Source organism: Pempheris klunzingeri, chromosome 17 (assembly GCF_042242105.1).
Source record: "Pempheris klunzingeri isolate RE-2024b chromosome 17, fPemKlu1.hap1, whole genome shotgun sequence".
NCBI classification, from domain to species: Eukaryota; Metazoa; Chordata; class Actinopteri; order Acropomatiformes; family Pempheridae; genus Pempheris; species Pempheris klunzingeri.
Genome location: NC_092028.1, coordinates 13,487,208 through 13,731,025, shown reverse-complemented (window position 1 = coordinate 13,731,025; position 243,818 = coordinate 13,487,208). Strand labels below are relative to the sequence as shown.

The 243,818-nt window shown below is 42.5% G+C and overlaps 12 protein-coding genes and 1 long non-coding RNA gene across 13 annotated transcripts; 4 read left to right on the top strand and 9 right to left on the bottom strand.

Moving 5' to 3' along the window:
- Window positions 1-238: 238 nt before the first annotated feature.
- On the bottom strand, window positions 239-24,586 carry LOC139217284 (Na(+)/H(+) exchange regulatory cofactor NHE-RF1-like). The gene is made up of 6 exons (XM_070848606.1): window positions 23,592-24,586; window positions 8,808-8,978; window positions 6,044-6,197; window positions 3,728-3,771; window positions 1,657-1,776; window positions 239-1,568 (listed from the first exon to the last, which is right to left on the bottom strand). Exons 1-6 carry the CDS (start codon window positions 24,198-24,200, stop codon window positions 1,431-1,433), a joined length of 1,236 nt encoding a protein of 411 aa, XP_070704707.1. The 5' UTR covers window positions 24,201-24,586; the 3' UTR covers window positions 239-1,430.
- A 1,638-nt stretch (window positions 24,587-26,224) lies between these two features.
- On the bottom strand, window positions 26,225-36,945 carry LOC139216194 (ras-related protein Rab-37). The gene is made up of 9 exons (XM_070847262.1): window positions 36,727-36,945; window positions 35,342-35,452; window positions 33,251-33,292; window positions 32,090-32,156; window positions 31,837-31,889; window positions 31,355-31,420; window positions 30,492-30,548; window positions 30,309-30,385; window positions 26,225-28,475 (listed from the first exon to the last, which is right to left on the bottom strand). Exons 1-9 carry the CDS (start codon window positions 36,835-36,837, stop codon window positions 28,370-28,372), a joined length of 690 nt encoding a protein of 229 aa, XP_070703363.1. The 5' UTR covers window positions 36,838-36,945; the 3' UTR covers window positions 26,225-28,369.
- A 7,417-nt stretch (window positions 36,946-44,362) lies between these two features.
- On the bottom strand, window positions 44,363-59,701 carry xylt2 (xylosyltransferase II). The gene is made up of 11 exons (XM_070848154.1): window positions 59,570-59,701; window positions 54,242-54,767; window positions 53,107-53,282; window positions 51,272-51,474; window positions 49,830-49,910; window positions 49,335-49,551; window positions 48,754-48,930; window positions 48,375-48,631; window positions 48,084-48,279; window positions 47,372-47,705; window positions 44,363-46,999 (listed from the first exon to the last, which is right to left on the bottom strand). The coding sequence occupies exons 1-11, from the start codon at window positions 59,699-59,701 to the stop codon at window positions 46,677-46,679; spliced, it is 2,622 nt and encodes an 873-aa protein (XP_070704255.1). The 3' UTR covers window positions 44,363-46,676.
- A 9,986-nt stretch (window positions 59,702-69,687) lies between these two features.
- Window positions 69,688-74,066, top strand: LOC139216689 (butyrophilin subfamily 3 member A3). The gene is made up of 10 exons (XM_070847897.1): window positions 69,688-69,818; window positions 71,178-71,260; window positions 71,652-71,750; window positions 71,832-71,933; window positions 72,014-72,148; window positions 72,222-72,359; window positions 72,456-72,507; window positions 72,603-72,629; window positions 73,057-73,083; window positions 73,168-74,066. Exons 2-10 carry the CDS (start codon window positions 71,201-71,203, stop codon window positions 73,725-73,727), a joined length of 1,200 nt encoding a protein of 399 aa, XP_070703998.1. The 5' UTR covers window positions 69,688-69,818; window positions 71,178-71,200; the 3' UTR covers window positions 73,728-74,066.
- A 1,106-nt stretch (window positions 74,067-75,172) lies between these two features.
- On the top strand, window positions 75,173-87,194 carry recql5 (RecQ helicase-like 5). The gene is made up of 19 exons (XM_070847650.1): window positions 75,173-75,275; window positions 75,457-75,578; window positions 75,672-76,193; window positions 77,220-77,316; window positions 77,408-77,519; window positions 77,606-77,768; window positions 77,861-77,943; window positions 81,639-81,857; window positions 81,946-82,042; window positions 82,923-82,959; window positions 83,050-83,108; window positions 83,570-83,640; window positions 83,742-83,835; window positions 83,928-84,104; window positions 84,222-84,880; window positions 84,958-85,003; window positions 85,082-85,294; window positions 85,379-85,451; window positions 85,536-87,194. Exons 1-19 carry the CDS (start codon window positions 75,179-75,181, stop codon window positions 85,658-85,660), a joined length of 3,066 nt encoding a protein of 1,021 aa, XP_070703751.1. The 5' UTR covers window positions 75,173-75,178; the 3' UTR covers window positions 85,661-87,194.
- On the bottom strand, window positions 77,991-80,783 carry LOC139216995 (uncharacterized). The gene is made up of 3 exons (XR_011585590.1): window positions 80,315-80,783; window positions 78,856-78,974; window positions 77,991-78,770 (listed from the first exon to the last, which is right to left on the bottom strand). It is a non-coding gene; the product is annotated as an uncharacterized lncRNA (long non-coding RNA).
- A 611-nt stretch (window positions 87,195-87,805) lies between the features above and the next one.
- Window positions 87,806-94,482, top strand: cdr2l (cerebellar degeneration-related protein 2-like). Its single transcript, XM_070848202.1, has 5 exons — window positions 87,806-87,938; window positions 90,328-90,440; window positions 91,645-91,793; window positions 92,296-92,460; window positions 92,737-94,482. Exons 1-5 carry the CDS (start codon window positions 87,860-87,862, stop codon window positions 93,668-93,670), a joined length of 1,440 nt encoding a protein of 479 aa, XP_070704303.1. The 5' UTR covers window positions 87,806-87,859; the 3' UTR covers window positions 93,671-94,482.
- A 133-nt stretch (window positions 94,483-94,615) lies between these two features.
- Window positions 94,616-107,612, bottom strand: arhgdia (Rho GDP dissociation inhibitor (GDI) alpha). Its single transcript, XM_070847263.1, has 6 exons — window positions 107,533-107,612; window positions 99,184-99,379; window positions 98,008-98,091; window positions 97,335-97,411; window positions 97,126-97,189; window positions 94,616-96,369 (listed from the first exon to the last, which is right to left on the bottom strand). Exons 2-6 carry the CDS (start codon window positions 99,371-99,373, stop codon window positions 96,167-96,169), a joined length of 618 nt encoding a protein of 205 aa, XP_070703364.1. The 5' UTR covers window positions 99,374-99,379; window positions 107,533-107,612; the 3' UTR covers window positions 94,616-96,166.
- Window positions 107,613-109,534: 1,922 nt separating this feature from the next.
- alyref (Aly/REF export factor) lies at window positions 109,535-112,522 on the bottom strand. Its single transcript, XM_070847979.1, has 6 exons — window positions 112,174-112,522; window positions 110,632-110,790; window positions 110,378-110,525; window positions 110,194-110,257; window positions 109,925-110,111; window positions 109,535-109,840 (listed from the first exon to the last, which is right to left on the bottom strand). Exons 1-6 carry the CDS (start codon window positions 112,414-112,416, stop codon window positions 109,826-109,828), a joined length of 816 nt encoding a protein of 271 aa, XP_070704080.1. The 5' UTR covers window positions 112,417-112,522; the 3' UTR covers window positions 109,535-109,825.
- Window positions 112,523-113,163: 641 nt separating this feature from the next.
- Window positions 113,164-116,704, bottom strand: mcrip1 (MAPK regulated corepressor interacting protein 1). Its single transcript, XM_070848244.1, has 5 exons — window positions 116,615-116,704; window positions 115,857-115,950; window positions 115,547-115,665; window positions 114,043-114,147; window positions 113,164-113,936 (listed from the first exon to the last, which is right to left on the bottom strand). The coding sequence occupies exons 2-5, from the start codon at window positions 115,862-115,864 to the stop codon at window positions 113,872-113,874; spliced, it is 297 nt and encodes a 98-aa protein (XP_070704345.1). The 5' UTR covers window positions 115,865-115,950; window positions 116,615-116,704; the 3' UTR covers window positions 113,164-113,871.
- Window positions 116,705-117,122: 418 nt separating this feature from the next.
- Window positions 117,123-119,702, bottom strand: ppp1r27a (protein phosphatase 1, regulatory subunit 27a). The gene is made up of 3 exons (XM_070848726.1): window positions 118,911-119,702; window positions 118,580-118,730; window positions 117,123-117,929 (listed from the first exon to the last, which is right to left on the bottom strand). The coding sequence occupies exons 1-3, from the start codon at window positions 119,344-119,346 to the stop codon at window positions 117,809-117,811; spliced, it is 708 nt and encodes a 235-aa protein (XP_070704827.1). The 5' UTR covers window positions 119,347-119,702; the 3' UTR covers window positions 117,123-117,808.
- A 10,260-nt stretch (window positions 119,703-129,962) lies between these two features.
- On the bottom strand, window positions 129,963-140,260 carry pecam1a (platelet and endothelial cell adhesion molecule 1a). The gene is made up of 15 exons (XM_070847653.1): window positions 140,194-140,260; window positions 140,069-140,092; window positions 137,819-138,112; window positions 136,759-137,055; window positions 136,406-136,666; window positions 135,985-136,266; window positions 135,197-135,496; window positions 134,835-135,116; window positions 134,320-134,452; window positions 134,108-134,175; window positions 133,936-133,989; window positions 133,245-133,334; window positions 133,068-133,124; window positions 132,452-132,474; window positions 129,963-130,734 (listed from the first exon to the last, which is right to left on the bottom strand). The coding sequence occupies exons 1-15, from the start codon at window positions 140,249-140,251 to the stop codon at window positions 130,570-130,572; spliced, it is 2,388 nt and encodes a 795-aa protein (XP_070703754.1). The 5' UTR covers window positions 140,252-140,260; the 3' UTR covers window positions 129,963-130,569.
- A 92,377-nt stretch (window positions 140,261-232,637) lies between these two features.
- Window positions 232,638-235,412, top strand: nptx1l (neuronal pentraxin 1 like). Its single transcript, XM_070848366.1, has 5 exons — window positions 232,638-233,081; window positions 233,358-233,565; window positions 234,230-234,474; window positions 234,559-234,738; window positions 235,191-235,412. Exons 1-5 carry the CDS (start codon window positions 232,638-232,640, stop codon window positions 235,410-235,412), a joined length of 1,299 nt encoding a protein of 432 aa, XP_070704467.1.
- Window positions 235,413-243,818: the final 8,406 nt, after the last annotated feature.

Genomic DNA, 243,818 nt, shown 5'->3' with positions numbered 1-243,818 from the left:
TAAGAAGCAAAATACAAGCACCTCACAATTGTACTTAAATTGACCAAATGTACTAAATTGCTTTCTACAACTTGCTATATTCTCCTATTTGCTACATTTTAATTTCATTTAAATCAACTCTCTCTCTCTCTCTCTCTCTCTCTCTCACACACACACACACACACATACACACACAAATATTAACCCAACTTCCTCTAGCACACCACAAACAGTTAAATAAAGACCCCACATCAGTGGATAATCTTGTGATGGCTGATTTATTACAGGATAGAAATCGCTTACGCTACTGCTTACACAAGCTACAAAAACTTCTTCATATAATCCATCATTCATTTTGAAAAATCATCACTATTCTCAGCACAGGACGAAGGCATAAAATCTAGTGAAGTGCGGACAGTTTTTAGAAATACAAAGTTACATAATCATTGTTTTTAAGACGTCGATAGAAACGTGTAAAAATGTCAAAAAGCATCTCTCCAGGATCAATACAAATATTCCATAATGCTCAAAATGTGAACTGAGGAGCCATTCACAGAGGACATGATGGCAACGTAAAGACGTTATAAGTTACTCATAATAAACTGTAGTTCACATTTAATACAAGGAGATATCATGTATTCAGACAATGTAAGGATACACAAGGTTAAGCTGAACTTCATTTTCATGTCAGAGTGGAATTTATGTCAAAAATGTAAAAATATACATGACATATGATATATATATTTATATATACACATACAATATAAGAGAATCCAAGTAAAAACAGTTCTTTCCAGTTTAAAGCCATCGGTAAGTATTTCAAAAAGGAGTTTCATGTAAGAAAGCCTTATTTTGGGATCATACACTTTTTAAAAATATGACAAAAAAGGGCCCCAATGTGTGTAATCTGTAATCTGCAGAAATAAAAATTAAATAAACGACCTGTAGGTGAATTTACCTCAGTCCTGTGTCTAATTAAATTAGTGATTGGAGCTAAATGAAATGAACTGATTGTCAGGCTGGCTTAACGTGGCTGGTTAAATGTTCTCTGATATGGTGACAATCAACTCCTCCTCATTTCCACGGGCGCCAGACTCTGGCCAGCAGGGACTGTCAGGGTCCACACACACACAAACACACACACAAAGGAAACCGTGGATACACACACACATTTTCACCACGGTCCACTTTTCTTTCATTGGCATATGCATCTTTCTTGTTAGTAGCACATTATACATATACAGTATAATATCTGGATTACATAACATGAGGAGTAATAATAATAAGACTATCATATTTTACATCTTGGATTTGTCTGTGGCCAATAGTGAAACTGCTCTTTTAGTGTTGTGGCAATAAAAAAAATGTCTTTCTGATGTCTCTTTGTGAGAATAAAATTTTAAAAAATCAGTGTGTGTGTGAGTGTGTGAGGTGAGCTGAGGGGAGGGGCTCTATAGGTTGCTGAAGAGTTCGTTTTTCTTGGTCCAGTCCATGGGCGGGGCTCTCTTGTTGGAGCGCTTCTGGTGGGCGAGCTCTTTGACCTGCTGCAGGGACAGGCTGAGCGCTGGGATGGCGTCCGCGATCACGCCCTGGATAGTGGAAAACAGAGGGGAAAGATGGAGACAGAGAACATGCTGCATGTTAAGTTGGTGCTGTGGAGTGTTTCCTGTGACGTACCTCGGGTGGGGTGTTTGTGGGCGGGGTTGTGAGCGAGGCGTTGGATGAGGCATTGGATGGAGAAGGACTGACAGACAGCTTGGAGTCCCTCTCTGCCTCTTTGGCCTGTCTACCATTCACCTGGGAACACAGACACTCATCAGCACCACTTCATTGTATAAACTGACTAATCATTAAATAAACAGGCAACATTCCAGTTTTTGGATTTTGAATGAATAATCTTGTAATGTTGTTTTATTCCAGCAAACTTTTATTTCATTTTCTCTCAAGTCTCCCCCGATACACTTTTTTATTACTCTCATGTGCACACTTTACCTCTCCTGAAATGTATATACGTTCTTAAATTTTGAAAAAAATGATGGCAGAGGAAATAAAACTGCTGTTATTCTAATGTATTGTAAAAACATATTGCTGTCCCAAAAAAAAAAGACCTCTTTTCCAGCATTAGTGCAGTCCTACATTTCACCACAGGGAGGCAGTCCTGGATTTTCATTGACAGAAACATCTCAGTGTCAGACCATTTAATGGCGAGTTTCCTTCCTTGTAATTTTACTGTCAAACATGTCTGCTAAGTTATTGATCTGGGAATCACCAATAAGAGGTATTTAGCATATCTGTGGCCTCTTTTTGGGGAGGTATTCAGGGAGAAGGTCATGGGATCAGGAAAAGCACTTTAAATTTAGTTTTCTAAGAGTGGTGAAGTCTTCCTGTTTGAATTACTTGTCATTTCATTCAGAGTTTTATCCTGTAGCAGTTTGAACGAGCTGAGAAGCTGCAGTAGCAGTAGTATCAGCGTTAGTGTCTCCAGTGGACATAAGCCAGTAAAACTCACACTCGAGGATGTTTTCCCGACTCCAGCCCAGCGCCCTTTAAAGACAACTTCTCCCTGACCTCTCGCAGCGCCCCTCCCTCCCCGCTCTGCAACCTTTTAACCAGCGCCTGTTACGCAACAATACGTGGAACATAACTAACTTCTCTGCTGCACATACAGTTCCTCAGAAAGGGAAGCCCGGGTCAGGCTTCACTTTGCATATTTGGCCAAACGCCCAAGCAGGAGGCACCCACAGAGGGCACAGAGGCTTCTTTTAGTTCGTGTTCTGGTGTCTTCGTACAATTATCTCTATCTTATCAGCACTGGCTGGGAACTAGACCCTCTGGTTACCTGAGAGACCCTCAAAAAGCAGCCAAGGAGAGGTCAGAAAAACCTAAAAACCATTTGTGTTTTTGTAACAATGAAGCTAAAGCCAGCAGCCAGTTGCTTTAAGCTTTGTGTTAAGATAAGCGGCTGCTGCACAGACATGAGAGTGGCATCAATCTTCTCACTTCTCTCTCAGCATAAAAGCAAATAAGCGTATTTCCCCAAATGTCAGACTCTTCCTTCAAGTCTGTGAGTGTGTGCCTCCTACAGTGAGCGGTGGCTCAGTGGGATTAACACGATGCTGCGTCATTCTTCATGCTTCGGCTCGAAAGTGTAGCTTTAGTTCGTTTTAATAAACCTACTGCACAGCATACTATGAATTATGGGTCAAGCAGCTTTACCTGTTAGATTATTTTTATTTTCTATACGCAATCGCTCCTTGGTCAAACATTTTCAACTAGTTCAAAGTTAATGGAGCACTAGCTGGGTGGGGCTCTCCACACAGCACCACACAGCACAATGAACGCCGCAAAGTTGGGACAATAACAGGAAAGTCCGTTCAGTAAACGTCTCTGATTAATAACTCTCTTCACCAGCGTCTCGGTTCTCAGATGTAGCAAACCACACCTGAGAGAGACAGCTGCGTCTCCAACAGTGTCTTGGCCTGCTGGGCTGTTTGTGCCACACAAGGAGCTACAGAGTATTCAAAGCAGGAGGCTGAACCGCTATTGTCCTCCCGCTCTGCCAGGAAGGAGAGGCTTCCATCGGCGAGGAGGGAAGTTGCCGCTGTGGGAGACCGACGGCTCTTCACACACAAGTTCAAATCCCACTTTTGGCTTTGCTCTAAAGCAGATTTCCAAACCAAATGATTGCTCTAGACTCTTGAGTGCATCGCCCTGGATTTGTGATATATGTGCTGCTGGTGAGTCTTACCTTCTCCTCCATCCCCCCATTAATGACAGGCTCAGGCAGTGGACCTGCAGGCGTGGAAATGACACAAGAATCAGTCACAGACTCCTCAAATACAACCCCAGTCTGCCAGGACTAATCTGACCACTCTGCTAGATCAAGAGTCTTTCAGCAGCTCACCTTTCATTCCCCAAACACCTACTCTATTACATAGCACAGGTATGAGCAGATCATCCATTATTCATACGTGGGTCATCTTCTATGAGATGGAGCTCCTCCTGGTCTTCTGTACCTCCTCCTCCTCCGCAAATTAATCCCTCTACATATCAGATAGCTGTAGAGGAGCATTTCCCCCCTGCCTTTTCTTGTAAAAACACCTTGATGTTCACTTGTTTTTGAGACAGACATCCCCACAGAGGTCCGACACGTCCCTTACCTTCCATCACTCTGATCCTCCGCACAGCCACAAAGTGTTTTTAGCCAATAATGATTATTACTGGAGACAGCAGCTGGTACTTCAGAGTTAATCTGAGATTCAAGTTCTCCTCAGGTCTGATCTGTGTGAGTGTGTGTGTGTGTGTGTGTGTGTGTGACTCCAAGCCCCTCCAAGTCCCAATACAGCTCCAGTTCCAGGCTGAGAGGCCACTTGGAGTGAGCGCCTTGGAAACCAAACAAAGCTGCTGGCCAGAGAGGCTGTGTGTGTGTGTGTGTGTGTGTGTGTGTGCTGAAGTTAAGAGTCAGTGTAGGCAGGTGTCCTCTGAGTGGGCCGCATGTGAAGTGCAGGCAGTTACCTGGGAAACACCTCACTGGAATCTGTACCCTGCGGCGCGTTATTATTTTTATTCCTGGACCGGATCACTGCACGGTTCAAGAGTCCAGGAAATTATAATACATCTGTCCCTCATTCAGTTTCTGCTTTGTACATAAAGCAGGACATGTCACCCACGGGCTTACTAATAGCTCTGACTGTTAGCTTTTCTCTGTGATACACGCTACAAGTAAAATCAATATCTTTGATTTGCACTGTTGATGAAAAAACAAACAAGGCGTCACCTTCAGGGGAATCATACTGTACATTTTCACTATATGTCTGACATTTAGACAAAATGATCGATCAGTTAGTCATGAAAATAATCAGAAGAGTGATCAGTGATCTGGCCTATTTAAAACTAGTGTACTTTTACTTAAGGAGAATTTTTTAATGCAGAGCTTTCACTTATGATGGGGTATTTTTTACACACTGTTGTTCTGCTGGCTGTGCTCTTTTTTCCACTTCTGCCTAACTAATTGATTAATAAGCAACTGGGGAATTTCTGCCAAATCATCAACTCTGACATGTGTAACATTTTGAATATCAGTAAAAGGAAAATTGAATCGCTCTGTCACAGTGGGCAGCATCTTTCCCCCATGTGCATCATCTGTTGCCATGCCAACAGCTGGCAGCACCATGTTTACATGAGGGGTCTGGTGGTGCAGAGTGGCACTCAGTCATTTGGCCACACACACACACACACACACACACACACCACCACCACCACCACCAGCCTGAGGATGTGTGTCTGTGGAGGGGCGGCACTGGAGCACAGAAACCAAATCACAGACTGTACTAGGGCTCCCCCTGGGGGCTGTGGCAGGTACGACGTGCCTTTAAACAACAAGGCAGTGAGTCCCTACCAGCTCCCGGAGTGACCACATCATTTGGATGGAGGAAGAGTGGCTAAACAATAAAGTTTTGAATCAGTCTTGTACCAACAGAAATACAATTGCTGCCTTGTTGGATGTTGTTTTTACTTGTTGGAGGCTTTCAGTCAAATGAAGTTATATAACCCACATTTTATTACAGGACTTGTAGTCAAACTATTAAATTATTGTTTTCAAATGGTTTTTGTTTGCGATGTAAAATGAAACCTGTGTGATAGAGATTTGAATTTAAGCCTTCATACTTAACTAACACTAACACTGCTTCTCAATCTGATCTGATCTATTTATGTCTAAAAGATTAACTTTCTCCTCAGGGCATCAACATGAGATGGGGGCCAGGAAGTGTCTCAGTGTCTCTGTCTGCGTTTCTTGGCAAATAGAGAAAGAAAAGAAAAAGAGCTGCGCAGGACAGAGTGAGTCAAAGACAGATAGAAAAAGAATTAAAGGAGGAGAGAGCAGGGCCAAGAAAGTGTGTGGCTGACTTTTAATATGGTGGGATTGAGAGGAGGCAACGTCTCCAGTCTATAACTGACAATAAACCCGGAGCAAAACATTACGAGCTAATTGCGGTCATTCACTTCGTCCTTGCCAGACAGTAAGTTGTGCTGCCTGAAATCGCTGGGCTGTGTGTTCTCTCACCGGTGACGTGGTCCGAGGTGGGGGCCACTCGGCACCTCTGGAAGAAGGCGTCTGTGTCGGGGTCCACCACCAGCAGACGGGCCACGTGCCCTCCGCTTTTAATGAGAGCCACGACCTCTGAATGTGTCTTTCTTTCCACTGAAACACCATTCACCTGAGAAGAAAAGCTTCATTTTAGATTCTTTTTTTAAACAATGGCTGGAAATCCTTTAAAATTAAAAAAAAAAAATTGCTTCTTTTTTTTTGAGGAGGTGGAGGATATCGGTCTTGTCTTTGTTCCCACAGAGAAGCGAACAAACAGTTTTTATCACTGTCAGGTTTCTTTCTCAATATTATCACTTTGTCTGCCAGAGTCTCCAGGGCAGGAAATCCTGTGTGTCCACACACAAACGCTCATACGCACACACACACACATTCTTTAAACCACTACCTTGCAAAACAATCCTCAAAATGTGCTCAGTGCTCAGTTGTTTTTTTTTTTGTCAGTCCTTTGAGTCAACTTTTATCCATCACGTTCACGTTATGACGACAGTATGACAGCTGTACTTTACCTAGTAACTCAACATGCCAAGTGGCTCCGTCCTACACCAGCTGAGTGTTCAGGGATAAAATCACCATGGGAAACCATGTGAGAAATGTCTCGAAGGGCGTGTGTATGTGTGTGTGTGTTTAGGTCATAGGGTGGACCTGCATGTCTCAGCCAGTCCCACAGAGGAAGCTGGACAATAGCTGCTTGGCCAGTAACAGCAGTAACAATGGCTGTCCGCTCCCTACAAAGCCCCGCTCCTCAGTGGGTGGTGTGGCTGTCTGGGGCCCTCTTGGGGACTGGAAACCCCTCGCAAGACTCTCAGACAGACCCCAAACCTCTTTCTGTCCTCCTACTACTCTGATTCCTCTGATTCCTCCCTCTGATTCATATAACTCGGCTGTAAAATGTCATTCACTGAGGGAGCGAAGGGAGGCGTGTATGATAATCCACATCAGAGGACATACCGCCGCTCTGATTTGACCATGTGTTACAGAACTGTAATAAACTGAATGAGTCACAGACGCTCGCTGTGAGTTACTTGTGCCTTTGCTGGATAAACGATAAGTGGAAGTGTGGTCAGTTGCATGAAATTACAACCAAAAGTTTTCGGGGTTGTTATATGAATTAGAGGACAATAAAAAGCAGACATGTGGTCTGACGTGGGCCTAAATGTGCAGAGAGAACCCTCTTGTGCTGAACGATGTATACTGAGTTTATTGAGTATGTTGAATTTGCTGCTATTCACCAGAATTATATGATACAGAGTTTATTTTGAAGATATTACATTTTATCCGGCCTCATGTGATTTGGAAATGGCAGTAATTCGCGTTCAGTTTTTCACACACGTGTCTCTTTACAGGCCAGTGTACACTTAAAAAAACAGGAGCCGGACAGAGCTGACCTCAGACCAGTTAAGACGGTGATTATTCCAGCGTGAGGCTGCTCACGGTGACAGTAACACCAGAGTCCTCTGAGGGATTTAAGACCTCACACAGCGGCTGTTAGTTCACTGCACATTCCTCTGGACGCACAGTTAACTTTGGGAAAAGAGCTGACCACTTCTGAGTCCAGTACTCAAAAGACCCCGTGGACTTATTGGAGAATACTTTCTTTACTTCTATATGATCCTTAAAACTGTAAAAATATATAATAATAATAATAATAAGTCCTGCATTGGAATGTTATTTAAGTAAAAGCATGTAAGTACAATGAGGAAAAAGTACTGTGCAGAAAACTGTTATACTTTTATCTATTATATAATTGCATAATTATTACTCATGCATTAATATAGAAGCAGGATTTTATTGTTGTAGTTGTTTGAGGTGCAGCTCATTTTGTATTGGACAGCAACTAATGATTATTGTCATTATTATTGATTAATCTGCTGATTATTTCTTCCTCTAATGGCAAAATGCCGTTACAGTTACCCAGAGCCCAAAGTAACACCTTCACAAAGCTTCTTTTGTCACCAACAGTCCAAATCTCAAAATGATTCAAAATAAAATAAAATAATTAAAATGAAAAGCAGCAAATTCAAAAATCATTTTTGAGAAACTGGAACCATGAAATATTTTTTACAGGACACATGAGTAAATTATTAATAAAGTTAATTTTTTTTTTAATTATGATTAATTGACTAATTGTTTCAATACTACTTGTACATTTTCATGTTTAGTCATCTTAGTTTGTAAAGTGACTTGTAACTAAAGCTGTACTTTACTTCTATGTTCCTTCCTAAAACAAAACAAAATGTCTTAACATGTGTTTTATGACCTGATATTCAGCACCAGTCATTGATGGCAATGATGCAACTGCATGAGGGTGTTTTCAAATGAATTAGTGAAAGTAGAAAGTAAGCAGTGTGGGTGAGGCCTGTTTTCATGCCACACCATTCTTCACTATTTTTATCCAAGTAAAAGAAAATCACTAGAGGCTGTCTAGAGCGGAAGTATGGCAGACAAATCAGGATACACCATTTGCATGGATATTTTTGTGTAACTCCATGGGCTCTAATCAACTGTGTCTCATAAAGATTACTCTGTAACTCTATTGGACAATTAATGCAGCAAAGTAAGCTGAAAAGTAAAGTTTTACATAAGAGCAACACTTGGCACCCTGTTCAAGGAGTTTCTAAACTACCATACCAGAAGAGTAATTAATGTCCCTCTTACTGCACATTCTTAGTACCGCCCTGCGTGCTCTCACAGTATTCTGCCGTTGACATTATCAAAGTACCTGGACTATCCTGTCCTTGGGCTGCAGGCCCGCCCTCTCTGCAGGAGAGTCTTCATCCACAGCTCTGATGTACTGGCCCGGCCGCGCCCGCTCGCTGTGCAGGTTGAAGCCATATCCGCTCTGCCCTCGCTGGATCACGCAGAGACGTGGCCGTAGCTCAGCGCACACCTCCTGGAAGAGGCCAGGGAGGAGAGAAAACAGTGTGTTAACTCGCTGTATGTGACATGCGTCAACAGACCAAAACATCAGCTGTGAAAAATACCTCCACCATGGGCGTCTGCTCAGGAAGTACAAGAGGCACAAAGATTACGGAGAGCTCCAGTGAATCGTTAACCATGAATATGAAGCCGAGGTTAAACATACAGGTGGCTGCTGCATGCTGATGTGTTGTGTGGTGTGTTTTTGACTTTCATCAGTAAACTTAGGCTGCTGTTGGACTCCACGTGACTCCAAACTGCTCCCCAGGAAGGAAGAGGGTCTTGGAGGCATGTGATTGGAGGTCTGCTGGGAGGGATGGTGGAGAATTTGAGGGAAAGAAAGGGAGGGGGGGGGGGGGGGGGGGGTTAGTGGGCTTGACTCTGGCCTTGTCCGCTTGAGGAAGGGACCAGTTCCGGCGTGGTCCGCAGCCCTGCTCGCTCCAGGCTCCGAGGAGGACAATGGAAGATGGGCGTTGACCTCTGACCTCCTCCCCTCGCACTGTCGCGTCCAGTCCCGCTCTGGGATGGCAGGAAGACTTACAGCTGTATTGTCATCCAGGAAAAAAACCTCAAACCAAGAACCTCCCTTCCGTTGTATGGATGAAGCATAGTCTTTATTTAGCCGAGGGGCCTTTAATGGCTTTGTCATCAAAGAGGTCAGAATACAGGAGCTGGAATAGAGGATGGCACTGCTCAGGATAATGTCAGTGTGACCAAGTCTGACCTGACACTCCCTCTGCATCGGAGCGGCTGTGTGCTCCCGCCCTCTGTCAACTGAACACTCGAAGACAATGAACAACCTCTATAAATAACACAGCGTGAATGACTCACCTCTACAGAAAACACTGGCAGGAGGCTGATTGATTAAAGCTACTTCAAAGCATGCAGTGGACATAAATTCCCTTGTAATAACTGAGAAGATCTGACTCAACATTTTCTCTCAAATACAGCTTGACACCAGCGCTGAGTGATTGTCTGATTGTCACTGGATTTTGTAGGATAGTTCTGAGCCAACACCACACCCACCTCAATCGAGAATTAACTTTTCTCTTTTTTTCTGAGTAAAATGGGCTTTTCTGACGGGTCACCTGTGTTCCCATTTCCAGGAAAATTGTAGATGGGAAGCATGACCACGTTAAAAAGAAGAACAGTGTATGCTGGTGGCTCCAAACACCAGTGAGTGGATACTTTCAAACTGAGAACTTCATTTCCTAGAAATCATGTGACATGACAATAGTAAATTGCACAAACCAGATCTTATGATTTCAGATTATTTGCAACCACTTTCAGGCCATTAAAATGGGGACAGAGAGAACAGGCTTTATGTTTGTCCAGCATTCAGAGTTTAGTAGAGTTTGTTTACACTTATTGGTTTTGGTTCATCTGTTTCTCACTAAAACAATTAAATTTGGTCAAATAATGATTCTTAAAGGTCCCATTTTAATGTGTTTTCAACATGAATGTGTCAGCGGTGTGTCAACAGACCGCCCTCTCTTTTTGTCGTGCTCCATCTTTCAATAAACATGTGTGACAAAAACGCCGTTTAGATTTGGCTCACTTTATGATGTCATAAGGGGATCTGTTGATCATGTGACCTCTTCAGCCCTTCAGCCCACTGTCCCCGCCCACTAAAAACCTTATGAGTCCACCTTGCTGTCCGCCATTGTTATTTCCTCACTAACAGCAGCTCGAGGTTACATGGAGACATCGTATGCTCCTTGTGCGTTTAAACAGAGGCTGCAAATAGCTGCAGCAGCCATGTCTGCTATGAGAAAATAGTAAGCCTGTAAACCTGCTCTAGTAGGACCTCTAGATAAAAGTACGAGCTTGAAAATTAGCAGAATGTGGGACCTTTAAGTTAGGGTTGGGTTGCTCTTTCACTTACAGGCCATTTCTGTATCGAGGCAGAAAAGCTGCATAAAAAGCACATAAAAACGTCTAGCTTCAAAAGGATAGTTTGACATTTTGTTAGCTTTCTCTGCAATAGTTAGACGAGAACACTGATACCGCTTTGATGTCTCTAGGCTACAGCCAGCTGTAATCAGGAGTAGTAATAATCGGCTGCTGCCTGCAGCTTCCTATTCATGGGGACAGATACGAGAGTGGTATCAATCTTCCCATCTAACTCTCAGCATGAAAACGATAAGCATGCTTCCCAAAACATGAAATAATCTTCAAATTTCTGCCTTTTTACCACAATTCCTTACCCATAATGTCTAAATAACTTCAACAAAAACATAATGGGAGATACTACACCGCTATAACAGAGCTCTGTTCTCATCAGTGATGCAGACTGGCTCTCCATCTCTGTCCTGAACATTTATCCTGCTGATCAGATGAGCTCCTGATAAGAGCCCTACAGCCACAGCTTCATCATAATGGTGACTGATTATACAAAAATGGCTCTCTTTGATTGCACGTCCTCTACCCTCTCAAGTGCTACACCTACACTTGCAACATCTTTAAATGGAAAAGATGCAGTCCAAAGTCCAGACTAAACAGAGAAGTGTTGTCTTTTCTATTTTTTCTTTCAGTAAAGGGTTAGTTTAGTTTAGACCCTCCCTCCTCTAAAAGTGCGGAAGTCTGGTGCTCACTGCAAATTAGTTTACAAGGTGTTTTCATTTCTGAAGGAACTCAGGAAGCGCTCAATCCCTGTGACAGTAAAGTACTATCCAGGAATTATAACCCAAACGCAGATCTAACACTGAGGCGCATCAACATTGGCAATCATCGGGTGCTCTGGCTGACATTAGGCGTCCCTGCGCAGGGAGAGAGGGTGAGAGAGGCTCTGGCAGGGACAACAGAGGAGGGTTTGTGTCGGGGACGAGTGGAGGGCAGAAGAATCTCCACGCGGGTCTGAAATCTGTGGAATCTGCTGAGCACACACAAGCCAGGAGGGGGACCGAGGATCGGCCGCTACTTGTAAGATGCATGCTTGTGTTTCTGCTGTATGTCGCCGAGATAAACACAGCTGTCAGTGAGCTGATAAACACACTGTACTGGGCTCGTCAAAAGCTACAACTGCAGAACATTTGTGGGACATTCTGTAAATTACAAACTGATATCGTTACTCCTCCATAAACAATCAGCTGAGTAATACACTGAGCTGCCTTATCTGTCGCTGAAGGACACAGATCTGTGTTCCCTAATTTACGCACAGCTAAATATTTGTTGCAGGATTCAGGAACATTTGAGCACTTCCTCTGGGTCTTTATTTTGTTTAGAGTACTTCCCAAATGTTTGAGCATCTGCAAATACATGATATGCGATAGGAAAACATAGATTGACTCATCTACTTCCTCCGATTTAGTTTGGTCATTGGAGGCCTACGGCAGCGCTCTGAAAATCCTCAACTTCCTCACGAGGCGTGATGGCTCACTGCCCTCCTTGATTCGCTTTAACATCATCTCACCTGTGTAAAAGTCCTGTTCATTCTTGGGGATCGCAAAAGTAATTTTCATGTGAAGGTTTCTGTGACCATCAAGAAAATAATCTGAATCCTACTCAGAGTGATGTGATATCACCGTTATCATTATTTCTGACCGTTACTATCACTTCAAGATCAAACTCACATTGTTTCTATTGTGTGAAATGTTCCTCTCGGCCCAGAAAAATAGCGCTTTCGAGATGAACACACTCTCTCTGTGACACAAACTTTCCTTTGAGGAGGGAAGTGTCGAACAGGAACTGTTGACACATCTTCCCTCAATATGCTTCCCTCTGCGCTGGCTCAACTTCCTGACATGAAAGAGAAATCAACACGCAAACACACCCAAACATATGGCACAAAAACTCATACGTACAGCATCATGGGAGAGGAGGCGTGCATTAGTTAGCATGTGGAAGACGACATGTCTGTAAAGAGCAGAGAATGAAACAACTGTGTGGTTAGCATGACTAGCAGATCTGACAAGGATTAGGAACTCAACTCATCACTGATCCCCCAACACAGATATTAGCTATGATGTAACGCTCAGACTGACTAAACATGGAGCTGAAAAACTGTAAAGTGAGCTAAATGAAGGAGGAAGGGAGGGAGGGATGATGAGCTGAAGATGGAGGCTGAAAACTCATTATTGTGTGTGCCAGACAATTTCTTGGTCAGGACCAGTAACTTCCTGGAGTCGCCAAAGGAAACTTGGAGTATTTCCTGGTTGCCTGGCAACTGCTCACAGCCAGGAAATAGTCCAGCACACCACCACCCTAAAACGGGTAAAATGTCATTTTTACACTTTAGTTTTTGTACAGGTTTAACAAACAATGTGTTAATTAGTGAGCTTTAGAGGATTTTGTTAACTTCTTACAGAGTCAGGCTAGCTGTTTCCAGTCTTTATGCTAAGCTAAGCTAAGCTAAGCTAACCTGCTTCATGTTTTCTCATGTTTGTCACAAGAGTGGCATCAATCTTCTCTACTTATCCTCTGCAAAATAACAAAGAGGCACTTTACCCAAATGTTTCTTTAGCTTTTCTCTTCAACTTACTTCACGCAAGTCAAGAAGATCTGAGTTATTTTGTGGTCCGACTGAGTGTCCTTTCACTGCAGACATTTTACCTCTCAACATGTAGGCCTATTGGTTGTTTAAACTCAGAGTAACAGTGTGAGTAACAGTGTGAGCGGTAAAAAGGCTCACTGTTTAATCTCATTGGCTCATTGGTAAACCATTGTTTACCATTGTTTTATTTGATGTATCTCAGTCCAATCCCATCTATCCCCACTGCACAGACTTCGAAAGGCTTTGGGAACTACAAAGAAGCGATTGCTGTGAATACCAATCACTCCAAAACAATACCCGGGCCCATGTTAATATTCTCAAAACACACTTCTGAGTCACGCAGCCGCCTCACTGCATCTGCTGCTCCAGCACACAGTTTTTTTTTTGTGTGTGAGTTTTCAGGTTCCCTACACAGAGGTTGCTCAATCCCTTTTTTTAGACATGTTTCTGGTCTTCCTCAGGAAGCTGCGATAACCAGGAGATAAGATACAGAGGCAAAGTTCAGCTTGCAGGCCTCTGACACAGCTGCAACACCTCCAGCTCATGAATGGGGAGAAGTTCTTGCAGAGGATAAAACTCTCTTGAGTCTAAAATGAAGCGCTGAATTCCTGTATAAAGCAATTTTTGGAAGATCCTTGTTCCCTGGAATGTAACAGTGAGTATTTAAACACAAATTATAGCTTTGAAAACACAGCTTTTCTGCAACCAAAGGTCACCAACGTTTTAGGAATTTTCATCGTCAGTCAAAAGGGCCTTTTTTTTTTTAATCACACGAGAGACCTTTTATAATGCTGATATGAATAAAAGACAAACATAATGGGTCAAGTAACAAGGGGTGAGATTACTAACAACTGCAAATTGTAGTATTTCATGCTCATAGCATCTTCACAATGAATATCAGGCAAAATAACAAGAGCACATACTACAGACATGAATGAACCCTTGTATAAACCACACTGGAGTCTGCTGCCATGCATACTTGTGAGCTAAATGCTAAAATCAGCACGCCAATATGCTCACAATGACAACGATAATAAGCATTTTTGTTTAGTGTGCGGCATGCTAACATTTGCTACTCAGCACTTAACACAAAGTACAGCTGAGGCTAATGTGTGTGTGTGATTCCTTTTGCAGGTATTTAGTCATAAACTAAAATACTGGAGGAACCTGAAGATTTGACTGAAAAGTCAAAGAATCACTGAAGCTATAATTCACCCCAAGATGAAAAACTTGCTTTAATAGTACTTCAGTCAAAACCACAAAAGTGAACCTCATGGTGGTGCTAAAGCAACAGTCAGAGGATCATAAATTCAGTGGGATTCATCCACGGAGGATCATGAATATCTGCTTAGATATTTTAGTCTGGACCAAAGTAGTCACATCCCTGGTCCCATGTAGCTACCATGTTAAAAAAAACATTAAAAGTCAGCATGTACGTGTGTATTGTCACACAAAAAGAGCGCAGCAGCATCGAGCCCTCGTATTTGCCTTTGAGTTACCCACAGGTGAGTGTGACAAGCCAGACTGATTGATTTGAGTCTTCAAAACCCTCTCAGGGAGTATTAAAGAGGCAACCAACTACCTCCATAATAACCATCCATCATGTTTATCACCCTCTGACTCAGCCAGCAGAGATTTGCATCTGCCAGGTCCTCCTGCTGATGCTGTTCGACTGAGCAGCGCTGTGGCTGCGAGTGATTCAGTCTGGGGCATGGAGGGAGCAGTCTGTCTGTGTGTGTGTGTGAGAGAGAGAGAGAAATGCCGGCGGCTGCAGCTCTGCCACTCAGCCTGCCAGTTATTTCATATTTTCCCCATGCTTGGCCAGCAGACTGATGCGTAACTACAGGCGTCAATAAAGGAGAGAACACACAGTATAGGACGTCTATTACTGTGGGCTTGTGTCATTCCTGCACAGCTCTGGCTTTCTGACTCAACTACTGTTTTTGTTTCATACCCCAAAAAAAGGTCACATGCTGAAACTTCCCACAGTTACGTAAACACCTCACTGACGTATTTCAACCATTCTTCTTCTATTCAAACGGCTGCTTCAGGCCGCTGACGGCGTCCAGTGAACTCACGAGTTCAAATCATCAGCTGATACCTGTCACACTCAGCTGGTCTGTGCATGCATATATGTCATCTAAAGCAGTCTCTCTTCCATGTCTATGCATCGCTCTCTCTCTCTCTCTCTCTCTCTCTCTCCTTCTCTCTCTCTCCGTCGGCTGCTTACTTCATGCCCCCCGATGCTCTAATAAGAAAGGGCAGCTCTCCCATAAGTTCGGCCTCTTTGATCAGCATAAAGAATAACTGCTAAAGTGACACGCTGCCAGGCACCATGGTTACTGAGTGACAGCACAAATCATTGCCCCCACCCCCCCACCCCCCACCCACCCCCTCGCTCCTTGTGATTGTCATGTGTGGTTTTTGACGGAGATTAAGAGCCTCAAGTACTGACTTTATAAATGTTTGATGTAAACCTGGTTCCTTTTTAACAAGCACAGCACAGGTTTTGTCCTCTTGAATGTACGGAGCGCACCACTCTCTCAGGCAGGACGGGGGTGTAGGATTTCAAGCTGGACCATTGAACCAGCTGCGATGCAGGCAGAGGGGGGAACAAAGCACCCTACTGTCCCCCCTTCCATTTGAGGATGGGACAAACTGGCTCTACAAAAGACACCACAGAAAGGTTCTGCTGAGGGTTCCCATTACAATAGACTCTTTAGGGGGAAGGCCTGTAAATAGAAAAGTAACGTCAGTCATCACAGCAGGGGTACAGGCTCTGATAAGACCAAATGGAGTGGTTTTGATTACCAGAGAGGTCTCGCCATCGCTTTAAAATCATTGAAAATGGAAGTAGCCGCTTCTGCCTTTCCTCAAGTGTCATCTGCAGCGTCCATCTTTAGTTTGTCCACTCTGCTAACACTGCAAACAGTTTTGTCCTATCACAAACCGAGAGGTCAACAAGTTTTATCTCCTCGGCCAGTCTTCCTGTCCCTGACCCTCCACCCTCGCAGACATGAAACCAGCATCAGCCCAACAAGCTCTAACGTAGGTTTCTCACAAACGAAAAAACACAGAGCACTGCAGTGTTTGATGTGACAAAATGCATTAAGCGAAAGAGGGGAAGGCTGTTAGCATTCAAGCAGTGGGTGACAACACTACCATGATTCATTATATATCCAGTGCTGTGCGAGCTTGTCAGTCAAGGACCAAGAAAAAAAAAATTGCACTAAAATAATGTAAAACATTCTAATGTAGCTCTTCTTTGGTGTACTTTGACTTAAATTATAGATTTCCTACATTTCCCTATATGGTCCTATACAATCCCCACCTGTTACATGCAGCAGTCGGTGGAGTGTGTGGGTGGCTGGAAATAATGAAGGCAAAGATGTTAGCAGGGACAGGAGACTGAGTGTTAACACTCAAGAAAAAATCATGCCCTTTACTCAAAATGTGCCTCGTGGCTGTGCTGCATTATTGAAGTGAATCTAATCTCTTTTCATGTGTGATGGATTCTCCGTGGGTGACTGGTGAATGCATTTAGTGTTTTTTTGTTCAGAGCACATGAAATGTAAATCTATGAGTTTCTGAATGCTTGCTGGCTGAACAGAAACACAACAAATGGTCTTGTACTGTATGTATGTTTATTTGTTGTGTTATCCACAGACATAAGAACAAGATTAAAGGGTTAACCGCCATGTTGCTAGCTGTGCATTTGCTGGTATGTTTACCATCTTACATATTAACATGCCAATAAGACTGCAATTATTTTCATTGTTTATTACTCTGTTGATCATATTCTTCATTAATCAGTTACTTGTTAGGTCTTCAAAATGGCTGAAAATAGTGAAAAATGTAGATCAATGTTTTCTGAGATAAAATAATGTCCTCAAATGTCTTGTTTTGTCCTCAAATCAAAGATATTTAATTTCATAGAGGACTAAAGAGACCAGAAAATAGCTACATTTAAGATACTGCAATCAGAGACTGACTTTTTAACTCATGTTAAAAAAAGAGCTCAAACCAATCAAAATAGTTGCCCAATCATTGCAGCTCTACATGCTAACATTATTAAACATTACTATATAATATAACACAAATCCAGCAGAGGCTAATGGGAATGTCATTGGTTGTGCTGGTATTTGGCAATAAACATAAACCAAAGTACTGGACGAATTTAACCTGATGATGCTTCATGAAAAGTGAAGGTTTCATGAAAGCACATGAATGTCTTGACCAAACGTCATGGCAGTCTGTCCAACACAGACATTTCACCTACAACCGCAAATGTGAACCTCACGGTGACGATAGGAGACAAGTCAAAGCCAAATTTGTGGGCCAACAGCATGAGCAACAAAATACCATCGGCAAATGGAGCGATGAAAGCAATCTGTATTAATAATTAGTGATTTTTTTTTTTGCACACCAACAATGTTCATTCTTGGTTGAACTCAATGTATGGCGTCTCTGCCTTGCACGGTGGGAAGGGAGGTGGACGATGGGGGGTGAGTCTATTTCAGGGCGAGCAGCGACTCATTTCCCTCCCCTCCGCCCCCGGCAGGGCGCGGCCCTCCGGCTCATTGTCCGGCCGGGGTGGTGAACCTTCAGCAGAATGGAGGGGGAAATGGAATGTGGTATTGTAGACTCTCCTTCCAGCGTCCCATGGGACCCAATCACCAGCAACCCCGTCACCCACTACCCACCCACACAGACAGGGTTCAGGTTCCACCCCTGACCTGGGCCACAGTGGCCTTGGCCGTGGGGACGGGACAGTGGTGCTGTTGTCTGGACTGACGTCACTGAGAGAAGTTCTAGAGCGAGGGTGCTATTTTTCGCGAAGATGACATATCAGTATATATATATATATATATATATATATATATATATATATATATATATATATATATATATATATATATATATATATATATATTGCTGCGATTGATTATTTATTCTACCCCGAATCAAGAGGGTAACATAATGCTCTCTTGTGGCCTCTGTCCTCTTATTTCCTTTCATCACTTCACTGTCTGCTAATAAAGAGGTCAAAAACTACCCCCAAAATATGCAGAAATATCATATCAGCTCATACTCCACACACTTTGGCACTAATGATGATATTTCGTTGCCAATGCATTTTACATTTTCCTCTCCTCCTTCTTTGGCAGATACTGCGACAAATTGTGCATGACTGTCTTGCAAGACACTTGTGACACTCTCTGTTATCTTGGGAAAACATTTTGTTGATAGTATTGTATCACGAGTTACTCTGAGATTCTCACCCAGAGTACAGACAAACACAGCTCGTCCAACGAAAGCAACGAGACATGTAAAGACTGCCAGTGTCTGGTGGTGGATGCTGAAACACAAGCTGAACACATAGCGATGACTAAATCGAGAGAATCTGGCCACAGCATGCGGCTTTTAAGACATACTGACATAACTAGAGCAGTATTAGATAGTCTTCTGTTATAATATATCATGATATAGAAATTCAAACTTAGAAATCTTTAAGGATAAATAGCATGGGTCTGTTTTTGGCAGAAATAAAAACCTGACAAATCCCATTATTGATACAAATATTCTGTAAATCTAATACTGCCATTGGTTTAACACTGGTCCTGGTGATTGATCTGCAGTATTGGCAAGACAGCCCAATCAACTGTCTCACAGTAGGCAATCGTTCTACCACCCAGCTCATTCGTGTTGCATAACACACTTGAGATTGCACTTCTAGTTTCTCACAAACATGCCACTCTTACAAATCTTTGAGTTGAAACACAATGACGGCCTTATCATGCGGACCGTTTCCCCTCGAACGCACAGCCCAACAATCAACAAAGAGCAGGAGACGACGGGCTGACTCTCAAACTTTCTCATGCGCGCCCACACATGCACATACGTGAAGGAGAAAACACGCACACAAAACAAATAGGAGCGCAGCACATGCCTGGATGTGCTGTATAAGCAAACGTCAAGGGGCCGGTCGCAATGAATCATGTACATCTGATCCTGACAGACAAACACAATGACAACGACTCCATTACCCAGAGAGAGCCTGAACAATACCTGGCTCTGTCACGATGGCTTCAATGACACACACGACCGGACATACTGTTTACCTTGAACCACGAGTCAGTGTCTGCTGCTGGAGCTACTATTCAACCAGCGTTCTGTGTAATTTTTCTGTGTTTTATACCTTGCTTTCATTGCAGGCACTTCGCTGCCCAGACAGAGTGATGGCGAGATAGTTTCTCTAACCTTTAAGCTCCACTTTAGTGTCCTGCTACAAGCTGCTGGGAGGGTGAGAGGAGGATCAAGACAATGACAGGAAACCAGCACAAACGTCCTGGGGTCTGCACACAGGCCGAGACTCCCATAGACAGCAGCAGGCAGCCAGAAACACACCCCTGACCATCCTGGCCCAAATAGTTACCATAGGTGTGGCTGTTCCTGCCTCTAGTGCATGACAAACAATCATCGAAAGTTTACGTTAGCGCTATTAACAGAAAATCGTAACATCAGGTTATTCCTGAAGGCATTACATCAGATGTCAGCGAATGTGGACTTGATAAAAAAGTCAAAGGTAAACTCTCAAATCTCAAGTAAATCTATTTTTCTCAACAAGATATGACAATGTGCAGATAGGATTGTCACCAAGATGTGATGCTAACCTCCCTTGAGACCAATAATGAAACCCTCAGCTGAGTAATTCCTGCTCATGGTCAGTGAAGTGCTCCCACAGTGGGAAGAAGTATGTGGATGTCGTCACTGTGAAGACACACGATTAACATCAGGGTTTGCTACAGGCGACACACACACACACACACACACACACACACATGGGACTGGTAAAGTGAGCTATGGGCAGCCCATACAAGCCAATTAAAAAGACCATCCGTCGATCCATACACTGAAGGCAATGCAGTACAGTGGAGTGTGTACTAATATAGGCTGAATCCTCCCACACAACAGCTTGGGGATGATTTGTTTAGGGAAAACACGTTGTCCCGTGCAGTTAAAGAGCTGCGCTTTCTGTGTAAAACCAAGCACGTGTGGTGAGAGCAGTGGGAGGCATCAGGCTCTTTAATAAGCAGGTTTTATGTGAATGTGCAGATTAGAGGCTCAGATTAGAGGGGAGAAGTGACGACCAGCAGGCACTTCGGCATAAAGACGCCCTCTTGTCTCATTTAAGGCCTCTGCAGCACGAGCGCCCGCGGTGTAGATAGATCGTACGCAGTGATACATACCTCCGCAGAGATTACACGCTTTTAGGAACACTTGCCAAATTACCAGATCTCATCTAGCCGCAGTCAATTTCATCTGACACAAACGCTCTCCCTCTCCTGTAATTAGTGTCTAAAGACAGTCTTGTGTAAGCAGCCAGGAAGACTCCCAGAAACTTCTCACCCTCACACACTCTCTCTCTCTGTCCTCAATATGAATGAATGGCTGAAGAAGGAGCCAGAACAGACGACACAAACACATTTTAATGGGTTTGACTGCAAAATGGCTCTTAAGTAACTAATCGCACATTTGATAGAGTTCACTGATTTGTGTTGTTCAAACCTGTCAAACACTTTGACAGTAAATTCTTTGTCATTCAGCTTCTCAGATATGTTGATTCTCAGCTTTTCTCTTGAACAAGTTTGGGGTTTGGGATGTTGGCAGGACAAAATAAGAAATTTGAAGATGCCTCTTTTGGCTCCTAAAACTGTGATGGGCATTTTTCACATTATTTCCTGACATTTAAAAAGCTAAACAATTCAGCCATTAATCATTAAAATGATCAGATTAAAGGAAGGTTCACATCTTTTCTGAGTCTGGTGTCCATATGTACAGCGAGACGTGTTTTGCTTGTTGTAAATCTTCCCTCCTGGTCACACCTTCTAAAGTGTGTGTGAGGCCACAGAGACAGGCAGCACACAAACGCTTGTTTCCAAGTTATTCTCTGGATGATCTGATGGATTTCAATTTGTAATATGAGCCGAGGGAAAGAGCATCCACTGCATTCAACAACAGCAGAGTAAGAATTTTACTGCCTGGTAAACAACGATCGAACAACGAACAACGGAACTATGACCTTTGGACCCCGGGATGTGTTTTCTTTTTTGTGTGTGTGTGTGTGTGTGTGTTTTGTTCCACGATGACGACAGCAGTTCCTATTTTCTTCCCGGGCCACGCTCCATGTTTTGACCTTCATCACTGCTCGCCCACTTTCTTTTTCGCACCTCCCCTGCGCTGTCTCACTTTCGCCTACCTCCGTCCTCACACATGCATTCGCTGCATAAAACCACATCAGCGTAACCATGGCAACCTTGAGCGAAGTTCCTCGGTTTCCGGAGAAGGCGTCGCTCTCTCGGACCCTCTTTTGTGTCGCTTCAAAGACGAGGCCAGACAGGCGGAGGTGAGGACGTCAGTGTGACTGCTGGACCAACGCAGTGTGTGTCTCTTCCAAGGCTGTACATGAGTGTGTTTGTGCTCTATGAGCTTTGTGTGTGTGCGAGTGTGTGTGTGTGTGTGTGTGTGTGTGTGTGGGTGATTGGCTGGGCCACAGGGCTCGGGCACTGGAATGCCGGACAGGATGTAGGGAGAAAATTCCAGAAAGAGTGGAGTCAATGCAAAAAACAGCACCCAGAGGTGCCTCTGACTGCCACATAGAGACATAACAGACTCTAAACTTCATCCCTTGAGTCCAATTTACACACTCACACACTCTGCTGTGTGCTCTGTCCCTAAGTAGGCTCACTTCCTCAGCTTGTGAAATCTTGGCCTTGTACACACTGTGCCTTTGTATGAAAAAACAGAAATTCCCAACAGGGCTCACTGCTTAGCATGATTCGCACTGGATTTCTGCTCCATATGTCAAACTCTGGGAGGCTGTTGAAATGAAAATCCAAAACGAATTTGTTGGGAGCGCTATTGTTTGTTTCGACGCCACTTCCCTCTGGGTTGCGTGCCAGTGTGAGCTGTTCTGCCACAGCTCCATTAGGCCATCTGTGGAGAGTATCGGGAGTAAACACGGGAACAATCGCTGTATATTCCCAGGACAAACAACATAACCCGGCAGTGCTCAAGTGCTGGGCCTCATGAGGAAAGAAAAAATCTTCAAAACGCCAAAAACATAACTCCCAAAGGCCCTGCTGAGCTCCCGTCAGCTCCAGAGATCTATAACAACAATTCCATGCAACAATCAAACCCTACAGGTGCCAGAATGGCTCCTATCTGCCATCACATGGGCGTAAAATCACTGTGTGTAGACACAAGCAAGTGAAATAAAAAGACTACAGCAGGGTCTTCTCTGAGTCTTTGTTTGTGATAGCCGCCGGCTCTGCTCGCTGTGGCCCTTCTTCCCACCACACTCCCACCTACAGCAACGCACCGAGGAGGACAGACACAGCCTCCGGGGTAAACATCCAGCAAGCAGCGAGGGGGCACAGATGTTCCAGACCGGAGGGACCCTCGTCTGCTCAAGTGCTTTTTAATGAACCCCTGGTCCAGAGTTCACACACACACACACACACACACACACATAAACACACACCCAGACAGACACAGAGACAGCGTGGCAGGACAAAACAAAGGCAGACACAGCAACAAGTGGCCACAGCGGGGTGAGACTGTGCCCATAATGCTTTACAGACAAAGATCAAAGGTTGAAAAAATTCATTTAGTGGGACTCATTTGGTGGAGGAAAAAGACATCATACACCACAGAGAACTATTTCCTGTTGTTTGTTGTGGAGGGTTTAGCAATGTCAGATATTTGTTATGGTTGGTTTTAACACACAAACACACACAGCATGTCTTTTCTAACTGTTTTCCCTACTTTGGTGTCACTGCTGTTGACACACACACACACACACACACCACTATCGGTTGGTTATTTGAGGGGGGAAAGCTGAGCAGCAGTTTCACAGACTGACACAGGGGTCACAGTTTGGTTTGATCCCTGTTTTTACTTGATCCCAAAGCTGAGCAGCATGTTCTCCATGTTACAGACACAGAGCACCTTGTCTGACTTGTTTCTTTTTGCAAACTAAAGCTGGAAGACAGAGGAGAGACTCTTATTCCACTTATTCTCACTTGGACTCACCTTCTCAGAGCTGATGCTCAGCTTTTTCTCCACGTGCCCGTGGATCTCTCCGTTACTCTCCAGGACCGGCGTGGACTCCCTGTGCGTCCCCTCCTCCTCCTCCTCTTCCTCCTCCTCCAACTTCTCCACCTCCTCCTCGTCCTCCTCCTCCACCTCATCCCTCTTGGCGTGTATCTCATCCCCATTTTCTGTCCCATCTACCTCCTCACCCTCCACCACCACCACCTCCTCCTGCTCCTGCTCCTCTTCCTCCTCGTCGAAGGGTAACGGGACCCCCTCGGTGACATACTCCTTCAGACACTTCATGTTGTGTTTCTTCAGCAGCTGCTCCGTGTCCGGGTCCACCACAACGAGCTCCAGCCGGCCCACGGTGGCTCGTATCCGGGACACGACCTGCTGGTGGCTCTCGCTCTCCACGTCCTCCCCGTTTACGAACACCAGCCGGTCTCCGGCGCGCAGCCCGGAGGTCTCCGCCGGGCTGTCGGGCTCCACCAGGCGGATGAACTGCCCCGTCTTACCTTTCTCCCCGTGGAGGTGGAAGCCGTAGCCGTTGTCCCCCTTCTCCAGTGTGCACAGCCGGGGGCGCAGATACTGGCTTTTGCTCGGCATGGTTTGGCTCCACTCGCCTTCGCGCTGCGGCTCAACCTGTTGCTCGATCACAGCAGAAGCGATCAGAGGAGCTGATCGGGATGCTGCTGAGGAGGGATGTGTGTGTGAGTGAGTGGTACCCTTTCAGAAAAACACCCAACCCCCGCCCTCTTGGGGAGATCAGTCCGTGGGAAACGGTGCTGGTGTCTGTCCCGCTCTCTGGTCCACTTGCACGGAGACGAGCCAGTGTCTGGTTTGGTCTCCAGTGATCCTCGCCGTGCGTCCTGGTGTCAGACTGTGAGCAGTGAAGGGTCCTGACCCGGGGACTGGACTCGGGTTTGCAGTCGCTCCCTCTCAGCGTGCGACAAAAAGTAGGAAAAGTCACTCAGGAAGAGGGAGGTGCGTTCACGGAACAGCCCAGCTGGCCGCCTCATGCAAAGTAGCAATGAGGAATGGAGGAGTAAACACAACCAGAGGCTGTCCAGGAAAATACATGATGAAGATGAGAAGCCGAGATAGTGCTGGGATGAAGATCGTGAGAGCTGAAAGCAGGCGCTGCAACTTTCAGGACTTTTATTTTGAAATCTTACGAAATGAGTCTCCTTTCAAATGGCTCCAGTTTTCACACATTTTACTGTTTTTTCCTCACAGTTTGTGTTTAAATTGTTTAAACTTTCCTATCACTTTCATTTTGTGCGCATTTTTCACGCTGTTAACTCAGCTCAGTTTTAACACTGTTTTTTAACACACATTTATACTTAATATCTAAAGGTTTTCCCCCTCTATTTTACAACACTTTGCCCTCTTGTGTAAACCTAGAATACTCTCCCCTTACTGCTGTTTATTTGTACACTCATTTTCCTAATAGCCTACAGTATTATTCTGCTGTTCAGTGCTGCAGACTGTTAGTAATTATGGGGAATGTTCCATAAGGAAGAATCTAATATCCATCCAACTATATCTTTTTAGTGTGATTTGGCCAGACAGACATAAATTGCAGCATCTTTGTCTGTGATATTTCACAGTAATTATGTTGTGACCTTATCACACTCATCTCAGTAATGTGATGTTTTAGATATACAGTATGCAACTGTTTATTATGGTTGGGGGTTTGAGAAGGTGGGTTCTGGCTGCCAGAAGTAAAATCTAAGCTCTATTTGCCCCAGTTACATTAGTTCCACTTATCAAATGAGACCTAGTTATTCAGATAGATTAAATTCTTGATTAATAGGCACAAATTAGGCATTTTGAGAAGCCTAACTAGATATTAATCTTCTAGTCTTAAGGAGCCAGGTAACTCGGAGCCCCTCCAGCCATTCAGAGATATGAGTGACTCGGCTGTAAAAATAGAGCCTGGCAGGAAGCTGCTGAGCTAAAACCTCGGGCAGGATTTGACTTTTCAGCTGAGAGTGCTTCCAGACCTGATAAGAGGACAGAGACAGGATCTCTCCACACTCCTGGAGATTCAAAAAGCCACCAGAGCATCAGTGCTGATAACGGCAGTGTGTTCAAGGGAATTTAGCTTTAGTTAGTTTAGTTAAGACAAATCATCCAAACAAGTTGCGAGTCTGCAGTGTGACTCATTCTGTAGATGTAAGTGGGAGGAGGTGGATGCAGGTGTGTGGCCCAGTACAGTGAATCACCAGTGTGCTCCAGGTATAAAACATAACCACTAACTTCCACTTGACACACGAAGACGACCTCAAGGCAACCACAGTACTAACAAAAGCATCATAATACAGATGTTGGGCATCAATGTTCCTCTATAATAGCATGAAATAGAGTCAAAGACAGCGTCAACATGTGTGTCTGATTAATAAAACACTGATGTTTTCTAGTGCAACATGCTAGAGAATAAACAGGGTAGCTGCTGCCACACAGTGGCTCATTAACCTCAGCACATCCTGTCACTCCCACCCCTTTCCTCCAAAACCCCAGCACGCACGCACGCACACACACACACTCACAACACACAGATGAGAGTGACTTCAATAAAACACCACATACATTACAAAATATACTTTTTATATATATAATATGATAACAAAGCACTCTTTCATGGCACTTTGTGATCACCGTGACGCCTCAGAAGAAGGACAAATGTGACATTGAGCAGGTTTGACGAGCAAACATTCATAATGAACCTTGTACAAAGAAACGAGTTACACGATGCAGGTGCATGAACAAATACAGCTTCGGTACAATCTAGACAACAACATCCATCGTAACAGGAGACACAACAGTGTTTGGGGGTGCTGTGGGAATGGCAAAAAGGCAAATAGCATGCTAAGGAATCTTTAACCAAAGAAAAACAAGGAAAAAAATAATGATAATCTCTTTGTATGAGGCCCTGAATTGAATGTACAGACAGACGCACAATGGGCGAGCGCCCTCAAAACGTTTATTCTATCTAACAGCAGTACAGATGTGAACAGACGCGATCATTTCAGCTACAATCTGACTGTGAGACTGAAGTCCACTGAAACACTGATTTATCAAAGAATAATGATGAAGACTGTAAGGCCAAAAGGGATTCAGTTCACAGCCTGCTAAAACTGGGATGAAGACAAACTAAGAGCTGCATGACAAAATGCTATATCCACATCAACAGTCGCATTGATTGTTAATTGTTAGAAAACTGTTATTTATTAGGAGTCAGGCCTGCAAACTCCAGTGGGATGAAAAAGGCGACAGTTCTGAGAGTAGGGTCGCTGAAGGTCATTACAAACATGAGGTCAAACAGGATCCTGCCTTAATTAAAGAGGAACTATAAATCATCTTTTATGCTCTGTACACGTAATCACATCGATTCTTGAGGGCATATGATGTAAATACAGGTGAAAAAATAAGTAGCGTCTGCTTTGTTCTGCACAAAGTTAGCTTGTATCTGCTTTGATTTGAAAGTCTGGTTCAGCCAAATTATTCTCTCGCCCCTCATTGTGACAAAATAGGCAAGACTCAGAGATTTTGTTATGTATGTTGACCCCACATATAAAAAGCAGAACACTGGCTCATTAAAGGTCCTATATTATGCAAAATGCACTTTTTCATTTCTTTACAACAAATGTGTGTCCCCGGCGTGCCCAGAGACCACTAAACTCTGAGTACAGACTGTTTTCTCTCTTTTTCTTCCGCTCCATCTTTCAGCAAATATGTGTGGAAAAAGCTCCATTTAAGTTTGGCTCCCTTTATGATGTCATGAGGGGATCTGTTGATCATGTGACCTGCTCCAGCCCTTCGGTGGGCCGACTATCCACTCCCACTGACAACCTCCTGAATCTACCTCACTGTGTCCGCCAGTATTTGTTCCTCACTAACTTTGGCTGCTGGTAACATGAGGACGTCCAAGGCGAAAGTAAAGCAGCGGCGTTCTCCTAATGGAGCGTGCAGACAGCTGCAGCAGCCGCGTCTGGCGTGACAAAAATAATGTGTTTTTAGAACATTAAACCATGTAAATCTCTCCTGGTAGGTTTAAAGCCCCCGTTTGTGACTCTCATGTAAAGCTGCTGCTAGCGTTAGCCAGTCTGATGAGCACACATAAACAACCGCTAACTGTGCCATATTCAGAGCCTAACAAGATATTCAGGACTGATGCAAAGAAACGTTAACCGCGATAAACAGCGTCAGCAACTGGAGAGCCTCTCGTAGTAGAGCTGCTGGCCCATGTACAACACAGTGACTCTCTCAAAGGGACATAAACATGCTTCTAGTGGCTGTGAAAGTCCTGTCAGACAGCTGGAATTGAGGGTGTAATTGCCCTTTAAGTGCAGACACCCCCTCCTTTAAATAAAAGAGCCATATTGATGAGGGTCGAGAGTAGGATGATAAAGGTTTTCCTTTTGCCCCTGCACATGGATATAGCATTTCAGATTGTAACTCCTGACTTGTAGTTTGATACAACCGTCACCACAAAGACCACAAACATTTCTACGCATGACATAAAAGAGATTTTCAAATTCACATTTCTGATAGGGGATGGCTGCCGATCCAGATTCACTTCCATTCAGTTAAAAAGGTCAGTGGAGAAGACGAGGGCACATCCGCTCTCAGGTTCGGTGCTGGGATTGGCTTTCTTTAAGAGAGCAGACATTTTAATCTCCCTCCCTCTACCTCTCACTCTCCCTCCCTCTCTCTCTCTCTCTCTCTCTCTTTCTTCTCTGTGACTCTCTCCGCCTGGTGATCAGGATCAGCTACATGAGGCCACAGCAGCCAGACTTCTGCTTCTGAGACTCGATGTAGTCGTGTATCTGGAACTTGGGCTCATTGGGCTGCTGGGTCGCTCTGTGCTTCAGCTCCCTGATGGAGAGAGAGAGAGAGAGAGAGAGAGGGAGAGACACACAGGAAGTTAGATACAGAGGGGGTGGATGAGTGGGATGCAGCACAGACAGACTGAGCAAATCAAGAAAATGAGGAAGGAAGAGAAATAAAAGGAGCTTGCATGAGGGATCGAGGGAGAGAAACATCCCTCTGTACTGATATTTAATCAAAACGCCTGACATGAATCATTTGATCTAACTTGCACTTAAAACACCCGTCGCATGAAGATAGCAAAGCACCGACATTGTTTCTTTCCACAGCTCTGGGAACACGCTGTGCAAAGAGACATTTTTAGACTAAATGACAATCATTTTCACATTTCTTGCCATTCAGTGAGAAAGGTGTGCGCACAAGGATGTCAGTAAAAAAAAAAGGAATTGCACAGTTTATGCTTGAGATCTGTGGGGAGCCTCAAACCCGTACGATCCCGTTATGACGAGCCAACAGGAACAAAACAACAAATGAGCTAAAAACCATTAGCGTGTATTAGCTGCAGGAATCAGAGGGAGGCTCGTGAGCAGCAATGCCAAGTCAAAGAAATATGAAAATGTTCGACCCGGAGTAGGAGGCTCTCAGCTGCACACCTGAAGAAGATTAAAACACAAACCCTTTATGTGGAACATCAGCGTTTATTAATCCAGAGGCATGATGAACTAAACGAAAAATGTATTCAGTTTGCTTCGTTTTGTTTTGGCCTTTCCACTACAAGCAGAGAAAGATGCATTTTTATAGCACAGCTTGCAGAGACATTAATTTTCTCACCGCAGACGACTATTTAAAACAAGATGTAGCTCTTGAAGCGTGAAATATTTGTTTTTGGAATCACTTGTAGATGACTGTGGAAACTAGAAAAGCACAAACAACTTCTCTGTATTATCCACAAGTACTTGGATTGGTTTTTTTCCCCCTTTCTTCCTCTTTTTTGCTGTTACTTTTCTTAATTCTTAGCTGTTTTCTGTCATTCACGTGGGCGTTGGGCTGTAGAGAGGAATCTACTCTGCAGACCTGCCTGTTGCTTCTTTCTACCATCTTGTCTCCAAAATATGAACAAAACTGCCACGACTGCCCGATTTAGAGCTCAGAATAAAGACACAAGACTGATTAACCAATCATGTCCAAAAGTATGTGGACGCCCAGACATCCCACCCACAAGTGATTGCTAAACACTGAACACACTAAAACTGTGGGCATTAATGTGCTGCTGTAACAGCCTCCACTCTTCTAAAAATAAACCCTTCAATAAAGGCTGATCTTGTCTTTTCTTTTGGACGGGGGGGGCGTCCACATACTTCCGTGGCTGTATGACAAAATTAAATGTTCTAATTTGAGTGAGGACAAAAATAGAGTAAAAAAAAGCACATTTGAAAACATCGCATTAGATCACACGCTTCTTAAACCATCATTATTTTTTATCTTATCACGGAAACTTGCTAGCATACAGTTGCCTATTTACACATTCAGCAGACACGGAGCAACATTACCATTTATTTGGAGTCGCGTGTTTGGCCACATAAAGAATTTAATATTTAAAATTTAATGTTCACCCCTTTTTAACTGTGTTTCATGCCGAGTGGCTCTCCAGCTGCTAAATGCTGCCTTCTGTTCAGCAGCTAGCTGCTAACAGTGGGTTTACCAGAGCTTGGTTTTGGTGAAATCAAATGTTTGCTGATGAGAGTGAATCAAAACAAGGAGCTAAAATAAACACTGAAGAGATGCTGTGCAGTGAGGTGATGATTCTCTGAACTACTCCTTTTACATTACACATTCCACTGCTAATATGAAAGTATTGATCAGTGCAGCTTTAAGACTTACCTTGCTATAGCGAGGAAGGCCAGCTCCACATTGACTCCTGTCTTTGCACTGGTCTCCATAAATGGTACCCCATATTCCTAAAATGGCATAAGATGAGATAAGATAAGGAATATCTTCTCTTATCTAGAGGAGAAATTGGAGCATCCGTTGTTGAGACTATGAGCTCATGCCATCATCCATTACCTTCGCCAGCTTCTCTCCGTCCTCCGTCTTCACGACCCTCTCTGCGGCCATGTCTGACTGTAAGAGAAGAGAAAACAAGGCATCACAGCAGAGGTGAGGGGTCACAGATGCACCACGCCATTAGCTACAGTGATGCACCATCCTGTCAGCACGTGCGGCCTCTTATCCGGCAGCCCCGCCACCAGCTGCTGAGCCGCATCTCCTTCATACTGATGAAATGTCAGAAACTGCACCTCCAGCAGAAGAGCAGCACTCCCACAGACTGATGCCGCGCGTCCGGCTGCTCTCACAGCAAATGATCTGAGCTGCTGCTGTGTGACATGTGCGACCCCGGAGAAGGGTGAGCCCTGTGTGCGCCACCAGAGGGAGCTTATAGATGTATTAGCAATGACTGCTGGTTGCGGTGAGACATGAACATTTCTCTCTTCTATCACCAGCAGCATTGTGGAGGAAATGGTTTTATGCAAGGGTAGCTTCAAGCAAGTGATTAGCAAGTTTTGTGACACGTTTTCAATGCACCAGTCATAATGATCAAATAACACTGGGTGATGAGTAAGAAATTAATGTGTTGATGAGGACTTATTTGTTTTCGCCGTAGGGGAAATTCTTTTCACAGACAAGTGTGCATGTTAAAAACATAAATCAGAGACACACAAGCACGATTAAGACTGCGTTTCACTTGTAAATGTTAAATAAGCAAAGTAGAGTTTGCATTCATGCATGTGCTGCACAGTGGAGACATTTTCTGGCTTTTAAGCATTCACGTGTCTGTCTGAGTGTGATAAGAGTGTGTTAAAATTGCGCTTAGGGACCAGTTATCCACCTGATCTTTTTATGTAACGCAAAAAGGAAGCTTTGCTCACCTTGTTGCCGAGCAACATGATGACCACATCCTTCTGGGCATACTCGTGTATTTCAGTCAGCCAGGCCTTTAAAAGTACAAAAGACAGACAGACAGACAGACAGACAGATACAGGAGGGGAGGAGAAAGAGGGATTGATCTATAAACGAAACAAACGCCACCACTTAAAGTCTTCATTTTCCCTGTCCTCCTCAGCTGAGTATTTTACCATCCTCCAATCAATCACAGTGAGACTGAGTCACTCTTATCCTTGAACACTTTTATTGCTTTTCATTACTGAAACTGGGAACTGTGTAGTGAAGCAAATGATAACATCATGTCATTTCCAAAGAGGGCTGTGGGAAAATGTTGGAGGCCTTCGTGGTACTTTGCATGTAAATAGACAGTGAGGCGTTCAGCTTGAGAGGGTTTAGGGAGTGAAAATGAACAGAGAGAGTGAGTGATAGAAAAAGTGGGAGGGAAAGTAATTTAAACTGGTCTTACCCTGATATTGTCAAAAGACGGCTTGCTGGTGATATCATATAGCAGAAGTAACGCTGCAAGAGGAAATAAAAGAGCAGTTTGTTTGCACCTTGATTGTTATCTGTACATTGTCTTACGTAACACACATCAACACCTACACACACTTTCTATGCACACTAAAAAATGTCTCAACCAGGTTGCTTCCTTACCTTTACTACCCCCGCCCACACACACACACAGAATGAGGAAGTGAAAAATAAAAACCAAAGGTTACCCTGGGCATCTCTGTAGTAGGCGTGCGTTACGCTGCGGAATCTCTCTTGGCCGGCTGTATCCCAAATCTGCGAGACAAACCACATAATTACACAGCAGCTCACGTGGGAAAACTGAACATCCTGAAAATCCTCCACCGCCAGCGACCGAGGCAGAAACCCGCCATTATAGCGTCCTACAAAGCCAAAATGGAATGACAATATTTTTAGCCAAAATGTAGTTAAAACCAGAATAATACATTATACATGTTTTCTTGTAGACGTACATTATTTCAAAGAAAACAGTTAAAGACTTAACAGTCACTCACTAATGATATAGTTAGCATTAGCTGCTAAAGCTAAATGTACTTCCTCCTCTTTTTTTCCTTACAGCAGTTTCCTGTACTTGAAATGCATTAAATGTGATTAACTTTCATCTTAGTAATTTAGTTTTTATGTTCCAGATCAATACGGAAGGAGCTACCAAGAATAAAAAATAGCTCATCTAATCATGCTAGAAGTTAGAACTAGCCTAGCTTAGCGGCGTAGCAATAATCCATTGCAGCCTTTAACTCTAGTTGAGTTCAAATCACATATTTCAATGTGTTCAAATATGAATTAATAGAATAAAAGAAATTATAATAGTAAAGAAAAAGTACATTTTGTTTGCTGGCAATGTGTTCTTTGTCCAGAGGCAGGATGCAGTTTTTAGGTTGTATCTATGGTCAATGATTTTTCATTTTTATTGTAAAATAATCATTTTAAAAAGACATAAAATGATAGCATCACATCCTCTCCATCTGTCACACAACCTTAAATCCTCAACTCCAGCTTGTCTGTCTTATTTGGCTCTCTGCCTTTGTACAGTACAGACTTGTGGTAGTAAAGTCTATTTTAGAATTAATTACAGGATTTTACCATGTGCAGGGCCCGTGCAAGAAAAAAAAAAGGATTTACTCTGGCCAGCAGAGGAGTCTAATTTTGGCGCCTCCCACTTAGTGTTGAAGGAACAGGTTATGACGATAGATGCGCCTCAGATTAACAGTTTTCTGCTGGCACATAACCGTGCAGACTCCGTATAGCACCACAATATCAGAGACCTTGATAGGAGTGTCAGTGCAAACAATGACTCAAAATGTAGAGTCGGTCTTACAGAGGTCCAGAGAAAAAGTCCATGCTCTCACCTGGAGTTTGACTTTCAGGTTGTCCACATCCACCACTTTATTCTGCAGAAATAAGAGGAGCCGTGAGACTGACAACCCACCATATGCTTTATGGACTGGAGTGCTGAGAAAACTGCACAGAAATTGATGACGAACGTCGCGGCAGATTAAAAAAAGCTCAGAGACTGCATGTGGCAAAAGAGACAAGACAACTAAAAGTGGCTTTGAATACTGGCAGAGAAAGTAATTTGCAACACCCACACAACAACAAGGTCCTCGGATTAGACTTAATTACACAACAGTGAGAAAGACGACTGGCAGCATAACAACCGACTCCCCCGTTAATTTCCTGCACAACGTAGGGGTGCCCTCTGATTTCCTGTAGAGAAAAGATTGGCCAAAAATAGTTTAGGCGCCCCAGCTAAAACAGACGGATGGGTGTGTTATAAGGGAAAAAGCAGCAAATAAAATCCTGAGGGACTTAAAAGTGAAGTGGATATAAAGGTTGAGATATAAAGGTTATAAAGGTTGATGAAGCATTTCAACATGCAGTGACAAAATAGAAAAACAGGTTCTCTCGTCTGGGTGTATTTTGTTTTTTTTATGCTACCATGAGCTATGACAGCAACAAGCCAGGTCACAACCGCATTTCAACCTTGCACAGCAAAGAGAGGGAGGCTCAGATGGAGGAAGTGGGGGTTGAAAATTTTCTTCAGCACTTCCTCAATCACTTCATAACTTCATATCAGTGACAGGTCATCACAAAGCCACTGCCTTTTCCTGTGAATGCACAGGAGCACATGCATGCGCCCGAAAAGAATGCTGCAGGAGCTGCACAGTAACAAAAGGAACCTCTGCGATGTGTGCAAAGCTAAAGCTGCCACCTGCTGAATCCTCTGCCTTGGCAGAACGGACATGGTTCAACCCCTGCATTAGTTGCCATGGGTTTCCATTTTTCCCCCAATTATGACGTGAGAGGAGCCTGCATGCTGAGTAACTGCTACAAGGAAGCATGCCGAAAATAGACCGGCCATGTTACAAGCTGCCACAACAGCCTGCCTGCCTCTCCATGCACAGAGGACAACCTCAGCATTTTGACTCAACTGTGTCTCCCACCTGACACCGTTTCTAAGAAGCTGTGCTGATGTTTTATGAAACAAGCAGGAAAACAAAAGGTAATCGCTTACACTGACAGCCGTGTGTCTGAATGAATCATGACAAGGCATCCATCCATGTTTTTCAAGTGGAAACGAGTGTCAGTTCCCTTTTCAATGCATTTTATGAATGGATATCGGCCACAGTACTTGAGGGGGGGGGCACGATGAAATATTCATGCTTCTGAACAGCCAACATCCATACAGCTCTATCTGTCAGACACCCATTATGCTCTCTAATGTCTACTATGACATCCAAAGAAGACAATTCTTCACTCCGGCTAATGCAACACAATTTCCTCCTCCAGTCGCCCCTGCTTGGCTCGTCATTAGTGTGAGTGTTTTGCCTTGATTGGAGGTAAACAGGAGGTTGGAGGGGAGCAGACAAACAGCCTGTTTTCATGTTCATCCCAGAGGAGGAAGATATACAGTAGAAATCTGCTCCAAATTCACCCAGCGACAGTCACTGTGTGTGTGTGTGTGTGTGTGTGTGCGCGCGTGCGTGTGCGTGCATGAGGTATACATGACTAGATAGGAGCTCGTCTGTCAGCAGTGTGACTCCTCCAGGGCCACGTTGAGCTGCAGCCAATCTTTCCAGGAGACAGGGACGTGGGCAGGCATCTGCCAAGACATTTATGAAGCTATCCGCAGCGCCTCGCAGCACAAGTGGTCTGTGAACTTGACTGATTGGCGAGAGGATTTGTACATTTGGTGCTATCATCGCAGAATGATGAAGTGTTCTGCGCGGGAATAAGGTGATAATTGGGCAGCAGTCACTCTAACAAGTGGCTCTCTTGTTGCTTCGTAAATATCATTGGGTTGTTTTTCAGATGCTAAATATTTTCTCACGGGAGTAACAAGAACATAAACGACAAACCGTTAATGGCTCACACAGAAATATGAACAACATAATGAATCATTCTGTGAGTCTAGGGCCGTTCGGCAGCATCTCTCTCACCCTAAAGTCTATTCCAACGGTGGCTATAAAGTTGCCTCCCAGAAATGCCCCATCTTTAAAGCGAACCAAGATGCACGTCTTCCCCACGGCCGAGTCTCCCAGCAGCATCACCTAAAGCAAACCCACCACCAGAGAAGAGGGACAACAGGTTACTGACAGCCTGTACACAATGGTAGGATAAGAATCACAACCCCTACCATGAAGAGGAAATTAAAGCTCAGGGATACGTTGCATAAATTATTTTGCAATAGAGTGCTGGGAAATATTTCACAACTGGGATCATGATGTGTGGGTCAGATGGGAATATTGTGCAATGTATTATTCTGATGAGCTTTCAGTTAATGTGGCCAATCCAAGTGCACTGTTGACCGAGCTGCCACCAGCATGTGACACTCTGCCAACAGTGGAGAGCGGATTCAAGATGTTAACGCCAACTCTGTCATTTTATACTCATATTTTCACAGTGTGCACCCTCCCCAGACTCTAATCAATATCATAACAACTAGAGCTGCAGCGAGCACTGAGTTATTTTTCAAGCAAAATGCCAAAAATGTGATTTCTGTGTTCTTGAATGTGAGGACAGGCAGCTTTTCTCGGTCTTACAACAGAGTAAATGTGATGTTTCGGGGGGTTTGGAGATGTTGGCCGGACAAAACAAGACACCTGATGAAGTCACTCTAGGCTTTAGGATATTATATCAGGCTTTTCACGCTATTTTCTAATGTTTTTTGTCGTCCAAGTGATTATTTAATCGAGAAAACACTCTACAGATGAATCAGTAATTATTGTTAGTCGATGCCCTCATTACAACAAGAGGATGTGCACTTAAACAAACCATCCAGCAGCGTGTCATGTTAACCTTAGACGTTAATCACACAATGACTCATAGCTGCACGAAGATAAGGTGCAGATAATGTGATAATTAAACTTAGAGTTTAACTTTTCCTTTTGTCTGCGGGTGTTTGTGAAGCAGTTACAGCTGCAGCTTTAATAACTAGTTAACAGGGAGGATTTGCAAGGAGCAACAAGTACACCCTCAGCAAATATTTGCATATCAGACAGGGCGGACAAAGCGACCCCCAGAGATTTACAGGCTCAGAGGGACTTCTCAGTAACACAAATGAGAGCATCAGGCCGATGACTTGGTGTCTGCTCTGTCACCTGTATGCAAACAGTGAGCACGGCCTGTTTCATGAGCAGAATACCTGAAGCCAAATCAGCTGGATTTCTTTTTAAAATTCTGCACATTAACCCCCAGATGTGAGGAGTGAATGTGCACGCTGTTTTCTGCAGGTACACCCACTTGTTCTAAACCCACAGTAAATGCAGACACCTGTTCCACCAGCGGCACCACAGAGAAGAACAAATAGGACGGAAATACACACCTTGAAGGCAATATCATAATACTCGTTAATAGAAGCGCATCTCTCCAACACATATTTTGACGTTCCGTTTTTAGTCTGCTTGTCCGTCAACGATGTCTTTCTTGCAGACATCGCAATGCCAAGAGGAAAGAAAAGAAAAAAAAAAAAAAAGAGCGCAGGCTGTCAAAACCGAAACACACAGTTGTCTCCGAGATGTGTCCAAGAAAGACGCGCACGGTGTGTGTGAGATCTCCGCCGCTCAGTCCCGGTGTCCGCCAGCCTCCAAATCCTCTGCTCGCATCACTGACAACAACAGGGGAGGGGGGGGAAAGATCACCGAGCGCTTCCCGTGGAAAATCACACCTCAATATCGCACTGTCAGGAGACGGAAGCGACGAAGAAAACTTGAAGAACAATCAAGCAGCAAGCGGCGGTGGCGTCTACACGGAGCGATCAGGAGGGGAGCGGTGGTGGCAAACAGGCGGAAACATTTCTCTGCATCCTGGCGTGGGCAGATGATTAAATGAGTGTGCGAGAAGACGTCGACAGCTCCGACAAGGCTGTGTTTTTCTGATTAGTGAAACATCGGGCTGTCTCTCGGGCTGACACTGGCCCCAAACAGCTGCGGGGGTCAAACGCGCTGGCGGCTGACTCATCCGCCACAGGTGGTGCTCGATCACTGAGAGGGTCAGAGCCGAGAGCCCGGGAGCCAGGAGAGGAGGGAAGAGGCTCCACTACCACCTATCAGCTTCAATACACATCATGCATAAGGTGGATGCTCTCCTAAAGATGGATAAATTGTTCTACAAGGTGAAAATGTGCGTAAAAAGTGCCTTTAGCTGCTATGAGATATCATAAAATAGTTCCTCTCCTTTGTTATTTTTCCAGCTTCTTAATCAACCCACTTTTTTTCCCCCACAGCAGGCAAATAAACAATTACGCAAATCTCGTCTCTCCTAAATGAATAAAGATAAAATAAACAAACAAAAGAAAAAAAAAAAAAAATGATGCTCCTATAAATATCCACCAATCCCCTCATTTAATTAGCACGTCATGCATGTCTGACATGGCTTCACTGAGACTCATTTGCCACCAAGTCTGAAAATGAATCTTTTCCTGCAGTGGTTTGTCTCCCCCCAGTGTTCACATGAGGAGGAAGAGCGTCTCCTCTTCTTCTCCTCTCAGTGAGGTGACAGGAGTAATGACACATGGTCAGAGATCACTTCTGTTACATAACTGACATGTAATCCCTTGTTCAAACATATGAACTCATCGCTCGGTGTCATTTCCAGCTGCAGGCAGCGTCTCACCCCTCTGACATGATGATAAAACATTCATTGGCAGACGGAGCTGGCTGATTTAATTCTGCATAGGGTCACAAAGAAGTTCTTTATGTTCTTGTTTCTGCCTTTTTCTCCCGGAACTCACTGTTTTATTATTTATATCTATTAAAGACGTGTAGAGAGGAGAAAGCCTTAAAGGTCCCACGTTCTGCTCATGTTCAAGCTCGCACTTGTTGTTGGAGGTCCGACTAGAGCAGGTTTAGGTGGTTTAGTGTTCAAAAAACACACTTTGTCTCATAGCAGACAGGCTGCTGTTTTCAGCAATGTTTTAGAAGAGTGGAACGATCTGCTGTTTAGTTCTTCGTGTTACCTGGAGGAAAAAACAATGGCGGACAGCGAGGTGGACTCGAAAGGTTTTCAGTGGGCAGGGACAGTCGGCCTGCTGAAATGCTGGAGGAGGTCACATGATCAACAGATCCGCTTGTGACATCATAAAGGGAGCCAGATCTAAACTGTGTGTTTTTACGTGAGATGGAGCAGGAGAAGAAGAGAGAGGACGGCCTTTTCTTGTAGTTCGGTGGTCTGCAGGCAAACCATATTAAAAAAGTGCATTTTGCATAATATGGGACCTTCAAATGTAAACGGTGAAAACTTATTCCAGCTGGGCGCACCACAACAACAAATACTTACGAAGAAACCCAAACATTGGACACATTTTCACCTTGTGTGCTTGTATATTAATATCTTTGCAGGCGCCGTCTTACCCTTGACTTTAAACCAAGGAGACATTTGTAGCAGCAGTGATTTTACGTTGCGCATTTTTCTGCAGGGTTCTTTGAGCCCTGAATCACACACAACCACAAACTTATGCTAATGCGAAATGGCAAAGCCAATTTTATACTTTCTCACAGATCTCTGCCTCCTCTGTGCTGCTCTAATGGCAGTGACACAAAGCCACAAAGTCACCACTGCCACCGCAGCAAAAGCATACGCTAAATGAGCCACACAACTCTGCTGTTTGTCTCCACTTGCCACAAAGAGTAATTCCCCCTCCTCTCCTGTGTGTCACAAAGCATCACATCAGTCTTGTTTAAAACAGCTTTGTTACAAACATCCAGCAGCAAACAGCCGCCTGCTATGACATTCATTAGTGGTGCTCTCCTCACAGTGATTTGATCAGGGCAGTGGCATCATTAACTGTAATAATGCAAACACCCAACCTCTCTCCCCTCCCTACAGTGTTATGGATCATAATGAATGCAGTGAGAAGAAGCGACATCCCACACTTGGAGAACACCACAGATTCATGCTGCACTGCACTGGCACACAAACAGCAGAGAAACAGCGACGATTTGCTTCGCCGTGGTGTCACCACCTCAGTACAAAGAGCCCATCACAGCGACATGTCTTCATCAGGGGGAGTCAGCAGCATAACGGGGTTAGGGGAACTGGGGTGAACGACTGAGACACGGGTGAGTGCAAAATAAACTCAGGGTGGGAGGGTGCTGGAGGGCATTAACGCGTGGACTCACTGTGAAGCCAATGCCGACGGTGGCAGTGAAGGACCCTGGGAGGAACTTGCCCTGGTCGTACTGAACCAGCAGGGAGGTCTTGCCCACTCCGCTGTCTCCCACGAGGATCGTCTGCAGAGAGAGTCACAGAGAGATGCGACATCATGTGTGCAGGCCCGAGCGCCTGCCTCTGCCGCCTGAGGCCGGGACACTGAGTGGGCACATGGTGTAGGTTACTGTACATGTTCATCTGCTGCTCAGCGCACCGCTCTGTGTGCTGTAATGCGATGTGATGGCTGGAGGCTGGATTAATGCCTTCAAGGGGAAAGAGCCATGTGCAGTGGTGAACTGGGAACTGGCGAGTGTGTGTGTGTGTGTGTGTGTGTGTGTGTGTGTGTGTGTTTGGGCCTGAAACTGTGTAACAGTATCAGAGTTGGAGGCAGAGTGTTCCTGCAGCCACAAGAACAACATTACACACATCTATCTCTTTTTCTCCTTCTCTTCTTTCACATATTCACCAGTTTTCACTACATATGTCCATTTTATCCAACCTTATACTTTGTGGTTACTTTTCAAATAAAGATTTTGCCTAAATAATCTTACAATAACTCATAATAAGCTTATAAAATAAAGATTACTGTTAAAGCTTTAACCAGTGTCTTGTCATCCTCTTGACGTCAAAGATTTGTTAGCAGTTCCACCAAGATCTCTGCTCATTTAGAGGGGTAAAATTATCCCATAATTCACAAAAAAGGAAAAACCAGAGAAAAGACCTCTCAGATCTACATTGTGACCCTCTAAAGGACCAGAACCACAGGCTGGGAACCACTGGCCTAAACTACCTAAATCATATAAAGTCATTAAAACAAACTAAAGTAAAATGCTGCTTACATTTCTAAGTATGATATATTAGTCACAGTGGCTTCTTATGCAGAGCTACTTTACTTTTGATACTTTCATTTAGCTGATTATACTTCTGTGCAAAGTGTTTTTGCAACTTTTACTTTTACCAGACACAAATCGAACCTCTCACACACAAATAAAAACTAACAGTTGGTGTGACGACCGTCCGTCCTCATGGCCGGGAGGGGGGGTCATCCATCACCCCAGCAGGGATCTGCTCATTTGACACCACACCACTTGGACGCAGGCATCAATCGGCCTGGTCGCCATGGTTATTGTTTCATCAGGGGCTGCTGGTGCATCCAGCCTGTTGACATTTGTCCTCCTCCTCCGTCCTCCTCCGTCCTCCTCCGTCCTCCTCCTCCCTCCTCCTCCCTCCTCCTCCTCCTCCTCCTCGCCGCCCTGCTGCCTGCCTCTTATCTGCAGTCTCAGAGAGCCCACATACGGCACAGCATGCAGCGCTCTGCAGCTCACAAAACACTCACTTTGATCACTGACATCCACAAGTTCTGCACATTCGACTTCAATTAAAAAGCATCACGACGCTTTGTGCAGATATACAGGATGGAAATCAGACATTATCTGCTTCTTTGAAGATGTAGCCTCTGAAAACGCTGAGCAAAGCAACAGTTTCCAAACTGCAAGTACAGGAAAAAGCTTAAAAAATCCAGCAAATAGACTCAGACCTCTTCAGACAAAACGTACAGGATATAAGTAATCTGTGCATAGGATGCTTTCGTTTTACTTTTGAATAACAGGCGTTAGGAGAAGTAGTTTCTGAGGTCAACCACAGATATTCCTCCACAGTGTGAGTGGGTACAAGCACACACAGGCCCTCAAGTCCAAATGATGCAGACCAGTGGCAAGCTGCTGTGTGGATGAGTCACCGTGTGAAGGGGAAGTTGTGCAGCGTTTAGCTGCCCAGTGTGAAATCAACATATTACTCATTCATGGCTCCCTCATCAAGTTTTGATGCAGGCATGTAAACATTTTCAAGACAAACACTGTTAGAGAGGAGGACTCAACGTGTGTGTGTGTGTGTGTGTGGAGAAAGGATGGAGGTGGGGGTTTACTGTGGCAAGGGTCCTATATGCTGAATGTGTCTCCATGGCGACACGCCATTTCTCAGAGCTGTGTGGGTTCATCAAGAGTGAGCCCCACAGATGTCTCATAATGAGACAGTTACCATGAAACAGTTGAGTGAAAACCCAAGACTGTATTTGTTATATGTGTAAGTGTCCGAAGAATCCAGTGGAGGACAACTAAACTCATTTAGTCACACGTGTGTAACCTGAGACACATCCTGGTCGACCAGAAGACCAGAAGACTCACACACAGCAGCGATTATTTAAATAACACGTAGCCACCAGTATTCAACATTATTGAATCAAACATCTACCTCGCCTCATGTGTGTGTTTTATTGACAGTGTCAGGATGACTAAGCGGCCCTCACTCACAGGTCTCTGGGATTTTCAATAAAAATGTAAATTCATCTCTAACACCCTATCACTGAAGAAAAAGCTGGGCTTGTTTTTTCTTTTTTAAAAACTGTGAGCAGTGCTATGCGGATTCAGCAGAGAGAGAAAGCAGGAGACGATAATGTAATTCAGCAGATGTTTTAAATGCTGATAACTTTACATTCGGTCTTAATTAAGGTTAATTAGTGTACTAAAAAGTTTGGCAACAGAATTTAGAAAACCACTGAGCAGTTCTGAAGAGATTTCAAGTTCGTATATTCAAGTGTGCTCTCAAAGAAATGTCTAATTATTTTCTAGCTTCTTGCCACACATTCACATAAGAGTGCTTAAAAGTTTATTAGATATTGAAGGAACTGAGGGCCAATTGGCCCATTTAATCCTGGAGAAAGTGGAGCCATCTGTATCTAGTGTGCTGTGTAGTTTCTGGCAGGCTGCGACTCTTCAAAAACAACAAATTCACCCCGACGTTTGATTACTGAGCGAGCGGGATATTGTCAGGCTCCCAAACAATGCACTCCTTATTCCACTAATACTGAACAGTTGAGTTATTGAGGGTCTCGTAGCTTATAAGTGGATGAAAACATTAAAACAGCTGCAGTGTTAAAGCAATAGACGCTTTTAAATGTTGTGCACGTGTTGATATTGTGAATCAGTCGAGATGTGCAGAATTTGTTCCGTGTTAGTTCTGCAGTAACACACTAAGATATGCATCTGTTTATCTGACAATAAAAACACTAATGTCTCAAAAGTGTTTTATTTTAATCCAGCAAAACAATAAGATTTAGGATTGAGCTCTGGCCAGTTTTATACTGTGTTACATATGATACATCTGTGTGTGTGTGTGTGTGTGTGTGTCTAGGTAAGGAATTTGGCTCCTTGATTTACTGCACGTGATCACAGAGGGATTAACAGGATTTTAGGCCTGAATACCAGTTATGTTCCATCTCCCGCCAAAAGCAGTGGTGTAAATTAACAGCACAGTAGGCAACAGTAGAGCTTATTCACTTGAGGATATTAATATGGAAAACAGAACCCCCTAAACTCTCATCTAAGCAGCCGCCTGCACAGATCAGACTGCAGTTTTGGTGATGCTGTCCGAGAGGCGTTGATCCAACTTGGTGGTAATTCTTGAGGCTGTGTGACCTGGAGCAGGTTTACTACAGAGCTGTTGTATTGGATTACATTAGACTGTACAGGTCTACCTGATAAATACCTTACAGCTGATTAGTGGTTTACTGCAGTGGTTCCCAATGTGGGGCTTTGGTCGCCTGGGACTGTAATAAATCATATATAGAGAAATTAAACTATAAACATCAATTATACCTATAAATATCATTATAGATTCTAACTTATGATTTACAGTGTAATTATGAACCAAGTACCAATAAAGTTTTTACAGGTAAACATGTTTTAAGAAAATGTTGATATTGTGCAGAACCTGTAACGATCGTGTCACACAGTTTACATTTAGGATATGCTACCAAGACTTTGGTACAGAAATGAAGCTTTTGGAAAGTCTCTTAAAACCTGTATTTCATTGAGGTGCATTTGAAACAAAAGCTGGGGCACAGAGGTGAAGCTTTCAGGTACAAAGTGTTCAGTATTAAACAAATACTTAAAGTTATTATGCAGTAATTAAGAAATTAAAGTAATTAACAGGAGCTGTGTCCCAGGAAGTTGTGACAATAAAGCAGCATGCACTACGCCAGTACCCAGAAGGTAAAGCAGCTAAATGGAATCCAGCCCTCATTCGTCAAAATGTCCTCTGTGAAAAAGTCCTATTGTGCAAATGATAAAGTGACACATTATAATAATGAGTTGATAGATTTCAGACGATTCCCATCAAAGTTAGTGCAAAGCTCAGTAATCACCTTATGCGTCAGGTCTTCGTTGTAAGGGAAGGTGGTGGCTGTGGGTGTCTGTCCGTCCTCCGCAGATGACCCGTACGCGCTGTCCGAGGAAACCATCTCCCTCCTCTGTGCTCCACAGACGTCGTCCGTCCCGTCCATTCGATACGGTCACTGTGTTTTCTGGGCCGAAGCAGACGAGCTCCTGTAAATAAACTAAACCTCCTCTCCTTCAGTGGTGCCCTCCTCTTCCTCCTCCTGCACGCTTTGGGTTTATATCCCCGACAAAGACGTAAAACTGCATCGAGCCGTGCGCTGAAGCACGCACAAACCTGACTAAATATTTATATCAAAGTGTTGCAGAGGTGTCGTTTACAGTATTTATGAAGTACAACCATGTCGAGAATTTTTTACAAGGAAGTGACGACGAGGAACTGTTCAGCACCCTGGAGAGCTCCTGTCCTACCACCCACGTCTGCTTTAAAGGGAAAAAAACATCCCATAAACCTACTGGAAACTGCTCATTTAAGACAAAAAACGAGTTTAATGTCGTCTGTCAATATAATAAACAAAGAATCACCACCTCGATACCACCAGAGTTCAGTTAAAGATTAAAAGCATTAAAAAAAGAAACTTAATTTAAGTGTATTTTTATTGAGTCATCAGTCAGGATGCCCATATCAGCGTTTCCAGAGGTAAACAGTGACAGGCTGTGGTTTCTTACTCACACACAGAGCCACGGGGTGACTCACCAACCGGACGGAGACCTCCATCTCCCACCCCGCCGCAAACGGGAGGTCTGCTGCAAGCGCCACTGAACAGGTGGGACTGTCAAATACAACATAATCAGACAGCAGATTTTAATGGTTTAACAGAGCGCTGGAGATGAACGGACAACATACACACTTCCTCTCAGACAGTATAGAAAAATAACATCTGTTACGCCCATTGCTCTGCTCTCATATATCAATAAAACTGGGGCTTCACTGAAGCAACTGTACTGTGCAAGGTAAACAAGGTCACTTGAAAACTCATATGGTGGACGACTATTGTTACAGAACACAAAAGGTCACATGATGCAAACTAAGACACAGAGGGAGGGGTTCACTGTCCTCTGTCAAAGGCATTCATTGCACATCTCTGGAAGATTTTACCCCTTGGTAAACAATTCTTCTTTTTCCACCAAATAAAGGCAGCTTAGATTCTCTTGATCACTTTAAAACTAAAACCACAAACCGACAGTGTACTGTTTACCATTTCTGGTTAGAGGACTTGAACTGAAATGCACCATAGGAAATTAAACACTAACAGTAACCGACCTGTGAGGCAAACAGAGCAACGAATACTGCTGATACACGGTAGGTACAACATGTCGTGTCTAACCAAGATTACAGTTTAAAAGTCTGGCATTCAAAAGAAAGGTTCGACATTTTGAGAAAAACACTTATTCATAGTCTTGTCTAGAGTTAGATGACTTGGCTTGGGTGAGAAGATGGCTGCCATTTTCACCTTCGTGTGGTAAATATGAAGCTAAGCTCGTAGCTTAGCACCAAGACAGGAAGCAGGCGCTAAGCTACATTACCCGGCTGTAGCTTCATCTTTACTGTGAAAGCACGGCATCAATCTTCTCATTCAACTCCACGGGAAAGCTGATAAACGTGTGTCACCAAACTAGAACGTTTTATCCACATTTTCTTCACTTGGCTAAGTTTGGCTTTAGTTCAAAGAATTCTGGAGCCAGAAAGCAAAAACATTTTTGGGGTTTTCAGCTTTTAAGCTCATTCTTGACATCGGAAAACGACATCTGACAAAATAATCTCAACCCGAGGGCCATTTTTGCGCACCTTGTTCTGATGGTTTCAACTGTATCAACGATCTTCATCAGCGCTGCACTGAACTGTAGCATTGAGATCGTTTTGTCACCTATTTCAAAGGGGTTCTGAATGCACCCCCATTGTCGTCTGCAGCTGTCTAGGCACTTCCTTTGACCAGAAAAACAACCCAGAGTGGATATCAAAGACAACTTAATACTTAACAGCTTGTTCAGGGAACGAACAGACAAAACAAATATATAAAAAAAACGTGTAAAAAATTATATGCCACAGTAAAACAGAACTAAAAATTAAATAAGACTCTAAACCTAAGGACCCTCACGCTCTTTCCTTATGTTTTCCCAACACAGTCCAAGTATTTAGTACTTTAGTGATGTGTCTGTGCAGGGGAGTGACGGTGCGTGTATGTGCCTTAGAGTCTACGATAAAATGAAGTGATGTGACCTGATCCATGACTTTTTAAACTTCTCACACTGTAACCGAGTAACCTCTGTTTAACATTATCGTCTTACAGTAAAGTGCACTTTATCTGCCTGCTCTTTATGCTTATATAATAATGCTTCAAAATAAGCACAACAATATGATTCAGAGGTTCCACTCTCCCTTAAAACGAGGATAGTACACGGCGTGGAGCCTGCTGTTGAATTTGGACAACTTCTTCCTGATTCTTTCAACGCAGAGGAAAAGTGAGAACTGTTTTTTTTTTTCCCCCCAAAAAGAGTTCAAACATGCGCAAAGGGTTCTTTTCAAAGTGCGACCCCAACAAACCCCGACTGAAAACCTGCATGCCAGCAAAACAACACAACACATCTGGCGTCCGTGTAACCATTCAGGAAACAATGACATGAGTCTTTGCGCTTGCAAACTTCTTTGTGCAAATTTCCAGCAGTCATATCCTCCTCTTTCAAGTCTGTTTTAGCACGTCACTGAGAATATGTCGACTTCTCAGTGCAGGAAGATGCCTTGTTGTTTATGTGCCCTTGAGCTCTGAGTCGACCTCTGAGACAGTTTGTATCCGGTTCACACAGGTCCTCTTGGAGCTCTACAGTGCAGGTCCAGCTCTCCCTCAGTCTTCCTGTGTACGTTTTGAAGTCTACAGTCTCTCCTCTGTTGGGGCTACCTGATCCGCCCGTCACTTTTGACTGGGCCCAGTTCAGACTTGGGGTCTGGGGACAGAGAGCTCCACGCCGTCTTGGAGCAGGATCCGACAGCTGGGCAAGAGGAAGTCTGTGTGGCGCAGAGGTCGCCTGTCACCCAGAAGGTCCCTACGCTGCTGTCCACCCACGCATCGAGGGGCGGACCCACCAGCTGGGCTTTACGCTGGGCCTCCTGCATGGCAGGCTCCTGGGGGGGCAGCTTCAGCACGGAGCTCAGCTGCTGGAAGCTCTGCTCCAGGTACAGGTTACCTGGAGGACCTTCATGGAGCCAGCTGTCCTCCTCTGGAGTGGACATTCATTTATACAGATAAAGAGAAAAACAAAGGGGAGAATGAGCTTTAAAAAGTTATCACATATGAAACTTTAAACCTTCAGCCAGGGCTGAGTCTGGTGATATTCTATTTTTTTTTCTTATCAACAACCCCACGTAAAGACCAATGTATTACCTGTGTATCAAAACCTAATTTACTTTATTCCTCTTTGCTATACAGCTCTGATGTTGTCCAAAAACTGAGTGAGAGTAGGGATGTGGACAACTGTTAGTTTTGGTATTCTCATGGGAAATAATGACAATAATAAAAATATTAGAATGTCACCAGCATTATCCCTCAAACTAGCACACTGACAATCACATGCTCTGAGTCTACGTCTCACCTTTGCGTAATGGCTCCTTATCTTTGAAGGTGAGAGGCATGACCAGGAAGCGAACTTCCGCCACACGATCCCACTGTTTTAACACTCGTACCGTCCAGGTCCCGGGCCGCAGGGGGCGCTGTAGCGGGGGTTTGTACTGTGTGTACTCTGCATCCACATCCACGGTGATGTCATAAGATGCTGCCACCACCAGAGCTGGGTCAATCCATACAATAGTGGCTGTGAGGTTGGGACCACGTGCCCACTTCTGCACCGCTAGTGGTTCATTCAAAGGGCTGATGACCCCACCGAAGTTCCGAAATATTCTTTCTTTAGGATCCCACTCTGTGCCGACCTGCCCGGGAGAAAGGCAAAAGGATTCACACTGTGAAGAGTCCTAAAATAATGATTGGTTGTGTGACACACAGCAAAAACAATGTCTCCTACGTCACCGACTTTCATATCTTATTTGAGGAGAAGGTGAGATAGTATGTTAGCATTTTCTGCACTAGCCTTCCCCCCAATATTAACACATTTTTTAAAATTAATTAAACTTCAAAACTTTAATTTTTGGTCAGATCAAGCCCTGATAAAACCACGGCAATTTATCATATCAGCAAGAAAATCTTCCTATATAGCAGTTTTTTTTAAGGTACCTCATACAAAAACTTTGTACAGAGACTTCAATGATAATGAAGAATCCCCTTCTTCTTCAGACAAGAAGTCCACTTACCTCCAAATTCTTGAGCCTTTCAAACTCTTTAAGGTTTGCCTCGAGGACGAGCGTTACTTGAGGCACTGCCCACATCTCCAGTGTCTCCCTGGCCTTTGAACCCACAGACTGGACTTCCTGACGCACCAGGTACCCTTGGAAACGGTCGTCATAAAAGTACACGTGTACAGAGAGAGGGTGGCCTAGTGGTTCAAACCTGCAATGAGTGGAAGAAAAAGAAAAATCACATCTAAGGAGGTGAATATACACTTGTTTTGTCATTTAAAGATAAAAAAAAACGTGTCTACGGACCTGCAGGCCTCTACATTGCTCTGAGTGGTCGCCAGATTCTTGAGGCCCAAGCGAAAGAAAGAAGAATAAGCAGTGAGAGCGACGTCACTGAGTGAGCCCACGCCATCCAACTGTTCAAACAGGCTCTCCCAGTACGCCTTGATGGCAACGGTCCCTGGAGCATACTGGCCGTATAGATGCGTGTCCAGGATGTCAATGGCCTCCTGATTCACTGTTGACTCAAACTTGCGAGCGAAGAATGTTGGACGGGTCAGTTGCTTGAAAAAGAAAAAAAAGAACAGAAATCTGCGTTTGAGACACTGAAACAAACTTGAGCAACACAACATGAAAGGCTACAAGCTAGGATTTTCTACAGCTGGCCCCCATCTGGCTCACTCACCTGGATCCGGATGAGGTCTTGTGGTTTGAAATCATTGGGCGAGCAGCCACACCAGTCGACGATGTGCTTGTACTGGCATTTACAGCCCAGCTTCCGATTCCAGTTGGTGACGCGCAGGTTGTTGTCCACCAAAGTGTCGCACATGTGGCTGTTCCCGAGCACCGTGTGGAAGAAGGACTGGCAACAAAGGGGTGCGGGTGTGAATACATTATTTCTGCTCTGCTGTGCACTACAATTCAAAGGCGGTGTTACTGTAAACTGTCAGGAACATGTATAAACAGTTTCTAACCGCTGACTCTAAATTGCAAAAAGGTTATGCCTCTATTGCACCAAACAACCGGGAACAAGCCGCTGCGCCTCCTCTGAGACATTAAACCAGGAAAAGTGAGATAAACTCTAGTGAACCCGTCTCTCGTCTGGCACCTCTGCTGCACACTGTGCCTGAAAGCTTAAAGTATTACATTATCTCCGCCGCTAGGCTCTTCTCACTTGGCAGGGGAGGACGAGCATGAGGCAGACTTGTATATCAAACTGTCTGTCTCAACTACGGGAGATAAACAGACCACCTAAGGCTTACTTACCTCAGCAGGGAGCAGAGCGTAGGAATAGAACTGCTTCAGCCCTGACACCAGGGCATCCTGAGAATTGATGACGTACTCCACGAAGCGGCGGGTGAGCGCAAACCAATCAGAGCCACCTGAGACCTCCAGGCCTTCTGGGATGCTGCGTTCGCCCAGACGCCACATGTGGTTGTCACACTCATGGAAGAGACGGTCAAGGCCCTGCTTCTTGATAAACCTTAAAAACAGAGCACAGTTTAAATTGATCTGAAGCAATCATCAACATATCAAAAGGAGTTTAAAATGCTTTGTTAACTGGTACAATTTGCTGCTGCTGATCCACAGGACACATAGTCAGTTTATGTCCATGTTGTGTCCGAATGTTATGTGCATCGCTTCCATTGAGAAACAACAAACTTATGTCAAAGAATCTGAACAATCATTTAATTTATGGGGAAAAGCTTGGATTAAAAGTAAAAATGCAGACCACATGTGTGTTACAGCTAGCGTACTCACCGAGCATTCTCTCTGCCATGGGACTTGAGGAAGTTCTTGTCTCTTTGCTGCGACAGGAACGACACCAGTTCATCATTGGTCCTGCGGGAGAATTGAAAAGAAGAAAAGATAGGTCAGCGCAGAAAAACGACATTTCTAGAAAAAGACCGTTTGGTGGACACAGGCTTGTGTGTGTGCCAAGCTCATTAGCCCCCTTGGGGTGATTCAGCAGAACTAACAGCTGATTTGATATGGGCCCCAGAAATCCAGCTAAAACTGATCAACAAGAAAGAATTCACTGTGAGCTCTGTGATTCCATGACCAAGAACAATCAATTTGATTCTGCCTCCGGACTACTTTTCATGTGACAAGTGCTGTGGCTGCTACTTTAGAATTTATGACAGGGAGGGAATCAAACCTCTGTGAAGATGAAAAAGCCAATCAAGAAATAATCAACACAAAGTGGAAATGATGCCTAGACTCTGATGCACAATATCAGTATTTGCACTGGAGATATTGTATTTAACACTTGATGTTGGGGTTACATGCAGCAAAGTCTACACAGGGATATTTCTGCTATGGAATAAAGAAGTTACATAACAAACAGAGCTCAGCACGCACAGATCTTCATTCATTGCGGGCAAAATTAATATGTTTCAGCAATAATCTCTCATCTGCATAATCAAAATCAGCAGAGATTAAAATGTATATACGCTGGTGAGGTCTAAACACCAATCAGCTAAAAAATAGATAACTGCACAATAGGATCTCTGAGGACGGGCCTCTTCTAATGAAGGTGTGTTACAGCAATACTCAGAGAGATAATGACCAGTGTCACAAGCTGAACCATAATGAATACACAGAGAAAAGGGAGACAAAGATGCAGTCTGTAACATTACTGTTAACTGGGGATTCATTTAGCACACACATGCACAGATAAACACATAAGATGAGAGAGACCCATTTCAGTGAATTCGTCTCATGTCCCAAATCAGACATGCACACACACACACACACAACCACACAAAATTGCTGCCCTCTCTTGTTATGTCCACAGATGAAACAACACCAGCACGTGGTATCAGGACAGGGCTCTCGCCAAAGCAGTTTATATCAGTATCCCACCAAAGAGGAGGCGACTGAAATCCAAGTCTCTACTCTTCTCTTTTCCTACTATCAGTTGGTCCAGTGTTTTTCCTGGCACTTTCGTGTTTGAGATGCCAGCTACTTATTTTTTTTTTGACAATTCAGAGGATGTAAACCCCAAATGATAAAATTAGTTTATGCTTAGAACTGCTCAAAACATCCCAATGAATACTGTCTGTAAATGGAGGACTCAAACTCCTCAGTTAATATGTCTATAATGTCCACCTATAGTGGGAGCAAATAGCACGGATACATAAATAAGAGCTATGTGACCCTGAAGGAAATTACATGACAAAGATGTTAGTCTGCTAACCAACCTGGTGGGGAAATCTGTAGCGCTGAGATTGATGAAAAAATCCCACTTCCAGTCCAGCATGGAGAGCAGGTCCTGCATGCTGCGTAGGTAGGCCTTCAGTAGGCTGGCACCACCCCAGATGGTGACCATCCGCCAGGGCGTCGCTCGTATGTTTGGGTACTGCTGGGCTATCTGCAGAACCTCCCGATGCATGTATCCGGACCGCTGGAGAATTTCAAAGCAAAAAGGTTGAACGGTTAAATGAGTGCAAACTGTGTTTCTGCATCAGAACCGTCATCTAGCTTCCACAGATCTGCAGCTGCCGCTGTGCCAAGACAACCACACAAAGCTGGCTCGTGTTGAGAGAAGGGAATTTGATCTGAATTTGAACAACGGATACATGGTGTTTGGTATTGTGGGTCAGCACGATGATAGCGAGAGAAAATTAAAATGAGCTACTATCTGCCTTGTACCAAATTTCCTTCTCAAAGTGACACTTGCCAACAAAGACACTGAAGAACTAAATGAACTTGGGCTTAAAGGAGAAAAAAAAAAACTTCAAGCAGGGATTAAACTTTAAGAGGGAATAAAGGATGAGATGGAAGAAATCAAAGAGCCAAGCAGCTACCGAGCTTCATGCAGAGACAGGAGAAGTGGTGTGAGATATGGCTACGAGTGAGCATGTGAGACCATGTATCTGCAAACAGCAGGAAGCCAAAATCTGTGGGTTCAAAAGAGCTTTTTTAATTTCCCACTGGAGCTGAATTAGATGAATTACCAACTAATTAACAAGCAGCCTGTTTCCCAACAAACACAGTTAAAAGGTCCTCAGGTGACAAATGAGCAGTTTAAGAGAAAAAGACACATGGAAATTAATTTTTCAGGGATGTGAAGTCAAATTTTATTTGGTGAAGCTACTGACTCCTGTATTAAATAAAGAGTGGACTTTTAGTACAAGAACCAAATGATTTCTTTAAATGTATCCTGAACTGCTTCAACTACTAGAATCCGGAGGTATTCAGGTTGTGTTTTTAAAGAAATGCAACAGAATGACTCACAAAAGCACAGCTCGTAATTGTAGACAGCAGGAAAATAAGAGCTTTGCATGGTGGAGTGCAGAGGAGCTGGTAGACTGATTCCAGTACAACATGACCTGTTTTCCAGCCTCATCTCTCAAACGGGCTTTCGCCTCAGAGATAGATGAGGCTGGCTGGCAAAGTGTCTAAGATGGTGTCTGTCCCACTGACTTCTTATTCATCACAGCCTCCAATGAGCCTCTCCACCGTCCCTTGGCAGCAGAACAGAGCATCTCCCCAGGACCTGATAACCTTTCCGGCTACACAGGTGCACTGACGAAAGGCACCTGTTCCTCTGCCGTCTGCACTAAACACACCTGAGGTCTCTGCCTTAGTATCACCAGTCAGCCATACGTTTGTCTTTTGCCTTCCAGTTGCACATGATAGCAGACTTTTCCTCCACTAAATCCAGCCCCAAGAATAACCACACTTTACTCTATCCAGGCTAATCCCCTTTACCACACTGCGAGACCCGTGGGATAAATTTAACCTTCATAATGCAGGCAGACCTAACCGGTAAAAGCATTTGCGAGCTCAGTGCAGCTGGCACCAAGCAGGGTGCCAAATGCACTCTGCAATGTTCAGCCAAAGCATAAATAAACAATACTGTGAGCTACATCTCCAGCACAACCACGACGAAGAATGAATTGTCTCTTATATGAAGATTTCTGTCACGATTCATGCAGAATTACGCCAGTCGTGGAAACCTGTGACGACAATCTGTACTTATAGCACAGAGAACGTATGCAGGTCAAGACACTGATCTCATTTTACGGCTTACCTTGTCCACATGGATGTAGTAGTAGTGGTCACGGTGATATATGGCTTTGATGAGACGCTTGAGTTGCCGTACAGCTCGGCCATGGACCATCAGCACGAAAGCCACTCTGACAGGGTTCTCCACCTTGGACAGGCTGTTGTCCAGCTCGCCAGCAGACTGCACCTGAACTGATACACCTGGGCAAAGAGGACAGAGACATGGAGGACTGATTCATTACAGTCTTGTCGATGGGGTGGGGGGGTGGGGTTCCTAAAACAAAATTTTCCATGCACATGAATGCCGCCAAGTGGAACGCATAAAACAAACCAGAGGCGAGGGTTGTGTGTTTTGTCTCAGTGCATCCACACTATACTACAGTTCATTGTATATAGAAATCAGAGATAATGGCGATTTGATTGGCTGGGTCTGGGATGTCTAACTCTTACTTGGTGCTCATCCCAGTGGGTGAAAGTTTTATGTTCTTAGTGTTTTACTAGAACAAATCCTATTGACTTAAAAATGTAAAGTCACAAGTATGTAAAATCTCTCTCATTCATTTTAATTTGCTAATGATTTTTTTTTTTAGTGATGCATGAAAACATTTAGAGAAACACGTTAGTACGTCTCCTTCTATTTCTTGAAAATGACCACCCAAGCTGTGCAGTGATGTGCGCTTCAATAAACTCCGTAGTCCATGTTCTTCAGCTCAACAAATTAAAATTTGTTAGAAAATGCTAAAAACATACCACACAAGCACGAGCACAATACGGCAAACAGGGTCAAAGACTACTGTGCTCTCAAGGCTCCATAGCCTCAACTTAACCATCTACCAAGCACATGCAGCACGTTTTACATTTTAACCAATCGAGTCATTAGTGGTCCTGAATAAGCACGCTGCAATGAAACTATGGAACCAAAAAAAAACTTTGTTACCATTGTATAAATGGCTCTAACAACATATATTTGCTGTGTTTCCGTGAGATAAAACAAGAGAACTGAGAAAATAATATATAATAATCAAGAGAAATGTTTTGTCTGAAAGTCTATCAGTAAGTGAAACGTTAACTGATGAATGATAGGAAATGTCAGTGTGCAGACTGTCTGCACCTTCGGCATCATCATCACGCTGTCTGTGCGCATGTTAAAGGCTCCTCACCGAGCTGGGGGCAGAACTGAGGAAGTGCATCTGGCATGAGCTGCCCGGCCTGATGCTGACACACGATGTTGGCGATCTCCTGTCGGCACTGCTGTGAGCCCGCGCGATGAAGGGCGGACAGAGCGTCCTTGCCTATGATATCACATTTAGGCACAAAATCACTGCTGAGGGCTTGGTGCGCCCCGTCCACGCTGCCCGGCTCCCCCAGTATGGCGGGTAACTTGGCCGCCCCGTCTGTGCCACCCCGGGTCTCGCTGAAGTTGCGGCTGCTGGACAGGTCAGGGAGGAATCCAGCTCCCGTCATCCCCCTCTCCTGGGGAGACTTAATCCTGATGCTAGCCTTTTCTCCTCTGCGTCCGTTGCCCTTCCTCAGTGCACTGGCTGCTGTGCCACCTGTTCTCTCCAACCTGCCGCTCCATCTGCCCCTGTTCTTCCCCGACAAAGAATTTTGTTTCTCCCAAAGTGCCGTGTCTTTCTTCGGGTCCTGGCTGTTGTGGTCAGGCAGCTTAGACCGTCGTGTTTTTCTCTGAAGAGAGAGAGAAGTAGAGAGCAGGCCAGAGAGAGAGAGGGAGAGGGGGAGAGAGGGGAACATATGTTTTAAATGCAGACTAGTTGTCATTCCATGAGAACATCTTGGACAAACCCTACTGAGAGGAGGCGTTGATTCACAATCCAAGACTGACATAAGGTAAACGAAGACTACAACTAAGACAACAGCTGACAGAGCCCCAGAGGGAAGGACGTGTGTTGGTTTTACTTTTTTTTCCCCCCATTTCTCTGATCTGGGCTATTTTTAGATGAGCCTCTGCCTTAGCTCCGCAAGCTAATCTGCAAAAAGCACAGTTTTGGATAGACACACACACAAACACACAGAAATACACATGATGAATCCAGTGATTCACTGCAGAGACCTCTGTCTGCACCCTCTGGCAGAACATGAACAAAAAATGCAAACAAATGTATCCAGACACGGAAACTGAGCATGAAACCTCAGACATTAAGGAGGTTACACAGAGATTCCTTAGCAGATGGCTTCTGTCTGTGTGTGTGTGTGTGTGATGGGGTGATGAGGAGGATATATTTTATTCTATGAACGTGTCTTGAATTCATCCTCTGAGATCTAACTGACACCCCAAAATGTCAAATCACGATCCTCTTACACTCACAATGTTTCAGGCGTCCCATAGTTGGGATATTTGGTTGTAACATCCCTAAAGGAGACATTAAATACAGAACTCACTTTGCATATAGTTGTGGTTATCCGCAATCTAAGGGAAGGATCAACTCCAAAAGCTTGAAAGTGTATAATTCATCAGCCTAAATATTGTGTACTCGTCTAGAATGTATGTATAACTTGTAATGGTGTGAGAACCCAGTGTTGGATACACCACAACCATCACTAATCTTGGTCTCCATCTGCCCCTGTTCTTCCCCAACAAAGAATTTTGTTTCTCCCAAAGGACGGAGTCTCTCTTTGGGTCCTGGCTTTCATGGTAAAGGGTGGCTTAGACCGTCGTGTTTTATACTGTCCTACTATTTTAATGCAAGAGTACAAAGAGAATCAGTCAAGCACACATCACACCTCCAAAACTGGACGGCAGGCTTTGAAAAAAAAAAAAAAAAACAGGACTTAAGCTTCTATCCAAACAGCTAACAGCTTTGGCGCGGTAGATTATTGGATCACATAAAAGGCCCTTCAAAATGAGGACTTGAAGAAGAAGAAGAAGAAGAGTGGGCTGAGAGATTTCTGCCTCTGTCAGACGATATGGCGAAACGCAGGCTCACTTGCTTCACGCCGCTGGCACCCCGACAGCCCAGAGACGTGGGAACAGAAGAGGGACTGGAGCTGCGTGGTAGGACAAGGAGCCAGATAACACAGTGCCAATAAGCCAGCTGCCAACCAACACAGCACAGTCAGCTACTGATCGCCAACAGCACTCTCAAACCCATTACAGTAAGAGGCATTGTGGAGCCCCGTTACATGCCAGCCATTGCAGACAGGGCAAGCCTCTTTCAGAGACTTTGATTGGCCTGGTTATTGTCAGCTTTTGGCAGAAACCTTAAGTCCTAAACGCTGCCTAAACAAGAAACCTGGGTTCCTTTAATCTCAGGTTTCCATTGAAGGGAAATTTTGCTATGTCTTATAAGAATGTCCAATTGGTGTTGATGCCGAACGTAGTCAACTGTACTAATAAATACCTCAGTGCATGCAGCACTGACTGAGAAGGCTGAGTTTTCCTACTCCCACAGCCATTAGGAAATTGCCTACATGTACCAGGATGCATTGTGCGCAGGCAGTTTCATGGACTCTCAGCAACAGCATCCAACAAAAACTGCCCACGCTGAAATTCATTGCAGCAGAATGCTTCAGTTTCTGTTGGCATCGAAGGGCCATTTGAGAAAAGGCACCACTAGTTGCTGTTTGCTCGCCGCACCTCAGCTTCTGGAGGGTCTCCGCCGGCCACTTCCTCTTGTACGGCTAATGCAGCCGCAATCTTGACCTCTTTTTGCTGCATTTCTTCAGCCGTGTACGCTGCCTCAAACGTCCTCTGCAGTCATATGTTTGGATGCCATTTTCGCTGTTGGAAACATAGCTAAATTGCAATGCACGCAAAAAGACAGCAATGAAGCTGAAACAGCCTGTAGTTCTTCCTTCCGCCCAACTACGTTTCTCTACAGGCGCTGGTGCCAGGAGAACAACAGATTTTGTTCAGCTTTAGTGCTTAAATTAACTACATTTACTATCAACACAGATTGGATATCCACATAAAAGGTGACAACATTTCACCAGCTAGACTCCTGCTGAAGAAACCCAATTTATTAGCCATGTAGTATATGCTCAACCGGGTGTCTAATGAGAGTTTTGCAAGTCCTGTCCACGTACAGAAAGGGTCAGTGTGACAAGCAGTACAGCAGTGTCTTTCTCAGCAGCCATCTAAAATAATGACATCCAATGTCCAACTAAAGCTGCACCTGAAATTAGAAACTCTAAGGAAATGTTTGCAGACTACTGTTTTTCCAGTGACACCATTATTGGGTTTAATGGCTACAATAATCTGATTCCTCAGGACAATACCCCTTTTTATATGCATGTAAACCTTTAGTATATCCACAAAACTAGAAAACAGCAAAGGGTAAGACTTAAATTCTGACTTGGATCTTAGTTTTGTAGCACTAAAGCAGTTCATATGTTAGGAATTATGATGAACTTTACATCAAAACTTTTGAATATTAACATTTTCTCCAACAGCTGTAACATTTTTTCTTTCTATGGTGGCTCAGAGCTGCAAAATGAATATAAACAAGTGAAGATCCAAGCCTTTTGTCAGCTTACATTGATAAAGACACTACTTACTTTTAGAGTAAATGTTCTCACACAGAAGACACACACGCAGCATTGGCATTTTCCTTATCATTCGTTTTCATAGCCTTTAATTAACACCATCATGTCAAAAACGTATTGATTCAAAGGCAAGCCAGGCGGCCTCTTTACTTTCCAATTAAAGTGAAGTGAAACCATATCAGCGTCGCCATCTGCTGAAGCGGGAAGCAGCAGCGAGCTCTCAGCTCTGTAGGAGCTACTGTCCTAAAATCCTTCCCCTCGTCTGTAAAAGAGTATTAATATAGCACACGTGGCTGTGTTCACACATGCACGGTGAGCCGCTGAGTAAAGCAGACGTGAGTTAATGCAGAGACCATCCAGCCGCTGCACTGTTCAGAGCTGAAGCGACGATTACTATGCATTTGTAAGCCTGAAATCTGATTCTGCATCCGTGAATCTGCCAACATGCAAACACCCTGTGCGAGCGTGCGCTGACCCTTGCACAGACGTCTGCCAACATAGTTGCATGTCAGGTTGACATGAGCATTGACCACCAGTGTCACATTTCTGAAGCAACACTTAACCACGAATAAATGACTCCTGTTTCCTACTTTAACTTATTCATTTACAAAAAAAACTACATTTGAAATTAGATTATTAATAAAATGAAAAAAATCAAGATATTGTAAGTGTGCACTTTACAGTTATGCTCCTTTACAGTCCTAGACAGTTAGCCTAACCACAGACTCCTACAGACATTCCTCTATATCTTTGCTGAAGCATGTTTAAGCCTGAATGCAAACAGGTGAGAGCAGTAAAGAGGAACACTGCTCTTGCAGCATGGCGTATTACATTGTCACATTGCCTGCTTTGTCACAATGACACACTTGAAGTATGTCCCCAAGGGAAATTGATCCACATCATTGCCTTGGTGGATACATGCCACTGATCAAAGGGTAAAACTTCTTTCCTCCACTGAAGCCACTGCATTACATCTGCTGCCTGCCTGCCTGCCTGCCTGCCTCAGCCTCTGGGCACAGATCTGCAATCTATCAATGTTAGGAGGAATATTATACACAGCCCATGCTTGACATGTCATGATCGTGAGCAACCACGGCTCCCAACTCAGGTTTCAGCTTGCATTCCTGTGACTATCACAACGCACAGTGCTTCTCGGGTCCCATCTGTTAACAGCTCTCCTTCCCATATTTAGAGGGAGAACAGGAACAGTCAGTGCCTCGAGGTAGTGCGCTCCAGGTGTGCCGGGCAGCCACAGAGATAAGCTTCCCACGGTAGCTAATTGTTTCAGGGGTATGTAATGGAGGCACCTCTCTGCTTGACTTTATCCCTGAGACATGCTGCCTCTCTGGGTGTTTTGGTGGGATTCAAAGCTCAGTGAAGGTCACGGAGACAGAGCAGCCTCACTGAGAGAGGCCTCAGGTGGATACACAGAAGAAGAAGTAGAAGAAGAAGCAGCAGCACAGATGCTGAATATCCTGGGACAATGAATCACAGCAGAGTTTCCACAAGTTTCCAAAGAGTTGCATCACTTCATATTCATCTTCTTACTCTTAGATGAGTAACATGGGTTTGTCCGTTTGGTCTGTCTGCCAATTGTATCGTTTTCTTTAGCTCCATCACAGTGACTCCAAATAAAACTGAGTGACTATCAGAAGACCAGTGTGAAGAAACCACTGCTCAGACAAGTTAACTACCACATAACGAGCACTACCAGTACCAGTAATCTCACAGTGATGGTGTTGCCCAGTGTGTCCTGGTCTGGTGGTCACTCAGACAGACAGAGAGAGAGAGAGACAGACAGACAGACAGACGGGACAGGGCTGGTCCGGTGCTACAGAAATGTTTCGGAGCAGCGCTGTTGTCTCTGCTAACTTAGCTAGCATCAGCTAACGCTACTGTATCATAACACACAGCGAGCTAACCAACGGTGCTAACGGCTAGCTCTGCAATTAAACCCAGAAACAACCGGCCGGACCGCAGCTCACCTCCGCCTCGCCCTCCTCCAGACTTCTCAGGCTCCATACCACAAGCCCCTGGACCAGGAGGATGGTTAACGCGGCGGCGATCGCTAGTTTGTACCGTCGGAGCAGCTTCTGCACTCGAGCGCTGGCCACCATTTTTCCGACTCCTGGTGACGGGGAGCGCGTGCACGGCGCATTCTGAACTGCGCGTGCACGCGGTGTCGCTCCGGCGTCTTCAGTTTGACGCAAAGTTTCTTCTGCAGAGACATTTTAATTGTGCGTCTGTTTAGCAGGCAGTCTGCAGGCTGGTTTGGTATTAAAAAGAAATCTGTCACTTTTACTCCTCCTTTTGTTCTGCTGCAGACAAAGTAAACAAGAGTGCAAATAGGCGTGTAAAATAATCAATAAGGTCAATCAAAAGTTTAAATTCAAAATGTAAGCAATGCCAATAATATAAACAGATTGACTGTAAGGATCATTGTTGGTGAGTTGCATAGCTATAGATATATACCTATGACTACACCTAGATCACATCTGAAGTTCTGAAATGTTCACAATCAAATTTGTGATTCATATTATGTCCTTTAAGTCAGAAAGTCGCAGCCTAATGACAGAAACAACAAAGATGCAATTAAAAAAGTGTAACTCACCCATTTAACGTATGGGTTCGGAATCTGGGAATCTCTTTAAGGACCTTCTAGGCAATATTTTTCAGATTTTTGCTTAAATGATGAAATACTGGATGCTTCCAACCAATCCAGGCCTCTAAAAATCCTCTAAATGAAGCGATCCAGGAGGGAAATACTCAAAGACAGGTCCACACTGAGGACAGAGCAATGAGGAGTTACAGTTATATTATTTCAAGGGGTCACAAGAACAAACATTTGTGAATCACTAATATCCTTATTGACACTTTACCTGTCATCTCTTGGATTGAGTGTGTTTTGCAGATCCACATATAAATCATATAAAACTAAAATGTGAGGTTGTTGTTACACGTAAATCAAACCAATAGAGGTGTTCCTGAACTCTTTCATTCTTCGAGGACTGAAAAATAATCTAGCCAGTATTCTGTGTTGAAGTTGCTCTACAGAGGTTTTATTATAAAATGTGACAATGTGACTTTACAACATTCCTCTCATCCTTGAATGCCTCATAATTTGCGCCCCCTCTAATCAGACTCAAGTCCTAGTTGACTTCCTTCTCTTCAAATACGTTTAATGACATTTGCAGTATGTAGAACTGATGCAGCCTTCGGTCTATAATAGAATGTATTGATCCTTTTCAGAAAGCACTAATCAGAGCGATCCATTTCCACCCTGACAAATGTTGTCTCTAGATTAAAAGCACAGGCTGCATATTTATGATATACATATCAAATTAAGTAATCATATTAGATCAATTCTTCAAGATAAATTCAGCCAGGTCACTATGAATAAACCAAGATTTCCACTATTTTTCCTGCTCATACTTTAATTATTTTACAACTGTAATCTGTATTTTCTCTTCATATATATTTGTTCATGATCATAGATAGTATCAGTGCTTCATTCTGCAGGTTGCCTTATACTACAGTTAAGATCTAACTAACTATTATTACTTGGAAGATCAAGGTCATGTCCACTTTAGATTAAAATAAATTTTTTTTAAAATGTGAGACATTTCTCATGTCACAGCATTTTCTCTAGTAGTCCCCAATGCTTGTGATTCACCCAAAAAGAAAGAGGAAATGCTGAAATACAACAGTTTTGGGGGCATCGACTGGCAGTATAAGTTGAAAAAGAGTGCATATTTTCCATAGTTGCCATCCATGAATACTAATGCTACACTCTGGCTCTTTGTCTGTATAGAAATCATCTCAGGACGGGACCCCCACGGTCTCCAGGGTGACGGGGCTCCAGCTCAGGCATCCAGTGTCTGCTCTGGATGCCAGTAATTAGACGGAAGTGGAAGCAACGAGTCTAGATGTTCAAATTACGCACGAGTGTGTTATACTGCTGTTTTTGGAGAGCCCTTCCCCAAGTCAGACATCTCCTCTGCACATTAAAAAAAAAAAAATCCATGTCAATTAGTCGTGGTGATGAGTCTGCTGGCCTTAGTGGCTGATGCCCCCCTGCCAGGGTTGATCCATGAACCAAACGTGGAGCCAGAGCGACGTCACGCGGTAGGGAGAGGGCGTCAGTGCGCCTTCATGGGCTCATAACGCGCTGAGCCATGTTTACCGAGCGGAGAGTTTGAGAGCGACTTCCAGAGCGCATGTGGACTGTCATGTGGACCGAGGGGACGATGAGAGACACAGCTGATCTCCGCTTCTTTCTATGAAATGAGAGCCTTTGTGTGCGGCCTGATGAGTTCAGGAGGATTTTTAAAGGGAACATTAACAGTTCACACTGAAGAAATGTCCACAACTGCAAGTCCAACCATCCCCTCCTCACAGCTGACGTCGGATCAACTCACAGTGGTCGCTGCATCCTGTAAGTAAAACCTTAAAACTGTCCAAATCCTGCTAGAAATCCTTTAATCATCTGACATCCAACAGATTTGAAGACCTGAAACATCTGTGTGGATGGAGATTTCTGCTTAATATTTGCTCTTGTGATAAGGGTTGTACTAGATAATTTATTCATTCATGTGGTGACACAAGATAGCAGCTAATTTGATTGTCACAATTTGAAGTCAAAGCTCTAAACTTAATTACAGTTAATGACAAATTAGTCAATCAGGTCCATTATTTTCATGCTGTCATTGTTTCTGATAGACAGGCAGAGCAAAATGAGTGACATTACACCTTCAAGTGTTCAAAGTGTTGGGACACACTGTCAATCAAATGTATTCAAAGTGAATCAGCTGATATTTCATCCACCAAACTTAGCCAAATTCACAGATTTAAGAACAAAACTGTTCTTTTTTACAAGTTATTTTTGCGTGGTTAAGCCAGGAGCGCCAGAGTGTCTGTTTAACCGTGATTAACAAACTTTTCCTTCTCTCTTGCAGTTTCTTCTCTCGTGTTCTTTGTGGTAATCTTGGTGCTGCTGTCCATTATTTACCGCAAGGATTCTCAGTGCTGCAAACCCCGCTCCTATCAGGGGCCACGTGCAGATATGGTAAGCTCTTGGAAACAAACAAAAAAAAACACACTAAAGAGACAAAGTGGCTTTTGTGCTGAGTTTTCCTGTTTCAAAGTGACCTGTATGTTCAGTTCTGATCCTGATACAGCACAGTTGTTGAGCTGAGAGAGAGGCTCTCGAAGACTCCCTCTGCACCCAGTGTAGCACCATTTACAAGTGTCAGATTCAATTTGCATGGCTGTGGGAAAAAAGACCAGAATAAACTTGATATGATCATTGTCAGGCAATGGATTTGCCTCCGTTGAATTAGCTGCCCTCCAGAAATATCTCTGAGTGCCGCAGTAAATCTAATGGAATTGGGCAGAATTAGCACTTACCACGCATATTGATGCCAGTTCAGCACCAGTGTAATTAAATCATTGCAAATCAGATTTAGTTTCCAACATCAGCATAGTGGGTGAAGCAAAACAACCTAATATTTTATGTTTTTAAGGGCGCGTGTGACATCTTATATCATTACGTATCAAAACACCCCACCTCCAACACCACAAATATCTCTCCATCTACTAAAGATAACTGCCTGGATGTGTGTAAAGCCGGAGGCGATGGTGCAGGAAATGTAAACGCTCCACAGAGGTAACTTTTCATTGGTGGCCTGTTCCCTCCACTTCCTCTGTCTGGCTTGTCTCTCACCTCCGTGAGTCCCAGGGGTGAAGTTTGAGCGTTATCTTCAGATTGCAGAGTCGCAACTCTTACCACCCCCTCACCCCAGAAGACAGGAAGCTCTGTTTGGCTGTGGTTTTAATGGAGAAGCACTGTTGTCCCATGTGAAGAACTAACAGAGCGTTTCACTAGTACAAACTGACCTTTAGTTACAGCTGTATCCATGCACGGTGTGTGTGGCTGATAAGACAACAGCGGCTGCATTAACTTACTGTCAGGTCAGGTCAGTAAACTACACGTGCTGGAGTCTTTACCAATACTGTTTACTTCATATTGTCTTATAGGTTGATTAATATACTTAAGACTTGTCAGATAGTTTTCCTGACTATATGAACGTTTTTTTTGTTTTTAGTAAAAAGAGACAGAAAGTGAACCCTTTCATTGTATTCCTATGTCTTCAACTTCATAGTCACATACCTTTCCCTGCTCCAGTTTGCACCATGAATAGTGGGCAGACCCCACTGTGGGTGTTGGGGACACAAGTGGGACAATGGATCTCCTTTAGGTTGCGGCGTTGAAAAAGGCACACTGCCGCTGGGGTCCTCCCCCGACTTCAACACTGATTTTACACGGTTGTGCTTTTTCACACTGGCTGAATCAATGGTGGGAGACAAAAGGACAAGTCTCCCTTTTTTTTCTTTCCTGAGGACTTTTTTTGGCATCTTAAAAGTACAAACCAGTGAGGGAAAGTGACCTTTAACATCACCTTTTCTGAATGTCGTCTCTGTCTCTCTGAACTGATTTGAGGGTTATGGCAAAGGTCGTTAGAGTGCGTCACTCTAAGTGTGAGTGATGTCATTGTTTAACCAGCCCTGGGAAAATGATAAATCTGACATTTTAATACTACTCAGCGTTATTGCATGCTGAACTTCCATTTGTGTTGCCTTTTTGTTTGAGAAAATCTCCTTAGTAATAGCTACAATTGTTGTCCTAACATCTCTTATCCTCATGCTGGATTTAAATCTCAGTCAGGCAACAAATTGACTTTGTTGTAATGCCGGCCCAAATGACACACAAGGCCATAAAGTGTAGTGGAGTGTGCTCGTTAAGAGGTACCTGCTGCAGTTACAAGGGGGATAGAGAGACACTGAAAAGACCACACGGTGTGGTTTGTTGCCAAGGGACCCTGATGACACAGTAGGACGCCACATTGTTCTCCACACAAAGGAGACTCATTTAGACGCAAGGCAATTACCTAGTTTTCCTGGCGGCCTTTTTTTTTTCCAGGATTCCTGCACCTCATACAGTGAGACACTGACAGGTCTTGTTTTAGAGGGGGTGGGACAGGGAGGAGGCACGGAAATCGGAGGGTGTTGGTCTTATTGATTAGATAATTTATGGTATTGCCAAACAAGCCAGTGGCTACAGTGATTAAACAAGGCATGAAAATTGGTCAATTGGGCTGAAATTAGTGGATTTCTGAGTAATTGCATCATTAGTCAGAGCAACAAGGATCCATAGTTTAGGACGTGTAGTTAAAATGTAAACTGATAAACGCCTGTAAAGGTTTAATTAATAACCAAGACTCTGCTTTGAGAGACACACTTGTGACAATCATTACTGCCTGTTTTACAGGATGCTCCTCCTCAGTACTACAGCAGCAGGCAGACACTGGTGGGATCTCCTTGTCTAGAGCAGACTCAGATCATGGATGACACTCAGGTGAGAGACTGTCTTGTGATTTAAAGTGGCTTTCAATGATGGGGTGGCCTATATGTGGACCATTGTCTGCAACTCCCCAACACATAAAATCCTTAGTTTCCTGTCGCTCATAAGTGTCCCTCTGTGTCTGGGCCTGTGTGTGTCCCAGCAGGCAGGTCAGCTGTTCTACGTGGGCCTGCCCTCCAGCTACAGCCTGCCCACACTGGAGGCCCCCATGCCGAGGCTCCCCTCCTACGAGAGCGTCCGAAAGAAGGACCGCCAGAGGCAGATCCACATGATGATCGCAGACCGCTTCGGACTCAATGGACCCATTGTGACTGAGGTTGGCTAAATCGGGGTTTAGGACTGACTCGCAGCTCTTGATACAGTCACTTGCTTTGACAATGAAGTATTTCAGGTGCTGCTGCTAAGTCTGGGAATAGAGAAGATGTTTTAATCCTATTACAGATTGAAAGAATGCATCTTATTGTGGGAGGCCCTCATCTGTAGTTTCACAATGAATGCAGATAATAACAAGTAAGCTCACTCTATTATGACCATGCTGTCATACAATATTGTAACAAGAGCTTCTTCAGAGATTAGACTGCATTCGGAGTGCAGTAAACAGGAAGCGCTATCAGCTCATCTAATGCTTGCTGCTGAATTGTGCTGGCGGCCGCGTTTCAAGGTTTTACCGTGTTGATCTTTCGCTGAGCTTTTGACTCACAAAACGCTTGAGCAAACAAGGTAATGAGAAAAAGGCACATCAAACATAATTAAAGCCTGCATCCTGAGTGCAAACAGCGCCCGGGAATGCAGCTTTGTGCTCCTGTCTTCCACTGTTTTTTCTTCTTCTTTGACCTCCCATTTTTTTCCTTAATTAAACAGTCCCTAGCATGACTGCTCATCTCTTTCACACACACACACACACACACACACACACACACACACACAGACAACGAAAGCACATTCACACATGGTACTTTGCAGTCTCCTTCCCCCCTTTTAGACAGTGCGAAGAGTTCAGATGTTGGCCCCTTAATTTACCCCTGTCTGTCCTGTGACCGGAGGCGGGTTAGTAGTAAAACTTTGCGGCCCAGTGCGTGTGTGGTGTGTGTGTATCAGACAGGCCAGGGTTATGGGGTTGTTCATGTCCCCCGAGGGTCCCCATGCAATTAAAAGATAAGAAGACTCAGTCAGGGAGTGTGAATCTGCCAGATGTGATCAGAAAGATAATGCATTGGAGAAATATATGTCCCAGCCGTCTGACGTGGAGACAAATTAATCGGTAATGTAAATAAAAACTTATTAGTAGGGATGGATATCAGGACATCAGGATGTTTTCCAAGCAACACACACATCCTTGGAAAACACATTTTCTGCCTGTCTGAAGTTTTAATTTTCCTGAATAATTTTGTGGTTATTACTAGTGATTATACTGTTTCTGACTTCAAGAGTGTACTTTCATTTTATATCTGTAAATCTCAGAAATAATCTCAAAAGACTTCACACCCTCAAGATTATGATTTTCTTTTGGGCAATTTCACCAGTGTCATCTTGCGAGTGAGGAAAAGCTTCATAAAAATGAAGGGAGCAAAACAGAGGAAATCTTTGTATGCATCACAATACATGAACTCTCCTTAATTAATTGAATAAATTATATCTCATCACCAAATGTAACTCTACTTCTAATTTGAAATCTCTCCTTAAACCTGCATTACTTTTATTTACCATGTTGGACAGTACAACAGGCTGCAAACAGAATATGGCAATTATTACCTTTTAAGTTATCATGACAGATATGTTAGTAAAACGTTTCCTATTTCCACACCCAGCCGACACAAAGGGACATTAATATTCATCTGGAGTTGTGTTTCTGATGAATGCAAGTTGAAAAGTCGCTATCTTTTAGCTCTATGAGCGGGGCAGAATATTAGAAACACATTTCAGTATAATGCAGTGCAGTACAGCAACATCACTAACTGTCACCTCAATGATTAAATGTTTAATTTAACACCTGTATGACAGTGTACCATTATAGGCATCATAAAAATAGACTTAATGGCTGCACTGTACCTAATGAAATGTATTTTCAAACTCTGTCTCTAAGATCTGACTTGTTTTTCCCTCAGCCTCCGCCAACATATGAAGAGAGTATCCGCCAGTCTGTGGAGCTGCCGTACAGCATCCTCTCCTCTAGTCTGGACACCACCCCCCCTCAGAGTATCTACACCAACATGGGCTACGACACACCTCCTCCAGTCAGCGCTGACCTTGACTGCACTGTTCTACCTGTGTGAAAGAAACTGGTCTTTATCTTTATGCAGATGGAGTTACCAAAAGGGTATAAGCATCGGAGACGGGTGACGATGGGGTCCTTCACACTTCACATGAGCTGATTCAGATACCTCAAGACTGAGTTTACGTTGAGAGACGGCTGATTATGGAGTAACCAAAGAGGAACTGCGTTCCCTTCAGGAAAGGCTGGCACGTTTGAATGTTAAAAACACTTTGTGACTCTACCGTCCTGATGAATTTCAAAAAAACAGTCAGTGGATATTAGGATTTACTGAGGTGGCTGGTACATCTTGAAAAAGACAGGGAAGAAGAAACTTGTGGAATACAATGTACCAAAAAAGGAACCACTATTTACTTTGTTGATTATCCTCCGCCAGCAAACACTTGTCTTTGCTGTTTGCTCTCCTCTTTTATTCTGCTATTCCTGAGCCAGAGGCCTCATTGTCTGGTTGTTTATCAGAGACATGTTCGAGGTGCTAATGACAGTGCCTTCTATGAAGTTATACTATGTATCACATTAGGACTCCATGATTTCTCTCCAACATTTTACCCTTTTATAGTTTGTTCTGTTCTCCAAAAGGTTTCACGGAGTGAAGCCGAGTGTGAAATGAAAACAATGGAGAGTTTCTTGTCAAGACCTGTTTTGTTTTTCTGAATCCCACAAAGTTATTTTGTTATTCATTCCACCCAATGCCAAGTGTTTGTCCTGCACATTGTCATGTACTGTATTTATTGAAGAAAGAAATGGACTCATTATTTCTCATGTGAAGACAAAGGTAATAAAAAAACATTCATGGTTTTGTTGATGAGCTATTGTAATTATACAGCAGTGGCACATAATGCATATTTAACAAACATATATAGATCAGTAGTTACAAGCAACTTCAGTACCACTAAAAGTGAGGCTGATCAATATTTCCATGGCCATACAGTATATATTTGTGTGAATATGTGTGAAAGATAGAAATTAGTCTTTTGTTCAACTAGTTTAGGTTTCAAGTCTATGTTCTCATACTCTCATACTCAAAATTTGCAGAGAAATACTTGCCCCTTGAACGCTCCGTGTATGTTTACCCATTCTCTTCCAGCTCTTATGGTCTTTTCCTGTCAGCTCTAAAGCTACTTGAAAATCCAAAAATAAACTGCAGTAGTGTACAGTGAACCTGTACAATATGTCTCAGTAGTAAAAGATGAATAAACAAGATTATTCGTGATATTAATGACTTCTAATGGCTAAAAATGCTAAACAAGCCTCAGTCACATTTACTCAGCCGTTTGTTTCACAATGTTTGAGAATCTCTGGTAACTGGAAATTACTTAAACATTCAGTTAACATATTGCCTTATTTAATAAATTATTAAGGATATTGAATAATGTGTTTTATTCTCAGTAGATGAAGAAGAGTCTTTTGGAAGCAGTATGTTTTTTTGGCTATGTTTTCATATTAACAATAGATCATGTGACCATATTGATGTTAAAAGGGGTAATTTCCCAGGAAAGCCCAGTGGAGCTCCACAGGCCGGGGAGCCTACAGGCAGAATATCGTCCCAGTCGTCGCCTTTGACTGGAAAACACAAAGATATCACAGTTTGTGAAACTCTGAAGATTCATGTCAACCCACAAGCTGTGTTGTCCTCATCATCTCTTGCATAATTAAAGAAAGTTTTGCTGCTATTGGAAGCCGTTAAGTGTTTTCATCTTCTGTCAAAATCCCATTACTGATAGGACTGTTTATTGACATTTCATTTTCACATATCAAGTCTGTGATCGTTGAGCCAGAGGGTGGCAGCAATCAGAGGAAGCACTCAAAACTCTTACATAATTAAAGTAGAGCTACATCATTGTGAAAATATACCATTAAAAGTAAAAGGTCTGCACTGAAAATGTTTATTAGCTAGGGGTACATTAGTATTACCAACAAAACACACTAATGGTATCAAAAGCAAAAGTATTTATAGAATCATTTCAGTGTTGTAGCTGGTTGTGGTGAAGCAACTTTATATGCTGTTATGCAGCTCAGTCAGTCACACTGCCTCATGTTTCATTAACGATCACATGTTTTGTATGTAAAATCTTTATCTGCCAATTAATAAATAAATGTAGAATGTAAAAAGTGCAATACTTCCTTCTGAAATGTAGAAGAGTAGAATAAAGAATAGAAGAATAAAGTTGCACATAATGGAAAAGTACAAGTACCTCAAAATTCCAATTGGGTTGAGGAGATGTACTTAGTTACTTTCTAGCAGTGTTAATGACTGACAGTTATTAGCGTTAATTTCCCTTTAATCACGTGGCACTGACAGCATCATAATGACCTTACAAACATGGCTGCGCGCTCTGTCCACCTGAGACTCTCGTTCGTCACTGCCGGAGAAAACCGAGCCTGCCCGACCAACCGACAGTGAGCGACAGTGAGCCCGCTGTGTAAACAAGGTCAGACACTGCAGCACACAGACCAAACACTTTCCACGCCGGGCGGCTGCTCGCTTTCAACGCAGGAGAAGAAGAAGAAAACTTCCTCACCAACACCTTTGAGGGGACAGGTAGGCTGTGCGTTATTATGTGCGCGTTATTTGTGTTGCTGTGCAGGACGCACTGCAGGGACGAGTCACGCGACATCACTGTAAACATTTAGACTTGCTGTCTTTCTGCTACATGCACACCAGTAGATAAATCAGTTTGCAACGTGTAAAAAGACTCGAACTGGATCAATAATCCAGATTTGCCGCAAAGTCACGCGGCAGGTGTGTGTTTACCTCATGCGCAGTCATCAGCTGGCCTAACTGGGTCGAGCTCACACTGCAAAAGCTGCTTAGTCATGTTTTCCCACGACATTACCAAACAATTCTTATGCAGCATTTCCTTTTCACAGCCCCTGTAGCTGGTTTTCAGTCTCTGCAATATTTTATCCATATATTACATGCAAAAATGGAATTTAACATTTATAGTTTACATATAGATTACACCATGCATTCTACCAAACGGTACATGAACCACATACACAGGTACTGTATGTGGAGATACCTGAGTCCTGCAGCTTTGACTGTGCAGCAAACATTCATTTATTTTTAATCAACCTAATAACTTAAATGATCACCTAACCAGGACTGTCTATGGCTGTCACAGATAAACACTGGCGTTGCAGAATTGAATGGCATGAAGTGACATGCATGTGTAAATCGGCTTTAATTATGCAAGTGCATTCACCCACATCACCCTCAGTCTGGTTTAGACTGGTTGCCCCGACTGCTTCGGTGCCAACCAGACACAGGCTGAGCTCCAGTGTTCTGGATGGAGAGAAAGTGGGAGAGAGACGTAAAGAGAAAATGAGTGAGGAAGGCAGAAAGAGAGACTGTGGCCAAGGACACAGTCAGACAGGCAGCTGAGACATTACTGTGGAGAGTCGGTCACGTGTCAGACTGCCTGCATTTATTACTCAATTCTGCTCCAGTTAAAGATCACTCATGTGTCTCTGAAATGACCGTCGGAATAACTTCCTGTTGGACCTTCACGCTGCACCAGAGACCGTTCGTGTTTAACATCAACTTGATATGTTTAGTTATGCTCACCAAAGCAGGGGGCATGGCATCCCTCACTTTTCATAAGCTGTTGCCATAACAGTCTGATGTTTTGTTTGCTGAATGCGAACCATGTGAACTTTCACATCACGCGTTTAATGATTTACATGACATACTGGTGTTTTGGAGGTAAACATTAGCAGTGTTTCGGCTCTCAGGTGTGGTTTCACAGTAGTTGGTTGTGATGTTTCTCCAGAGTTATCTTGGATGCAACCATGTAACCTGTAACGTCCTGTTTTAAGGTACCAGAGCTGCGAACAGGTTGAGTTTGTGCAGATAATTCATGCAAGTGTCTAAACTAACATGTTTTTGTGTTCGCTGTAGGCCTCTAATACACACCCGCCAAGATGATGCAGTGTTTTCACTTCATGGTGGAGCCGGCCAAAAACTTCACGGCCAAGATAAAGGTGAAGTTTTGTTTGTTGAATGTGCAAACTTGTTTTTTTGGGTCATCTTGATGTTTAGAAGTTGACAGTTGACATCACAACACGCTTTAATACCACGTGACTGCATGTGTTTCTCCTTTCCTGGTTTTATTCAACAAGAAAGAGCCATACTTGAGATGTATAATGGCAGGGAGTCTGGAGGGGAGGGGTGTCTTTTCTTTTCTGCTGACAGGAATAGAGCCATGATTTGCATTTTGATCAGGCTGAGTAACCTCGTCCTCTCGAGGTTGACCTTATTACTTTCAAAAGAGCTTCTAAAGCAGCACTAATGTCCTCTAAAGACCTTTTTTACTGAGAATTTTCCCCTCTTGAAACAATTTCTCTTAAAAAAAAATCCTTTGCGTTCTTTCAGGAATCGCACAAGAGAGCGAAGAAGGAGAAGAAGGAGGCTCTAGATGAGGATCAGCTGTTTGTTGTGGAGCTGGCTAGAGATCTCAGCCGAGTGTGTCAGGTAACCGTTCACTCATGAAACATCGCTTTGGTTCTCATGGGGGTCTACTTTGGGTTTTTCAGCTCTGTTTTTCCTCTGCAGAGGTCATCGGTCCTGGAGCACATCTGGAACCAGGACGACACCTGGCCCACCTCTCTCTGCAGGGTCTTCATCGCACAGTGGGCCTCCATGTTGGAGAGCAAGGTGCTTATCTGAATATGACTGTACGTACTCAACGTATAGAGAGGTTTATTTGCTAAAGGTGTGTATGTTCCTGTGTGCAGAAGAGACCCATGCAGACAGACGGCTGGCCAGAGGTGGATGAGGGCAAGCAGCCTGATCTGTATAATGAGCAGGACCTGCTGCAGGCCAAAACTGTGATCCTCAACTGGATCAAGGACCTGAGAGCTCAGCCTGAGGTGGGAAGTCAGAATTTTTCCTGTTCCTTCAAGCAAAATTAGACACATTTTATTCACACTGATCATCTTGCAGCAAAGTGTGTGGCCTGGGGAACCTGTGGCTAAAGTTCTGGAGGACCTGCAGTCAGCCTGGCGCTGGGGCCGCGTGACCAATCTGGTGACCGCTATGGAGCTGGTTATGTGGACTTTAATGGTACAGCGCCCAGATAAGGTAGGAGTCACCGACCGAGTCACCGAGTATACCGCACTCCTCCTTTTGTATTATCTGCAGTTCATGATACAAACCTGTTTTGATGCATCCTTGCAGGATACCATTCCGCAGCAGTGGCTCATGTGGAAGCAGAGGACTCAGAAGATTGGTGTGTAAATCAATTCTGAATCACATCAGATTTGATTGTAATTGTAAATCTGGAGACTGTGACGTCCTAATGAGTTTGGTATTATCTCCTCCCAGGTGGCATATCCTACATTCCTCTACCAGGTGAGTGATGTACCATTTACCAGCATGCACTAATTTAGATATGCTGCACATCCTGTATGGGCATATGTTATGTTATCACATATGGGTTACTGCTTGAGCTGCAATGCTTTTCTTTCCTGTGCATACAACAGTAATTAGCTTGAAGATATTTTGTCTGTTGACACACAGTAAGCTTGTTTTGCTTGCTAGCTGAAGACTTTGGCGGTCAAATTGCATTGATTACCGTTGCACTGATTTAAAAACATTTTAGGAGCTTGAAATATTCAGTGCTGACAACCCTTTTTCTCAACATGCTCATCATCACAATGTCTTCTGTATGGCCTTTTTAACAGTGGTTTTACTGGATATACCTACCGATGACACAGTGCTTTGATTCTGTAACATCAGGTGTTTGTGATCATTTCTTAAAGTCCTCTGTTTTTTGCAGTGTGGGACTGGATCTCAGATGCTGCAGGTATCGAATTAGTTTTATCAAATTATTAGTTAGTATAATGTTACCTGAGTCCATCTGGTAAATCATCTTTACGTGTCTCTGTAGTGGAGGTGACTCTGGATCTGGACACAGCCAACCCTGATCTGCTCATCTCCCCTGACGAGAAGAGGATGCGCTGTGGCTTTGAGAGGAAGGATGTTCCCAACTACCACCAGCGCTTTGACGGCTGGTGGTGCGCTGTCGGCATAGAGGGCTTCGCCTCCGGCCGCCACTACTGGGAGGTGGAGGTGGGCGAGCGGGACTGGCGGCTGGGTGTGGTCAAAGAGGCGGCCCTAAGGAAAGGCTTCAAGTCCCTGAACACAGGTACGGGTTACCTGACCCTGCGGCTGGAGAGGGGCTCTGAGCTGAAGGCGCTGACGGTGCCCTTCACCGCCCTGCCGCCGGGCCTCATCCCCCGCAAGGTGGGCATCTACCTCGACTACGAGCACGGCCAGCTGTCCTTCTACGACGTGGACAAACACCTCCACATTTACACCTACAACGAGAGCTTCAGTGACAAGCTGTTCCCCTTATTTGGCACAGTGGAGATCATCAAAGATCTGGTGATCAAGTCTCCAGCAGCTAAGACCAAATGCCTCTGCCCCGCACCCTGCCTCTGGGGTTGAGTTTCCCTCTGTCACCTCTCCCTTTAGAATCCAGTAGATACCATAAGTCTAACAGATCAGGTTATATAATAATCACTGGGAGGAATCAGAGATCCTGATGTAAAAGACCATCATTGTGCTATTGAATAGCTCCACTATGTGACCACTACATGCTGCTGCTGCTTTGATGTGATTGTTGCATTCACTTCCTCACTATAGAGCTGTAGTGCTACTCTTTGCTCACACACGATGTATTTTCATATATTTGAAAGGAAACCTATGGTATTAATGTAATGTAATGTGCAATATTAACCCAGCATTAATAATGCATCTCTGTGAATAATAAATAAACCAAATCCATGTCTTTGTCTTTGGTCTTTTTATTAGCGAGTTACACATTGTATAATAAGTGATTTAAATACACACTGTGACCCTGATAGGTCACAGTGTGTTGGGTAAGTAAGCTTGTGGTGTCAGCTGTCAGCCTCTGCATCTTCTCTTACTCCTCTTAAGCCTTTCAGCTCTCTGATGTCTCTGTTGAGGTTATTTCACATCCTTACCACCAAATGTTTTTGTGCTAATTCAAATGAATTATGTTAAGAATTATTATGAACAACTAAAACAAACACCTACCTGAGAGGGACCTTAAGGTGACTTCTGCTATCTTGACACCTTATTTCCAAGAGAATCCCTGTGTATAAACATTAGTTTGCTTTCAGCCTTAGCACATTCAGGGCAGGGCAGCGACCTCTCTGTGGAATCAAGGTAATTAATGATTGGCTAAAAATTCATAGCCTGATAAAGAATAGCTTGTAGTGTGATGCTGGAGAGTGAAGGGACATGGCTGAAAGTGGATCAAATTAATATTTTCCGTGTATCTTGCACTTTCTAGGTCAAGTAGAGTGGATGTACAGTATATTTGCCTGACAGGGTGTCTTCAAGTCATTCATTCATAAAGTAATTTCATTCAGCTGGTTTCCTACTGGAGTTGTTTGCCTCTCTGTACAGCTATGTTACATTTAAGTCTGTGCTGAGTGTTTTCCCCCCGAAAGGGACAGGGCCGTGTCACAAGCTGAAGTTCCCAGGTACCTGATCTACAGTGTCTACCTCATGAACTGTGTAAGAGACAGTGAGTGTATGGTGTCACTGGCATGTGTCCAGTAGCTGTGATCAGCTGAAAGGCGTGCACCAGCTGGACCAATCAAAGAGCTCTAACACAACCCTTCGCCTAATAGAAAGAACACGCGGGGACTCTCCGCGCCATAGTAAAACAAATACAAAACAGAATACCTAAATTATTCATCAGACTATATGAATAAATGACACGAAATCACCAAACACATCATTTAAAAAAAAACAACAAAAAAAACTTTCACTTTCTTCAGTTTCAGTCTTACGCGGCTGCGGTGACGTCATCGGCGTGCGCCGCCGCCAGAGAGGGTTATGTGAGTTCTTCCACAGACATTCAGACGATGTCAACAACTTTAAGAGAAGCTTTAAAAACCCATTTCGGGTTTGACAACTTCAGGTCAAAGCTGCAGGAAGATGTTGTCAAAGCGGCCGTCAGAGGTGAGTGAGGCAGCTGTCCGTCTGTCGGCTGTGTTAGTTTGTCTCAGACATTAGGCGGCTCGTAGCAACGGGCAAACCTTAACTGACGTCTCCCTTGATGTTTAGATCTGTTCAGGTATGTTTATGTATGTTTATATATCATGTCTGGCTCAGAGGTGACTGGTGTTGTGTCCTCCTGTAGGTGACAGGGACGTGTTTGTGTGCATGCCCACTGGGGCAGGAAAGTCCCTCTGCTACCAGCTGCCTGCACTTTTGGCTGAGGGTATTACTCTGGTTGTATCCCCGCTAATCGCTCTCATCCAGGTCAGTCTCTGGTGGTGCTGCAAACCCTTCACTTAAGTGGCACTAGGAAGATCAAGGCCCTACTGCCTAATCCCTTCCTGTGTTTCTCCCTAGGACCAAGTGGACCGCCTGAAGGGTCTTAACATCCCGGCCTGCTCCATCAACTCCAAGCTCCCAGCAGGGGAGCGCCGTCTGATCCTGGCTGACTTGGGGAGCAGCAGCCCCAAGCTGAAGCTGCTCTACATCACCCCGGAGATGGTGGCCTCTCCCTCATTCCAGCCCTGCCTGACAGACCTGTGCTCCCGCGGCCTGCTGTCGTACCTTGCTGTTGACGAGGCTCACTGTGTCTCCCAATGGGGACATGATTTTAGGCCAGACTACCTCAAACTGGGAGAGCTGCGTGCTCGCTTGCAGGGGGTTCCCTGTTTGGCTTTGACAGCGACGGCTCCCAAGAATGTACAAGAGGACATTGGCAAGTCCCTGAGGCTGCGCTCACCACTTTCTTTTGTTACGCCTGTCTTCCGCCATAACTTGCACTATGACGTGATCTTCAGGGAGCTGCTGCCAAACCCCTACGTCCACCTCCACGCCTTCATAAAGAAGGAGCTGGCTCTGGACCGCAGCGCTAATGGAGAGGTTGGTAGTCTGAGAGGTGTTGGGGTTGTTTGTGTGTAACTGCTCCTTTTCTCTGGTTGAAGGATCAACAACTGCTAGCTCTCATTCATCTATGTTTCTATTATTTTTTACTTTTATTTTAAAATCATGTTGCAGCGGTACACAAAGAACAATGAAGAGGTAGAAACTGAGGCATCTGAATAGAGCGGCCAAAAGGCTCTTGCTACATTTTCTGTTAAAGTTTGTGTATTTTAGCAAAATTAAATAAAGCCTTAAAGAGTATTGATTTTTATAAGACCCAGATTGATATCAGATTTTTTTTAGGACAATGCTGATAAATGAATTTGAGGCTTTAACAAATCCAATAATGATACATCAGCCTTTATAAACACATACCCAAAAATATTTTTAATAAGGTTTCCTCATAATACAGTTTGTACTGTCATATAGGACATTTTACATTTGAAAAAGAAACTTCTCTGTGCTGTTTCTGAATGTCTGCAAACATGTCTTCATTTCTCTGGTGCGATTTCTTGTTACTCATCAGCCAACAATATGCTGACGCTGATAAATCTCTGACAAACTGAAATCAGTAAACCAGGTGTAACAGAGATATGTACTGGAGGCCTTTTACAGTTGAACAATGAACATCTATCCATCTGTGATGTGCTTTTGCCAGGCAAAAAAGTAATACACAACGCCATGAGTTGTCACAAAGAAATGTGCTGGAGGCGTTTTTAGGGTTGAACATTGAACAGATCAACTCGGTATTGATGTGATTATGCTGGTTACTAAGCAACAAGAAGTTGCTGTGCAGAAATGTCAAAGATCATTTAGTAACATCAACTGTAAAATGATCCATTCAATGCAAATCTTTGTCACAGTTTTGTGAAATTTGCTGAACTCTCAAACATAATATTATTACTAACTCTGTGTTTTTTGTTTTTTTTTCATCTTTGATAAGCTAATATTAGCTGACATGTCCCCTTGCATACGGTGTTAGAACCCTGGTTTCTTTAACCTACTCTATGTAATATTTGTGAACAGGGCTGTGGGATTGTGTACTGTCGGACCAGAGAAAGCTGTGAAACTGTGGCTCACCAGCTGACCAAGCTCGGAGTCTTATCCAAGCCTTATCATGCAGGTTAGACTCTTTTCCTCCATGTAGGTTGTAGAATTAGACAACACCAAGATTTGGGCTCAAACGCTTTCACACCTGTGCTTTCACACTCCAGGTCTGAGGGCAGGAGATCGCACAGAGGCCCAGAATGAGTGGATGCAGGGGAAGGTGCTGGTTATCGTAGCCACCATCAGCTTTGGTATGGGAGTAGACAAGGCCAATGTCAGGTGAGGCACTGAGGTTTTGCTGTATTATGTCGCTTTGGCTACAAAATGTAAGATTGAATATGCTAATGTTTTTGTTAAACCTGCAGGTTTGTCGCTCATTGGAACTTCTCAAAGTCCCTGGCCAGTTACTACCAAGAGTCTGGGCGAGCTGGGAGAGATGGACTGCCCTCCTCCTGTCGCACATATTACTCCCCGAAAGATAAGGAGCAGCTGAACTTCCTCATCCGTCAGGAGGTTGCACGCAGACAGGTCAGCACAATGATTTGGAACTCATAACGTGAAGAGCTGCCGTGAAACTCAACTGAACTTCAAGGTTCGTGAACATGTAAACCTGTCTGCAGGCTAAACGAGGGTCTGTGAAGGAGACGGACAAAGCAGCCATCACAGACTTTGAGGCCATGGTGTCGTTCTGCGTGCAAGAAGCGTAAGTAAAGAGCTCAGTGCACACATGCATGAAACTCACTCTTTGTTTATTGCATGCAAATCAAAGTGAGCAAAACAACAAAATACCACATCCTTACATAATGTCTTCAACCTTTTTCAGTATATGTACAGCAGAGGGCAGACTTGATCTCTTTTTTTTTTAGGCTTTGCTGTGAAATATGTGAAGAAACATTTTCAGGTTTGGAGACAGCTTCTCCCTCAGGAGGATCTTACCTAACCTTGTCAGGCCGCCAATTCTCATTCCTTAAGAATGACACACAGTCAGAAAAACATTAACTTACTAATTTGGCTTTCCGCTATCTCACTGCTGTAGATGATCTACAGTTTTTTAATTATTCAGCACATTTTTATATCTCAAATTCCATGTGTTTTCCTGCATTATTAAAGGTACTTTAGCCGCGCCTTTTCCTCGGGTCACAGGCGTGGTTGTTGTGCTGTAAAAGGCTGGGGTGCCCCAAAGAATGTAGATTCTCCCGTAAAGCTGGCAGCTTTAGCAGGTGTGTTTGGCATCCAGTCAGGATTTCGTTCTCTTTGTTTGTCAGGTGCTTTGTTGTTCAAGGGCTGGGCTCCTCTACTTTCACTGAAAACACCCCTCATGAGGCCTCATCCCTCACTGAAATGTCTCGAATGACTGTCTTTATTATATGACAATTAGTGTTTCTGTGCTCCTCGAGGATGTTTTGCACCTTCCCCTGCTAGGTTTCCTCGTGTGGAGCACATTTGCTCACATCTTCGGCCCCTTCAGATTGGTCTTGCGACAGCAGCAGCAGGTCACGCAGCTCAGCACTGTCATGAGCAGGACCACCACTGCAGGAGAGTAAATAAAAACAGCATGGTGGCCAGCTCACTTTAAAAAAAACACAGCAATAATAGACAGCAGAGAGAGACTCACATATGAAGGTTAAGAGGACACAAAAAGCTCCCAGCTCTATAGAGCTGGCGTCGGGCAGACCCTGCAGCTTGACCCATATCCTGTTGAGGAGGCCCAGCGCCTCATCTCTGGCATCCATCCTGGTGAGAAATGAGGTGGAGGCATTTACAGAGAAAAGGTCATGCTCGTATTAGGTTTACACAGTGTCTCATTTATTTGCCTGCGTTTAGTGTCATCAGGATGTAACTCCTGTTGCTCATGTTACCGTCACCCTGAGCGGGTGAGACTTTCTGCTTTTTGTCTGTGAAGAGGACGTGCTGTTTAACATGCAGGAGTTTTACTGAGAGAACACAGATTTAAAACGTGGTTTTTCTAGCTAAGTGTGAGTCTGAGAGTGAACTTGTTTCCTAAGGTGATGGTGGAGGGGATGGTGCTGCTGATTGAGGGTGTTTAGCATAACTAACAGGTTAACTCTCTGTTGGGTGTCTGTAAGACGACGTCTCTTCTCTTTTCTCTGTTCAGCTCTTGAACAGAGTGCACTCCTGCCTCATTGTTTTTAATCTGACTGTAATGTCATTTTAATGGGTGGTGTTCAAGTGTCAAGTTATATGTGATATTGCGCTCTACAGTAAATGAAATGGCAATGGGTGTGACAGTCTGTGGGTTCAGCTCTTTGTTGGTTTAGCCATACTTAGCCGTACTGGATTGAATAGAATTACAAAACATCATTCAATAATACAACATTACACTGCTCTGCATTACTCTGTAAATAAGTTAAATTACTTGTCTCTGCCTGACAGGCATCTGAATAACATCTGTCAGTTAACATTTTTGCCTCCTAGCAAAAGGCTGGTAAACAAAAGCTGAATCAGCACCTCTATAAAACAGTTCAAACACAAACCGAGTATCATACCCTTCATGACGTAACATTTATTGCAGGGCTGTTGTATGCAGTAATACTACAAAGTACCTGATGTACTGGCAGCTGAGTCCCACTGAATGACTTCATGCTATTTTTTGCATTAAAGCAGCCTCTTGTTGCCAATTTCAGTGCAGAAATGTGAAAAGCATTTTTGTGAAAAGCAGGTTCTTAAGAACTCAAGGCTGCTATCACTGCACACACACACTTAATTAGTGAGCTAATGTGCCAGATGATCCAGACTGATAAATTAAACTTCTGCGCAGTTGCTACATGGCGAGTGTTAATTGTAGCCTAAGTTTGTATCTTGTTTTGAATAGTAAATTCATACTTGAAATTGTTTTAAACTGTAGACAAAAATGTATGAATGTGACAAACATTAGAAATAATGAGAAGCTCCTCAGACATCCAGCTGTTATAAAAAAAAAGCCAACTACATACTTATCCCTTATTTTAAAGCGGGCTAGTTTAACTTCCCAGTGTGTGTTTTCACCTAACAAGACATTCCTCACATTCCCAAATTTCACTTGCACAGACGCACTCACAGTGAAAGGCACTTACCTGCGAGAGTCTCTGCTGTCTTCACGCTCTCGGCCAAGCCCAGACTGACTGGCAAAACTTTTAGAAACAGAAGTAAGCAGACCAGTTGATGAGGAGGAGACAGCAGGTAACTCCTTCAGGGAAGAAATGTCACGCTCATCACTTTATTTGTCAGTTTGTTGCAGTACGTCGCGCACAGGAGGAATCCTCAGATAAGCAGTCAGGTCCAGATTAGGGTTTGGAGGGTTTAAATCCTCAGGCACCGATGATTCTCTGCACGTGGAGTGGAGGAAGAGTTAGATGACACAAATGACAAATCCCATTCACTGCTCTGTTGTCCTCTTCAGGCTCCTCTTCATCTTTCTTGTCTTTGGTCCTCAGGTTTGTCGCTGTTCTCGTCTTCTTGGTGGTTTTTTGGTAGAGCAGTTATCCGCTGTGCCGTTTGACTCTGTGCCTTACTTTACTTTGTCTGCCTCCTGAGGCTGTTTTCTCTTCGACAGTCCTCTCTGGGAGTGACTGTTGCTTCACAGAGCCTGTGTGTGTGTGTGTGTGTGTGCGCCTCTCTGTCTTTCCCCACCTCCTTTGGTGAAACTGCTCCTCTCTCTTTCATGGCTGTGGAGACAGTATTTCCATTTCCAGCAAGGTAGTTAGTAAGTTGTTGAAGTGGCTCGTCTAATGGCCTATTTCCCAAACAGACTGTGTGTGTGTGTGTGTGTGTAGTTGTGTGTGTGTGTGTGTGTGTGTGTGTGTGTGTAGTTGTGTGATTGCTGGCTGTTACATAACACTGGATCTGATATGGAAGTGAGTCCTTTTTATACATAAGACAAATTGCAGCTATCACATCTAAAGCTTCAATTTTAATGCCAAACTAAAATGGAGGAGAAAGGTGAGCTCTCTAGAAATGAACAGGCGCACTCTGTCCAAACACCCTGAGATTGTAGAGAAAATAAGACAAATTGCCTCCCAAATTAAGATATTTTTGCTCTAATGCTTTCTTGTTATCAGTGAGGAAGTATTGAAGTCAGTACCAAAGCTACTAGCTCTGTGTCCGTTAGCTTTGTGATTGTCAGACAAGAGAGCTGTGTTTGACTTATTTCATAACAGAAACATTGATCATAGTTGCGTGTGATGGTTACACAATAGCTACTAGATCAATGATGCTCTTGATGGCCTGTGTATGATGGAGAGACGTGTGCTGTGTGTTTAAAAAAAAAAAAAAAAAAACAGATTACTATGTGACCAACCTCTGACTGTTTTGCATCTGTTTTGGTGTTGTTTTTTTTAACTTTCAGGACTTTGCTCACATTTAGTTTTCAATAAGCAGTGTCTCTTATCTTCCCACCAGTTGTCGCCATGCCACCATCTCCAAGTTCTTTGGGGACAAAACGCCAAACTGTGCAGGTGCCTGCGACTACTGTCGTAACCCCAAAGTTGTGCGGGCCCAGCTTGAGAGGGGGGCCGCGCTCAGCACCAAGACTGTAGCTCAAAGCGAGGGGCCCAGAGGACCGTACGGTTATCAGCCGGACCTTTACGCAGGAGGAAAGAAGGGATACGGCTTTGAAAGGCAGGACAACTTCAGTAGCACTCGGAGCTCTCTTGTAATGTAAAGCTGTGGTGAACCTGTAGATTGACGCTGAGATCCGACCCTGCAGGTATGACGAAGGCGAGGCGGGTGGCTGCGAAGATGATGGCACAACGAGGAAAAAGGAATTTTCTGACCTCTTTAAGAAGCAGATGAACATGCGGAAGGTGAATCATAATCATCAACACATACAAACAAATATATATATTTTTTATAACCAGAAAAGCAGCTTGACGTAGCGTCTGTGTTGTATCTTTGTACATCTGCTCGCCAGCTGTTGGCAGCAGGACGGTAGGGTGTGCTGAGGCCCCTGTAAGTGAGGATTGTGGTAAATCGCTCCCACATGTTGAGTGGAGTTGTGTCCAGTCCGTCAGTCCAACACACCATCAAAGCAGGAATGTCATGATTGCAGAATGGAAGAAAGAAACGCAGTGATGATGGAAAGGAGGCCGTCGTCGCCCTGATCCCTATTAATTGATCTGCCAAGTTAAAGTGACATTACACCCAAAAAATATTTTGTATGCTTGAAGGATGGCCCCATCATGCCACATCTTGAAAAAATATGGAACTGTGCAAACAGTTGTACAGGTTGTGAGACTGACTATCCTGTAAATTAAACTAAGAATATGCAGCTTATGCTGTTCTCCTTTGATGAAGAAATTACTAACCTTTAAAGCCGACAAATGGTCTGTTTCAAACCCAAGAGATACATGCATTGTTTTTCCCAGTCTGGGGGCATTCTGGGCCTCTTATTGGATAGTTCCAGTAGAAAGATGAAAGGAAATGAAGGAGAGAGAGACACAACAAAGGCCCCCAGCTGAACTCGAACTGGAGATGTTGCTGTTGCCAGTTGGCATCTTAACCGCTAAGATAAATTCAAATGTCGCTATTGTAGATATTGAATCACATGGCGGGAAGTGAGATATAATGCTGCTGAGTGTCACTTCCCTAAGAAAAACAAAAAAAAAAAAAACAAGACTGTATCATCAGATGTACATTATTTGATTGGAAGTTACTGATTTTCTGCCTGTGCTCATGTTTCTTTAGGGATCTGACAGTCAGAGGGAAGAGTTTGTTCCTCCAGGTAATATCAGTAGGGGAATAAGACAATAGTGAGCAGACATCCGGACTCATCTGTAATGTAATCATGTAACTGGTGTGTCTCACTGTATAGATACTGACTGCCCACTCAGAGAGGCCAGCAGTCAGAGGATCCCCAGGCTCACTGTGAAGGTACAACACAGCACTTTAGCGCAGCGAACACATTCCTCATACCTGCTGCACTCATTAACACGCCTCCAGGAATTCAGTGACTCATGTGTCGAGAGATGCAAAGACGGATGGTTTCAACCGGGCGATCCTAACACTGTTGATGTAAATAACAGTGTATGTACAGCACCAGGAAAGGAAAGGAAAGGAAAGGAAAGAATGATGATGCAGAACATGAAAATGAAATAGTACCACACTTATTTGTGTATTACAAGTGAGAACATTTTGTATAGTGAAAGTGGGCTTCATGAGCTCAAAGCATAGGCATTTTACTCATTTTAGCTTTAATGTGGAGTCCTGCTAACATTACAGTTCTTCTATTATTAATATATGTAGCACTGACCTTTCTAGATGCATGAAAAGTTTATTTTTATTGGTTTATTGTTAAAAGTAATCATCCATATCCTGTATATATTGTATTTCAGGCCAGAGAGCACTGCCTGTCCCTCTTGCAGGAGGCGTTATATGGCCACCAGGGGGCAGAAGGCGCATTCAAGTAAATATACAGCACAAGCTTCAAACATCTTTCATGTACATAGTTGGTTTTTAGCAGAATTGTTGCTTTACAGCATCTTTCCTGTCTTCTCCATCTCTCAGCTGTGACACCCTGTCTTTAGCGGTGGATATCGAACACGAGGTCTTCAAGGGCAGCAAGTCCTCCAACTTGTACAAAGCTGCCGTCCTAAAGAGGGTAACTGCTGGCTCTTCTGCCTGACGCTGCATCATATGTAGCTCAACGGGGAATGGGAAGATTTATTCCTGAGCTCATATCTTGTTTTGAAGGTATCGGAGATGAAAAAACCAGCACCTGCTCCAACTGGAGGGAAACAAGGAGATGGTGACAAGAATAACAGCAGCAGTGAATCCGGAGAAGCTGAGTCAAACCACAAAGACACAGCATCCTCCTCCTGCTTTTCTGAGGAGCTGCAGGGGTTCACATCTGCATCTGAGATCTACTCAGTAAGATCCACTACACCACACGCTCGCATCACCTAGTTTACCAGCAGTTAATGTGGATTCTGGTGGCTACATTATAGGTAAGTATAAACATGTGGTGTTTGTTTATTATTCCTCCAGATGAAGCGTAAGAGAGTAGGTGCAGGCCAGAGGGGCTCATCCAACCCCTTCCTGACCGCCAAGGATCTGCTAAAGCAGGACAATGTGTCTAACAAAGGGGCTGAGAGTGGCGGATTTTACAGCGACAACTCAGGAGGCTTCGGAGAGTCAAACACAGATGCTTCTTCGGCCGTTACATCCTCCATCAGAGCCCGAGCGGGTGCCATCGCCGCCTCTCTGAACAGCCCGACGAAGGCAGGCAGGGCCATGAGCAAGAAGCAGCAGAAGCTCGCGGAAGCAGCAAAGAGTTCCCGCAACATTTCCCAGTACTTTACGAAAAAACAAACAGTGGAGAAAAGCCAGGAGGAGAAGGAGGAGGAGGAGGAGGAGGAGGAGGAGGGGGAGGAGGAGGGGGAGATGCCAAAGGGACTTGATTCCACGTTCTCTCATACTACTGTAATCCCTCAAGAAAACAGCAGCCAGGAGGAGCCCTCACTTGCTTCTGAGGAAGCTGCAGAGCTGAGCCCTGTGCAGGCAGAGACTCAGGACGTCATCCGAGAAGAAAGTAAAGGAGAGGTAATAGTTATACCTAATGATGATGATCAAGAGGAAGAAACCCATAAAACAGAGACGCTGGAGCTGGAGCGAATTCAAGACACATCTAAAGAGTCCACTACAGAGTAAGAAAACCCTCAATGCACCATTTTAAGATGATACAAAAGTTCTTCTCTCATCTCTGTTATTTTCTCTCACACAGACAAAATGAACTAGAGGACAAAGCCAAAGCCGCTCTAACAGCCGGGGTAAGTGTCTGTTTACTTATCCAAACTGAGGATTTATTACCCGGCTCAGTGGCTGATGGCATGCGTGTGTGTGTCCAGTTGACAGACTATAGGAAATCGAACAGAGAGTGTTCTCCTCCCGCGAAGCGCAGCCGCCCTGCCGACAGAAGAGTGACCTTCAACCCCACCGTGCAGGAGAGGGCCCTGCACCCCGTCAATGAGCCCCCCAAGCCTGTGACGCTGAAGGAAGCCGCCGATATTGTGGTCCGCTACCTGGACCCCTTTTACACTCAGGGAAAGTTCGCCACCAAGGTGAGTAAGGCGGAGATCGTCTCGTGATTGCAGAGAAAAGCAAACGTTTGGCTCGTTGCCTAATGTTGTTTTCTTTGGCTGCAGGAGCTGTTTAAGTCCTTCGCCCGCTACTTGTCTCACCTTCTTGCAGAAGGGAGGAGCCGGGGTAAAGGTCAAGGTAAGCGGGGCGAAAAATCAGCTAAAATGTTTGCTCTGCTGCATGCGATGTACTCCTCTCTAATCCCTCTCTCTGCGTCCACAGTTAAAGCAGACGCCAAGGCTCTCATCAAGAAGTTCTTCAGCAAAGTCCAGCGCTGCGAGAGCGAAGCAGACTGGAAGCACCTTAAAAGACCACAAAGCTGTAAAACCACAGAGAACACGGATTGATGGGAAAGGAAATGTAGCCATTTTTTTTTAGGGTCAAGCCCTTCCTCTTTGTCAGTGCCTAAGCTTCCCCTGTCCCAGTGACCTCAGACGTCGCCCCAGACGCATGCTGACCAGGCTTACGGTTGACTCGCTGCTAGAGTTCTGCTTTTTTCAGGTCGTCGCAGCTACAGTAGCTTATGTCAATAATTAAACAATAACACGCAGACTGCTGCGGCCTGAGAGAGCAGAGGTGAAACTGTAGTACTACTAGTAAGACAAGTGTTCTTTATGTTTCAGCCCATTCACTGAAACACACTTTACCTTTCTGCAGTTTGGGGCTCATATTGCACTGCTTTCTGCTTTTTTTCCCCAACTTATTCAGAATTTAAATCTGCAGTAAAACATGTTTCAAGTCTCTGCATGTTGATTTTCATGCTGGGTATAAATGAATGGAAACCAAAGGCCTCTTGGAATAAACAAGTAGACAGCCTGCACTTAGGCCTGGTAGCACTTGGAGCTAAACGCTAATATGAGCTAATAATGCTAATATACTATGACCATGATGTTTAGGATAGTGATTACCGCGTTCACTGTCATTTGCTAATTAGCTCTGAACCGAGTGCAGCTCAGGTTGAAGAGAAAGTCATTAGTGTTGCAGGTATTTGGTCATAAACCAAAGTGTTGGACAAAGTGAAACTTTTACAGTAATGTGAAGAATACGTGTTTAGAAGTAAATGAGGATAAAACATACAAGAACGAAGGATTTATCTTTTGATATTTGACATAAACCAACCAGGTCTGTGTCGTGGGAGCCTGGGAGATATTTTTTTACTGCTGCTACATATTTTGTCTTCGAAGTGAACGGACGTGAATGATGATGTGAAACTGTCCTGTTTGTGTTTTCTTATATTTAAAACTACTTTCAGTTTTGTCTTGGGCTATATCTGTTAAGCTGAATTTTTGTTTTTCTGTTTTACTAACATGGTTTCCAATGAGGGAAATGTTCCTTAGTTATAGTGCCTGTCGGGGGCTGTGAGAGGCCTCAGCCTCTGTCTCCACAGTCAGGAGGGAACCCAAAGGGTGCTGCTGGACACAGGCGTGGCTGTGCAGAGTGTGAGCAGCCTCAGTCCGTCCACTCTTTCCTCCTAAATGTTTACAATAAAGTCTTGGCTGAAGAGGAACAGATGAGCCACAGTGGGAGGCCCTCTGTGTGTCTGAACTCATGAAAGCCAAACTCACTGGAGCTATAGGGGGGGAGGAGGGAGGAGGAGGGAGGAGGAGGGAGACGTCCGTACCGGGGACCGCTGTCAAATAGACGGTGACGTAATCTCAAGCGTGCTGCCTTCAGGTGCTCCTTGTAGTTTACGGTTTTCATTTAGCTACATTTAAAAAAAAAAAAAAAAAAAAAAAAAGCAGGTTCTTGTCTTTTGGGGAGAAGTCAGAAGACCGAATGAAGAAATTAGTTTAGGAGGTTGTTGGGGGAGGGGTTCACGTCAGTTGTTGGAGCTACCAAATCTGTGATGCACTGATAGGGTTGTGAAATAAACATGCTCTTAAGCATAACTATCTGAAAGTCTTTAATGTGGATCCTGTTAGAGTACAACCTTATTTCCCACCATGTCATTTTTTTTATGAAAGCGGCCAGCAAGACAAACAAATACGTAGTTTCACCCAGTGGCTTTCAAACATTAAGGATGTTATGTCATATTTCAAGTTAATTAACTTCCAAGCCAGTTATTTATAATGGAGTTAAACCGGTATTGAAATCCTTCTGCACAGCCGCAATGTAATAAAATAAATTTAAAAAAACCTACAGAAGCACTGCAGCAGCAGCAGCAGCGGTACTATAAGTGCCCACATCTCATGCAGCATTTCCGACAGCACCTGAAGGCAGCAGCAGCAGCATTTGTCCACTGAGCGCAGCGCGGACTGACAACCTGCCTCTGCAGGGCCCGCTGCTCATCACACACCCAAGAGATAAACACAAGAAACACCGTGCCTTCCTCCATCAGCCGCTTTGTCCCACGGCTGCAGGCTTCCTTCAGATCTGCAGATGGTTCAAGGCGCAGGTCGCTTTGCCTCTTAGTGGTTTGTCTCAAAGGGTTACACGCTGTGGGAGGCTGCGCCGCTGTTGTTTGTTGTCACTTCCGGGCGAGCCGTCGGTGAATTAGCAGATCACATCGCCGGTGAGGAAGAAGAGGAAGAAGTTCATCAGCATCGATGCTCCGTGCGGGCAGGATGGAGGAGTTTGTGACGGAGGAAGAGGAGCCGTGGTACGACCAGCGGGACCTGGAGCAAGGTGAGACCTCATCCCTCCTGCCACGGGGTTGTGTGTTTGTGGGTGGGTGTCATACGATGTAACAATGCCCCCATCCACAAGCACCGACTTGGCTTCTGGGATAAATGGATTGATGCAGGAGGGGGCGGATGGAGAGGAGGGTGGAGGTTTCATCCATTGTAAGACACATTTCATGCACGAGTGCGCGCACTATGGTGACTGTAAACCCACATATATGTGCCTGTCTCCGGGTCTGACTGTGGATCTGCCTTCCTCTTCATCCCCTTCATCTCTGCTCTCTTCCTCTGCCAATTATTCTGATCTTGTCAGTGGTGTTTCCCAGAATAGTCCTGCTGCCTGTGTGTTGTTTCATCTTCCTCCCTGCAGAGCCACATCTCACATCACAGCACTCCTCTCCTCTCCTCCTGGTTTTTCTCTTTTAACTTAACTCTGTGTGTGTGTGTGTGTGTTCACTCTGCTGGGTGACAGAGGCGTGTGAAACCACTGATCACCTCATGGGAGCTGGTGACATGATTTAGGGTTCGTAGCACCTCGAAAAACAGGCCAGCAGTCATGCCTGTGACCTTAAATGAACGTTACAGACGAGAGCAGAAAATCCATGAGAAGTGTTTGTGTTCCTCCTCCTGTGCCGCATTTTCACTGATGCACAGTGAGAGACATTGAGTGATCAGCCTCCTCAGTAATGACTTAAATGGATGCACTTTTCGTCGACAGTGCATCTCTGAGGAGAGGTGTGTGTGTGTGTGTGTGTGTGTGTGTGTTTGTTCTGCAGCGCTGGCCTCAGCATCACCCCATCCCCTGATTACCTGCTGACCCAGAGAACTAAAGCAGCTTTGTGTCTCATCATTGTACAAAGAGAGGAGAGAGAGACAGGTGGATTCTGCTGTGTGTGTGTGTGTGTGTGTGGTATTTGTGTGCAGCTGTATCTCATCTCAGCATTATTCAGCATAGAGCTCGAAGTCGTTAAGCCCCTGGCTGATCTGATTAGGGAGCCCCAGACTAGACCTCCTTAGACGGGATCAGAGATTCCAGGCTTTGGGGTCAGATTGGAGGCGAAATTGCCGTCAGTGCTCCAAACAAGCATCATCCTGCATGCACTCACAGTCGGGCATGATTTTGCCCCAGAAAGGGAAGCTGTTATGCAACTTCTGTGCCGCAAGCTGAGATTTGGTGACCCCTGCTTTCATTACGGTCTGACTCATATAGGAGGTGCAGATGGCGTGCAGTGGTGATGTCACCCACGGCCTGTGACTGAACGTGAGATTCACACATGAGAGAGCATCACAAGGATGCGAGAAAGCAGAAACGCGTGAGCGTTTATGTGCAAAAAACTGGTGTGTATACTGATGTACTACCTGGAAAGAGGTCTGTCGGTGTGTTTTGACCAGATGTGACCTCCCTCCGTGGTATCAGGCGCCTTTTAATTAGTATTTCCTCAACACGGCCTCTCATCCGTGCACACAATTCTGAAATTACATAACTAAGGCTCGGCACGTGTCGGCCCTCAGGAACAGAAACAGAGCTGTGAGTGAGTTGGACCTCAGGCTGAAGGCTCGCTGTGCTCCCTCCTCACACGCTCACACTCGGCTCATTATCACTCGGCGGTTCAGACCAGTGTGGTGTTCTCACTTCTGCTTTGTTGAAACAGGAAATTTCAGCCTGTCCCTGTTTGCCTCAGCGGCATCTGAGGCAAATGTATCAGCACGGGCGTACGCAGAGTGAGCTACTAATTATATTAGACAAAACAGAGGGATTCCTGCTGAGTTTAAGATGATTACATGCTGATGGATCAACAGTAAATCATTTCTAATCTCTTGTGTTTTACACCTATGGTGTGTGTGTGTGTGTGTGTTCCTGTCATCGCCCTGTAACTGTGGGGATGAAACACTGCGTTCACGTCCAGTAATTGATGCCAATGGCTCCCTGTTTCTGCCCTTTCTTTCCACTCCTCCAGTTCTGTGTTGTTATGGGCTCTGAGTATGCAGAGTCAGCAGGACTCTCCTCCTCCTCTGTTCAGCTACCCCCCCCCCCCCCCCCCCCCAGCAGATGAATAATGTATGCCTCCAGCTGTGTTGTAAAATAACAGCTACTTTATGGATGGCACCTGTGGTCTTATCACTGCTGAGGGCCCCAGTGTGGAAGCAGACTGAACACAGTAGAGGGTGTATTGTAGTTACATCTGTGAGGCTCTGTTTTAACGCTGATCTGATTAGGGAGCTTGTTAGAAATGCAGTTAGTCTGATCAGGGAGGGTTCGCCTCAGCTCAGCGCTCTCAAAAACACTTCCTGGTGACAAGAAGAAGTCCCACACCGTTAAGTGAACTCCTTTGCTAGACACTCTCGCCACTTTGCTCTGTTTACGTCTGTTGTTCTTTCTCGGCTCTTGTCAGATCTGCACTTGGCAGCCGAGCTCGGCAAGACTCTCCTGGAACGCAACAAGGAGCTGGAGGACTCCCTGCAGCAGATGTACATCAACAATGAGGAGCAAGTGCAGGAAATAGAGGTGTGTTTGCCCCACCTACTGTATCTCGGCATTTGTCATTTGTGCATGTAGGGTGATTTTATATACATCATATAAATATAAATAAATACCCAGTTACCAAAGCTAATTATTGTAAAGCCTGGGGCACTTGGAGGAAAAATGTTCATTCTGTGAAATTAGAGAATCTGTCATCACAGCTCAAAGACAGGCAGAGGATGAGTGTGTTTCAGCTGCAGACAACTACAGTCCACAACTCAGCTCAACTCAGAGATCACATGACGCTGAGGACTCTCTCACTGCCATCGAAAAAGTCCATTTACATGTCAGAATATATCGATGTACAGCCAAAGAGACAAATTTACATTACATTAAGTTCCTTTGACTTCTTTGTCCAGGTGATTTCTACTCGGTGCAGAGGAAAGTGTCGCTACATTAAAATTGTAGATTAGAAGTTTCCAACCTCTTCTGTCAGACGTACCTTCGTCAAACTGGATGTTCCTCAACTATTAATGACATGAAAATGTATTTTGTTACAATATTTTTGCAGGCAACTGAACTGTCAGTGTTTAGCTTTGTTTAGGTCAAGTGTGCATTTGTCCCACTACAATCCACCATTTATCTTTACTACTTTTTAAAAATGTATCCACATTCATCTGTTTCTGTAACAGTTTATCTATTATTTAAAGCTATTTCAACCATTTATCATTACATTTTGCTATTTTAACCATTTAGTCACTTTTAGCTAACTGTTTCACCTGTTTATCGTTACTTAAAGCTATTTAAAATGTTTATTTTTACTTTTAGCCAAATATTTTAACCCTTTATTCACTTTAAGCGAAATATTTTAACCATTTGTTCACTTTTAGCAAACTATTTGAACAATTTATCCACTCTAAGCTAACAATTTCAACTATATATCTCTTTGAGATAACTATTTCAATTTTAACCATTTAACTATTACTTTTACTTACATTTATCCATTACTAGCTATTTAACCAAGCAGTTTTTTTCAATCTGCTCCAACACATCATCATCAGGTGTTACAGCTGACTCAGTATGCGTCTTTTTAAATCAATCTTTTTAAATCAATTTCCACATTCTTTACATGTGCGCTCTGGCAGCTGCAGAGGTGCTGGTTAGGAATCAGTGCAGCAGTTGAACCACTTCAGATGTATCTAATCACCAGTCAACTCATTTTAATGTTAAACCATTGTCTCCATTGCAGTACCTGACCAAGCAGTTGGAGATGTTGAGGGAGATGAACGAGCAGCATGCGAAGGTGTATGAACAGCTGGATGTGACCGCCAGAGAGCTGGAGATCACCAACGAGAAACTGGTGCTGGAGAGCAAGGCCTCGCAGCAGAAAATAGACAGGTGATCTAGACAGGTGGTGCTGGTAGACAGTGTCTGAGACTTCCATTGTTATTATCTTCTGCTCTCCTATTCTGGACACAATGTACCAGGGATCGTGCTGCGTAGAAAAACATGTCTATAACAGGAATGATGTCTGGGATCGCCTTTGTCATCAGTACATATAGGGGGCATTTAAAGGGGCATTTTGAAGCCAGACAATCCTAAACTAAAGGCTGGTACATGGATGCATCACCAACAGTTCTGTTTACACACTTTTGCTCTACTTTGCAATTTTCATAATCATTATCAGGGATCAGAGGTCTTTACAAATCATATTAGTGGTCTTTCAATAGCTGCCTCTGTTCTTTGTAAATGTGCTCTTTCACATTCTTTATGTTGTAACGGTGACACGCCGTGGCTTTGGGAGAACGGTATGCGGAGCACACGGAGAATTTAGTCACCTTAGTAATAAAGTAACAAGCCCGGGACAAATATTTGTGTGTGTGTGTGTGTGTGTGTGCAGGTTGATGGGCACCATGGAGACCTTGCAGGGTCAGGTGGACAGTCTGACAACTCGGGTGGAGGAGCTGAGAACTCTGGAGGATCTGAGGGTCCGCAGAGAGAAGAAGGAACGACGCAAGACTGTCCACTCCTTCCCCTGCCTCAAAGAGCTCTGCACCGCGCCAAGGTTGTTTATTTAAACGGTTTATTATCTAATGGTCAGAAAGGGCACTGCTGCTGTCATTTTATCTTGTTCACACAGATTAGTATGTTGCTAATACTATCTGCACACAATACAGAGGGACTGATTGTTCTGCATGACACGTCGCTGGTATAACCTCACGACTTTATAATGTCTTTAAAGATGTCCATGCTGGTACACTGACTGTATGATTGTGCACTTTTATAGTATGTACCAAACTCATACTTAAAATCCAGCTCACTTCGTACGTCTTTCTGTCAGGTATGAGGATGGTTTCCTGTTGGCCAACCCGGGCAGTGTGGACCTGGCGGATAGACAGCCTGAGGATAAGGAGAATGAGCGCCTGAGAGACATCGTCTCCTCCCTGCGCACAGCCGTGGCCACAGAGCGGTCCAAGAGGGAGGGCGCTGAGCGGGAGTGTGCCGCTGTGCTGCAGGAGTTTGAGCGTCTGGAACAGCGTCTCTTAGGAGCAGAGGGCTGCCAGCTGCGGGTGCAGGAGCTCGAGGCCGAGCTGCAGGAGATGCAGCAGCTGAGGAAGTCCAGGATGTGCCTGATTGGGGGCATGGAGGACGGCCTGGAGACGCTGCTCAACAACGGCCCAGAGATAGACACCCCAGAGGAGGGCATAGTGCTGGAGGAGGGAGGTGAAGGAGGTGCTGGAGATGTGGGGGGCACAGGGCAGCAGGGAGGCCCAGTGAGGAAAAGCTGCAGCGACACAGCTCTGAATGCCATCTCAGCCCGCGACGCCTCAGGCAGGCGTCAGGGCAGTTACGCCCTCCACGCCAATGGCGTGCGCAAACGCGGCATGTCCATCCTGCGGGAGGTGGACGAGCAGTACCACGCCCTGCTGGAGAAGTACGAGGAGCTGCTGGGGAAGTGCCGGCGTCACGAGGAGAGCCTGTGCCACGCTGGGGTGCAGACCTCTCGTCCCGTCTCCAGAGACCCCTCCATGAAGGAGTACAGCATGGCCTCCGCAGGGCCCTCGACGTCAGGGGCCGTTCCCACCCCTCCCACGCCCCCTCAAACTCCCTCCACCCCGGAGGCCCTGGAGGGGATCAGCAGGCAGGTGGAGCAGGTGGACAAGCGGCTCAGCCAGAACACGCCGGAGTACAAGGCCCTGTTCAAAGAGATCTTCTCACGTCTGCAGAAGACCAAGAGCGACATGAACTCCACCAAGAGCAGGAAGAACAAATGAGCTGCTCAGTGTCACAGCTGCAGGTACAACGTGCACTAAAACAGTGACTACGGAAGATTTATTTACCTCACTGTTTAAGGCCACTCCTGACCTGATGGGTGGAGGCCTGTAGTCGTGGGGTTTGGTGAGTAATGATGCGTATCGTTAGCAGTGGATGCCTCCGTTTTCTCTCTAGGAAGGAAGCGAGGCCGATTAATTCAAAACTGCCAAATGTTATGTTTCCCTACGTGGATGAGAAATCTTTGATGTGGATGAAATGCCTTTTTTGTGACTGACGACTAATCAGAATGAAAGGTTTAGTTTCTGTCTTGGGACAGTCTAGTGTGTGATGTAGTATTTGTAATTCAGATGTACTGATGCAGATTTAACTAGTACCATTTATTTTGTAGTTATGGACAATAATTAAGCCAAATAATTAATATAGAAAAATAAAAAAAAAACGCCTTTGGCTTTAAAACTACTTACAGCATTTAAAGCATGTATCTGTCTAATAAACACTAAGTGCTAAATTGGTCTTTAAAAGCAGGTAGAAACTAAGACGCACAAGCTTTCAATAAGCTTCATGTTTCTTAGACAACAGTAATATGACTGTGTGTATTTTGGATTTGTTGGATGCTACAAATCCTTCAAGACGGCTGCCGAAGCGTACTGTGCATAAGTGTTTGAGATTTGTTTACTTACATGGTTCATCATAAGTTATCCAGTGAAAGAAGGTGTTTTTACAGCATGTGTTACAAGCTGCAGACGATTGATCCGTTTCAGGGATTTGTTACAAGAGAGCATAATCAGTTCAGCACTGTGCTATCACTCTGTCAGAGTTGTTCTTTCCAAAATGTCTGTTAATTAAAATGAGAAATGTATCGACCATGTTTTTTTTTTTTTGTTAAGTGCTCAGGGAAGCTACACGTCCTGCAGCGGGTCGAATAAAACAGGAGACACGCAGGCTCAGTCTGACCACTTTAATGTGATGACAGGAGATCAGTAAACTGTAGGTAACACAGGTAGCACACATTGAGTCAAACCCAACCCAGAGAGAAACATCAGTCCGTGACTCTCGACAGATGAATGAAGCCACAGAAAGATAATTCACTTACATACTTTTGGAGTGTATGAAAAGAAAAAAACAACACTTTTATATGGCAGGATGTTTAACCCATTGATGTCTGGTTGGGGACTGATGTCTCTATTACGGGTTCAGAAGTCAATTACAGACGACGTTTCACCTCACTGATGTGTAGCACAGTGCCTCAGTAGGAACAGTAGGTGGTCGTAAGAGACGGGAGGCACAGTCAGCATCGGTCGTTTTAAACTTGAGTAATGTGAGGCGAGCAGTTTAACAGTCCTTGTGTTCGAGTCCGGGAAGGAACTAAGGTAACACCTCGGACACACTGGAAGTACGGTCTCAGGGACTAGATCGGACACTGGGTGACGACTACTAGTACAACCTGGAAACAGATTTAGAGTTGTTGTAAATTAGCAAAGACAAACTACAAGTACTGCAGTGAAAAAGATGTTTGGAAATAGAGCCAATATGATCGACACCAACATGTAATGGATTTTACAAATCGTTAAACCCGAAATAAAAAAAGGTGTTCAAAGTCCTGATTCCATGTCCATGTATTACAAGTATTGTTAAAATATCCTCACATGATGGTCTAGCAAATATAATCTGAAGGCAAATGGCTCAATTAGGTTGTTTATTTCTTCCTAAAGGTTCTTGTTAAGGCCACGTGGCTGCTAAAAAAAAGAAAAGAAAAAACTGCCAAAATACCCTGATCAGGAGAGGAGCAGCCACACCTAAAGCCAGGGGTCACAAGAGGTTAGAGGTAATTTGGTTCCCCCGCTCCCTCAGCAGACTTTGTATGGTCCTGAATCATTTGAAAAAGAGGTAGCCTGAATTCCAAACTAATTCACCGAGACCGCGGTACAAATAATCTGCTCAAGGGCTTTAGGAGGACTGCGTCCAAGAGTTGTGTCCAGCAATGATTGCTCAATGACCGTTCAGTGGCCATGTACATACAGCACTAATGCTCCCTGTGCAATGCTTTCAAAGGCAGATCACGGTAACTGTAGAAAAGAATGAAGAGGAGCAGGAGAGGAAAGCGCTAAAGGGGCAGAGCGAATCTCAGAGTTCATCACTTTTCTGAGAACAGTTAACAGACAATTTTTTTTTTAAACTTGTTTTTTTTTATAAACAAACCATAACCGCAAAATCTAAATTTGTGCACAATGCTTTCTCCATTTTAAAGATTTAATACTTGACAGAAGGGCTGGTGCAAACAATAGAAGCGTTAACGATGGGAGGAATGATGAAGTGATTGGAATTTAGAAAAAGAGGGAAAAAAAAGGAGACTGTAATGGACGGAGAGAGCAAGAGCTTAAACCAACATGTAATCCAGAGATGGATCCAGACAGGGATAAAGCAATGACAGCAGGAAAAGGAACGAGGGACGAAGCAGAGGAAGACGATGATGCGGGATGGCGAGGGGGGGGAAATCAGTCTTTCCAGTCTTTCTTGATAGTGAGGCTCCAGTCCCAGGAGAGGTGATCGTGTTTGTCGTCGTCGGTGAACTTGGACTTGATGTTGTAGGTGCCGCGGGCCAGCATCCCTTTGGGCGACTCCTCCAAGGTGGTGAGGAACTCGTATTCCTCGCTTGGTCTGGGCCCGTAGCTGCCGACCATGTAGTCCGACTTGTCAACTGTAGGTTGGAGAGGAGAGGAGAGCAAATGAGCTGTGAGGAGCTTCTTTGTGCAGATCCTCCTGTGCATGGTAGGTTTATTCTACACCAGCAGAAAGGCTGCCTCATAGGTTTCTTATTACTGAGGAGAAAATTCACCAAATGTAGATGGAAAAAAAACAAAACAAACAAACAAAAAAAACAGGACAGCTGCAGTACATATAAGCATCTGCTGGGAATGTAGAGAGATTTACATTAACCTGTTCACTGATGGTAAGTGAAACAGTCTTAGTGAAACACAGTGTGACCTGCAGCTTTATCTTTAGAAATATTTAAACATTTTGGGAAATTCACTTATTTGCTTCCTTTCTGAGAGGATCGACACCGCTCTTGTGTATCTACAGTAAATATGTGGCTGCAGCTAGTTAGCAGAACTTAGCCAGCTTGACTTTGACAAATGAGATACAACATGTTCAAATCAGTGAGCAGTTGAGGTGTCGGTAGGCAGACTGTTACTTTCAGACAAAGCCAGGCTAGCAGTTTCCCCTTAAGTTAAGCTAAAAATAAACTAACCGCCTGCTGGCTGCAGCTTCATATTTATCATGCAAAAGTGAAAGGTGCTGATCTTCTAATTCACAGAATTAGAGTGAATAAGCTTATTTCCCAAAAAAAGTTGAATCATTCCTCTGAGTCAGAAGATGCGTCTGTACATGACACTTCCAAAATGTCAAAATCCACATTTGGAACTGCAGAGGTTAACTGAAATCATTGTCTCACCTCTTACTCCTTTCCTGAACGACTGCTGGATGTACTTCAGGCCTGACACAATCTCCTTGTTCACCTGCAAAAGGCAACATGCATTAGTTACTTTTTGCGGAGCACTTTTCCATGACAGAGGCGGTCGGCTGCAGCTGCAGTAACATCTCCATGCCTCCAACAGGCCGAGACAACAAACAGAGAGGGTTCCTGAGGTCAGACGCTCTCACCTTGAAGTTGATCTTTATTCTGTATTCTACCCCCTCCTTCAACACAAACGGGTTCTTCTTGAAGCCGTCCAGGTCTCCTGGCAGAGATAGGAACACACAGAGAAAAGGAAAGTGAGAAAAAGAGAAGAGTCCGTCTAGATATAGAATTTGAGATCATTTGGAAGAACATGCAAGCATTGGTACCTGGTCTAACACATGCAAACAGTTAATAAACAAGTAGGGATTTTATGGTTTGGTTGTACCAGAGAAAGAGGAACTACATTCTTGAAAGCAAAGTCAAAGTTAGACATTTTCAACACCCTGCAGTGGTTGTAGTGACCACCAGGGGGCAGAGTACCTCAAACAAACCCAGCTGCAGCTCAGTGAGGGAGTGCAGGAGTGCCATCAGGAAATGGTTCATTAACCCACTTAGATGGGAATAATGTCGGTGCTAATCAGCAGAATAATGACCCAGCAGGCCATTTAGTCTATATTTGCGCTCAAAGACGGGAGTGATTACTGTTTATAATTCTTGTTACTATGAGCTAAGTCTTCCAGTGTGTGCGCTGCAAGGACAGACCGCTGCCTAAATGAGGCCTTCTGTGCATCCAGGTAAGTAAAGAGAAGCTTTCAGATGTCAACCATAAATGATCCCTTTTTATTCTAAAGAGTTTGTCACGTGTGCTGTACTCACCCTGCAGGTCGAGGACCAGAGGGTTTGGCGCCTGTTCACATACCAGAGTCATTCGTGTCACCTGGACGTTGGGGGTGCTGGGATCTGAGACAAAAGGGCAAAACATCAGTTTATAGCACCTGAGAGGAATGATGTGTTTAAATGTTTAACATGAGTTAACATTAATGAGTAGTTACTGCTTTCTCCACACAAACGGTCAATCACACCTAGCTGCTTACATTTTAAAAGCAGTTTGATATTGTGTGTTATTACCTTGAAGTTTAGTGCTTTCACCTAATCTGCCTCGGTCCCTACTTTCTCACTGCCTAAATACAACACTGACTGTCTCCTGTGACCAGAGTGGCCTTTCTCCTCCACTAGATGCAACAAACATTGTCACATTTGCAACTTTGAAACCTTTCCAAAATGGACAACACCGTCTCCAGACCTGTGTGGGAGATGTGTGGACTAACATGGTTATCATTAATACAGCTCTGATAATCTCCAGGCAGAGGCCAGACCCATGTCACACCTCAGAGATGTTTTCATGTGGGCGTCACCATCTGCTTCTATGATGAACTATTCAAATAGTTTTGTCCCCACCCTCCCCCTCCCAAGATTTCAGTGCGTGCTAGTGGTCACATCACAAAAACAGATATTGCAGAATAGTTTTTTCAACATTACAAGCATTTTGAACTGTTTTGTGATCTGCAAATAATAAGCTTTACTTTCCATACTTAGACCTGGTCTAACAGGTCTGTTCTTTTAAAAATACTTCACTTACTACCACAAACTCCTTTACTTGCATTTTATAAAAGCATAGTGTTATACAAACAAACAACAAATACCTTCAATCAGACACCTGGTCAAGTGAAGATTATGAATCTGTTCGACCATTTGGTGTCAAATATCTTATTTAATAGTTTTCAATGATCTGAGAGCTGGATTGTTTTCACAGCAGATAACTGATGCTCCTGCACTATTAGTAGTACAAACAGCAACTTAACCAGCTGTAGGAAAGAAGGTTATGAATACACACACATTACACCTTTGAAGACATAAAATACAGCAACTGGATGAACGATTTACTCTGAGTGAGCTTAGCGGGCTTTTAACATGCATCAGACATCTGTGCTGGTGAATAACACGTATAAGTGTGCTCAGTTTTTTGTTTTTTTTTTAGCGGTGATCACTAACCTGCAACCGCTGAAGTGCTGCCCAGCAGTGCCTCCTTGTACTTGCGCAGGCTCTCGTCATCTTTGTCCAGCTCCTGGATCTCCTGTAGGCTCTTCTGGGCGGGAGGTCTGTAGTTGACTGCGCCGTCGCCCTCTTCGTTGGCTGCTGCAATCGCTGCCAGCTGCTCTGGTGTGGGGTCCTGCTCTGCCATGGCGTACTAATCACAGCAGCAAAATGACAGCAGAGAGGGTTGGTTAGCTTACAGGGACATAAAGTAATGAGAACTGATGGCAGGAGTCCACACAGCAGACCACCTCCCTTCTTACTTTTTACTTGACTTTAATGAAATTTGACCTGCAGTGCACGGTTATTAGACATCCGGCCACTGGTTGATTATTACAGATTACTTATCCAGAGGGCAACCCCCGTGAACTTTGACCTGTGGGGGGCTCTAACAATGTAAAGCAGCACTTCATGTAGAGAGAAACGCCACAAATCACATTTCCCCTCTTATTGCTTGTTTGCGGTACGGAGCTAAAGGCGGGATCTCAAGACGGCAGAGACGAGCACAATGGAATCTGCTTTGCAGAGCTGTTACTATGAAACACTTGGCAGAAACAACTCTGTCCGGACACAGAGACAAGGTTAAGGGTGGCGATCCACAGACCTCACTGTGAATGGTTTCATTTTTATGCACAGACAGCCCTCAGACAGCCGGGTCACTTGACAACAGACCTCTCAAGAAAGCAAACAGTTCACAACAAGCTCGTGTTATGTGTCATGGGTGACTATCATTATTTTTGTCAAGAAAAAAGACGAGGCAGTTTTTTCCATGGCTCTTCAGTGTCTCAGAGAGAGAGAGAGACAGAGAGAGAGAGAGACATGTGACCCTCTGGCCCTCTCACTCTCAGTCTCCTTGGCTGTGGGGCCACTTTCTGACAAACAGCAGAGGCCAGTGATCTATAAGCTGATGATTATCTGAGCTCCAGGCTTCTCCCTCACTTGTCTCTGCTCTTCTGCAAACTGTGCAGCGACACGCTTTAGCTCGACAGCACTGACACACCAGTCACTGCCGATTAGAGGTGAGGACGCTGACTCTGAGCAGTGAGATCGTCTTCACGTTGCAGAGGTGCTACGAAACTCAATTGTTTCTCACAAATATCCATTAATAACATCTGGTGCACACATGCTGAGCTCAAAGCCGATCAACACCTGCAAAAGCCAAGAAGCAGCTGTGTGAAGGTGCTCAATGTTCTGTTCTCAGAACTGACGACACACACACACGCAGATCTGCTGTTTTCACAGCAGCTGTGTTAACTAAAACAAACTAGGTCCCTGCTGATACAGCTAAATGTGTTATCAGGAGAACTGTTACTACTAATTAACATAAAACAGGTGACACAGCAGAATCAGCCGTGGCCTCGGTCACATTTATTTGTTAGTCATTCCTTTTTTTTCGTCGCAGAGAAACATTCCTCCGAGTGGACCGGCAACCACGCCCTCAAACTTCTCCTCCTGAATGTGTCTGACATTTGCACGCTCAGAGAACGCCACTTCCTGTATCTGAGCGAGTTCAACCAAGCATGAACCATAACCACATGCATCCTTAAGTCACGCTAAAACGGGCCCTAAAGGGAACATGGGAAATCAAGGCTTGGATGTCAGAGATGTGATCAAATCTGTGTGCACAAGTTGTGCTGAAGTGACAGAGGAAGACTTGAGAGTCTTCTTGAGATGCCTGTCCCTCATACTTTAACCAAACTTGTTCTACAGTTCATGTGACAAATACCTTTGTTTGTTGGCTGGCTCAGTTTCAATTACTGTTACAAATCAGTGTCAACAAAATGGGGAAGCTAACAAATCAGACAAATGCAAACACACACAAAGCCAGTCTGAAGTTACAACTGCTTAACACAGAAGGACCCTCTCAGTAAAAATACCTCAACTAGAGCTGCAATGATAATTGATTAGTTGTCTGCTACTCATCTAAACTATTTTCAAAACCAAATTACTGTTTTGAGCCATTTTTAGGGGAAAAAAAGATTTTCATTTCAGCCTGTTAAATGTGAATAGATCTGGTTTCTTTAGTCCTCTGTGACAGTGAATTGAACATCTTTGGGTTGTGGACAAAACGAGACGTTTAAGGACGTCATCTTTGGGAAACACTGATGGTCGTTTTTCACGATTTTCATACATTTTATAGACCAAACAACTAATGGAGAAATTGATTGACTGTATAAATCGATAATAAAGACAAGTGGTGGCTGCAGCTCTAACCTCAACACACAATTTAGAACCTGAGGAGCCACAATTTACACACCACCATACAAACCGGTTTGTTGCTTTGCCTCTCCATCTAACGCTCTCCTCTGTTCTATTGTGCCTGCTGTATGTAGTTGGGTATTAGCCAAGCAGGAACTGAGAGCGCAGCGCCGTTTTTTGCAAATGGGGCCTCTGTGCGGCCATAAAAGCGCACAAAAGTCCTGGTCTGCCAATAGTGTGCTTTTGGCTGCTCAGCTGTGTGCGAGTGTTTCTGGTCGAATGGGTGAGAGGCTCCTTGTTGCACAGAGAGAGAGTAGATGGGAAAACAAGAGCAGATAATACAGCGATGCCGTCATATCATTCTTCAGATTTCAGCCAGTGGGGTGTTTTTCTCACTTCCTCCACTCAGTTCTCTCTCTCAGTTGTGTGAGCCGCGTCGCGTCGCGTCGTGCGGTGAGCTGCACTGTGACTGCAGCATACCGAGCCGTCACAGAGGAGGAAGTGCTGGGTCACATTAGTCATAAGTCATAAGAGAGCCGCACTATATGCACTTTACAGTCCCTCAAGACTCACAGGGGCAAGTTCATCACACAGCTCTTCTTCATCACAGAGGGTTTCCACACTAAGTCAAATGCAGAATTTTCCATGACTTCCCATGAATAAAATGTTTGACTTCACTGACCTACAAATGTAACATGACATTTAAAAAAAAATAAATAAATAATTCAAAACTCACATCAAATGAGGGATCACAGACTCTGGTTTCATGTAACCATAACTAACTAGAACATGCGTGAAACCGGAAACGACCCGAAGAAGAAAATTACTAACATTACAAAAATATTGGCTCAGAACTTTTCTTTTTTTTTTTTCCTTAAACACAAACAATTCCCTGGTTTTCCCTGATCATACCACGCTTTATTCCTCAGACGTTTTTCGTCATCGTGCCTTCATAAGGACTCAACTAAGGGCACGATAAGGATCAACTCCTCTCCACAGTGCAAGCTGTGTGTTGGAGAAGAGTTACGCAACATGTTAAAATAATCATTTTAATAAAATCAGGCTGTATTTTAAGATGACAAAGTTCTTGTACAGCTGCTAGTGTTTAGACAGCATTTAGCATTTGAGAACATTTTGTAGACGCAACATATTTATAGTTCCCAAATAAAAGATGAAGAGTATCAGAGCTCAAGTGTTGGCTCATTACTACAACACTAAACCTTCAAATGATATCCAGTCCTATTGAGGACAAAATCGCTCACAGTGACATGGACTAACTTGGCTGATCAGAAATATAACAAGCAAAATAAACACAGAAAACTTAATATTTTCCACATTTTTACAGTGTAAGTACAGTATATCAGTATTCATTCTGCACGACCCAGTGCAGCTTCTCACCGTCAACAGCATCACATTTACCAACATAAACAAATTAAAAAGAAATAGTTTATGCAATGTCTGCACAGATGCCATCTTAACCAAGCGAGAAATTGCTGAATCAGCAAACTAAAGGCCCATGCACTGAGTACAATGAATTAGATTTAACAATATTGACATCACCACCCTCATAATTACACACATTCTTTGGGGCTAACTCTGCTCACACAATGCAGCCTGTGGCTAACCGGCTACATACTGCGCTGACAGGAAAAGGCCCCGTCATTGTTCGGCCGGGTTAGAGACGACACAGAGTTCATGAAATCGCGCAGACCAACGGTGAACGCGCCGCGGACCCTCCACCTGCACGGTCTTGCATGTGCAGCTCTCTTGCTGCAGGAGGATAATCTGTCTTCATGACAGGGCTAAGAAGCAGAAGGTTGTACAAACACACCAGGCTCGGCATCTGAGGCCTCAGATTAGGCCCGTTCCTTAGCAACACCGCCAAGCAGTAAGATTACAGAAAGTGGGATTATGGCTAATGAGGCATTTGGGTACAGGAGAGGAAAGTGTTTGGAGGCATCACTGGTGACACATAAAGAGGATTCTCTTGACAGGAGTCATTAGTGTCAATCGAAACTTCGCTGAAGATAATTGATGGTCAGCTCAGAGAGGACGGGGGAATCCCTGAGGGATGATACAGGCTTTAAGAAGCAGAGGGGTGTGTGATTGATCATCCAACTGCACCAGTATAGATTTGGGTGATAAATTAATACACTGATGTTGTGACAGGCAACTAGATATTATTTGGGATTTTTGTTTATCATAATATTGTGAAGTCTTCTGATCTTAAGGGTAGAGTAACTGACCAGGGTTAGCGTTAGCGCGCTTGTCAACGGGTGAAAGCCAAGTTCACCCTCATTTTGGAATGAGCTTTGCCAGTCAGGCATCTCGCCATGCTATATTTAAGTTTTTCTTGGCTGCTTACGATCTGGCACCTGGTTGCTGTTGGCTGGGGGCTACACAGCCACTGCTTAAAGGTTGATGCCAAGAAACACAGCGAAATAAGAAAATAATGGCAGAGGCCCTGCAGATACAGATACCGGCACACGATTCTGACGGGTCGTAAGAGATGATTAGAGGGGATTATTTTTGTATGAATATGGAAAATCCTACTCCTACCGGTGTTAACTATTCTCATACATCTCACTTTTTTTCTAGCTTAGTGTAATCAATCACTGAATATCTTGCTAAGAATCTTAGTAATTGTCCATCTTCAGCTGATTAGTAGTTTTTAATCAGCTATTAATCATCAGTCTTTTACAGAAGATAATGCTTCTCTGGGATCACCTCTGGTTTTTAATAAGCACTAGCGCTTCTGTTCATTCATTCATTAAGGGATAATAATACTAGAGAAAGAATAAAAAAATTGCTCAAATAATTAGCCAGAGAAATCCTATCAGTTAGTCACATATTTCTTTTCTCAAGCTTAATCTGAAACAAAAACTACAACGAAACAATGAATACTTCTTTGGTTTATTCTACGAATGGTCTGATTTGATCTTCTGAAGGCACTGGCGATCATCTCCATGGTCCTGTCTGGTCAAATATTTAAAAAGACAGGACGACATTTAATGTTATTGCCTAAAGGTTTAAGGAAAACTACATAATACAAAGCCGTAGACCTACATCTTCATGTATGGATAATACTGGCATCACTGAAAGAGGCAGCAGGCATATGGTAGCCAGACATCCGAAAACCATGAAATTTAACAGGAGCCTTGAAGTTGGACCACAGTCGCTGCCATCGTGCACAGCAGACATGCTGTTGCTTCACTAAAAGTGCCCGGGATTCTGCGACCTTTGTGAGGTGACATTTGGCTCCTGGCCTCACCTTCCTATTGAGGATGTCACCCACAGATCCGTGGCTGCTTTGATCTCTGTTAGCCTCTAATGCAACACTCAGTGTGCCAGAGACCTTTGCATTTGTCCCTTTTATCCACAAGAGTTCTCTACACTTCAATGTATCCTTGCTGCTTTAAAAAAAAAAAGAAAAGAAAAAAAAAAAAAAGCTCATCAAGTCGAGGTGCAACACTTGATTCAAATCAACATTTTGGCCCCTCAGGATGTTGTGAATAAGTGATTCTGCAACAGTTCTATGTAATGCAACTGGAGCTGTTGAAACCAGTGCATCCGTTGTGTTAATGCAGCTAATGCATCCACTCATATGCAACTTACACACCTATCTTTGAAGCCTTCATCACATTTATGTCCTTAAGTAAAACCTTTTCATGCATACAACTGAATAGAATTTGAAGCATATCAGCAGATACTCCTGTGAAACTCAACTCTTGCAGCCATTTAAATGTTGATTTAGGTTTTTAAGTTATAGTCACCTGCCACCTGGCACATTTTGTCAGTCAAGAAATTGCTGCAAACTTCCTTTTTCAGGCTTGATGATTCATATCCTTTAGAGCGCTAAACCACACACTGCAAACCTGAAGCACAACTCATCCTCTTACTGTTCTAACACAGTCAACCCAACATAATCATATTCTAACATTGCCGTGATGATATAAATGCAAAAGAACGCTGGCACTGGTTTGATGTGATGCTAGTAGATAAACTAATGCTGGGTCTCACCAAGTTGAGGATGTAGTGCTACACATAGCAAAGCTTGCAGGAAGTGTTGCACCAAGAGCTCTTAGCAAATCTGATGCAATACAGAGGAACCAAACCTCACCAGAAATAGAGAAGGAGTGAGAAAACTTGTCTGTCACACAAATCATTATATCAGTAGAGAAGAATAATCTGATTGCAAGGAAAACGAGCAACAGAGACGAGACGTGGCCGTGAGAGAGAATGAAACAAAACACGATTCTATCTCAGGAAGAACCAGAACAAATAGGAAGCTTTAAAAATAGCCGGTGAGAAATCCCTGCATGCAGCAGCAGGAAGCTGCCAGTGAATGGGATAGCCAAGGTGCCAGCTATAAGGTCAGAGCTTATTCCCCTCCTATGCAGGAGTCTCAGCACAGAGTCTCTGCCCAGATTCAGGCTCCCTCCCTGGGCAACAGCCTCGGACTCTTCACAAGGCAGAATTACAGCTGTATAATGGTTTCTCTCAAACATGAACGTGTTACGGGCAAAACTTAAAAACTATTTACCATTTAATAAGACTACTAACATTTCCCAGCCTTGAAGTGCAGGATGTCCCTCTGAAGGCTGCGGTTGAGGCTGAGGAGGACCACACAATGTGAGGAGGAAAGGCTAATCATTAGTAGCTCCCACTGGTCTGAGTGTCTGTGTGTGTGTGTGTGTGTGTGTGTGTGTGTGTGTGTGTGTGTGTATGCTGGGGGCAGGGGGTCTGGCTAGCATCCCTGCACCTATTCCCCTGGGACACTGAGCTAAAACAGAAGGGGCCACTGACATGACTTGTCATGGAAGGCTTAGAGAGGCTGCTAAAATTGTACAAAGCACACACAGATACAGTTAACTCTTACAAAAAAGGAGGTCACGAAGAAAAAGACTGAACCGTATCGGTCCTCAAAATGGTTCAGAATAGGATAATATAGACATAGCGAATACACTGTTGCATTAGTGAAGCAGAAGTTCTTTTAAATCAGACACACCTTCACTTCAATCAGAACACAATATTTTATAGCTCATGACTGTGGTTTTGAACCTTGCACTCCTCTCTATTATCTGCATGAACATGTTCAAAGCTTATTATACTGATGTCCGGTAGACACCCAAAATGAAAATGCTACATGCTCGTCTTTTACAGTAGTTAACTGTATTTCCTGAGGGCGACTCAGTGTCAACCCGCTCAAACCAGAGACACAAACTGCCAAATGAGGGTCAGCTGCAAGGCTGCAAAGTCTCATGTTTGAGCCATGACAGAAAGGTGAAAAATCAAGTCAAGTCAAATCAAATTTATCAGACACAGAGGAAGGAAAAGCAGGATTCACGGTTTGGGTGATCTACCTCATCAACTAAACACACAGCTGCACTGCCACACAGAAACACAGAGAAGTGGCTGTCACTCGAGGCAGGATTCACCTCAGCAGATGTGATCAATGTGCACCTGACTGCGAGAGCCTTCAAAAAGCCAAGATGGTGGCTGATTTAAGGTGTGAGCCCCGCAGCAGCACAGTTCAAATTAAAAGAGATCCAGGAAGTGGCAGAAAATGTTCCTCATGCTAGCACATGACAAGTCGGGCCACGTTTAAAGCAAGTTAAAACTAATCATTTCATAAACTTTGGCTCCACTAATCAACGCATCCACTGATTGTGTGTTTTATTGTGAACTCTTGGCCAAAGTGTAATGGATGACACTGTCGTTACCTAACGGCAGCTCGGAGCAGCCTCCACATCCGGAAATGAACTACTAACTAATAATTGCTCCTAAACTCCTCACTGCAGCCGGATAACTTTAAAATAACTTGGCTTTAAATTGAAGAATTGAGCGTTTGAGAGACTGAATCTACGTCTACAGTGAGGTAAATGTAGACTAAAAAGGCAGAGCCCTGAATGCAGGAAGTTGCTCTTTGGCAAACAAATTCCTCCTTTCATGAATTCACGTTCATGGGGAAACGTTGGTTAAGTTGCTAACGCTTCCTCACGAACTGCCGGGAAACTTGCTAAATGCGCTACAGCAGCTCAGATAAGTGCGTTTAGCGGCTAAACCGAGTTATTAGAAGAGTTTACCGAGTGTTTGGTCCACTCTTACCGTTATACCGCTGGGAGGCTGGGACAGCGTCCTGTGGATGGTGCTGAGAGGAGAGAAGTGAAGCGGCGGAGCAAAATCTGAGCCAAGAGCCGCTAATGGAGGACACACAACATCCGGTGTACCGCCTTCAAAATAAAAGCACGCCCATTGACACACGATGTGAGGGGATTTTTTGTTTTATTTTTACCTGGCACAATTCAAAGAGAGATATTGGTTTTTTTTTTGTTTGTTTTTTTTCACTCCCCCATATTTATCTGCATTGTCGATCTATTTATGTTGAGTGGCACTGGTGCAAAGTAACTAAATACATTTACTAAAGTACTGCACTCAAGGAGAGGTTTGATGTATTTGTACCTTTATTTGACTATTTTCATTTGATGTTGCTCTAAACTTGTACTTGTGGAATTATTGTACTTTTTACTCCACTAAATTTATTTGGTTATTTTAGTTACATTGCAGATTTTTATTTATCTTTCAAAATACAACCGAGAAAAAATTGTGTACTCTCAGGATGGGGATTTACAAGATACCCAACAATATATAAAGTATGTACTGTTACATGAATGATGATATGTTTGATATGCATATTTACTTAAGTAAAATGCTGAATGCAGGACCTTTACCTGTAACAGGGTATTTCTACACTATAGTATTACTTAAGTAAAAGATCTGAGTCCTAGATCAACTGCAACATTAAAATGCATGTCAGTGCATTAACAATATAAGGAATACACTATTCTACATTAGTACTCATCCTACACAATGAGTAGTACTTTTAACACTTTGAAGTGCAGTTGACTGTTAATTCTATGACTTACTTTTATGCAAAATTACAAAGCAGTACTTTTAAAGAAGATGATTTTTACTTTGCCGTATTAGTACTTCTACTTGGCAACCCTATAATGTCAGAAATAGTTTGTCCACCCGCTCGTAGGACACCACTATATGAATGTTGTGCAGATACTTAATAAATAAATCAAAAACAAAAGGTAAAAGAGGAAAAGCTCTCTGCTTTAATCGTGAAAATCTAACCGGAAACTGTATTAGTTAATAATTCAGACACATTTCCTCAGACACGCTTCCGGGTTACTTGCGCTTGCAACACGCGTGGCCACGCAGATCGGTGCTGCACATTCACACAGTTTGCTTTTAAAGTTTCAAACTTAACACACACTTTGCTCTCTTCCCCTCCGCCTGTCTCCGTCCTCTCCCAGCTGCAGCAAACAGCCACAAAGTCCTTAATCCATGGAGGCGGTAACGTTACATAACAGGCGTGGCAGGCAGGTGCCGCGAAGCACAGTTCAAAAACTGGTCGGCTCACGTCACGACATCTGCTGTGTGCTTGATGCAGAGCAGGACGACATCTAGCTGCTGTGGTGTGGTGGTGCGTTAAAACCTGACCTGTGAGAAAATCATGTTTGTGTTCAGTTCTGACAAGGACACTGCTCAGCTGTGGGAAACTTCCCCTTTCAGACAAGTCATGTTTACAGACTGACAACCAACTCATATTATCAACTTTAAGTTACTAGTACAGTGGCAGCTCCACCAGTCTCATGTAAACTAGCTTTCAGACTCATGCTTAAACGCTTATGTGGTTATTTTATGTCTGTATTTGGATCATATTTTATTGGTTGTTGTGAACCTACATAGATTTCAAAACATTTAAATCTCTTCAGGAACTTGTTTTCTACACAAAATTCTTGCTGAGACAATCACTAAACCCACTGAAAGATGTGTTGCTTCCAAAGGCTCAAATCCTTTCAAGTTGAGATGTTGCTTAAGATCCAACCTAAAAACCTGGTTACCAACTACAATCACTTGATTTCAATCAATATAAAATATAAATTTGTAGGCAGTCTTCAGATTTGAAACCGTTGAAGACCAAGTATAAAGCAGGCAAAACTATCTCGCCACAAAACTTCAAGGGCTTTCTTTGTAAAAAAAATTTAAAGGGCATTTTAAAACTGAATGGACATGCAGACATAAACACAGGGAAACAGCATTTGGTTAATATGCACTGCAGGTTTTATTACAAGTTCCATTCACTACAGGGTAGAGGAAAAGAACTGGGAAATCCCAGCTCACATTAACCTACAGCCAAAACCATTTTCATCAGAAAAGGGAAAAAAAAAAAATCTGGTAAAAAACACTTTCGGAGCATTTAAAACAAGAGGTTGGGACAATAATTTCAATCACATCAGAAGACGACCAAGTGTAAAATATTCTGCACATTTGTAACAACCACCCTTCTGTGCAGACAGGAAGGGACGACAACCAGGAGGAGCTTAGTTTCTTAGCTGGTGTCCATCTGGGAAAACAAAAACACTGAAATTAGACAGCTGCAAAAACACTTTCTGTTAACTGATGACACTGTATCGACAGCTGAGCGTACCCTGGCATTGTAGGCGTCTAACTGGGCGTCGAGTTCCTCTGCTGACAGCTGCTGTTTGCTGCTACCGCCTCGGCCACCTCGACCCCTTCCTCTGGCACCGCCCGCACCGCGTCCTCCGCGGCCTCTCTGCATGCCTCCGAAGCCACCCCCACGATTTCTGTTCATGCCTCCACCTCCTCTGTTCAGACTGAAAACAAGCACACATTTACCAACAGTGTACACAATGTTTTATGGGTCAGGTTTCTTGAACTAAAGACGACTCCACCCACCCCTGCATTGGTCGCCTCTGTGTGTCAATCTGTGATGTGACGAGCTGTATGTTCATAGGCCGCCCTAGAGAGACAAAGACAAACGTCACCATCTGAACAGGGTAGTAAATAGAAAATAAATAGTCCTAAAATAAAAATCTGAATAATAAGGATACGGTGCATATGATTTGAGTGCGAGGCATACCATCAAGTGGGATGCCATTGTATTGTTTCATGGCCTTGAGGGCATCTGCCCTCCTTTCAAAGTGGACATCTGCGGTTCCCAGGCTTCTCCCTGATCGGTCATAATGTACTGCAGCCTTTTTCAGAGTCCCAAATTCAGCAAAAAGTTCCTGGGGAGCAAAAAGGGGAATCCTTAGCAACTAACCCCCGTCACACCTTGTTTGGCCAAACGTGCTCCACTGAAACAATTAACTGTCAACGTGAAAACTCAAGTACCTGAATATCTGCATCTGAGACTCCAAAGTCGAGATTGGAGACGAGGAGCTTCCCTCCAGTTTCCACACCAGCTCCTCCGCCGCCACCGGCAGCGCCATTGAAGCCGCTGAAGCCGTTGTCAAACATGTCATGCTGCCACTTATCTGGAAGCTGTTTAGGCTGCAACAGACGAAAGAGAACGCACCTGCTGACTTCAGGATCCCCTTGCCTCTGTCAATCACAGAGTCCACACGGCTGGGTGTTGGGGCAAGCAGGGGCTCCGCTTCCAACAGGACCAGGGTGCTCAACTCCCCCAAGAGGGTCCCCCCCCCCCAAATGTTCCCTGCCCACCCCATCACTACAAGCAAGTGAATCAGTTCAGACAGAGGACATACACGGGACAAACAACTTAATGTACAAAACAAATGTACAAAATTTCAATTAGTATGTGATCTATCTGAATCTACTGAGATTATTTATATTTAAGTCAAAAATTTAGGAAAGTTATCCCAAAGCAACCCACAATGTCTAGACTAACCCCAGAACAACTCGCCCACCCAGGCTAGCTACCAATATTGCCCATTGTTCTCTTGCCATCTGCGCCTCCACCAAAGGCTCTCCAGATATGATCCTCGGGTACACAGGGGTCGCCATCTGAAGCAGCGTTGCCTCCAGCGTTGCACCAAGTTTCCTGGCCCGCACAAAAGTTCTTTACCAAGCCTCGAAAAGGGCTTTCATGATGGGGAAAGTGTCCATAAGATGAGGGGGAGGAAAGTGGATCGGAAAACAACTAGGAAAAAAGGGGCCAGCTATCCCCTCTAAGCGAGCGTGGATTATTTTGAGCGTCCATTTTGAGACCACGCCATTTTGATTGGGGCTTAGTCTAAATACTCATTCACACTTAAGAGTGATGGTTTGCCATACATGAACACTATCAGGGTGTGGGGGGGTTTGAAGTCCACTGATCCATCCACAAGTAACAGCGACACTGGTTGAAAAGCCACCAAACGGGCCTTGTTGTGAAACCCGCCAGCCACTCCCGAACAAAAGGCCGCCTGGTCGCCGACAAAAACTATGCTCCAAAAAGAGGCAGGAAAAAAGCTTTTTCTCGATGAAGTGGTTTCCTCTCAGGATCTTTTGGACACTTGGGGTGGAAAGCACCGTTATTGCCCGTGGACGACTAGCTCTAATTTAAGGTGCTGGGTTCAAAATGGCGCCGGCGAGGCCTTCACGATCCAACTTTAGCTAGTTAGCCAATATGGCTAACACACTCGCTCTCTCTCTCCAAGAGGCCTCTTCTTGAAAAACGGTGCGACACAAATGGGTTGAGGGAGAAGGGACACACTACGCATACAACTTCCATTAATGCTTAACCGCACACTATAGAGCTCCCACACGAGGGAAACTCGGCGGTTACAGCGCTCATTTTATCGGCTTGACTAGCAAACTGGCTAGAGGGTTAGCTAGCAAGCCTAGTGGAGAATAGAAGGATGCTACCCAGGCATTTTCAGGTTTGCCGAAGGGTTTCTCCTTTTTCTGCCCATTCCTCTAACTTTCTCATACCCTGCTGTAAGGCGTTGGTCTGCCTCTAGCGCGGCTCAGGTTCTGTCGGTTCCTCATGGGGCCGGATCCGCCGCCTCGGCCTCCAAATCCCCCGCCGCTGACTCCAAGACGCCCTGCGCCGCCTCCTCCTCGGCCGCCACCGGAGCCTCCGCGGCCTCGACCTCTTCCACCTCGGCCTCCACCTCTCTGCTGCCTGTTCTGTTTGATAATGTCGTCTAGAGACATATCCATTTTATCGGCCATTATGCTGCCCCAATAATGCTAAACTGTGAATAAAGTATAAAAATACACCCTAGCCTCGCTTGGTCCCTCTTAGCTCGACGCTCTCTTCACCGGCGACAAAACACAATGAGCCACCGTCTGCAGGATATAGACCAACCGCTCCGGCACGTACTGTACGTAAAAAGCACGTCATCGCGTAATATGCGTGACACAAGAAACGCCTACAAAATGTACTTTATTAGCACTGATCAGCACCTCCCCCCAAAACACATAGGCCTACTTATAGTAAAGGTTTTGTGTCAAACCAGTTAAAGGTTTAAGTTAAAACATTAGTCACTTGATTGATATAAAATGAATCAGCAGTCAGTTTGATAATCAGTTCATTAGACTAACTGTTTCTTAGGCTAATTCCAGCCTCTTAAATGTGAGTATTAGCCTTCTATGGCATGAAACTAAATATCTACAGCCAGACAAGCTAAGGACTTTGAATGTCATCGTTGACTCTAAGAAATCATGTACTTTTTAAAGTTTTTAGTAATTAGTAATTAATAAAACTAATTAATCAACTAAAAAAAAATTTACAATGAAAATAATCATTGGCTGCCGCTCTAAAATCAGTATAGTCAGTATCACTAGCATGATCGTTTCTTACCATTATCTGGCTTTATGAAATTCCCCCTAGCGTAAGATTCAGAGTAAGTTTCATTTAGGTTCCTTTCTGCATGTTTGCCATAGTTGATATTTATGTAGGATCAATACAAGCAGGAGTACTGTAAAATTCTTTTATTCAACATTTTGTTTCAAGGCTTGGGGAGGGGGGGTTAACCAGGGCAGCATACTCGGGAAGGTCTCTATTTAGTAAAGTCCATTTGAGGGCAAGAAAATTTATAATAAAAATGTTGGCCTTCTACATTGCATTTGGCTTCCAAAACTTGCCCATAAAGTGTGTATCCAATGTGACAATTCCATTACTTCTACAATTTACTGATCAAACTATCTTCCAAAACAAACTAAAAAATAAAATAAAAATAGAAGTCAGCCCTTTCACATTTTCCTCCAAAGTCATATAAGTAGCAGTAGTAAAGAAAACAGGGTTTGGATTTAAGACTGCAGTCTCTTGTGTCCTGTGGAGAGTGTCAGCAGTTTGTACCTCAGCATCAGATGTCAGCAAATTTTGATGAAAGTTTGCATCAGTCCCATCCACACAAAGAAAGTACATGTGACGATTTTGTGACTTTAAAAAAACATGAACCAAGAGACGGGAGAATTTGTGCTCCCTGGAATCCCACTTCTTTTCTTTGTAGTCAGGTGTAGAGGGTAAAGAAAGAGGCGGGGCTGCTATGGTCCAAGGTTTAAAAACCAGATTGGCGTTCTGTGCTAGACTGGCCAACGGGGCTGACTTTCTGGCTGATGGAGGAGAAGTTCTCGAGGATAATGGGTGGAAAAAAAAAAGCGACTGGACCATCGTGAGAAAGACTAGGACTTCTTGGAGTCCTGTGTGTTGCGTTTCTTGAGGTCACTCAGGTCCACCGGTGTGAAAGCTGCAAGGGCACACAGAAACAAATTGTTCACTGGCCAGTGCTTGATTAATTTAATCCTTTAGTGCGACATAAAAATAAAATACAACTCACTAATAAGTGAACTTACAATGTAAGTTAGGATTTGGGTTCTTCTCCACATACTCCTGTGGTCCACGGTCATTACGTTCACTATTTTGTGTTGATCTGATGTCTCTAAGCACACACTGCCAGGCTGTGAAAGAGAAAAGACAACAATGCTTTTGTTACATTTAGGAAATTATATCCTCCACTGCAGACTTGTTAGTAAAAAGACAGACTGAAGTACAGATTGGAGGTTAATAAGAAGTTCAGCTTAACGAAGGTGAGACATTTTAAGTGCTCTTTTCTGAGACAGTGTGCTGGCATTTGGTAATGTGCAAATTCACTCTTGAGCCCTTTTCAAAGTAAGTGCTTCAAATCCAGTGCTTATACTCAACAGTGGGCAAATTAAGATGTCCAATTCAGATACTTTAGCACTACTTATCCTTTTAATGATGACGGTTAAAATGAAACCATTGAAAAGCAAAATCTGAAGTGTGGGCTGTGGCCATTAGCACCACACTGTCCAGTCGCTGCTCAAACACTCAGACCTACCTCACGTACACTTCTATCATCAGGATTTATACTTTCGCTACAGAGTTTTAAACTTACAGTAATGCCATGGAGTGTTTTTCTGAGTGGGTCCTTGTCTTGCTTATCTCGTGTAAATACGATAAGTATTCCTGCTAATGGTTTCAGGTTGTTCTACTGATCTATAGGTGGCAGTAACACAGCAGGACACAAATGCTTTTTTGAGTGAGTGATGAGTTAACATTGAATGCAAACAAATGTTTTGTGTGTTTAGAGGAAAACTCCACAGGGCACCTTTAAAATCCACACAGTAAACAAAGAGTGGTTCCTTTGGCTTTGCAAACAGTGAAAACAGATGTAGCATTGAGTAGCAGTGTTGAGAATGAGAGGCTGTCTAGTTTGGCCTCTTGCATTGCAGAGAGGGACGGCACACTGACAGGCGGAAGTGCTGTAACGCCATCGCCGTTTACAAATTGTGTCGTCACATCCAAGTGGGCACATAACATGTTTTCTTGCTCTATAAGCTGATGAAATCATTCAAGCTGTGAGTCAATAATGGGTCAGTGATGTCAACATGAATTAATGTAACAGATGCAAACATTTGTGCTATCTAATTTCATGTTATACTACTACTAATGGCAGACATGATCAAAAGGAGTCTATCTAGTTCATAGTATCAACGATTCTACTTTAATATGTGAAATGGATTTTGAAAGAAATGCTTGACAGTGTGCCTCTGTATTTAAGTGGTATGAGCTGCCATTATACATGCCAGTGAGACAAACAAAATGACTGTGTTTGAATTTCAGAGATTAAAATATAAAAGATCTAAACAGGTCAGACTTTATTTTTATGTTGCCATTTTTGTTTATACCAATAACCTACAGGAAATAAAGTTGAACCAAAGCTGTCCTAAAGCGACACAAATACATTTTTAGCTCTGAGAGGTCTATTATTCTGATCATTTGTAGAATAAAATGTTTAGATTATAACTTGTCGATGTTGGAGGGGGGCATACTTACTATCATGTATAAAGCGCACATTTTCCTCATGTGCTGGAGTGAAAAGCTCCCCACTGTTAGTAGGGGATCGGGGGCTTGAAGTCCGCTTGTAACTATTCACCATCCTGGGAGCAGATGAGCTTCAGAAACATGAGAACAGCTGAATTAGTAGTAATAACAGACATGCATGTCACATAATATCATTCTGTGCCTCAAGTCCAAAACAGCACACACCTGAAACTACGTTTCATTAAAATGTTAATGGTGTCTATTAACACTGGCCTGTTTGATGTTGTACGTTCACACTGAAGTGCCATAATCTTTTACAGACCTGGTCATTCTGTTTGCAGTCTGTACTCGCTCCTCGCTCCTCTATGGTGAGTGGATTTGAAGAATATAAAGGTTCAGAAGTCCTCAGCTGAATTCTAACAATAAACAACAGTGTCAACTACAGCATCCCCACTTTCAGCTTCCAAATGACACAGCACATGCTTACATTTACATGCAAGCACAGAGTTAAATTAGCTAACTACTCACTAGTCTGTAATAAACTACACGATATGAAGAGTTCTCACAAGTAAAATAACATTAACATCAATACAAGTGTTGTTAACTCATAGTTATACATGATTTCTATATAGCTATGATAGGCTAATACATCCATGGGTAAGCTGTGGACAAATGTTGGCGTTAGCTAGCTGAGGAGCTTTTGTTTACGTTTTCACTTCAGTAGCTTCAGCAGTGCTAGCAGCAGGCTACAGAGCCAAACCTGCTACACCAACCCCCTGCTCAAATTCTAGTCAACACGAGTATCTACTGTCTGTAAAAACCTATGTGCTTTTTCGGATTCGCGTCCCCCTACCGCTATATCCCGGGAGACAGCGAGGTTAACTATAGATCTGCTGACACAATAATTTCAGCTAACTTTAGCCAGCTAGCTAGCTAGCTAGCTTTACATTGTCTTGTCGTAACGTTAGCTTCTATTAGCTAATATCCAGCTGGCGTTGCGTTATTCGCAAATATTTACTTGAAAGAAACTCAGAGCACTGATGCAATTTTCAATACAAGCTGTTAAAATATCCAACAAACCTTTTTATGACCCTTCCTTTGGATTTCTTTATTCAGAGGCTGTGTACGCCGTTAGACCTGGCTAAAACGTTGCCAATGCCAACCAATCATTTCCGGGAAGAGACACGGAAGTGAAATAGCTCTCACAGCATACATCTGATATCACAGCCAGCGATACTGATAATAATTAACAAATTAACACACACACACACACACACACACACACACACACACTGCTACTGTATTACAATTTCGCATCAGGATACCATTCAAGCATATCAGAATACATGATGATTTTTATTTTAGTTTGACAAAAGTTGAGGGCACACCATGTCTCCATGGACTATATATATATATACAGTAAATGCATGTTTAATATCACACCACTGTAATTATGCTTTACACAAAAGAGGATGGCTGAAAAACTACTGCTAGAAGTGATAGTGGTGAAAATGTCAGTATGCTCTCTTTAGGTCTTGTGATACACTTTCATTTTTCTCAGACAGACTACACAACAGTATCTCAGTCATAGTTAGAAAAGATCTCTTTATTTATGAAAATGTACAAAAATAATTATTGAGGAGAAAACAATAAGACTTTCATTGCTGATGTTTGCATTTCTATTACACACAACAGCAGCAAAACATTCGGAAAAGCAGTGGAAGTGCTTGTACGGTATAAACTTGATGTTTTTGGATTTCTGGCCACGAATGAAGCATCAGTTATTAATTTGGCTGATCCTCTTCCTGGCCCGCAGTGAGGATAAGTATTATATACACAACTCTGTCTATAAAACACACACATCTTGACCCAAAGTCTGTGATGTAAATTCAAAATATAGTATAATAAGAGTTTCTATTGATAAAATACTCAAACTGAAATGAGGACAGCGGGATATTTGCAGATTAATATTTGCAGCATGAACACTGGCAGTATGATAAAGACACAAATGCACAAAATAAAGTGAAATAAAAACAACCAGAAAGACAAATACAGCTTAATAGAGTATTGCTTTAAGGCAATAATCAATAAAAGAGTAATAATGACATAGAAATGTGTGCAACACTTTAGAAACAGACACAGAACCACCATCTTGCTTTGCAGGATCAGTGACATGGCCCTAACTGTGGCTGTGCTCCTCCACCCTGTTACAAGTTTTCTCCGTGTTTTTGCTCAGTCTTCTGTTCTCGCTGTTGCTGTTTTCTCTTGGGTCCATCACACGCAGCCAGTCTCAAACAGTTTGGCCAGCTCTTTGCAGTCTGGGTCGATGAGGTCCGCAGGCTTCTCTCCACTTTCGTTCTCTGCCTCCGTGCTGGCTCCCATCGCCAGCAGATATCTGCGTGGAGCATGAAGCAGAGCGTTATTAAGCAGAGATCCCCAGATAGAAAACACGGCAAAGGTTATCATTTCTGCAAGTGATCTTCTTCACTGGCTGTGATTTGTTTCAAAGACCTCAGAATAATTCGGTCAAAATTCAGTTTCAGTTGTGGTTCATTTTGCTTCATTTTCCCTTATACTAATACTACTTCTATTACTACTACTACTAATAATGATAACAATAAAAATATAGCATCTGTCAAATCAAAGTTACAAAGTGCCTTGTAGTAAAACCAAATAATAAAGTGAATAATTTAAATCATTACAAATACTTGATTTAAAGGAGGATATTGAGTGACTTGTAGATATAATTCAACACAAAATACCCCCGTAATATTTTCCCTCCCTGGAGTTGCTTGATGCTGAATACTAGCCTATATTTCATAGAAAATGTGCAACATTTCAGTGTCACATTACTGTGGTTTCAAACGTCTCTCTCTCTGTTCCATATTAAAATTAAAGGTGCGTGTTTTATAGGAAAACGTTTGATTTTGCTTTTGAGAAACCAGCAGTAGATGCTGGTTTCTCCTTCATGTTTTGCTCTGTGTGATCAGTGCAAAGAAAAGCACCACTGATTGAGCCTCAAAAGGTCAAAAAGTCATGTGTTACCTGGCAATTTCTGGGTAGCCGTCACTGCAGGCCATGTGAAGTGGCGTCCAGCCATCCTCATCTCTCTGATGAACATCGGCGCCGTATTTCATCAGCAACTTCACCACCTCCAGGTTTCCTGTGAGCACAGCTTCATGGAGTGCTGCCATACCTGCATATAAGACTCCATCAGTCCTGCACTGCTCTACACAGCCACGCACCCAATGCAAGTCAGTGACTGACGTTTAAAACAGTTCTGCCTCCTTGATCCTCACTGCACATTTCTATTCAAAGCCATGAACACCTGCAGGCAATGTGGCAAAAAAGTAAAAGCTGTGGAGACTTTGCTCACCTGAGTGGAAGAGAGTGTCCACGCGAACCTTCCTCGCTCTCATGAACCGACCGATTTGCTCCAAATCTCCTCGTCTCACGATGTCCTGGAAGATGATGTCATTGGGGAAGTGTACAGTTCTCTTTGCTGGTGCGACGGGTATGACGGGGGCAGGAATTTCCTGCGCTTGTGTGCGCTGTGTTGAACTGTACCTTGAGCCTTTGCTGTACGAGGGGACGTATGTGGACGCAGACTTGTAAGTGGACGTGTAATGCGATGGGGTGTAATGAGTCGTGCTGTACTGTGTCGGGGTGTACTTTGCTGTAGAGGTATATGTGGATGTGTAGTGTGTCGGTGTGTAATGTGAGGGTGTGTAGTATGTAGGTGAGTGGTATGTCGGTGTGTACTGTGAACTCCGTGTGTACGTTGACACTGGTACATGGTAGTTGTACTTCATCCCTGCCCTGGTTGCGGCTCTGCCTCCCCCTTTGCTGTCACCCCAGGAGGAGGGAAGAGAGAGATCCAAGAGAGCGCACCAATCCAATAAAAGAGCAGTATCCTTTGCTCTGTCTCCTTTCTTTCCTCTCCTCGCTTGCTTGTTATCCTTTTAGTTCCCAGCTGGAGTGTCTCCTGCTGTTACTGCAGAATAAAACTTCTGAAATCTTCTGTTTCACTTCACTATGTTCCAATCTCCGTCTTCTAGCTTGTGTGGTCCCCTTTTTCTTGTCTGTTGTGAATTTCTTCCATCTGAATTTGAAACTGTCTTTTGCACACTGTGTTTGCTGTTGCGCAGAACCATTGTCTGACGACGCAAGTGGGAGAGGACTCCTATATACCCTCTGTGGGGCTATTTTAGGGCCTTAATATCCAGTGACTTCAGCTTAGAAATGAGTGGTCCTCGTCCGGCCCCTCCCACTGTTTCAATCACATGTCCAGAGACACTGCACCCTCCCTGAGATCGTTAAAAATGTTGACAACCAAAATGTTCCCTCTGGGTCTTGCTTGAGACATAAACATCTCCCCAGATAAACATCTGAACACATAGGTTTATTATCGGGGCTAAATACTGCCAGAAGGAGGAGACTATACTTCAAACGCACAGGAGCCCACTTAGGTTTAAGTCAGTTTTCTGTGAATCACATTGGTTTGGTTCTATTAATTAGAGAGATGTATTGCAGGACAAATAAACAGCACACAGCAATAGCACATGATGTGATTGTGTCATGTGTTGTTGATTTGTCTGCTTACCGATGGCGCAACATAAGTTATTAGAGAGTGAGCACGCCTTTTACTTGCAGATTAAATGTCAGTAATGTCTCCAGTGCTTCTGATGGTTTTCAGTCCATTCATCCACATTCCTTCTCATGTTCCCCATTGACCTGCAGGTCCGTCATGTGCCGCTCGCCCTTTGCACTGTTACAACCAGATACGCCAATAAAAGCAACCCACTCGAGGAGGTCATGTGTGGGAGCGTAGTCATGACAAACTGGGGCCACTAAATGTAACCTCTCCCTTTAAATGCCACCAAAAAGTCACATGGTTGCCAGAAACACAGCTATTTACAACACTGAGCTTTTGCGGGAAAAAAAAACAAACTACAACTTTCTACATAAGATTGACACACATAGATCTCCACAATGACAAGTACAATGAATAACAGGTTTTTACCTCTGAGTGACATACAGTGTGTGTGTGTGTGTGTGTGTGTGTGTGTGAGAGAGTGGTGCTGTAACATGGTGACAACAGCTGTCCCCAGACAGACCTCTATGATGGGCAGCGCTGGATTTAACTGGTTCACAAAACCTTTAGAAGAGAACTTGGGCATGTCAAAGATGCTGCCAGCGTAACAGCAGAGGAAATAGTGCAGCTGCCATCATCGGGTTTTTGTTTCTCGCCCCAGCTCCAACCACTTAAGGTATGACCTCGCCCCAGAGCTCGATCTCCTCTGTTGTCATGTGGAGCTATTCTAACGTGCAGCTACACATTCTGTACGCTTTCTTATTTGGAGTCCATGTTATTCATCACCTTAAAGGCTCAGTCACCTTTGCCTTCATACAACAACTGAGTGTCTTTTTATTTCCAAAGTAAGGAGATCATATGACTGCCATGGAGGAGGAGGTGATCAATTCATCTCTGTAATTCAGCTGGCTGGTAAGAGGTGACCCCCGCTCTGAATGCCAACATCAATTATGATTCATCACCTCGCTGTGCCACTGCTATCTAAACAGGAGGAACAGGGGAAAGAGGCTTAGAGCTAATGTCTAGACAAACTGAAGAGAGACTATCTGAATGTTCACAGCTTGAGGAAGAGGCTTTTAGAAGCAGCTATCGGGTGTCACAGTTGCTTATATGGCAGTGAGGGGGTGCGGGAGGGAGGGGTGTCCCTGAGCAATGGTGATACTCCTTCCTGCTTTCCTCGCTCCTCTCCGCAGAGACTTCCTCACCACAAGAAACCAGAACCTAAAGGCTGTGGAAAATATTTGTATGTTACAGCACAGCTCCTGGACAAATGCCAGCGAGGAGTCCCACGAGTTACGGCTTCTGTCCGTACACAGTCCCAGGCTGCCTCCTCCTTGCTCTCTATCAGCCCTTTAAGGTGGTTGTGGGATGTTATGATCTGTGAAATTACCGAGAAGTCAGAGTGAAAAACATTCAGGCGTGCTGGACATCGCCAAAGATATTGTCAGCAGCCACAATAAACGACAGAAAAGGGACAAATAAGATATTTCATGTATGTGTTCCCTCAATGTGACCTTTTAGTAGCTCAATATGGCCTCCGGTATGTATTACTAGGATGTATGCTTTATTAACATGACCATGTCTTTGTGATTACAGTGTCTAAAGGCTCGGGGAAGCCTCACTTCTATCCTGCTCAGTAATCCTGTGATGTTGTCTGTTCAGCGCTGCAGCCAGGATTTATATTACACTCATTAATGTGACTGTTCAATTATATTGCCTGTAAATTGTATCTCCCAAGATGAATACTTATTCATTCACAAACCAATAAAGGATTTTTTATATTCACCACTATGTTATTCCCAGTTTTTTTTTCTCTACATGAATGTTTAAAGCATTTAGATTTTGTTTCTAAACTCCCGTCAGACTGTGAGGACTGAGATTATGTCTGCGTTTTCTGTTGGCCTAAAATAAAGTCAGAGTTAAGAATGCAGCACTGAATCAGCTAAAAAAATCTACCAAGTGTTAATTTTTAATGGCACAATGTTAATTCCCCGCAGGCTGTTATAAACCCCACATTCCCTTAAAACATGAATAAGTACAGATACAGAGGACATGACCTCAGCGTCCTCAGTGACAGCCATGTGTGTCAATACTGGAATCAATCGAACTGATACACATGCAGCAAATTTACACAACAGACATGTTTCTCTTCTTTTTCTTTCTTTTTTTGGTAGGAACGTTTTTTCTGGACGATCGATACGTACAGTTGTGTGTGTGTGTGTGTGTGTGTGTGTGCACTTGCTCACAAACTCTTCATCCCTTTTTATATACACACATACAATGCACATGCAGGTAGCTTGGCTCTGCAAAACGTTTACTTCATTAGTTGCCTAAAACAGGACCTGCATATATAGTTTATTTTATCCATTTAAATCTGAGACTAAAATTGATAAGATTTTCACTGTAAATGTTTTAACGTTCATCTTTAAACCTTCTTAAAACCTTGTTGTATATATTTTCTAATACTGACATTTCTGATCAACAAAGTACAGTTTGACAATCCGATCCATTTGTGTTACTTTACCACAGAACATCGGCGCTATGCAGCCAGGTATCCAGAGACAAACAGTTCAGGACGCACGAAGCTGAGGCCGAAAGAATGACAATTTTAATAGCGACCTGCCACAGGAGCTTATCACTGGGCTATACATGTTACCAAAAAGCCAGCTATGCATTCCTTAACACTCAACTGACTCGCGTGATGCAGGTAGGAGGCAGGTTGGTGACTCCATTGCCTAAAAATAAGAGCTGTGAAGCATGTTATGAATGCAGGCTGCCATCCTCATAAACATTGCCGTCTAAAAAGGTCAGTGTAACACAACTCACATGTATCTGTGAAAATTCAGTTAGAATAATCCATACGTATGCGTGGACATAGTGTAGTTTCACAGCTTTGTTGTGACTCTTAGCAGGAATTTTAAAAAGGAAGTGAAGCAGAGCTTCTGCCAGGCTGTTGGAGGGTACATGTTTAAAAAAAAAAAAAACAGTGCCTGTTGTTGTCTGCCCCTCTTGCGAGGCTTTGCAAACCTTTTCTCAGAAACCAGCCTGCTGTCCGGGGCACATGCAGCCCCGTGGGTGACAACAGGAGCAGCGGTGTGTTTCTTAATAGAATATGAACACACCTGGATCGCTGGACGGTAAGCGCTCGCAGGGATTAGGCTCTTTCTGGATGCCCACAGGCCCAGTGGGAGACACTCGCTCGGCCTGAAAAGTGTCTGGTTACTGCACGCGCATTGGGGTGAGAAAGAGGAGTTGGAATCTAAATCAGGAGCAAGTAATCCTCTGTCGGTCGGCGAGAAAGAGGGATACCATGATGCTTCCATCTTGGGAAACTCACACAATAAGTCACTGTGAACCACTTGTTAGTGATTTAAATGAAACATAATGACCCTGATATTCACCTCAGCATTTAAAAACTAGATTAGATATTTGCTGTAGTATCGGATAAGAAGTCTGAGGACTGACTTCAGTTCTGAGCTGAAGAGACATTCAGGTAACTACTACAGCTGTATGGCGACTTCATGTGCCAGCACTTTTATACAACAGTAACATGATATTAAGAATATACAGTATGTCAGGTTTGAGCATGAATGGCTACACCAGAATTACTGCAATTTAATACTTTGAATAAAATAATGTGGTTCTGATGGAAAACATAATGAAGGCCAGTGAATGTTCTTCATTATGCATTTGAGAAAAACAAATTCCTTCCTTAATATTTGCTTCATCACTTAAACAAATTAGCCACTAACACAGCAAAAGCTGTGTGCCTATTAATGAGCATCGCGCTCTTAGAAGATCCTCGTGTGGATGGAGGCTACAGGATCAGTTGACGTGAGCAGCATTCACAAATGCATGAGAGTCCCACACAGAGCCAAGCGAGCGCATTAGACAAGCCAACCAAAAGTAAATCGAGCCATTTGCTGTTGAAAATGAGCCCAACAGCCATCTGGCCTGACATACATGGCATGGCCGTCATGGTTCCCATGCCTCCGGGCTCTTAAGTTGCTGAACGTCGCAGTCATGAGCAGATAGTTTCCATGGGAATTGGTCCATATTCATTACCACAGACTGGGTGAATATGTGTTCTTTTTAACGCTATTATATATTATATATGCTATTGAAATAAGACATTTTTTTTAGATTTAGTTTTTCAAAAACTCACTGATAGTCTCATTTATAATAATATAATAATAAATATATTAATAATAATATTTGACAATATTCTTATCACTTAAACATGGGAGTTAAAGGGACACTCAAGTGATTATACGCAGTTTAGTTTAATTGTCACAAGGAGTGGTTTAATGTCTTCTGTGGCCAAAAAATATAAAGAAATTACCCTGATGTCACATCATAGTTTTTAGAGCTTGACGCACAGGGAATAAAAGGCAGGATATCGTCGCTGCTTTTATACCTGTTGCTTCTGGGTTCCCCAGTTTTGTGGATCTGACATATTTACTGGAATTAACATATTGTAATTAAATTTTAGAAGATGAGCCTATAGACCCCACAGGAGCTCAAGGTCTGGTTTATACCTGAATCAGACTTACTTACAGCCATGTAAGCAAACTTCACACAGAAAGGCAGCAGATTCAAACCTGGAACCTTCTTGCTATGAGGCAACAGTGCTAACCACCACACCACCATGCTGCCCCTTGTCTCCTGTGGAGTTAGGTCATTTTGTGGTCATAGAGAGCCGTGGTTACATCAGACAGCAGCTAGAAAGGAGAGAGTGTGTTCAGTTCTACGGTCTAATGTACATGATTTAAAGTAAAACTCATACCTCTGTTCAATTCATCTGGGTTTCAGGTAAAATGTAGATATTAACACTGTTTTAAATCAGAATAATTAATGTCATGTAGATCTAAAGAGTAACCGGTGCAGACTGGTGGAGGTGAATGAACTCTGCAGGCAGCCCACCGAGAGTGTAAATGTGTTTTTTGTTCCGACAGAAATATAACTGCTCAGGCCGTGTCTAAATGTTGGCACAAGAGAGGGCAGAGCATTTGAACCCGGGCACCTCTCGACTGTGCATATCTCCTCATAAACACTTTACAGTCTAATATTTTCCAGTGACCTGTGCAACCCAAAATTAAAAGGCCTCCAGCACAGCTTTGAATAAATAGCCCCACGGGACGGTTCAAGGATTTTACAGACTGTTCAGAATAGTTATTTGTATGTCATCCAGTGGCCCAATTGAAGATGAGGGGAAAAAGCTGCTACCCCATTGAGAGACGCTGTTGCTGACATTGATAAAGTATAAAGAAGGCTCCCGTGTAAAGAGGTAAAGGCATTAAACAGGCGCTGCAGCTGTCCCGGACACAGTGAGAGCAAGAGGCTCTGACTTAACGCAGAGGGGAGAGGGAGTAGCACCAATGCTGGCTGAATGTTTGTGTGAGGATAGGGTTACCTTAGCCGAAGCCTGCATCCACGGAAAAGGAGGTCAGAGGTTAAAAGTTGAGCCTAATTTGTTGATGCCTGATTGCACAATGAGGGCGTGCGTCTTGGCAAGTGGTCAGAGGACGAGCGTCCAGAGAACCTCCTCCTTCACTGCTGCGGCTGTGCGCTCTGACCAGGTTGCACAAGGTTATGATGAATTAATTTCCTGGATCTGTGAGAGCTTAAGCAATGAAAGATGGAGGACACCGAACAGGTGGACTTACTAAATCTAACCTTTACTCAGCATATGAAGGACAATGGAGTATCACACAGTCACACAATGGTGTTCCTGAGCTGCCTTTAGCCTCCAGCCTTTGGACAGCACAGTGACATTCACAGACAAGAATAAAGCACGAGTGAATTACTATTGGATCTATGGCACCATTCGGCACTATTTTGCACCAGTTTCCTGAAACTTGCATGTTGTGCAGTGATATGTCTGTACGGTTTAATTGGTTTGACCTAGACTGTGCCCCACTGCAGGTACTCACCCCGTGCACCCCCAGCACGACTCTGTAATGAGCGTCTTACCAGTGAGGGGTGTACAGGAAGACAAATGGGCCATGAAATACCCTTTTGATATATAACTCTACGGATTCCCAATTCATTTTATACTAAGGCTTGATATTTAATGAGGTCACAGTTTCCATATTGTATATCGACCAATTAAAGCTAATATTCTAATAAATTATGAATGTTAGAAACAGTTTTATTTGCCTTTTTGTTTTTGCCGTTGCTTCATAGTCTTGTTGCATTATGTATGATTGTATTCCTGTACTGTGGCGAGGGAAATTAATACTATATATCTAGATGTGCTGTATAACTGTTCCTCAAATACACCCATTATATGAATGTAAAATAGAAATAAAAATGCTTGTAATAAAAACTTGATTTGGTGCTGAACTCATCTGCCTTCATCATTTCTTCTTTCATTCCCTTTAAAAGTTGCTGCGTGACATGATTTAAGTTTTTGGGGTGGATAAATTAGCGGGTGCAGACAGTGATTTTATTTTTATGTCTTAACTACCACCTCCCCTACTATTCAGTATTGGAGAAAAGTAACAACGTACAGTTATTCAAGTACAGTTTTGAGGTACAATGCTAAGTTACATGTACTTTTTTTTTTTTTACTCCACTGCTGTTATTTAGTTACCTGTAATTGCTAATTACTTTGCAAATTGAGATTTGAAAACAAAATTGAATTAAAATATACATTATTAAACCATATGACAGTATAGAAATAATTTAAAGTATCTATATGCATCTTACATGTTACTGAAACAATAACAATCATATAATAGTATAAGATAAAGTATTTTTAAATTGTGTTATAGATATAGTTATAGATATTTTAAATTGTGTTATTGCTACTTTTACTTAAGGAGAAGATCTTAATGTTTCTTCCAATGCTGCTCCTGCACCATGATTCCAATAATGCACAGGTAGTGATACAGTATATGTGCACAATATATAATGAACTATGATAAAATGATATCAATATGAAGTGCAATAAAGTCACATGAATTCAGGATAATTACATGGTGGCTGAGAACATCTCCATAGACGTTCCTCTGCAGGGAGAAGAAAGATGAGGTCTACATGATGACCTCACTGCTGCATCTGAAGACTGCAAACAGCCCTGGCCGCATAAGGCTAAGTCAAAGAGAGGATATTCCCAGAATGCATTTCACAGGGGTCAATATGCTAATTTTAGCACAGCAGCCAATGGCAGTTCACGAGTTGTGCTCCAGATACAGGAGGGGGGCCGACACAGATCGGGTTACATGGCGGAGACACGAACAGCGTACGTGCAGCAACAAAGACGGGACAGAGGACTTGACTGGACCTGCACAAGCAACCTGTCACTGTAACCTAACCTGTAACCTCACAAAATAATGAAAACACCTTCCAGAATAACACAGTACTCAACAGCACCACAAACTACATTAAAACAATGAAAAACTGATTGTAGCCTTCATGAGAGGAAGGTTTATTGCAGGGCTGTTGCATGAGACAGCGCTAGTTTTAGCCAGGTGTACCTAATAAAATGACAACTGAGAGTATGTATGTATAACCAGACCCTTTTCCTCAGCTACCCACTGCCGCCACCAGAAGCACTGATGACATGACTGAACTTTCTGGGGTTGATGGCGGGTGCCTACTTGTAACAGGAGTCCCAGAGGTTTCGCGAGGGTGCATGACCTCACACATCGTGCCTTTGGGAACAGTAGTAAATCCGCCATCTTCCCCCTGGCAGAGCTGACAGACAGTTACGATCTGAAGGCAGAGCAGCACCATGCTTGGGCAAAGTGTAGGGTGTCTAAAATGAACTCAAAGCACCCTCTTCTTCTTCTTCTTCTTCTTCTTCTTCTTCTCCGTCAGCTGCACACACAGTTTTGCACCCCTTGCAAACACACTGCTTAAAACGGGTGCTGATGACTTTGTGGTTTTGTCTTTTAGTTTTTTTTTGTATCCAAAATTAAAACAAATCAGAGATAAGGCTTTGCTTTTCTCTGCCCACTAATTATACCCCAGTCACCTATTTCAAACAACTCTGATACAGTATAACTTACACTCTTGATATTCATGTAACACAGTATCAGTTCCCGTGAGCTGGACTGCTGTTGCTCAGAATATGCTGTTCCCTCCTGTCAAGGCCAGACTCCTGGTTAAGTAATTTGATTAATAAACCACGAGCTGACTGAGACATGGCCCTATCCTCAGAGCAGGGGTGAGTTTTCATTTTGGCACCTCGGAGCTGAAGCCGTATCCATTCATAGATGCCTCTGAGGACCTCACAGAGGCCGAGAAGCACACTAAACAATCTGCGTACGAGCGCTGCAGGGCCTGTGGGAATGGTGCAAACCCTGGAAATATTGTACCACACCCTGGTGTCACATACTGCGCAGACATTTGTGAAGACTTAGCACAATTGCAGTGGTGAACAAAGCTCAGAGATGCAGGAGGAGAGGAGATTAGACACTTCTGGGAATTGTCTCACACACATACATAAGCACACGCACAAACTCCAGGCAGGCAGATAATGAAGATGAACTCTTCATCTCCGAGACCTGTCTATATGTTCGTCTGCACTAAGAATGGAGATGAAAGGGTGTGAGTCGGTGGCAGGCTGCTGGTGTTAGCTCTGGTGTCAGGTGTTACTGACTCCCACATGGATTTGATCTGACGCTCAGTGTTCCTAAGAGCTTCCTGTCAAAACGCAGATCCTAATAATCCAGACTGTCGACAGCAGTTGCCTTGAACTGAGAGAACCCAACGCATGCCCTCGAATTCAGGTCCACTGCAGCACCTATGTAAATTGCTCAGCTTACATCTGCTGACAGGTGAAGATCTGGTTTCTGCAAAATGTCAAGCTAAGAAAATGATGACAGTGCAGATTTGACATTCACAGGTCTTTGAAAGTGGATCAGAACATTTCGCACAGCCATATTAAAGTATTAAAAAAATCAATGGAAATCAATTAAAAACTTTTAATGTAATAACACTTCATTGAGCTGTTTGAGCTCCGATTTAGTCTTTCATCAATGCACATGTCTGATTTTCAGTGTCTTTCAGTGTGGAGGAAATGTCCTCAGACTGGACTTAAACCTGAGACAACTTCAGAAAAATGTTTGAGAAAATGTTGTTTGAGACAAATTACAAGATCAGCATCTTAGATTCCTCTTAACAGGCCCACGTTTCTAAACTTTTAATATAAGGTATTGTACAGCCGTCACGTTCAGGTGTGAAGTGAGAATACTTTAGTTTAGTGGTAATGCTAAATGTACAAAGGTCGTACACTGTGTCACACTATGGGTGTATATGTCATAATTATATATAGAATATATAATATCATATGGTAAGGAAAGCTCCTGTGTGAAAGGATTTTCTATTATCACTCACAATTGTTCAAGATAATTCTAAAGAAAGATCATTTTAATGCTTTAATGCAGTGACTGTTATGTTACAATTTATGCTGCAGGGGTCGGCTCATGCGAAAGGGTTTTTTGTGATGATAAACAAACACTAGAGGAGAAGGCTTTAGCCAATTCATCTATGAGTCAGTCAGTAGAGAATGAATAAACAACAATTTTAATAGTCAAGTAATCCTCTGAGTCGTTTTTGAAGCAAAAGCACCAGACTCTCTCTGGATGTAGCTTCTCAGATGTGACACTACACTGCTGTTTTGGTCTATTTTATAATCATGTAAACTGAACATGTTTGAGTTTGAACACATCAAACAATCTGAGGAAACCACAGTGCTGGAAAAATTGTGAATTTCTTTTTTCTTTTATTTTCAGACTGTTTTTCTTAATCCATGTTGTTACATTATGTTCTGAGCTGAGAGCTTCCTGGATGTGAAGTGTCACTTCAAGTCTGGGTTCACGCCAGTTAAATATACCATATCCTCCTCTAGTGCTGTATGGAGACCTTGAATAGGTTCATGTTATATCATTCAATTAAAAGTTAGATAATGGAAAAGGAAACTGATATCCGAGGTGACAGTGAAAGCCCTTAGACAGTGAGAAAGATCACAGCCAGATGGCACTAAGTTTCCATGCAGCGCTGCCTGGAGTCTGTCCTCTAGTGGTGTAACCAGAAAGCACTGACTGTCACACAGCAGATGGGACTGGTGAATGTACTCCCAACCCCATCACTAAAGAGGGTAACATCACTGCTCTGCTCACTTCAAAGACCTCTCTTCCCTTTCAGGTTCACCGCTGCCGCCAGTGGAAGGATATCGACTTCCTTTGTGGTCACAACACATATCCCCCCTCTCTGTCTTGGCAAGAAAGCCACCAGTGAAGGAAAGACAAAACTTCCCTTTAAAACATTTTATTTGCCCTTTAAAGGCAAAGCGGATCAATTTACAGTGTGGGATGGTCCTTGTAAAGCGTTACAAAATCAGAAAAAGTACATAATTGCTTAGAGGCCCAGAAGACTCCAGCTTGAGGAGCGAGACGGATAAATAAGGGACATAAATATTCTTGTTGATCAATTAACAGTCTGGCACTGGGTCATTCACCTCTGGCTCAGCAGTGTTGTTGTCAACATGGCTGTCAGCCTCGTTTGTGTGGCCATCCTGGACACAGTGGTCACCATGGTTACTGAGGTCATCTTGTTGATCCGTATCATGATTCAGCTGCGCGTACTCCACTGATCCCTGCAGAGAAGGGGCAAAAAAATGAAACAAGAGGCGTGAAGAAACAATAAGGGCTCTACTTATCATAAACCGACTCTGGTTGATCACTACATGACACTCGCGCCTGATTCAGCATCAGCATGACGGACTGACTGCTTGATTCAGCCCCTTCGTCTCGAATAGAAATGAACAAAGCAGTGAGAATATGCACATAATCAAGAAAAATTACAGTTTCAGTGGTGTCTGCACTGATATTTGATGGTGAGAGACAAAACAAAATAAATAATAATTCATAGTGTTGGGTAACACTTCATTTTAGTATTTAGTGTTATTTCCTAAAAACTTAAAGGACAAAACAATGCTAATGTTACAAATTATGCCATTTACAGTGTATATTAATAAGGAAACAAGAATCTACAGCCACACTAGCTGCTCTGTCAGGACGTACTACCCGTCTGACTGATTAAACTCCATGTCTGACTTTTAACTCTTTGGTCTCCAGTTGATCTTCACAAAGATTAAGATGTGAAACTCCAGGACATTGTTAAACAAGATGTGACAGTAAAGCCAATGCATAATTCAGCACCTGCATGGCCTATTTTGTTGCCTCAAATTAATTCAGAAACTGATCTTGGCGGATAAATTAGTGGGCAACTGTTCCCAGAACAGTTATCATGTTTTTCCAGGGGAAAGAGTGAGTGGCACATTGCCAAATCAAGTGTAGAAAGGTTTCATGGTGGTTTCTGTGTTGAAATGTTGGAAATAATAGGCTCTTTCAGAATCATTTTGATCTTTGTTCATTATCAGTCTACCCTACATTAAATCCCTGCAAATTACATAAAGACTAAGAATCTACAGCCATGCTGGCAGCTCTGTGAGCTCTGTGGTACATTGAGCTCAATGCTAACGTCAGCATGCTAACATGCTCACAGTGACAATGCTAATGTGTTGATGTTGAGCAGGAAAAGTGTACCATGGTCACTATTTTAGCTTAGTGAAGTAAATAGCTAACATTTGCTAATTAGCACAAATCACGAAGTACAGCTGAGACTGATGGGAACGTCATTAGTTTAACAGGTATTTTGTCATAAATCAAAGCATTTGACAAATTAAAATTTCGACCTGATGATGAAATGAAGTGATTACAATTCATCCTGAGGAAGACACGAGTGTCTGCACCGAATTTCATGGCGATTCATCCAATAGTTGTCGAGGCATTTTCACTAATAAAAAAATATCAAGACTAAAAGCTAAAAGTTGCTGATGTATTTCAGTCTGGCCTAAGGCGGTGCGATGACCACATTTCCATCTCTGTGGGTGCGCCCACACACATATGAAACTTAGAAAGTTTTCGTAGTCAGTTGAGCTTAAAAAAAGTTATTGATTTCCAGAGAAATTTCCTTGAAACCAAAGTAAAAACATTTGGTCATTCGTCTAATGTTTTTAGATTTTTGCATTCTGCTGTTTAGAAACATTTAGTTTGGGCTAATTAACTGGAATTCATTGATTGAAGAGCAACAATTACTTAGGAATTATTAATGAATGATCACAAATGTATGAACCAGTAAAATAAAGCAGCAGTGAGTATTAATACTTTCAGGTACGTGTCAACAAACAGTAAGGATGGACACCACAGAGTTTATTGCACAGTGTGTGTCTGTGAAGGGGTTAGGGTTACAAAAGGGCAACAGATTTGTGAGTGTGTGCGTGCACTGTATGCATGTGTGTTTGCACTTACACCATCAGGCTGCTCTTGAGCACCTGCAAAAACAAAGCAAGAGGACAAGCTCAGGAAACAAAAAGAGTCTGGGGATTAAGGGAGGGCTTTTATCGTCATCAGCACTGCCATGAACGGCCCCCAGAACCCAGCAAACTGGAAACATGTACATGATCATGCAGTCTTTACCCACAACAAAGTCTCTTCATGGAGCGCATGAAGCAAAAAAACATGCCTGATATTGTTTTCCTTTATTTTTGCTGCATCACAGGTGACATTTAAGCTGTTGGGAGTTATTAGGAGCCAATGAGTCAACAATGGACTAGAGTTTCCCTCACGAGTATCAAACAATGGAGTGTGTTGCTCACTTAGTCTTAACGGATGTGCACAGAGTTTGGCTCTGATTGTTAGAGCAGGAAATTCTCTTTGACGAAAGCAGGAAGTGGCCACCTGGCAACTGGGCCCTCTGATTTAATGGGACATTCTTTCACCAACAATGCAGATGTTTACAGTTGGAGTTGATCCTGTTTCCTGGCGCCTTTTTTTTTTTTTTCTTTTCATCAACATCAGCCTGATTTCTCTCACTGTGTAACATGTGTGGGATTTGAATGAAGAACAGGATGTTAGTCAGGTCTACCTTGCTTGGAGTTGCGGACTTCGCTGTACACCGTGTCCGTGCCCTTTTTCATCGGAGCTGCCACAACAAACACATAAATCGTTTTTTTTTTTTAGACAGTGTTTTGAAGATCGAGGTGACCAGCTTTGTTCTGACACAGAACTTCTAAAAAAAAAAAAAATCAGAGACATCTCTCACCTCTGTTAGGATCTGTCTGTCTGGTCTGCACCTCAGTGTACTGAGGCTCTGGATTTTCTGGAGACGTCACACTATCCAGGTCATCAGACTCTGCAGTACAATACATGACAAACGACAAACTTCAGAACAGGAGCCCAATTAATTAAAATCTAAAGGGTAAGGCTGGTGATATTCTTTATTTTACTTTCTCATGAAATGACTATTAAAAACACATAAATGAGCCACAATGGGTTTGTTATTTCTTTTTAATAAACAGTGGCACTTTGAGGGAGTTAATCCCACACACACAGTCCTGCTGCTTTAAACCCTCACAACTGCACCAAATCTGTATTAATCTGCAGCTAAAAATAGTCCACATCAAATGAACCATTACTCCTGTTCGAGTAATGTTTAACATACTACAAGCTACAGTGACCAGCTGTGATAGGAAATTATTTGGCCTTTTTTGAAAATCAAACAATGTATTCAAGACGTGTTTTTAAGATTTATGTTTCAGTAGGAACCAACCGGGTCAGGGCTGATGATCACGGGCAGAGTTGGGGTTAGTTTTAAGAGACTGACACATTGTTGTTTTTGATCTTTTCACAGGATTTGTTGACAGTAAGAAAAATGCAGAGTAAATCCAGCCTCATCCTTTAATAGAAATATGGATAAAGTTAAAAACTGTCCATACATACTGTCCTCTACTCACCAGAGCCTGATACATGTTCACTCCAAACACTCTTTCCCATAATGCCTGGAGTGGCTACACAGAGAGGATAAAATAACAGCAAACAAAGTGAACATTTTTCAATGACTAAAGCATAATTCACTGTCCAGTACAATTTGCATCTCAGTGTTTGTATCAGTGTTATAGACGTCACCATTGGCAGCCTCGTTGACCTCTGCCTGGGTGAGGCTCAGCCGCTCTGCTTTGGTGCCGGCTGACTTCCTAACACGAGGTGGACACAAAACACAATCAGCTTTTTAAAACAGGAAGCTGTACGGTCGTCACCATGATACCTACTCTCGCAGCGCTCGTTATTTCACCTTCAAAACACTGATTTTGGATAAGAAGATGAGAAATGTTACTTACACTGACAGCTCCACCATTCTTTTCCTTTTAAATCGAAGGAGATGTTTTTTAAAGGTGATGACGAGGATCACTGCCAGTATGAGCAGGATGCAGAAGACTGCGATAAGACCTTTCTTCCAGCCAGCCAGCTTCACTGCAGAATATATTTGAATTAAATATATGGATGGATATGAATTATATTATAACTTAATTCAATTTCATTCAAAATGTTTTTACAGAATCTTAAATTTCTCTACTTAATGTAATTTTCATGTAAAATTGCCTCAGGGTCTATACCTCAAACTTATTATGGATCAATTATTTATATTCCAGTTGATCTAAAAGTGTTCTAATAAATGCTGCATCAAAAGTAGTCGGAGTACCCTCATGGTGAACCGCTTTTACAAAAAAAATTCTCATTCTTCTTTTCCAACAGCACAATATTAGTGTCTTAATGAAATCCATTATATTTTGTCCTTAAAAAATGTAAAGACATTTTTGCTGTTAGTTTTACACATAATGACGATAAAACACACCTCCAATCGTGACAGTGTGACTTTGTTTGGTTTCGTTGGCTGGGTTGGTGCTCACACAGTAGTATTGTCCTTGGTGCTCTCCTCTGACATTGCTGATGCTGTAGGATCCTACCAGTCCCACGGAGGTCTGGGAATCCAGAGCGCCCTCCCTCTCAGTGTGGTACCAGGTGAAGTTGATGGGAGGAGTCCCTCTCTGAACAGAGCACAGGAGAGTCATGTCTTGCCCCTCAGAGACGTCCCCCACGCTGGGGCGCACGGTCAGCACTGGTTTTGACACAGGCTCTGCATAGAAAACCGTATGTTAGATCATGTCAACATCAATTTGTTTGAATGCGTCGTCGTCATTCCTGCATCTGACACACCTATGATGTTGACTGAACGTAGCAGCAGCAGCCCTGATCCTGTCGTGGGGGGCCTGTTTTGACTGTTTCTCGCGTGGCAAAGAAAGTTGCTTAAATCCGAATTCTTGAAGATGGCAGAAGAGTTAAAGATGGCCTGCTCCCCCTGCTTGCTCACCATCCTGTTCTCGGGCCGCCTGCCAGGGATGTGCAGGGTGTAGACGATGGGCAGAGTGCCACTGTCACTGTGACACAGCAGCTGGAAGCACTTTCCCAACACCAGCGTGCCCCCCACCACACTGAGCATGGGTTCTGAAACAGGAACTGGGGATAAGACAATTAGTCAATGTACAGGAAAAACAAAACACAGATGGTGAGACTGCATTACAATGCTAACATGTTGATGTTTAGCAGGTTTTATGTTTACCATGTCCACCATCTGATTTAGTGTGTTAGCATACTAATGTTTGCTAATTACACAGTACAGACAAAGTGAAACAACAGAAAAACATTTTGACCTGATGGTGGCGCTAGATGAAAAAGTTGGGATCATTAAAGAAATTTCAATCAGTCCTGAGAGTGACGTGATTGTCGAGGCCAAATTTCACAGCAATCAATAAAGGTTGTTTGGATTCATCGTTGAGGAATCTTGAACAAAATTTTGTGTAATCCACAGAGTAGCTGCTGAGTGTGATGCAATGGCTAAAAAGAGGAAATCATGCTCAGGATCTTTACATACATAATGCTTCTGCTTGCTTAAACAGAAGCTTTTGTCTGGAAATTTAAAATTAATTGTAATTTTGACGACTCACCTTTTGCCTTAACAACAACTGTTTTACTTTCTTTCTCAAGACTGTGTGTCAAAGAAGCAGGCTGGGCTTTACAGCTGTAGTTGCCGTTTTTACGAGGGTCTGCAACAGTGATGTATCGCTCTGTGTTGGTGAGTTTGACGTTATCTTTGTAGATGGAGAACTGCATGGTTTCATTGTTGATCCTCTCAGGAACATAAATGGAGACAGAGCAGGTCAGTTTGAAGCTGTCTCCCTCAAATATTTCTATGGGCTCCACAGTCAGGCGTGGCTTTGAAAACAGCTCTGTTGAAGCGGGACAGCAAAAATCAACCATTACACATTGTATAGGTATTAATGTATTTTACTTTGAGAATACAAAACATAAGAGGGTACTTAATGTCATATCAGACTTTTCATAACAAAGAGCATATCCAGTTCTTGCCTTTGACTGTGATTGGTAAGTAGGTTTCTTTATGCACGTTGCCCCACTCTGCCTTGCACACAAGTTCCCCAGAGTCGCCTTCTTGCACAGTGAATTGATGACTGAGGCCGACGGGGGCTTGCTTGAGGATGCTCCTGCCCCTCGTCAGGAACACTTCAATGTTCTTCAGTGGACTCACCACTTTACAGACCACCTCCATTATGTCACCCTCAAAGACCTCTTGGGAGGGCAGCACATTCATGACCGGGGAAATGTGGAGCGCTGCAAGACACAACTCAGAATAATCACCCACTCATCCTTATTTATGCGATGTGTTCTGTTCTCAGTGACTTGACAACTCTTGATCTAATCACCTTTGACCATCACTGGAATTTCGTTGCTGCGGTTGGAGCGCCTGACCCCAGAAAGCAAATTGATCTCGTAGTCACAGTACAGAAAGCTGTCTCCAATGCGCCTCAGAACCAGCGTGGTCTCTGATGAGTTCCCGGTGGGCGCCGGCTGCTTTATCGTCTGAGACTCTCCGTTCAAAAGTCTCTGGTGAAACCGGAAGATGAGGGACCCTTTCTCTTCCGGAGCACTGCAGGTGGCTTTGAACTCCTCACCCTCAAAGGGTCTAGTCTTATTCAAATACAGAATGGGGGTCTGCAGGCCTGAGGGGAGGAAATAGCACAGTGGAAAGCAAAGCCATTACTCTGCATACTCATGATGTTTTATCAGATGAAATAGCACACATATATGAGCTGCCTGCGTATGAAGTATGCATCATGGTTTCTAGCTTGATGATGAATGTTTTAGCTTACATGCTTTCAGAGATTTCAAAAACTCAAGGGCCACAAAATTCTCTCAAGTCTCTACAGATAATGAGGATTTGATGCTTTATGCGTGGGTTTGTGTCTTATATCCCATTATCTAAAAATGTGCATATATTTCTTTACATCTACTGTGTGTTTGCTATTGCTATATTGCTTGTCCTTTCCTTTCCTATCAATTATCTCGTGTTGGAGATTCCTTGAAAACAACACCAAGGATATACCGTACACCAAGTATATGAAACTGAGGCATTTTTTGTAACTTTTACAAAACTATGAGGAAGCCAGAATGTTCACAGTGATTGATATTTAACTCAAGAACGTTTTAGGTGTCTGAAAATGGTTATTTACACTGTAGAAAGCAGGAAATCATTCTAACACCTTCTGTCATGCTGCGGTTGGCAGAATGTGAATTATTCATCAGTTGGAAAAAAAATACCACTGGTTTTGTCAAACTACTTTGTGTTGACTTTTTCCCCCCTCTGTGCTCATATATAGAGGAATTTCAGGTATATTATTACATTTTGGTGTACTACCCTTCTCAGACAGAAGCATCAGTAACAAACAGAGTCTACCAATTGTAAACAAGTAAACCCTGGTTTACCTGTGACGTGGAGTTTTTGGCTGTAACTGGCTTTGCTCTTGTTCTTGACTGTGACCCGACATTCATAACTCCCAGAGTCAGCTGCCCTGGCCGGGTTGAGTATATACACGACTGAGTCTTCTGTGGTGGTGGAGGAGTGGATGGGAACATCGTCTCGTGTGAGCTGGAAAGTATGTGTCAGCTGAGAGACGTTGCCATGAATGACCCTGACCTGGCAGTGTAGGGTCACCGGGGTCCTGCTCTCAACTGTGCTGCTGGGTAGGATTGTAAGGCTGACGGTGTCGACAATGTGGGCTGTAGGTCCACACACAGACACGCACATGTATTAGACAGAAATAATGTCATCAGGACCACATATCTCAGTTATGCAAAACCAACATCAGGGACGGAGCCAGCAATAAAACGCAACAATCATTGTCTATTATTTTCTCCACAATAAAGGTGAAGCCTGAGGAAGGCACTCCCTGGCCACAAGCCTACTGCAGAGTAAGCAGTGGCAGCTGAAGGAAGGAAAAAGCTTCAACAAACAGCGTCTGACCCTCCTCACCCCCGGGAGAGCTGTGTTGATTTATCCCATCTTCTGTTCTCCCTCAGCAACAACAGCACAACCTGCCTCAAGAGCTACGAAACAATCACTTAGCTCACATCCTCAAACAACGGCTGTTAGTTTGGGCGCTGGGCTCAGTCAGGTACAGGCGTGCTAACTCAGCTGCTGGAGAAATAGTGCACATGTAGAGCGAGGACGATCAGTCTTCACTGTTAAAGTAGTAGTCTGTCAAATAATCTTAACTTAAAGAATGTTTTTTTTTTTAATATAACATTCAAAGCTCTGTAAATAAAGCACTAGACCTTAAGTTAAGACTATTTTGTCAAAGATCACATTTTAAAGAAATAGTTCAACATTTTTGGAAATACACTAAATCGGTTTCTTGCAGATAGTCAGATGAGAATTTAAATACCGCTATCATGTCTGTACGCTCAATATGAAGCTCCAGCCAGAGGCCGGTCAGCTTTGCACAAAGACTGGAAATGGGACTGCCCAGTGTTCTTATGGCTCATTATTCCGCAACCCCAGCAGTCTGTAAAATGCCAGTTATCCCAAAAACAAACACCCATTGCCCCTAAAATATACACTCTCCCTGCAGTTGTTAGTCCAGTGACTGCTGTCCATGGTGCTGAATAGGCGGGGGTTTTGCCCTTAATAGGCCCTTAATATCTTTTCGGCCTTACCCTAAATCTGATGTTGGAATACCTCAGTTAAGTTTTACCTCAGTTGGTGTGCACCCAAGTCATTAAATGTGGGCTTCAAGGTAAGGCTGCATTGCTGTTATTGTTGCTGCCTGTGATTATGTTTCTGTTAGGGTTACAGTTAGATGACAGGCTGTCGTATAAATGGGCTTTTGGCCCACTGGGGCATTTTTTTGGACTACTGAGCTTTGGACTAATAGGCCGTCTGAACAATAGCATGGCACTGGGCGAACAGCTAGCCTGGCTCTGTCCGACAGTTACAAAACTGGCCTGCCAACACCTCTGAAGCTCACTAGTTAAATCAGGTGTCTTTTGTTTAATCTGTACTAACACTGAAGTTTAACGATCATTTGTCATTTTACATTTTGTACTATTTCCTGACCAGTAGCAGTAACTTCCTGTGATCATTGCTACTTAGTGGCAAAGTCTTACTGACAAGAAGACTTTGGGTTAGTTAGTGAGTTTTAGAGATGCTGGTATTTGGATTTTTGGGCACAAGTTAGCTGCCCCCCCCTCCATTCATGCTGGCTGTAGTCTTATATTGAGCGGACTGACAGACTGGTACCAGTTTTTTCATCTAACTCTAAGTGTGTTTCCCAAAATGAACGAATTCTCTACAGCCTCACAGCCTCCAGCTCCAGATAAACACTGTCACAAATTAGCATGTTTAAGTTCAAATTCATGCTGTTTGAAAGATTTTCAGAAATTGGGAAGTTCATTCAAACTCGTGCTGATTTGACAGATTTCCCAGCTTCACCTGTGACAACTAAAAATAACTTCAATGAATCTCACTAAACAATTGGAAATATAAAAGAGGCCAGGGGTGCCTGATACAATGCCCACTTCCTGCAAAAAATAACTGTGTGAGATAAAAATAGCTTTCCTGTCTAATACAGCGAGCACTGGATAACCTAGAACTGTCTGATGCTGGAGAAACTACAACCATCTAGACCAATTATTTAACAAGAGTCAAAAAATGCAGTGTAATGTAGTTCTACTTACATGACTGTACTCTGGCGCATTGCCCTGAGCAAAAGGAAGAAAAAAACAGAAGTGTGAATTAGGACATTAGTTTTAATGGCAGGTACATCCTTTATCTCCAAAGCAGCACAACAGTGGGTCCTTACAGAAGTGGAAGAGGCTGGTGAGAAGCAGCAGCAGCAGGTTGGGGGGTCTGGAGTCCATCCTGACTGATGGTGGTTCACTACTTTAAGATCAAAATACAGAAGGCCAAGGAGATAGAGGCCAGAGGGACAGGGGAGGGACAAAGGAAGTGAGAGGTGGAGTGTGTGGGAGAAGCTGTGGCAGTGGTGGTGAGTGGGTGTTCCTCGTCTTATCATACACACTCCTTGTGCTGCTTGCCTGACCGGGAAATGGCTGCTATTTCCTCAGGAATCTAGCATCTACTATGTTTGTATTAGTGTGTGAGAGAACAGAAAATCTAACGATAAGGCCATGAGAGCCTTAAAGTTCTCTCTCAGCATGGATCCAATTAGGCTGCCTCTTCCATAATTCAACAGCTTTACATAAATGACAACCATTTTAGGCTAACGGTGTCTCTTAGGACTACATTTGGTAATATTAGAGACTGGATTGTTGCTCTCCGGATAGGCTAACCAAACCAACAAACACGTCAGGAATTATGCGCGAGCCTAAAGGCCACGCTCCACTTTGCTTGGCTCGCAATCTCACTGCTTAAATAGTTAATGTCATCTGCCGTTTCTTCACTGATCTGCAGGGATTTCCGCTGAGTCATGATCCAGTCTCTAATTAAATATATCGAGCATGAGCACAATCAAAACATTCAGTGTTTTGACAACACCACCTACCACCTTACACCTAATGCATAATCCTCTCCCCCTCCTCCAGCGCTCAGTATCCTCTTGTTAAAACTGTGATGGAGCTCTGAATCATTTACAACATACAAACTAAGATCTTAGCAACTGTCAAGCTTTAACTGCAGAGACTGTGGTGATGATTTATATATGATCAAGTTTGGATAATTTGGGGAGAAATACACAATATACAGCAATGGTATTCAGCATGGGGAGAATGTCAGATTAAATCATTGTGGCTACAATTTGGGATGTCAGTCCTTCAAACAATCTGCTATCCAGCCGATGAGAAAATTACACTTGACTAGACAGGTATTTTTGTTGGACAGGTGCAGATTAATCTCATAAAACCACTGTAGTGGTCATGGATCTGTTAATAAAATAAAAAAGAAAAAGCTTTGGGCTATAGAAGTTCCTACAGAGACCAGATTGCCACACGTTTAACACTTAAATTTCCCACAATATTCCAGGCAAGATGTACAATGATTTTATATCACAGACTACAATGGTCATTTCAGTTTTTGTTGAATATATTATAATACTGTAGGGTTGCATTTGTATTCCAACACCAGATTTAGTCTGCTGTGCTGCACCTTGCAATCCTTAAGTATGGCCACTAAGAGCTGCTGAAGACTAACAGGAAAAAGGTGCTTGAAAACCCCACATGGTTTGCTCTGCAGCTTTATCTGCATTAAACACCCGGTCATTTCCATTTGTGCCACATTCTACAAACAACAAATGTTTTCAGGCTGTATGGAGCTGCATTTTATCTTCTACTGAAGATAACAGAGGTAACCGTGATCAACACGTGATCAACGGTCCTGTCTGACTTATACTATTAACACTACAAACCATGAGTGGCACCAGTCAGGATCAGTCTGCTCGGGCTATCTCCTGATGCTTGTGTTGGTTAGCAGCACAGTAGCTGCTCCATAGCTTTGTTAACCCTGCTGTTGATGAAAACTTTACCTAGCATTAATGCCAAGATCAGTGAGGCTGTAAGTTCAATCTGCCATCAGCATAATAAGACCACTTTCACGAGGGTGTTGTTCTTAAATTAGAAAAATTACATCACACTGCAGATCTTATGCCGGCTGCTTCAAATTAAAAGTCTGTCCAAGTGAGCAGAAATTTAAATGTGACTTTTGTAGTATCATGAGTAGCTTACATTTGATGTTGGATGTTTGTTCCAGTAAGCTGGTAACATACTAGCCTCCCATTTTCATTCAGCACAGCAGTTATTAGGTATTAGGTGAGTCCTCTCAAAGCAGATCATCAGAGCTAGGTCTGCATTGGTACACAGAACATAACTTTGATAAACTTTTGGTATTTTTCCTCTTAAAGTCTATCCACATTCAAAGTTATGTGTACCTGGTCAATATTGGGATGTGGACCATGCAGACTGTGAGCCAGTGGTCCTTCAGCACTGTCAGATATGGCCTTGATAGTTTTTAGAGTGACTCTACAAACAGCCCATTGCAGGAAATAGCCTAACCTTTACAGGCCCTCATAACTGTGGACGGCTCTGCTCACCTCCTCATTTCCATTAAAGATTCGTACAGACGGTGAGAGTTTAATTGCACGATGAGCCACATCAGCCAGATAAACACTCAGTAGTGAAACAAAGTTTTGAGGCTAGCAGTGTTTGGGCTGAACAGTAGCAATAACTTGATAGCCTGACATTATGATGTGCAAGTATTTTATCTTCTTGGCATTTCAGCTTGGTTTGCAGCTCACATCTACAACTGAGTAATCCTGCTGAACGCACAGTGAAGGATATTAAGTACCTGCATGCTTTTACTGTATTTTCATGAATGTAAAGAGTATGTTGAATTGAAGGGAGTGATTGATGGTGGCCATGGTCGTATCATTGACGCCGTCAGTTCGCTGTGGATCCAGGGCGGCGGTGTGATTGATGTCTTCACCCTGAGCTCTGTACTGCCAACACTTGTCTCAGGCTGCCAAACAGACCCTGGGTCTGCTGGCCCTGCTGTTAAACGAACCCTTGCATGTTGAGACTGAACCAGTGCAATGATGCATGTCATGTATGAACTTCTGTTTGGATAATTAGTGTCGATCCTGCATGCATGCTCTACCTTGGCACTGACTTCAACCAATTTAATGTATCCATGAGTTGTGCCGTTCAGACAGAGGGGCTTGAGTTGCAATTCTTTGAGGGTAAAACACAGTGGCGGGCCGTTCATTTTACACCTGGGCCTTCAGTGGCGTCCTACCTGAATCAAACCACCTCTTAATACCATCATTATGACGTCACGGCTATAGAAACCATCAATATTATACAGAAAGGCAGTATAACAGGACGTTGCATTGCAGACAGGTATCTCATGCTGGAGAATGAATGACATCACTAAAGCAAGAAACCAAATTAAAAGAATTCAACAAGTCACCTGTCACTGCAGCCACAGCTGTGCTGCTGTGCACCTGCTCCATATACACCAAACACTCTAACCACCGACTGGGCTCCAAACACAGAGTCGTTCAGTTGCCAACACCAGGCGTTCTCAGCAACACAATTTGCTCCTTGGAGCCTGTAAGGCAAAGGTATCGCTCGTAGTTGCTGACCTGAAAGTGGCGGACTAACCCTTTTCCCGGCTGGGACAGGCTTGCTAGCTTCGGGGTGGGCCAGCATTTCCTCAAAATGTCCAGCTTTTCTTGGAAAGTCCGCCTTGAAAATGGATTTCTAAGTAGATCTGTGACCAAATTAACATCTTCTCCTCCGTCAGCCATTGTGGGTTAAAAAAACTGCTATTAATACTTACAATTATGATAAAGTTTAAGCTTGTGCAGGTCGCTACAGATAAGAATCGCTAACTTTGGCTAAGCTCTCTGACCATCCAATCAGAGGACGTGAAAATACTAATGTCATCGTACACCTGCTAGAAGGCCCTGGGGTCACCAACTCGAAATCTGATTGGTTAAAGCAACAGTTTCATTGCGATGATGGGCAGATTTCTTTGACCCTGACAACACATGATGGCTGAAATATGATTGGATAAAAGCTCTAATATAGACATACACTGCTGGAAGCACCCCAGCCCAGAGACACGTTATGAAATGAAGAGCATAGACTATTAGGAATAATCTAAAATGATTAATGGGAAAATATTAAAACGTCAATGATTCTGAGTTTAGGCCAGCAGAGAAGGCCTTGCTGGCCCTGACTGCCCACCACTGGTACAACATCATCTAAACGTGTTCTTCCTTTGGTCAGGTAATTTGTCATTGACACACTGTAGCACTGAGAACCAAAACCAGTCTCACTGTATGGTGCTATATGTAAATACGTTAAATAAATGTTTACAGCGCAATTCAAACTTATCAATATTGCCTGTGAAACAGAAGTTACCAGAGTCGACCTAAGAAGCAGCTTTCTGAATAAAAAAAAAATACAGTTTTTAAGTGAACATAATTGAAGTGTGCTGGTGTTGCTCTGAATTGCACAAGGACAAATGTCTGATGAGCAGGGGAAAATGAAAAAAAACTAATTTAGACTTCTATTTTATTTAAGCCTGTGGGAAATGTTGCTGGATAATAAAACACTCCATTGTAAGACACGAGATGGGAAACGTGTTTCTATTGTGAGGAAAAAATCTTCAGGGCCTGATTACAAGCAGTCAAGACAGGCTTTGTAGAAAACCAGCCTGTACAGTCACGGTTTTAGGGGGTTCATATTTGAAAAAAAAGGGTTAATACAACAAACCAAAACAAAGGAATTCAACGTGGAACAGTAGCTAAGATTCCATTTTGGTTGAATCTCTGCTTCCATTGAAATTTGTTGCATTCTGTTTTTATCGATACACCAACTTTTCCAACCCAGCCAAGCGTGGAAACCACCAAGTCCTTCAAATTAAATGACTAAATATATTTGTTCCAGCCTTCTTGAACAACAGAACATTTCATAGATCATTTGTCTGTGAAATCAATGTTCATTCATTTGATGACGCAATGGTTAGGGCTTAGTTAGGATTAGGTACAAAAACAACTCGGTTAGGTTTAGTGAAAAATTAAAGTTTGGGTTAAAATAAGTACTTTGTTATCATGTTGACAACGACCCTAAACACACACTGATAAACACTTGGTTAAGCTTAGCAAAGGGTCTTGGTCATGCTAATAAACATGTTGGTTGGAAACAGCTACTGCACAGCTGTGTCCCATGTTAAAGTCCAATGTTTTGCCCTCATCCCTATGTGGACTATGGCACTTCAACAACATCACCTGACTTCCTTCTTTTCATAATTACTACGGCTGTTACAGGTTTGTAAAACTCAAGTTGGGGCCACTGGCTGTTGTTTCTTGTAGGGTCACATTTCTAATGTTTCCACTTAGTTTTTTTTTATGTTAAAATAAGAATATGCATAATAGTAGATGGATGTAAATGCCCTTGTATAAAACTATCTTCATCTGAAGAGTGTTTGCTGCCAGCAGATCTATCCGACCCAAAGGCTCTCTCCATCTTATCTCCGCCATGGTTTGTTTTGACAGAGTGCAGCCACTTGCGTCCCCAGAGAGAGTCTGTTCTTCATATCGGGTTGGATGACCAAAGGCCGGTAACATTGTTGATGAGGGACGACGTGGAGATGCTTCCTTTGTTTGCCTCTGGCGCAACATCCTGCAGGAGGCAGGGAGCATGTTGCTACAAGGCAAAGCTTTGTGGCTGCCTGTCCCACACAGCTTCATGCCCAACGTTAACTCCATCTTCCTTTCACCAGAAGCCTGTGAAGACTTTTCTGTTTCACTCATTTATCTGAATTACTTTATAGTCCTGCGTTTCATCTTCTTCACACTCCCTCACTGTTGTCTTTCTTTCGCTCTTTTCTATGTTTATCACAACAATGTTTCTATACAGGTCTTATGATTGGCTTCCTCGCATTCTCTCTCTCTTTCTGTCCTCCTCTCTCCACCCACCTCATGTCTGCTGAATCAATAATAAATGATCTGAGAGGCTTGGCTGTGACAGGCTCTCTGCATCGACTCTCTCAGGGTTACTGGCGAGAATCAGACAATGCTCTGGGTCCTTCTGCAGCAGCAGGTTTACAGTAGGACAATGAAGCAGAGGAGACACAGAAAAGTCATGCTCATTGTTCCGTGTTGCAGAACATCAACATTGAGCTTTAACGGATGTGTGCATCACGACACAGCCGGCCTTCAAACCTCCACCGGGGGCTCCTCAATACAGCACATGTATCAAGGCGAGCAGTGTGCGGACAGCTCCATCTGAAATACCACAGGGGGCTACTGCTCTGAGGCGCCTGCTGTGTGCTCACTCCCCACAAAAACCTGGATCCAAGGCCTCCTCTGTTCGCATGCTGGTTTGAACATGAGCCTAATTCCTTTTCTCTCTCGCTCTCTTTTTGTTGTTAGGCCCCTCTCAAATGCATCCAGCTGAAGTGTCCTTGAGCAGTTCACTCCAGGGGTGCTGGTGTGCTGCAGAACCTGGTGAGAAAGAGAGAGGCAGAGAGAGGATCACGTCTGTGTGACTCTCAAATGTATCATGCAGGCATCAAGGAACATAAAAAGTAATTGCGCTGTAACTCAATCAGTTCTTCTTAAACGGCTTGTTTTTTGTGCCATTAGAGGGGCAAAAAGAGAGAAACTAATTTCCAGAAAATATGCAAAAGAAGATGTGAATTAATGTGTGTTTCAATCCACTACTGTTATGAAAATATTAGGAGTTGGGTACATCAAGATAAATAGTTGCCGGGGGTTTATTCTTCAGTCAGGTGCTGTTATACCACGGCAGAGGAAGAGGATGCCATGAGATGATTAGAGTGCAAGCCAAACGTCAACTAACACAATGGAAATATGGTGTTTATGTTGTTTCATGTGTTGATTAGAGGAAAGTCAGTCTCCTTATCGCTCCACATGGATCCGATGTTTTCATCTACAGTTAACTTTTGGTCTCTTCAGTGGATTCACATTTTGTTTTCGTTGCAATTTGTTGCATTTGGCTTTCATCAATTTGTCAATCAATTTGATTTTTCAAGTTTTTCTTTGAATTTTCTGTGTTTTTTTTATATGCAAATTGAAATATGCATAAAAGCAGTTGGATGGCATTTACCTTACAACCTCTAACCTCTGTTCCCAAACAGTCAGGCCCCATTTACACCTGGTTTTAATATGTGATCTGTACATTATCTGGAAAATCACATCTGATCCACAGACCTTTGTGCGTACACCTGATCAATACGTGTTCACATCATCTCAATTCTGCAGGTTGCCTGATGAAGGTTTCATACCAACAAGACAATATCCTCTCACAACCACTGGCCTTTTTCTAGGCGACTAAAAGCACCACAGTCAGAACCAAAATGTAGATAGATTTGTTGGAAACACTGAGAGAACCATGGAGAATGAGGCAGGAAAGGAGCTTCAGGTAACAGAGAGTGAGCGTTGGCAGAGAAAAACCCGTAAATAGCCTCCTCAGAACAGAGGCTCTCTGGAGACAGGAGTCTTTCTTTGGGTTCCCATACATCATGAGATGGATGGGATGCTGGTTCATCTTCACAGTAAAATGCTGACACACTAAAGTCAAGAAGATCCTGCACAGCGATGAAGGGAGCCAGAGAGGAGCCTCACGATCCGCCATGCAGGCCTATTGTCGGTGTACCAAACCTCAAGGATGAATCCGGTGTTTGGAAATTCTGTTTACTGGTTAGATTTCCGCTGCTCTTTCAGTAGCTTATTTTCGAGGGAGCACACACAGGGTTTAGCCTGATATCATGTGATACTCCCACCAGCGTCAGACAGTGAAGGTATCGATCCTCCTGAGAGTAGGTCTTACCTAATCATGATGGTTCTGATTAAAGCATGCATTTAACCTCAGCGCTCAGCTCAGTTAAAACCCTGTGGTCCCTCCTCACAGTGGAAGGGCATCTGGGGGAACCCACTCCAAATCAATATGAGCATTATTTTCATTCATGAGATAAAGACAAAAGACCAGCTCCTCTGTGAAATCACACTACTCTTCTGGCGCTGCTCGGGAGTCATTTAGGGTTATAGAAACCGTAAATGTGTGCATTTGTGTGTGTGGGAGGGGAGAAAGAGGAACCTTCTTCTCCACACCTGCTACCACAAAATGCCTTTCCAAAGTGTGACTGTCTGCCTGCTGCTACTGGCACTAGGAACAATGGAATACTTCAGCCTGCAAATGTGTACAAACTTGGCAACTTTTACGCCTTTTTTTTTTTACTGTGAAAACACGAAACTACTCTGCAAATAGAGATAGAAATACGAGTCACTTGACATTTTTGCTTATTTTCTCAGAAAATGTCAATAACAGCCTATTTTAAAAAGGAAAATACCAGCACACAGGAGAGAAGCAGCTGAAGAGAAGTGTCTTAAAAGTAAAAGAGAAGTGGGGAGAAAGTCATTTATTATAGTGAGTTAGCATGGATCATTACATAACTCAGAGCCTTTGCTGGGGTTGGCCTTTATAGCAGAACAATATGTCTCATTCGGGTGGAACACTAATTAGCTGGAGAAAACGTAGGACAAAATAAAGTAAAAATGGATGTTCTACGCTCAGAGTTGCCCTCTGCCACCTTTCGGCAAACTAAATACTGACAAATTGCATGATGATTTTTTAAGGGTCTGTGTCTATTTCAGTGCATAAATTGTAGAACACTGGTCAGAACTACTGTGTAACTCACTCATTGGCTCATTGTTTCCAATTTAGTGACTTTCTGTCTAAATTTGGCATTTTTAAGATCTTTTTTTAAGCACCAAGTGACAAATCTATCCACTTATTGGGCAGACTTTAACTCTTCTTTCTTGAAGAAAGTGGCCATTATTTCTCAATAATTGTGTTCTCATGTGTCATGTTTCAGCGTGCTGTTCAGAGAGTCATAGCCTCTCCTCTGCTGTGCTTTTGCTCTTTGGCTATCTGCGTTTAAATACTTTTATAATTCTTTAAAAGTACTGGGTTGACTCACTCTCATTACACAAGTGAGTTAATCCAGTGGAGCCAAGCACTGGATTAACTCATTCAAGACCCCAATAAAGAGTATTTTAAATTACAGGTAGATTTAGATCCATATTCATGACACGACAGCAACTTGACAAATATCTCAAATAGCTGATGATAAAACTAGTTACGATCAGTTATGTTCGTGACTTTTTTTGGGAAACAAACTAATCAAATTTTGCCTTACTTTTCTTTACCTGCTCTAAATTATTCGTAAACTTGTACCAAACCTCTGACTCAGCCACGGTCTGCTTTGTTTACAGGAAGCACAGCATTGGGGTTAGCCAAAATTAAGATAGGATATTACTGCTGTTATTACTGCTTCCACTACTGATCTCTATCTCCTATGTTGATTTTTTTCACTGCTTCTCTGTGAAGCCCTTTGCAGCACAGTCTTGCAGCAGAGACCCTGCATGAATAAAATTTGATTTGATTTAAAAGAGGCCTAATCTATTTCTCCAGATACCTATGTTGAGAATATTTGTTCCATTTCATCATTTTTACTTTTTGTTTCATCAGCATGGATGTGCTCAACTCCAAATTCAGGCTCAGGATGAGTAACACAGGCTCATCTGGATACTTACACACTTCTTAATTGACTTATTTAAACAAATAATAATCTTTGATATAAGAAAGAAAACAGATCCACATTAAAATCCAGCTTAAGGCCGTTATCATTACTGAAAAGAGTCACAAGGGAGGAAAGATAAATGCAAGGAGGAGAAACTAAAGGACATGTGAGAAGTAGAAAGAGAATACATGAACTGCAGCACTTGACTGTCTGTTCGGCTTGAGGAGACAGATTACGGCTCTGAGTGGAGGTGAGCGTCTCTCAGCGGCAACATGGAAATGAGACCCAACAGAGGATGCAGACGGATTGGACAGATGGAAGAAAAAGGGATGCTGGAAAAAGATGAAGAGCTGGTACGGCCTAACGGGTATTTTCTTTTCTTAACCTTGACCTTTTCCACCTGAGAAAATAATCACAGAGGAGATGAAAGGACAGACCAGACTGCTGACATCACAAACTACTCAATAACCTAAATAAATGAATGAATGGATGATCAATCAATCAATCATACAATAGGAGTCCTCCAGTATTGCTATTCAGACACAAAACACGTTATGTAAGCAATTAGTTTTGAAACTTTACTTGAGCCATTCAAATGGTACTTCAGAGAAACATGCTGTATTCCTTCTATTCATTTCCATTCATTCACAGTAAAAAGCTCAGACCAACGAGGTATGTGCAAAGTGACCTTGGTGCTGCTTTATGGCATTTCCAAGCACAGAAACTATTCGGTGAATGACGGGGATTTTTGTTTAAGAATGATAAGAGAAAAATTTTGATGAGAATACAATGCAACTGGAACCATGGTAACGGCTGTGCTAATAATGAGGAAGCTGTCAGAGAGCCCGTCTACCTTTGTCTGTGAACGTCAGCAGGATGAGGGAATGAATTCCTTTGATTTCACCCGTTTAATAGGACCAACCTGTGTTATGTTACATGGAATCTAAAGGAAAGAAGACGAGGGAGGCCGGGCCTCAGGTGCACCATTTCCATTTGAATCTATCCGCAGAGACACAGCTTGTTTTTAGTCAAAGAGATAGTTCTCAGCTTGAGCTAGAAAGTCTGCTGCCACAGTGAGTGTCCTGTTATGACTATTAATGTTAGGTTATGGGGAAGTTAACCAATAAAATTATTAATTCCATCTGTCACATCGGCCCGGTCTCCTCCGGTGCTCCAACCTGAAGCATTCACGGTAACTTCGAACCTGAAAAAACAGCTCAAACTTTTTTAGTAGCCCTCTGTGTCTGTCCCTGTATTTATTGGAAAATCATTCACCCCCATAGTGGCTGTAAACTACACAGAAGCAATACTACTGAATAAAACAGTAGTCCTCTATACATATCTTTAATCACCAGTGGCAGCATTGAGTGCACTGCAGCTGAGATGTACTCCGGTCAGAAAGTAAGGAGGGAAACCCTGCACCATCTTTGGCTTTACAGGATTTGTATTGACTTGAATAGAAGAAACCTTTCTTAAAATTTTGTTGTTGTTGTTATTTTACACCTTCCTAACATAGTTTTCCGCCACTGCGAAGATTGCCTACCATCTGGTGACTTTGTACGTTCATTCTTCCATTCAACCAGATAAAGATGAAAACACAGTAAACACTGAACAGCGTTATTCCACTTTTTAATCAACTTGTGCTGTAGCAGCTGCTGTGTTGATGAAGACTGACTGGAAATTGAACGTGTGTCTGATGAATAGTTTTTTTTAAATTAAAAAACAAACACTGCCCCTTTTGAAATGAATGCACTTAATTACAATAAGTGGTTCCAGGAAACGCCACACAACAGTGGCAGAGTTTGCGTCGTAAACAATCTTTCCAACAGTCTAGTTATATCCAAGACAACAAGGTCACAAATGGAAGCATGTAGGGCTATTCTTAGCTCTCCAGTCTAAAGAACAGAATCCAGTTTCCATCCAGCTTAGATCTCCTCACATGTTTGGCAGAGGAAGGCCAGGGGCAGCTAACCATGACAATGCAGAAACACATACATTCTATAACTAAAAGTATTTTTTCTACCACTGAAATATCTGCAATAATGCCACATCAAAAAAAAAAACCTTGCCCATTCAGCATAGCATCTAGTATCAATCACTTCAGATCTTTAAAAGCAGCGCTCTCTGCAGATTGTTCGTTAATCAAATAGTCTGGAGCAGCTTCTCCAAAAACAAATGTTCTCTCTAAGGACATGCAGTTGGAAATATAAATATGCAGCACGTTTCCTTTTTTAATTTTAAATCAAATCTCTTGGCATAATTGAAACTACTGATGTCATCATGTTTGTTGATTTCAAACAAATCCACACAATAGCATTTGGAGTTGCAAATAGACCAGTGGGCCATAACAAATGTCCCATTTGTGTGTTTATGAGCACTCAGTCCCGGTGGCAACAAGAGTGAAGACAAAATCAGAGAGTTATCTTTCCTAAGATAAAAATGTGAAAACCCACGCCGACCTCCCTGGGGGGCTCCAGGGAAAAGCCTTCACTCAGGGTCTTTCAACTGCAGCAAAGCATAGAGACCTTCGCACGCAGCTCAGATTTGGTCTCCACAAGGAGGGCTGGTGGCACAGGACACGATGTGGGAGGGAGGCAGAACAAGGCAGCGACATGCTGCTTCAGCTTCCAATTAAGTTGAAAAAATCTCATTGTTTTAAATCACACAGACTTCTCTCCATGCCGTCCTAAAGCACCCCCCACACACATTATGGTTTCATCATACCCATTTTATAACAGATATGTGTGAGTGTGTGGTTGTGTCACACAGGCACAGTCTCTCTGCTCTCCAACACACACACACACACACACACACACACTTACTGCCATCTTTAATGTAGGCCTAGTAGCTGCAGATGATTTTCTGTCTTTGGACTCAAGTGGCCCCACAACCAATGATGATGAAACTGGAGGTTAAATGAAGCTGGTTGCTGATGGAAAAACAAGCATGTCTGGTAACATTTTACAAAACTGCACAAAAAAATGTAAGTAGGAACAAGTGAGGAGGAATCAATATCATAATTCAAACTAGTAACCCCTCATTATTACATGATTACCTGAACATTAATAAGAGACTTGGAATGTCTTTGGGGACAGACAGGAAGCATCTGCCTGGATTTCAGCTTGCACACAGACTCAAGAGGCATCCAAAGTTCAGAGATAACTCCAGGCCAGGCAACGCAAATGTGTAAGCACAATCTAAGCAGCCGCCTCTAATACAAGTGAGATTCAGTGAGGAAATGTTAAAATAGGGGACATATGGCTCTCACTCTTAGTTTTACCTCTTTTTGATACAGGCATGTACAACATGTTGCAGTAACTAAGATGAGAAGAACTAAAAGTAGGAATAATCCTTCCCTGCACTGATATCCAGGATGGATCTAATTTTAGCCTTTTAGAGACGCACAAAAACATGACTGAACAAGCTTTTTAGTATGCAAGCAGCTATATTCTGATGCTGCACTGCACATCAGTGCTGTCGTTCATGCTAATCATCACCAGCTACTGGGAGAAAGAAAAAAATTTCCAGTGGAGTGTAGCCAAGCTCAAGCTGCTTTGAGCTCAAACCTAACTCATCTTACCCCGTCCTGTTCAGCTCCGGTCCATCCCAGCTCTGCTGCACTTAACAAGCTCTGCCCTTTGGGCTGCTCAAGCAGCTGGAGATGTGTGTGTGTGTGCGGGTGTATGTGTGAGGTCGCTACAATTGACAGCTCTGGGTGAATGTTTGGGGATATTAGGAGTGGACTTAAACACATCTTAACTTAAAGGATGCTGCTGCTTCTGCTGACTGAAAACATTAAGTTCAGCAAAGACTACTGTACTCACTATGTCTAATCAATCCAGTGTGAGAACTGTTCAACATGCATGAACATACAGAGTGCAACCCCATGCCTGCACACTGGCAAATGATATGGAAAGAAATAATGAGTAAGGAGTTGCAATAAAGAAGGCTGAGGAAGTGTGTGGGGGAAAATGGTAGCTGTTTTCCATCACATTATATTTCTTAATGCTTGATGGAAAACAGTCATTATGCAGAGCGGAGAAACACACGACTCTGACTTACTTCATGTACCTGCCCTCTGCCTGACCTGACAGGAACAATAACGGCTGCATGTAGACGTGAGTTTGTGTGTGTGTGATAAGAACACACACTGACCCTTGTTAGCACACAGAAAGACAGTCTGTTGCGATTTGAAAGCCGCGGCTTTCTCTTGTTCTGTCATTACAGCTTGTTACATTTAGCCTGATGGAAGGCTTCGGACGGATAGCGGATTCTTTTCTTTTTCATGTCAAACCATTTGATTTATTAACTGCTGTTGGGCTGTTATGAGAATTTCGACAAATCAGCTCCTAAAATAAGATACATACCCTGTCTTTAAAGGTGTTGCTATGGATGTTGCCACACAGCCTTATCATTTGTGATTCATGTTGTAAAAAAGTAGCTGAAAAAGAGAAAGAAACAGGCTGAGCTGAAAGAGTAGGCAGATTCATTCGACTGAGAGGAGCTGACACAGATATTTCTGAGATAAAGACAAAGAGGAGGACAAACCTCTGGCTGTGCGGCTGGTAATTACTGTATGAGATACTGTACAAGCTGTGTGTGGCTCAAACCCCCCACCCAGGCTGGTGCAGGGAGGCACTGGCATTTACCCACAGGTCTGTCACTCTGACGTTAGCACAGACTTACACTCAGCATAATGAAAAGAGCATGACAATCATATTCACATGGGAGATGTGTAGCAGTGAATGGTGATTAGAGGGGAGAAAAAAAACATATAATCCCTCAGGTTTCAATTATGGGATTTAATTATAGCAACAGCTAAGCACACTGTATTTATGTATGCCGAGTGGTATCAAACCAAATACATGTATATAGAATGACTCAAGGGAAAATATATGCAAAGTAATGCAGAGGCGAGAACAATAGGCCAATGTTTGCTGTGTACTTTTCAGTGGTTCACAGGAGGATGTAGTTAGATCATGTTGTGTACATTTCCGTATCCTGTCCTTTGATGTGTGTCCTCTGCTTTTGGTTACCAGTGTCTTCCTGTGCCATATCTTTGATATTTTGTTGAGTGTTTTAAAGGTTGTAGTGTAAATACAAAGGACATAATCTGTAGTCTGGGTAGGCTACAGTTTAATTTTCTAAATCCACTCTCAGTCTGACAGACCAGTGCACCCTTTGACAGTCTGGATTTTAGTATCTTTTGATCACGATTTAATTTTGCAGAATTTATTCATGATATGCAGCCAATTCAACCTTGGTGGTCACATGAGCACGTCAAAACAATGCTGAGGAGAGAAGTAATCTGAACCCACATGAAGAAATCTCAGAGTTAACAGGTACACTGAGAGTTAGGAGAGTACACTATACCAGTGCTGATTGTGCTTTCAGCTATTTAAGTATGTAGCCTCATTAAATGTAATGTAATGTAAAAATGGGCCAATTTGATAACAAAAATAGATACAAAGAATCACATATATGCACCAAGAGGAATAGCCTTTATGTTATGACGTAACTAGTTTACACACCACAATCCAGGACAGCTTTACTTAGAAAATGGGTTTCCAAATGTGCTCTGTGGTTCTCACTGAATTTGTTGGTGCAATCTGTGTGTACTTAACGCCTGAATGAGGAGGCAGCTCATTAGGCAGAGAGCTCCTGGTAGTGAATGTCTGAGACGCAGGAGAGCTCACAGGCACAGTTCAGAGGTGGAGTTTCTATTAGATCACTAAGTTTAGAAAAGGAATGATAACAAAATATCTACCTTTACCAACTCCACCAGAGAAAAACTGTTACTGTTGCTCAAAATATGACTCATAAAATGAATTCACTCATCCTACAGATGGCATGAAGAACTGGAGTTTACATCCGTGTCTGTCCAGGCCCCAGATTAGTGTAGCAAATTCAGTATCAAACATGGTCACAATCTCCTCTTCTGCTCCTGAGTTATGGCGCTGAATAGCGGCCAGAAAAGTGTTACAGCGTCACAGTGAAGTTGAGCTTTGACCTTTTGATTATTAAATGTCATCACTTGATTATTATATCCTGCTAAACTTTTGTGTGAAATGTGATCATAGTTAGCGTATGAATTCTTGAATGTGGAAATTCTTCATATAAAATGTATGAATGTACTGTGTATTTTTCTGTCTGCAAGTGATGACAGCGACATGTGATGTTTTGTGTCTTTTCTGTGTTGTCAGGTATCAAGACAAGTTAAGTGAGGTCACAGTGACCTTTAACCTCGGACCATCCGGTGCTAATCAGTTCATCCTTGAGTCCAAGTGAGTGTTTCTACCAAATTTGAAGAAATTCGTTCGAGACGTTTGTGAGATATCGTGTTCCCGAGAATGAGACATACAGAGATAAAATGTCATCTATTCATCATCTCATCCTATTAGACATTTTGTCATAATATAGCCAAAATGGCCAAAAACATATTTTGTGAGGTCAGTATGACTTTGACCTTTGACCACCAAAATATAATCAGTTCAAGTGGATCTTTGCTCCAAATATTCTTCCTCAGGGAATTTTGTTCCCGAGGTATCGCATTCACATGGGACAGACAGACGGACAACCTAAAATCATATGAACTTTCATTGGATGGATAGAAGAGTTGATCACATAAGGCACACAGGACTACATTACGCTGAACAGAGCAGTGCACAAGAGAGGACATTAATGAACTGACTGTCACCTGCTAACTCTTTGCCTCTATACTGTCACCTCCTAATAGCGTTTTCTGTCCCTGACTCCTTCTTTGAGATAGAGCACAAAGACCGAAGGTTTAAGCAGGAGTTCTCACTCACTGAGAGGAAAAAGCACTGCATCTGATAATAAAGTGGCTCCTGTGCTGAATTATTAATAATAAGTGCTTTTCTTCCAAAGAACAGGGATCAACGCCCCACAGGGGGTCTCTGAGTTGCCAGGGCCCTGAAAATCCTAACTGCACTACTTTGTTCAGCTGTAATTCTCATATCCCTCACCGGCTTTGTAATGCACCATTACAGTCAGTCAATGGAAACAGGATCCATTCTAATAGTGCTTAAAAAGTTTCTTTTATGTATCACGGTTCTGTAAAGTCAGCCTTTGTAGTGCTTTGGGACATAAACGCACATGAGGTGAGGGTTCTCTTCCCTGTTGCTGCACCGGAGAAGAGCTTTCAGTTCAACCCAATCATCCGAAACAACTGGCAAAAATTAAGCAAAACTCCAGATAATCTTCATTGATACTTTCTACATCATGTATACATGTGATAACTACTGTATGTTTACAGGTGGGCAAATATAGCAGCAAATAAACTATACACATACAATTAGGGTTAGGCAACCAAAACACTTGTTATGTGTAATGAAATGCAGAAGCAGTTCATGAACTCCGGTCTCCTGCATGAAAGTTAGACATAGTACCCATCTGCCCACCACCCTGTCCTCCACAAACCAGTATACTCCATCAGCAGTGCTTGTCGAATGGTCGAATAGCTTGGTATGCTCTCCATCATCACACCTTTTGGTGTCTGGAATGAGGAAAGGGGGCCTCAGTCAGACCATTTCTGTAACTTCTGTAACCAACAATCTGGCATTCAAAGCCACTTCATGTTGCAGTTGGCCTGCGGTGCCGAGGTGAAATAGGAGCTTCAACGTCTCTCTGGGTCTCTTTTTTCATTCTCTGCACTACTTTTTCTGTCACTTTTCATGTGAAAAACTGAGTACAACATTATGAATGTCTTCAAAGAAATGTGCGCAGTTAGTAAATTATATTTAAATTATGTGGCATCTCATCCCTCTCTACGGCGGCTGTCTAGCGTGGCTACAAACACTTTTACCTTCCAACAAGGTCGGACAACATGTTGCACACGCTAGTTCATTTTGAGCATAATCCTGTCATTTCTCACCTCACCACATCAAGGACTTCGGCTACTACTTCCTGATTTGGTACTTGTGATAAGTTTCAGACATAAATCGTAAGGTGGGAAAGCGACCAGTATGGATATAATTTCTGGGCATACTGGTTTGGTCAGTTTGGAAACCATGAAGGTTTGGGAAGCTGATTTGTAACATTATTTGTATCTGTCATTTTTTCCCTAATGTGTCCGTGTTGTGATTACTGTATCTTTACCTACTGGTCACTTTTGATGAGCATGAGAAAACTAGTTTGGGCACAAGTTCGCCGCTGGAATCTTAAACCAGAGCCGCTTATCATGAGTTCAACAACTTAAAACAGTTCACATCAGTCGCACACAATCCCCAGTAAAGATGAAAAGTGCAACACTTGAAAGCAGTCTCTTGCTTTAACCTTAGCCTTGCTTCACTCTGTCTCTTGATGATTTATCTAGGTATCAAGTGTAGTATACTGTTTAAAGTACAACCAAGCATGTCTCCTGCTGCAGCTATTTATAAAATCTGTAGTGTTTGATACCAAGGAAATTCTGTTTAGACCCATTTTTTCAACATAAATACGGCATATTTGTTTCTTTTTTAACCCAAAGGGAGTTGAGTGTTGAGAGGTCATGAAAATGTAATAACAAGTATTATCATCATCTACTTGGAAAGTCTGCCAAACTCTGAAACCCTTTGGTAGCTGCAATGACATTAGCTCTCCCTCTCCTACCAGATTCCAGATATATTTGCTAGTGCGAGCTGTCAGTGATAATTCCCCTTTACTTTGAAGAGGGAGATTTACTTAAGTATGTGAGAGAGTTCTGTAAACAGCCTCGTGTTTTTCCCCTCTCTGATCCAAAACTTAAAATGTATGAAGCGAAGTCAGTCGATGCGAGGCAAGGATGGAGGTAGATGCTACTTTTCTTATTGCCTCACTTCACCCGGCGTGCCACAGCTCCAGCCAGAAGCAGAAATGAGAAGCATGTTACCCATACGACAACAGGCAAGCCCCCCGCTTGGCTCCAGTTCTGGTGTAATTTCAAAAGGTAACAAAGTGTTCTGGCACGTACTCGAGAAGGCTTTGAGAAAGGCAAGTGGCCTCCCTTGGTTAGTCCAGTGCAGGGAGGCGTGGAGCAACCTGAGGAAGAGTGGCAACAATCTGCCTCTCCCTGACATGCACCTTCCTCTGGGAGGGCCTGACAGGAATCCCATCAAACGAGACGCATAGAGTTTCCAAACTTTGTTGTGCTTTTCACGTCTTTGTTCACTTTCTTTTTGTCTCAGTCTTAAGTTTACTGTCCTCTGACAAACAAGACCACTTTTGGGGAGGAGGAAGAGTTTTTCCCTCTTCACCTGGTTAGATCAAAAAAGTCAGTAACTCTTCATAAAAAGTCTCCCCACTGATAGACGGGTTAACAGTAACTGCAGACATATTATCGCCGTCTGCTAAACCGCATCCTGCTACATCAGCTTCGGAAAGAGCCAGCTTTATGAATCAATCATAATTACGATGCGATGATGTGAGGTCAACTGGAAGGTTGTTGGGTGATTCATAAACATTTTTTTTCCAAGCAGGAATTAAAAAGTGTTTTGCTGAGGTACATAAGGACAAATCAACAGATCAACGCAGGTGAAATCCCACCGATCCTGCTTTGAACCTGCCCCTAAGCCTGCAGGAACAACCATCAGAGAGAGTGAGTGGGAGATTAAAGATTCACCTCAACCCAGGTGACACCCACCTGTTAGCATCATCACATTCATTTGCTTTAGCATTAGGGAAAATGCACTGTTCCCTCCTTTTCTTGTAATTTAGACTTGAAAGCAGCAGAGACGTCCCTATTCGTATGGCGCATCATAGGATTTTTGTACAAAGTCTCTGGAGAACAAACCCTGGGAACAGATCCAATCCTCTGCTCCCTCCGCTCATTTCACACTCTCTGTGGCACCGAAGTCATGTGGGAGGGTAGAAGCAGGAGGAAGATGCTTATTAGAATGGCAGGCACTTGAGAAATGAGATAAGGCATATTAGGACATGGAAAGCTGCTCCTGTAGGATACTGTAGGCACCGACACTCCACCAACATTTGGTCGAGACACAACAGGATAACAAACCATCATCACAGGAGAAAACTAAGCTTCTCTTAAATCTTCTTGGAAAGCTGTCAAGTGTGCTATGTCCCACTCAGTGTGGTTTTAGGAACACAGACATGATTTTAGAAGTCCATGCAGCTCTGTGCCTAAAGATAGGGGTGTGTGCATGTGTGTGCATGTGTGCACACTGTGCTGCCTGCCCAGGAAGCAGCCAGGGCTTGTCTGAGGTTACATAAAGCCTGCTGGGGTTTGGTGTGAGCTGAGGACAGGCGAGAAAGACAAAGGGAGAGGAAACAAAAAGTGAAATAAAGAAACTCAAGGAGCTCAAAACTGTCAAAGGAGGTGAAAAGGAGGTTAGTTCGATTGGGAATTACTGTGGTAAATAGTAATATAAGCTTCTTATGATGTCTGTTGTTCTGTAAATATATTCCTCTGCTACAGGTAGGTACCATGTACGATAACATGCAAGCACTTAGATATAATGACTGAAACAAGGAAATGAAATATTATGTAAAACAGTTTCACAAAATATGCTCCAGCCGCTGTGAACTTGATAGAAATGTTCCCTGCTTTTCTTTTAACTGAATCTAGGGGTTTATAACCTAATCTATATCTATTCTAATAAACTGACCTTGGCAATATGACAAATAGTGCTGAAAAAGCAATAAACTAATTTTCTGTTCATTCCCTTTGAAAGGATCCGTCGACATTTTGGGAAATAAATTGAAAACAGGGGAAATATTTATCTGAAGATACAGTTAGAATATCTGCTTACTAGCAGCTCTAAAGATACTTCTACTAACTAACATGTTATATCTTGTTTGTTTAATACATATACCAGATGTATTCCTAATCAGAATCAGAATCCCTTTAATAATCCCCAGGGGGAAATTGCTTTTTGTTACACACAGCTCCAAAAGAATAAGAATAAACTTCAAACACAAAAGTAATAATAATGATAATAATAATAATGATACAAATAATACCACTACTACTAATAATATATAACAACATGAACATTCAGAGTGAGGAGATGTATTATATAATACTAACAATACTACTACCACTACTACTACCACCAACAATAACATATAACAACATGTACACTCAGAGTGAGGGGGGTAGTGAGAGCCCAGAGCCCCAGTGAAACCTCTGATTAACATAATGTAGAAAAAAACATGATGAATGATCATCAGTTGCTGTTTTAAACCCAAATTATCCAGATCAGTGATAAACATTTATGGATTATCTTAAACTAATGTAACATGTTTTTTTTTTTTTTCTATCTACATTACGTAACTCCGCTCTGCTCCGGCTGACAAGGACAGCAACACTTTCTTCTTGCTCAAAGGCTGCTGGTCTGTTTGTGCTGTAGAGCATCTGAAGTCTTCAACGCTCAGGGGAGGGACTCACTGCACTACTGCGGCTCCATGTCGTCCAACACCGCAGGCATGGTTAGGCTGGCTGCTTTGAGTTTTAGGTGTCTGTAACTATGGATGTGAGCAACTTTGGGATTTCTAAAGGAATGCAATAGTTACATAACGATGAAGGTTGTGTTGCCTGCAGAATCAAATCCATGTTGGATCAATAACACAGGCACCCCTTCCATTTTCTCTTTCCTGTACTCGAGGCCATAAGATGCAAATACTAGCCTTTTTTTTTTTAAATAGCCCATCAAAACTACACAAACAATCGACTCAGCAGCTGAAAAACCAATACAAACTCATAAAAGCGGTCTGAGCAACAGGGATTTGGAATACAGTACATGAGCCTGTGGGAGTGCGCTCAGGGTTTTGAACATGAACGTGTCCTTGGGATAGGAGATGACTCCAACTTCATCATGACTCTCCACATCCAATAACGCCGTGTCAGCAGAAGCCTCCGTTCTCTTTCACCCCTCAGCCACAACAAAACGCAGGGAATCCTTTAACGGCTCAATAAGCTCAATAAGATCAAGGATTATATCTTTGGGGCTGAATCCCATCAAGAGCAAAATATGAATCCATGTGAGAACTATTCATCTCTCTCTGTATTACAATTAAAATGTGGTTACAAACTTGTATTTAAGATTAAGCACGATGTGTAAAAAGAATATAATGTGACAGTGACATTTTTCAGGATGCTTTTATCACTAATTTCTGAGTTAGACTGAGTTTAATTTCTCCATGCCACACTTTATGTTATATTGTATTCTACTGCAGAGTATTAGATTATTAGATTAAAGCCTATTTTGAGCAGCCTGCACAGGTCAACTCACTAGCCTCATTTTTCCACATCACTTAGCCTCGGTAGGAAATTAGTGGTTTTCTTGTATAACACATGCCTATGGAGTACAGTGCAGTTGGACACTGAAGGAAAAAAATGCCTTTTTTTGTGCTAAGAGTTGAACTGTTTTCAACCTTGGGTGCTCAGGGCATTTCTCCAGAAATTGCAAGGCATGTTGGGTGGATAAAAGTGAGGCGCCTGGGGCTCAACGCAGCACACAAAATTGTTCAAAGGATTCAAAACAATTACAAAAAGGTGCTTCAAACTGCTAAAAATGCACAATGTGTAATCACAGCTGGAGTCAGGAGTTACATCATTGACGGGGTAAACGGGCCAGAGGACAAGCGAAGAAAAGAAAAAAAGAGTAGGAATGTGCATCATAGAGATATTTCAGTCTGGACCAAAGTGGTGGACACACTGATGCTGCCATAGAGCTGTGCTGCTACAGTGGCATGGCTAAAAAAAAAAAGAGAGAAAATCGCGTGATATTCATAACTCACCATGGACTCTACTGTATTTTGTGTAATCACTGTATAAAACAGACCCAGCAGCAGTAGCAGGGCTGCCTTGTCTTGCAGCTAAAGCAGGATCTGACACTGCGATTATGGATGTGAGCTTGTGAGAAACTGCCTGGTAGCTTGAAAGAGTCATTAATGGTAATTGTGAACAGAGGGCTGCAGGGAGTCACACTAGAAACACATCCTGTGATGTTAAGGCAACAGGCTTGAGTTATAGTACGACGACGTGGTTCACTGGTTCAGTGACTGAAGGGAAAAACCCTTCAGGCAATCCCTAGCAAGGGCAACCCCTTCAACAATCTAATACAGACTGCAGTAATATCCCCCCGCATGTATAATGCAGCAGCCAAATTTAATAACAAGAGAACTAGAATGACAAGTAAAGACCCAGCTTCATAATAGTAATAGTCCACTGTTAGAAAAGCAGGAGGAGGGTGGAGCAGGGAATTATGGGGTGTCTGCACTGTGGTTGACTCTGACTGTACTTAGTTTGTAAAAATCACCTGCGTCCACACATCCAAAACCTAAACACTCCTCTCACGCTGATGATTCATCACCTGATCAAAATCTGCGATGGAAAGACTAATTTTAGTCAGATAATAATAATAATATCATCACAATCTTAGTTTGATTTGTTTTCAATCTCACCCTGTTTCGACAGCGGTGAAGTGTGAAATAAACATACTACATATTTAGAAATATGCACTTAGGTACCACAGACATTATTTTAGTCAAGCCCTCTCAGCTTGGGGCTTTAGGCTGTGAATTCTCCTCACTCCTTACTATTGCTTTGCATTTCCCTAAATGTGAGACATTTTCTTTAAAACGTCTATAATGCTTACATTTATGTGCAAGGACGTATTCTGCTGCCGAACAAGGGAACACGAGCCGATGACGCCGTGGTAACGGCTGCCTGTTTCTACCTTCAGAAGTGTAATCACGGTTAGATGGTGTGTAGCAGAGAGAACACTGTCTCTAATAGGGTGTTACTGTAGGTATTAAATTCTGACAGATGGTAAGAGAAATTTGACTGTGAGAAAATACCCGGCTGGCACAACTGAGAGGACCAGAGAAACACAGAACTAAATGCAAATTAATGGGTGGACTCCATTGACCTCAAAGTTGTCTTCCACAAATTACTCTCTAAATCATCTTATTTGCTGCCTGGGGCGATTACTGGATCCAATTTACACGTTGGAAAAAACAGGAAAGATGAGACTTTCAGCGGCTGAATGCCATTATGCTGTATCCTCTGGACATTATGTTTGCATCCACCACAACATTAAATGTGGGACTGAGGGAAAATAACTTGCGTGTCACCATGTCCTTATACGAGAACCACAGTAACGTTTAGTATGAATCTTACAATACAATATGATACACACAAATATAATGCGTGTGATATATTGAACGGTGATCACGTATACTTATACTGTACTATATCGTGACTGACAATCGTTAGAAGTAGACTACACACGAGGAGTCATATTTATGAGCACATTCACAAACCACAGGGGGCTCAGCAATAACAAACTTTCATCTCAGTTTTGTCAGATGTACATTCAATAATTATTTTTTGAAAACAAAGACTATCTGGATGAGCTCTGTGTGGTGCATTTTAGTGGTCTGGAGTCCACAGTCATGAAAAATTATAAAATTATTTCCAATAGTTAAGATATTTTAGGGAAAAAACAATATGCCAACCTCATGGTCAGTAGGATTCCTCATCCTCTGGGGACCACATCACTTTGTACCAAATTTCATGGCAATCCAGCAAACCAAAGTGGTGGACTGACCTACATGGCGCTAATGTAGCTATGAAAATTAGGAAAACTGTGTTTGGTTGGAGCAGTGGTATGTGAGTTATCTGACAACACATGGATTTCTTTTGACAGAACTGTCAAAACTGATAACACATGTTATCTTACCTCTTCTTCTTCTGTGTTAGATGAATCATTTTTAGTCATCATATACAGCCTTAGATCTTTGCCAGTTTTGCTCTCAGTAGCGTGGAGCTAAACTAACAATATTCACACTCCCTAACAGAAAGTCAACAACGCTGTTTTCATTGCATTTCTTGATGCCTAAAGGTGGGAGCATAAACGGTAAGACAGCAAATCAAACATCCAGTTTTAACATCACCCTATTTTTAAACTTTTCAGGAGCTCTAATTTGCCCAATAACATTATAACACATGTGACTGTTAAACAAATTCTCTCTCCTGCATCAGAGGTATAAGAAGTCGAATCCATCTGGTACTTGACCCCCGAGGCGATTAAAGAAACATGACCTCAATCTCTCTCCTGCTAGATCCTTGGCATCTGCTGGCAAGCCACCTGTTTAGCTTACTGCTAATTTGACATTCTCAGGGGAGATGATGGATGTGAGTTTGAAAACAGGCTGACAAGAGACTCGTCAGTGTTTCACCGTGCGCTATTGTTATGCAAAACCCCCCTCATGGCCTTTGGCAAAATTCATAAAAATATTCACATAGAGTTGCCTGTGAAGGCATTTCAACACAATGAGGGAACATTAAGTGTCAGTGGGGGTTTATTCTATAGCTCTGTCTACTGGAGGAACATACTGATATGATCTGTAGTATCATTGCAAAAGGGAAATAACAACCTGGCATCTAAAGGAATTCATCAGCTCTCTGATCAGATGCCATCGTCCTGCAGCACAGTTTCCTTTGATCTTTACACCATCCCAGCTCTTTTCCCTCTCCTACTTTTAGCCTTGCGTTCCTCATCCGCCATGGAAGGTCACGGATACGGATCCGATCTGATCACACTTTATATGTCAGAGAGCCTGCGATTCTCATTATTCATGAATTCACAGCAGTGAGGATCGGGCCTCTGGGCCACACATGCATCAGGAGCAGGACAGGGAGGATCCCAGAGGAGCGGAGTTCAAAGCCATCATCTGCTCCGGCTGAGACCACAACTGAGAGATTTCTGCACTGCTTTCCAGGAAAACTACAGGGCACACGTGTGCATGTGAGCGCATGAACTCTATATGAGTAATGCTGAGCGAGGACAAAGGTATGAGAGGGGCAAAATCCCATCATGGTCTACGTGAGTTTTTTCTGAAATCCTCTCCTTTGAGATTTTTGATCTTACTGTTTGAACATGTTGGTTTTTACGCGTCTTTATGTCCTTGATGCTGGAACACAAACATAACTGTTTTGTCAATATGAATCTCATCAGTTTTTCCAAGCTCAACAGATTAAAAAAAGTATTTGCCCAAATTAATCATGCTGACATGCTACTACAGTAAGGACTAAATCCCCCAGACTAAATTAAACTAACCATATTTTCTGCAGAGGAACAGGAGTCATCTTTTGGAGGCCATGTTATATAACTGCTTTACAAATGATTGGGTTGAAGTGGACGGGGTCTACATGTCTAACAAGTCTAAGGCCGGCCATTAGACTGATTATGATACTACGTGACTTGTCAAGAAAGAAGGAGAAATAAGAGGAAACTGACTTAAACAGTTATTCAACTGGATTTTCAAGACATCACAAATTAACCACACAGTCATGATCTCTACTCATACACTCAGCCTCGTCAGTTCAGATGCAGAGTAGGTGGGGCAGTGGCAGGTCAGTGAATAACGGGGTTGATGTACAACCCTTACAGTAACTGCCTCTTTAACGATCATCCACCAATTCAGGTTGCGGCCTTTTGTCCAGCCTATATGCAGACCCTGATGTGATATACCTCTTTAATTAGAGCCCACACGAGAAATAATGAGCTACCTGGTTGAGTGCTCTATCAGCACTTCTCTCAGAAGGTTTGACATTTACTGAACTCCCTCTCTGTCGAAGTAAGTGTGCTGTCCCGGTCTTCCTATGTAGACTCAGTGGGTTCACTGTCCGGCCGAGCTCAGGACACAAGGGAGGATTGCTGCTCAGTCTGAAAATACCCCACCTGTCCTCGACTATTTTAGCTAATGAAAATGTGGAAGAGACACAGAAAGAGACAGTAGAAAATGAGTAGAGGGTGGGGCAGTAGTGGTTGAGGTTACAGATGACAGATGGTGATGAGCAGGGAGGGGATTAGAGCTGCAGGTTGAATTGCAGGCACAGGGGAAAAAAAGAGGAAAAATTCAGGTTAATCCCTCTAGTAGCTCCACCTCTACCTTTTAAGCCTTTGACACATCATAAATACATTACAGTTTTTATTTTTCTTCCATTGAAAACACATTGATTTTATCTTAAAATGCTACATATTCATTTGGGGCAAAAATGTTACCTGATTTCTGATGTTCAGTCAGAGGGTGATGACATTCTCTGAAATGTTGCTATTCATAAGTAAAAAGGCTCCAGGCAGCTCAGTTTCAATAATATTCAACAGTGAGATTCACATTTATGGCAGCAAAAGTCAGACTACGTGATGTGTTTCTTTTAACAGCATGCATCTCATTTTAGCCTGAAACTTTTTGTATGCGGTTAACAAGCAGCCCCGGCAGAACATTGGAGCCTTATGGTGAAGATGCCTCAGGATGCAGCTCGTCCAAGAAAAGGCTGCCTCCAAAATTTGATGGGGAAATATGCCAATTTCTCATTTGGAACACAGTTAATGTGAGTTTTTAGCCATCCAAGTGGCATGGCTGACTAACTATTGCATATGTTGCCATGAAATTTTGTGCAAACATTCATGGTCTCTGGAGGATGCATCATATTGAACTGGTCATTCTCCTGAATTTTCATTTAGCATCACAATGAAGTTCACATTTGTAGTTTTGAGTGAAATGTCACATGATAACCACTTGTTATAATGGCACATTGCGGTAAGCTCATTAAGACCAATATTGAAATATCTTAGCGAAAAATTAGGTCTCTACTGGATTACTATGTTGAAAAATGGCTGCAAATGACGAAAAATATGCTGTTGGCATTAAAAATGCTGTAATATTGTTAATGAATATAACTTTGTGCAAGGTCGCCAATTTCCTTCCTCACTCTCTGACCAATTATCTTATAGGTTATAGCAACCCAAGAGGGTACAGGGGATATAACCTCAATGACAGGCCACCAAATGAGGTACAGTGTTACCTTTAATGAAAATACAGATTTCTCTGGGCCTGAACATTGTTGGAAACATTTGGGATAATAAGTGTATGACTCAAAAATATATATAACACAGGCCTTAGCTTTAGTTTATGACTCAATACCTGCAAACAGAACATTCACATCAGCCTCAGCTGGATTTTGCATTTTGTGCTAATCAGCAAATGCTAGGACACTAACATGCTAAACATCAGCATGTTCCCTTTGTAATTGTGAGCTTGTTTGGCTTGTTAGGATTTATTAGGCTCATTATCTATCATTTATCAATTCTATATCTATTAAAGAAATATTGAGACTAAAAGGGAATTTACTGGATATCCTCAGCTGTAGTGATCATTGCATCTTTATCCCACTTCAGTGTAGCCAAAATTTTAATTTCCTTTCCTCCCAAGCATCTGACAGGACAATAGCAAGAGGTAAACTTTTTAGAAACCAGCACGTGAAATCACAGCTGCAACATGTTTGCCTAACTGCCCTACCCTTCCTGTTTGCTTCGAAACAGCCCTTCAGTGTGTGCCAGAGCTCATTTTACTCACGTGCACAAACCAATAGATGAGTGAATTATTTTCTGTGGTGAGCTCCAATCTGTGCTCACAGTGGAAACAGCCACATTTCATGCTGATGTGTATTTACTCTGTACAGTGTTGTGCCTGCGGCCATATGTTGCTGCTGATGTACTGTACACTTGGCTACACTCTGTCTTCAATTGCAGTAACTCACACTTAACAGAGCCATGGGTAAGAGAAGCTGGGGTGAAAAAAATTGCTCTGTCCACCTTCATCCAGATGTCATGATGGAAAGTCACAGCTGCATGACGCAAATACTCCTCCTCCTCTATCACCACCCTGATTTGTTCTTTTTCAATCCCAGTCTCTTTCTCTCAGTGGATTACAAATCGTCTACCTCCTGCTCACGTGCTGCACTTACAAGGTCTTAATCCCTCTGGGTTTTATTCACAGTTGTCCCAGGGCTGCACAGGCTTTTCTAGTGGACTCGTGGACTCATGGCCTCATCAGAGCTTCTCTACTCTTAGTTTAGTCACTAAAAATCATGACTAAAATATCAATCAAACTCAGTTTTCCCAGCGAGAAATGATGCCATTGACAACAAAGACCCTGAAATGATGATTGTAATGAAATCAGTCAGTAAATGTAAATGGTGACGCAATAAAAGAAATCCACAATAGATAATGATTTTTTCCAGGCAGTCTGACTCTGCAAGCCACCAGTTGTGAATTGTAGCCATGCACATAGGGACATTTATTTGGTATTTTGTGCCTTTAATTGGACAGTTGTCAATAGAAAAATGACTTGAAATGAAGGGAGAGAAATGGAGAACGATACGCATCAAAGGTCCCTGGCTGGATAAGGTTAATGACTGGTACCTTTTCTAGTTCATAAGGGCACACATAGAACACATAGAGTACTGTGAATGCATACCTGAGACATGGACAGTGTTGTACGAGTTGTATAGGAACTTATTGATCCTGTTTTGCTGTTGTTTTTGTCAAATGGCAACCGCCTTTGGAGAGAACTTTGGCAACACTATATTTCACGGGCACAACAGTATCTTGTAATGTGCTAGAAATGAACTTGTATTTAGTTATAAATTCAAGAGCTATCACAAAAAATGAGACAATTGATGCACTTCCAGTTAATTCATGGGTGTGTATTATAACCTGGAAAGTCCAAAGACATGCAGAGGATGTTAGAGTTGCACTGGCCCAAATTCATAAAAGGTGATTTTTGCAAACATTTGAACAAATATATGCCTGGAATGACAACTTTTGCGACACGGTGAAAGCTATATTAAAATGTAAGGATTTAAAACAAACACTGCCACATGACAGTTAATTAATGATCCATGCAAAGAAGTGAGGTGCATGTCAGTAAATTCCCCTCACGTGTTAACCAGCCCAGCTCTTACTGAGCCCTCTGACTGATATTCTCACTTGCAGGAGCTCATCTTAATACTGCTGACAAAGATGCACTTCCTCTGGCTTCATGACGCCTCTCTTGCCTCCATATCTGTCTCTTACCACCTTCCCACAGAAAGCATAACTGCTTCAATAATAACAGGCAATAAAGAAGATGCTCGTATTCTTTGGCACACACACACACACACACACACACACACACACACACACAAAATAACTATAGAAAATGAGCTGATGGTGACAAGGATTTAAACTTTTCATTTTTCTTAACTATGCACCTGCTACGCCTTCCAGTCACAGTGGAGGGAGGGGTGCCTGTCTATAAGCTGCCATTAATGAAGGCCTATGAGTATATCAGCAACAATCAACATTATGCAGTTACTGTCAAAGTCCATTAGCCTGTATGCCTACCAGAACACCCCCAGTCAACATGGGTGATCTTAATGATCAGTTATGATATTGGAGAAGATTTACTTCTAGAGAGAGAGAGAGAGATCATTAGTTAGCTAATGCATTACATTAACTAGCTATTGAGGCAATAAGACAGCATTAAGATTGCCGTGGTGCAATGGGACCATTTTTTAAGTTCAGTGGACGGATACAAGCTTGACCATATTCCACTGATTTCCACATTACTAGCAGAAGGCATCAACGCTAACAATATCTAGTTGGCACATTTCAAGAACTGTGCCCACACAGTGGCAGGAAACAAGGAGGGAGAGCAGAGGGCATCACCTGGGAGCAACAATGTCTCGACCTAAAATTTTGATTAAATCAACATGTCTGGGGAGGACGCAGGACAGAACCTCCCATAACCACGACTACCAACCATACGGCCACTATGTAGCCTACCTAGCCTCCGTGGCCAGAGCCGCACTCGGTACAATGGGAAACACCTCTTTATGCCAGGCTATAAGCCATAATATTTTGACCTCTTTCGGACCTATGTGAGATCCGTAAAACGTTACAAAAACAGATGTGGTAAGCAAAGCAACACAGAAAACAAGCAGCATAAGAAGACATCTGAACAGACAAACAACAACTAACAAAATGAAAAAGTCAGACAGACAATTTATTGTTGCAATTTGCACTTTGAAGATTTGAAGCTTTGAAGCTGCTGATGAATAATTATTTATTATTGTTAATTAAACACTGGTATCGGATTGGTGCTCAGTATTGGCCAATAACCAAAACCCAGGTATGAGAATTGGTATTAGGACTGAAAAAGTTGGATGGGTGCCTCCTGAGAAATAATTGATTTCACCAAATGCAAAATATGTTTTTCAATAATGTGAAAAACTGTGAAATAAAGTGTTGAATACAATGACAAAGTTATGACTTATATAAGGAATATATTAGACCAAAATTGAAGCAATTAGGCAAACTGAGGCAAAAGTCATTCGTCATAAGCCTCAACCAAATAAATGGGTGTCTGAATGAACTCTGCTACTGTGGGTCATTGCCTTGCATGCAAGCACAAGCACACAATACAGACAGTGACACAGAGTGACAGACAGGTAGACAGATGCACTCACAGAAGCAGACACTCAAATACACACAGACCACATGAGAGGAGATAAATGGCAAACCTCCCACATCTCGGAGTGCAGGTTCCCCTCCACCACCACTGGGATTATAATTTTGAATGATATTTGACGAGAGCCGCTCCTGCTGAAGCAGAAAACCGTGCAGTGGTATCATCTGACCTGAGCAGCACCTCTGCTCTGTGTGACAGACGTCATGTGTGATTAATGACTTGGTTATGAGAGACCACACTGGTCAGCTGGATAAAGGTTACAGCTCAAAATGAGATCGCAGTGACTCCTATTGACATGGAAAGACAAGGGTTCAGATATTGCATCTGGAGACATCGGCTGATGTGTGCATGGGATTCACAAGAGGGAAGTTGTTTCTCTCCACTCTATCAGAAATACATCCTGAAGTGTGTGTAGGTCTCATCAATGCTCATTTTTATTTCAGAAATTGGAAATTTAAAAGTTGTACTTGTGTGGACATTAAATCTGGAGAAAATCAATTTAACCAAGTAACCTCTCAAAAATGGGCATATTTTGGTAAAAATCAGTAAAAGACCAAAACAAGCCTTATGTGTGTGCTAAAACAGTTTTACTTGATGTTTATGGCCACTTGCCAGCAGCAGCACACACTGTAAAAAAAAACATGTATTATCATCTTGTGTTTTGACATGGTGAATGTTTTAGCAAGTGTCCAGCAGACCCAAAGCAACATTAGCATTTGTTTGGAGTCATGTTTCTGTTCATCTGAAGAATCTAAGTCATTTTATCTGTGGCCGGGTGTAACTCCAGAGAGTAATGTTTTGCTCTTTAACTGCTTTGTTCACTGGCTAGTTGCTAACTTTGTCAGTGTGCCATTGTCATTTTCATTGACAACAGCTGTCTGCTGCAGCTAAAACAAGGCTGATGAGACTGGTGGGAGTGATTGAAAAAAAAGTAATGTTTTGGGACACAAAAAAAACAAAACAATGAGCTGAAAGACATTAAAACACAACATAATTATTATGGTGTGTGTGTGTGGGGGGTACATACACTGTGTTCCAAATTATTATGCAAGTAGGATTTCAGTTAAATAAACTTTAGTTTTTTTGTTTTTCAATGAAACATTTTGCTTGTGTTGTTTCTCTTGTCTGTTTAATACACTGACATCAATTTCACACAGGTTTGATAATTTATTTGGCAGGTGAGCCTAATTAAAGGGAAACTACTTAAGGAGGTTGTTCCATATTATTAAGCAAGTCACAGGTTTCATGCAATATGGGGAGAAAGAAAGATCTTTCTGCAGATTAAAAGAGTGAAATATTGCAATGCCTTGCAAAAGGTATGAAAACACTGGAAATTTTCACGAAAACTTAAGAGAGATCATCGTACTGTGAGAAGATATGTGTGTGATTCAGAGCGCAGACGGGTTTGTTCAGATAAAGGTGCATTGAGGAAGATTTCTGTCAAGCAAATACATCGTATTAAGACAGCAGCTGTTAAAAAGCCACTGCTGAGCAGCAAACAGGTATTTGAAGCTGCTGGTGCCTCTGGAGTCCCAAGAACCTCTCGATGCAGGATCCTTCAGAGGCTTGCAGTTGTGCATAAAGCTGTATTTCGGCCACCCCTAACCAATGCTCACAAGGAGAAACGTTTGCAATGGGCTCGGAAATGCATGAAGACCAATTTTCAAACAGTTTTATTCACTGATGAATGCGGTGCTACACTGGATGGTCCAGATGACTGGAGTTCTGGCTGGTGGCTGGTGGTTGGTCAGCAAGGAGGGGGTAGACTGATGTTAGACTTTAGACTTTTCTTTATTTGACTTTTCTTTATTTGATCCCCCATAGGGGGAAATTCTCATGTTACAGCAGCAACAATTGAACAGGGAGAGTGAAAAGAAGCAATAGTAAAAGAAAAAATAGCAATAGCAAAATAAATATAAATATATGGCTGTGATGAAATAAATATTTACACTATGGGATATTTTCACTTTGGTTCAGAAATGTACAGGTAAGATGTATGTTTTGGGCTGGAATAATGGCGAGTGAGCTGGTAGGCCCCTTCAGGGTGCCCGAAGGTGTCAAAATGACCTATGCAAAATATGTGGAGTTCTTAACGGATCATTTCCTGCCATGGCATAAAAAGAAGAACTGTGCCTTCTGGAGTAAAATCATTTTCATGCAAGACAATGCACCATCCCATGCTGCCAAAAATACCACTGAGTCCTTGGCTGCTATGGGCATAAAGGGAGAGAAAATCATGGTGTGGCTACCATCATCCCCTGACCTCAACCCTATTGAGAACCTGTGGAGCACCCTTACAAGGAAGATCTATGAGGGTGGGCGGCAGTATACTTCAAAACAGCAGCTCTGGGAGGCAATTCTGGCATAATTAAATGAAATCCAGGCACAAACTATACATGGACTCACAAGTTCAATGGATGGGAGAGTGATGAAGGTGATATTCAAGAAGGGCTCCTATGTTAACATGTAACTTGACCTGTAAAGATGTTTTTGATTGAAACAGCATTTATTTTGAGAAAAAAATATCTCCTAAATCAGAGAATACAACAGATTTCCGTTTTCAATTCTTTATAACCTATTGAATGCTTTGAAACTACGTTGTCCATAATAATTTCGAACACTGTATTTTGAGTTATTTAAAAGAAAATACAGTTGTCATCATCTGAAGTTTTGTTTAATAAAATCCTGATTATAATATAATTGTTGAGGACTTAAAAATTCGTACCGACTGTCATTTGTATTGACTATTTAGGAAAAACTAACAAAAACAGCATATGCGTAATAATTTGGAACACAGTGTATAGTTTAGTATGGTGCATGTGCATTAGTGTTGTGGCTGTATATAGTGTAAATATTATGGTAATTTGTGCTTTTTTGGCCCTTGACATCCCGAATTACCATACTTGCATTGTAAAGCTTGTAAAACTTTCTTTACATGTATAGCTAACATGAGTTTCAGTGGTGATGCACACTACACTTGGTCTTGGTCAGAGTTGAATTCAACACAGAGATGCATCATTTATACACGAGAAAAAAGTAAAAACAGGCTCATTATTTTTTGGTATTATTCTGCTCACGCTGAAAACAATCTCCTTCCTCTGAACCTTGAGGCGCTTCACTCTCACTGGACTGTAGTTCCTCTTTATAGACTCTGTGACACTCTGTCAAACTTGTCCCTTGTAGGCACAGGGCCCAAGTGAGTGGAGGGTTATATGCACCGACATCCACGGCAGTGAGCCGGGTCCCAGCTAAATAAGCAGCCTCACTCCTCTGGGTGATTAAGTCCCTTCCCATCTGGAAACAAAGTGTCAGGGAGTCTCCCCGCCTACTGATTTCTGAGTATCATCGAGTGCTCACAGGGATCACACACTGCAGATACAGAGACTTGTGGTGCAAGCGGCGAAGCAGAGATGGATGGATAGCACTGATGATCAGGCTGAGGGACTCATTATTGTCACAGGGATTTTTTTTTTTTTTTTTTTTAGAAAGCCTATACAAAGCAGGTTGATGATGCAGAGCCCCAAATCAATGTCAGTTTGGAGGGCAGACAATGTCCATATTTACTTTTTAACTGATGCCTTTTAACTTCTTGGCACAAGTCGAGCATCTTCTTGTGCATGTGTGAGAAGTGTGTAACGAGGTGTAGCCTACAGGTCAACTTTACTGAGGCGGTGCAAGATGACTGGGTGTGCGGCATCATTCATAGTGACAGTAAAGATCCTGTTACCCTCCACTACTGCATGGTCAGCAGTGCTACAACTGGTAATCTGGGCGATGGGTTTGCCAATAGACAATTAATCTCACCTTAATGAACAATATCAATAATGTAGAAGATAGCTAAGTAATTTTGACAACAATGTGGGCGGTCCTTTTGCAGATCCTTACAATTCTACTTCTAATCTTGTGACCTCGTCATTATCACTGAAGCTTGATTTACAGCAGTGTCAAAAACTTTTACAGCTGTAAAACCAGCTGTGGTGGAAGAAGTGTTTATATCCTTTTCTTAAGTGGGAATACAACCATCTAAAAATACTCCAATACTCAACTTGTCAAAGACTTACATACAGATTGTTACTTAACTTACAAAAGTATTAAGAGCCAAATCTACTTCATATTCACAGTAAAAGTACTCATTATACAGCAAAGTGGCTTTTGTCAGTGTTATAGGATGATACATGATATTATTGGATTATTATTCTGATAAACTAATGTGTAAGCAGCACTTTAATGTTGTAGCTGGTCAGGGAGCAGCTAATTTTAACTGCACCATATACTATAGTGTTGTTTAATCTATAAAAAATAAATTGTTTTAAAAGGCTTACTCTGCAAATGTGGGAAAGTACAAAGTATAAAATGTGCCTCTGAAATGTTGTAAAGTAGAAGTATAAAGTAGTCTAACATTATATAGAATATAGTATCTGAGTAAATATTCAGTTACTTTCTTCCATTTATTTAAACAAGAAAAGCATAAATGACACTGACATTAACAAAGAAAGCCATGCTGATGATGACGATGTCGATGATGATGATGATGATAATGGTGTGTGGCCATACACTTCTGGCATACTACTAATGTCAGTCAAATTTCATGGCAGCTGCAGCGTCCTAATTTCTGCTGATCCCATAATCTCTCAAATATCACCATGACTGTGGGAACATGAACTCGCAGTGTTTTGGCACGGGAGCTGAATAAAGCATCATGTCCCAACAGGGCCAAACACAGGCTCATTTTTACAAAAAGCACTATAATTTAAGATACTGCTGCTGCTACAGTCAGCTGAGCTGGAATTAGACCAAGATCAGACACAAAATAATTCATCAGACTGCAAAGTATCTGGGTCAGACTACCTGCATCCCCGGCCAAGAGAAAATTCTCAGCTGTAAAATGTAAGATAAATGGAATTGGAGAGGCATTTAGTTTTAATGAGCCAAACATGGCACTACATCATTAAAACCTCCACTTCACACTGCACCTCCAACATGCAGTTTTGGCATCTTAATTTCTGTCGGGTCATTATTTTGCTCTTAGTGCATATTTGTACACAGGACTCGAATGTCTAAAAGTACTGTTCTACAAATGTGGCTTGATGATGGCGATCTTGTTAGTGAAGTGCCGATCGATGCTGGAGTTTCCATGTTATCCCCCTTTTCCCACCTCATCGCTCCCTCTCCATCGGGGGACACATATTTCACGAGCAAGAGCTCTGTGATTGTTCCGGTACCTTTAGCACAGCCGGCAGTCTATAATTTACATCTTAGCTCCCCACCCTTCCCGCACTCCGTTTCTGCTGTCGTGTATGTGGGAGCAGCGCTCATAAAACACCAGTGAGCTGTGGTACGGCTGAGAGGTGTGGCAGGCCATAAAAGTCTGGGGCCAGCTGATGATAATGTGCTCACCAACGCACCAGGCTCTATCAGGCTTGTTTTATGACCCATCATGTGCAGCGTGCTCACACACGTGCACGCACGCGCACGCACACGCTCACACACGCACACACACGCACACACACGCACACACACACTGGAGATATAGATGCTCACAGGTGCTGCAGTATGCAGAGCTAAAGAAATCCACATATGTTGCACATTGCAAATGGTAATTGCTGTAAAATGGTTAAAAAAAAAAACCCACAAAAAAAGCAAACAAACAAAAGAAGCACACAAACTTTTACTGCAGGAAATGTTATGGATCAATAGCTGTCGACAGGCCGTGCATCATGCTTTTGCGCATGCACACACAAGCACTCCCACAATAATCGCATCCACATTACACCCAGTCCACAAATACTCGTCCACACTCTTAATCCTTTGTGCAAATTATTTACAGCAGGTAAACATCCAATAATTTGTGTAAGCTCTCAAGAGGAGGACACGGGGCTGAGAGAGGGTTGAGAGGAGGGAGAAAACAGAGACTAAACTGTAGTGCTAAGAGTAACAGCAAAGGGATCTACTGGATCCTATCTGCTGGATTAGAAGTATCATAAGGTCATTGGCCCTTAAGAAAATGAACTCTTTGAAAAAAGGCAATAAAGAGAAATGTGAGATTTAGAAGCCAAAATTCAAATTCAACACAGGCTATCAGATATATTAAAAAAGGCATGTAAAAAACATGCTATCCTGATAAATAAGTCAAGAGATATATATGTTCTACGGTATTAGCTTGCATTCATATGGCTAGCATTAGCACTTGCAGCTAAAATCAGTGATTACATCAGAATTTAATGAATGGTGTCTGCTGGAGATAAGTCATTACAGTATCTTCCTACTGTATCACCTCATTATGCACTGCAGCAATGTGCATTGACATGTATGGCAGATGATGCTCATATGCCTGCATTTGCATCTGCGCTATACATGTGACTAGTTGATGGATCACCTTGACGGTGGACCCTGCCCGTAATTAGGACCCAAATGACTTTACAGTGACTAATTATTGATGCAGCCAATATGTGACAGCTGCTAATAAATACCCGTGCAGGCTGGATCGTACAGACAAGAACTGCATTAACGATCCACTGAAAGCCGAGGGGGGAAAGGTGAGAAGGCGAGAAAGGAAGAGGACGACGAGCGGAGGAAAATTATACGTTAGCAGCCAAAGTATGTTCCAATATACAGTATGACATGTTTGCGGCTTGTAGATGACAGTGAAGAATTGTCTCAATAATACGACCGCACCTCAAGTAAAGGAGCGAGAAGAAGGAATTCATTTCAGGTGTCCTCATACTGTAAGTCTAGAAAAAGCACCAGATGAAATTGTAACCATCTGCAGTTTAAAATGAATCTTTTACTGCTCTAAAAGCATTTTAGTCACTTGTTGTCTACTGATCTGCAGCTCTCCTGAGAGTCAGTACTGAACATGAGACATGGAAGGTCTTTTGGGTGTAAACAGCAAAAACAATTGTAGCGCAGCAGGAAAATGAGTACACTTATTGTATTTCATCTGCTTCTTTGGGACTAAAAGAAAACAGTCTGACCAAGTTATTTTGCTCGAATCGGGTTTCTTTGAAATCCCTTGCAGTTCAGTGTAAATCTGTGAATCTCTATTTGAGTTTCTGTCTAATATGAAACCATCAATCTGCGAGAGTGAAGTCATTATTTAAAGCTAGAGGAATAAAAATGTGGTTCCTATGAGGAAACATCTAACACTACAGATCTTTAATAGTGTATCATCTTAATTTTTTAAAATGTAAAGATGCATACACATGACAAACTGTTTTATTTATTATGCTACACTAACGGCTCGTACTCCATGATATAGGACGGAAGAGGGAGCAACTTGGGATTGTATTGCAGAAGGAAAAAAAAAAATGGATGTAATGAAGTTAAATAATTAATAATCACATGTCAGAGTGGCTTTACTGTAACCAAAGTGGCCCTGATTTATTAGCAAACAGCAACAGCACCACTGTTTTCCTCTATATGGAGACATTCAGAGCTCTGTGCTTTTCTTTCTCCTCCTTTCGATGTTTGGTCTTCTTTTTCTCCACTCATTGTCCAGATTTTCTATCATAAACAAATTTATTACATTACAGGCCCCAGAGAACTGGAGCCTCATCGGTGCATATTTTCAGGACTGTTATGGATTAACATAAAAAGCACTGCCAGAAGCAATGACACTGAAAGTACAGATAAAAGCATGCAAAAGTGGTTGTTTTTGTTCATCTCCCCAGCGGATGCCACATTTTAATGTTTATATGGTATTGCACCATGCTTGTTGTCCCCAACATCTCCATTATATTAAAAACAAATTACTCTGTGATACTGTCAGAACTGCTACCTATCGTAGCTCATATCTCTGTGCTGGAGTGTCGTAATGTTGGATTTCTCTTTGTAATCATAGAATGAGGATCATGAAGTGCAACCTTTGTTTTAGTCTTGCAGGTGCTAAAGGCTTGAGGGAAAAGAGCAGATGTTTGCACTCCCTGACCATCATCATGTAAAAGATGTGGACGACCAGATGTGGAAGGGACAGAAGAGTCACATTGAACACGACTTACTGACCTCACGGAGTATCGCAACGAAATCCCTCTGCCAGTTTTAATGCATTTACTTTTCCTACCAACCCAAACTATTTGGCCATATTTTCATTTTACTTATCTAAATTATTTCCTTTGTCTTTTATTTTTATGTGTAGATATTGTTCTTACGTTTGCCATGCAGGCCTTACTATGCAACTTATTACATTTCTGATTCATTCGTTTTCATTTCATTTTTTTGTCATTCTTTTGTCTAATCTGTTCTGTTTTATATCTATTTCAAATCTGAACTGAAGCTGGACATGCCACTGTTCCTCCATTACCTGTTTGGAAACTCAATAAATAAACCTACCAATGCAGGACAATGCTCTAAGCAGTGACGGTAGCAACAAATCTCTAGTGATGAAGCAGAAGAAGCCAAGGAACTCGCTGCTCTGGTGAATTCAATTTCTAACCAAACTGTTTTCAAGGAAGGGGAGGATAATAGTGCATCAACATTATCAGACTCAGGTCTGAGTGGGGAGCAGGTTACCGGCGTGGGGAGGTCACTGACACCTGCCAGACAGATGACTACTGAGGATTTAGAGCAAACACGTGTGAATTTCAGCACCAATTTCTGCTCTACAGGAGGGAGCGGATGAGCCAGTCAACCTGTTGGGCCAAGCCTGTGTGAAATAGCCTGTTCCCAGAAAATAACTGTAAGGGGGGAAACTACAAGCATATGGAGGCAAATCTGCATCAACATGCTGTGATAAAGATCGAGTTGTTTTCATTTCCTCATTTGTATTCCGCCACTGGTCATAAAAGTCTGGTTGTTGTACTTTATGTCAACTAAGTGAGAAATATGAGACTGACGCTGGTGAAAGGTTCTTCAAACAGGCAGTGAAAGGAGACGTTTCGCGCATGTCGAGAAATAAATCTGATTCTTTTGCAGCGGCTCAGGTTGTGCAAATAACGTCAATGTTTAATGTTTGCTTTGTCGTACGTTCACTGGGCAGATGCATTTATACAAAATTCACTAAAACAACACAAAAGCATTGAAAAGATGATGAAAATGAACATACAGTATGTAAAGTTAGACAATGTAACTTTTTTTGAGGAGCATTATGACCAATTACAGCATAACAGCACAGTGAATTTCCGTTTGACTTTTCTTCAGTTGTAATGAAGTTGTCATCATTAGGCATTGTGACAGAGCCTGAGAACTGAAATCACTTCTCCACTTTTCCCACACAATCAACAGCAGTAATTAATATTCCTAACACTTTTGAATCATCATTTTGTGCCATCATTGACAGGTGTAAAAAACAACTGCATTTTTCATTTCCATTGTGGAATTTTTTTTTTATAATTCTTACACACTGAAATTTCAGACATCCAAATGAAACAGTGGGTAGCAGATACGTGCTGCTTTAGGTAGCAAACTATGAGTGATTATGAGGACAGAAAACAACAAGCATGTTTAAATCTTATTTTGCTTTTGTGATTTAACCGTTGACAGGTTTTTCTGTGACACCCTAAAAAGTAATTTTACAGGTTGTCATGAAGTCATGAACTCCCACTGAGAACAATGTCTATTTAAAGTTTGCTAACATTAGTCACCAAAAGCCACTGGTCATACTACACCAAGCAAGGCTGAAGCGGCTAAGTGTGCCCTGAATTGAGTGCATTATGAGAAAAACTTTTCATTTGTGAGAGGAGGAATGTGTTATTTCTTCTTTGAAAAGTTACATAAGACTGCCTTAAGGCAAAGGGTATAGCCCCCCATTATTGTTCTACATTTCATCATACCCATATTAGTTCATGTGACATGAGCACTTCAGGGAAAAGGGTGGAGAGATGATATTCAGATCTGTTTGATGTCGTAGTCATGTCAAATATGTGTCTGCCAGCTGCATATGTAAAGGGGTTTCCCCAAAGGAGACGAACATGACAGTAATAAGCATGAAGCCTTTTGCTTGAGTGAGTCTGTTCACTTCCAGGTTTTAGAACAGAATCCTGTCTCTAGATATGGACGACTGGGACAGTAACCAAAACAAATGATTGAGAGCACAGCACAGCATGACCTAGATGGCCAAAGAAGGTCCTCAAAACTGGCAGAGAACATTCATAACTGTGTGTACCGATACAGTTCTCAGTGGTATCTTCCCTTTAATCATTCTCTCACAATACTTGCCAAATGAAATTTTCCAACATCTCAGAAAACAATATGTCCTTCAATAACGCTGTCAAGACTTATTCATCACTTCGAGCCCTGTAAGGCTACCGGCCTCCAATCTTTACTTATAGATCCACTTGTTATTAAAAAACACAAACGGTCGCTCAGAGGAGTCCGGAAGAATGAGGGAGAAAGCAATTAGTTGTGCCGAATTAGTTTGAGTTTATAAATGCAGAAAAATAAATGAGAATCCTGACAAATGCATGAGTGAAGATTCTGGAGGCATTAAATATTTATTGGGGATTAATTGACATGGGCTTTGAAAGCTGATAGTAGATTCTTTAATTTGGCCAAAAAAGACTGCAAGCACTCGGGTTTTGCCCCAGAACTGTAATTTTGTGAGGGTGGATGAAAGCTGTAGACCATTAAGTGACGCTAAAGCTCTCCACTGACGCTAATGAAACTGTTTGAGGGTACACAGCTAGTGGCGGGAAAAAACTGTCGAATAAATTCAGACTTAAAATGAAGGAAAAAAGTTAAAATCAGACAAATTGTGACTGTAAACTTAAAGCAAATAATATAACGCTGTACCTGAATAACAATTACATTTTAAAAGCCTATTTCTGGAGCTGTCACAAGATATTTGCGTGCTTGAATGACATTAATGGAATGAAATCTCAGGCTATGTTATTTAGGAGGTCAAGTGAGGAAAGAAGATGGGCTGCGGTAAAATGTAATCACATGGAGTAAATCCACGACAGGATGTCAGCTGAGAATATGTCACTGCAGGGAACAAAACCATGTTAAGTGCAATATCATCTCTCACGTATTCACGCAGAGCTCCCAGCCCACCCGAACCTCCCAAACGGTTCAGACCGTGACACATAAATGTGTTTTATGAGACAAGGATTAATCTCTAAATAGGTTATCCCTGTTGTACGTTGGAATCCGGTTTGACAGCAGAGTTCAGCAGACAGCAGTGGATTTGAAAGCCATCAGTCTCAGACAAGTCAACTGTGCTGGATCTTCACACAGACTGGCTAGCTTTGAACTAGAGCACTAGATCACCTTCATGTCGACTGTAGAGGCGATAAATAATCTACTGTGTGATCTACATGTCAGTGTTCCCCAAAACTTTCAGTGCTGCAGGGTTTCCCAAACTTTTTTAGCCCACTAAAACCTCCCACAATGCAACACACATATACACACGAGCACCCTTTTCATCTAAAACAGTGGATATCTGTTTTAAGAATTTGTTCCTGTTGCCTTTTAATGACAGTATGTGACATATAAACTTCATTGTTAGGTAAAATAATACAGACCTATTCTGGGCTACTTTAACAGGTTTTCTAATGTGGTGAGCCAGATGTTTAAAAGTCCAGTTAAAATAGATATTTTAAATGTGATAATGTCTTTAAAAACACAATAAATAAAATCAAAATGAACAAATCTGTTTGCACCCTTGGTATCTCGGGGTGCTGTGGCAGGCTAAAATAGCTTCTCCATGTCGTTTGGGCTAAAAGGAATGGCTCATAATTTTGGGAGGTACGCTTCATTGATACCACTCTAATTGCTGAAAGTTAAATATTTAGCTGGAGCCAGTAGCTTAGCTTAGCATAAAGCCTGGAATCAGGTAGCCTGGGACCACAGGCTAAACTAAGCTCATCAGCTTCTGCCTTCATGTTTACTGCACTGACCTGAGAAAGGGCACTGATCTCATCAAAATGCAAGTATACGTTTTTGCCCCCCATAACAACTCCTTTTAAGTTCCCGTTCCTCCTTCAGCAAGACACTGAAAGTCTGCCAACTTGTGCCGCTGACCCTGCACTCACAGCTCCATCAGTAAAACATCGCATTTAGCAGGAAATGTTCCCATAAATTATTGTTACTCATTGCAAGAGGATAATGGATTTTTAGTGCCCTACCATTATGGAAAGCTTTTGTATTATCCCATACTCTATTTTAGTGTTGGCCTGGATCGTACTGTGATCATCACATTGAGAAAGCAGGTGGTCATGCTTTACAATGCAGCATTGTGTAACGTCTGATGCTGCTGTCGTTCTCACAGGTTTCAGCAAGGGACAAAAGACCACCACTCATAACTAGTAGCAGTTAAGTCTGTTACAACTGCATTTACTGTGCGACTCTTTATCTTGTTGTTTTGGGCACATGTGTACCACCCGGGCTAAGAATGCAGATATTTCTATTCTGTTCATTTGAAACCACAGACGTTACCGCACTGCATATCTCTTCAAACATAATGACTACCATTTGCTTGAGGCAAAGCCAGTTGTATCATTTGTATGCTTTAATTGTACCATTTTAAGTAAACATTTACCCCTTTGAACACCGAACAACAAAACTTTCCCCACAGGGAAAAAGCTTATTGTTCGGGATGAAAAGAATGTTAATGAGTGACAGCAATGTTTGAGTCACATGGCTGAGACATATTTTTATTTATTTCCTTTTCTATGTAGGGGATTTGTCTCTAAATAGATAATATAATCCGTGCCACTACTAAAACCAATCTGAGCACTTTGTTCCTGACCTTGAATTCTGCCTTCAATCAGCTATAAATATGCTGTGTATGACTTATGAATTTACTACTTAAAATTTACTGCTTATTTTAACCCACGTGCTTCTGTCTGTGCTGCTTTTACAAAGAATACTGCTCCTCTCAGACAGCATCCTTTAGTGCCAGAGGTGGTAATTTAACTGGAGGTGATTTAACTTTCTGTGAATACAATCACAACAGAGCTGCCTCCTCTTTTTACTGTTCTGTAATATACAAGCCTTCCTTGAAGAAAACTAATTAGGCTTTGATGAAGAGTGTTCAGATGATTTATAACAGAGGCGTCCCTGCTTCAGAGTCATTTGTCATCTTTGATTTACGTGATTTGACAAAACAGATAAAACGAAAAAGTAAGTAGGGAAAGAAATGTGTAATCAGCTCAGTAGGATCTCTAGCATCTGGTGTGTTTTAAGGGATTAATTACTCCAGCAGGATGATTATTTTGTTTAAAAAAGTTCTTGAAAGAAGTAGTGAGATCTTTTTCTTCAGTAAAAATATCAATACTATGACACTGGAACCACTACCGTATTACAGTAAACTGGTATTATTTCTAGTTTCATCGTTGTGTTGTGTAGTTTTCTCTGATTTTCCTGCTTTCAGATCAGTTGGAAAATGATAAAACCTCCTCCGCAGACAGAGAAAATTGTTCAGACAATGTCTAATTGCAGTAAAAGTAGGATGTCCTGGAGAAAAAAAGAACAATACTTCCATTAGAAACAATGCAGAATAAAGTAGAAACTCTCCTTAAACAGAAAACTGTTGAATAAATGTGTTACTTCCCACCTTTGTTAACTTGGCAAATTTTGACAATAAAATTCCATTAAACACACATTTCTACATCTTTTTCAGCGTTGGAAGTAGAGCTGGCCCGAGGCAAAGGTGAACTCAGTGCCTGTTTAGCACCTCTGGGCCCCTAAAGGGATCCCAAGCAAGGAAATGACAAATTGTTAGTTTCAAGTCAAAATCTTGTATCTCTGAAGTGTCAACATTTCTGGATCTAACAAAAACATTACTGTTTGGCTGGATGACAGTACAAAGAGCTTGGAAAGGCTTATCTCAGTGGATCATTTTTTATATTTGAAAGCATCATTCACCTGATAGCAATGAAATGTGAACATCTATATTCAGATTTTTAATCAAGTAATATTTTATTATTTCTTTTGGAAAGTTTTATTTGAATATGTCCACTAGAGCACCTACAGTTCTTGGACACCTCATTGCAGCAGCCTGTAGTGATAATGACCACAATATTGGCACGATAATAACAATATGCAATTTATTTTATCTCAACCCTCATAAAAGTTTTACAGATATAAAAAGATACAAATTGATTCCTTGCAGACTCCCTTTGTCACATTATAATATTTGCCAGCTACAAACACAGATGTGTGGAGAGATTGCTTCACTGAATCACATTTTCAGTAACTTGTGTTCGTCTGTGATGAAGTCTCGCATGTCACCTTTGTATTTTGCTCACATGCAGCAGGCTGAAGCACGACAACATGAGGCTTTCATGACAGCCCCCCCGCTGTTCAGACAGGGGAGAAACACACCCGCAGGCTGTGCAGAGCAGCAGTCGTTCATGCACTGATACATATTACAACAAAGACCCCAAGGTGAGCATTGTAACTAACCTCACAGCACAGATGGATCCTCTAACTCTATAGACTTGTCGGTATATGGGCACCATGGGAAAGACTGGCCTTGGTCTTGATTGGCTAGCGCATGCAAATTTAATCACGCAGCTCTGCAGTGGAGAGTGAAATGTGGGCAAAACTTAGTCGGCATAACCTGTGTGAAATAAAACAGGTCGTCGGAGCTGGCATCACACACCATAGACACCGTGTGTGTGAGAATAATATTGTGTGTGTGTTTGAAAGCAGCATCATAGAGAAATGAAAGCAAAAAGGAAACAGTGTTGTATCTCATTACAAAGACAGGTATACTGTACACTGTTCTGTGTCTGATGAGATCTTCAGTCAGTGTATTTGGCACACAAAGAGTTTCAGATTATTCCTCCGGCAGGGAGGAGTAGGATGCAGAGATTGGGGCAGAGAGGGGGATGCAGCAGCAACGGTGGCTATCGTAACAAAAGGGCCAACATGTCTCACCTTAGTAGCTACCAGCAGCATTTAAAGGGACTGGAGGAAGAGGGCCGGAGCAGAGATAAAAAAAAATAACATTAATAGTAAATAAGAGGATAAATAAACAAAGTTCACTGGAGGTGTAAGCAGATGCAGAGCAGAGGAGATGGTGGGTGGTAGAACCCAAGAGGTTGCAGTTTATTTATATTTTCATGTTTATGCTTATTTCCATATCTCCATCTCTCTCTCTCTCCATCTCCAGTTCTCTCGCTCTCTTTCTCTCTCCAGCTCTCTCCTGAGTTTCTCATCTGCAACATCAGCAGCAGGGTGTACAGAGGAGCCTTTTGTCACTTTGACAGGACTTACTATACAGTAGGAATATAGGGGGGCTATTATCCTGATACACAGACCTAGCATGGAAACAATTTCATACACGAATATATACTGTAACCATGGTCCATTTGTTTCCATATGTAAAGGCAATAGGGGAACATCGCTCACATTCATCTGAGTGGATGCAAAAGAAATCCGCAGAGGCTAAATTTGTCCGCCTGTCTTAACAAAACATGGCGTGAGCTGAGAGACACATTCATGTGCACCTCCTCACAGCAGGGCGCTGTTTGGCTGAAGAGCACCTTCTGTTATCCAGGTTGTTGTACTCACACTTAAACACGCTAATCTCCTTATCCATATGGACAGCACACGGAACTGATGCATGGAGAGGGTATACAGTACAGTGATATGTGTATCAACATCCTCTCTGGGTTTTCTCATCGCCCTCGCTTCAGGAAATATGTGCAGGCCTCTGTTTTGTTCTGCAGTACATTAACCTTCACATAGAGAATGGAAACAGGGCCAGACTCTGTCCAAAGCACATAAAATCTGCCTTTCGGCACTTTTAAAGCTCCCCAATTAACGTTTTATATATGGTTTGTTTAATCTGTACAGAATCCAAAGGGTCAATTTAGTAGTTGTGTACTGAACTAACCTGTGGCCATAAATTTAACATATTAGAAAGATTGATGATTTGCGTGATTTAACTTGCCATTAATAAGTGTATTTCTTGGATTGTCAGACTATCGTTTTAAAGCTGTAGATTGATTGGCTAAAATGGTTAAAAACCATTTTTGCAAACAGTATCAGAAACAAAGACATTGAAATCGCACATTGTCCTCGGCAGTAAGTGGCAGAAATTAAAAAATCAGGCCTTGGGTTGTGTGGGGATTGGAGAAGGATCACACACTATCCCTGATCTTAAAGAATACTTGAACAAAAACCTGTCCTTGTCCACACTGATGTATTCATAGCGTGACGCAGCACTTTGGCACGGTAACAAGCTTGCAGTCTTTAGAACCAAACTGTGGGCAGAATTTTGAATCACAGCCTCTCAGAGAGTTGGAGATAACAATGTTGCTTCTTCACCACACCAGCTCTCCTTCCAGAATTTTTGGAAAGTGCAAAGGTCCCGAGTAGCCAAAACAAACCATAAATAACATTTTCAAAAACTTTTCCAACCAAGTGACAGGGGCCAAAAATCTCCTGGTCATGGTCTTTTTTCCCCTGCTCCTCTGGCCTTAATAAGAGCTCAGTTTGGATTCACTTTCATTGCCAACACAGTTAATTTTTGCCTCACAGCCTCTTCACAGAATCTATGTGTTCACACGGTGGTGTGAAATGTTTGTCTTCTTACAGTCTGGGTTGTAATTCCCGCCGCTGGTGTGCTAAGAGGAAACATAAAAACAGACAACATGGAAGACTTTAATTATTTCTTTCTTTGGCTCCTCTCAGATTGAATGTTCTCAAAATCATCTACTGCACTTTCAAACTTTCATGTGAATTATTGAAGCACTCTGTAGGAATGAAGGCGATTTTCAAAAATACACACAGGGGGCGGGGAAAGCACCCAGAGGAAAGAGGTGGTGCAGGGGTGGAGAAAGCAAACCAAACGTCATGTTATTATTAATTTATCTGATTCTTACTGCCCAAAGATTTAAAAGGAACATGGAATGAAAACTGCTCCGGTCGGTTTTTCTCCAACCCAGTTCACTTATTTATTCATCCCTCTGCCTCCCACTTTATGTAGTCATGGCACGAATCGACAGCAAGAAAATACAGCAACTCATGGATCTTTGAACAGTCCAGCATAGCACTGAGCAAGCTTTGACGTTTCTAATACGTGTGGGCTTTTTCGTTTGAGAACAGGCAGGCAGCCTTGTGAATGTCTTGACAGAATAAAAGAAAGTGAAAAGACCTCACAATTTAACCTCTGTTTTTCAAGGACTGCAAATGTGGGATTCATTTTCAGCGTTTCAGTGCTTGAATAGACCACTTCTGCCGTATGAACGCACCCACCCACACACACACACTCAGACATTAGAACTTGTTCAACTGATCAAAACCCATAATGCCAAAGGAAACACATATGCTAAGGACGTTTTAATTGAAGAGGCGATTTATTTCTCAGAACCCAGAAATTTGATTCTGTAACCAGACAATCATTACTGTAAAACTAAATTTCACAAATCACAACAGTAATCTGCATCATACTTTAATTGTACATCTTCACTTGTAACGTGTAGAATGGTGACAAGGTAAGGGATGCAAGTGAAAGATAACAACAACCCAAACACAGCACACCATTATATGTTTTCGGTTGTGTGCACTCCTGAATTAGTCTAAAATAAATTGTCCCAAACAGGCAAAGATTTACTGTATGGCTTTCCATCATTCTGTATCACACTCTGCTGTACAATATCGTCTCCTTTCTCTTATTGTGTTGTCTTCGATCCTGCTGTGAGTAAGTTTCAGCCTTAACATATGAGGCGCACCTGAGTCTGTCGAGCAGCTTTCCCTTCGATGTCACATCCGCACCGCGGCTCCATGTGCTGTGACCGTCAGCTATCAATTAAGAGATCAGCCATAATGAATTAAAGCTGCATTAAACCAACAGATGAACAGCAGACACTGGCCTATATCCACAAGGGCGGGAGAGAGGCGCAGACGGTGAAGTGTGTCAGGTCAGGTGTCTCCTCCACAATTTGATTTCTCCTCTGACCCCTGCAGCTATAATACTCAGCATCAGCTAACAATACATTTGCAATTTGAATTTTGCACCTTTTTATGTTTTTCACGTAGGTTGATGGACGTTTATCATAACCCAAACGAATAAAAATAGTGGAGAAAACAAAAAAAATACACACAAGTCTTTGTAATGCCGCAGACTAATAAATTCTATACCTTATTTCTTCTTTTGGAGATAGTAGCATACAAGACACATTGAAAGGCTGTTATGCGTAATTTCATATGATATATCATCCTACATTGTAAGATTGTATATTTTATATTACATTTACTGAGAAACTGTTAAATATAACCTGATGGGAATGTGTGCTTTCTGTCTATTCCTGCAAATGTATTACTTGACAATTCAGAGTACTTTCTCACACTGATACAAATTGATGTGGACTCACAGCATATATCCTGATTTCAGCCAACGAGATGAACCAGACCCTTCTCGTTATACTCAGCTTGCAGATGAGGAGTGTGTGATGCGTGTAGTGTGCAATCTATAAAGAAATCAATGGCATATGAAGTCATTAGTTAAATTGACACTGAACATTTCTTTACTTCATTACATCACATAGGTGAGATTGAATCTGTAAACTCCAGCCAGAGTAAAAGAAATAAACTACAAGCGTCCTGCGACACAGAGCTGATGAGGCTCCTCACCCCCGGTGTGAGCTCCTCCATTATCGTAAAGCATACTGAGCACAGGGTATATTAAAACGTTTACTCTCTTGCATGCGTTCCCGTGAATTGCCGGTAGATCGATACAATCTCAGTAGAGCACACGCTACCTGTCAGGGTTTTATGAGTGTCATCACTTGACTGATAATTTGTCTGAGCTGAGGGAATTCCTGGAGGTACAGGAGAAGATAGAAGACCTAAAAGAAAACGTATACAGAAAAGAGGATGAATCCAAGTCTGAGTTACTTGACCTGATATTTTGCACTGAGACCTAAAACCTAAAACCTCAGAGGTCCAACTACAATATACAGGAATTTTATTGTACTGTCAGTTCAAAATAGCACATTTCTCGACTGGTAATATGTTTTAGATATTTTTAAAGGGACAGTAGCTGCCATACTGACATAAATACACGCAAGGCAGGAACAAAAAATGACCTTTCACTGAGAAATTTGCCATGGCAGCTTGGTTAAGTAGTGATAATGGATGATTAAAATTCAACTTTTTAGTTGAGACTATGAGAGGATTGTCTGAAATCAGGGCAAGGGGAGTAGACTGAAAGTGCATGCTGGTGGATTATGGGTGCAGGTAGGAACGTGCAGAGCGTGCACATGGAAACGTGGAGGGAGAGGAGTGGAAAGAGGTCGAACTGATGAGATGGCGTGATGACAAAAAGCAGGAGCAGGTGCTGAAAAGACAGACACTGTCATAAAGTTTCATAACCACGTATTGTTGTCTGTTGAACAGCATGGTGCTGATGGTCCAAAGCCACCCAAATAAGGTTATCTTGAAAATATCACTTCCAGCAGATGCTGGGAGTCTGCAGAGGAGCCAAAGTTTTCCAGTTGGTCTGGCACATCCATATATTTGAGACTAATAACTGGCTCAAGCATGGTCCAGTCTGCACATGGTTCAGGCATGAGCTTCCACGACTGACCGAGGGCCAAAACCTCCCCAGTCTTCCAGATGGTCGACATCTCCTGAGACTCCTCAGAGAGACTTGTTGATTATTCCAAGTGGCTAACAAACACTACACAAAAGCAGCTCGAGGCATGAGCGCCACTACATTGGCTCTGCTGATGTGCGTCTCTTTAAGGCTGGTAACCATGACAACGCCTCTGCTTGTTGGAAACAGTCTGGCTGAAGGAGCCTATGCGATGTCTTATTGGGCCCTATTATGGGTATTTCTAACAGCTGTTTAAAAGGAATTGCTCAACATTTTGGGAAATAAATCTGTTTGCTGTCTTGCAGAGAATTAAATGAGATGATCGATGCCACTCTGTGTCTGTAGAGTAAATATGTAGCCAGCAGCTGTTTAGTTTAGCTAAATATAAAGACTGGAAACGAGGAGAAACAGCAAGCATGGCTCGGTCTGAAGGCAACAAAATCTGTCTCCCACCACCTCTAATTAACAATGTTGTATCTAATTTATCTAATCCACACAAAAGCCATTTGGTTTCTATTTTCTGGCCACCTGAGCTTTAAATATTTTGAGTGAGTAATTAATGAGCTTTTGAGATGCTTGTAGGCTGAATTATTTTACCTGTGGGCAGAACCAGGTTAGCTGTTTCCCCCTTATTCCAGGCTAAGATAAGCTAACCAGCTGCTGGCTCCAGGTAACACATATTTACCACACAGATATGAGAGTGGTATCAATCTTTTCATCGAACTCTCAGCAAGAAAACATGAATATTTCCCAAAAACTATGTACAAAACTATTCCTTTAAGAAAGATGAATTTGCACCACATGTTGTTGCTGTTGGCAAATCCAGTTCTGCCTGAATATGCTGTCATTCAACAAATACTCTTCTAACAACAATGGATTAATTTCTAAAACACCACAAAGAGCTTTACTCTTGTCCTGAACAATTGCATATTTGAAAAACTATACAGTGTGAAAAACTGGCGAACAGCTGGCAGGCAGAGAGGCTGCGTGGGTGATGAGACGGCAGAGCTGAGGTTGAGCGCCGCTCAGGAATTCCCTTTGACTCTGGGAGAGAGCTGGAGGAGGAGACGCTTTCTTACGTAGCTTTGTATTAAAAACAACTGCTTACTAACAAGAAGGTCAGAGGAGGGAACTTAAGAAGGGAAAAGTGTCTGAAAGATACATAACAGTCTGGTGGTATAGCGCTTAAATAAAATATGTACATCAAATTTATATTACCACATCTTCATATCATTAATTCATGCCCAAAGTTTTTTTTTTTAAATAATATTTATGTCAGCCAAGCCCAAAGCACGAATGTTATTCACATTATAATGACGCACTTATTTTCTCCCATATTTCATCCATTTCCTCCACTTTCCTCAGCCTCGCCATCTCATTCTCAAGCCAAGTCGCATTTTTCGTCCAAAATCACAATTTACGATTGCCTACGGAGGCTATACAATCTGTACAGTGTCCGACGCCCCCCCTTAAAAACCCTTTTAAGGATGGAAAAAAATGAAAGAAAGAAAAATGCAGCTTTAAGTTTGGATTTAAAGGCTTCAGCAGAATCCCATTGTCTGCAGGAAGGTTATTCCAGAGGAAAGGGGCAGAAAGTCTGATCTGACATTAACAGGGAACCAATGAAGCAAAGCTAAAATTGGTGTAATAAGATCATATTTTCTGGTTTTGTTAAGATTCTGGCTGCCTTATTTTGTAACTAAACATCACAATGATCAAGACTGGATGAAACAATGGCAGGAATTTGGGCCTCTGCAATAGCCATGGAAAAGGAAGACCTAATTCTATCACTTCACTTCCTTCACTGCCATCTCTCTCTTGTAGGGTGCTTTACAACAGGATGTAATCCACCTGAAGAGTCTGTACCTCATCCTCATGGAGAGCCTTGACTCTTTTCTTTCTTTCCCAACAAGCAAAATGTTCAGCTTGAGAGAGGCCAGAAGTCAAGGCAGCGACAGGCTGACCTTTACTCACTCAGCAGGTAGGAATCAGACAACTGACTTAACGAACTTCACAATTTAAAGTAAACCAATGATCATGATCACGAATTAAGCACAAACAATATCTAAAAGCTGGTGAAGCATGAACTAAATATTAATAAGAAGAAATGCTATTGTTTGAATGTTCAGCCTGTAGGGGGAGTTCCCTCTGCATATCCCAATGCAGTAAGGTTGGAAGATGGCACTGCTGTAAGGAATCGGTGCATTCAGGCAGCAAAGAAGAGAGCAGAGTCAGATGATTAAATTTGTATGTGCGTGCTGCTGTACATAGAGGCAAAGGTACATCCAAATATAACCTCAAATTTACTTTTGCGTGTGTTCTCTTAAGAGGCTGCAGAATAACTTTTCTCTTAAGGTTGTGGTTTTTTTTTTAAATACACACCACCTTGATAAGTAAACCAGTGCGTGTCGAACAAATGTAAAAGTGCAGAAATATTTTTAAAAAAGGCTTCGCAGAGCAAAACACTCATGAACACACACAGAGCTGCTCTTCTTGGTCAGCATTTCTCTGTTACATAACTGTCTGTCCACTACATCAGAGACATTTTGGAGCTGATTTAATCCACTGGCTTATCTCTGCTGAATCTTAGCCAGCACTGTGTGTGTGTGTGTGTGTGTGTGTGTGTCAGTGTGCGTGCGTGCATGCATGTGTATCACACTCGTGATGCGTGTGTTTGTAGACCCTCTACAGCTGCTAATTGATTCTCCATTTTTAAAGAGCTTATAACAAAGTTACACATCTATGTGAACATGCAAATACACTCAGACAGGCTGAAAAAATAAACGCACATACACACACTCACCTAATCAAGTGTCTGCACGCTAAACAGGGTTTATCTCTTCAGCTCATGGGAATAGGAGCTAGGAAAGGCACTACAATAAGTAAACAATATGTAGATAGTAAAAACCGTTCATGGTTAAATCTCAACATATTCAAAGAGCATTAAAAAATAAATGCAACATTTCTCTTATAAACAACAGAAGCAAACTTTAAATGATTCATGAGTACATAAAGCAACATTTTTCAAACTAGTCAATCCATGTTTCAGTAATACTGATTTTTTCCCTTTCAAAAAACTAAAAGTCAGTAACATGTTTATACTAGAATTACCGCCTCACTGTCAAGTTTCAGTTTACATCCTTTCAAAGCCCAAGATTAGTGTCACGAATTCGGCATCCTACCAAATGTGAAATATGGCCACAATTTCCTGTCCCTGAGTGGGAGTGGAAAAATGGAGAAAATTATGATGAAATGAAATGAAATGGAACCATTATTTGGGGTAAAGTTCAGTGATACTGGTGCTGAATAAAGGTACCAAAGACAGTACAATTGTACAATTTCCCCTACGATAAAAAAAAAAGTTGTTTGCAAAAATTGTGAATCACCGCAACCACAAGGGGTGCACAAAAAATATTACACTGATCAGCTCAGTAATTTTGAGATTAGTTGCAGATAAACAAATACACAAACACACACATGACCAAATGTGTGATTCCCTCCTGTCTTACACCCGGTAGAGATAATAACAAAGTCCACCAAGATTCCCACAGTTTTCCAAGTAAAGTCAAAAGTTGAAGCATTCTCCAGAGAAATAATCTATAAATTCAAACTCCTTTGAAAACAACTGTACAAATTCAAAAGATTAAATATTGTTCTCTCCAAAGCCCTTAATCGCAGTCAAAATGAGTTTCTCTTGTTGATTTGGTGAGTTCTGCTGAATATAAAACTTCACAGATTTTCTAACAGTTATGCACAGTTGGCGCTTCTTCTTGTCATTTAATTCTTTAGTTTCTCACATGATTCAATGAATTTCATCATTTTAAGACTGTTGTGTTACTGGAAATGTACTAATGATGACCTTCAACTTTATTCTGCTGCAGGTCATGTCTTCCTCTCTGTCTCAGTCTGAATGGGCTCTTACCCTCTTATCTTGCTGAGAGAGCCTAAACCCCTCAATCCTCTCATCTCTCCCTGATGATGGCAGAGTCCTCAGAGACTCAGGCCATCAAAGGTTCTGGAGAGGAAGACCAGGAAGGAGGGAAAACACAATTTGGCAGCCTAATTTGGTTTGCCTAGGCTCCTTTTAAATGTATGTGTGTGTCTTTGTGTAGGGCAAATGCTAACAGCTCATCATAATCCCTTCATTCCCATTCCCCACCACGCCTGACTGCACCAGCCTCCAAACAATTCCTAAGAGCCCGGGCAAAACCTACACCTCGTGTGGGATATAAAATGAGCTACAGGAGAGGGTCCCTGCTCATGCAGCATGATCTCTATGTAAGTGATTAGTTACTGTATAGAACAGAGACGAGCAGCAAGCAGCATGCACAGTTAACAACGTGCCATAATGGGATCAATGGATTCAGTGGATGTTGTTGCATTAGTAGAAAAATATCAAAGTGGATCCAGCGTATTGTGTGGAACACAGCATAAAACACGTAGGATAGTATACACAGTGGGTGCGTTCACACCTGTAGTTTGGTGACCAGAAGACCAGAAAAAATTCAACAAACAAACCAAAGGTTAAACACATGTCACAGGACATAACAAGTTCCAATCATGCTGTATCAGCTCAACCTCATTATTCTGGTGAGTGACAGCACAGTGCGACAGTATTCAACATTAAGCTAAACCCACTATGTCTCTGCCTATTTCTTTCTTTCTCCCCATTATTTGTAAAAACCAAAAAAACAACTTGTCATGTTAACGGTTTCTTGGTGAGTTACTGCTTTTGGTCAAAAACATGTTCACTTTTGATCTTCAGAGGTGCCAGTAGACAAACTGTGTGTTACCTGTGGACCAAGCCAAGCTTGTTTAAAGCCTTAAAGCTAAGCTTCATTTTTACCATACAAACATGACAGTGGTATCCATCTTCTCAACTAACTCTCGGCAAGAATGTGAATAAGTTCTATCCCCGGACGTATTAACCATATCATATATTATATATTACATAACAATGGTCAGATAGAATGAAATGCGAGAGATGATATTCCAGCAGCACAAGATCTGCATATCATAGCATGTTTTTCCTGCTTTTGAATTTGTGTGAATTTGGTCTGCTCTGAGTTTGCTCTAGAGTTCACATAAAAATAGATCTTTTCAGGCTGGGTCGATACACCTGTTTGGTCTGCACCAGAGTTCAACTGACAGTATTCTCACCAACCTAAAGAAACCAAACTAGGCCTGGCTAACATGCCGGAGTCTCTTTTTACACCACCAGGAAAAGCAAAAGTAAAAGCTGTGCAGTTTCTAGTGATGATGTGCCACATAAAACTCATGTGTCTGGATCCAAACATCTCTACTGGTTTAGGATCCAGTCCGCAGGGACAGTCTCTAATGTGGATTCGATTCAAGCGCTCCTTTTCTGTGCCTTATTAAAGAATAAAATATATATACATAAGGTTTGTGAACTCTCGATTCTGTTTTGTGAGGAAAAAAGAAAGAAAAAGGAAAGAAAAATTAAGACACAAAGAGAAAATAGAGGCTAATGACAACAAAGAGCCAGTTGTGGACTGCGCTCAGCAGAGAGATGATGTATGCTCTTCCTGACCTCTCTGAAGGGTAAGAGGAGGGCTGGAGTAAATAAATAAGCAATGAGCTCTGGGTAGGGAAGAACAGTTTTCAGGAGGAGACAGGCTGGGTTCCTGATGATGCCCCTGGAGACGAGACAGGAGGAGGAAGTGAGATCATGTGTAGGAGGGGAAGCAGGTGCTGGAGAGGTATGGTGGTGAAAGTTTAACAATAACCCTCGAGAATAGGCTCACTGGGATTTTATGGAGACTTTCTGTGATGCTGGAGAGTTACTGCCATTTTACTGTAGCTACATCCTAGATCTGGTGACCAAAAGCTAATAGTCAATAAAACAAAACGGCTGAGATGCTTGAGGAGGATGACAGGTACAGTTAGGCAGAACAGAATAAAAACAGCGACACTAACGGTGTGGCTGCATCGTACACTTTTTCAGTCGTCCATCTCTCATGGGCCCATTGTTTCTCATTGGTTAAAATCAATACAGTTGTCTACAGCAACCACGTAATGCCTTGCGCTTCACTCACACTCATCGTGGTGAGATGATTAATCTGACCAAGTGTGCCAGGATGGAAATCAGCAATTAAAAGCTCCTGGATGTCCTGAACCAGAACCCCAAGTTCTCTATTTCAAAACTGTAGCACTCTTTGGATCTGGTTAAGGTACTTCTTCACCTCTGAACGTAGATCTGGGCAAATGTGACACTGTTCCTGCTCAATGAAACAAGGAAGGGCGATAACTTAAGCTGCTCCACCAGTAATATACTAGTGGAGGAACTGTCTTGTGGGCAGACTCTACCGACAGGAAACGTGGGTGACATGAGGGCAGGTGCAGCATGGTGGGTCTGGATTGAAAGGAGAGGTTTGTATGCACAAAACAGAAATTAATCAGATGAACTGGAGCAAAAGAGCTAAGAGGAGGACGGAGCAGCTGTCTCCATGACAGCAGTGGACTTATTAGCAGGCTTTTGGCTCAATGCTCGTCAGTCCAGTTTAAGTATGGTACATTATTTGGGGATTTGGGAGTTTTCTTTGTGTTTATGATAACATTTAAATCAGGTAACTGGGATAATGAATCCCCAGCTTTTGACAGCAAGCTATGCAGGAGATTTTCTTACCTTTAAACCAAATAATTCTAGGATAAACTCCAGACCCCCTGTGAGCCAGAGTGAACAAATGAGTGCAGAAAAAAGATCAATTTTAAATCTTTTCTTTATATTTTTAGTTTCTTTACCTCAGTGCTCAGAGGTGCTCACATCTCCCTTTTTATTCTGCTCTCTCCTGTTTTCCCTTTTGTTCACATTTGACAGCAGTCTCCCCTTGTTGTATACAACCTTTTTATCACTGATCATCACCTTTCGCTGCCTTTCTCCACTTGTCTCTTCCCACACAGTCCACGTTGAAGCCACGTGCTGGCCCAGCAGCAGTCGGTCAGTCAGGTTGCCATAGCATGTGTCGCGGTGGCAGCACGGCTCAGTAGCTAAGGCACCGAAGATTGCGTAAACCTCAAGATGCTAATGCTGACAAAGGCCTGCTTCATCAAAACAGATTACACCTACATAATGCATGCGTCTGCGTGTGAAAGAGAGAGAGAAAGAGAGAGAGAGAGAGAGATGAGAAATGCTTTCTTTAGAAAATGTCATCACCAAACACTTTAATCTAGTTCAGACAGTAATGGTGATTTATCAAAAATCCTTGAATCCTCGCTTTTCAAAAATGAGCTTTGCTCCAATAATTTACTGAATTTTGTGTATATGGAGAAAAAAAACACATGAAATGGACAGATGCCGTGGCCTGACATGAGAATTTTGTCATTGTGGGCCTTTGTTTGCTTCTGAATAGATTGCTGTGCTGGTGACAGAATGGACAGATTGCAAAACAAAATTAAAAGTGCAAACTTTGTAGTCACTCGGTTTGAATCACACCTTTCTGAGTCACTGAGGATTTCTACAAAACTATAAAGAAACAAGTCCTGTCAAATCGAACTTCTTTGCTTGGCCTTTGAATGATGATGAATGCCAAAATTATGAAAACAAAAACAATAACGTAACAATAAATTATAACAACACACCCGACACTTCCTAAATGAACACAATCCAACAAAAAAACCCTGGAGGGATGAAAATATGGGAGAAATCTCATCAAAAAAGCAATGTGAGTCGGATGTGCAGGTGTGGGCAGACACTGGGATATAGAGAATATACTGTATATGGGATAAACACAGTAAATCAACCAATTACTATCATGTCAGTCTGTATTACCAGCAGCATTAAGGAGGGAGGATGAGGCAAAGGACAATGACCCTGCCATGTTCTGTCACAGTTTATTAATGCAGCAGAACATCATAAACCTGTACGTCCTCTTGAACTTCTACAATAATTTATTTTTAATTTATCTAGTGTCTCGTGTTTTTCATACTTGCATAATATTTGCTTATTAAAAGGTGAAATTATTGATGTATTAATTTTGCAAATTGTCCCTGGCCTCTTCCATTCATATCAACAAAAAAAACTAGCCCTGTTTTCAGCTTTGTGAGAAAACATTTTTCCAATAATATGGTGGTTTATTAAACAGTGGTTTAGTAGCTTAAGTTGTGGAATAATTTTCTCCACACATTTCAGTTTATCTAAAAAAATTAAGACGGCCTAATTTGTAGATACATGGTTTTCACTGGGCAGCTGTGATAAGTATGCTCATAAAAGGAATAATTCCATTTCCGAGGATCTGGACTGTGTGTGTTTTTGTGTAACAACTTTATAGTAACACAGCGTCAACTTACAAGACAGATATAGAGCTAAGGTCCGCCCATTTAAAAGAATTGGAAACCACATACAGAGTCTCTAACTACACTATTCAAACATAGGAATCATGACACAGTTTGCTATAAGTGCGGCTTCAATCTTCAACAGGAAAGGCATCAGTTTTGTAGCAGGGTGTCTGATGCTGAGGACACAAAGTTAGACACATTCAGGTACACAGAAACAAAGTGATGGGGATGCTTATTGTAGCCACAAGGGGAATCAACCTAAGAAATGTGCTGAATATGCCAGTCCTGTTTTGTCTGAGAGAGAATCACCGGAATCAGGGTCACTACGGTGCAGAAAACTCAAACGAGAGGTCAGACAGCATTAAAGCTGATAAAGAAGAGGCCCCCACACTGACACAAAGGAAGCAGAGCGATAATACTGATACTTCATTAATTGTGGAAAAACTATTAAAAGACGTAAAGGACCTCGAATCCTTCTAGACCAGGACTCTGGAATATTTAAAAACTTGTTACCAAGCAGGCAGGGAACAATGAGGTCCTGTGCGGTGTAGGTTTAAAGACGAGAAGAGGATACTATAAGTAAGTGAGTTTCAGTCATGACAAAAAGATTATCATGGTATTACATAACCAGCATATTCACCTGCTACTTTTATACCACATATATTATAAACAAAATGCTTGGGAACAAAGTTTGACAGAGAAGAGGCTGACTGCCGCCAACTCATTTATATGAGCAGTTGGTTGTTCTTTGCTGAGCGGGCCATGGCTCAATTTCACAGGCACAGTTTTGAAGACCTGTTGGGCCTAATGCTGAATGCTTTATTCTACAGAACATAAAGGTGAATCAGTGTTTCGTTCCCTTTTCTTTAACATTCACAAATACATAATGAATCTGGGCTACATACACAAGAGGAAAGATGAGCTATTTGGACCTAAAAAACATTTCCTATGTTAGACTTGTAGGTCAGGTGATGGTTTTAACTTCTGAAACAAATCTAGAAATTCTAACTTGAAAATTCTGTTTTGACTTTGAACAAACTAAAACTTAATTTATATTAATTAATTTACACAATTTTAATTACCGTTTTCAGGTTTGAATTATAGTTGTGCAGTAACTAATATCAGAGACTTATTTAATTAAAGGTTTCAAATGAATTCTCTCTCTCTCACACACACACACACACACACACACTCCTTACATGTGGAATTCACAGTACAGCAAGCCAGACAAAATTGCTTACACACATTAGCGACAGATGTGGGTGGTTTGGAATGTGTGTGATGGTTCATTATGTTTCTAATTAAGCTTGTGACAGATAGTTGTTTGACAAGATCATACAGTAACCGTGACCATCTGGGATTCCATACACACACCATGTGGTATGGAAACTGATTCGTCCTGTGTTGGTTTAGACAGTATATGGTATGGCTATGATAGAAACATGAAGCTAAGGCAACCAAATCGTTTATTGAACAGTCCTGAACGGCGTGTGCCGTGACAACACCTGCTCAGTGTTCCTATGGTAAACCACAGGGTGCTGAAGCAGGACGGCGTCTATATGAAGTGTCATCGCAGTGTCTGAGTCACCTCAGATACTGTAAAACTGACAGGTGTGAGTCATAACTAGAATCAGCATAGTTTCACTCATTTGCAAATCAAGAAGCTGCTTTTCTTTTCAATTCACTTCACAGCCTTGTACATGTGAGCCTTTCCACTTACAAACAACGTGAAACCAATGTAATTTCTTAAGGTGGCTGCAAAAAGACTTTTCTATGAAGGGAGCCTTAAAGGGAGCTAAAGGTAGTGAGTCTTAGTTTCTTTTCCTCACAATGGCACCTTTACCTTTTTTAGAATCTGTGTGTCTAGTGCATGACTTCAATGTAACCACAGAGTTTTATACAATATAATATGCTACAAAGCATACTGTACCCGCAAGAGGCTGTGCATGCATTCAGCTCTGTGCACGAGTCCTTCTATTGACCCTGATGACATCTACTTCCACAGATCAAATCTGATTAAAAGCTCTTCCTCTCACTCACTCTGATTATTTTCTCCTTTATGCAGCAAGCATTTTTTTCCAAATCATGTTTGCATTATAAAACCCGTGAATCACTATTACGTGTCAGCGTGACCCCCAGCCTCTCTAAACTCTTTTTTTCCACCCACATGGTAATTTGCTTCAATGAGTCTTTCAATGTAGCCGTCACTACGACATGATGAGAGTGTAGTCGGGGGATTATGTTGTGAAATTTCTTTCTCTGAATAAAGACGGAAAGCAGGTGTGAGAGGTTAAGCAAAGGACAGACGTCTGACGAAAGGCTGAGGGTTTCTGTTTCAGGAACGAGCAGCAAACACACAATCTCCCATAAGAACAGAGAGAGTGTGAGAGTGTGAGCACATCCCAGATAAGGCAGATGAGGAAGGATAAAAGGATGAAGATAAGTAATAATGGAAGAGATTACAGTATTTGTGAGTCATATAATCCAGCAGCATATTGAATTAAGATTGATGTAAGAAGCAGAAATTCTTACATTATAGGGAGATTTTGTCATGAAAGGTTCTGATAAAAGCTCCAAAGGCTTTTCAGAAGAAACGACAATGACCATGACAACAACAACAACAACAACAGCATGGCAGCCGGATGGAGTGTCGCTCCAAATCACCTGCCAGGTTCTCCTGAGGCGGGCCGTCACTCCTGATTATCGCTCCCGCCACTGATCGCCTCATTTCCTCTCTCGCACTGTGGATACTTTGGACAGACTTTGGCAATATGCAGGGGCTAATCCAGGCTGCAGGAAGACACGCTCATTTACACACCGACACACACACTCACACACACACACACACACGCAGGCGGAGAATGCAGGAAGTCATGCATGAGGTACTTGGACGGCCGGGGGATTAAATCACCAGAGGAAGATCCCAGTTTTACTTGCACACAAAAGGGAGAGACAGGAAATTATAGCAGCACCATCAATTAATTGCTAACTCCACATATGCAGCAGTGGAAAGTAGAGATGAGAAGTGAGCTGCCAAAAACTACTTTTCCTTTTCAGGCTGAACCAAGGTGATTGGTAGCCCGTAACTTTAGCGCTGGCATTTACAACTTATAATGGAAAGACCTGATACTGATAACATCATTTATAGTAGAATCTGCCCTGTTACAGTCAGTTTAACAGTTGAATAATATGACCGTACTTCATGTCTTGATGGGCATATAGCAGGTGACCAGATCCCGTACAGCGCTCTCTGTGCAGCTAACCTTTAGCATTGGAGAGTGTAAGAAATTCATCAATCCTGTGAGACCTTTTCACCCAGCTCGATTGTGCCTCTTCTTCGGTCATATCCGTCTTCGACCTCCTCTCTGCCCACTATCGTCATCTCAAACATTCATTATGTCCCTTAACACCAGATAACCCCAGTTCTGTGTTTTGGTTTGTTTGGCTGAACAAACAGCAGGCAATAGGCGGTGCTCTAGCCTGCCCGGAGGATATTTACATCAAACGCTGCAGGAATAAGGCTGGGAGAATCATTATGGATCCAAAACACCTCAACAATGGTCTTTTCTTCCTGCTGCAGTCGAGAAGGAGGTACTGGATACGCCAGGCAAGAACTGAAAGGTTCAGGAAGAGTTGGTACCCTCCCACCACTAGGATCCTAAATGTGGTCATGGCCCAGCCCCCAGTCATACACATATATTTGATACTGTTAATATATTTAATATTGTTCCCATTCTATTTAAACTTAGTGCAATACATTTAGTACATAAACTGAAGGAACTGGGATGATACCATGTCACTGTGATTGTGCCTTGTATAATTACATGTGACAAATATGCTTGATTGATTAATTGATTGATTTTTGCAGCGGCGTGTTGAGTGGAATGTTCGTCATTAGAGGAATTGACCGTGACGCTCTCACAGGAGCCATCCACAGCACTTTCACCACTGAACTTGGGACCCTGCTGTCAGCACTCTGCAGTGTGTGTGAGAGGCCTAGAGTACATTTGTGTGTTTATTCTTGTTCCAGTGGAAACATGTGCAAACGCATAAACATCTTGACGTGTAGGTCAGACTGGGGGAGCGAGGCAATTACTGCATCAGGGAGCAGAGGGAAACACGAAAGATTCAGGCAAGATACAAAGAGGAGAGAAGAAGCACAGTTTGAACTCTGTGTCTGGACCCCTGCTGTCTTTGTGATTCGTGTGTAGACCTTTCACCAAATAATCTTTTGCCTGCACAGGTTTTCTCCCCATTTATGGGGTCATGCAGAAACAGCGTAGGGCTGCAAGTGGCAATTATTTTCATTCATTTGTTGATTTCTTCATAATTCGTCATAATTTATTTCCTTGAATAAAGGTGACCTCTTGTGTGCAAACAAAAAATTAAGGTTTACATTAAGTGTTACTCAAAAAACATTGCACAAACATGCAAACATGCATTTACTTCCTCAGAAATAATTTGCAAAGCTAATTTTGAAACACGCATTGTTTACACAATGATTACTAGCAAGTAGTCTTCCTGTTCTCTGCTTTTGCTGGTGCACTGTTGCACAATTCCTGGCACATTACTGTCACCTGCGGTTATGTGAAACCATTGGCAAGACTGCGCATCATGTCACCTGTGTGTGCATGTGCATGTGTGGACTTGTGCATGTGCATGAGACAAACAAAACGGGACTCACTCATAAAAGAAAAAGTGCTCTATAGTGCTACTAGGAGTCATAAGCTGCTTGGTGTTTGGTCACATTTTCCAAATGCTCAAATGTCTAACAGTCAAAAACCCACAGTGATATGAATCCAGAACCAGACGGTGTTTGGTGGTTTGCTAATAGAATCAGCTCTTGAGCAGTGTTCTCAAGTCAGCCATGTTTTCACATGATCTCAGATAAAATGTTTTTTGCACAAGACTGTGATTCAGTATATTCCTAGAGATCAGGGTGACCACAGTATGTGATGGCTGAATGCGCACAACTCACTCACAGCAGGCAGTGGGGGGATAGACACAGTTATTATCTTTAAAATGTGTATTGCCTTAAAACATCATCACCTACCTCGGGGCCCTGTAAGTGTTTTGTCAAAGGGAGGACATTTATACAATATACATGTCTCCTCACCTAGAGCCACAGAGGGCCAGTCTAGTTAAACACACCTGGCTGTCATCCAATTTCGGCTAATAAACTCAACACGACACTGTGAGAAATTGCAGCGATATGCAGCAGAGGTGCACACAAACACACGCATCAATACACAGAATCAGACACACACAGGTGACACAGCATCCCACGGGGCATGTGTAGTTATAAAATTAGAGATTAAAGAAAAAGCCCTGCTGTCTACTCGTGTCCTTCTGCTCTTTTGATCACCCTCTAGAAAGCGAAGAAACGCAGCTGTTGTTAAATAAAACACACACAGTATAAATGAAATCCATTTTGCCAAACATACTGTATTCTAACTACAATGAAATCAATTTCATTTTCAGTGGTATACAGGCCCGTAACTCTTACAAGGTAGCTGACCGCACTACATTCACCATCGGCCCATTTTCTTCCCTCAGCTCTGCCTCGTGTACAGGACAGTATCCCCCAATTACTGCATGTGGAGACCCTGTGAGATTGCCTGTGCCTCAGTGGCTCCATTAGTGCATGAAGTATGGGTGGGGAAGTGAGGACTGCATCATTATGCTTTCAAAGAGCAGAGCGTTCGTGCACTCTGCACTAATCAAGGAGCCGTAATTGATGAGAATTCTGAGCTCCGTCTGAATCAAAGGTTGCACACTCCCGACTGTAAGGGCAGGATGAAAACAACGTATTACTGTATCAGCTGCTCCTGCTTTATCTGTGGAAAGGGAGCCACTCCCATGGTGTTGAGGAATAAAAGACACAGCTGGTTGGATTAAAACTGTCTGCATTCGAACAACAGCACTCAATCTGACTGCGTAATGGGACAAGTACAAGAGTATGTACATGTACTTCTTCCCAGCAGTATTTCCTGCTTTGGATATTCTGACAGTAACAGACACCTCCTAAACTTTCTTCAAAAAGCAGCCACTGACAAGTAACTAAGGGAAGCCTTCAAGAAGTCTTTTAAATATTTATAAATGATGTGATGCTGGAAGTGAAGGCACATGAACACATATATTGAACTGTTGTTGCTCTACATATGTTCTAATGCAATGATCAGTAGAAAAACATGATGTGGTGTAAACCACAAAAAACATGTATACGCAATTTGCCACACAAATGTGTTTATACGCTTCAGGCCATTATTAGACATGGTTTTCTAGACACAGCAGAGTCTATGATAAGGTGGGGAAGGAAAAGTAAGGTGCAAGACTGCTTCACCATGGTTACAGTTGTCACTTACAGAAAAATGGTGAACGCCATCATGTAGTGTAGTAGTAGCACGAGCAGAGAGAGAAGTAATTGTAGTAGTAGAGCTATAGAGTCAGACGTTGTTTTTTCTTTTTCTTTGCTTATAATCATTTCATTTCATCCTTTATTGTGAAGCTCCTGTCTGATTTGATATGAGCGCCACAAACCTTTTACACAACAGCACCCCTTTGTAGTGATTTCCTTTTATTCTGCCCCTTTATGAACCACCGTATTCATCAGGAAATCATGCATGCTGGAGAGCATGTGGCATTACTATGACAACATGAGCTGCTGTCACAAGTCTTAGCTGCAGCGTAATCGCATATTTACCATTGTTTGTACACAGTGATTACTATATCATCCTTCCTTTCTGATAAAGTTGAAATATAAATGCTGCCTTATTTTCTATGTGATGAAATCTTATTAAAAAAAACGCACAGTTAGAACAACACAAGAAGTAATTTACCTTTTCTACATTTGATGCTGCTGATTGGGATATCACTGCAAATAGCTGACTCTTGGTGAGTTGTTATTCTACACAATTAAACAGTTGTGTGCATCTGGTCCCTGTTTGGACCTTAAGCTCACTCTACAAAGAGCACCACTTGTCTCTCTGGGATTTTTTCAATCAGACTGTCTGTCTGGAGTAATAATCTCTCCATTTGATGACCTCTATAGCTCACCCCCCCCGTGTCCACTGACACTATTTGTGTCTAAGACCTCGTACAGACATCAGCATGCACAGCAGCACAGACAGCAACAGTCTGAGCACAGCAGATATTGACCCCAGGACGTTCTTGTGTTGTTAAATGCATCTGTAGTCTCAAAAGATATAAATGCACTGAGCGCTATAAGATAATGAAAACTCAGTGGATACTCATGACTGATGGCCGCAATCACCTCAGCACAATGAAAAATGGATCACACTGAGAAACAGAGCAGTGAGATAAAAATATCGCGCTGTGAAATGGACGGAAATGTGTCATCCTGTCATCCAAAAGCGGTGCATGGACGCTGTCCCTGTGGAGGGCTGAGTCAATCACCTCCTGTTAAAACTGACAGGCAGGGAGACAAAACAAATTATGTAGATGGAGACATGTGGCTGACAGGATGCAGAGGAGCGGACCAGACTGACAGATACATGGGGAAGCGGCAGAGCGGCGAGATCCCCAAGTTGATGGACAGATGAAAAACTGATTTCAGGTAAACAGATAGAGGCATACAGGTGAGTGTGCAACCTGATGACCAAACCAGACCAGGAGGACAGACAGACAGTAAAAAGGTGGTTAATGCATCACTATAGTGTCACATGTCCAGCTCTGGTTAACTGCAAGCAGTAATAATCGGCTTGAACAGAGAAGACAGGCTTAATGAAGGCAAAGCCACAGTTACGGCTTCTCTTAGTGGTCGGCGGTCAGTTAGCAGCTGGACACTGAAACAAACACACACATAAGAAAGGATGGTAAAATTTTGAGTTACAGGCATCTTAATGACATTGAGGTGGCAATACTAAATGTTTCTTTTAAAAGAGATGTGTACTGCAAAAAAAAAAAAAAGTAACACTGCATCCAACATTTCTCGTCCCCAAGTCTCATTCAAAAAAGAGAAAAGAAGAAAGGTTGAACAAAAGAGGTGCCAAAGAAATTAAAAAAAGAGGATAAGAGGAAGGAAAAAAAAAGGCACTGAGGGGAAGAGAGAGTTTGTGTCCCATCCAAGGGCACGGCAATGTTCATGTTCTCAGTCGGCACCATCTGCTCCAGGAGCACGTCAGCCTGCCAGTGAGGAGAGCGGTGAAAGGCTCCGCCAAAACATGCCATAACACCGCCATCACCATGACAAACAAACAAGCAAACAAGCATCACACCACACACAGACAAGCACGCGCACACACACACACACACACACACACACACACACGACAGAGCAGCGCATTAATTCTACTCCAGCGAGTGTCTGCAGCAGAGTTCCAGCTATTAAAAATCTGCAATGTCTCTGGGTCTGCAGATATCTCTGAGACAGCAAAATGAATCTTCCAGGGGAGAGTAACACGATGATGCAAACTAAGTACATTTCTCCAGGAGAAATAAATTAAGACGATATGATCTTGTGAGTTGTATCCAGGTGCGGTGAGGAGGGTGTCGAGGGCCAGCGGCTGTCTGAGTCAGGCCCAGGGTGACAACGCATAGGAGCACCCGTGAGGGGCCAGCAGTGTGTGGCAATGTGCTACAGTCAGCTCAACTGCGGGCTTGTCTCAGGGTGTATTTCTGGGTGTGTGTGCTGAGTGTGCACGGCTGTCTGCGTGTGTGTTTTTGTGGCCGGGCTGCGGTGTGTAGACAGGGAGTACTGAGAGTTTGTGGGCTCCTGCTGCGGAGTCTGTCTGCAGCTGGGAGGAGGGTAATGAAGCGAGGTGCACCAGTCCAACACCAACGCATTTAGCAGACAAATGCACACACACACACACACACACACACACACACACACACACTTGTTCCCAAACAAATACTCAAACAGAAACCCCAGGTAAACTAAGCTGCTGTGATGGATAATGGAGGAGAAAGTGACATGAATACATATCAAATTGCAAACAGGCAGTCGTGTAATTCATCGGCATCCATACAGACACAAACAATTTGTCTTAGGTAAACACAAACACACACATCACTTTGACCCATTTAAACGCCGCCATACTACAGTAGACGCCACAGTCGACCTAGATATCAGCTGACATTCATCTCTTTGTAGAGGACTGGAGGCATCTGTCTATTATAAACAAGCGTCTAAAAGGCAGAGAAATGAATCGCTTGTCAACATGCTCAATGTATTTCAGCAGATGGACACTCCATCACTCTCTGGACCTCTTTGCTGTGTGTAAAAGCCTGACCTACACCGATGCCCTCGCAGATCTCAGTGATTGTCACAAGCCTCCTGACAAGCAAAGACAAAGTGGAAGGACACATGTGAACTATGAGTTAAACATTGCGACCAATTAAGAGCTAGAGGTTACATCGTTGCTGTCCTTTTGCCAATAGGACTGATTCACCAAAAACATATTTTCTCACTTAACTCTAGCTGTTGAATTATTTAGATGTAATTTTCAAGACTGTGAGCACCAGAAATGAGATTTCACTATCCTCTGTAGTATTGAGGAGGAGGCAGAGATCTTAAAACCTGGACAAATAAAACTAAAAGTGGCAATGTGCTAAAAACAAACTAGTTTGTATAATGTGTCATCCATCTATGTCGGAACAGTGTTTATAGTTGTTCCAGAAGGCCACACTCAAAGGCGGAGAGTAACAGAGACAGCACGATGATTTAAATATGGGGATAATGATGGGGATAATGGAGCAGACAGCCTCTCCTGGAAGGCTTTATTCACATCCAAAGTGACAGAAATAGTTGGGTGTAACTGGGTGTAAATGTTTGATTGTTGGTTTCATAAAATTACAGAAAAAGACAGACACAGGCCCCGAAGACCGTAGGAGGATGAACAAGAGGACGCTGTACATAATTAATCACTGAAATATTTACAGCTGATTTCATAATTATCCACACAACAATGGAAACGTGTGCACTACTTTTTGTGAGTGAACATCCAACCCAATTGGGATGCAGCAAAAATAAGATAAAATAAAAAACATTAATATAAATATAACTTTAAAGGTTCTCTATGCAGGACCAGAGCATCTCAGACCTGAACCCGCCCCGTCCTCACCCACCACGGCTCCACGGCTGCTTCTCTCATTTGTTCTCATTTGTTCTGAACACGACCGCTGACTGACACCCATGGATTATAAAAGAAGTGGACGTAGCCACTGTGACGTCAGCCATTGGTTTATAGACCGCTGTTTTGATGTTTGGCGTTAAGGCAGTTACTCTGAGAGGATCCCTGCGTCTGATTGGCCAGGTTTCACCGTGACCGGCCTCTGATTTGTTAGTCACAAGGTAGTTACATCTTACGCATACCCTGCTTTATGGTCTATTTTACTCTAATTTACAAAAAGAACCTCATACTGTACTGAAAGCTTTAACTCGTTAGGAAAAGTTTTGACGGAGAGAATAAATCAAGTGAGCGGTAGGGTCATTTTCTCATAATGTTCTATACAATCTGACTTCTTTTTGCAAGCAGCAGAAACGATGCTGATTTAAGCCACTTCAGCACTGACATCACTTTTCAGACCTACGTCCACTGTCTATGCTGACAACGCCCCTTAGCTTTTGTGCTTGTATGTTAGCTCAGTAGCTTAGCTGCGTCTGTCTCACCTCTGTTGGACTCGTATTTCGTCTCTGTTTCACTGTGGGCTGTGAGTTCACTCACTGAACGACTGTCCCAGCAACCTAAAACAAAAGACAGAGAAACTGAGATTATAACACACATACAGTGAGAGTGACTTCATTCTCTCTGAGGACTCCATAACTCCACTGTATCCTTACGTAGAAAATAATTTAATGCTACATTAATGTTTTAAATATCATATAGAGAACCCTTAAGGAACTCTTTTCTATTAAGGAAGAACATAATCATTCTAATGTCTATCTACAGTATAGGGGTGCCAGCGTCTAACTAGACTCCCTCTCCTCTCCCCTCCCATCCACTTGTGACACTTAGCTCTCATCCCTCTATTAGGATAGAAGCTGTGCATTGACAATTTGTTTGGGAAGATTTATTACAGACGTTCACAAGTGACTACCATGATTCATAGCACACAACAAGCTGCTTCTGATGTAACTGTGGTGCACTATCCAGGAACTGTGTCAAAGATCCAGGTGTTGATTTAAACTATGTTGGCTTAAGACTACAACCATGTGTATAACGACAATGCTACTAATGCTACTATTTACTGCATAGTCTCTTTATTCTGTTACATATTTCGAATCCAGCGCTGATGTCCAGCTACTTAAACCACCAACAGCTGAGTCTACAAGAGAGCTATAGGCCATGAGGCCAGTGTCAGACCCATGTGTTCCTAATCACACTTCTTAGAAATGTCGATAGAGAAAAAAAGAAAACAGATGAATAAAGAAATGAATGAGAAGATGAGGCTTTGATGAGCTTTCTAAGAGTCCCTCTATGAATTTTCTGCATTCCTTGAAATGAAAGACACTGTGAGTCTGTACATGAAGATGAGCAATTAATAACAACACGTGAACAATACTAATATATAACAACGACCAACATACCAGTCATGTATGTTATTTCAAACAGTCATTATTTCAGCTTTAAGATTTGTATATTGGTGTTTTTTTGTTTGTTTTTTAATTAATCCTGCATAATCTGAGGGGACTCTTGTTACTGATACCTTTGCTAGTTGTATGAAAAGCAGCAGTTATAACTAAAGCCGCAATGACTTGTTTTTAATCATTTATGGAGATGTTTGTGTGCAATCAATAAGTCGAGGAGTTAATGAAATGTAAAGTACATGTAAAAAAAATATGTAAAACAAAATATATCTCTATGCAGCCACAAACCAACTCAACATTGATGTCCAAGAGTATAAAAGAAGAAACACTCTTATTGCTTTTATTTCCAAATCCTTCATGCTGGTGAAATTTATAACTGTAGCCGCATGAACATGTCAAAGGCTTGCACTCCTCCCACGGTCAGCTGGCGGCTCTGACCCTGGCCCTTTCTCCCATAAGCACTCTCTTTATAGATCTGCCACAATATATTTCCCCTCTCATATCTATCCACTACAATCACTACCGATCTTTTTTCTCCCCCTGGGCTGCAAATTATCGAGGACCGCCAACGACTAGCTGAGCGGTAATTTGTGAAGCAGGACCCTCATCCCCATGACCTTCTCTCTCTCTCTCTCTCTCTCTCTCTCCTTCTGAGACACCCAGCCTTTCTCTCATCAATTCTTCTATTTAATTTTTTTTTACTCCCACTGGTGAATGTCAGCCCCCTTTCTTTCCTTTTTTCTCTCGCTTTTCCTGAACCTTTCTTTTTTCTCTCTCCACCCTCACTTTCCCATAATGATTTACGCACTGCCTCCACAATAAGGAGGGAGGAGAGAAAAAAGCAAATCTTAAATAACAAAATAAATTTTTTATCAGGAGTGGACTGATGATTCAGAGGGGAGGCTGACAGGTGTAGGGGTGCAAAAAAAGGAAAAAAAGAAAGATTCGACATGAGGTAAGTGTGTGTGTATCAAGTCTGTCTGGTCACGCAGCTGTCAAAGTCATACTGAATCGGCTCTCCTACAAAATCATTTTGAAAGAATGCGCTGCAGAACGAAAACTGGCAGTCGCATGACTCAGGAGAGTGTATTCTATGAGAAAGGTGGTGAAACGTGATCACTGATATGCTGCACAGTCATGCACATACAGCATTGTAAGAACAGAGAAGGAGCACGTTGGAATGTTTGATGATTAAAGCTGAACGGAAAAAAAACAACACAGGCTGATCTTTTGAGTCAGTGCGGTGCAGTAAAGCTTCTTCTTGCCATTTGGCTCCCATGCAGATAGGAGGAGGAGAGTGGTGTTATAAGAATGAGTCAAGTTGATATGTGCATTAGTGGGTGAGAGTGAGCATTTCACTGTGACACCCACATCCTCAAGATGAAGACCTGCTGTGGGCTTGCCGTGACAGACTGTATTGATTGATCCGCCAATTTAGAAACTCTACAGAATGAGAATAGCTTATATACCAACACAGCAACACACACACATGCACACACACCATGACTATACCGTGACAGGTTTTGTTACCCCAGTTTGGGTATTACATATAAAATCGTGCCTGGTGTAAACAGACAGGATCAAATTTATTTCAATGTCACTTTTTGACCTCTTAGTCACCCACACACTCATCCAAATGTCACAGCTAGTTAAAAGCTGGCTTTCTGCTGATTTGGAGTGATTTTTCTTTTTAGCTCTGCCTGCGCTTATGCCCCTGCAACGAATGATACGACATACTGCCATTAGCCCAAATTGTTACTAATCGCCGTACGGCTAGGATGATATTTTCCTTGAGCACATCTGAAGTAAGACGAGGGCTTATTATCTAGATACGATGTAGTCCCACATTAAGCACAGAGGACCAATTTTGCTGTATAATTTGGAGGACTTGTCGGTTTCCAAACAGCCACAAGAGATGAATCAAACATGCCCCTCGTAGAGCCATCTCTGATCTGTGCTACATTTGCAGGTTAATTGCTGGGCTGTGTTAAGCCTCCCCATATTACCAGCTGCTATGTAGGCCATTGATCCCTCCAGCTGGCTGCTGCCACATGACGCCAGCATCTGGTAACTGAGCCGTGGCAAAGGTCACGGGCCTCCTGTCCTCTAACGCACGTCCTCATCATTAACACCCAACACAAACACCTGATGCTGCGCAAGACCGAAGACGGAAAGCAGTGTTTAACAGCATGATACTGGCCAAAGTTGAAAGATAGAAATGAAAACCCATAAGCCAGAGAAGCCTTACAATTATTTACCAAATACAACAAAGTTTCTTTTCATAATGAAATGTGTGAATATGTCTGGCCGGATGTATTTTGGCGGGTGCATTGGGGCTGTAAGTACACACACAATGAAACAACATTCAGGCTTCCAGTGAAAGCAGCAGTCAGTAATTATGTCTTCAATGTGTGTCTAGCATTTTTCTCGTTGACATTATTATCCATGTGGAGGCTTGATTTTCAGAATAAGACCATGGTTATGGAGAACAAATGCTTATTCTTCCATTCTGCCGGCAGCAGAGAGCTTTGAATAAGACTGGGAAAACAAACAGTGATGCTTAAAAGAGAAAATAGTATTCACAAGTCTTCATACCGCTTTAGGAAAAGAAAACTACTTCAGGAGGAGAATAGCATCAGATAACACACATATAACAACTCTGGTGTATAAGTAATGACTGGTTGGGAACTATCTTCATTCCAATGAAAGATAAGGCAACCAGAGAAAGATCTTCTATTTTCTAAGCCTTCAAAAAGTAGTATGTATTCAATCAACAACAAAAAAAAAAGATTAAAAAAATTAGAAAACAAAAACAACACACGACCTCAGTGTCGATTTTGCATCGTGACTGTGGGTAAACACCACCACACTGTGAACACTGTATGGATGACTTGAGCGGTGGGTGGATAAAATTGTGTTGTAGAATTTGTCATCTGATGTGCAAACAAAAACTGCACCACCGATATATGTCGAGTCAAATGCCACACTGATTCATGGCGTCTTTCTGAAGTTTTCAAGCGATGATATCACTGGCTACAAGTTTTGCACTTGTTTGTTCTGCCTTCAGCTGTATGTGAAGCGCAGATAAAAGGTGACGGAGAGGCGTTTGCTCGACTGCATCTCAGAGGATCAACAGTGCACATCCCACACACAGCTGTGCTGATGAGGACAGCCCTTTACTAATAATATAACACTGTCCTCCAAACTTGGATGGACACAGCCTGGGGTGATGGAGAGAATGGGAGAGAGAGGGAGACTCCATCAGGCGTCTGTATGGCAAGTTTGTAGTATGAGCTATAAACTTGCTTTAGATATTCCTTTTTTTGGTGTGGAACTCTTGGCTCCTCTTCTGGGAATTTTTTATTCTCTGGATTGAGACAAACTCATGAATAAACAGGAGGATGGCGCATGTGAAAGTGAAAGCACATGGCTCGAGCTGGTGTAAATGTAGACTCGTCTAATAACGAATATTTTTACATGAAAGGAGAAACAGCGAAAACATCAGCATTAATGTTACTTTTGTAGATGGCAGAAGTTCGCTGGGAGAGGTTTTGGTTCTGTTCTTATTGGAAGGACTGCAGTGGGGCACGACAGGTTTATTGATGACATTTAGTCAATTTTTAATGGATCCACCTGTATCAAATTTTGCTCACCATGCACATGGCATCATGTTGGATCAGCTCTCTCTGTGGTTTGTATCGATGTGTTCTGCCTACAAGGCCATTCCTTTATACCTCTGCGTGGTGGATTCTTGGAAGCTTTAGAAAGCTGCAAGTGAACCTGGAAAACAACACCTTTCACAATATTATGAGCACGACTGTGTCAGAAGAAACGAGAGGTTTTAGTGTGGACACATCTGTGCCGGTAAGGATGTAAGATCAAATGTAACCAATGTAATGTAATGTAATACCCACGTAACTCTCCTACTGACATGCTGTCTAGGAAAAAAAGTAAACCGGCAACAAGGCAACTGGGCTGTTTCAGGGTTAATGCCTTTGTTTTAACAGTTGCAGGTAAAGTATTGCATTCCTGCTTGGAGAAAAACAACTGTGTCGAGCACAGGTAGTCTGTCAGTGTGGAAGAGGAGACCTGTGAAGTCCAACCCCCAGTATTGATTTTGTGAAGATCTGGGTTAACAACATGCATCTGGGGTGCCACGCTTTGTGCCAAAGTTCCCTCGCTGTTCCAACCACTGACTCCACATTTTCTGTGCGATTCCAACAAAACTTTCCACAGATGCGCCGAAAAACAACCTCAGGAAATCACTGGGCTGCAGTAAAACACAAAAAAGGGGTCACAAGATACACCAGAGAGATCCCAGAATAATTAACAGGTAGGGAACACAGAAAAATCATTTTCTGCTATGCAAAATTATGTCTATTTCAGATTTGCCTCTGATCTGTGCCATCCCTTTTCTTGTAAATTGAAAATTATACTTTAGGTCAAATGAACATCCCCCTTCAATTTAGTGGCTGTGGCCCACCCTTAGAAAGTGATATACTTTACAGAATAACAATACTTTAAAAGGTTCACTATGTGGGATCCAACGATCTCAGACCAAAGCAAATGTGCAGCAAATTTTTTTCTGTACACAACCACTGACTGACATCCTCTCTTAACTTTTGTGCTACTGCGTTTGCTCAGTAGCTAAGCTGAGTCGGTCGCTGGGCAGCGGCTCTGATGTTTTTTTCTGTTCGGTTTCACTGTGCTATGGGTTCATGCACTGACAACAATTCACGGACTCACAACACAACACAGTGACCAAAACACAGGACAGAGAAGCTCAGATTACAAAACACAATGAATTGACTTCACTCTCTGCTCAGGTCCCCATTGCTCTACTGTGTCCTTACAAAGCAAATAGTTGTCTCCTATAAGTCTCATATAAAGAACCTTTAAACAACCTCTGAAAGATTACCGTTAATCCTAATTTCATTATACAGTATATAGAGGACACAGTAGAGGATGATAGACTCACTTTACATGATTGATATGTCTTGACCTGAGTAATAAGTGCAGCACTGACAATCACTTCCATGAACATGAGGACTGTTTTCGTTAATTAAAGGCGCATGCCTTGGGCTACTTTGGGTCTTTCTTGAGCTTTCCTTTAATTAGAGGTAGAGCATATGTTTCAAGGACAGTTTTCTCTGCGCTGCCATGAGATGAGGTGCATAGGAGCATGCTGGATTTGACACTCAAATCCACTCTGCAAAGTCAGGAACATGTTCTGTCCAATAAGTGAATGACCTTTAAAGACAGAGGACCGATAAAGGTCACAGTCCAAAAATCTAATAGCTTTCATTGTGGCGGTTAAGCTTCTCTAAGGCGCTCCATCATAAGAGGCAAGACACTGAAGAAGCTGTAAACATGCTAAATGCCAAAACACCGACAACATCTTGCTCATTCATTTATGGAATTGAGAACTGCAAAATTTGTGATAACAAAGAAGCGAAGCTCACAGCTTTTTAACTTCAAGATTGTTGTATCACATGTCGTGAATTGGTAATTGGCGGTGGCCCTATAAAGAAACTCTACTACCCTGTCCTTTTCAGACAAGAGAAGAAAGCGGAGTGAAGTCTACCTGATAGATTCAAGCCAAGCCTGGGTCAGATAAACAAAGCAGCAGGAACACAACACAAATCAATAGGTTGAGACAGGTCAGGAGTTAGTGGGGACAGAGAAAGTTAGGTTAGGTCAGAGTAACAGTGCACACAGGGTGTCTCTTTGGCTTCCAATTTACTTTTTGCAGTCTGTAAGGTTCACTCTGCAGCAAATAATGCTATTTTCGTTTCTTTTACTTAACTACTAAAATGTTTGGGAGGCCATTAAGGAAAGAGTTTGGTGCATTACAATTGTGCTACAACTCAAAAGACACCCTCTTTTTTTCCCCAATAGTGACTATCAAACAGGCCGAAACAGACAATGACGCCAGATCATTTTCAGGGCACAAGATGAAAGCGACCACCAGCAGGTGTTTCGATCACAGATGCATTAGCTGCTGATATTAAAGAGTGAGCATTGTGCTCAGTGCCATTCATTCTGCACCCCCACTACTACGTGGGAGGGTCATGACCACTCAGCCAGAGCTACCTCTCCCACCAGAGATCAGACAGACACAGTGGGCCATGCACTGTGACCATACCTCCTTAAATAGCACACACAGATGCCTGCTCACACAGACACACAGTGAGTCATGGCACAGAGAGGAAATGCTGCTCAGAGTAGTGGGGAGAAAAATGTCTGGGTTGATGATACTTTTTCTGAGTTAAACTTTGTGGACCTCACACATTTGTCTCATTTCTGCCAGCCTGTCCTATTATCTGCACTTGTGTTTGCAGCAAACATGATTCATCAATAACAACATTTTTATGGGTGGACAACCTACAACAGGCCCTGATGGTACATGCTAATATTGTGCCTGAATATCCATCATTTTCAAAATTGATCCTACACTCTTAATCCTTGATTCTACAATGATTATATGTAAAATATATGCACAAGTGACAGCTATTACCTTATATCTGAAAAGCAGAGGTGAAGTTGGAGCACTCACGTTTTGGACCATCAAAAATCAATTATGGGATACTTTTATTTCTGATACTAACACAAGGGAACAAGAAAGGGAATCAGGAACATAAACAAAACAAAGAGTCAACAGGCATGCTAGCTTATCATGCACACCATCATAGTTTAGTGCGTTAGCATGCTATTTGGTAAAGGTAGCTAAACTCAAAATACAGCTGAGGCTGATAGGAATGTATTAGATACAGTAAAATGTCAAAAACCAAAGGAGTGAACAGGAGTGTTCTTCTTGGGAGGCAGTTCCTCCAGTCATCTCCAGTCCTTTCAGCAGGTGGCCCAAAGTGACAAATGTTTATGTTAAGCCACAGAGCAACGGGGGTGGTGAGGTGATGTTGTTTTAGACAGATAAAATCCAAACAGGGAGCAATTTGGGGAGGAAAATCAGACTTCATCACCTGAGACTGTCGTTCATTTCCTAGTGTGAGGGTATAGATTTATTTTAAGCATGACTACTGTATGATTGCTCAATGCTTAACCACATTTCTATAATTAAAACCATGACGACAATGCTCCTCTAATAATAACAAGGTACTTATTTTAACCCAAACTATGGTCCAAAAAAAACAAGTCATATTTGTGCCTAAACATAACCAAACATTAACTATATCATTCTTAACATTTTCATATCATATAACAGATTTGTATTCCGACAGTGATTTGTGAGGGCACAGACAGAGGGTGTCCTGCCTGAGGTGAGTAGCTGGTACACATGGATCCACTGATCCATGAGAATCCATGACACCCGTGACAAAAGAGACCAGAGACCAATACTGCGCGTGCTACTGATGGGACACTAAGTGGCGTTCATTTTGCTGCAACACTGCTCCTTGACCATCTCACACCTGCAATGACATGCTTCAGTCACTCACACACACTGGCATGTATGCACTCACAGTACTGTACATACTTTCCGCTCTTACAAGCACTCACCCTTCTGGGATTTTTGTGTCAGCTCAGCCCTCTGACAATATTGAACCTTCAGTAAGTTGAGAGACTGGTCAGTTTGACTTTGCAGAAATGTGCAGTATTGCATTTTGAATCCCGAGCAGGCGGTTCGCTTTGATCGATGCTCAAAGGCTTATAAAAGGCAGAGTGGAGCTGGCACCTGTGAGCAACATTGAGTTTGAATTGACAGCTGCTGAGCTCTGAGGTGTGTCTCCAGTGCAGGCAGGCTCTGAGCCACAGAGACCTTCTATATCCCTGCACAGTGGTGAAATACTTGAGTTCACTCAAAGCAAATGACATCAATAGACTCTCGCAGTGTAAAATAACGTATTTGGTGAAGAGAGGTATATCAAGTTAGCCCTACCAAAGTTAATACAATAAAACCATTGAATGAATAAGGTACAAAAAGCATGGACACTAAGTACTGATGAGTTTACATAGCTGAGTGCCAGAATGTCAGTAATCATTACTGCTATAGTTATCAAATGCTTTGTTACAAGAAGGCATTTGACAACAAGATCCTTTGGGTGCACTGACAATACAAAGTGGCAAAGTGCATTTTATCAAAATGTTGAGTAGTATCCACTTTACAGAAGATGCTGCCTGGTCTTCAGCTATTCCAAAAGTGTCCTGAATGCAGAGGGAACAGGGCTTTTAAAAAGTAAATATAGAGGCACTGTTTTATGTGCATGTTGAGCACCCGCAGGCCGTTCGTGAAGATGTACTACTGAAGAATATGGCAATGCCCTGTAAAATCTACTGGGAGAATATGGGCTTTTAGCATCCGCCTAAACATAAACATCCAAGAACTTCCAGTGATGAAATTCCACTCGTGTAACTACAAACCGCCAGCCGACACTTCTCTGAATTCCCGATGTAGCTGAGGTTCGTGTTGTGCAAATGCACAAAGCAAGCATAAAATAGCATGGTCTAAGTAAGCAGCATACTAATGCAATTTAGCTCACGTGTTCACATGGTCTAGCTGCTGCAGCAAATAATGCCAACAGTGGAAAATTGAATGAACATCTACAAGCAGAAACATCAAACCCTTGAACAATGCTTGACCCAAGCTGATTGAAAATGGGGTTTAAAAGAGAAAATGAGAGAGGTGGAAGCTGACAGACGCAAGCAGACATACATTGACTGAGTGAAGGAGGGAGGGGAGGTAGGGAAGAGAGAGGGGTAGTAAATAATTGAGGGTGCCCAGCAATGAGAGAGATCCAGCTGACCTAGTGTGATACTTTGCTCATTTCCCACCGACCACATGGGTCCCTGAAAGCAGTGAAACATCACCTTTAACTCGGACATACACTGGTTCCCCCAGCTGCTCGGATCGATGGCCGCTGATCCCCCTCCTTGCTTGGCTGTTAAGGCCATTACCACTGTTGTCTCCATCGATTACTGCAGAAATGTGTGTCCTGGTCCCAGCAGACGATATATGTCCTGTGTCGAAGGTCTGCTGTCCCTCACCTTCTTTGTGTCCCCCACTCATCTCCAGAGAAAACTAAGACACAGAGCGGTCAACAGGGTTCAATAATAATTAAGGGAAGGAGAATTCATTAGGAAACACCACACCAACCCTGTCTCATAAAACTTACATTTATATACTGCTGAAACGTTTTTGCCATATATATCTTGAGGGACATATAATTGTTGAGTGGTTTACGGTCAATGTTTTCTCTGCTTTCTATTACATTCTTGTACAAAGGTGGCAGGCAGGTTGTTTTGGGTTAGATGGTGGTTGTATACAAAATGCAGGACTTGCAGGACACTGGAGAGTGAGGTGCCTAAACATGAAAATGTTACCATGCATCAGTCGTCAGGAACGGACATTGTGGTGAAACAAATGAATACACTATTAGCAATGTCACATTCTACATTAGCAAGACTAAAGCAAAACAAACAAATACCTGGTTTGAAGCCAGTGGTACAATATTGTTCTGCTATTTAAAAGGTGCAGATACATCTAAATAGGCAGGTTCAAAATGCATGTACACACAGGCCCCTTGGTATAAGTGGAATGGGAGATGACTCTAATTGGTTGACTGGTGAAAGTGGAGTCGGACACGTCCTAAGTGCACTAAATGCAGCATGCACTATAGACCATTCGAAAGGCCCTTAGAGTCTACAGCCATAGTAGCAGCTCTGTGAGGCTGTACTTAAGCACACAGTGCTTAGAGCTAAATGCTAACATTAACACACTCACAGTGATGATGTCACCATGAAAATTTTAAGCGCATATAGTACTTACCACATTCACCATCAAACTTTATTATCATTTATGCCATTACCCTTGCAGTCATAAACCAAAGTATTGAACAAAAAGGTTTTGACCTGATGCTGGAGCTAGAGGGAAAGTTAAAGGATCAAAAGTTATTTCAGTTCATCCTGATTTATAATGTATCTGCTACTGCAAATTAGTGATGAGGTGTGTGTGTGTGCCAGTATGTCAGTAAATTATTTTGTATAATTTAATTCCTTTTGTTTTAACTTTGTATTCTCACCTCACTGTACATAAAGAGTTAAAACAACATGACAAGTAACACAATCCTGTCTTTACTGAACTGTGGAAACTACAAATGAATTCTACTTGTTCTACTTTGATGTTTTTGCTCCCGAGCTCTGAGGCATCGAAAAGAATTCACTATACATGAATCAGTTATGCACAGCTGACTGCTGAAACCACACACTGAAAGACATCGCAGATGTGATGAGATAAGAAGTTTGGAGGGAAAGCACGCCTTCGCCCCCTCGCATGCCTACGACACAGCAGAGCGTGGCATCGCGGTAAATTTGCGAGTGGGCAGATCCATCCATTAACACCAGTTCAGCTACAGTACAAACTGTTGGAAAGTTTCAGCCAGTATCTGATGGAGTACTTTAACAGACAATACATATTTTCTCCTACAGATTTAGATTCAAAACCAGTGTTCAAACTTCTCACTTGCTGAAAGACAGACAGCCAGACAGATCTCTCTGAGGTTAGTGAGCGAATAAAAACAGAGATCCTGAGTGAGAAGTTCAGCCCTCTGAGAGAAGAAGGCTTTATGCTGTGATTGATTTTAAAGTAGGCAGATGGTTACTGGATACAGTGCTTCTGAAAAGTCCCCACTGGCATCAAGACTGTGGTTGCGTGAGTGATATTTTAAGTATTAGTTATCAAAGACCACTTTATAGAACAACCAAACAAAGTTGGATATTTCTCATAAAAGGATGCGGTGCTTGAATTCAAGTCATATAACGCTGCAACACTGAGCTTTTTGTGTGCACAATTGGCATTATATTAATTTTACTACACACTTTCTGCTACACTCTAATTTAGGATTCAATCAAGCATTTCAGTGTAAAACTTTGCCCAAACCATGTTTGATATTTAAAACCAGCTCCATCCCCATCACATTAAGATGTTGCCCAGGTAAACTCTATGCTGATACAGTGCCCCTCTACAATACCTCTATAACTCTGCCTGCCAAAACCAATTTGCACACCTCATTACGTTGCGCTACTGAAAATATGTTTGCAAACATCTTAAGACAATAACCTAGAATGATTTACGAGGCTAAAACAGTGAGAATTAATCCATTGTTTACTACTGTTTGAAGTTAATGTATCGGAGCAGAGAGCTAAAAAGACATGAATAATGGGCGAAGGGGGAGCCAAACTGTAATGTTACAAAAACAGTCAACAAGCAGAGGGTAAAATAATTCACTGCCATACTCTCCTGAAATATTTTTGTTTCCAGGTCTTCTAATTATTCTTATCAGTACAAAAGCTGCTCATTAGATAGGAAGTTGCAGAGATGAAGAGAATTTCAAATGAAGGCAGTGATAGGTAAGCAGGGCAAAGTCCAGCATCAGCACTATCTGCCCATCTTCAGCTACCTACTGTATGTGCTCCATTAGGATGCATTATATAAGAAACTGTAAGTCAACTCTCAGCAGAGCGCTCCTCTCCTGCCTCCTCTCAGCCAGGCTGGGTCAGAGGACGTCAGCAGCCTGAACCACAACATCAGCCACAGAGCGAAAACTGAAAACACACAAAGCAGCGGGTAAGGCGCACTCAACCACCTCTGAAATCACTTCCAGTGGGAAGAGAATTGTTTATGAGAAATGTGAAGACTGTGAGAATGTGTGATGCACGATTGACTGTGGTTTGAACACTCGTCTCAGTGAGCATTTCCCTTCTGCTTGAATCTGCCTCGCTGATGACGGATTAGAGCTCCTACACACAAATGCTGTCATCTCATTTCAGAAAGTATTGTGTAATAGTAGCGAAGGCAGAGAAAGCTTTTTTGTACTTTTTTGATAGACAACCAGAGTACATAAAGTGTATAAAGGCAACTATGTGAATGCAACAGGCCTGATTGACAGATAACACTGGGTTTTACCTAAAGGGACTAAATCCAATAATTTCTCAGCTATTATTCCTTTCTTACTCCTACTGCTGTCTCACTGTGTCTTAGTCAACTTATTTCTAACTCTGAAATGACATAGCTGATAATCGTCAGTAACAAAACACTGTTTACTAGTTTTTGATCTCATATGGAAACAAGAATAAGACTTTACAGACATGCAAGCAGCTCTGTGAGGCTCCACATAGGAACTGTGGTGCTTTGAGCTAAATGTCAACTTGCTAACATGCTCACATTGACAGTGCTAACTGGCTGATGTTTATCATGCATAATGTTCACCGTGTTAGTTAGTTAGTTAGTAACATATGCCTCTATTGGGAGTCTGTCTGCTAACTGATCTAGCTGATATTGAGATATTTCACTGGATGTGTCAAAATTGATCTGCTGGTAGCACTAAATGAAAAGTCAGTGCATCACCAGATTCATTAGGATTCATCGCTCAGCACCATAAATGTCAATCCATCTAATAGTTCAGTCTGGACCAAAGAGGTGGGCCGAACAAACGACTGTCCCTAAAGCCAAGCCATGCGTGGCTAAAGAAGGCGCTAAACCTCACAGGGACTGCCTTGGTTGAACACAAGGATTATAAAATACAGAACTGAGTTATCAATCAGTAATCAGTAAACTCTTTAGTTAAGGCCTGTATTCATATAGGAGAAAGATAGCCCATGGAGAAATACTGTAAGGTGCCAGGAGAGGTACCACTTGGCAGGGTAGATGGTGTTTGGAAGAAATGGGGTTTGTGGGTTTGGGGGAAGACAGAATTCTTGATGGGATGTAAGTGGGAAGGTGGGAGCGTGGAGTCATCTGTTGACATATTTCCTCATCACGTATTTAAAGACAATGAATAGAGAAAAGGGGGAAAAGAGATAGATAGAAGGAGCAAATGAAATATTAAACAAAAAAGGAGGTCTATTTTTGGAAGCAAGTGGTGGTGGGGTGGGGTACTTCTGTTGTATTATTGATGTTGCTGTGCAAGTGGGGGCTCTCTGGTTCTCGCCTGAGAGAAGCCCGACAGAGGTGTGTGTGTGTGTGTGTGTGTCTGTGTGTGTGTGTGTGTGTGTGTGTGTGTGTGTAGTGATAGTAGTTCTCTGTGGGGAGCGGTCATTGCATTAACAAGACAAAATGGAGCAATAAAAGAGAATGAGACCGTTCTTAGAGGGAAAATAGTACAATATCACATTTAAGTCTGGGCAGTGAGACCACAAAACAGTGGAAGCATGAAGGAGGAGAAAAAAAAGAGAGAGCGATTGCTGCAGTTGTCTGAGCTCCGTTCCCCACAGAAAGTGCCGGTGTACAGAAATATTTGCCTGCACTTTTTGACACAATTTTATTATTCCATATACAAATGCAAGGCTGGCTCCTCTCTGGCAGAGGCTCAGGTGGAAGCACTGATCCTTCTCTTTTTTCTACACACTGGAGTCTCTCTCTCTTTCTCACACACACACACACATGCACATCTGCACAGGCTTACAGGGCTCATAGAGCAAAGATGTAGGAAGGGAAAGGCTGCACTGATTTATGCATCATCTACAAACATTAATGTGTGATTCATTTAATTTCTGACCTTTAAAGTCTTAAATTTTTATCCCAACAACTACTCTGCTCCTCTTGCATACATAATCTTCTTCTTTTACAGGGACAGCACTGTGCCCGTCTTCTTCTTTCTCAAAAAAAGTATAGTATGTGTCTCACTATGACTGTACAGAGCATCACAAGTACACGTGTGAATGTAATTTGAAGTTGTGATATCCTCAGCTCGGCTTTTCCAGCGTCAACAAAGACACTTCATCTCTGGTGTGTGTGTTCTGCATGATATCTTGTTCCACACGGCTGCATCGGTGCCCCACGCCCTCCACACACTCAGAGAGAGAGAGAGAGAAAGACATGGAGAGAGGAAGCGACCTTGATGCACTGAAGGATCAATAATACATCTTTACTTCCACGGCCTCAGATTATCCTCTCCCACATTACATCAGATATAATATCCCTGTGCTTATACTATAATGCCATTCGAGGCCAAACGCTCTAGTCCGTGGCGTGCCTGCTGGACATCACATGCAGCTGGAAGTCTTTAATGCTCACAATATTTATGGATATGGATTCATGAGGAGTAATCAAATGCAGCTGTGTATCAGTTGACCTGTTAGACGACATAAAGAGGATCTGATGGCTTTGGATAAACTGCATATTTCAACTATACTGTCTACAAACGGTCGTGTTAGTGATCTCTCAAATTTGAGTTAATGCAAGAAAAAAAATGGAGGTTTCTCTCAGACGTTTCAGTACGTGACATGTGTGCATGTGACTGTTCCTTCATAGCGTGCAGGCTTCTTGCAGACAGCCTTTTAACATGGATGGATGAGATATATGTGGGCTATTTTTGTGCCGGCTCCTGTTACCTGTTAGCCGTAGACATTATACTGTGGGGAAGTTTCTGTATGAAAGATAGGACTTCCCCATCTCCCGTTTCTCTCCATCTCCATGATATTTAAAGACATCCTGTGGAGTTTTTTGTGGAGTCTTTCTCCCAGAATTGCATGGCCTTTAAGTCTACGATTGCATTTCCTTCCTTATTGAATATTTTTAGAGGTGATTTTTTAAAAATATTATAAATAAAACATTTACATCCCATCTACATCTTCTTGCCAGCAAGCATCCTCTTGCCTGTCTTTCTTGGCAAGGTGCTAAATTTCCTGTTACAACCATGCTATCAACTACAGAACAGCATGAAACCAACAGCTAGATGTGAATTGTAGCACCCACATGCATGTGTGTCCTCGCACTACTAGTGGTAAAAAAAAAAAGGAGTTTTCCTGTAAACTACAAAAATTATGTTTACATTCAGTGTTACTCAGAAAAATGCATTGTGACAAGCTGAACATGTTGAATGCATTTTCTTTATCGTCTTCCCCATCTGCAAATCCACTGCATTTGCAGGCGAATGACCACTGCCAACAATGTGGCACAGTATGAAATCTGCAGCTGAAATGTGTGACGTGGCACCGGCATGTTCATACACAAAACAAACCAAAGGCAGACCCACCTGTAAAACCACTGCTCCGTTGTGCCATTAACTACACAGGGTACCTTTAATTTAGACTGTGCATGTTAGGTTACACATTCTGCCAAATCTGTTCACAGAGAGCTGCAACACTTTAAACAACTCCAGCTAACTCGAAGACAATCATTTGAAACAGGCAGCAGCAGCAGCAGCAGCAGCAGCTCTTAACTGAATCTTTAAGTGATCTTCATAAGATCTGTAATTGCTGTTGATCAGGCAGGAATCTTCCCTCTTCTAGCACAGTGTGGGTGGGTTTGAATCTTAATAAGTTAGTAAGGCATAACTTTTTTCTTCTACAACCTTTACTTCTTCCCCTATCTTGCTAGGTGTGATCCAGCATGTTTAGTCTCTCCTGCAGAGAGAACGTGCCAGACAGAGGCCTTGAGCGAGTCAGTCACTTTCCTTTTGTGTTGCTCAGAGTACATCCCTTCATTAGACTGCATCTGCTGACAGCACTTCATGCTTCCACAGCTTCTTTGACAGCTGAGTGGTGCACAAGCATGAGGCTCCCACCTACACACTGCTCATGCCTGGCTAGCCGCTCAGCACCATGGACACGTGCCACCAACATATAGTATAAATCTATATAGCTTGGTAACACATGAGGCTGATATGTAATACTGCTTTCACAAAACAATGTCAAAATATTAAGAAAAACCTGTCAAAGAGTGAGCAGAGAAGCAGATTACGAAGGGCTGACAGTATGTGGTCTAGATTTCTATGGTATCTCATTACATTTACATACAATTTGTACATTATGCCGAAATTTCACTTACATCTGTTACTTTGTATGCAAGACAGAAAACCAATTGTGGATTATCAGGACCTTAAGGAAAAATCTATAAATCATGTGCATGCAGCGTGGTGTTTTTTTTAGAGGCTGCCTCACTCGGATTTAGGCTGTGTTTAATAATAATTCACAGTTACGGTTTAGCAGGCCTCATTTGTCTTATTCGGTAGGACAGCGGCAAGAACTTTCTGATTTAAAGCAATAAATGTGAGCAACATAGCGTTTGTAGAATCTGCAGCCGGCATTCAACAGTGCTGAAGGAAACTGAGTTGAAATTGAAATCAAATCCACAAGGCCGTTTGTGATGTGATACTGAGAATTTCTGATGCAGATTCATAATGTAACATCCCTTCAGGTACTGAAAGATCAGTGTGGTTCTTGCATTCACCCCGTACAGTCAAATGGCAATGAGAAGACAAAAAGAAATCAATGTGTTGTATGAGCCGAGCTCTTCTCGTAACTGATGGATAACAGGAATCTGGACCTCATTTCTTTCTAAGTTCTTTTAGTAGACATCCAAAGTGGGTGGGCAAAATAATGAAAACTGCCTTCTGGAAAACACCTTAGAGCTGAAGCAATCTCATGACACTTACAGACGGAGTGACAAAAGCTCGGTGACATTAGGTGGAAAGCCAACTAGCATCAGTTGCCAGCTTTGAATAAGCTCTGATAATCAGAGTAACTTGTGACCTCTAACAGAGGCCGCAAACGCAAAATCGTCTGCTCCTACATCCCAAACACTTCAGTCACAAACACTACAAAAAAGGTCCAATATACCAAAAGTCACATCCTGAAATGCATCTGCAAAGAGGAAACATGTACAGTAAAGGCATTTAACCTGACCCATTGTGGACCCATTGTCTTAAAATTATGAGTCCATGTTAAAGTAGTAATTTAGTATTTCGAGACTTAGGAGAGACGGATTGAAAAAAACAGGCCAGACAAAATTGAAGCAGCAGAGATCAAGATCAAGAGTTTTAGTCCCTTGTGGGAACTAAGCTCCAAAGATACTGCATTTCATTCCCTATCATGCAACTCACTTGCATGCCTGGTTAAACACCCACATCTTTCGATAACTACACCCCAATTAATGCATGTTTTCTGTTAGAAAGCTGAAGTCTCCAAGTCCAAGCTGAGGAAACCCTCATGACATCACTAGGACATCATCAGGGTTATTGTTTCAGACGTGACGACGCTCCCTTAGAGCCACAGAAGACATTACACAGCTGTTTTCACAGGCTAAGCAGCGCTCCCTCTCAAGATTAAAGCATAACTATGCAATTTTTAAACTTGAACCCTATTTTTTTTTTTTGCATATTTTTGGTTTGAAATGACTGATAGGTACAAAAACTTTTGAAATTGGTCCAGTAGATTGCCTCAGCCAGCAGCCACGAACGGGCTGTAATGGCTGTGATGCAATGTAAATGTAAATTTCCCCGTGGTGGGACTGATAAAGGAACATCTTATCCTATCTTACCTTTCCTTTGGGGCTACCACGCCCATCAAAGTATCTGTGTACCACATAATAAAAAACACAAACTATCCGATGGAGGAAGCAGTAGACCACAAACTCCTGTGTTCTGATCAAACAGTAAAATTACTGTTTTGTCAATGCAGTCTAGTGACTTTAAAGAAGGTTGAACAAAAAGCATCCTTTTCATCTATATCTGTAGGGATCCGTTCTGTAATATTATAAGACACTTTGAATAACAACCTAAGGCTGTCAGTGGCAAAAACAAGCACTTTTAGTGGATGCACTTTTACTTTTGGCATGGTTGCCCCAGAGGATTAGCCTGTATTGTAGCCATTGTTCGCAGCCTGTTCATCTTCTCAAGCGATCTATTGAAGCAAAAACAAAGGTTTTTGTACCTAGCAGTCATTTCGAACCCAAAACATGTAAAAAAAAATAACAAAGTTATCCTTTAATGTGCAAATTTGGTCAATGATAATGTTCTTTTTACCAATCCCCTGTCTTCTACCTTCTGTGAGATTAAGAGAAAGAGATGATGACCAACAGGATGTCATATGAAGAAAGCCAAGCATACATAAGCTCCTAAACATTTTTTATAACATTAATAGTTAAAAAAGCCAACTCAAAGTTTCCCATAAGTGATCCGCTGTGGGTCGGGTAGAAGAGAATAAACTAAAACATTCACAGAGAAGCAAACACGGCCAGCTTAACCAGACAAAGAAAAGTATTAAAGTCATAAAAACTGATAATCTATAAAATCCAAACGTGCACAAGAAATCAAAGACAATCAGTGGTGGTATGAGAGCGCTGCGAGAAGCCAATTTGCTTATTCACACACAAGTAGTAGATCATAAAGCTTGCGATGAATAAAATATATATGAGTGCCTCGCATGCATCTGTCTGCAGATTAGATCAGAAAAAAATAAATGATCAGCTGTAAAAGAATCCCATTGCCCGTGCACTACAGTAAATTCAGAGATTGTGTATTCAGTTGTCACATAGTCTGTGCAGTGGGGATTTAAAAAAAAAAGACCTCCATGTGCACATTGTTGGATATTTCCTCATCATCTTCGGCAGAGGGAGAACACTGTCATATCAGCATAGAAAATGATCCCAATGTCAGATGATGCATTGTATCAATTTCAGACAGGCGCTCAGCTCATGCAGAAGTAAAAAATAATTAAACCCCAGCCCTTAATAAAACATAAGAACAGCAATCGTACAGAATGGAAAAGTCCATCATGAGTTTTAGGGAAATGACACAAAAAAAAAAAAAAGAAAAGTATGGGAAGTTATGAGTAAGATTGTCTTTGTCTTAATTACCCTCTCTGGGCTATTATTTTTACACTGCGCTGGTAGCTGCATGACATTTTCCTCGCTCTAACCAGCCGCTGCATACTAAAGTTCCAGTGACCCCAAAATGGCAGCTGTTTTCCTCCTGTGGTATGACGAGGATGGCTGTGGCCTGCTACACAAAGAGGTGGCTTAATTAAGCTTTTGTTCACAGGAATGCTGAAGTGATGCAAACACCTTCCAGTATTTATCAGAGGCAGTTCTACACCATGCTTACACTGAGAGGGAAACGATAATTTGCTGCTGACCTTTAGCTTCCTCAGGCACACTGTAAATGTTTTTGCACTGTAAGTGAGCAGCCAATTCTCTGTTCAGCTGTGTATATGAAAAAAAAACTGACGCAGGCAGCGTGTGAAATTGATCTGAAGAACAGAAAATATACGGGGATTGTCTAAGAGAGATGAAGTTGAGTATTGGTTACATTTCATGCAACACTACACCTGTGAGCCGTGACACACATTGACAATGATTTCTACATTTTTCTGAAATCTAAATGTATGGCTTATTACAGAACAAACGACAGTGAGTTTATTATATATTGGAGTGAATGAATGAACAAGGGAGTGACCTTTGAACACAGACAAAGAATCAAACATTCACACCAACTATAAGTGCTTGACAGTTTCTGATATTAAATGCTGTCGTGACCCAAACATTTCGGTCGTGACCCAAAACACAGAGACGTACTATACCAAAACACCAGGAACATTTCCAGAATACTTTTTGGTGTTCAAACAAAAACTAAAAAGCACTGGATGGACCCCCCTTGAGGCCTTCGGCACACTACATCAGAGGGTGGGAAAGAAAAAGCAACTCAAGGCAGGATGCCAACATGTGAAATTACAACTATTGATCTCTAGTGCTGGAGAAAGCATTTCCACTGTGTTTGAATGCATTATTAAGGAGATACTGTTCGCCACAACAGGTGGACAGCGGCCTGGCTGCGGTTCCTCCAGAACTGAGGCGGTTGGGTGTGTAGGGTTGTGACAAGAGCTACTGGCAGCTGTTTGTATGAGATTAGTATCTCCAGTGTCACAGAATGCTGTGCAGTCATGTCTAGCACAATGACTTCAACAACAAATAACTATTTCATCCAAACCCTATTATTATTTCATGCACACTACGGCAAACAACATTATAAATTCAACAGCTGTTACAATGTTTTTTTTTTGGTTTTTTTTTTTCAAATCACAGCATAACTCAATATGCTTACAGGGTGAACTTGTGGCATCCAGAGGAAAATGTTAATTTCACAGACTGGAAAGGCTGCAAAACAAGTGTGTGCTTTAAGGGGTACTGGAGCAGGGTTTTGTATGTCTGTAGGTGGGAGAGGAGAAGAGAGGAAGGGGAGGAGCGCTGGGAGCAGTAGAGGTGATGAGAAGAGGTACAGTACGTTTCTGAAGAGCGCAGGGGAGTGAAGGTTTTTCTTCTTTAAGCATATGGCTGTGAGACTTGTTTGTGTGGGAAGCACTGAATAATGAATTCATAATGAGAGCTAGACGTTGGACATTTTGCACTGCTACCTTGGTCCCATGGGGGGGAAGATGTCTAGTCTTTCCCGCCTGATTATACAGTAGATACAGTGGGATAAACTCAATCCAAACAAAAATTCAAAACATTGAAACTACTGTTCAGATGTTCGTCTGTGCTGCTCATTAATAATTACAACATTTGAGCAACTGTTACAATTTTATGTATACAGTATATATCAATATATTTCTAATCCTTTGCATTGGAAAGGAACTGTTGTGTGTTATGTGTATTTATATAACCAGCACAAATTTACCTGATGGTTGATGTGGTGGAGAGAAAAAGTTGTTTACTGGCGTGTCTTGCTCTGCAGATTAGGGTGCTCTGACTGGGCCAGAGTGCACGGCTTCATGTTGCATAACGTCTAATAAAGTTTTGTGTGTTTATATTTTACCCAAAGGCAATGCAGCTAAAAGCATCACTCTGACTGTGTGCTGGTGTTACCGCAAAGCACATTCACTGTTTGCTTTTCTGTGAACGCTTCTGTTGGATTTCCACCAAAAAAAAAAATAATAATAAGGTCTGCTTGGTTATGCTCAGACAATGTATGCAGCTCCTGTTGACCTTTGACCTGTATTGCTGCTTTCATCCCTTTCCTGAAAACCTTGAGATAAGCGTGCCACCATTAGCTACTGTTACACAAATCCTGAGCAGTTACATCATCTTCAATCCACGATTTCTTGTGAATTTCATGCCAACACTAAAAGGCTCAAGGGAAATGATTTCCGCCCATACCTGTAAGCTTCCTTTTTGTTTTTCATAATATCAAAAACAGTCCATCAACTTTGGATTACGACAGAGGGTAAAGTCACTAAACCCCTCTCCCTTTTCATTCCTTTTAGACGTTGTTGCATCATTAAACGGGGGCCATAATCCACGGGAGACTTTAAAAACAACAAATAAACAATATGTAAATGGTGACAACAAGAGTTATGTCACGTGTTATAGGACTCTTTACTTTGCGTAACACACTTTAAGATTACTGCATCACGTAACGATAAAACGCAAGAGCGACAACAACTTTAAGATGATGTCAATGGAAATATGTGTTGTAACAGGAAATGTTTAAGAGTGTGACTTAGTTTAAATCTCTAAACATGCACCATTTGGCTGCTTCATCGTCCCACCTACTAATAAAACCGGTACAGTAATGCAGTTTATTGAACCAGCTCTTTTTATGCTCTTGCTAGGTTTTGTGGCATTGAAACAAAGTCCTTCCTCCTGACAACAATTGAATTGGTCATTCAGTGTTAACATCTAGCCTGTAAAAAGGCACCTGCAGCTACGAACCATTTCGCTTCAGAGACGTGGTATAGATGATGGTCATTATGCCACGACCTATCTAACCTCCCCCATCTAATATCCTTTTGTCACACTTCTGTCTCTCATGCCGCGTACGCCTCCCTGTGTTCCTCTTTCACAGAAATCAATTTTTATCAGAGGGTCGATATATTTTCATTACTTATTCAAAACGTTTTCATTTTATTCTCAACATTGACTGAATAAATAACATCTGAGTGGGCGACGAAAAATAATCAAATTGTCCTTACTGAATAATAGATGGGGTAAATTGCTTGGAGACAGATTATCATTTTAGAAACTGAATTACTAAGATGATTATAGCAGTGATGTGGGGAGCAGATCGCCACTGCAAGAGAGGGTCTTTGGGAATAAGGTGTGTGTGTGCTTAGCTAGCCCATGAGTTTGAATTTAGAGTTCACTATCAAATAAACAAACTGCGCCAAACAGAGTGAAATAAAGGCTGGATGAAAATGTGGACAGTGGTCTTCATGTTCAAACAAAGTGAATCTGCACACCAGTGTTGGACAGAGAGGAACAGGCACCAACAACTGGAAACTAAGCAGCATCCTCAGACATGGCGTGATAATGTGATGTGGTCGGATCTGTCCTTGGTGCTGAATCTGACGACCACAATTTGCTGCAACTTCCGATCTGCATCCAGGTACAACGTGTGTGTGTGTGTGTGTGTGTGTGTAAGAGAGTTTTCTGTGTGCGCAAAACAAAACAAACACAGCTGACTCTCTTGGCACCCCGCCACTCAAGCAACCCCTCTTCGCCGCCAACAAATGCGCGTTTTCCAGATGAATAATACACAGCGAGAAATGACAAATAGTCGAAGTGATGAAAGATTTAACATGTGGGAGCCTGAAAGCAAAATGGGTTTCATCTCTTGAATGTGACGCTGCTTTCTGGAGCCGATTAAACAGGGACGGCGCGATTCCCTCCCCTCCGGTCGTGATGCAGTGAACCTGCTCTGCGCAGAACCAGGCTCGCTGTATAAAAACGGCTGCACTTCCACAGACGGATTACAGCAACAAGGGGACAAGAGCGCGAAGTCACTGCGGCTCACCAACACGAACAGATCACAGCACAGACGTCGCCATGCAGGCCACGAAGAGCGTAATCTGTTGGAGACTTTTTCTATTCTCATGCCTGTTTTTGGAAAGTTCATGTCAAGACTTTGGCGGACAGACGCAGTTCATTTGCACGTCCGTACCCAAGGATATGGACATATGCGCAGCCACCTTGCAGAACAGCGTGCCGGGGGAGGACTTGAAGACCACTGTTATGCAGCTGCGGGAGACGGTTTTGCAGCAGAAAGAGACGATCATGAACCAAAAAGAGACTATTCGGGAACTGACCTCAAAGTTGGCTCGGTGTGAGAGCCAGAGCGGCGCAGAGCCCGGGGACGCGCGGCCAGGGGGCAGGAGGAAAGAAGCTGGGACCAAAAACACAATGGGGGATGTATCGAGGGGCCCCGCTGACACTTTGACGCAACTGTCACAGACTTTACAGTCGCTGAAGCAGAGACTAGAAAACCTGGAGGTAGGCTGCTGCTTCAGGGGACATTTCCAACACTTTGACTGACTCTGCGCAAAGCTCCGGCGACCAAATTCCAGCCACTTTTCTTCACCAATTATAATAATAATCCTAATAATAATAATAATAATGGTGATAGGTGGTTAGAGTCTACATTTTGCCAATATTAAATCAACATTTGCTATTTTGTGAGCACACAAGAAAAACAAAGTCTATCTGTAATTATCTCCACTCAAATTCCTTCTTTGCTCTGAGCTAAATTGCTTCTTTCCCCCTTAACAGCAATTCAGCAGAAGTAACAACTCGGTGCAGGCGAACAGCCTCAAAGACCTGCTCCAAAGTAAAATCGACGACTTGGAGAAGCAGGTGCTGTCCCGAGTGAACAGCATCGAGGAGGGGAAGCCCGGGCTCCGGAATGAGACGGAGCAGCGTGGGAGAGTGGAGTCCACCCTCACGTCTCTACACCAGAGGATCACCGACCTGGAGAAAGGTAGTCTGAGGGAGAGATTGTAGGCGTGCGCGCAAAAAGTGGAGGAGATCTGGGAGGGTTTGTGCAGGGAGGGAGGGGTGGGAGGGTGGAAGGATCGAGGAACGATTACTATCAGCAGTGTGAGGGGAAAATGGAGAAAGAAAAAAAAAAGAATCTCTCCTTTGCGTTTCCTGTTTGGCATTATAAGCTTTAATGACCTCGGCAGTCGAATTAATGTTTTACTCATCCGCACAAAGCTGGAGCAGCTCGGTGAATTCGGCTGTTTCCTGTTCTAATTCATGCAGATTAAATCATCTCAAACGCGCAGTGAACGAGCCGTCCCTCCATTTGCTCCCAGAGCCATTTGGGAACTTAACACCAGCGTGCGCTCTTCTTGGTTTTAGGACGCATCTGACGCCACGCAGCCAAAAAACTTGTATGGCAGTGAAATAGAGTGATGTGATGGAGGAAGGTTATAAACGTCAGTAGGCCTGTGATAGATTTATCATGAGAGATTAAAGAAAATCTGGTGCGTCACGATTGTGGATTTGTTGTGTAACGCATTAATTCCGATGGAAATCCCCAGGATGTGTGCGTTGGGAACGACACGTTTAACAAAAAGCACACTGATACTCGCCGTCTTCAAATTGTCTGGAATCAACTGTTTTCTATTTCTTCTACACAGGTCAAAGAGAAAACAGGCCTCTGGATAAATTCCAGCTCACGTTCCCACTGAGAACCAACTACATGTACGCCAAAGTGAAGAAGAGCTTGCCGGAGATGTACGCCCTCACTGTGTGCATGTGGCTCAAGTCCAACGCGTCCCCTGGAGTGGGCACACCTTTCTCCTACGCAGTTCCTGGTCAAGCCAACGAGCTTGTCCTCATAGAGTGGGGAAACAACCCAATGGAGATACTGATAAACGACAAGGCATGTGTAAAAACACGGCAGGGACGGATTGGGTTTCTTTGATTGTATTTCCTGCAGCAAACGCTCATGTCTTCTGTCTTCTAGGTTGCAAAGCTGCCTTTCCTCATCAACGATGGCAAATGGCACCACATCTGCGTGACCTGGACCACTCGCGATGGCGTGTGGGAGGCTTTCCAAGATGGTGTCAAGAGGGGGAGTGGAGAGAATCTGGCTCCATATCACCCCATCAAACCACAGGGCCTGCTGATCCTCGGCCAAGAGCAGGTACACGCGACACACATCTGCTTCAAGGCAACAACACGTTCCCCTTCACACCACGCATACTGCACATTTGGGAGAGCACCTTTGCCTCTTTATTCACTATAACAGGATCATTAAAAGGTATCACTTGGTTAGGTGCATGTCATCGTATGAAACATTAGCTGAAAGGGTGGGAAAGTCATTTTTCCATTTCAGTGTGACATTAAAAAACAATCAGATTTCAATTTTCAAATTCATCCTTGCTGTAATTTACAGGAAAGGCTTAATGGGGCGATTACATTTTTAACTGGAAGTCATCAAGAATCCCAGTGGATTGAAGATGCCTGTGCCTCATTCAATTTAACCGGTCAAAATAATCCATTATAATCCAGAGAGGCAATTTTGTTCATTCTATGAAGTAGTCTGAGGAGAAAAATCATATCATCCTTGATTAAACCAATTTGTCTTCGACACAGGACACACTTGGAGGAGGATTTGACGCCACACAAGCTTTTGTTGGAGATCTGGCCAATTTTCACATCTGGGATAGGAAACTATCTGTCGGAGAGATATACAATCTAGCGACTTGCAGCAGCAAAGCGCAAGTGGGCAACGTTTTTGCATGGATGGAGACGAGCCTTGATATTTACGGAGGTGCCTCGAAGTGGACATTTGAAGCTTGTCGCCAGCTCAACTGAACTGCAGGGAAGAAGGAGATCAATGCATTTGTTAAAGCCACTTTGTTGTCACAGCATCGGTAAACTAATTTGAAAGATCAGGCGGCGATTGTTTCAATGAATAGCATCTGGATTTGTTATAGATATTTGAAAACGTAATTTGTGGACGCTTGATAGATTTCAGCCAGATTCTCATGAGGACAGGTCACTGGAAATGGACGCTTTGGCATCATGTGGTGCTTGAACTCACATCAGGCCTACTTGTGGTTTCATTTGAAAAAGCAGCTGATGTGGCTCCTGAGAGCAGAGGACGCTCTCGGAGACCAAAATGACAGGCCAGCATCAAAAGTACAGTAGGAGGTCATGTAGTTTTTAGCGAACAGATGACTGACTTCTTCAAACGTCTTTTCTGTCTCGACTGCCAGGGATTTTCACTGTGAAAAAGGACAAGGTGAACTTCTTTAAAAGGAATGTGCTCTTTCGGGAGGTCATGAAATAGACAACATTGTTTCTCTCTCACTATTCTTTCTCTACCATCACCTGCTTGACGTGATTTTGTGTAAAGAATGACGTATTTATTGCCAACATTCGAGCCTGAGTGCCTTGGGCTGTTGAAAAAAAAAATCTCAGCACATTCATTATGATTTGCAGAGTATTTGTGTTTATTTTCTTGTGAACTGATTTCAGAGGAGGTGTTTCTCGTGACACCCTGAATGAGGTTGGAGCAGATTGCAATTCATTGATGACAATGACGCATTTTGCAGACGTTTGTACTTTAATGGGAATGTTCTCTGTACAGTAACAGCATGTCTTAACTTATGTAAATGCTGCGTCAGCATCTATGATCTATCCTACTTTTGGGTTGAGATTTTATACTGTATTGTTATATGCTTAAAGCATGGCAACACTGACAGATGAAAAAAAAAATTCTAGTTTTTGTAATAAATTGTGATACTTGAATCATACACAGGTGTAAACATATTTATTTGGGAAATCTGAAACTTTGCACACTCTTCATGACATACAGAACTAATGAAATATAATGTCAATGGGACACTGGGGCCAATGGGGCGCTACAATTACAGGTCTAACCTTCACCTGTGTAACAGTTGAACCTGAACCTGTTCTCTAGATTCTGGATTGAGAGTTTGATGAATTGCACCATCAAATTTGGCTGCTCTGATGAGTATTTTTACATTAACAGTGGATTACATGGCTACTTCCACATAAAAAAATGTTTGAAAAGATTCAAATTCCACTCTGGTCTGTGGAGTGTTTCAGTTGTTTAACACGTTGTGATTTTATCGCCAGCAATTTTACCGTTTCGGTTCTCACTGCTCTCATCAGCACCATCTCAGCAGCAGAAAGCAGCAGATTTCAGAAAAGAAAAAAAAATACACACTGCAGGCTGCCTGCACTAAACAGCTGAGACAATGTTAGCACCTGGCTGGTTAACATAATGGAGTATTTAGCAGCTAAAGAGAGGTATTATTCTCAGGAGTTCATGGAGCCCAAAAACTGAGCTAAAATGAGAGCGAAAAGTGGTCTAATTTGAATGTTATTTTTCTGCTGGATGTGTTTGTTAACAAGTTCATTGCAACTTAAAGAATGATATCAGCTTGTTTGCGCTGCCCCCAGGTGGCCAAAAATGACTGAATGAATGGTGTTTAGGATAAACTTGGTGAATACTGTCTATGCAAATCCAGAAGAATGACAGCCACCATGAAGCTGATAGAAGTAGGCATGGCATTACAAAAAGCTGGCCAACAAACTGATCTACAGTCAAATCATCGCAACACATACAATGGTAACTTTTTCTGGAGACCATGAATGTGTGCAACAGTGTAGTCACATCTTCAAGTCAGCCATCAAGAGGCATCAGAGAAGCCAAATCTCATAATACCAAGAAATTAGACAAATGACATAAATAAATGTTTGCAGAACAATTAGCTCCTCTCTTGGTAACATCAGTATTCTTAACAATACTTGGTTAGTATAAAACATCTAGAATGACCTGTAACACTAAGCTTTAAGCCAATGAATTAAAGACTGGACTTGAACTATCACTGAAATGGCTTTAACCATTTTTCATCGAATTCAATTCTCTCAAAATTTGTCTACAGCAATTTACTATCAATTCAAATATATTTCTTCTCACAGATTTTCATGAAATTCAGTATAACATGGTCCAGGTCTATACAAAAATTGCGCTACATAGCAAAATATGCTATTGGTTTATTCTTAGATGGTCCTCACCACATATTTCTTACACAATAGACCACATGACTGGGGTGAAACTGAGTATAGTAGTGCCCATAGTATAGTGTGATACGGAGAATTTCTTTGGAGAGCTTACAAACGTTTATCATGAGTACAAATACCCTCTAAAATGTCATTGTAGCAGACACATATGTGCATGTGGGACTTGAACTTCTCATCCTTTGTCCATAGAGGATGAAGAAAGTGAAAACAGCCTCTTTCTATACTGAAGAGTCAATCACCAGGTGGTGAAGCTGAAGAGAACTTCTAGAGGTAACTAAACATAAATCACTTCTGCATGAGAGTACAGAATCTCCAATAAACGTACACAGACTGTAAGCACACGCGCTATGCGGTAAACATGGTTATTTCTGTCAACAAAAGGTTGGTGTTAAGGTCATACATCTCAATCTGTGCAGCTTCTCTGCAAATGAATCATAGCTGACATCGCTCGCATTAGAGGATGTGGGGTCTGAAGGTCCCTCTTTATTGTGAGCGAGGTCGTCTGGGTCCACCACAGTCGGGTCATGTGTCCCACAAATTGGTTTCCATTCTCTACCTCTGAGGTAGGCGGATTACTTTACATCAATAGGGTTTTCCCTAGACACCAGACAATCTTCAGCTCTTACCTATCGCACAGCCATTACAGACAGCTTGTGTGACATATCTGGGGTTGGATTTCAGACCAAATTATTTCGATCGAGAACCAAAAAGTCACACACAAACCCAGGAACACACTGACTTATCCTAGCACAGGCAAGCACTGACAGACACACACGTACATAGTGTGATTGCAGAATGATTCCCTGCAGAATGATTCTCCGAGTGGCCACTGGAGGCATTGGAAGAAATTGACTTCCCCCATCACATCCACCTGGTCTTATTGACCTACGAGGCTCATTTGTCTGAAACAGGTCTTTTTTTTCTCCTGACCTAAATCTCGCCTCAGATCTTATCAGGTATATTTTTGGCTCAGTCAGATAACAGTCAGCCTGCTGACCTCTACCTAGGCTTCCACAGCCCTAATTGGTTTGTACCTGCATGCACTTTGATTCAAATGATCTTAGAGGACAGGTCAGAGGTGATTTTTGCCCACCGAATCTGGCTCCTCTTATTTCATTCTTTGTCTCATTCATCACATCTGACAGGTTTTTTTATAAAAGTTTTTCCATAGAGAATTACTACGTTGTCCTTGAAATGACATGGAAGCTGAGCTATTTTAACAATGTGACAATTTAGATAACAAGCCTCTGCTTATCCAGGAGACCATGTATTTGCTGTATGTCAAATCATGACGCACTACCAGAGTCCAATTTAATGATTTTGGAGCTGCATTCACCAGTTCTGGTTAATTGCTGCTTACAACACAGTAAAGATTTTTCTACTTTTTTCCTCACATTTTGTGTCCATGTACACACATTAACAACCTTTTCTGTTCACACAAAAATTGAATTCAATTTAAGAAGCTCAGTGTGAGATTCTTAGTTCAGCGTGTTAGCATGCTAATATTTTGTAATTAGCACCAAATACAAGCCACCACACTTTATAATGTACCTCAATACTTTTTTGGGGATGATGCATTTGTGTAGCAAATTTCACTGTAATCCATCCAATAGTTATCAAGATCTTTGATTAAAAACTGAACCAATGTGAACCTCAATGTGGCGCTACAGAAAAAGTCAGGGAATGAACAAAGTCATTAAGATCTATCCTCTAGGAACCATGGATGTCTGAATAAAAAAAGATGAAATCTCTGGTTCTGCTGCATCAATTGTGATACTTCTTCTGACAATGGAATAGGAGTGAAATCGGTGGTATTGTTTACTTTGAAAAGTGTCTAGTTTTAGGTTCCATAACAGGCTGATTCAGACATAGCAGGAGTGAACGCAGCATACGTTTCTAAGACGCTCTGCCTCTTGTATTAAAAGCTACTGTAACAGAGGGACAGCAGAAAACATCCCCTATCCAAAAACCGCTTACTGTGCTTTGTAGGGCCAACACATAAGGAGTCTCATGAAGTAGCTGATGAAAAATTCATGACAAGAGAATAGGAAAACAAACAAAGTTTTTGTGGGTGTGAGAGAAATTTAACTGTCCCGCTGATGCTGAATAAGAGATGCTTATGCAGAAAAACTATAATATTGGTGACACGGGCAATCTGTTGATAAATGTTGCTCAGAGAAATGCTTTCATTGGCAAAGAGATTATCTGCACAAATAGGAAAACTGTGATATTCAAGAGTTTGAGTGTATCAATCATGCCAACCATCAATATCCTTTTACTGGATCATATGAAGCTAACAGCAAAAATGCTGAGACACTTATTTTTCAGTATCTTTAGCATTGGATGGTTCAGTGTGGAGAGTCAGGGGAATGAGATTCATAAAGTGCTTCAGCGCAACATTGCATTGTCTCTCACAAAACACCAGGATGTCTTAGGTTTCATTATTTTGCATTTACATAGTGTTCTTTTCTACCTAATTCTGATGCAGTTCTCATCTTGTAGGTGCTTATATTTTATAGTGCATTAATATCGTAATGCTCTACTTAACTCTCATTATACCAAAGTTTTGGCCAGCAGTACTGCTGATGAACTCTATTCATTTTTAATTATTTAAACAATTATAATTGGCAAAATACAGCAGAGTAATCGTCTGTTTTTAGTGTGCTTTGAATGCTGCCAACAGAGGGCCAGTGGTTGTTTGGCAGAGAGACAAAGAGAGCTGGTCTTACATGGTGAAACAGAATATACATGAGACACACATCCATCCATACTTGTCCTTAATCTCAGAGCTACTTCTGCAGCTGTCGGAGTGGTGCTCAACCCTCCATGCCACTGAATGAATAATTGATTTCCTCCCAACGTGGGAAATTCCCATTCCAGAGTATCACCCAACGCGTGTCAGTCCAAATATATGCAAAAAATGTCCTTCCTCCTGGGAAACGCAAACACAAAACCACACTATTTTAATACTTGCTCAGAGTGCTTGCCAGATGAGTAGGTATCTAATTACTTCTCAGGGGGAGGGATCATTTTGGATTATTTGTGTAGGAACTATAGTTGGTTAATTTTGTTTGTACTTAACACACATATTATGATCTCTACAGTGTACACTTGGGATATGTACTGAGCCACGTTGGCAGAGGCACAGACAGTGTTGTGTATGCTGGAGATGTGATTAACAATTCCACAGGTGCTATTCTGACACTTAATGCGGGATGTCTCATGACAAGCCCACACAACCACAGAGAAGTGTTTTGTGAGCCATATAATCAATCCAATAACAGTTCTAGTTATTGTTTATTATCCCGGCTGGTTTAACAGGCTCTTTACGCTATACTGCTGATGACGTGATAAATTCTTGAACTGGATTTTGGGTCTTCCCATCAGCCAGCTAACAAAGTGTATGACAAAATAATCTCATGTCAAGGTCCATTTACTACATTTTTCATTACACATATTGAACCCAAGTTGAAGAATAAATGTAAATGTTTAAACTGAAATGGCACACTAGGCTCTTGATTCAGTTTAATAACCTCAGCATACTTTGGTTTTGAAATCATCGAGAGATCCAGGTCTTACATGAACCCGTACAATGTAGAAAACTATGACAAGCAGCATAAAAGCAACATCCTTACCGTTCTGTTCAAACTGATCTTAACATGTTTACCTAAGTACTGTATGGAGAAGAACTTTTTTGTGTTGGACTCGAAGCCAACAGAGAAACGTTATCAGCAAAAAGAGATATTCACAAATACAATCAGTGATATCGCACAGCCATGGAGGAGTTCAGGAGTTATTAAGCTTCCCCAAGTTTGAAAAAGGTACATGTAGAAAGAGACTGGGAAACTTTCATGAATCCTTTAGTATCTTTGCACAAATGAGGAATGTGTCCACTGTTCCCAGAATAACATGAAAAGTGCAATCAGTCCCCTGCCATGAGCTTTACCACTCTGAGCCATGTCATACCCTGCTAATAAGAGCAAACCACCCGGTTCACTAATTAAAACCACCACCTCTATGTGCCTGTCCTAGATCTTCGCACTTACAAAAAAACTAAAAGCAAAACACTGCAACAGCGCATTATTATTATTATTATTATTCAAAAGTATGACTCTGGGAGTCTAAACTTGTGTGGTCAGTACACCTCCTTGGAGCGTAGTTTCTCTTGTCGGAGGGATGGCAGAGCAGATTAATGGTGCATTCCACCACTTCTTGGCGGCCCTCCTTCCTTTGGCTCTCTGCCCCTTCTCTCCAGCATGTTATTTGTTTGCCTTTGAACACTGACGGGTAAGGTTTGGATTTTTCCTCCCCAGTGATCAGATTGAAATTAAGATTATGGGTACAAGAGATTATTCTTTAGAGTGTAGCAGCAGTGATTGCTGCATCTAGCACAGATAACAATACATAGAAAATGATTGTATTGTATATGTTTTTGGTTACAAGTAATCTTTATGTTAGAATGGATTATATCCTATTTACAGATTCAGTTTGCTGCTCCTGCAAAAACGGAACAATACAATGACAGAGACACGGCATTGTTTTATCACTAGGAAACTACCACTCTTCCATATAGTAAATTACACTCATTTGAATGGTTTGGTATGAAAAGTACTTAATTGTTGGGTTTTTACTGCTGTGCCAATTGCCAGCTTTTGTGAAATCTGTCTTTTTTTGCCCCCTTTGTTGATTCAATTCCGCAGAGTGAGATGCAAAGTAGGAAATATTGGAGCCTGCTTAAAAACAGCCCAGATAGCCTGACTGCAATTACGACTAGAATGCTACTATCAATAAGATGCAGCATAAATCTGACACGATATGAATGCTGCATAATTCTCTCTACTTTTCATCATCAATCTCCGCATCTCTTTCTTTCCTTCTCTGAAAAGTCCCTCTCTCTCCCTCTCACACTCTCCATCTTGGCAGTCTGCCATAGTTGGGCTTTATCCACAGGCGTCTTGTGACAGAAGCCGGCACAACAGGAATATTTTTCATGAAGATGCCACAATCCCTGCACCCTCTGGGAGCAGCGCCAGGGGCTGTTTTCCATAATCAGGTCAATCACAAACAGCCACCACAGAACCCTCCATGCCTTACATCCACCCTACACACACCAGGTGGGGCAGAGCGCGGCGGTCTGCTCTGTGCGTGTGAGTTATCACTAAGAGCGTGTCAGCATCGCTGAGGCAAGCAGTGACAGGGGAAGTGCAGGTGTCCTCACCTAACCTGAAACAGCAGGTGCACCATGAGGCAGCAAATTCAAACTCTACTGTTGATTTTGAATAAAAGATCATATTCAAAAGTACATAGCACTAAAATGAGCACAGACACCAGAAAACGATTTGATGAAAAATAAACTGGCAACACTGTTATACTTTCAAAGTAGCAACAAAATGAAAGAAAATATTGAAAGAAATTTGTTTCAGAACAAGTGGGGTATTTCTCCACAGGAGCACAACTTTAAATGAATGCAAGTTGTGTTGGAGTATACAGAACACTATATTTGGAAGTATGATAAAAGTCGGCTGCGGATCAGTATAATGCGAGGGAAGGACGGTGCTCCAAAGCCTGCAAATGACTGAGCTGCTTGACAGAAATCCAAACATCCCAGAGGTGTGTACTGGGCCGCGTGTGGGCGCAACTAAATGAATGAAAAGGCAGCAGCACAAATGAACAGATGAAATTTTTGTCAAGGTAAACTGACGAGTTTACGCTCAATAGTTTCAGTATTCAAGAAATAAAATGTCAGTCATGCTTGCAAAATCACTGAAGGTCATATATTTGGTATATGCAGTCAAAGCAAATGCATCCCTTCTGTATTTTTAAAAGCAGGATGATGGCCATGTAAGTGTACAAAGGAGAGATTCTGTCGAGAAAGGTTAGATATTCTATTCCAAACTTTTCACTTAAAAAGCGGTTTCAAAGAATTAAATGTTCAGTACAAAATGATAAGGACCACTTGATAATAAAAGGATCTAATTTTTAGAGAATTAGAGTGAAAATTTTCAGACTGCTGTGTGGCCATTGTCCCCTTCCATTATCCATCCATTCTTCGTCTACACCGCTTATCCTTCAGGGTTGCGGGGGGCTGGAGCCAATCCCAACTGACCACCAGGAGGTGGGGTAAACCTGGACCTGGTCTTACATGTACGTGTGTTATTACTACTA

What these genes read in the sequence shown, in the direction of transcription:
- LOC139217284 (XM_070848606.1), bottom strand. Translation starts at nt 24,200, where the DNA reads ATGCCGAGCAAAAGCCAGTATCTGCGCCCCCGGCTGTGCACACTGGAG. An exon ending in CCAAGGACAGGATAGTCCAG is followed by an intron (nt 6,198 to 8,807) that starts GTACTTTGATAA and finishes TTTTCTTCTCAG; the next exon opens with GTGAATGGTGTTTCAGTGGA. An exon ending in ATGGGGGGATGGAGGAGAAG is followed by an intron (nt 1,777 to 3,727) that starts GTAAGACTCACC and finishes CTGTGTTCCCAG; the next exon opens with GTGAATGGTAGACAGGCCAA.
- LOC139216194 (XM_070847262.1), bottom strand. Translation starts at nt 36,837, where the DNA reads ATGTCTGCAAGAAAGACATCGTTGACGGACAAGCAGACTAAAAACGGA. An exon ending in CTACTACAGAGATGCCCAGG is followed by an intron (nt 31,890 to 32,089) that starts GTAACCTTTGGT and finishes TTCCTCTTGCAG; the next exon opens with CGTTACTTCTGCTATATGAT. An exon ending in GCCTTCCTCGCTATAGCAAG is followed by an intron (nt 28,476 to 30,308) that starts GTAAGTCTTAAA and finishes TCTCTCCATCAG; the next exon opens with GGAGCTGAAGCACAGAGCGA.
- xylt2 (XM_070848154.1), bottom strand. Translation starts at nt 59,701, where the DNA reads ATGGTGGCCAGCGCTCGAGTGCAGAAGCTGCTCCGACGGTACAAACTA. An exon ending in TCAGTTCTGCCCCCAGCTCG is followed by an intron (nt 53,283 to 54,241) that starts GTGAGGAGCCTT and finishes CTCTTTGCCCAG; the next exon opens with GTGTATCAGTTCAGGTGCAG. An exon ending in GCTACAGATTTCCCCACCAG is followed by an intron (nt 49,911 to 51,271) that starts GTTGGTTAGCAG and finishes ATTCTCCCGCAG; the next exon opens with GACCAATGATGAACTGGTGT.
- LOC139216689 (XM_070847897.1), top strand. Translation starts at nt 71,201, where the DNA reads ATGATGCAGTGTTTTCACTTCATGGTGGAGCCGGCCAAAAACTTCACG. An exon ending in ACTTCACGGCCAAGATAAAG is followed by an intron (nt 71,261 to 71,651) that starts GTGAAGTTTTGT and finishes GCGTTCTTTCAG; the next exon opens with GAATCGCACAAGAGAGCGAA. An exon ending in GCAGAGGACTCAGAAGATTG is followed by an intron (nt 72,508 to 72,602) that starts GTGTGTAAATCA and finishes ATCTCCTCCCAG; the next exon opens with GTGGCATATCCTACATTCCT.
- recql5 (XM_070847650.1), top strand. Translation starts at nt 75,179, where the DNA reads ATGTCAACAACTTTAAGAGAAGCTTTAAAAACCCATTTCGGGTTTGAC. An exon ending in ACCGCAGCGCTAATGGAGAG is followed by an intron (nt 76,194 to 77,219) that starts GTTGGTAGTCTG and finishes ATTTGTGAACAG; the next exon opens with GGCTGTGGGATTGTGTACTG. An exon ending in GAGCCGGGGTAAAGGTCAAG is followed by an intron (nt 85,452 to 85,535) that starts GTAAGCGGGGCG and finishes CTGCGTCCACAG; the next exon opens with TTAAAGCAGACGCCAAGGCT.
- cdr2l (XM_070848202.1), top strand. Translation starts at nt 87,860, where the DNA reads ATGCTCCGTGCGGGCAGGATGGAGGAGTTTGTGACGGAGGAAGAGGAG. An exon ending in CCAGCGGGACCTGGAGCAAG is followed by an intron (nt 87,939 to 90,327) that starts GTGAGACCTCAT and finishes GGCTCTTGTCAG; the next exon opens with ATCTGCACTTGGCAGCCGAG. An exon ending in GAGCTCTGCACCGCGCCAAG is followed by an intron (nt 92,461 to 92,736) that starts GTTGTTTATTTA and finishes TCTTTCTGTCAG; the next exon opens with GTATGAGGATGGTTTCCTGT.
- arhgdia (XM_070847263.1), bottom strand. Translation starts at nt 99,373, where the DNA reads ATGGCAGAGCAGGACCCCACACCAGAGCAGCTGGCAGCGATTGCAGCA. An exon ending in TCTGGTCCTCGACCTGCAGG is followed by an intron (nt 97,412 to 98,007) that starts GTGAGTACAGCA and finishes TATCTCTGCCAG; the next exon opens with GAGACCTGGACGGCTTCAAG. An exon ending in GTTCAGGAAAGGAGTAAGAG is followed by an intron (nt 96,370 to 97,125) that starts GTGAGACAATGA and finishes TCCAACCTACAG; the next exon opens with TTGACAAGTCGGACTACATG.
- alyref (XM_070847979.1), bottom strand. Translation starts at nt 112,416, where the DNA reads ATGGCCGATAAAATGGATATGTCTCTAGACGACATTATCAAACAGAAC. An exon ending in GACCAACGCCTTACAGCAGG is followed by an intron (nt 110,791 to 112,173) that starts GTATGAGAAAGT and finishes CGTCTGTTGCAG; the next exon opens with CCTAAACAGCTTCCAGATAA. An exon ending in CAATGGCATCCCACTTGATG is followed by an intron (nt 110,258 to 110,377) that starts GTATGCCTCGCA and finishes TTGTCTCTCTAG; the next exon opens with GGCGGCCTATGAACATACAG.
- mcrip1 (XM_070848244.1), bottom strand. An exon ending in TGTGCGCTTTATACATGATA is followed by an intron (nt 114,148 to 115,546) that starts GTAAGTATGCCC and finishes TCTCTTTCACAG; the next exon opens with CCTGGCAGTGTGTGCTTAGA. An exon ending in CCCAAATCCTAACTTACATT is followed by an intron (nt 113,937 to 114,042) that starts GTAAGTTCACTT and finishes GTGCCCTTGCAG; the next exon opens with CTTTCACACCGGTGGACCTG.
- ppp1r27a (XM_070848726.1), bottom strand. Translation starts at nt 119,346, where the DNA reads ATGAAGTACAACTACCATGTACCAGTGTCAACGTACACACGGAGTTCA. An exon ending in GGACACTCTCTTCCACTCAG is followed by an intron (nt 118,731 to 118,910) that starts GTGAGCAAAGTC and finishes TCTTATATGCAG; the next exon opens with GTATGGCAGCACTCCATGAA. An exon ending in GGCTACCCAGAAATTGCCAG is followed by an intron (nt 117,930 to 118,579) that starts GTAACACATGAC and finishes TGCTCCACGCAG; the next exon opens with ATATCTGCTGGCGATGGGAG.
- pecam1a (XM_070847653.1), bottom strand. Translation starts at nt 140,251, where the DNA reads ATGGACTCCAGACCCCCCAACCTGCTGCTGCTGCTTCTCACCAGCCTC. An exon ending in AATTCCAGTGATGGTCAAAG is followed by an intron (nt 136,667 to 136,758) that starts GTGATTAGATCA and finishes TGTGTCTTGCAG; the next exon opens with CGCTCCACATTTCCCCGGTC. An exon ending in ACGTTCAGTCAACATCATAG is followed by an intron (nt 135,117 to 135,196) that starts GTGTGTCAGATG and finishes TTTTCTATGCAG; the next exon opens with AGCCTGTGTCAAAACCAGTG.
- nptx1l (XM_070848366.1), top strand. Translation starts at nt 232,638, where the DNA reads ATGCAGGCCACGAAGAGCGTAATCTGTTGGAGACTTTTTCTATTCTCA. An exon ending in AGAGACTAGAAAACCTGGAG is followed by an intron (nt 233,082 to 233,357) that starts GTAGGCTGCTGC and finishes CCCCCTTAACAG; the next exon opens with CAATTCAGCAGAAGTAACAA. An exon ending in AGATACTGATAAACGACAAG is followed by an intron (nt 234,475 to 234,558) that starts GCATGTGTAAAA and finishes TCTGTCTTCTAG; the next exon opens with GTTGCAAAGCTGCCTTTCCT.